Source organism: Pseudopodoces humilis, chromosome 5 (assembly GCF_049639895.1).
Source record: "Pseudopodoces humilis isolate 2021_Gansu_Grassland_sample_001 chromosome 5, ASM4963989v1, whole genome shotgun sequence".
NCBI lineage: Eukaryota > Metazoa > Chordata > Aves > Passeriformes > Paridae > Pseudopodoces > Pseudopodoces humilis.
This window is the reverse complement of record NC_142204.1, coordinates 12,739,789-13,026,559: the sequence shown is the minus strand read 5'-3', so window position 1 is coordinate 13,026,559 and position 286,771 is coordinate 12,739,789. Positions and strand designations below refer to the sequence as shown.

The 286,771-nt window shown below is 43.3% G+C and overlaps 4 protein-coding genes and 1 long non-coding RNA gene across 28 annotated transcripts; 4 read left to right on the top strand and 1 right to left on the bottom strand.

The window, feature by feature from the left end:
- The first annotated feature begins 65,132 nt into the window (after positions 1 to 65,132).
- On the top strand, positions 65,133 to 185,127 carry LOC102110477 (fatty acyl-CoA reductase 1-like). Of its 4 annotated transcripts, XM_088055493.1 has the most exons (13): positions 65,185 to 65,218; positions 75,134 to 75,184; positions 123,612 to 123,837; positions 156,741 to 156,916; positions 159,777 to 159,956; positions 164,556 to 164,733; positions 165,876 to 165,920; positions 169,844 to 169,962; positions 171,009 to 171,076; positions 174,344 to 174,515; positions 178,439 to 178,568; positions 179,426 to 179,553; positions 180,545 to 185,127. In XM_088055493.1, exons 3-13 carry the CDS (start codon positions 123,649 to 123,651, stop codon positions 180,705 to 180,707), a joined length of 1,548 nt encoding a protein of 515 aa, XP_087911619.1. In that variant the 5' UTR covers positions 65,185 to 65,218; positions 75,134 to 75,184; positions 123,612 to 123,648; the 3' UTR covers positions 180,708 to 185,127. The 4 variants fall into 4 exon arrangements, with proteins under 4 accessions (XP_005532744.1, XP_087911619.1, XP_087911617.1 ...); XM_005532687.3 differs by lacking the exon at positions 75,134 to 75,184 and having other exon boundaries at positions 65,133 to 65,218; XM_088055491.1 differs by lacking the exons at positions 65,185 to 65,218; positions 75,134 to 75,184 and adding an exon at positions 65,544 to 65,669.
- Positions 185,128 to 193,048: 7,921 nt separating this feature from the next.
- Positions 193,049 to 199,371, top strand: LOC148184277 (uncharacterized). Of its 4 annotated transcripts, none has more exons than XM_088055473.1 (5): positions 193,049 to 193,117; positions 193,370 to 193,442; positions 195,156 to 195,767; positions 197,159 to 197,260; positions 197,336 to 199,371. In XM_088055473.1, the coding sequence occupies exons 1-5, from the start codon at positions 193,094 to 193,096 to the stop codon at positions 197,689 to 197,691; spliced, it is 1,167 nt and encodes a 388-aa protein (XP_087911599.1). In that variant the 5' UTR covers positions 193,049 to 193,093; the 3' UTR covers positions 197,692 to 199,371. The 4 variants fall into 4 exon arrangements, with proteins under 4 accessions (XP_087911599.1, XP_087911600.1, XP_087911601.1 ...); XM_088055474.1 differs by having other exon boundaries at positions 193,092 to 193,223; XM_088055475.1 differs by lacking the exons at positions 193,049 to 193,117; positions 193,370 to 193,442 and adding an exon at positions 193,448 to 193,518.
- A 4,923-nt stretch (positions 199,372 to 204,294) lies between these two features.
- On the bottom strand, positions 204,295 to 228,699 carry LOC106628692 (uncharacterized). 7 transcript variants are annotated; one of them, XR_015772582.1, is made up of 10 exons: positions 228,379 to 228,556; positions 226,533 to 226,605; positions 225,138 to 225,263; positions 222,496 to 222,582; positions 222,092 to 222,420; positions 216,709 to 216,782; positions 215,360 to 215,470; positions 211,148 to 212,352; positions 210,395 to 210,836; positions 204,295 to 204,932 (listed from the first exon to the last, which is right to left on the bottom strand). It is a non-coding gene; the product is annotated as an uncharacterized LOC106628692 (long non-coding RNA). The 7 variants fall into 7 exon arrangements; XR_015772580.1 differs by lacking the exon at positions 225,138 to 225,263 and having other exon boundaries at positions 211,148 to 211,654; positions 212,087 to 212,352; positions 228,379 to 228,555; XR_015772579.1 differs by lacking the exons at positions 225,138 to 225,263; positions 228,379 to 228,556 and adding an exon at positions 228,611 to 228,699.
- LOC102110859 (uncharacterized) lies at positions 226,741 to 262,459 on the top strand. Of its 8 annotated transcripts, none has more exons than XM_014261226.2 (15): positions 226,741 to 228,340; positions 247,965 to 251,466; positions 252,821 to 252,905; positions 253,255 to 253,319; positions 253,600 to 253,859; positions 254,745 to 254,905; positions 255,780 to 255,932; positions 256,571 to 256,700; positions 257,619 to 257,693; positions 258,484 to 258,573; positions 258,892 to 259,046; positions 259,710 to 259,871; positions 260,248 to 260,318; positions 260,646 to 260,750; positions 260,955 to 262,459. In XM_014261226.2, the coding sequence occupies exons 2-15, from the start codon at positions 247,980 to 247,982 to the stop codon at positions 261,107 to 261,109; spliced, it is 5,154 nt and encodes a 1,717-aa protein (XP_014116701.2). In that variant the 5' UTR covers positions 226,741 to 228,340; positions 247,965 to 247,979; the 3' UTR covers positions 261,110 to 262,459. The 8 variants fall into 8 exon arrangements, with proteins under 8 accessions (XP_014116701.2, XP_087911807.1, XP_087911806.1 ...); XM_088055681.1 differs by lacking the exon at positions 226,741 to 228,340 and adding an exon at positions 228,581 to 228,704 and having other exon boundaries at positions 247,968 to 251,466; XM_088055680.1 differs by lacking the exon at positions 226,741 to 228,340 and adding an exon at positions 228,616 to 228,704.
- Positions 262,460 to 264,301: 1,842 nt separating this feature from the next.
- NOBOX (NOBOX oogenesis homeobox) lies at positions 264,302 to 281,582 on the top strand. Of its 5 annotated transcripts, none has more exons than XM_088055446.1 (9): positions 264,302 to 265,829; positions 268,363 to 268,698; positions 269,374 to 269,480; positions 269,614 to 269,732; positions 270,622 to 270,755; positions 276,698 to 276,971; positions 277,469 to 277,776; positions 279,875 to 280,183; positions 280,638 to 281,582. In XM_088055446.1, the coding sequence occupies exons 1-9, from the start codon at positions 265,763 to 265,765 to the stop codon at positions 280,661 to 280,663; spliced, it is 1,680 nt and encodes a 559-aa protein (XP_087911572.1). In that variant the 5' UTR covers positions 264,302 to 265,762; the 3' UTR covers positions 280,664 to 281,582. The 5 variants fall into 5 exon arrangements, with proteins under 5 accessions (XP_087911572.1, XP_087911571.1, XP_087911570.1 ...); XM_088055445.1 differs by having other exon boundaries at positions 268,363 to 268,851; XM_088055444.1 differs by having other exon boundaries at positions 268,363 to 268,986; positions 279,878 to 280,183.
- Positions 281,583 to 286,771: the final 5,189 nt, after the last annotated feature.

Sequence of the window (286,771 nt, the reverse complement as noted above, 5' to 3'; positions counted from 1 at the left end):
ACATTTTTAATGAAAACTTTGCAGCTCTACTACCACTATGGACCAGGAATCAGTCCTACCTTACAGAAGCCCACGCATCTGAGGGTGCAGGCAGTCGTCTCCTAAGGGTTTCCTCCTTCTTCCTCTTCCTTCTCCTGCACTACCTGCTCCACACACTCAGCTGCCCATGGAAACGCTGCTGCCTTTGCACCTGCAGGATCTTGTCCAGCACCACACCAAGGCTCTGCTGCGGTGCCACAACTGCATTTTCCTCAGAGCCACAGAGCACTGGCAATTGGCACCTCCAGCACCTTTGTGCCTGGAAGATCTTCTCTTTCAGCACTGTCAATGTGCTGTTCTATGGTACCGCCACCGTTTCTTGGTAGGAATGGCCTTGGAAGTGTGCGGTCCCACAGAATCTCCGGCATTCCTCTGGCTTATGGGAGTGCATTTTTGGCTGCCTAGTTTTTTATGTTCTGCTTTAATAAAAAAAGGTTTTATACCTTGCTTCTCTGTTTCTGTCTTTGAATACATTATCCGTGTTCTATGTGTTTTACAGTGGACAAATTATTTTGTAAATATCATTCTGAGAACCTTTATTGTGCCTTTGCTTTATTACTGTTGCAACTCTTAGTAGTTCATATCCTAGATTGTACATCTTTTCTAGGTTAGGAGTAGAAAATACACTATACAGTTATTCATTTCCCCCGTGTACAAGATGTAGTTACACAGATTTGTCTTTTTATTTTTCTTGCAAAATTAGGGTAATTTCTTTTTGGTTTATGTCTTTCCCTTCTGAAGTCATTGGTTTCCTTTTTTCACTTCCTCTACTCAGATGACCTTTCCTCTGTTTTATTCTCGTCGTCATTCACCAATCCTTCCATACTGCTTTACAGAGATGCAGGTGTTGCAACATGTACTTATTAGATATTTTTTGTTGTTTTGATTTATACCTTGCTAAGATGATAATACGTGTATTTTACATTTCTGTGGACTGCATAATTTTTACATTTTTAAGGGAAAACGTATTAAACCTATTCCTCATCTCCAAATTTAAAAAATATAGTATCATTACCTGTCCAATAGCCACAAAGTAGATGTGTATCCGTCATCTAAAAATAAAGCAAGCTTTTGATTTGACTCACACCTTCAGACTTTTTTATCCTGTATGAAATAAAGTAGAAAATATGCTATTACAGTTTTATCTTCAACTGTACATCACTTTTAACCTTGAGGGAAGACTCTGCATTATTGAACAGAACCAATTTAGGCAGTGCAGCTCTCCAGGTTAACACATGATCAGAACCTTAGACTGGTAATTAAGAGCAGAAAATAGTTTGGATACCACCACAAGGCCACAGCGCATTCTCCTGTTGTCATTGCCACCGTCAGAGTAAAACTGGAATCAAGCAATCCCATTCCATTACAACCAACCTTATGCTGCAAAGGTGGAGCCCTGATCTCAGAAATGACAGACGTGGCAGAGGTTCCCCACGTGTGAAGGCATCCTCCCTTCCCAGAGGAATTGCAAGTTCCCCTCTCCCCACTCCATTCCATCCATAAACAGAGCACTGACAAACCATAATGATGGTTATACACTGCAGCACTGGGATGTACTTTGCTCCTTAGGTAGATCTAAATCTGGAAGGTGCTCAGCCTCTTGTGCCCTCTTCAAGTGAGAATTTGTAACTTTTCTTCCAACAATAATCCAGACAAACTACTTTGTTAACTGCACCAAGTAATTACCGGAAGATTTTGCTGTGTTTTCCTATAATGTTTTATTTAACCCAAGTTAAATAAGTACCATTTTGCAAATACTGACACTTTTACATTTGAAATTCCCACCACACTACAGAGATTGGATAGGTGATCTTCAAACTTCATAGGTTAGGATACTGGCCACAGAGTATCAATAAACAGCAAGTATCAGGACAAAAAATAATCCAATATACACCCCCCAAAATCCACCCTCTTTTTATTTTATTTTATTTTGTTTTGTTTTATTTCTATTTTATTTTATTTTATTTGTATTCTGGAAGAAAAGAATTTGACAGCACTGCCATGCATACAACAAGGTGACCCAGGCATGAAGTCGAGCAAGCTGATGGTCCTTCAGATTCCAGTTTTCAAGGGTGACGTTAGTGGGACACTGCTTGGAGCACTGCTTACACAGCACTTATGTTAGGATGAAGCTTACAGAACAGACTAAAATGGGTTTTTTATTGGTCTTGAAGGGGCAATTTCTTCCACAAAACATCCAAGACTTCTCAGGGAACAGAAGGCACCACACTGTGCTGTGCAACAGGCTACCATGATTTAAGAGTCCAGATTAAATATTGCAATATTCAAATAACCTTGGCATTAACAGCAAAGGGGCAGTGCAATTTCCACAGCTACATAAGGAAAGGATGTGTGTAGATCCAGCTCTGAAGCAAAGCCCAGCTACAAGATACATTTGTTTTCTACTTTTGCAGAGAGCCTTTTTCTCCTGCCCAGACCATCCTCTCCAGGATGACTGCAACAAAATCAAAAACACACAACTCATCCAAACCTACCATGAAGATCAGTGCATTCAGCTGCTTCTACAAAACACTTTTCAATTGACACACTTTTCTACTTACTCTAAAAACTAACAGGATATTTATGGGCCATAATTATAAAAAAAATAAATTAAACATTTTAAAGAGGTAATTTAAAATTAGATTTAAAAAAATTAATTTCATTTTAATTAAATCTAATTTTTAAAAAATCTTTCAGCTTGAACATAACTACCATATATAGTATGGTATGTAACATATGCTTGTTACAAGCTGCATAGTTCATACTATGATCCCTCTTTCTTTTTAGTTTCACCTTGGAAAACAGAATTCCAAGGAGCTCTTGAAATCAACCTTTTCCAAGAGCTCCTTTTATATCCTTTAGTCACTCTGAAAGATAACCATGTAACAAGAAAAGAGCTGAAGGAAAATAAGCAGTATTGCATTTGCCCTGAAACTAAGAATTTATAACCTTAAATTTTTACAAATATGATTTTACACAAGAGATGGGGAATGAAGTTTTCCCTCCACACTAAAGAAGTGGATGTGGCCTTAGCCATGGCTGCAGTACCTCCAAGGCTGTAACTGCTCTGCCAGGGGTTTATCCATGGCCACGGCTCTGATGTGCTCCAGCACGACCCCATGCACAGGCACTGATGTTTCAAGGGGTACCTGCTGAGCATGGCCTTATCCACAGCCACAGCGGCTTCAGGTTTATCCTGGGGCCACAGTCCCTTCTTGGGCACAGACATAACCACGGCCACAGATCCTCTGAGAGGTTCCTGCTCTGCCATGGGCTTATCCCCAGCCACTGATGCCTGGGGGTATCCTGTTCCCATGGGGGCTCATCCACAGCTCACAGTTCCCTTGACTCCAGCTCACACTGGAGTTCCAGCAGCACAGAAACAGCAGCGCTGCCCTGGCCACCTCCCAGCCCAGGTCTGTCACCACGGCTGTCATCCATGTCCCCAGGCACAGCACAGGAAGAGGAGAAGCACTACAGACAGCAGCAGAATCAAAATGAAACCCCTAACGAGCTCCATGGCAGGCACGGGAGCCTGACCACTCAACGGCACCAACAGCTGTAAATCCAACCCAGCACATTCCAGCCAAAGGTGCTGTTAACTAACTCAAACCCTTCAAGCTCCATGTCAGGCACAAAAAAGGACTCTCATGGTTTAATCCCAGATGGCAACTCACCCCACACAGCTGCTCGCTCACTCCCCCACAGTGCAGTGGGGGAGAGAACCAGCAAAAGGATAAAACTCACAGGTTGAGATAAACACAGTTTAATAGCGAAAAGAAAAACAATGCACACAAACACAGCAAAATAAGGAATCTATTCCCCACCTGCAGGCAGATGTTCAGCCATCTCCAGGAAAGCAGGGCTCACCCACATGTAATGGTAACTTGGAATGGCAAATACCATCACTCCTGAAATCCCTCACTTCCCTCTTTCTCCAGCTTTACGTGCTGAACAGGATGCCATGCAGCCTGGGATATTCCTTGGGTCCCTTGGGGTAAGCAGTGTCCCCTCCTTGTGCTCACCCAGCCCACTCCCTGGTGGGTGGGGTGAGATGCAGAAAAGGCCTTGATGCTGTGTAAACACTGCTCAGCAATCATGAAACCATGCCTGTGTTAGCGACACTGTCTCAGCTCCAATCCAAAAGAATGCCCATAGCACCTACTATGAAAATAAGTAACTTTACCCCAGGCCAACCAGCTCAGTAGCTTCACAAATCCTGGTTTCCATACCAAAATAAACCTCAGTTGACCATGTTCCGTATTGTTAGGTGCTGAAAATGGCATTAATTTGTAACAAGTTTCACAACCTTTTGTTTAAGGCTCTGTAGTTCCCCATTTCCACCGCTCATCCCTTGACAAGCAGCCAACAACCAAACCTCCTTTGCAGGTCTCTGTGACACTGAGGCTGCCAGTGCCATGGTGTGCAGCACAAAACATGGGGGATGGTGCTAGTGAAGCAAAGAACCACTGCCATACCCTGCTCAAGCTCCCTGTGAAGCCAGTGAAATATATCCTGTCATTCAATTTAAATACTCAAATTTTACGTAACCATTTGAACCCCTCATACCTAGTATTCTCTCATTACTAAAATTCACATACCAGTCTTTGGTACTGGCAGGGAAAAAGTAGCCTCTAATCATTGCAAACGTGGCCACTGCATATTCCAAGATATTGGCACACCACAGGAGACAAATCCAGTTGTCAAAAATGATGGTAGGTGAGAAGTGGAAGAAGCATTTGCAAACCAAAGCACACGGGTAATGATCCACGCCTGAAGTTCATTGATCTCCTATTTATTTATGACACCTAAAATATGAAGAAAAAATTGAGTCTTAGTGACCCTGCATTAATACAGCTGTTAATTAATATGGGTATGCACAGAATACACAGAAGCTCCATCAGGTGCTCACGAAATGACTTCTCTCTTCTCATCCCCGCAGCCAAATACCCTGCGCCACTTTTCCAAATGTTCCATTAGACTCTGCTGTACCCACCAGCCTTTGTTAGGCTGAGTTTTTCTCCTCAAAAAACTGAATTTAGACTCTCTCCCAAACCCTAGTAACTACAGTAACAAGTGAGTAGCAACTATAGCACCCTTTCTAACAGTTCACACCACGTATTTTGTTCAAGTCCCTTGGCTTAATGGAGCTTGAACAGGTAAAACTATCTTGGTCAAATACCAGCAATAGTTCACTGACAATTTTAAGTGCCAAAATTATCAACCAGTACTTTTCCACTGATGGAGAAGTGCCTACCACATCAACAGTTTTACTAATCCTAAGAGATAGAAATGCTATACCTTATTCTAAAAGATGACACAGATTGCTTGCTGGTTTTGTTTGAACTGAACGTGTGGGGAAGGTGAGACCATTTATGTCCACATTTCCTCTGGCTACACCATGGTTATTAAAGACTCTAAGAACAGACACACTACAATTTCAGAAGATAGCATAGTGTGCATGTATTCCAAGGAAAACCTTCCCAGCAGCGGGAACAGCACCTTCTTGTACACCTCCCACTTAGCCAGGGAGAAATTTATGGCAGAAGTCAGGAATGCACACAAAACCACGTAGAAGTGAGAGAATGTATTCACTGTAAATACATACAAGACAAAACCCCTCAAAACACTATCCCATATGTACATACACCACTTCTAATAAGTTTCTATTCAGTATTGGATAAGCCAATATGGCAATACAGAGCTGTTGTCATTTCAGACTAGTAATACATATAACCTATTATACAGTTCTAAAAATGTATTTCACGTAAGGCTGTCATCCCATTTTTGGTGGAGAGACAGGACAGCTGGTAACTACATTCAGCTCCTTGTCCTTTTATTTTGATCTATTTCTTGTCTATTAATTTAAAACAAATGGGTATTGTTGTTATATAGTTACTATTTCTTAAAAACCTCATCAAGGAATATGTCACACAAGGAATATTTGTGCATATTCCCTACATACTTCTTTCCTAACTACATAAGCTTTATTTGGATTCCAAAATGGCTTGTAAAGTGTGAAACACCACAGGGTAAATGCCAGTGCAACATTCCACCATCCTTTGTGCAAAACGATTCATCCAACAGCTGTGTGAGAAACCGGACTCTGCATCCAGATCATACCTCAATAACGTACCTGAAAAGTGACCCAAAAGGAATAAATGCCAGCAGCCTCTCTATAGGTCAGCATGAAAGTCCTGTTCCAGATGTCAGACAGATGCTTATTTCCCGTCAGCAAGTACAGATGTAGATCAGTTAGAGAGCACAGGTACTGAGCCCGACACCACGCCGCGAGGGGCACTCATTAGGGGCCACTCACCGGGGCTCACTCCCTCGCAGGGGGTCAGACAATCCCTTGCCAGGGCTCGGTCCCTCTCTCGTCAGAGCCCACTCCCCGGGGCCGCCCCGGCCGCCGCCGCTCCGATTCTGCCGCACCAACGGCCCCTCAGCCGGGACCGGCCCCTCCGCGCCCCGCCCCCTCCCAACGGTCCCAGCCAATCCCCGCCCGCCCCGCCCGTTCCAAGGCTCCCCATTGGTGGCCGAGCAGCGCGAGGGGCACAGGCCTCGTCCCCCGTCCCGGTGCTCGCGCCGAGGCTTCGACTGTCACCGGGACAGCGGCGGCCGCGGGGTCCCGCGCGCAGCGGCCGTTACTCCATGGCTGCGCTGCGAGCTCCGCCAGGAACGCGGGGGCAGGAGGCGCTTCGGCCGCCAGGCACGAGCCATCGCTAAATAAAACCAAACCTTCTGGAAGAGTGGGAACTGGTGTCTAAGGAAATACTTTACACCTGCACTTGGGACACAACGTTCCCCTGCAGCGCTATGGGCTGGTTACTTTAGGCGGCCACAGAGTCCTTAAGGGGAACTGGGCCCACTTGTCTTGTTACCAAAGCGGCCAAAGAGTCCCTAAATCAGACTGGGCCCCCTGGAGTTGTTACTAAACTCTCCCCATTCCACTGATGGTTCTGTGCAATTTCCAATGGCCCCACAAAAAAGGCCTCGGGCTGCTGGCCAAGAGGTGCTGAACACGAGCCCAAGTGTGCCCAGGTGGCCAGGAAGGACAATGGCATCCTGGCCTGTGCCAGCAATAGTGTGGCCAGCACGACCAGGGCAGTGACCATCCCCCTGTTCTGGGCACTGCTGAAGCCCCACTTTGAATCCTGGGGTCAGTTTTGGGTTCCTCACTACAAGAAAGACTTTGAGGTGCTGGACTGTGTCCAGAGAAAGGAACTGAGCTGGGGCAGGCTCTGGAGCACAGGTCAGATGAAAAGCGGCTGAGTGAGATGGGAGACTCAGCCTGCAGGAAAGTGGTCTCAGGGAGGACCTTCTCTCTCCCTACAGCTCCCTGGAAGGATACTCACTTGGGGAGGGGGTGGATTCCTAATGACAAAGTATCTATCCCATAACCCTTTGTGCCAAAATGATCGTCACTGTGTCTTTAGGATTTGACAGCTGGGACACCTTGAGGAGGATGGAGGGGTTTGCTTTAGGGCACATGGTTTTAAAGGCTGCCTAGGCAATTGCACATCCTGCAAATGTGTATGTCTGCCCGAGACTTTGTGGGGGGTGGGTCCTGCCTGTCAGAGACTGGAAAAGGTAATCTTTTTTGAGACGTCCTGGGAGGCTTGGAATGTGTGCTAGGGGTAGACCAGACCTTGCTCTGGAGAGGTAGTGCTCTGTCCCACAATATCTGCCAGTCCCGGCACACTGGAGGCAGCCCCAGTTTTGCCTAACCCAGTCCCTGAGAGGCCAGGGGACCAGAAGTCCCCCCTGGGAGGAAGGCCCAGGATGGGCTGAAAACTTTTGGAGTCACCACAAGGAAGTGTGGTGCTGGTTTTTCAAGCAAGGCAAACACCCTAGTCCAGGAGCCAGCCCGTGGCCTCTCTCCTGGGCCACCCTGGCCATTCTACCCACAAGACATCAATATGATGGATGGCGAAGCAATGGCGTTTATTGCAGGGGAATTTGACAATTTATAACTTAGGGTCATTGTGTTACTCCCATCTGCTCACGTCACACCTAAGTGCTATTGGCTAATTACAGGAGGTTTTACTATCCTAAAGAGAGGGGTTTTTTCTAACTTTCCGTTACATTCTGAGATCTTCCGCATCGCCGGGCCTTAAACTGCAACATATCCCCCCTCTTTATGAGTAATTAATTTGCTAAAATATAAGGTATATTAGTCTTAAAAATTCTAATGTTATTTTTTATATATGTATTTCTAAATACTTTATCTAACTTAACTATATTATAAAAGTTTTAAAAATGGATAATATAAAATTGAGTAAAATATAAAATACTTAACTAAAAGGCTAAAAACTTATAAAATTAATACTACAGTTTTCATTAGTAAATATGAGGCACAAGCGGTGACTAAGTATATTTTTAAAGCATTTGTTGCCTTTCTATAAACAAAATGTTAACTTTTTCTAGTCGGCTTTTAACAAAGGACACAAGCTTATTTAAAACACATGGTCCAAAGATTAGCACAAGTAAAATCATCACAACTGGTCCAATCAGGGTAGACACCAGGGTGGTTAGCCATGGAGATTGATCGAACCAGGACTGGAACCAGCTTTGCTGAGCTTCTCTCTCTGCTTTCCGCTGAGACAGTCTGTCTCGTAGCTCTGCCATGGTGTCTCTCACTATTCCAGTGTGGTCTGCGTAGAAGCAGCACTCTTCTTTCAGGGCGATGCAGAGGCCTCCCTGCTGCATGAATAGAAGGTCAAGACCTCACTTGCTTTGCAAAACAACTTTAGAGAGTGAGGAGACTGATTTTTCTAGAAAGGATATGAATTTCTCAATTCTCTGTAGATCTTCATCTACAGTCATTTGTAGCTGAGAGAGACTCTGACTCTGGGTTACCAGAGCGGAGACACCCGTGGCTGCTCCAGTTGCTCCCAAGCCGAGCAGCATTGCTATTGACAGTCCTGTCAACAGCTCTCTTTTCTGAAGGCGGCCTGCTCGCTCAAGGTACTGGTTCACTTCTTCTTTGGAGTGGTATAGGACCCTGGGGATGATAACAGCTAACACACAAAAGTCAACAGAGGAATTAAAGCTTTGGGTATAAATGCAAGGGCTTAGCCCACTGCGGTTGCAAACCCACATGCCAGACAGGGGGGCGATTGCCCATCTCTTGGACTTGTCCACCTGCATGGTGGTCACACAAACTTTTTTGTCAACAACAGTGGCTTTGCCTACGCAAAATCCTCGCCCTGTCATGTGGCTGATGGTGATTCTGCGAGAAGGTGACTCACTGCGGCACTGCACTGGGGCTTCTGCATTAACCCACAGTGGCTGGTTATTAAGGGCCACAGCTTCATAGTAAGGGGGCTGTGTGTCATAACACAGCCAGCAGGATTCTGTAGCATTAGGGTTAGATTGATTCAGAGGTAAAAAGGTGGCATCTAACATTCGATAGAGCGAGTTAAAAGCAGCGGCTTCAGATCTTTGGGGAGTAGTTTCTTGTTTATGCAGCGGGTATAAACTATTAGATCATGGGTTCTCAGCTTGTACTACAAGGTTGGGGCTCACTGCTTCAGGTGTTATGACTATAAACAGCACAATTACTATAAGCAGCTTACATGGTAAACTCACAGCTAAAACTTTAACGTTAAATGAACCTTCAAAGATACTTATACTATTTCTTAAAAGAAAAATACTTATACTTTATACTAACGTAATAATTACTACACAGGCTAAACATTTTACCTTAAACTATTATCTAACTACTTTTAACATACGTGCTCTGGTATATATGTAATCTAAGCGTAAAAACAATTTGCTAAAAGGATAAACACACAATTACAATTTGCTTTGTATATAGTTAGATGGAGTCTCTACACCTCCCAAATCTTCTACAGAATTTTTCCAACACGATTCAGTCCTGGAATGTTCACTGCTCCCGTGATGTCAGCTGGCAGCTGATCGGTGACTGAGGGCTTTGATGTTCAAGTTGTTCTTCAGATCTTTCTAAATCTTAAAACAAAGGATAACTGAAAAATTGATAGAAACACCACATCATAATAACAACATAAAATTTCTGTTGGCAACTGTCTGTGTAGTGTTCGGACACAACTGTGTCTTGACAGGTCCACTTCTGATCCATGTTTGGAGTACCAAACATGTGTGATGACTTCTCCGTTCACTGCATCTCATGTGTTCAGAGGCAGACAGACTGGTCAGATGGACAGGTGACCTTTCTGAACCTGCCAACAAAACACAGGCACTTCTCTCCTTGAAGTTAATGAATTACACTAATCAAATGCTTTTAGGGTATCAATTTTCCCCCCTTTTTCTTAAAAAAAAAAATAAAAATGAGATGTATTTCTGTTCAACATTAACACAAAACCTTATACACAATTAGTAAAAACTTATAGCAGTTGAAAATCAATTAATATAAAAGTACTGTTAATTATTAAAACACTGCACCAGCATCTCATAGTTAGCAAACAAACAAAACCAAAAATTATCAGTGAAGGATTGGACAATCAGTCCGGAAATGATTCTCCAAGCCCACTTCAAAATTGATCCAGCTGTCGTATTAATAGGGTTGTGAAAAAAGAAGTTCACTCCTGTAAATTTTAAAAAGTTTAATAAAGACAATAAGAGACATAAAATAAAGCAAAGAGTTAAAACGGCCGGGTGCCTTGGCGCGCTGCCAAGAGCACACCTGGTATCCTATGGATACCCCTTTTATCCCATCCTTGCTGTGAGGGGTTAATGCATATTCAAGCATGTCCCCTCCCTGGTTCCGCCTTCTTAGATCATGCTTCTGCACAGTCTCAGTTTCTGCTTGTCATCATTATTCTTGCTGGTCAGCATTCTTTTGGGGCCTGGTTTCCTTTTTTCTGCAGATGGTCAGTTGTTGATAAGAGTCTGGGCCCCTCATCCTTCTTCTGAGGGCAGCTGAGCTTATCTTTCCCCCCTGCCCACGTCCTGGTACCGGTTGTTTTTTTTTTTTGATAACAGTTTGCTCTCCCTTTCCTGCTGCTGATAACAGCCTGTTTTCCACAGCTTGATCCTCCCATTGTCTTGCCTTGTCCGGATGAAACATATCTTTATTATTCAGAATTCCTACCTAAGCCTATAACTTACTAAGAGAGAAAAGAATATAGTGAAAGCATATAATATATATTTATCAGAATAATTGTGAAAAGCCAATATTTACAACATGAATTCACAACAACCCCTCCTTTTATTTTTTTTATAAATCATTTGGCTTGAGCAATAATTCTTGTTTCCTAGCTTCTAGCACTCGTTCATTTTTCTCACAAATCAATTTAGCTTCTTCTAGCGGATCTTTCACATTATTTTGTTTTCTTAATACCATGATTTTTTTGTGCCGTTCCAGATGTAGCCAATCTTGGGTCTGTAGGCATTGCTACTATTTGCATGCCCTGCACTACTTTGGTGATTAGTTGGATGAAACAGGGGATTAGACAAGGAAGGAATATTAAACCAGCTGTAGCGCATAGGAGGAAGAAACCTAGCTTCTTCCACCATTCTGTCCCCAACAGGTTATTCCACCAATTGGTGGTCATCATTGACTCCCATTTTTGGACTGGCACATGGGCTATTTTTCTGATGTTCTTGGCGATATCTAGAACGGCATTTCCATTGTCATCAATTTGCAAACAACAATCTGATGTATTAACTTTCCCGCAAACACCCCCCTCTTCAGCCAATAGATAGTCCAAAGCCAGTCTATTCTGATATATTGCAGCTCTGGCTTGGCGTTGCTGACTGACTATTAATTCCATAGCCCCAGCTGTTTCATTGGTTATGATTTCTACTACAGCTTGGAGTCTTATAATGCAATTTAGCGTGTAAATTTGGGTTCGATATCCCCAACTTCCATCTTGTGCCCAAGTAGCTGGCCCATATGTTTCTAGTATGCATTCAGGGGGCCATTCCTCATCTCCCCATTTTTGAGGTCCTCCAAACAATTCCCTTTTATTTCTTTTTAGGTCCTCATAAACCGGCACTCCCAATTGATCTCCATCTGGTCCTGGCAAAAGGAAGAATCCTGGTTGAATGATTCCCAGAGTACAACTCCCTTTCCATTGTGAAGGGAGCTTTGGGTATGCCCTTTTCCCACATATCCAAAATAAGCCATCTGGTGCCTTCCAATAGTCATTTTTCTGTTGATTTATATTTTCCCAAAATTTAGATATTTCTGGGATTCCAGAGTAAGGATTTTTCCCTTTACCATTACATCTGAAGAGTCTGGTTCGATTATCATACACACAATTCTTTTCTTTTACTTTTCCTTGGGTCCAATATAAAGTTGGTTCCTCTGGGATCCACCATGTAGAAGTTCCATTGCTAACCTTATACCTTTTACAGGGAGTTTTCCCTATTTCTTTAATAAATTCCTTACCAGTTCGCCATAAACATTCTTTCCCTATCACTGTTGAACTTAGAATCCATCCTTCTGGTCGAGTCCCCCCTCTTATATTGGTCCGGTTCCACTTAAGGAGTTCCACCGGGCCTATGCTACTACCTTTCCATGGCCATTCCTCCGTCATCAAGGCTCCTCCACAGACCCAGCAGTTCGTTAAGTTCTTTACTTATCCTCTCCCCTAAATCCACAAACAGGTTTTTCCCTAGTCTTGAGATATCTATTTCCCCTTTTAATTGCTATTTGAGCCTTGCATACAGGTCCTGACGTGAGGTTAAGTTAGGTTTAGGTTTCTGTGTTGGTTTTATCTTTTTTCTTATCACTTGCTCTTTTATCAAATCTTGGGTCTTTCCCTTGACCGCCCCCGTGAAGCAAATCCATTTTTCCCCTTTTGGGCAAGTGCTTCCCAATCTAGTACCACTGACTCCTAAGTTTTCTGTGATCCAATATTTTTCTCCTTTATGTATACAGGTACTTAACTTGGATGGGTTATAGCAGTGACTATTGATATTGGTGTGGGTAATAAGAAAGAAACCCCGGTGTTTTTCCATGTAAAGTTTTCGATAGCATTTGTAACATGGCTTTGCTGGTGTCCCAAAAGGGAAAAGGATAAGTGACAGAAGAAGGAATAATAGGGGTCCAGTATGGCTTACACCCCCACCCATCCTGCCTATGAGGTTGCAGCTCACAGCAGGTGTTTTATATTCTTCTTGGTGGCGAGTTATAGAGGCCAATCTGGTCTTGCCCCCTATTTCCTTGTCACTTCCTCTTTTGTAATTTCCAAGCAAATCTCTTCTGACACCTTTTAACAGTAGTATCCCACCGTTCTTCAGGTATTTCCCACTCAACAGGCACCAGTAATTCCCATCCACAGAACAGAGTTATTATTTCAGTTGCCTGCAATTCTGTTTGGATAGAGAATCTATTATGTGCTCGACACTCCCTACAACAAGAACGCCGATTGTGTGAGCTGCAATACCAATTTTTCCCACAACTTAAACACTTATATTTAACCCAGCTAGCATGTCCCGTATTGGGATGATTTATACAAGGTATATGGTGTGGCACTGATGGAAGTTGTGATTCTCCCCCTTCTTTATACAGATCACAGGCCAAAGCAAAAATATGAGGATTTCCTGACCGAAACAGCCCCGATCCTCCTGTTTGGAGAGGGAGTATTCCTCCCCAAGGTGGATATCGAAGGTGTCTCAGAACTTGTCCAGGCAGGACTTGAAACCACTGATACAGGCTTGGTCTCACTTCCCAATTAGGCGTGATTCTTTGCTCATCCCTTGGATCCTGTGGATTGTCCCAGTTCATTACCACCCAGCCCCCGCTTTAGAGTCAATTTGGTATCACCCGGTTCAGAAGTTATAATCCACTCCTCAGGTCTTTTCACAGGTCCCTTGATTCTACTGGCGTGGATCCAACCTCGCTCCCTGGTCCGGATTGCGGCCTCCGTTGTCAGCAGTACCTGAAAAGGACCTTCCCATTGAGGAGTCAAAGATTGTTCCTTCCATGTCTTTACCAGTACCCATTCTCCTGGATGAATATTATGAATTTTGAACTCCAAAGGGGTGGTTTGAGGGATCATTCCTTTTAGCCTTAGGTTTTCAAGTGTTTTAGCAATTGTGGTGACATATTTTCTGACACTTATTTCCCCTACTTCGTAAGTGGCAGTTTCATGTCGGGTGGTAAGGAAGGGTAGTCCAAACATCATTTCATAGGGTGACACTCCCAGGTCTGACCTGGGTTGTGTTCCAACCCTTAATAGAGCCAGAGGTAAACATTTTACCCAGGACATCTGGGTTTCAATCATTAATTTTGTTAAGGTCTTCTTTAAAGTTTGATTCATTCTTTCCACCCGGCCTGAACTTTGTGGGTGCCAGGGGGTATGCAATTCCCATTTTATTCCCAAGGTTTGGGTTATTTGCTGTAAGACTTTAGATGTAAAATGTGTTCCTCTATCTGAGTCTATTTTATTAATCATTCCATACCTGGGAATAATCTGTTCCAAAAGAGTTGTACACACCACATTAGCTGTCGCCCTGGCAGCGGGAATAGCTTCCACCCAGTGAGTTAAGTGGTCTACTATTACCAATAGGAACTTCCATTTTTGGACTTGGGGAAGTTCAGTGAAATCCACTTGAATACTTTGGAATGGCCGTAAGGCTAATTCACGGCCACCTAATGGTGTTTTTCTCATTATTTTTCTATTTACCTTTTGGCAAGTTATGCAGTTTTCAGTTATTTGTTTTGCTACCCCAAAAATTCCAATGCATCCAAAATCCCTTAGAAAGTGATCACACAAAGCCTGAGTACCCCAATGAGTTTTCTGATGCATATCTTCTAATATTTTTCTGGTGAGTGGCTTATTAAGTAACTGTCTCCCGTCAGGGAGTTTCCACTTTCCAGACTGATCCCGTTCTCCCCCTATCTTAAGCAATTCTTTTTCTTCTTTCTCACTAAATTTAGGGATTTCCAATTCTTCCCTGTCTGGGGTTAAAATTAACATTACTCGTTTGTCCCCATTTTCTGCCGCCTCTTTAGCCTCCTGATCTGCCAAGTTATTCCCTCTTATTTCAGGTGTCATTCCCTTTTGGTGTCCTTTGATATGTACTACAGCTATCTCCTCAGGCAGTTTTAATGCTTCTAAAACTTCTAAAATAAGTCCCTCATGTACTAGTCCCTTCCCTTTTGAGTTTAGTAACCCCCTTTCCTCCCAAATTTTCCCAAAGGTATGAATTACTCCAAAGGCATACTTTGAGTCAGTATAAATGGTCCCCTTTTTATGTGCTAAATGCTCCAGTGCTCTTTTTAGAGCATATAATTCACAAGATTGAGCAGACCAGTTTGAAGGTAGACTTCCTTTTTCGATGGTCTGCATATTTTCTCCATCAACTACAGCATATCCCGACATTCTTTTTCCTTGCAAGCATCTGGATGAACCATCAACATATATTTTTTTTCCCTCCAAAAGGGCTTGTTCTGCTAAATCTTCCCGAACTTTAGTTTGGCATTGTATGATTTCCAGACAATTATGTGCCAAATCATCTTTTGGTTCCCCATACAGAAATTGGGCTGGATTGAGACTCCTGCTTGTTTCTATTGTCAAATCATTATTGTCAATTAAGATTGCTTCATATTTTAACATCCTGGAGTCTGTTAACCATTTTTCAGCTTTTTGATTTAGCACATTTCGGACAGCATGGGGTGTGCATACAATTAATTTACTTCCAAAGGTGAGCTTACGGCTTTCCTCCACCAAAATAGCAGTAGCTGCTATTGCCTGAATACATACTGGCCAGCCATGGCTCACTGGATCCAATAATTTGGATAAAAAGGCTATTGGTTTCTTCACCCCCCCCCATTCTTGAACTAAAACCCCGTGAGCTACTCCGTTTTCCACATTAACGTATAAATGAAAGGGTTTTTCTAAGGAGGGTAGGCTTAGGGCTGGTACTGAGGCTAGTTTCAATTTCAATTGTTCTAATTTATCATCATCATCTTTAGTCCATCTTATATTGTCTCCCCCTGTCAATTTCTCATACAAAAATTTTACTGCTTGTGTGTATCCTTCAATCCACAATCTACAATATCCTAACAGTCCTAGCAGTTTCCTAACCTCTTTCTTTGAAGAGGGAGGAGGAAGGGATAGGATCCCTGCAATTCTTTCAGGATTTAATTTCCTGCTACCTTTGCTTATCAGGTGACCAAGATATTTTACCTCTGATTCCACAAACTGTAACTTTCCTTTTGATACTCTGAGTCCCTTTTCCCCAAGAAAATTCAGAAGTTTTATAGTAGCTTCTCTAACTTCAGCTTCTATTTCTCCTGATATTAGGAGATCATCCACATATTGGATAATTTGTATTCCTACAGGAGTGGGGAAAGTTTGTAGTATCTCTTCTAAGGCTTGCCCGAATAGATTTGGGGACTCTGTGAATCCTTGTGGTAATTTTGTCCATCTTAATTGTTGCTTTCTCCCAGTATTTGGATCTTCCCATTCAAAGGCAAAAATATCTCGGCTTTCTTCTGCCAGTGGGCAGGCCCAGAAAGCATCTTTAAGATCCACCACACTGAACCACTGATGTTGAGGTGGGACTTTACTTAAAAGAGTATAAGGATTAGGAACCACAGGGTAACGGGCTCGTGTTCTTTTATTTACCTCCCTTAAATCTTGCACTAATCTGTAATTTCCATCAGGTTTCTTTACTGGGAGTATAGGGGTGTTATGAGGAGATTTACAAGGTTCCAATGTCCCATCCTTTATCAATTCTTCTATTACTGGCTTTAAGCCTTCTCTCCCCTCCAAAGAAATAGGATACTGACGTACACGTATGGGACGTTCTTCCCTTTCAATAGTGACCCTTATGGGGTCAATATTCAATCCACCCCTATTTCCTTTTCCAGCCCAAACTTCTTTGTTAATTTTCTCTTCATCTTTTTGACCAAGTTTTAACACTTTGGCTGTCATTTTCCCTTCTACTGGGATAACCCCAATTCCTAATTGTATCTGTAAATCCCTTCCCAATAAGTTGCTGCCAGCCCCAGGAACTAGTAAAACATCTCCTATTCCTATTTTTGTTTCTCCTTCTATGACCACATTTTTAATGACTGGAACTTTAAACCCTTCCCCTTTTGCCCCTGTTACTTTTACAGTATCATTACTTATATCACATCCCTTTGGAATATTAACAACACAAGTCCTTTCTGCCCCAGTATCAACTATAAATTCCAATGTCTCCTCTTGGGGGCCCACTTTTAAAGTTATCAAAGGCTCCAGATGGTATTTGTCCCCCAAAAAATAGAGCCAGTGACTCCCCTATTCTTCCTCTGGGGGTGTCTCTTGAAATATCTTTAGATCCCTCCTTAAGTGAGGGCATTCTCGTTTAAAATGCCCTTCCTTTTTGCAATAAAAACAGGTATTCCTGGGTTGTCCCGGGAATTTTGATTGTGCTGGATTTTTATTTCTTCCCTTCTCCCCACTTCTAGCCCCTGAGTGTTTAGGAGGTATTCCTGAGGGTTTTTGATTCAGATTTTTCTGGAAAGTGTTTTCCCTCATAGTAGCTATCATGATTTTTGCTTCCACTTTAGCTTTTTCTTCATCTCTCCGTACATAAACCCTTTGAGCTTCTCTTAATAAGTCATTTAAGGGTTTGTCGTGCCAGTCTTCCAATTTTTCTAGTTTTTTTCTAATATCTGGCCATGCCCGGGTGACAAAATTGACCCTTAGCAGGGCTTGTCCTGCTAGGGACTCAGGGTCTATTCCAGAGTATTGTTTCATATTTTTTCGGAGCCTTTCCAGCCATGCAGTTGGGGTTTCCTCTTTTCCCTGTTGTCCCTCAAAGGCTTTTCTAACATTTTGCCCTCGGGGCGCCCCCTCCTTTATCCCTTTGATTATCAAATTACAATAATCATTCATACTTCCCCTCCCAACTTCATCATTCTGGTTCCAATTAGGAGGTGCAGTTGGCAATTTCTGTTCTCCCGGTGGGCCTTGTTGGTTTTCTCTTTCCCATATTTTTATCCCAGCAGTTCTAATCATATCTCTTTCCTCTTGGGAAAATATTATTTTCATTATTGATTGCATTTCTTCCCAAGTGAAAATATTGGGCCCTAGGAATTGATCTAATTGTTCAGCCGTACCTATAGGGTCTTCTAATAGCCCTTTAATCTCCTTTTTGAAATTCCTAACTTCTGTAGAAGTTAAAGGAGCATTCACAAATCCCATTCCCCCCTGGACCCCTCCCATAGGTACTTCTCGTAATGGGAATAAATTGATTTCTTGGTTCCACTCTCCCTGTCTATCTGTTTTTACACCCCCCTTCCCTTGTTTTGTATTAGTGTTGGTAACACAGAGGTTATCAGGCTGCTTTTGAGCTTTAATTGCTCCCCTTGTGTTCTGATGTGGTGCCCCTTCATTAAGAAGAGATGTTATCTGGGCAGCAGGCGCTGAACTCTCCAAAGGAAAAGAGGCAGAAACAGAGTCCGGCAGGGAAGCTGGGATCCCTAGTGCAGAAGGAGTGAGAGCGGGGCCTGGCAGTGAAGCCAGGGCCGCCTGTGCAGAGTTGCTGGGGTCCGGCATTGAAGCCGGAGCTGCTGCAGCCGGAGTGCTGATGTCCGGCAGTGAAGCCGGGGCCGCCAGGGCGGGTGGAGCAGAAGCCAGAGTCGGGACACCCAGCGCTCTCCCCGGTTCGAAGAGGGGGGCAGGAGTTCCTGGGATGGGTGGAATTCCCAGCATCAGCGGGGGTGGGAGGATTCCCAGCGCCATTGGAGGCGGAGGAATTCCCGGAGGCTGAGGAACCCCTGCGGCTGGCTGCAGCGGGAGGGCTCCCTGTGCTAGTGGTGGAGGTAAGACATCAAGGGGGGTCCCATTTTTTTTTATTTTCTGTTTGCTCAACCTCTGGAGTTTTAGATACTTTAAAAACTCTGGCTCCCAGAGGTTCTGTGTTTCCTAACCAGCAAGAGGCATATTCTCTTTCTTCTGGATTGTATGGCTCTTTTGAATTCACAAATATATTTAGAGCCTGGCAGATCCAAGCCTCCGAGGACCCGTATTTTGGCCAGTAAACATGATCAGGTCTAATTTCCTTTTTTACCCACTCCTTCATGCAGAATTGGATCATTTTTACTTTGTCTTTCCCCTTTGTATCGGGATCTGTATCCCAATTTGCTAGTTTGACCCCGAGGGGACTATCTTGAGGTATATCCTCTGGTATTTTATTAATTCTTTTTTCTCTTAAGGACAGCTTACTGGTTCTCTGTCCCATTTTTCCGAGTGTTCTCTGTTTCACCCTACTCCTTTTAAGTACCACTATTTAGAACACCAATTGTACTATTTTAGAATACCAATTCCACTCCTTTAAAACACCAGTTCACTTCTTTAAAATACAACACCACCAATAAAACCAACAAACCCCAAATTCCTCTCTCAGTGTTCTTGTTACAGTCCACCTTCCCCCCCCTCAAAATACAGTTATACACGATCTCTCATTCACACATGCATTCTCATTTCTTTAATAGACTTTCCACACTCACTTTCACTCACACCAAGACAATACAATAATAAGGTACCTTCAATGTTGTTGGCCAACCCCCCAGATTTTCTTGGGTACTGTACCCCACACTTCCCGTGGTTTGCACCCTCAACCTGGCAATATTCCTGGGGATTTATTAATTTTTATCCCCTTTTTGTCCCGTCTCCTAGTACACTGAACTTAGGAGAACTCCCGATTCCTTCCTTTCCAGGGGTCCAACCCCTCCCTGAGACCCCAGTCCCAGTAACCCCGGGGGGATTCTTTCACTCCTTTTTCATTCGCTTCGTCCAATTCCCGGCCTATTTTCTCGCGAAAGATAGGAACCGCGGTAGTATGGACTCCGCTCTCGCTCCGCAGGTCTGGGGTAACCAGCTTGCGTCTCATTCACACACATTCATCCCCCCGTTTCCACCCCCCTGATCAGTACTTACCAATTCCTGTTCAGGTCCTGAAAGATTATGGGGTTTTGAAGGAGCACTTTATTACTTTGATTTTTTTTTTTTTTTATTTTTCTTTGCTTTACTTGTCTCTCTCTTGTCCTTCGGGTGTTGCCCTGCTACCACCGATGACACCAGAAGAGCCAAAGCGGATTACCAAAGCTGGCAGGGAGGCGCCTTCCCCCGCCTGGAATCTCCTGGTTTCCCCGGGGTGAGGTGCTTCATCCCGGACGAGCCCCCAATTCCTGTGAAAAACGAAGTTCACTCCTGTAAATTTTAAAAAGTTTAATAAAGACAATAAGAGACATAAAATAAAGCAAAGAGTTAAAACGGCCGGGTGCCTTGGCGCGCTGCCAAGAGCACACCTGGTATCCTATGGATACCCCTTTTATCCCATCCTTGCTGTGAGGGGTTAATGCATATTCAAGCATGTCCCCTCCCTGGTTCCGCCTTCTTAGATCATGCTTCTGCACAGTCTCAGTTTCTGCTTGTCATCATTATTCTTGCTGGTCAGCATTCTTTTGGGGCCTGGTTTCCTTTTCTCTGCAGATGGTCAGTTGTTGATAAGAGTCTGGGCCCCTCATCCTTCTTCTGAGGGCAGCTGAGCTTATCTTTCCCCCCTGCCCACGTCCTGGTACCGGTTTTTTTTTTTTTTTGATAACAGTTTGCTCTCCCTTTCCTGCTGCTGATAACAGCCTGTTTTCCACAGCTTGATCCTCCCATTGTCTTGCCTTGTCCGGATGAAACATATCTTTATTATTCAGAATTCCTACCTAAGCCTATAACTTACTAAGAGAGAAAAGAATATAGTGAAAGCATATAATATATATTTATCAGAATAATTGTGAAAAGCCAATATTTACAACATGAATTCACAACAGGGTCAAATTGTTGAGTTAAAAAGTAACTCAAATACTGATTTGGTACAAAAACATCTGGATCTGTTGATAAACATTCTGTCCAAGTAAAGTTAAGACTTGGCCAGGGTCTTAGACTTTAAACTGGAAAGATGCCTCTTAACATATTTTTAAAACAAGGTTTTCGATAACAACAGCTATGAGATGCTTACAGCACAGCAAACTGTGAAAATGCATTTGTACAAATCAAATTCTCAGAAGCCTAAGGTACCAGACCAATTAAACCATGCAGCAGTTGGTTTAATCTGAAGCCTCTCCCATGGCCACTGATCATCAGCAATGATACATCTTCTTAAAATTCTGGAAATACTGAAAAATAAGAAAGTTATAGCAAACAAAACAGCAAAAATTGCAACAACCAATAAAGCTCTCGATGAAACCAAGGGTGTCACAAACTGCATTCATTTCTGTCCACAAGCAGGTGTTCATCAGTGTCCCATCACAGTTGTTTCAATTGTAGCTGTCTTCATAGCTCTAAAAAAAATAACTATATTTTGCAATTTAAACAAGTGTTTCCAATAAAACATAAAACAATTCAAATTAAACAAAATTTAAACTTAACAAAAATTATTTATAACAAAAAGAAATGACAAAACTTAACTTTTAAAAGGCTAAGTTATACAACTTAACTTAAAAACATTTAAGCCAACGGTAACATGGATTCACTATAAAAATTATAAAAATGCAACAAATACATCACAATTCCATGTTATCTAGCTTTAAAAATAACTCACAATAACTGCAAATGTTACTAAAAACACTCATTCACAACAAGAATTTGCCTAGTATATGTTTAAATTAGTTAAAATTTCAAAGTGCAGCTTCTTTTAAAAAAGCCACAACAACACAAGATTGGGCAAGTTGTCATTTAGCTTTTGTAGCACTTTTCAGAAACATCAAGTCTAATTTTTAAACTAAAATCCAAAATCCAAATAGATATATATGCAGTTGTATGTGTTTTATATAATAAAAAGATTCACATTAAAATTTCCTTATTAAAATTGTCAAAAACTCAGCAAATGGGTAATATATGATTACTAAAACAAAACAAAAATCTTTTAAGTTTCCTGGGATACAGAAATACAACATTTAAACTTTTTAATCTATTTTTAAAGGCACTTCATTCAATAGAAACTTATTTTTAAATCTCAATCTTGATTATAACACTTTGCTAATTTACAAACAATACAATTTATAAAGCTTTTAATTTTTGAATTGTCTAATGAAAACTCTCTCTTTTTTATCCCTCTCCAAAATATCCAGCTTTTTGTTGTTTTTTATTGTTTTATTGCTTTGCTTTCCGCGGTTTCATTGAAGTCGCTGTTACTTGTTTCACCGGTGGTTGCCATGGCGACAGTGCCTCTGGCTGCTGTGTGTTTTTTCCTGAACTCGGCCGTGCTGGGTTAGTTTTAAATCTGAGAAAAAACTTTTAAAAACTGCAACTGCACAAACTCACAATCACTCAAAACACAAAATCAACTCTAAAGGGGTATATAAACACATCATGAAAACTTAACAAGCCACAACTCCGTAACAAGCTGGATACTTTCCCTGGGCTCCCCTCCAGAGAGAGAGCGGGGGGGGGGGGACCGCCCGGTCCGCCGCTGCCACAGCTCCACTCTCATCCTTCTTCACATTTTTTACTGTTTTTTCTTCTGGGGACTTGGGCTCTGACCCTTCGCTGCTCGTATCTCGATCACAGTCAGAGCTCCACTGGCTGGCCATTTCCTGTTTGCTGTGCTTTTTTCTTGGGCCCCGGCCCTTCCAGCCACCCCTGTGGGCAGGCTGTTCCCTCCCCCCTGGTTCCACTCCGCCTCCACCCCACCTCTCGCCCCACCTTTCCCTCCGCCCCTCACTCCAGGCTCTGACCCGCCCTTTGCCACCCCTCCTTTCCATTGCCTCTGCATTCCAAGCATTCTGCACACATCCCCCGCTTTCTTCTCTACATCTCTTATCTCTCTCAACCCTCCAACTGTACCCATCTTCCAAGGCCAGCTTCTGTTCTTTGTTAAAGACATATTTTTCCTGCTCTGTAACATTTTTCTCAGCGCCATCTTTAAGTCCAAGGGGGGATGTATCTCCCCTTACTTTCTTTGCTACATTTCTGGCTTCTTCTGTTAAATTTTTCCAAAAATCTCTTGCTTTCTGTTGCCCTTCTGAGAGCAGCTCAGGGTTTGGGGTTTTAGGAGGCATATCGTCCTCCTGTGTCCCCTTCTGCTCAGCTGAGCTACTCTCATCTGGGGATTCCAAAGTTTGTGTTGTAGCACTCACCCCTAGTTTTGGGGTGACCAACAGACAGCTTTTTGCTGCTGTCCAGGCTTCCTGCTTTTGTCTAGCTTTTTTCAAGGCCTTAACAACCTTCCCCCACGACTTAAAATATTTCATATTACCAGAATCTACAGTTTCATTAGCCAGAGCCCTGGTACATTTCTCCCACACCTCAGGGTGAAAAATATCCACTGGTCGCTCTATAATACCCATTTGTAAAAGCTGTATAACAGCAAGCTTAAAATCTTTAGATTTGCAGTCTACACCCCACTGCTTATATAGTTCAGATACGACCTTTATCAAAGATTCCATCGTCGTTGAAGATGCAGGGACGTCTCCCTCGTCAGGAAGGATCCAGCCTGTCCTGACCGCTGCTCCTGTTTTTTCAGGGATTCCTCGCTTTCTGGATTTTTTCCAGCTTTTCTTCCCGGGTTTCCAGCACCAATTGCTGGTTTTTCAAGCAAGGCAAACACCCTAGTCCAGGAGCCAGCCCGTGGCCTCTCTCCCGGGCCACCCTGGCCAATCTACCCACAAGACATCAATATGATGGATGGCGAAGCAATGGCGTTTATTGCAGGGGAATTTGACAATTTATAACTTAGGGTCATTGTGTTACTCCCATCTGCTCACGTCACACCTAAGTGCTATTGGCTAATTACAGGAGGTTTTACTATCCTAAAGAGAGGGGTTTTTTCTAACTTTCCGTTACATTCCGAGATCTTCCGCATCGCTGGGCCTTAAACTGCAACAGTGTGGATCACCACAAGGCAAGCACGTGGTCCTTTAGCCCTACCTTCACCTTGGAGTATATCACTGGAACCCGGGTCTCGGTAGATAGATGTCTGTTTTTCTTATCCTTCCTGCCTTCCTGGTTTTCTTTTTCTTCTTCTCTCTCACAGAACGTAACATTGAATGAGTTTAAAGATTTTTTATGTTCAAGGGGCTAATTCTATCTTAAGTGAAGTTAGGTTGTGTTTACTCTTTTCACAATGTTCCTTAATTTTCTGTAGCTTGCCAGTCAACTTTTGTGTGCTTTTTACCTCCTGAGAATATCTGGTTGGGATTTTCTCCTCTGCATCCACCCAGAGCAAAATAATCTTGGTTTAATCCTGGAATTCAGTAACTGGGGTGTAACGCTGCCTGCTTCCCTTCAGCCGGCGGATCAGGGCAGTCAGTTCCATGGTTTCTGTGGGAGCTTTTGTGCATTTGGCTATGGGACTTTGCTATGCTGCAATTCAGCAATGTGATCGATTCTGCCTGCTTTTCCTGCCTCCCTGCTGCTCAGGAATGCAGAGCCGGCCACACAGTGCCACCTGGAGCCAGGGCAGTCTCTGCCATCACCTGAGTGCCCAGGGAATCGCTCCCTTTGCTGCCTTTTGTCTGAGCCGTCATTGGGTGAGGGTCAGAGCGTGCACCGGAGCGCCCCCTGCAGGCCATGAGAGACCCTGGCCCCGCCCCCTGCAGGCCATGAGAGACCCTGGCCCCGCCCCCTGCAGGCCATGAGAGACCCTGGCCCCGCCCCCTGCAGGCCATGAGAGACCCTGGCCCCGCCCCCTGCAGGCCATGAGAGACCCTGGCCCCACCCCCTGCCACCCGCGATTGGCCTTGGCCCTGGCCCCGCCCCCTGGCCCAGCCCCAGCCAGCAGCGCCCCCTGCCGGGTGTGGTCATAACTGCACCAAAGGGCAAACAGCGCTCAGCGGGGGGAAACTCCTGTGCTTGTGTTGTTGTTTGTTCTGTCTCCTCTGTACGTATTTCATACCAAAGAACTGTTACTCCTTCTCCAGCATTTTTGCTTGGAAGCCACATAACTTTCAAAGTTATAAGGATTTAGAAGGAAGCATCTTCTTTCCGTCCCAGGAAGGTTCCCACCTTCCTTACCAGACATTTGACTTTTAAACAACACACTTTGTGAAAAAAAACCTGGGAAAATTTCATGATTTCATTTACTACATGATTTCACATATAAAGAAACCAGGCTATCTTTCCATTTCACTGTCATTTTGACAAAGGTAAGTGCATTAAAATTTGAATTCTACCCTTTTCTTCTCAAGCGGTGCATTCCTTTGTCTTTTAGTACAAAAGCAACAAAATCATTATAGGTAACAGCGGCAGAATGTGCTGTTACTGTCACAGGGACTACCCGCTCACTTCACCAGCTCCTGTCTGCTGTTTATTGATGCCCAGTGAAGACGAGTCACTTTTTCTTTCTCTGATTGTCTAACATCATATCCTGTTTCTTCCAGTTGTTTGCATTGCTCTGGCTTTCCACACCTTAGATGAGAAAGAAAAATGAAAAATACATTTACTTATAATTTTTTCAATATTCTCCAATCTGGAGCCAATTGTATCCTAAAGAAAAAATATATCTCAGTAAGCATCACCCAGCAGTTCCATATTGCATTCAATGGAAACCTTATAAAAAGAGTGTGGCTGTGCCCTGAGGAGTAGAAGTTTCTACTTAACAAACCTGCCTGAAATGCTTTTGTTTAATTCATAATAGTAGCTGTGATTTTTCTTCTTCCACTACAGGGAGAAAATGAAACTGAAAATGTTTCCTTTGTAACAATGGACCTCTCTTCCTAGGTAAAATGTGTCATGGTCCTTGGAGAATTGGCAGTCACCACTCACAGGACATTGGACAAGGGATAATTATCACTCCCAGCTCAGCCTCCAGACCAGGGCTGCCACACAGAGCTCTCGCCATCCCTTCAACTGTGGGGCCTCGGCTGGAAGGATCACAGCTCAGGTCAGGGCTTCAGGTAGAGACTTGGAGAGCCATTCAGGATACAAAAGGTTTGGCAGCCCTCATAAAAGGGCAGAAAAATGGAAGAGCATGCTCATATATGAAAAATCCACTTTTTCCCCCCCCCCCCAAACCCTGTTTTGGTAGGTCAGGGCAGTAGACAGAAGGTGGCACAGATTTGTAGCTGGCACCTGAGTGCATTTCTGTGACTAGACTGGGGTGAGGGTTTGGCATATAGGAAAGAAAAGTAGAAAATGGCCATGGATGTGATGGCTCTGAGAGAGGCTGCTGGGAGTTTCTTCTCTGCTTGAGACCTGGCCAATAGCTGGCCATTTCTGAGAATTGGCAGCATTTTTCACCACTGAAAAGTGAGATCACTTTGTGAACACCACCTTTTAAACCTAAACCGGGGAGCCTCTGTCTCTCTTTGTTTCTGGCCTTGAAAGGTAACAGAGCTCTGGTGTGGTTGCCCCCAACCCTGACTCCCCCACCCCGTGGCCTGTCTGGCCTGGGGAGAGGGGTCTGAGCCAGACTCCAGCAGCTCCCGGACAGGGGATGGAGACTGAGGGGCTTCCCCTGGCTCCAGGCCTGGCTGGACTCCAGCAGCTCTGGGGCAGGGGATGGAGACTGAGGGACTTTCCCCAGCCCCAGGTGGGGCCGAGCTCTGCCATGGCCCCCGGCCCTGGGATGGGGCAGGCCATGGCTGCCGAAATCTCACCTCCACCGTCTGCCGCCTTTCCAATGCTGCCAAGCTGAAATCCGACACCATGAATACCTGCCGCGGCTTGGGCCAGATTTTAACCCTTTTACTACCCAGATGAGACCTGTAGACTTAATCCTCTCCAGAGAGGGAAAAGTGTGAGCGATCGACATGTAAAGAGACAACATGAACTATCAAAGTCAGTAAAAGAAGGAGTCGAGCCTCAAATGGAAGGAGAATGAGAAGATGCTTTAATAAGCTGAAATATTCTTTTGGTAAGGCCATGGAGATGGACAATAATGTTCTGAAAAACTCTTTTAATTCATAAAAGAGTATTTGGGGGCAATTAAATATTTCAAAGTGTAAATCTGAGCAAAGGTATCCATTGATGAGCTAAGCAAATGGCGGAGTAGTTGTGATTCCATGAGATGGTGGAACAGAGAGAGAAGTGAGAGTTGATGAAGACCCTTGGCCCCCAGGGAGGAAAGAAGAAAACCTCTGTTCCCAGAGATGGTCACAGAGACAGATGAAGAGTGCCACAGCGGGGTTGATGGCAGGGGTGCTGCGACTACCCTGAAGAAGCCATCCTGAAAAGGACTGCCCAGGGGCACAGGCACATCCTCTGCCTGGCGAGTGATTTCAGCTCAGCGGCAGCGTGCAGGCAACACGGAGAGAGAGACTAAAGAGCTGTATGGCATTCCACTGAGAAATAGCCTTTATTATAGTAGGGCCCTCAGTGAAGGGAGCCAGTGACAGCAGCTCTCCCAACTGGGGGGGGAAAAAAAAATAAAAAAAAAAAACCAAAAAAAAAAAAAAAAAAAACCCAGGATATTTATATGGAAGGAGAGGGGAGGGGGAAACTTGGATACATGTATCGGGGTGGATTGATAGGGAGGGAAACCAATGGGGTGTAACAAATTAACATGTTCAACTCAAAGGCCTCTGGGAGTGACACTTTTTCTCTTCATGAGATTAAAGTGTCACTCCTAGGGAGAAGCTCTCCAGGGGAGAGCCAGGCGTTTGAGGTTGGCTGGTTCTTCAGCCTTCCCAAAGAAAACCTTTGCTTCTGAATAACTCATTCTTAAAATAATATCCCTTGAGTTCATGGCTTGTGGACACATCTTAGGGTGGTGTGAAAATGGGAGGAGGGCATGATGGCTGAGTATTTTCCAGGTGGCTGCCAATCATGGGACTGAAGAGCCATGACAAAACTGTTTTCTTGCGAAGAACTCTCCATGGAATGACAAGGGAAAACTTCTTTGTCTACAAAGACTGATGAAAAGATTATTGTATAGTTGGTACTGCTTTAACATCCCAAGTTTTGTCTCTATGGTGTCAGTTGGGCAAGGGAGAGGTTGGGTGGTGGGGAGGAAAGGTTTCTGGAGGTTTTATTCTGTTTCTTATTCTTGTAGTTCTATTAATAAACTTCCTTTATTCCTTTTAAGTTTTGAGCCTGTTTTGCCCTTCTCCTAATCCATATATCACAGCAACACACAAGTAAGTATTCTGGTGATTTTCAGCTAGTGCTTAAAAACCACCACAACCAATTACTGTCCTTTCCATCTCCATCAGTTTTTAGGGTATAGGAAGATATTTGGGGGGGGCACAATGGGCCCAACACCATAGGAGCATCCAAGTTCAGCAACTCAACAGCTTTCGGCTGTGAAAGAGCAGGAAACCCAAGAGACAGGGTGAGGTTTTTATCTCATCCTGACTGTGGAGAAGGGCAAATTCAGAGCTGACAAAAATATATCATATTGGGGTGCACAACGACAGGGAGAACTGTCTCTTGCTGGTCAGGAGGTGCTAGGGGCATTCATTGGTTCTGTGTTAGAACAGCAAAGTCTCCAGAAGGGAGCTGGGTAGAAATGCCGTTCCTTCCACCTGGTGTTCTAAAGCTCTGGGCTACAAGGTGTAACAAAGTCACCAAGAATCGCTCCATTACAAAACACAACTGGTGAGTGTGAGACAGGGTTAAAGGTTCTGGGGGTTTCCCTTGGAGTCCCTAGGGATGACTTTCTCTGGGGCTCCATCCTCTGCAGTGGGGCTCTCCTCACGCACTTTTTCTGCCCCAGCATGGGAGGCTGAGCCCGCTGGAGTGTGTCCATCTGTCCTAGAGTCCCTTTTGGCACCTGCACATCCCTGCACAGCTCCTTTGGATGCTACTGTTATAAATGCAAAGGCAGATTTGGGTTAAATAAAAACGATTTATTATAAAACAATTTCTATAAAAAAAACAATGAGGGAAAACCACAATAAAACAAACAGCGCAGCGCTGGGTGGACAGGGGTCTATACCCAAGGTATAGGTGTTCCCAAATCCACGAAGGAGGGTAAACTGTCCGGGGTTTTTATAGGGATTTTTAGCCTTGAGGCCAAATTCCAGGCAGGCACCATTCATCAACAGTCTTTGATTGTCGTATGAATTGATTTCCTGGCGTTGGAGAATAGAGTCGAATGGACGTCCGACCGAGTCTCCTCATATGTAAAGAAGTTCTGAGTGGCTCTTGATTTCATTGTGGTTCAGGCCATCCGGATGGGATGGCTGGATCCGGGTTGGAGCCGATGGATATTTCGGCTGGATTTTTTCCTTTTGTTTACCTGATGGCTTCCCCCAACGGTAGCCTGCAAGGCGGGGTGTTCAGGTCCGGTGATGAATATCTCGTCGGAGCCTCTCCGTTTTGGCTTGATGTTTCGTGTCCTGTCTATTCTTCCCCGTTGATGGTCACCGAGCCTGTCCTTGTCAGTTTGAGGAGTTTTTTTTCCTGTCAGCTTGATGGGCCGTGTCCTGTCTATTCTTTTTTGTTGATGGGCGCCGGCTAGGATCGTTATCCTTTGAGTGGGAATTCGTGGCTAGATCTGGGAAGGGCTTGTGTGTCATACTGTACTTTATATTTTATATCATTATTGTTATATACATTTATTTAGATTTCTACGAATTTTTACAAGTTCATTTCTCACAGTCCCCCGCCTAATAATTCATTACATTAAAAATTCGTGTTATTTCATTCCAATTCTGCAGGGGAGACTATAATTTTTTACTCACATTCATTTTCTTCCCAGTCCGTTAACGAATTCTCACTATATGCTTGTGCCAGGTTATATTTATTTTTCAAAATTCTTTAAGGCTTTAATCACATTTTCGTTTTCTTTTTCCTCCTCTAATTTCATTTAGTTTTAGAGAGAGGAGTAGGGTCTCCCTTGTGCTTTCTCAGGATCGATTGGAAGTGTTGGCAATCGGCTTTCCTTGCACAACAGAGTGAATTAGTCTGATGAAGCAAGGAATTAAGCAGGGAAGGAAAATGATTCCGGCAATTGAACAAGTTATGAAAAATACTAGCTTCTTCCACCAAGCCCCTTGCCCGAATATCTGGTCCCACCAGGAGGCTTGTAGGATTGAATTTCATTTTTGGACTGGCACATGAGCTACCTTTTTAATTTCAGCAGCCAATCCTTTTATTGTTTCTCCGTAATCGTCTATTTCTATACAACACTCGGATTCGTTGTATCTGCCACACACTCCTCCCTCCTCGGCTAGCAAATAATCGAGAGCTAGTCTGTTTTGGTACACAAAAGCTCTCATTTGTGAATGTTGTTTGGCTAGGAGTTCTAGGGCTTCTGAAGTGTGGTTAGAAACTATCTCTACCACCGTTTGTAATCTGATAAGTCTGTTGAGGAGATAAATGGGGGTTCTGTACCCCCAGCTGCCATCGTTTGCCCAAGTAGCGGGCCCGTAATATTGAATGATCCTTTCGGCAGGCCATTCTTCCTCGTTCCACTTCTGGTTGCCTCCCGCTATTGGTAGTTCCCGTTTTAATTCTCTCCTTTGTCTGTTTAATGTCTCAAAGAGAGGGGCTCCCAATGATTTTTTCTCTCTGTTTTAGGTAGAGTAAAGAAAAAGGGCCGAATTATTCCAAGTGTGCAGGATCCTTTCTATTTTCTGGGTAGCTCGCTATAAGCCTTTTTCCCACATATCCAATATATACCATCAGGAGCTTCCCAACCCTTGTTCAACTTTGCCGGATCATCCCAATATTCCTTTAATCCTATTAGCTCATGGAAGGGATTGGCCCCAGAGTTTTTGTACCAGCAAAGTCCAATTATTTCTATTCATTCACAGTTATTCCCCCGGGAGCGACTCCAATAGCCCGCGGGTGGTTCAGGTTGCTAGGTTTTTGTTTTGCTTTCCGAATTCACCGTGAGTGTGCTTACACACGGGGTATAGCTTACTAAATCAGTGAATTCTTTTCCCTCTCTGCTAATGCAGACAGTACCGATTATTCTTTGGTCTATAACCCATCCCTCTGGTCTTTGTTTTGTTTTTGATATTTTAGAGCCTTCTCATTTTTAGAAGTTGCTCTGGGGTTAGTTTCCTCTCCCTTCCAAGGCTATCTTTCAGCTGATTTTAAAAACCGCCACAGATCCAACAGTTTAGATAGACCTAATTCTGTGGCTATTTCTTGCATTAGATCTATGAAAAGATTCTGGTTGGGGTTTGGCAACCCCCAATTGCTGTATGTTTCTCTAATTGCTCATAATGTTCACTAAGAGAGTTAAGCCTCTCCTGTTCTAGCCTTTTTTTTTCCGAGCTTCCGCTTCTCGCCTCTTTAACTCTAGGGTTAGTTGTTTTATTTTGTTTTCAGGGTCTACCCCTTCCTCATCCTTGGAGAAGCAGAATACTTGGTTGAATTGCAAACATACCCGGTCATCACTACTTTTTAACAAATCAAGGATTATCGGTTCATTATTAAAAAAACCTCTTCTTCATGTTTTAAATTTCTACCTTCCTAATATACTTTCTCTCTCATGGTACACATTTTTAAATTCGCTTTATTGTAACATAAAGGGTTAACCGCATAATATGCCAAAAAGGTGGATTGTCTTTTTCCCCCTATCCAGACAGTTTTGTTACATTGGCTGCAGATTGGAATTGGGGGAATCATTCCCCCCTTCTCTCTTATACCTGAAATGGGAAGTTTCAGTCTTTCTTTTCATAGGAGTTTTAGACTGCCCGTCTTTAAGCCTTGCCCCCTGAGTGGTAACACTAGACCTTCCCCTTTAATTCACAAAGATTATACTGAGTGCTGTTAGACAAACAACGTTCCGGAGGACAGTAGTTAACTATTCGTCTGGTATCTGTGGCAGTTTGACACTGCTCACACTTCCCCAGGAGACGCTCCCACCGGAGGTACTGTCGGGAATCATTCTCTCGGCTAAGCACACGGCTAGACTCAGACAGTCAGGATTCCCCACCGGTGTATCCCTCTGCCTTGCCCTTCGCCCGTATAGAAATATACGGCGGGGATTACCATCTTCTCGGCAGCAAGGATATTCTTCAGGGGCTTTTGTAGTCCTTATGGCGTACCTTCTCTTGAAAGCAGCCCACCGAGGCGACTTATTGTGTCTGTCCTGCTCGGTACCTTGACTGTCTTTTGGCACTCAATTTTTAAAGTTTTTGCTTTGGAGTCTAGTTTACCTCTAATCCCCTTTTGAAAAAGCAGGTACCACTCAGGAGAGTTAGAGTTAAGTTCTAAAAACCCCGCCCGGGTGACAAGTATTAAGAAACGGCTAGTCAGCTTCTGTTCTTTAGTCAGACAATTGGTACACAATCTCTTAGGTTTGTACTCTCCCCCAACAGTGGGTTACTCAATTTGTTTACAACAAGCACATCTAAAATGTATAAATGGAAAACAATCACAGTTTGCGTTGATGTAACTTATCTGGTCTGCAGCTCTACGATTTTAGAACAATCATGTACTTATTTTTCTGAATAGAAACTGAGCAGGATTTTTTGTGCAGTGGTTTTTTCAATTCTAAACCGGGTGAGCTGATTAAGATGGCTTCATATTTTAGAAGCCTGGAATCAGTCAGCCACTTCTTTGCTTTTTGCTGCAATATGTTTTTCACATCGTGGGGAGTGTAAACTACCAGGGGAGGAAAAGTTATTTTCCTTGCTTCTCCTATTAACAGAGCCACTGCTACAATTGCTGGTAAACACGTAGGCTAACCCTGACTGATTGGATCTAAGATCTTTGAAGCCTATAGGCTTCCCTTTGTCTGCCCATTCCTGAGTCAGGACTCCCTGTGTTGTTTGTTTACTCACATTCACGAACAACTGGAATTCTTTATTCGTATCTGGTAGAGTTAGTACCGGGGCAGTCATAAGAACAGTTTTTAATTTCTGGAAATTAGACTCATCCTGTTCATCTCAGTCTACTTCAGCCTGTCAGTGTTTAATCTTTCATACAAAAACTTCACTTTTTCACTGAAACCCTCAATCCACTGCCTGCAATATCCCAAGAGCCCTAGAATTTGTCTAATTTGCCTTTTTGTTTTTGGTGCAGGCAATGCAAGGATGCCTGCTACCCTCTCCGGGTCTAATTTTTTCCTTGAGATATCCAATGTCTGAGGTATTTTATTTTTTATTTCAGGCCTCTGTGAATTGCAGCTTGGATTTTGATACTTTCAAACTTTTCTTTCTTAGAAAGTTTAACAAGGCAATCGTGCTTTTCTTCACACTCTCTTCAGTCGGTCCAGCTATTAGCAAGTCATCTACATACTGTGAAAGCTTTGTCCTGTCCTCAAGAGCAAATTGGGTTAACATTTGTTCTAAAGCTTGTCTGAAAAGGTTCGGAGACTCCACAAACTCCTGGGGGAGGACCGTCCACTTTAGCTGTTGCTTACGGTTTGTATCTGGGTCCTCCCACTGAAATGCAAAATAATCTCTACTCCTTTCATCTAGAGGGCAAGTCTAAAAAGCATCTTTCAAATTAATCACACTATACCACACATCTTCTGGTGTGAGTCTATTTAGTAAAGTATAGGGGTTGGCCACCACCGGGAATCTAGTCCGGGTCCTAGCGTTTACCGCTCGTAGGTCCTGGATTAATCGGACGCTATCATCCGTCTTTTTTACAGCTAGGATGGGGGTGTTGTGTTGAGACATGCAAGGCTCTAAAGTACCCCCGTTTAGGAGGTCATCAATTATTTGTTTCAACTCCCTTCTCTCTTTGAATGCTATACTTCAGGGTTTATTTTCTCTTCATTTTTAGGAGTCAACTTAAATATTTTCACCACTAATTCAGAATTTTTAATCAAGATATTAATTCTTTAAAGCAACAATCATGTCCCTTCCCAGTAAATTGTAATCTGCTTCTTCTACTAATAGCAAATTCCCTAAGCAAATTTTTATTTTTCAGATTCTATTTCCACATCTTTTATTATAGGTACTCATCAAAGGGGGTCTCCCTTTGCACCGATTACAAAAACTTTTTCTCTGCTAGCCACACATCCGTATGGCAATTTCTGCAGGGTACTTTTCTCTGCCCCAGTATCTACAAGAAAACTTACTTCTTGTCGTTAGGGGCCCACTTTTAATTTTATCAAGGGCTTCTTGGATGTTCTGGTCTCTAAATTAAAGAGCCCCTGACACTCTTAATCCTCTTGAAAAAATTTTCTCATCTTTTATTCTTTGTTTACAATTCCGCTGAAAGTGTCCTACCCGTTTACAGTAGTTGCATTCCGGGGGCTCTCTCCGTGGGGCCGGGGCTGCCCAGTGAGAACCCCGACTTTTTCCGAGTAGTGTTTTAAACTTACCCTGCATCTGTTCTTGTTTCCTGGATTTCTTTTTACTGCAGTTACTAAAACCTTAGCCTGCAATTTCTGCTTCTCATCTTCTCTCCTCATGTATACTTTTTTGAGCTTCCCTTAGGAGCTTCCTGGAGGCTTTTATCTTGCCACTCTCCTCGATCTTTTCTAATTTTCTCCTAATGTCCTCCCAAGATTTAGCAACGAATTGTGTTTTTTTAACAGAACCTCCCCCACAGGAGAGTTCGGGTCAGTCTCAGAGTAAATCTGTAAACTTCGCCGTAATCTCTCGATCTATTCAGTGGGGTGGTTCTTTTTTCCTTGACACTCTCTAAAAACTTTGCTAATATTCTGGCCCCTAGGGACCGCTTCTCTTATACCTTGTACAATCATGCTCCTTAAACCCATCATGTCCCGTCTGCCTTCCTCTGTCTGTGCATTCCAGCTCGGGCTTGCGCTAGGCCATTTCTGGTTACCTGGCATCCCCCTGTGGATTGCGTCTGTCCCAGTCTCTGATCCCGGCTTGTTTAATCATTTCTCTTTCCTCCGGATTAAACAGTGATCTCAGGATTGCCATAAGATCGTCAAAAGGTATAAATGCTACTCCCTAAAAATTCATCTAACCTCTCAGCCACTCCGAGAGAGGGTCATCTAACAACCGCGCCCATCTCTTTTTTAAATGCTCTTACATCTCCAGAGTTAAGGGGGACATTCACAAAACCGATCACTCCCGGGGCCGTCGGTTACTTCCCTAAGAGGGAACAACCGGTGCCCCTCTTCACTCTCTCCCCATTCATTATCTAATCATTCTTGCTCTTAAACGGGTTCTACTTGCGGGAGGGGAATTGGTGATTGTGTGTTGCCTCCCTGTTATTAATTGTGGGAATTCTGCCGCCACCCGGTTGAAGGGTAGGAGTCCCCTCCGTTGTATGGGAGGGTCCCGGTTGTGGTGGCTGGACCGGCAGGGATGGATAGGGTGTTCCCCAGCCTTGCGCAGAAAAAAAACCTCCGCGAGGGTTGCTGTGGTTACGGTGTTTACAGGCGGGGAAAGGGGAGGGGCTGCCGGCATTGCTGCTGGCCCCGACTCTCCCGCTTGAGACACACGTATCTCAGTGGGTTGGTCTCGGGGGCCCAAGGGTGCTGTGGGCATTACTTGATCTGCAGAGGGAGGTCCCGCCGGTCCTCGATACGGGGGTGGTAAGGGATCGAGGGGGTCCCAGGACTCAGCTCTCGAACTCACGTTTTTCTTTTTGCTTTATTGGAAATAGCCCTACTCTGACATTTACCCAGAGCTTGGCGTATTCCCTCTCCTCAGGATCTGAGGGGACTTTGTTCTCCACATAGGAGAACAACTTGTTACACGTTCTATTTTTCAAATGTGCCTAACACTGGCCAATTGAGGTGACTTCTCAACTCCTGTCCTCCCCAAAACCTCCATACAATAATGTATTAATTTCTCCTTTGATTTCCCCTTCCTCTGGGGACAAACTTCTCAGTGTTTTTAGCATCCACCCCAAGGGACTTTCCAGTGGGATGTCTGGTGATTCCTCCCCCTGATCGGAGGAATCTTTTCCTGTGCTTCTTCCTTGAAGCTTACTCTTTTTTCTGCCCCATACTTCGCAAATATATTCTTACCTTTCTTCGACTTCTCCGTGAGTCGATATCAGTTTTCTGCGTTGTGTACTTAGGAATCAAAATTTGCCGATACTCACCTTTCAGCGAGCTGAGCTGAGGTCTCTTGTAATCGGAACTTTTGATTCTTCCCTGACCTCTCCCTGGGTCCGTTACTAAGAGGGTTTACCAGCCTCGAGCTCGACAAGACGTCCCTTCCCCTCTAAGTACCTTGCGATCAGTTCCCGAGACACCCTTTGGTCTCAGGTTTTACGAGTGTGTGTCGAGGGAAAAAAAAAACTTTCACTCTGTATCGCTTCCTTCGCGGCCGGCCAATTCCCTCGCGGGAGGATGGAAACGCGACCTTGAAGTCCGCACTCGCTTCGTGATCAGATCACGTCTCACACACACTCGCCCGATCGCCCACTCAACCAGCAGTACTTAACAGCTATTTTCCTGCGTGGGGTGTCCTTGTGGGCCCTAGACGTTTTACGAGCAAGTACGCCGCGGCTTCCGAAGGCTCCGTGCCTCCCGAGCTCTCCAATCCGGATTTTTCCTTTTTATTGTGGTTTTTACCTCCGCCTAAATTTGGTTCGGATATCGGAATGAACTACGGGGGTTCTCAACTCACCAGGCCGCCAAAATCAGCGGGGGTACCCGTCCCGGGCAGCGAGATTCCCCGCAGTTTCTCCGATCCGAGTCACGGCACCAAATCTGTTATAAATGCAAAGGCAGATTTGGGTTAAATAAAAACAATTTATTATAAAACAATTTCTATAAAAAAATAAACAATGAGGGAAAACCACAATAAAAACAAACAGCGCAGCGCTGGGTGGACAGGGTCTATACCCAAGGTATAGGTGTTCCCAAATCCACGAAGGAGGTAAACTGTCCGGGGGTTTTTATAGGGATTTTTTAGCCTTGAGGCCAATTCCAGGCAGGCACCATTCATCAACAGTCTTTGATTGTCGTATGAAATTGATTTCCTGGCGTTGGAGAATAGCGTCAAATGGACGTCCGGACCGAGTCTCCTCATATGTAAAGAAGTTCTGAGTGGCTCTTGATTTCATTGTGGTTCAGGCCATCCGGATGGGATGGCTGGATCCGGGTTGGAGCCGATGGATATTTCGGCTGGATTTTTCCTTTTGTTTACCTGATGGCTTCCCCCAACGGTAGCCTGCAAGGCGGGGTGTTCAGGTCCGGTGATGAATATCTCGTCGGAGCCTCTCCGTTTTGGCTTGATGTTTCGTGTCCTGTCTATTCTTCCCCATTGATGGTCACCGAGCCTGTCCTTGTCAGTTTGAGGAGTTTTTTTCCTGTCAGCTTGATGGGCCGTGTCCTGTCTATTCTTTTTTGTTGATGGGCGCCGGCTAGGATCGTTATCCTTTGAGTGGGAATTCGTGGCTAGATCTGGGAAGGGCTTGTGTGTCATACTGTACTTTATATTTTATATCATTATTGTTATATACATTTATTTAGATTTCTACGAATTTTTACAAGTTCATTTCTCACACTACCATCCCCTGAATCGACACAGACTGGGCTGTGTTTGCCTGCTGCCAATTTGAGGGGAAGAAAGAGGAAGAGTTCATCAGGCCTCGACCTGAAATGATGTTTCGGTGCTTCTGGTTCTTGTCACAGTTTTGGCAGTCCCTGCCACCCACTCACCCTTGGAATGCACATGCGGGCCCGTGTATCACTTCAGGTGACCCCAAGGGGCCGCTTCAGTGTGAAAGGGCAGCTGCTGCTTCACTGTTGTTGCAGTTCTTGGCTTGCTAAAGTCCCTCCTACCTGTACCACAGGCTGTGCTTGAAGACACAAAACTACCGTCCTGGAGGGAAGGCATTGAAAGCTTGACAAAGGCTGAAGGGAACACTCTCATGACCCCTTTTCCCATGAGGTTTCTTCAGCTGAAGTTGCTAACAAGGACCAGTCTTGAAACCGGAATGGGCTTTTTGTTGTTTTAGTTCTCGGGTCCTCAGTCCTGTGTGGGACCCGGTGGCTGGGTGCTGCAGAGGCTCCGGCATCAAAGACGCCTGCCCCTCACCCAAGGGCGGCACAAGATCTCCTCCAGCGCTGGCCTGTCGGCGGGATGCTTGGACAAACAGCAGCGGATCAGATGTTGGCACACTGGGGAGAGAAGCCAGAAAGCGCCGGTCACTTGCAGAAGGCTCCTGCCCCGCTGCTCCCGGTGCCCACCGGGGGCCTTGGCTCAGTGCGGGCTCGGTGCTGGCGAGAGAGCGGCGCGGGCAGGGGCGGGCGGTGCAGGCGAGGAGCAGCGGAGCTCCGGACCTTTGGCCCCGCCACACTGGAGCCTCAGGGCTGCCTCCGCCTCCCAGCGCCGTGAGCCTGCGGCCCCGGGCTGGGGGTGTGCGGGGCTGCTTGGGAGGGAGCTGGGAGCCGCCAGTGCGCCCCTTTGTGCCCCACCGCTACTGGGCACCTGTGGTGGGGTGCCGACCCCCCACATCGGAGGGGGATGGAGCCAGAGCCGGGGCCCCCAAAATCGGAGGGGGATGGAGCCCTTGCCAGCTCCCCTAAAGCAGAAGGGGGACAGTGACTATACCCTGTCCCCGTACCTCCGAGGGGGCATAGACACACCGCCGGCTCCCCCCATATCAGAGGGCGACGGACACAGAGGGTCCCCCGAAAGCAGAGGGGGACCGAGACAACCCCCGTCTCGGCAAAAGTAAGGAGGACGGAGAAACTCCCGATCATCCTGTGAGATGAGAGGGAAAGGGACACTCCCGTCACACTCCCGTCACCCCTCTTCCCTCCCCGACCCAGTCACTCCCAAGCATCCCTTGGAGTGCGAGTGACAGAGACCCCTCGAGCATCCCCCCGAGGACCAGACAAAATAAAATTGGCAGAAGTACAACTTAACAACACATCAAATGCTCTGACTGATACTTGCTCTCCTAACGAGTCACCGGTGATGAAAATGCAAACAAATCGCAAAGCCCCAGCTCTCCCCATGGGAAAGGAGGACGGAGACAACCCCGGCCACCCCACAGGGGAGTGGAGGACAAAGAAGCCCCGGTCCCCCATAGGGGAAAGGAGCGGAGAGACCCATGAGCCCTTCCCCTGGGCGAGAGGAGGATGAGACCTCCTGGCAACCGCAAAGGCGAGCTGAGGATAGGGAAGCCCTCGCCCCACCCCACAAAATAGAGGAGGACGGAGAACCTCTCCCCCGGCCAAAGTTAAGGACAAACGCAGACCCCCTCCGTCCCTCTCCCAAAAGGGGAGGAGGACGGAGACCCCGCAAGCCACCCGAAAGGGGAGAGTGGACGAAAGTTCCCCGGCCCCTCATAGGGAAGAAGAGGAGGGAGACCCCACGGATCCTCTTCAGAAGGGAGAAGCACGGAGAAACCCCAGACACCCCAAAGGGGAGAGAAGGATGGACAACCCCCGGCAGCCCCAAAAGGGAGGAGCATGGAATCTCCCTGGCCACCCCAAAGGGGAGAGGGGGACAGAGAAGCTCCTGTGTCCCCCTCCCTTCCCCCATGCACCACTTCAGGCTGTGGGCTGCTCACAGGAACAGCAGCTTTCCAGAAAACCATTGGGGATCACACTTGACAAGATCAACGTCAGACAGCGATGGGCACTTGCAGCCACGCAGGGCAAAGATTCCCTGGGCTGCATTATGGAGAATTTTGTCAGCAGGGCAAGGCAGCTGAGAACCAGGCTCTTCTCAGGACTGTCCAGTCATGGGCAGGAGACTCTCAGCACAAATTCAAAGAAAAAGAATAAAAGAAAATGCATTTCAGCAGAAGACAAAAGTGACTTTACTCCAAGAGTGATTGAGCACAGGCACAGATTTCCCAGAGAGGTCATGGAGTCTCCTTCCTTGGGGGTATTTGAAACAGGATTCAACATCTTCCTGGCAACCTGGCCTAGCTGCTTTGAGCAGGACTTTGGACGAGGCAGTCTCCAGAGGTACATCACAGTGTTAGTAGTTTTCTGATTATGTTATTTAGGTTTACTTGCTGGTAGGCAAATGTTACCGCTGAAGATGAATAGATCACACGGACACAGGTCGAGGTGTGGTGAAAAGAAGAACGAGTTTATTTTCCCCCTCAGGATTTATAGGCTTCTTACCACGGCCAGGGATTGGGTGGTCAGGATAACACTTTCTCACTGCACTGGCCATGAGAGATGCCCATCACAAGACGTGTAACAGAAAGAATGTACACATATCTATGTTTACAGTTACTGTCCTGGGAAAGTCCTTAGAAAACCTATGTTAGCAAGCTCAGAAGCTGAGTTTTCAGGGCGACAGGCAAAGTTTATGCAAGAGATGGAAAAATGTGGAGTTCATTTATAGCCATTCTGATGTGGTACCATCAAGAGCTCAGTGCAGCAACCATCATCAAACAGCTTCTCAGCTCCACTCAATATTTAGTAAACGAACTGAAACTTAGTGGCTCATTTGTCTTCACTTTGAAACAAAGAACTTAAAAAAAATCCTTGGAAGCAAGGAGATAAAACCAGAATTATGTGGCAAAAAGAGTAAATCAATGTACCTTTCTGAGCAGGGCACGTCTTATTGAAATCCATCTCTGATTTCTGGGTGGCAAAGCCATGTGGGCCATCCCAAGCCCAGGCCTAAGGCAAAGACCATGTTTAGCCTTAAACCTAATCTCAGGCTGTCGTGGTTTGATGCCGGCCAAACGTCAGGCACCCACAAAAGTCACTCCCTCACCCTCCCCTGCCACAGCACAGGGAAGAGGAGAGAAAAATGTAATGAAGGCTTCCTTAGGTGAGATAAGGACTGTGAGAAAAACACTCCAAGGGCAAAACAGACTCAGCTTAGAAGTACAAAGTGAATGTATCACTAAAAAACCAGAGAAGGATAATGAGAAGTAAAATAAGTCCATAAAAACACCTTTTTTTCTTCAATCCCTCTCTCCTTCCCACCAACAGTGCAGGATCTGGGGGTTTGGTCAGTTGATCACATGAGATTTTTTGCTTCTCAGGGAGAGGAGTCCTTCCCGTGCTGTGCTGTGGGGTCCCTCCCATGGGAGAGAGTTCTCCCTGAAATCTCTTTCTCCTGAACTTATTACCAATCAAATCAGATTAGGATAATGACAAAAAAAAATTTTATAAACACCTTATTCCCACCTCTCCCTTCTTCCCTGGCTCAGCTTCACTCCTGATCTTCTCTAGTTCCCTGTCTGCAGCGGTATAGGGAGATGAGGAAAGAACATTGCAGTCAGTCCATCACACCTTGTCTCTGCCACTCTTCTCTCCTCAGGGGAAAGAATCCTCACACTCTCCTCCTGCTCCAGTGCAAGGCCCCTGCCAAGGGAGACAGTCCTTCAGGAACTTCCCCAGTGTGAATCCTTCCCAGTGGCTGCAGTTCTACACAGACTGATGCAGAGTGGGTCACTTCCACTTCAGGAACAGACTGCTCCAGATTAGGTCCCTCATGGGCTCACAAGTCCTGCTAGCAAACCTGCTCCAGCCTGGGCTCCTCTTTCCACAACAGTCTGCTGCACTGTGAGCTTCCCACAGGGTCACAGCATCCTTCAGGCTTGCCCCTGCTCCGGCATGGGCTCCTCCATGGGCTGCAGGAGACCCTCAGCTGCCGTACCTGGAGCACCTCCTGCCCCTCCTTCTGCCCTGACCTGGGTGTCTGCAAGGCTGTTCCTCTCACATGTTCTCACTCCTCTTTCTGGCTGCAATCAATGTTGCTCAGCAACTTTTTCTCCTGCTAAATGCATCACCCCAACATCCCTGATAGGCTCAGCCTTGGCCAGAGATGGGTCCATCACAAAGCCAACTGAAATTGACTGTGCTGGACATGGGAGAAGCTTCATCAGCTCCCACAAAAGCCACTGCTGCAGTCTCACTGCTACCAAAACTTGGCCACACAAACCCAGTACAATCCATCATAAAAGCTCCAGTTTTCTTTGGCAAATTGGGTACCCCGTGGAGTGCTACCAGTCAGAGTTAAGTCTCTGCTCATGCTGGCTAAAGAGTGTCTCCCCTGAACTGGATGCACACCTCTACCCTGATGGATCCGGAAATGAAAGACAATTGCAGAAGAACAAAGTCTCTGAGAAAGAGAGACACTTAAACACTCAAAATAAATACAGATGCCAGGACTTACATTGTTTTTGGTAGCTGACAGCACTGCTGCTGTGTTGGCTTATTCAACACAATGCTAGGTTGAGTGACATGAAGAGACTAAAGATCTCTGGCTGAACATATGGATCTCATCAGGTTATGTGGCTTCTCATTTCATGTCTAAGTCTTTCTTTCTTTCTTTCTTTCTTTCTTTCTTTCTTTCTTTCTCTTTTCTTTTCTTTTCTTTTCTTTTCTTTTCTTTTCTTTTCTTTTCTTTTCTTTTCTTTTCTTTTCTTTTCTTTTCTTTTCTTTTCTTTTCTTTTCTTTTCTTTTCTTTTCTTTTCTTTTCTTTTCTTTTCTTTTCTTTTCTTTTCTTTCTTTCCCATTAACAGGCTATGAATTAATGACACATGTACTTGGTTTTGCAGATTCTGACTATTATTTACCGTTTATTATTTTTATAGCTCTTTGAGGCATCAGGGTCAAGACTCTTCTTTCACTTACAAATGAGTTTAAGGAATAGTATCTCACCCACTGATTACATTGCAAGCAATTCTAAAAGGAATAATTTCATGCTCAAATTAGAATTTCTATAATTTTTTTCCAGAAAAGGAAAGTGTGTTGCTTAGTGTTTCATATATTTCAGCAGGCAGCACCCTAGCTATTTACAGTTATCATGGATTTAATTTTCCATTTCCATTTATAAGATTATTATTTAATTAAATTGATTCTGCCATTGGCAGGGGACTGAGACGGTTTTGCAGAAACAAGGATACTTGAAGCAGAAAAGTCTTTATCTCACATTTTGATCATTTAGGAGCTTTTTGTTTCTCACACCTCCTTGTTCTTTTATCCCTCCCTTTTTGCTGACAAGGGAGTTCATCCAATCTTCACCACGACTCTGTTGTGCTTGCCCTAGCATTTGCATTTCAGAGCCACTTATCCCTTGCAAGAAGCTTGTTCCTGGGTACCTTTCCAAAGAAGTTCATGCTGAAGCTATTCTGAGAGCAGCTGGCACTTTTTAGCTTTGGGCTCTGTCAGGCCTTGTCTGTCAGCATCCACCAGGGATGTGCAAATCATCCCTGATGTAATTGTGTTGGTTTCACTTCCAGAACTTTTACAAGTGATTATTGTAAGATGTGGTGTCTGTCACTCATTATATGGTAGGGTAGGGGTGGGTGTGGGACACTTATTAAAAGCAGACATAGATCTGTCACCAAAATTTCGTTACTTGTCCAGTTTCTTTCTGTTAAAAGCTTGGCCTTTTTATACAAATGGTAAAAGCAATGTCTGTCTTTCTTTAATGTACACCTTTTGCTTTACATAAACACAAGCGTAATGTTTATTTCTGCTGTATTGGCTTAGATTATTTTTTCTAATATTCCCAGAAGTATGAAGATAAAGAATAGTCTTCTAATTATCAGACTAATGAGCACAAAACTCACTTTCATGCTCCAATATGTTTCTTGTCAGGATGCCACACTGGTGGCTGGGTTCTTTTCCCCCTTGGACTGAGATTGATGAGAGACAGGCAGTTTTCTCTTGTTCGGACTTGGTTGTTTACTCTTCTCTTATCTATATTACATATACACAGGGTACAAGGAGCTATATATACTAAGATGGAGAGGATCACAATGGGTAACAAAGAACTTCTTCAAGGTCTTTTGTATGCCAATTTATCCAATTAACAAATGCCAAGTAAATTATTTTTCTTAGTGACCCAATGAGCCGACACCTGTGTGCTGCACTGTGGCATCCTCCATCCAATCACTTATTACTACCCAAAAATCCCTAGAAGAAGATGAAGAAGGAAGAAGAAGGAAGAAGAGACAACACCCTAAATCCTCCTTCTTGTCTTTTTTTTTTTAAAAGAGCTGAAACCTTAAACTCTAACTTCTTCACCTAGCGACTTAAGAAAACTCTCTAACCTACACACTCACACTCCCTGTTTTTCTATTTAACTTTAACAGCTGTCTCCATGGTGTTATGTGAAATTCAGTGCTTTCTTGGATGTCAGAGCCAGGTATCATAGATAAGGGCACACACTCTGTGCCTCTGACTCCAACAGTTTCTTTCCATACTATTTGGTGGCATAAGATTTTATTCTGTCTTCTGTATATCTATAAACTAAACTGGAGAAGATACTACAGTACATGATGCTACTAATTTCCATTAAAAAAAAAGAAAAAAATATGTCTTTATTTTATTGTTGTTCCATAGGCAATTTTAGAAGTCTCCTTGTAAAAGCAAGGTCCTGTATGTATCTCCACGGATCTGGAAGTTTTAGACACCTGTCTGTCTGTACTGACACCTGTGCCAAGAGAGCAGACCTGGAATTATCCAGTTTTACAGTTGAAAACATTACCTGAGTTCTGCAAGCATGTTTTTATTTCAGTCACTGCACTGAGGCTGTGCAGAGGAAGTGTGAGTTATTCTGGAGTACAAGATGGCTTTTTTTGAGACTTACTCCTCACTGTTATTTCACCCAGATATAAGGTCAAACAGGTCCTGAATGTCAAGGTTCACTCAGCAGAAATCCTGTTTTTTCTCCTGCCTCCACCTTCTGTGCAATCCCTCTTCCAGGGCTTCTTTCTGACTCTAGGTTGTTCCTGAACTAGAAGTGCCATAGTGCTCATTCTTCTTGCAGTGTCTCACTGGGTGATAATTTCTTTGGTCAGTAGCATACTCTATTGCTCTGGTCCCAAAACTGCATCAGGATCCCCTTGCATTTTTTCAGCCCCTCTACAGCTCAGAGACTGTGGCTATGTGAAAATATTCTCTCAGCTTTCCAGTGGTCTCAGGTCAACACCTTATAGGCCTACAGAGACATCAGGAAGCCACTTTCCTCCAGGACAAATGCAGTGAGGAACATCTGGAGACACCTCTGGGATCTGGCCAGTGCTGTGTCCCAGGAGTTGGTGGGGGATGCCATGAGTGGAATAGCCTGGGATGAGACCCCTGTTTGGGAACATTCTCCCACAGTCCCTTGTTGTTCTATGTACCCCAGTTTCCAAGTTACATCATCCCATTTACATCATCCAAGTTATGTCACTCCTTGTCCCCGCCCCAAAAGTTATGGCATTCCTGTTCTCCACCCCAGTTCCAGAATGTTCCCTTCTCCTGTCATCCCTGTTGGTCCCTGTTCCCTGTCACTCCGCCCCTGAACCCTAGTTGGCTGTTACTCTTTGACCCTGCCTTCACACTGCCCCTGTGCCCTCAACCCATTGGCCCTCAATCCTGATACTCCGCCCTTCCCTGGTTGTATAAAACCCTGGTCCCTCCTCTGTTCTTGGTTCTTTGTCCCTGGTTCCCTTCAGTGTGAGGTTAATAAACTCCACTGGAATACCACACAAAGAACCCCTCTCATGTCCTTCGTCAACCATCAGATACCAATGCGGTGTGTGAGCATCTGGTGCCCTGAGCTATCTCCTTTCCGTGGAGACAAAGCTCTCGGGAAGGTGGTGGTTTCAGCAGCTCCTGCTGCACTGCCGCAGGCCAGCATCTGGCTCTGTGAAAACACTCACCTGATCCATCTTCTGAGCACCTGTTGAGCTGCCAGAAAGTCCTACACCTGGCACATGCCATGTCCCTCCTCAGCCCTGGACTCCAAAGGCAGCTCTGGAGAAAGGCTGTGGAGCTGCTGTTGCTCTAGGGAACCCCAGGAGCAAAGACGAGGTCCTACAGTGAAGTGAGTGACTAATGGGGTCTGACAGCAGCACTTGTGCGTTAGTCAGCCACCTGTGATCTAGCCTGATGCAAGAGAAGTGGGATAACAGCACATCCCTTATAGAACACCTTCACTTGTATGTTGGCTTTTCCTTCACATGTTGCATGGAGCCTGTGTACTGTCCAACAGCCTCCCCATGCCAGTCCCTGAGCAATTCACTCAAAACCACCTTCATTTTTCCTGTTTCTCTGCAGGCTTTTCTAGATGCTTTGTGGGGCTTTTCTGTCTTTATCGTTTTGTGGGCATTTTGTCATTCCGTCTTTCCTCCTCTTACCCTCTTCACACACAAATCCTGTAAAGAAGCTAGTCGTGTGGTGGTTTTAAAGCATTAGCTAAAAAATCCCTAGAAAAGTTACTCATTGCTGTGAGATATGGATTAGGAGAAGGGCAAAACAAGCTTGAAACTTAAAAAGGAATATAGAAAATTTATTAACAAAACTACAAGAATAAGAATCCAGAATAAAACCTCCAGAAACCCCTTTTCCCCACTACCTAACCATTTCCCTTGTTTACATGACAACATAGAGACAAAAAAACCTGGTGGTTAAAATAGTCCCAACTTTGCTATACTCTTTTCATCAGTCTTTGTAGAGAAAAAGAAGTTTCTTCTGTCCATTTATGGAGTTTTTCACAAGAAAACCATTTTCTTATGGCTTTCTATTTCTCTGATGCCAGCTGCCCGGAAAACAGTGTCCTGGGGTGACTTCATGATACTGCTATCCCCAATTGTCTGGTTTATGTTATATATTAAGTTCTGCACCTTTCAGACTGGCTCTGAGAGCGAAGCGGGAGGGAAGAAGAAGCGCGCAGTTTGTGTTGAAAGAAAACGTCACTCCCCCACATCCCGCTCCTGGACTGTGGTGTCTGCAGAACAGACAGACAGCGGGACAGAGCTTCTCTCTCTGGCTTTTAGTTAGTTTTAGCTAGCTGAGGCAGAGGAGTCCCCTGGATTTTTTTTTCTTTCCCTTTTTTTCCTGGATCTGTGCAAGCCTGCTCTGGACTGAACACCCAGCCAAACCCCGGGAGCTCACGCCTGTGGCCCACCGGGGCCTGGGCCTCGGCACTTTCCAGCGCCATAAAGACTGATAAGAACCTGAGCGAGCTGAGCTACACCACATGAAAAGGACTTTTCTTCCTAGATTTGCCATCCCATCAAACAGTGAGAAGTTTTATTGTTTAATATTATTCAATTTCTATTAAATAAACAGCTTTTTCCACTTCTCTCCAAAGAATTTTTTTTTTCCCAGACCAGCTGGGGGGAGGGGGTCATTTGAATTTTTTTTCCTGGTGAAACCCCCAATTGGAGTTTTCCTCCCAAATTTACCTCCCAACACTGCCATCAGTCCTTTCCTTCCATTTCACACCACTCTGAGGTGTGTTTGTGGGCCATCGTTCAAGGGGTGTCATTTTAAGGATGAATTATTCAAAGGCAAAAGTTCTCTTCATTTGTCTCTGTGATCATCTCTGGAAACAGAAGTTTTCTCTTTGCCTCTTAAGGCCCACAAATCTTCAACAACTCTCACTTCTCTGTTTCTGTTCCAGCATCTCATAGGATCACAACTACTTCACCATTTACTTAGCGCTATGAATGAATTACTTTTGCTCAGATCCACACTTTGAAATACTCCATTCCCCCCAAAATACTCTTTCATGAATTAAAGGAGTTTTTTCAGAACATTATTGTCCATCTCCATAGCTTTTACAAAAGAATATTTCAGCTTATTAAGGCATCTCCTTATTTCTCTCGCCATCTGAAGCTTAATTCTCTTCTTCACTGCCTTTGACAGTTTATGTTGTCCCTTTACATGTTGATCTCTCTCTTCCCCTCTCTCTGAGAAAAAGGATTAATCTGCAAGTCTCATCTGGGTAGTAAAAGGGTTAAAATCTTGCCCAGGCCTTGTGGATGGTCCCGTGATCTCTGCCAGGGCAGCAGCTGGAGCTGTCTGTGATGGAGGATTTTCGGTGGCTGCTTTGGGGGAGTGTGGCCACTGTCTCAGCATGCCGCAGGTCAAGAGCTTTCCCTCCCCTTACTTGGCAGCCCCGCTGTACAAGGCCCAGCGAGCCCTCCGAGGGGTTCAGCCCATCTGGGAAGGGGCTCCTATCACTTCACAGTCTCCATCCTCCCCGGGAACCACAGAACTCCAGCCAGCCCCGTTCCCCCCGCGGCCTTGTCTGGCCTGGGGAGGGGGGAGGAGGCTGAACCAGAGCACTGTTACCTCTTCAAAGCTGGAAACCAAAGAGAGCAAGAAATTCCTGTTAGGTCTTAAGGTGGTGTTCACAGGTTGATGTCACTTTTCAATGGTCAAAACTACTGTCAGTTCTCAGAAATGACCAGTTACTGGCCAGGAGAAAAACTCACATCAGCCTCCAGCAGCTTTAACTTCCTTAGGTGTTTCTCTTTGTTTCTTAAATGTCAATCTATCACATCATGTCTGTCTTCTTTCATGCTGCAGGTACAAAGTTCAAATCAGGAAAGTAAAAAAGTTCAGTAGCCTACTGAGATGTCTGAGAGCTTTCTTTTTGGAACACCCGCTGGAATTTATTGTGGGATATCACCAACCTGGGTGATAGAACAGGTCTAGATGATGACAAGCATCCTCTTTGCACAGAATGTCCCTGCTAAGAAAGGAACAGACCAGACAAATGGAAACTACTGATTTAAGTAAATAAATACATAAATAAAGAAATAAAGGTTGGAAGAGACAGTGCCCCCTTTATATCTGTTGCTAAAATAATTTTTTTAACTCTTCAAGTTCTTTGTCAGCCAAAACATTGCAAAACCAGTTGCTTGTCACTGGTGCTGCTTAGTGATAGCATGCATCAAATCCATTCCTGGTAATCATACAACAGGCAATAGAGCCAGCACATGTGGTGCAGCTCTCTTCCTATTCCTGTTCTTTAGGCTGGGAGTTATTGTTGAAAAAGAACCCCTACAATCTCCTGAATATAATTTTAGATATGAGGCACAACTTTTTCTCTCTCCACCCGTCAACCATATCAAATTAATTGTGACAGTTCAAGCTTTTAACCCCTGATAAAACAGGGGTTGCCTGATCACTGTCATTTAATGTGACCTGGCTACTAAACCACATAGCATGACCAACTCTTGTTTCTGTTTGGGGCTGGTTTTTGCCTGGTTGGATGGATGGTTTCCAAAGCAGCCATACCCTGAAACACTGCCTTCCATTCATCCTCTTCTTTCCACAGAACAAGCCACAGCCACCATCCAGGGCTGTTCTGACATGCTTGGTGTTCTGCAAACACAGACCCAGCAAGGGGAAAGGTGCCTTTGTTTCCTCAACTGATGTATTTTGTTACATCCCGCTTAATCAGAGCTCACGGCAAAAACTGACAGAGCCAGCTGAGCTGTGGATGGATTAGTGGGCTGGAAGGTTACTGACCTGCCTGGGCTGGGACTGCGTTACCCAGAGTCAGGGGGTGGTTACACTCTCCTCATCTCTCATTGCATTTCTGGGGTGCACCTTCAGGGCCCTGGGGTTGGAGAAAACAGTTCACTTGTCTGCACTGTGTCTGCACTCCTCCCTGCTGGTGAATAAGGTGAATTAACCCCTCTGTATATTTTCCTTAGCTTCAGGAAGAAACAGAGATCTGGACATGAACGGATGTTCTCCTGCATTATCAACAAAAAATTTGAACACACAACAAAGCAAAATGGAAAATCAATCTCCCCAAACCCAACTGCACAATGCCATTATAAATTTTCATAGATTTCAAAGGAGCTGTGCCCTGCTCCAGCACTTTCCAAACCTGCTTTCAATGAACTGTGCAGCAGCAGTATGGTCACCTCAGTGCTCTGCAAAAAGAATTTGACTGTCCTTAAAAGGTGTTCAAGAAGAGAAAAGAAAAAGAACGCAGGGAATAATTGCACAGTTGCTTTGCACCTGATTCAAGGGAAGGTTGGATGTTGCTGTTCTGCTTCAGTAGCATTTTGTGCTGCTGTAATTGACTGTGCCAAATAGATGGCAGCAAAGAATCCTTTTGAAAGGAAAAATAAAAGGAGAGAGAAAGTGTACCAAAGCAGGGTAGGGCAATAAGCTGAAATCAGAATACAGAGTAAGGCATTGGTAATTGGGTGCATCCTAGAACTGCTGTGTGTGTCAGAGCATGCAGTGCAATGCTGCAGGAAGATCTAAGCTTTCACAGAGCTCATTCATTGGATTAAATCTCACGTTTGCACAGCTTTGAGAATGAAAAACAGCATATGAGGCTTCTTCACAGCAACTAACTTTAGATTCACAAGGACAAACTTATCTGCATCTAGAGCAGTGATTTTCTATTCCTGAATTCCTGGATTTTCAATTTCTGTTTCTTGCAGTCCTTAACAGTTTCTTACTGCAGGTGAAAAATCCTATAAGCTGAATTTCACTGTGAAAAGGTTTGCTGCTCTGAGGTACACCTTGCAGCACCCTTAGAGGTGGAATACAGGATAGTATTATTGCTTTATGGTTGAGGAAAAATGGAGAAGTTGTCCCAGTGTGCCTTTCAGGACTGAAGGGATGTGCTGTGTCAGACTCTGGACAAGTCTCCCTCTTTTCAGGACTGCAGAAGGGCTCTGTGAAGACAGGTTTGCTCTGGCTGAACCTTGCCCACTGGAGGAAGAGGAAGCCTAACTATATTAATTACTGTCCTAATCATGCACTCTTATCACAATGTGCTATTCACAGAAATTTAATATACACACACAACCCCCATATGGCCCCCATCCTTCTCCTTTCCTGAGAATGAACAACATGCTCACAGATTATCTCAGTGCAAATTCTTATTTATCTAATTAATGATGGCAGAGATGAGGGTTATCCTACTGTTTTTTTCATTTGTTTGTTCTCTTTCATCTGGCCTTACTCGGATCAGACACAGGACACCCCAATCACTTGGATGAGCTGTTCTCTTGACTTGTCATCTTTTACAACACATTTTAAGTACCTGTGCACTCTCTCTGAAATACGTGTAGTTAAGGCGACCTTGCTGTTTCCTCAGTGTTCTGTAAGTGACAAATTTTTTTTCCCTACAAAGTGAGGATGTTTTAAGAGGCATCAGGAGGAGCTGAAGGGAAATTTGGAGATGAGATCAGGTGGCTGCAGATGGAAGCCAGGACTCCAACTTGTGTTACTGCTTTCCTATTTAGACACATCTGACAATCTCATGTGTGAATCTGGGTGACAATGCCATGCACCTCAGCTAAAGAAACTCTCTAAACAAGGAGTGAAAGGGATGAATTATCAGAGTGGTTCAAGAGGATTGGGAAGATCAGATAAAGAGCAGAAGTGTTTATTCAGGAGTTGTCTACAAATAGGTTTGGTGCTTATGCATGGAGTTTTATTTTTCACATGATTTGTAACTTCATGATATATTGCATGGTTTCAGTGTCTTCTTACAGTACTGAAATATACCTTTTCTTCACAAGATTATTAAATACAGTAGCTAATTTGTACCAGGTGAAATATTCCCCCATCAAACACTTGAACATTTATGCTGTAGTAATACAAGTAACAGCCAGTCTAATTTACTAAAGAAGATACCTCAGTTCTCATTAAGAGACAACTGTCCATAATACTTAAAAACCCTCAAATGTTTTATTTCATACTAAAGTAGACTACTGGCAGCACTATTATTCAAGTGTTGTTACTGTTAGTAGTGAAAAATCACTAAAAATCAACTTTTTTTTATGCCATGTTCTGGTTGACACTTCATATTTCAACATGCAATTTAAAAATGGCAAATTCCCTAAAGCAATTTTCTTCAATGATATTTTCTGAGCTCTTAAAAACAAAACCAAAGGAAAACTGGTTCCACAAACTGATTTTCATTTGTCATTTAAACAAAGAGAAATTTCAAAAATTGACCAAAAAATAGAAATGCAAATTTCAATCAGTTCTACTAATGAATCTCTGCAGAATGCTCTATTTTATAGCTGAATTATATAACAGAACCATATTCTATTGGATGGGACCTTAAAGTCCATCCAGTTCCAACCCCTGCCATGGGCAGGGACACCTTCCACTATCCCAGGTTGCTCCAAGCCCCATCCAACCTGGCTCTGGACACTGCCAGAGATGGGGCAGCCACAGCTGCTCTGGGAAAAAGAGGCTGACAGGATGGGATCTCTTCTGGGTTCTTTTCTAAAAGAAGGGCTGCAGTAACTTTATCATTTGCAAAAGGTTCCTGCAGTGGAATTTATTATGATAAAAGATAAAGAATGAGCCAACCTTTTGGAATTTAATAACAGCCACAGAGTTGGTATAAATTGTTTTAAATATTTGAAAATTTTATCACCTCTTCCCTCTCTGCTGAGGAAATTGAAATAGCAGGGAGTGCTAGGAGAATGACAGAGCTGGGTACAGAGAGCAGGCATCATGACTTTCAGGTCTTTGTGTTCCTTAGTCCAGTGGTTAAAGTACAGGTAGTAAAACTAAATGGATCTTAAGGAAGCTTTTATTGAAACACAATAGCTCAACAAATGAATAGGAAACATATTCCAATTTAGAGAAGGTGCTTTAGAGTTAAATTGAATCAGGAGAGAAGCACATGAAATTTTTTCTCTTCGAAAAAGATTTGTGTTCATGGTATTGAGCTTTTAGAGCTCATGTTGTAGTACTAATAACCCCTACTGGGATCCAGGGCTTTAGTGGTAAAAATAAACTGGGTTCAACACAGTGCTATGAAACCATTTGTTAGATGAATAAGGGAAAAAAACCCAACTAAATCAAGCAGACATTAATCTGGCATTTAAAGCAGGTCAGAAAAAGCAATGCATTTCATTTTTATATTTTATTCATGCTACTTCCTTCCCCTCTCTCCATCTCTGTTTAGAATATACAAATGATTGAGTCAAAATTTGCTTCCAGGCAATCTAATTCACAGCAACAAGCAGAACTATTAGAAAAAAACACATTAAAATATTAATCTGGAGAAGGAAAGTGTATCTATAAGCTCCCCAAGCAAGAAGGAAAGCGTCTTTCTTACAGAATCCAGAAGAATGGGACTCCAAGGGCAGAAGGTGCCCCAGCTCAAAATATGAAATTAGATTCTGAGAACATGATGCAGTTTGTGGTAGTGGGAAGTTGCCAAAATGTATCCCTCAACATCATCCCTCAAGTAGTGTGTTTAATTTGCTCTGCTACCTGTTCCCTTGAACTCACAGCAAGATTTCAAAAGCATCTTTATTTGGGGCCTGTTATCAAGATATTTGGGCATCTTGTGCCCAATGATGGTTTTTCAAGCCTCTGTTCAAAAATTTATTTAATTGATGTACATATTTTTCCTTGGTCCATTTAATAATGAGTTTGAAGCAGTTTTCATGAGCTGTCTCCTTTTTCAAGCTGCCAACGCTACCACTAGGCAGAGATTTCAAAGTCCTAGTTCTAAAAGTCATGTTCAAGATTCAGCTTTGGTTAATATTTCCACTGAAATCATAAAACAATTTTTACCTATCTTTCCTTAGGGCCCTGCCGGGATGTGCATGTCCACAAAGGTATACTGTCTCCTGGGGAAATTCCTTGGAATTTCAGAAAGAATGATGTAAATAAGATATTTCACACTTTCTGCAAAGTGCTGAAAACCTGCTTGCTTGTGTATATTCACAGATTTACTTCTTTCAAAATGGAGGGAGTCTTACTTATTTATACAACATCTGTTTTCAGAAAGACCTTGTGGACCTTGATCCAACAGACTTCTAAATCCTCATGATTTAAACTGTACCCAGGTGTACAGTTTTAATTAATACACCAGTAAAGGCTCACAGTTTTTATTTGTCAGGAAAAGTGCATGTCAGAAAAATGTCTGCAAGTCTTCATGTATATTTTTATATCATTCCTGAAGCGCTATGGCTTTAGTAAGCACAGCTAAGAAAACAAACTTTGAGGGACTACATTCACACATTGAGAGTAATTTTAGAATTTTCCTCTGCTTTAAATGATTTGCAGCTTAAAAAGAAAATGTTTCTGAAAAGCTGGAGCAACATATTTGAAAAATGGTAGGCAGCTAAAGAAGAAAAAAGTTTCTGGAAACAAACAGTTTCAGAAATTCTAAGTCTCTCAGGATTCTTGTAAAAGCAGATTGATTAGTCCTCCTGCCATATTTATGAGGCTGACAGATTTTAATATATCCATTTTCTCTTGGGAGAAGCTGAGGTTTGAATAAAACAAAGTGAAGAGAAATCATAGTTAATGTACAAGAGTCAAAAATAAACAACTGAGTACTTCACCTCATCATTCACCAGGTCAAAGGTACTTCTGTGCTCAAGAATGATCAAAGCTTTAGATAATAGTCAGACAACATATATTAGGAGCAGTTCCTTATGTCAGCACACAAATACGAGGGTATATTTTCATCATAGCATGATCAGCGTCACTTTGCAGCCCCAAACACTGGCAGCACATCACCTGAGGAAGAAAAGCTCCATCCCCTGTAAGAAGTGCTGCTTTGGAAACAGCAGAAGCCTTGAGAGGTACATCTCCCCCAGGGAACTGATTCCGGCAGAATCCTTACTAAACAGACTTAATGCTGCACCACCTGATGCAGAATTATAAGCCAGTGCTGTGTACATTCATTTTTGCTTTTCTGTTTTATATGCAGAAGATTTTAGATCTCTTTTTCAAACATCTTGGAACTTTGCAGAGACTAATAGACAGCATATATTTTCACTGCAGTTTAAAGTCATGGCAGGAGTGCTCTTGCTTTTTCCTCAGAAGTCCTGAGAGCATTATGTTATTTTTTCCTTCCTTTCCTCCCTGGATTGCAATATTCCACTTATGACACCCGAACTCTCACATTTTTACTGAAGCAATGGCAATAGTAGGTGTATAGCAGTAGAATTGTTTCTTGCATGCAAATTCAACCTTGAGAGTAGTATGAATGAAGAAAGACAAATGTCGTTTTAAGCATTTTAACAACCTTCCTCTCATACCAATGTCTTCCATTGTCAATATGATATTAATTCTCTACCCCTCCATATTAACATTTCAAGACACTGGGATAATAATTTTGTTAAGCAGATGAAGAAAACTTCTTTATTAAAAATCTAGAGCTGTTTTTATTAATTATTTTTTGTTTGTTTTATTCCTTTCTGTTTTCCTCAGGAGTTCAATTGTTCAATTTTTTAATTATTATTTTTAAAATTTTATTTTTATTTTCCCCAGTTCCCTTCAGGAAAATCTTATCAAATTCTTAAAAGAAACAATAACATGCCCCAGAAGCCATATAAAATTCTGCTGAAGAAATGATGACTGGAGGTTTCAAAGTCAGATAACTGGTATGGATGGGGATTGCAAGGAGTTCAGGAAAAGAGAGGCTCCCGTTGCCAAGTAAATCTCCCCCATAGGGTGGAAAGCTGTCCCTCCCCTCCCCTCCCCTCCCCTCCCCTCCCCTCCCCTCCCCTCCCCTCCCCTCCCCTCCCCTCCCCTCCCCTCCCCTCCCCTCCCCTCCCCTCCCCTCCCCCAAAGTTTTTCAACAACTTTGCAGGTCCAAGAAATGTCAGACATTTGCATTTGTCCTGAAGACTCAGAACTTGCTGCTACAAGAAGGGTTTCAATGACACCTGTGAGGTCACTCAACACCCATTTGTCTTTTCTTCAACGTAGCTGCCTTCAGATACAAACTGCTCGAAAGAGGGAGGGTGAATCATGCAATGCATTTTACATCTCAAGGGGAGAGAATTGATTTCTCCAACTTCTTTCAAAGCTGGATGATAAATCACTCATTTTTGCATCAGACCTCATAACTTCAGCAAGGAGAGCACTCAGCCTTCTGCACTGCAGTTTTCAAGGGGGGCAAATTCTAAGCCATGTGTTGCAAAGCTTAGCCTAGGTGTTGTTTGAAAAAGGAGTGGATAGTGTTATAGATGAGTGATGGGATGATAGGCTCTGGCAATTAAGGGATGAATATTATGTGTACAATTAGGAGAAGTTTTACTGATGTATAGTTATGTTATTGTGGGTTGTTGTTTGGATGGCCTCTGTTCTCCCTCTAATCCCCTTCCCACCCCCTGTGTGGTTGCCAAGGGACAGCCTTGGTAGCCGGACATGTGGAAGGAGGGCATGTACCTGTGCCCCTTGCATGGGGCAGCTGGGAGGAGGGCAGGCTTGTTGCTGGGGAGCCTTGACAACACCTGACCTCCAATCAAGCTGCAAGAAAGTCTCCACCAAAAAACGGCAAAGAGTTGACTGACGGACTTTGAGAGGGGCCAGGGTTGCCTGATGCAATCCCAGGGGCATAAAAGGCAGAGTAGCCATTTTGTAGAGGAGCATGTGGCAGACGGTCAAAAACTCCCAGTGCTGTCATTTTTCCTTATTTCGTCTTTTGTTGTATTTGTTAAGGTTTGAAAAACCTGCTAAAATTTTAAAAGTAAGGGGTCGTTTTTCACACTAGAGATTGGATGCTCTGTCCATGTCAGATAATCCAGAAATCCATGAGGCATCCCTGGTGCTGCCTAACATCTTCTATGGGTCTCCTCTTCAACCTCTCCCCGCATTCCATCTTTTCATTAAACTAAGCCTTCGCCTCTCCTACTCCACACATGGTGTTTCCTGAAGGTTTTGGTGACTTTTATTTTTTCTCCAAGCATCCTCTTGGACATGATAGAATAATTCAGCTCCAGCTGTCTCTCCTCACAAAAATTTGTACATATATTCATCTTTGCAATGAAATTTGATCTTTTTACTTGAGCTAATTCAGAAGCAGGAAAAGTAATCCTTCAAAAAGTCCAGATTGCTGAAATTCCTCTGCTGTCTAGAATCCATTAAATAAGGACTTCCAAACTCAAAAAGAGCTACAAACAACAACAAATCCTATTAAAGTTTAATTTCAAATACAATTTTTCTTTATAATTTTTTTACCACATGAGTAGTGAAATCAGTGGAAGCTTATGGCTTGGTTGGTTTCATTGCTTTCTATACTTGCTATTTTTAATTTCTGAAAGCTAATTTCCTTTCTCTGTCCTTCCGTATAATGATAGACAAGCAAATTTACCATTCTCTCAAGCTTTCTTTCATTTTTCACAAGAACAAATAACTTTTCATGTGAGAAAAATGAGCGTTCTCAGTCACAAAATCACACAGGCAGCTTGTGGTTCCTTTTTGTTTTATTTTGCTTTGAATTTTTTTATTTTTTTTTAAAGCTAGTACTCCATCCAGATTTACCTACTCAGAAAGCTCCTGAGGGCCATGCTTGCAGAGTCAAAATGGTAGAGCCTGACAATCACAATTATCAGTGAAGGTGTTTCCAGTGAAAGAGTCAAACATTGTGATTGCCCAAAAAGCACTTGCTGAGAGAGTATTTATGCATAGAGGAGGTTGATGCATTTCTCTCTTCTTGCCTTATGAAAATGGCTTTATGAAAGTACCTTGCTGTACTGCCCCAAGGTTTGACTGGATGTGCCACCCTATCAGCTTCTGTTGTGGCAGAACACTTCTGTCATGAGAAACATAACAGAAATGAGGCTTGAGCAACAAAGTTCATCACAGATCTGATCACATCACTGGAAGCTGAAGAGGTGGAAGGATTTAGTAGGCAATGGGATTGCTGATAATCCACACACAAGTACATGATCTTCTGAGGTATTTTGGGCTCCGTGCTCTGTTACTTCATGTGTGCACATGGAGGCCCAAGACAAAAATGAATAACATCACCTTGTGCTTCAATAAACTGGAATTGTTTATTCCAAATGTAGTATTGGCTACCGCAGGTAATGTACCATGCTGTAGTAACTAAATACAGCAGCATAGAAGAGAATGAAGCAGCCTGTTTGAAATGAACTATCACTGTAAGCTATCAGTGAGATTATCTGAAGGAAAAATAATGATTTGTTGATATGATAAAAGCATTCCAACCAGACTAAAAGAAAACAGATCCCGACTCACATGTGAGAAATAAATATTAATATCTAGTTATTATATCTTTGTATTCAGAAGGTTGTGTTTTCTCACAGAGTTCCTGTTATGTAGTAGTTAAAAGGAGAAAACAAAATCATCCAGTCATCTTTTAACATCTTAGTCCAACCATCCATATTACCACAGGTACTTGAGCTCTCTCATCTTTGTCTCTGTTGCATGTCTTTCTGCATTCTTTTTGTTGTCCTCTGTCATGGAGTTACTTTACCTTTAAGAAAGTTTAAGTTGCTGGGAACTGCCTGGAGTCTTTTCTCCTGACCAATTATCGGTCATTGCTGAGAATTGACAGCAGTTTAGGCCATTGAAAAGTGGGATCAACTTGTGAACCCTACCTTAAAGTGTAAAACCAGAGCTCTCTTGGTTCTCTTTGTTTCCTGGCTGTGAAGGGTGGCAGAGCTCCAGGCCTCCCGTTCCCTGCCCAGGCCATGCGGCCGGGCGGGGACTGGGCTGGGCCCAGCGTCTCCCGGCCGGGAGATGTGGGCCCTGTGGAAGGTTTTCTCCGGGCTCTGGCCGGGCAGGGCCGAGCCGATCTCTGGCTCGGCTGCAGGTTTTTTGCTGTAACTAAATTCACTAGAAACTGCTGAGTGAAGAAGGAGAGAGGCTCTGGGCCTGCAGCGGGCTGGGTGTGGCGCCTACACTCTCCAGAGCAGCCATGAGGAACTTTCCATCGCAGACGGCTCCAGCTCCTGCACTGGCCGAGGCCACAGAACTACCTACAACAGCCTGGGCAAGATTTTAACTCTTTCATTACCCAGATGAGACTTGCGGATTAATCTTTTTATCCAGAGAGAGAAAAAGAGAGTGATCAACATGAAAAGAGACTTTATAAACTACCAGTGACAGGAAAGAAAAGGAACTTCAGAAAAGGTAGAGAATTAAGAAGATGCTTTAATTAAGCTGAAATATCTTTCTGTTAAAACTATGGAAATGGACAATAAGGTCTTGAAAACACTCCTTTAATTCATGACAGTATATAGGGAGGAATAGAGTGTTCAAAGTGTAAATTTTGAGTAAAAAGTAGAGTAATTATGGTACAGTGAAGTGCTGGAAGATTTGAAGCCTTGAGAGGCAATGAGAAAACTGTTTTCTAGTGAAGCTCACAGAAACAGATGAAGACTTTTTGCCTTTGAATAACTTATCCTTAAAAATCCCATCCCTAGACTCGTGGCCCATACACACTTCAGAGTGATGTGAAAATGGGAGGAGTGGGCTCTAATAACAGCAGCTCTGGGCAGCTAACATTAGAGCAATGGAAAACTATAACAAAAATAGTTTTTGTTGTGAGAAACTCCATAAATTAACAGGAAGAAACTTCTGTTTCTCTACAAAGACTGGTGAAAAGACTGTAGCAAGAATTGGGACTGTTTTAACCATCAAAATTCCAAAGTTTTTGTCTCTTGTCATGTGAACAAGGGAATAGTAGGTAGACAGGGGATGAAAAGGTTTTTCTGGAAGTTTATTCTGGTGTTCTTATTATTGTAGTTTGTCAATAAACTTTCTTTTTTTTCCTTTTAAGTTTTATGCCTGTTTTGCTCTTGTTCTAATCCATATCTCACAGCAAGAAATAAGTAATTTTCTTAGTTATTGGTTTAAAACCATGACATCCTCATTTTTATTTTTGCCATTTCACAATCAGAGCCCTGTGAAAGAGGAATAGCTAAAAGAGCTGAGTGTTCTTTTGAATTCTGAAAAAATTGAAAACTGAAAAATCTTTGATCCTGATTTCTTCTAAAAACTCATTTCTGCATTCCTGCATAATTAGTAATTTAAGGTTCCATTTTGTTAAACCATGGCTATCTTATTTCAGCTGATTTTACTGTGATTTGAATATCTTCCTGCATTTAAAACAATGCATGAAGGAAGCTCATCAGGGAAATTTAGGCTGCCGGAAAATTTGATTCCTTAGCTCGAATCATTTGCTGTTAAAGGGTTCTATTTTGTTAAGTTCTCCACACAACCTGAGGATGTCAGGAAGTGCAGCTTTCATAAAATACACACATCCTTTCACTCATTTACATTACATTTTAACAAAAGGATGGCGATCTGCTCCAACATGTTCCCGTTTTTCTTCTTCCTGATGAATTAGACTGGGCAAATGCTGGGAATAGAGATCTCCAGAGGCAAAGAATTTCTATAAATCTTCTTGAGAAGGCTACCCCAGAGGTCCTGCCTTTCCTAAAAACCTACCACACCCATGCACACAGATGTTGGGCCTGCTCGCCAGGCAGCTGCCTATCCGGTGGGGAACTATTGCCCTGTACTATTTAAACAGGATCACCTAATTCTTGCTGAGTTCACTTCTGAGTTTACAATATTACAGCTTAAAGTTATTTCCCATGTTGTTATTTTTTCTCTTGATTATCTTTTTTTCTCGTTGTTGCTGTCTCAATTTCATCTCAATCTTTTCTTACATTGCATGAGACATGAAAAAAATTCAGCAAAAAAGCAAAATCTTCTTTCAAAGTTTGCTGAGATCACACAGCCTGTGCTTCTAGAAGGCAGGCAGTGGTCAGGGATAGATGAACTCCTGTACAGTAGATCATGGCACAGTCATTTGTTCTGGAACTTTTTAAGTGTTCTGTAGTCCAACATTTAATAATTTAGTAATAATATTTACCAGCTGTTTGGTGTTTAAGTCTGGTCTACTAAGAGTTTGCCACACTGTGAATATCTTGCTGCAATGCTGATACTCCCTACTCATGAAAAGACATGTCAATAAGGAATTGAAAATAGCTGAAGGAAGAGCCTGTGCTACCCAACTGCAAAAAAGACAAAACATCTGTGCTTGTAAAAAATTAATACTACCAAATGAGATGTAGAAATAACAACCTGAATATTGTATTTGATTATTATGATGACACAGTATTCTGTAGTAATTTTATGAAAAAACTAGGTTTGTGCTTTGTTTTAGAAACCCCTCGTTTAGAATGGTTGACAAGGTGTCTGCACTTTCTCTAGTATTCTTGAGGAATATCTGGAATATCACAGACCAGATATCAGTAGGGAATAATGCATAGCATGATCTCATCTACATATATATATATATATATATATATATATATAGAGTGCCTTGAGAAAATGTAGTGTACATTTCCGACTTTCTGCAAAATAGTACTAGGTATTCTCTCATGGTAATATTTTTTTAATTGTATTCCGGCATGGGAGAATACAGTAAAATGAAAAAGTCTTGTAAATGCATACCCCAGAACTGGGTTTTGTCCTGACTTCTGTAAGGTTTTGGAAGCTCAGTTTCATTTCTGAAACACAGGAAATACTGGGATGTTGTCAGCTCACATTTCTGTCCTGATTTCCAGATTGAACTGTTTTGGATACGGACCAAAATAATAAAATATTTGCCATAGGAGAAAACTAGAAAACTGGTCAGAAGTGTAGATTTATAGGTTTAGAGATCAGCCAATCAGGAAATCACCAGTCTACCTTTGGATTCCCATTAGAGTTGAAAGATTACAGTACAAACATTCTAAGGTCTATGGTTAAAAAAGCAAGATTAAGGCTTGTGTAACATGGAGCCTGTTTGTGTCTGGCATCAGTCACTTAATGCAAAGTGGCTAGGCATTTTGTGATGTGAGGCACTTCAGACTTGCACAGACTGTTATTTGTTTAGGCATAATTTGACCTGAAAACATGAGATATTAACTAATTATTTGCAACACTATGACATTTCACTGCTGGTTATTCAGTATTCAGTGCTGCCACTAAATCAGTGAAAAGCGACAACAAATTTCAAATCACAGAATTATGGAACAGTTTTGGATTCCTTTACAGGAAGGACCTGTAAACATCACCAAGTTCAACCCTCAACCTAGCACTGTCAAGTCCACCACTCATAACCCACATCTTAACCCACATCCTCAAGTGCCACATCTACGTGTTTTTTAACACTTCCAGGGATGGGCACCCCACCACAGCCCTGGGCAGCTTGTGCCAATGCTTGATAAACATTTCAGTGAGGAAATTTTCCCTGTTATCCAATCTAAACCCTCCCTGATGCAACTTGAGGCTGTTTCCTCTTGCCTGTGTCTTGTTCCCTGGGAGCAGAGCCTGACCCCTCTGAGCACTGCAGTACTTGCATTAGTAGGATCCTTTTAAAATAATTAACATTTGTCTTTTTTATTTTTTTATTTGCACTCAACAATTTACCACCTTCTCTTTCTCTTCAGGTATTATGTCCACATGAGGAAGCTGTTCAATTACTGTTATTTAAGAAATCAACCTGTCCAAAGTCCCGTTGGCAGCTTTCCATGCATAGCTATGATCTTCCTTCATCATAAACACCAGGTTTGATACAACTTGATCAGGCTGACAGATGACAAGATCTGTTAATTACATCCTCTTACTTTAAAATATTAATTGTAGGCTTAATTTTTAAATTTTCTTCTCAGAGTCCCTAATCTTCACCTGTACCTTGGCTGAAGGCCAACATATCATTGGGAAAAAAGTGAAACTGTGAAATGTGAATTCCTTGTATTAAGAAAATAAAAGCAACATTGCTTAATTAATTCCCTCTGTCTCACAAGAAAAAATAAATATTTATCAGTAGCAAAAGGATTTTTTAAAACATGTTTGCAGTTATGTGCCAATTAATATTCTGTTTGGAGTTTGATTCCTTTTTAACTCCTTTATAAAATAACTATGTTATATTTGTAACAATATATGTCACTCCATTAATCAGAATATTAGTACTTGTCTACTAGATGATTCAAAAATCATCAACATCTTCCATTCTGTTTCAGTTTGCTTCACTTGGTCTGTATTATAGAATCATGCAATAATTTAGTCTGGGGCATCTAAAAAGTACAGAAGATAGACCCTTTCCAAATCCAGAGGAAGAACCAAATTGGAGAAAACGTTAGAGGGCAAGCTGACTTGCTATCAGAAATATAAGAAGTGGGTATTGGGAGCCATAGAGATAACAGGGGTCCATATAACATTTTGTTGCTAAATAAGTATTATGTAAAAAATATTTCAATTCAGCCCCTCAGATAATTGAAGCTGGGTGGCCATAAGTAGGAGTGAGTAGTAGGAGGTAAAAATCATTTTAATAGAGACATGATCTTCTGCTTAGAATAAACTTAATAGTTACAGCATTTGACTTTTTTTTTTTTTCAGCCTCTAAGCAACACAAATCTCATAGGTAAAGCTGCTACTTTATAAAGCTACAGGTAGAAATGTCTGGGAGAAAAACCAAGGTTAATTACTTTTGCATGTTTTCTATTATATTTTTTTCCCCTCTGGATGCTTAATGGAAAAATTATTGCTTTGCTCAGAGTGAGTACCTCACCAAGATTGAATTGCTTGCATTGGCAAGAATTCAGAGAAAAACTGAAATCTGGGAAAGCCAAGGAAAGCTTATCCTTTAATTAAGTGAAATAAAAAACAACAAAAAAATAGATGCTCCAGAGTGAGTTTTGAGGACCTGTAGCATATTTCCCAGTGTATAAAACTACTTGCAGTCCTCTTTAGAGGAAACTGCAGATGTTTTGACTCCATGCTCTTCTCACACAGTTCATCCTTGTCCATCTCACTCCAAAAAAAGCATGTAACACTTTTTTCCTACAAACTCCCACAAGACTTCAGACAGATTATTACTGCATCTCGAGCTGAAGCCTCCACATTCTCCCCAGCCCTTGCCACATTTGAAAGCTTCACTGCTACCTTCATTTCCTGGGTTCAAAGGGCAGCTTCCTCAGGCTGGCACAATTCCCTGTTGTTTCTTCACCTCCTTAATCAAATTATACTCTCAGTATTTTTTTTCTTGAGATTTCTGGGAAACTGTCATGAACCGACTCTGACACACAAGCAGTTTAATGTCCCAATTGGTTCTTAGTTGGGAGCTGTTCCTCTAACCTGCCTGCTTTTCTGAAATTTCCCAAAGGAATTTTGCTAAGTTTGCAGATTTGTATGTCTCCTATACAATGTCTCTTGGAAGAGTTTCTGCAGGAACTGAGGCTTATCAAGCTCTCTATTTGGTATCCTGAAAGATAATACTTGCAATAGTTCTCTCTCATCCTGGGCTTCCCAAAAACTTCTCTTCTGGTTAGTTTTCAAATTCCAAGATCACAGTCTTTGAACACAGCCACCCCTCACTGACTATTCTTTTAATTCACTTCTCTGCCTACTTGTTCCTCATTTTGGTGTCAAACAGTCGCCATCAGTTCAGGTATGGCCTTTTCAGTCTTGACATAGGCCTGGCCAGCCTGCGAAAGCAGATATTTATGTTCAAGAATATGCCTGTGATGCAGACAACCAAAATTCTTTTTACTCAGAACCTTCCCAGCAACCATCAGTCACTTTCTGCAGACAGCTGGGGCCTCCTCTGGTAGAACCACTTCCTGTGGTTTCTTTCCTTGCCAGTTTCCTCCTGCTACATTTTCAGTGAATGAAATCTGAAACTCATTTGCTGGAATCACAGAATCACTGAGGTTGGAAAAGACCCTTAAGATCACAGAGACCAACCGTAAAAGAAGCTGTAGGTTGTTTTTCCTTGTAAATGCAAGAATTAAATTGAAACAGGGCTTCCACTCTCCTGTTGAGTGCTCCAAACCAATGTGACAGCACCTGGGTATTGGAGAAGGCAGAAGCTTTTCATCCATCTGTATGAAGGCAATTTTGATGCTCAATATCCCACACATTTCTGTGGGATGAATTGCCTGCACACTCTGTATGACCCTACTCCAATCCATAGGTGTAATGTAGAGAGCAAGTGACACAGACCTTGTGTCCTGGTTGGATTTTTATGGTCTGCCTGGGTCTTAAAAGCCCTATGTCCTGTATCACGTGAAGGCACATGTGGCACACGTACAGTAAGGACACCTGGCAGAATGGGGTGAAAATAGGAAGGCTCTGGAGACTCCACTTAGTCTTAGATCATGCCCACATGTACCAACAGGCACTGATAGGTCTCATGTGGAAGTGGCAGGCACCCGTAGCCTATAAGCTCCCCAAGCAAGGAGCTAGAGGTGGGAGAGCTGCAGCTGTGGTTGCAGTACCTAATTCCTTTGTGTGGGGTGTTCTGCTGACAGCTCTCATACCGATTCAGTCATCAGTGAGCAGCTTACCTAACCTCTCGGGCTGGCTTTTTCCCAGCACTAATAAACTGAAGGAAATAATGGAATTAAACACAACCTTGTAAAATTAATTAATGTTCATACATGCTCTAAGTGTAATAAGAGGTTATAAAAACGTCACATATTGCTGATTCTGATGCTGAGTTGAAAAGATCTGAGGATGTATCTTATATTACCGAAGCAAGAAAATTAATGCTGGTGGCAAAAGCAGGTATTCCGGGCTGAGTAGGTATGCAGCATATCTCAGTTTCTCCCTAGCGCTTGTAAGACAAATTGGGTAATTAACGTAATATGCCTATTTTATAACTCTGTTTCTGTGCGCAACATTCTTCCTAACCATTTTAATCGCAGCCGTAAATTCTGCTGTAAACTGAAAAGAGTAAGGAGGTGTAATAAGCTTGGAGGACACCCAAGGGACCACTCGCCCTGCACCTTCACCATGGATTTAGGAGCTTTCGGGGCTCCCCCGCCCTCCTCTGGATGCCTGCCGGGCTCCAGCGCAGCCCGGCCGCGCTTCCCGCATTCCCGGCCGCCGGCTCACGCCGGCGCAGGCGGAGCGGGGGAGGACGAGGGTGGGGAAGGGGGCTTGGGGAGGCGCTGAGGAGGACCCCCCCCCGCCGCCGCCACTCGCTCTGCCCCAGCCCCAGCCCCAGCGAGACCGGAGGCGACAGAGGAGCCCCGGCAGCCCGGTAAGGAGGGGAGCCCTCCGGGAGGGATGAAGGGAAAGGAGAGAGCCTTTTCTTGCCTGCCCTACTGGTTCCTGCACGGCTGGCGCGGCGTGCCCGCACCCCTGCGGCACGGCCGCGGCGGGGGGCGGCCGGGCCGCCGGACGCTCCTGTGCCCCACAGCTGAGGGGCGACGCCGGCGGCGGCCGCGGAGGAAGGGGCGGCCTCAGGCGGGGGTTCACGGGCACACGCGGGGCCGAGCGCTGCCGGGGGTGGCCCCGCTCTCCCGCCCCGGCGGTGCCCGGCGGCTCCTGCTGCAGAGCCCGCGGCGAGGAGCCCGCTGGCCCAGGTCCGCACCCCGGGCGGGCGCGCATCCTCCCCCGGTCCGCGTTCGGAGCAGCGGGGCAGGCACTGCTGCTCCCCGCTTCCCTCCCCCGGCCGGATACACACTGTCACATCGGGAGCGCCACCGGAGGTTTGTTAATTTTATTTGGGGTGGGTTGTTTTTTTTGTGGATTTTTTTTTTGGTTTGTTTGTTTGTTTGCTTTTTGCTTGCTTGCATTTTCTGTTTTCCTCCTCTTTGCCGGGAGTTGCTTGCGTGCTGGTGAAGGTGGGGGGCAGCGCTTTGGAAACAGGAATTGGTCGGAAAAGCGGCAATTGAAGGTAACAACCCGCTGGGGCACGGCGGAGGGAGGCAAAGAAAAAAAGCCAAAATCACCAAGAGGGCGGTGTGGGGGCGAGGGAGAGAAGGAGGCGACGCTGGAGACGGAGGATGCCCGGGAGGCGGCGGGGCCGGGGCGGCGGCGGGGCCGGGAGGCTCCGGCAGGGCCGAGCCGGGCAGGTACCGCGGCCGGGGAGCCGGGAGCGGCTGGGTCGGGCCCTTGGCACCGGGCGGTGCCCCGGGAGCAGCGGCGGCCCCAGCCCCGCCGGCGTTTCGGCTCTTCCTTGGGTGAGCTGGAGCCGGGATGCAACCCTGTGGAAGAGGAGAGATGTGGCGAGCGGCTCCCGCCCTGCCTCGCCGCAGGGTTGTCTCTCGGGGGTAAATCATCAGTGCGATGCTGTTAAAAATAAAGGAAGATCTGATCTAATTTTGGGGGAGGGTTGCCTTTTTCTTTTCCTGCTGTTAGGCCCGTACGTTGTTTTTGTTTTTTCGTAATAGAAGTGTGGTATTAGCCCTAGAGTTTTAATCGTAAGAGGGAAGTGCCTTACTCAGAGCCTTGGTGCTGTTTTCTGTCTCTTGCTTGGGAAATGACTGAATATCCCTGCTTAACGCCCCCCACCCTCAGGGCACCACAAATGCAAATTTTGGTACAGGAGCCTGTGAGGATATTCTCAGTTCTCTGGAAACTAGAGACATGTGACCTTGTCTTGTCTTATATACAGTTCTGTGCTGTAATGTTGTTACTCAGAACAATTTGTTTTTTATGTGTTTGCCTTGGAACCCTTTGAGGGCATAGGTAGGGAAACAAATAACTAATGACAGACCATTATCTTGTGGGGGGAAGCAGTAAAACTAAATGGGAATTCACCCAGAAATATTGAGCTATAAATTCAATCAAAAGACTAGTTTTGCATCTTTATTTAGACTATTTATTTGGAGACTTTGCTATCTCTGAAGGTCATTATTAGGCTAGAAAATGTGTTCCAAAATCCATATCAGCTCTAATCCTGGTTCACTTGAATTTGTGTTAAAAGAAGTGTACAGTAGAATTATTAGATGATCCCAGAAACAGAACAAAATACAAATGCTTTCAGAAACTTTCAATATCAAAGCTCACATTATTTTAGCTTGTTAGCTTAGAGTGTAACTTACTGTGGGTGCTGGCATTCTGGGAACCTTCATCCCCACTTAAGAAGTTGGTGGCACAGAGATCTGCTACAGGAGTTTGTTCTGATTTGCACTGCTATATCAAAAGCATCATCACTTCCTGCTTACCTATAATGTTTTTGACCAGAAAAGTGAAAGTTCTGTTCATTACTGAGTTAGGTACTCATCTTCTGTTTGAAGGAGCTACATAGTTTAAAAATCACAGTGATAGTTGCTTTAGTGAAGTTTTAGAATCCCTGCTGCAATGTAGTGCTTTAACCTCTAGATCTTTTATGTTGTTCTGACAACTTGTTTCTGCGTAACTATAGTGTTTTAAAACATTTCCTCTGTGATTTGGGGTTTTTGTCTAAGTTAAATTCACTATAAATTTCAGTACATAGGTGATGAGAATTGGGGATGAGAAAATTGAGGGGATGGGGATGCTATCACTCAAAGGTATCTGAATTAAACATGAATCAATAGCAGATTTAGGCCAGCCTTCCACTATATTTAGAGTATGTTTGAGGATGCATCTGATATTGTAATAATGCTGCAAATTCTTCAGTTCTTCCAATTCAGGATTCAAGTCTAATTCCCATAAAGGCTTGTTTAAATTAGTGGTGAGGAAATGTAGTTTTAAAGCCTCTTGAAGATCATGTGAGAAAAGGCTGAGTAAATAGAACCCATAGCATGTCAGCTGGGAAAAAAATATCTAGAGATCAACTGCTAGAAAAGTAATAGGAGATGGCCTGTTAACAAAGGCATAAAGTTTGTGGCTGTTACTTTAGGCAACTTTTACTGATAAGCTTTTTGTACCTTCCCCAAAGTCAGTTCAGATCTGATAAACCTGAATCTTGGGGAGGTGGGCGAGTTGGGAATGTGTGGGAGTCTGGCATGGATGGTGGCGGGGCAGAAGGATTGTGACAGGGACTGTTGGCAATAGGACCAAAGGCACAGAAACTGCATTTGTCTGCATGGTGCAAATAGAGAATACGAACAAGTGGTCATTGACTTTGGAAATCTTCTGGATACTGATGATTTCAAGTCCTGTGGCAGGGTGTAGATCTTTGTTCCAGAGGAGCAGCGTGCAGAATTAGACTGTCATTGGAAAAAAAAACTTCGGTTTTTTTCTATACATTTCACATAGAAAGCTTGTAGTTCTGAAGAGCTTGCCAGGTTTTTCCCCAATAGCAAGTTATTTTGACCCGTGCAAGGGACAGATCATGTGAACAACTCACTAGGGTGGATAAAAATGTACTGATGAGTACCTGACTCATCTGGGGACTGTTGCTTATCTTACTATGTTTTTTGGTGTTGCTGTGTTTGGAAGAAAATGTTGGGAATAACAGCTGCAGGGGGATAATGTTAGCTTTCTCCTATAGTTGCATTATTTTGCATTATCACTGTGAAAAATTATAGCATTCTGTTTCCCTAAGGGTCCTGAGTCCACAAAGGAGGCTTAAGAAATGGAAGTTTGAATATTGTCCAGCAAGATTAAAATTATCTAAATTAGTAGAAGTGGGTTGTGGAAAGAGTCAGTCATCCAATTGTGTCTGTAAATAAGGATAATCTGAAGGATGTTCACTTCCCTGGCTCAGGCAGCTATTTCACAAAGGCAGTCCTTGTTGGGGAGCTCTTCACCTATGCCCATGTGGAGCTGTGCTGGCACTCCCCAAACCTTGCTCCCTAAATGTGGGCTCCTGCCTGACCAGGGGGTCAGCCTGCCTGCCTGCCTCACCTCTGGCTACGCATTCCCGACCTCCTGCTTGGGATGGGACTATTACCCCTGGCCAAACGCAAATCTGCTCTTGTTGCTCTTGGCCTGGTTTTCAGTTGGATGAATTCCTGGGTGTGACTCAACGCCTGACTAAAACACTCTGAAGAATCAGCCGAGATCGTGTGCTTGGGGGAAGAGTGGGCTGCTTCCCCTTGCAGCAGGGGACCTTCAATCTCATGAGCTTGCTTGGTGCAGCGCTGATGCTTCTGCATGGCCTCCAGATTTAATTTGGCTCCTGTCTGGCCAATGTGGAGAGGGAGGAGAGGTGCCTGCCTGTCTCCAGTTACCTGTGTAGACATACCCTTCAAGGGTCTGATGAACTGAGTCCAAAAGGAAACTTCCTGTCCTTCAAGGTAAAACTACAGCAGATGCTTTTTCTTTTATTACTGTTCTTTTCCATTCAGTTTTTGAACGGTAAGTCTATATTTCCCATTTCTTAATGCCATCTGAGGCAGACATTTTGTCTGTGGTGTTTTTTTGTATTTCTTTTTTTTATTTTTATTCTTACTTTTATAGTGCTTTAAGGCTTTCTTTAGAAAGTGGAGCTGTCTTTGAGTGACATGAAGCATTAAAATTACAGCCAACTAGGTCTTTAATGATGTGAAATGATAATAGTAGACATGTAATTAATGTTCTGTTGAAAACTGGAAACCCTTTCTCCCTCAGATCTGTGGCTACATTTGTTGTTAAAGCATGAGGCATATTGAAGGTTTGGCAAAAATACCTGTAATTTAGTTATGATCATGTTACGTTCTAAGCTTATATTATCAGTGTTTTGCAAGAGTTGCTTGAATGTGTTTCTCTTTGTATGTACCTCTGTATAGGCAGTTTCAAGTATGTGAAAATTGCATGGGGCTCTGTTCTTCCACCCATGCTCACAGAAAAAGATCTCTTGTGCCTGAAAAATACACTGTTGTGTTTGACTCTAAAGTTTTCTCCTTCCCAATTATTTTTTCTCCTTCCACAATGTAATTGTGGTGTAGCTGTGCCCATAAAATATAGTTATAATAGATTTTCCTCATAATTACTCTCTATACTGGTATCAGTCTTCCATATATGCTTTGAGTAGCAGGTGATTATCTTGTGAGGTTAACAGAAAAAATACAAAACTTGATGACTGATTAATGCATTCAAGAATGACGGGACTTTTCACAAACCAGGGTGCTTACAATGTAATTTCTAAAGACATCTTTCAGCCTTGCCTTTGTCCAAGCCGAGATCCATGTTTTATTCTGTCCAAAGGTAAGAGGCAATTTTACCATGGTGTGTTCTCTGGAAACAAATACAAGGTTTTGATACCAGTTTTGAATGGCTTATGTTTACCTTTGTAGCAGACTCAGTTTTCAGTACTGTTCCAGCAGTGCTGTATAAGATTTGGACTGGCTGGACTGACAGCTCCTTTTTTTGGTTTGTTTGTTTTCTGTTTTATCTTCCTGAAAGAAGCCATAAACCTAATTGTTTGAAGGAAAGAAATGTTCCCTGATTTAATGTAAAGAAGGGGGATTTATTTTGCTGTAGATCATTCAAAAAGGCCTTTTCTTATTTGGAGGCTGCTGAATACAATTACACTGTGGTGTTGCAACCCTTTCTAGAATAGTCCTTCAGAAAGTACCTTGATACTGTGGGTAAAATTATGAAAATGTTAATTGACTGCAATTTTGTGAACAGTGCAATAGATAAACAAGAAAAAGGTTCTTACAAAGCTACGCAGTTCTATTGTTTAAAGAAATGTAAAGCAAGAATAAGTGTTATGTTGATATTAAGCCAATCACTCCGGTTTCTGAGGAAAACCTGAAAAATGGAAATGCTGTGTAAGAAAAGTACCAGGCCTTTTCAGGAGTGTAGTTCCTGCCCTACACTTTCATAAATATTGAAAGAGAGATTCTTAATTTACTCACAAAATGTATGGGTATTAGCAGAGCAGTGTTCTAAAAGGTTCTTTGGAATAGGTTGTACTGTGGAGTTAATGGCTGAGATGGTTACAGGTGGTTTAGATAGTAGACAGAGGTGGCACTATGTAATGTTTCATTGACAGAATGAGAAATTGTCTGAGTCATCTTTTTAGGTGTGCAGTAATAGCTCAGAGGAGAGTTACAGCTGACTGGAGCTGGTGCTGTGCTCCAGCTAAGGCAGTGTGCCCAAAACAACAGTGTGACACTCATGCTGTCTCTTTGTCATTAGTGGGTCCTTGTTCCCTGAGCATAAATAGCAGTAACTTGGAGAAGGCTGCATCTGTAGCAATCAACATGGCTTTGGCCGAGCACGCAACACTCATTGGAAATACATTTTTCTGTCACTGCTGTAGTTTACACATGAAATAATGTTTTTTTGCCTGCTTTCTCTGTTTTGGGATGTAATGTGAATAACTGTGCTTTAGTGAGCTTTGCTCCCATTGCAGTATTGCTCTAGGATTAATTGACATGAAGTTATTCACCATTTGTCAAAGTTTGGCTGTGCAGGATTGCAGCATCTGAGATGCCTCCTTCATTACTAGGGCCTTCAGAAGGAAGTGCTGGTGCTTTGAGCAGAGCTCCAGCCTGCGGGCAGGTGTGTGTGCCAGGGCTCAGTGCTGGAGCGTGCCACAATGCTCTCTCTTGGGCACCATCCCACGGTGTGGTCAGAAGCAAAGTGGTCTGTGATGAATGGTTGCCAAGCCCAGGAGCTCTGCCCACTCTGGTCCTGGCTGGGACCAGCAAACACAGGGGTGGGTTTGTGTCATGTGTCAGGTGGCCTCCTGGCTGCTCAGCCTAGAGCGATGGCCTGCGTTCAGCTGGGCTTCTGCAGAGAGGAAAAAGCAGTTTGAAGGTGGGATGAAGAACATGAGTGAGTTTTGCCTGTCCTTTCCTGCCTTCATGGCAACCAGTGAGATCAGCTGCTGGTTTTCTAGAGTAAGGAAAGGAAAGGAAAGAAAACGAACCACTTCTTCTGCCAGTACCCTGTGGAGCTTCTAGGATGGTGGAGCCAGGGACTGCCACAAATCTTTTCAAAACCATCTGCTTTTACCACCTGTCACTGCTTATTCACTAACATGGGGGCTTGTTGGGCATTAATTTTCAAAAATGTTTCTCTCTAAGTACAGAAATGAATAGGTTTCTTCTACAGCCCCATGCTTGAGCTGTGGGTATATAATGGAGGAGTTTCAGAAATGCTCTGTTTTGAGGGAGAGTTGGGGGGCGGGGGTGGAGAGAGAGATAAAAGGACTTGCCTCCCTGACATAAAGCACTTTTTGATGTAGTACATGCTCATAGAGCTCTTTTATTTTTGTTATCTGTTGGTCTGAAATGCATGGCATGATTCTGTTTAAATCTAATTTTAAGGACAATTTTGAGGGTGAAATTTTGTTACAGAAGGAGCCCTTAGCAAAACTATTGCATATACTGACATCAGCTTATTCATTGCTTCTAGCTTTAAGTCAAGGGAAACATCACAGTCCAGGACTGCTTCGAGATTTCCTCTGGCTATTGAATTAAATGTCATTGCTGTAAAGGACCTAACTCCTTTGTTGGACAAAAAATTTTTGAAAAGGCTGAGGCTATTGGTCCCCAGGCCATTAATGCGACACCCAAACTCATGTGAAATGTATTCAGATTCCTAAATTGAATGTGACAGACAGAATTACACCCTTAGTTTACCCTCAGCTCATATAACTGCATCCTTGCTGCTCTACTTAGGACCCTGCAGACTTCAAAGAAACAACCTGCTTGCTTTTGAGATAAAAGATCTGTTTATGCAGCCATGGAGCTCTGAGAGCCATGCAGTGTGTGCAGTACATTCTTCTTTATTCCTGTGACTGCAGCTGGAACTTCTCAGCCTAGGTCTTTACATGCCCTGTGATCCTTTCTCCAGTAATGTACATTACTGCTCTGATGTGTTTCGGTTTTTACTTCCCTGTGCAGCCCTGCTGCAGGAAGAAATGAAATCCCAGGTCAAGGTGTTAGAGACATTGAATGACAGTGATTCCCACCAGTGACCTCCTTTAGTCCTCATTGCTTCTATCTTCATTAGGTACTCCACAGCAATACATTCCTAGTATGGAACAAAATGTCAGTGATCCCCTCGGCACTTCTTCCTGCCTTTCTTTGCATCTGAAGTAAAGTTGATGACACTTGTAGAAAGGAGAGGGTGAGGAGCCCACAGGGTACTAGGGTGTTTATGCCATGATGTGTTTTGAATGTAGCAAGGTAACTATCAAGTCTTGCACCTAAATGCAGTACTCAAACCTGCCATCTCAGTGGAAAACCTTTGTAGTTCTGCAGATAACCAGTAACATTTGTCATACTACTGTCTAGCTATGGTTTTCATTTTTCTTTATTCTTACGTTTATGTTCAGTGGCTACTGCCTTGTCCTGTGCATTCTCAAAGCAGCCAGTGGGTTTCTGCTATACTTGAATTTAAGGTTTCAGGGTACCCTAAACAACATAGTGATAAGAAATGCTGGATCCTTGATTAATTTCTCACTTAATATTTTTTCCATTTCCCCTATTTCCTAATATATGTGTCCCTTCCCAGGCATTTTGGTTTGTTCCTCTGCCTAGTTCTGCTGTCACTTTGCTAAGCTGAGAGAGCTCAGGCTGTGTCCACAGACACAGACTCATTTCCCGCTGGAAGTTCACCTTTGTTTTGGCCTATTCCCGACCTCTCATTCCTCTGTAGTGTCAGGCAGACTCCTAGCTGTGTATTTATCTCTTTGTCTCAGAGCAGAACTGAACCCATCTCCACCATGTACTAAAGCTGTCTGTATTCACACTGAAATCAGTGCTTTACAGGCACCTGCCTCAAATCTGGCAATCTGCTACAATATCCAAATCTGCTGATCTGTGGAGAAGTATCAGTTCCTGGTGCTGGAATGCTCTGTACATGGGGCCTCAGGTGTTTTGGCCCAGCATTTTCTTCTGCTGGATGTTTCTGTTGGCCCATATACAGCTGAGATTGTTTTCCTGCCATTGGGAACGCTGAATTTTCCTCTGAGGGGAAAGGCTATTGCTTTGGCTGGCTCATAGTTTTTCAAGAACTGGTAAGACATAGCTTACAGCTGGTAAACTTGTCCACAAAGAGTTCCCAGCAAGCAGATCGAGAAGAAGGAGGACCTGTATGCTTCCAAGATGATGTGATGACAACCCACCAATATTTTAAACACGAGATGTCTGGACTCAACTCTGCCAACACAGTAATACTGTTGAACCAACCGCATATGCAAAACTAAACTGTGATCTGACAGCAAGTCAGTCACAGCCTACAGATGCATCAGCTGCTCATACTATTCCACTTGGACAGGGGGTGTGTGTATTAATTTTCAGGTTCTTGGAAACTTTTGCCTGTCAATGCTACATTTACTGCAGCACTGGATTTCAAATAATGAATATTTGTGTTTCAGTAGCCAGCCCTCTGCTGGTGAATCATCAATAGGCTGAAGTTGCATTAATACTGAACACATTTGTCACCTTTTCTGGAAGGCCAGAATTCCCCCAGCCCAGGATGCTGATATACACAGGAGGACAGGTTGTTTTGCTCTTGACGTTCAATATGATTTTAAACTTCCAGTCTTAAGGGTTGGCACATCTAGCTGTTGGTATGTAACCTTAAAAATTAGATAAGCGTATTGAAAAAATGAAAAAAATAATACACAGTGCCAGGGATTCCATTGCTGACCATAGATTGCATCCTTGAAGATGGGGAAGCTCTTGCCTTTCTGAAGTGCCATAATCTGCATTAATCAAAATAATCTGCATTAATCAAAACCCAGCTTCTCTGCTTGGCGCTAACATTTAATTTCCCTGGCAGCGTAGATAAGCCTTGTTCTGGGAGATGAAGTAAGGTGATCTGGAGCCCTTTGTAGGAGCTTGTTTCTGATCTGAGGTTCATGTGTTCAAAATGTTAAAACAGTCACACTTCTGTAAGTCTTTCATTAAATGGCAGGGTGCCTTCAAAGAGAGTAGTTCTCTTAGTTTATACATACACCTACACTGAGTGTGACTAACGTGATTGTGACTGTGAGCCCTTAAATAAAAAGTGGAATTCTAGAAGTAGGTCTCATAGCATCCCTAGATACAGAGCATGAAACTTGTACCTTGTCGCCTGGGTAAGGAGAATAAGTTGAATTTATTACATTTCATTGTTGGAATTAAGACAGTAGGATTTAATTTTGTTAAATGCATGCAAATCCTCATATGGATTTTTACTCTAAACATATAATTTTCAGTGTGTTGTCTATATTATCACTCTAGAGTAGCATTGGCAGCATTTGATGCTTTGCTCCATGCAGCTTTGTAAAAATATCACCCAGTACTGCTGACTCATTTATAAAATAAAATGGGCTCATCCTTGCACTTATTTTTCCTTTTTTTCTCTCTTTCAGACTTCAAAAATCCTACCTGCGATGTGCAACCTTATGTCCTCTCCATGCAAAGTATAGTGCCCAAAATATCCTGTGTGAGATGCTTTTTATCTAAAATGCTTATAGTTGCTAATAGCAGTTTCCTTTAAATCATTTACAGGCTTTTCACTGGCATGTCTCATAGGTAGATGGGTTTTTATTCTCGACAGTGCTGTGCAAAAGTCTCAACGAACAAGAAAGTTCCACTTGCACTAATAGAGATATTGCTTCTATTTGGTAATTGTTTTGAAAGTTCAGGAAGATTAAGGCCAGAAAAATAAAGTAAGGATAACTAATTCTGTGATGAAAAGGTCATATTTCATTGCCTTAACTTTTTAAAATGCCATGTTTTTTCATACTTTATGGAAATTTACGTTCATTCCTTTAAAAAGCAAATTCTGATCTGAGTGCACTGTTTGGTAAAATACATAAATTTTCTGCTGTAAGCCTACAACTGTAGAACTATTTTGTTTTATTTTGTTTGGTGTGTTTCTTCCTTGATTAAATAATTTCTTTAATATATTGCAAATAAGTATCTGGTATAGCATTAGCGGGGGAACATATGTTCTGATGTTTTAGCATAAACAAGGAAATTCTACTAGTATTTCCCCACCAAGACTGCATGCTACAAGAAAAAGATATTCTGGGCCACAGGTAGTGTGGTCTCTATCCTTTAGAGAATGTTTTCTGCCAGAAAATGTTGATTTTAGTGGTCCTCTTAAGTCTGCACTTCGTGTTTACTTGCACACTCATTGGAGATGTGCATTTTCTTTGTTAGAATGTGGTGTTAGTACTGAAAGCAAAGGGAATACAGCAAAGCACGAGTGATAACAAGTGGTACAAATTATATGAAAATTAGGTGAACATGGTAGATTTGAAATCAAATACAGAGGTCTGTCAGAGGGACACAGGCTGAATGAAGATGAGCAAGGCAGTGCTTTGCACTTGTGTTTCCCACTTCACTGTTAACAAAGAACATGAGATTAACTCTGCCCAGCCCTGCCAGGCACATCTGGAGAGCTGTGTCCAGCCCTGGGGTCCTCAGCACAGGAGGGGCAGGGAGCTCCTGGAGCAGGGCCAGCAGAGGCTGCAGAGATGATTTAGGGCCTGGAGCATCTCTGACAGGGAAAGGCTGAGGGAGCTGGGGCTGGTCCCCTGGAGCAGCCACATCCTAACAGAATCCATGCAGAGTCTAGTAATTTTAGTCCTGTTAAGTAAGTTTAAGGTCATATATCAGAAAGGAGAATTATTATTTTTCTTCATTCCTTCAGTTACTTTGGAGATACTATTAAGGGAAGGGTTGGAAGTTTTCTTTGTGCTGTGGTTATTTCCTGACTCTCTGTTCTTCTCCCTTAATCAGTATTTTGAGGCTAGTGCTCTGGATATTTGAGATCTCTTATTTTTAATATCACTGGCTAGTTGTGAGGAGCACTTTTTGGTAGACAGCTGGTCATTGAGTTTGAGAGTAGAGCCCTTTCCTGTTTTATAAGGATGGGGTGGGGATAAATGCTGTGTCCTCAGAGCCCAAGTGTGGGATTGAGTGCACAGGCAAGAGGTGGCCTCTCTTGCAATTTGTCCCACCAAGCAAGAGGCATGATACATTCTTGTTCCAAATACAGTTTTGTACAAAAGCAAAAAAAAGATTGCCTAGCAGAACTTAAATAAGCAGTGCAGCACAGGAAACGGAGTATTTTACTACTGAGAACTATTTTTAAAAGCTGGCTATGTTCAAATCCATCCGGCTGGATGGGATTGATGCTAGGATGATGAAAGACATAGGTGATGCAATTGTAATTCTGCAGTTGCAATTCTCTATGAAAATACAATAGAGAGATTCCTGAAAACTAGGGAAAGGCTTTATTTATTACACCCATCTTTTTAAGAAGAGAAAGAAGGGTAATTCAGGGCTTGTTAGCCTTCTGCAATCCTGAGAAATATTATGTATCATGTCTCCAGGGAATTTGTTTCCAAAGTTGAGAAGCATGAGAAGATAATCAAGAATAGTTGACCCAAATGTATCAGGGGCAAGAAGTATTTGATGAACCTGAATGTCTTTTGTAATTAAATGACTGTATATGTAGATGTTGGCATATTGGTGGATAAATTCTTTGCTGTAAGGATTGTGAGGCACTGGCACAGGTTGTCCAGAATTGTGGATGTCCCATCCCAGGGATGGAACTTTCAGCAACTTGGTCTAGTAGAAGGCGTCCCTGGAGATTGGAACTGGATGATCTTTAAGTACTTGCCACCCCAAGCCATCCTGTGACTCTCTGACTCCAGTTTTTGTTATCATCTCTCACTGAGGAAGTATATGGATTGTTAGATTAAGTGAAAATTGTGTGGGTATTGGAGTTCAAAGTGTAGTCTTCCATGGCTCAGTGTCTCACGGGACACAAATAACAAGTGGCCTGTGAGGGATTGGGCCAGTGAGGTCACCTCTCTGTTAATTACTTAGATGGTGAGATGGAATGCACCCAGAGAAAAGTTAGAGATCACATTAAATTGGCACGAGAGAGGGTTCAGTGCATCAAGTGGTAGAAATTCAATTCAGCTGGATCTTAGGAAGGCTGATATTTGTCTAACAGAAAGCTCTTGAAGTTCATTGAGAACAAACATGAAATTCTGTGCCCATGTAGACCAACTTCATGCAGCAACGTAGTCTGGGAAGCAGCTGGCAGAACAGAACATTAGTGGGAAATCTATGGGATACAATGATTGCTGCCAAGTTGGAAATGAGTTAGTGATGCATTTTCATTGCAAATAAGGCAAACAGCAGAGTGGTCTCCATGGCCAACAGATCAGGGGAAGTAATTGTCCTTCTCAGCATTGCTGTGTACGTGTACTCTGTTTCTTCAGTCAGTCCTGAGGTTCCTCAAATGAAAAGCACAGTCTTTAGAAAATGGAGAGTGGACTACCAAGGTGATTCTTAGCCATGGGAACCATAAGTAATGAGGAGAGATTAGGGTCCTTGGCCTGTTTAGTCTGGCAAAAAAAAAGAGGCAAAGGGGGCCATCCTATAGAAGAAGCCAGTAGCTTCTTGAAGACAAGTTCTGATGACTGTGGAGATGAACTCTTGTTTATGGCAGATTGTGAAAACAAGGAACAACTGTCACAAATTGCAGCTCAGACTGGCCATTAGGAGAAATTCATACTGGTCATTAGGAGAATGTTTTTCACTACTAGAGTAGCAGAAGAGTTTTAACATGCCAACCAGAGAGGTGGTGGAATCTTTCCTTGGGCGTTTTCGAGACTCAGCTGAACCAAGCTGTGGCAGACCTCATCTGGCACTGATGAGTCCTCTTCTCCAAGGGGAGAATTGAACTGCTAATCTCCAAAGAATCACAACCGTGATTTTTGTGTTTTTCTGTGATTCTGCCCAGGACATCAGGGCTGAGCAATGTAGAGAAAGAATTTTGTACCGCTGTGACATTGCTGTGTCCACAAGGGTGAATGTGAAATGGTGGACAATGGAAATCACTCTATAAAGATTTCCTCCTTACTGTCATCTTGAAATATATCCATGTACTAAGAGTCCTTAACTCTGTATGAGATGTGGGTTTATATTGCCTAGCCATTTTTAAATTTTCTGTTCTTTTGACATGCCTTGGGACTAAACACCACAATGTTCACATGACCATAGGAAGCCAGGTAATTTGTATTTAATCAGAATTATTTCATTTTAATTATTTATTGAGCATTACATCTACTGTAGTCATTGTTTCTCTCTTTGTATGTGTTCTAGGAACTGTAGAAATGTATAGAAATCTGTTTTTGAAACTTAATTTGTCAAAAGTAAGAGAGAAAGAGACGTGAGAAAATCTGCTGTCAGAATCATAATAGATCTGTTTTCACAGATTGGTGTTGATGATTGTTTTCAATTGAGTTGATAATTGTTTTAAATCTGATTGTGGTTGATTGCGAGTGCTGCAAGATTTAATTGAAGAGGCCAACTCATGGAAAGGTGAAAAAGTAGTCAGCTAAAAGCCAGGATAATTGGGAGCATGGTTTTATCAGTTATCTAGGGTAGGAGCGAAGACAGACAGAATGGGGTCAACCTTTGACAAGCTAGAAAGAAACACGCAAAGTCCTGGTTCCCCAAACCCACAGCCCAAGTCCCATTCCCAGAAACCTGTGGGTGGGAATTCCCTCCTTGAGGTAGGACAGGAAAAGGTGTTGCAATGATATGTTGGTGATCCTTTGTGTTTTATCTGACTCTCAGATAAACACTGATGCCAGCTGCATCCCGGGTAGGAACATGGAGATGTGCCTGTATTCACTTCAGAGCTGATTCCAATTCCAAATCAGTTTTATTTCTTTCACTTACGGTCTGAGCCAAGAAACCCTGCAGACCTAAGTCATGCCAGTTGAAGGAGGATCAGTTCTCATTTAGGTTGCTTGGGATTGTGTAGAGAACAAGGGGAAAACACCCAGCCAACCCCTAAATATTTTGTCTTCTGAATCCAGGAGGAGTTGGCTTAGGAAAGCCTGGATTTAAACTCTTGGCTTTAATTGACGTAAACTGAATGAAAGTACTAAACCGAACAAAACCTTACTTGATGTGTGGTCATCATTCCCTCTTTCAGGATATTTCTGTGAAATACTTTTCCAGACTTATGTCTATGTGATTAAAATTTACTTTAAAAATTTTTTTAGGAATTTAGTTTTTCAGCAAGTTGTTCTTAGATGTGAACACAGTTTTTCAGTCTCTGGATTTAATATGTTTAGTGTAGCTTAATTTAAGCATCAGTGTTCACTGTTGCAGTTTCACTGGAAAGGTTCTTGTTAGGAATGTCTCTGCCTCTGCTGGTTGTATTGGGGGCATCAATTATGACCTTGTATAGATCTCAGAGGAGGCATACAAGAAAAGGAAATTATTTACATATGGAACATCTTGAAAATATATTTCAAAGAGAAAATGTTCCTGGTAAACATTTCTTCTGTAAATCGCATTATTCATGTAACAGGAATATGTCTGTGTTCATATTTCTGTTTTCAGTCTAGAATTAGGAGCAGCAATCAGAAGTAAGGTATGCACAAGGGGTATCTAAGAAGATGCATGGGAAGGTCAGTACCTGTCTTCTTGGGTGTGCTGCCTGAAAGTGCACTGTGTGACTGCAGCCAGCAAATCTCCTTGTTAGACTACACGCACATAGGAATTAGAATGTTCAAACGTGATTCTGGTTCAACCCTGTACATTATGCAAGAGCATTTATGAAATTAACTTAAAAACTACAGAGTGACAGCAGCTAAGGTGAGAGTGCAATTAATCATGTGTAATCACATTTCACTCATGAGGCTGAGGAGTCAGTGTCATGAAAACAAAAGCATAAATCAGTTTTAATTTCTTGGATGTGATTTGCTTGCTCTTCTCTGAGCAGCCAGCTGGGAATTCTTAGCTGAGTTTGCAGTCATATAGCTTTGAAATAAATTTTAGCTTTGCCTGGATTTCTTGGCTGTTTGTCTTGTAAAGTGGCTTAGTCATTTTAAATTCTACTTTGTGCTTAGACTTTAGGCTGGATTTTATTTGAGAGATTCAAGGCTCCTGAGGTGTGATATAAATACTGTTTACTGAAAGGCATTTGTCTCCATAGAATAGGTGAAAAGTGATTTTGGGCTCCTTGTACCAAAGTCATGGTGTTAATATGATCCCACCCCTTCTCTTTATTTTTCAGTGAGTTCTGAGAACAGACTCATCTCTACCTCAGGCTGTAACTTAGTTGCCCCTCTCCTGAAACTGCCCCTGCAGAAGAGCCCTGCTCATACCTCTCTCTGGGTGCTTGGTGCCCTAAACTGAAAGGAATGATGAGATTATTGTTTTGCCATAAAAAACACATAGGGTAGAGGTAAAATCACACATATTGCTGGAGAGTAGGAGAAGGAGTGAAGCATATGGCTGAAGCTTTATCATCAGGGAGCATCACATTGCACAGATGATTTTTTGAGCCCAAACATGTTTAAAACAACACTGGTTGATGTGTGACTAGTGTCATCACTCTGTGGCCACCTGAGAGTTATTGGAAACACACCAGTGCCTCTAAATCTTGTAGTTAAGCTGGTTACAAGTCACTTAACCCAGGAGTCAGCATGAACTTTATACATATGACGAGCATACAGTCTGTTTTGATTTTGGAATGCTGTTCTTAATGGAAATTTTATATGAACACCAGCATGAGATTACCAAGTATAAGACAACATTTGTAGGCAAAACTTTTTATGTGCGAATGTGGGTCCCAAAGGCTGTGAGCCACTTCTGACACAAGCCTGTTGAGTCTCATGCTTCACATGTAAGACTCAGTTCATTGGCCTCGCTTCTCTAAAATTCTGTCTTTGTGGATAGCTTCTTTCTAGCTCCAGGCTACTGCTGATGGTGAATTGGTAGAGTTGGAGAGGCAGTGTTATATGGGACTGTGCTGTAAGCCAGTTTTTTGCCTCCCAGCCAAGCCCATCTGTGAGATGTTTGGCATGGAATGCTCACTTTCTTAATGACCTGAAAGCTTACCATGTGCCCTTGGGACCCTGATCTGTTACTTCTTTCCACTATGCTAGTGTGGAGTCTGTCTTTCCCATTGGTGCTGGAATAACCTGGATGGTGTTATTTAATGTTTTGCTGTTATTTTCAGATTATTGTTATTACTGTTATTACTGTTATTACAGATTTTACCTGCGATGGAATTCTAGCAGAATGACTAATGTGCATTGGTTTATGGTCACTGAAGCTTTTTGGTTTACTTTTTTCATAGTTAAAAAAGCTGTTTAAGTAAACTAGGATTGGAGAGAACTTGGTTACCAGCAGAAATCTTTTTTTGTGTGGGATAACTTAGGGGAACAAAAAAGTGTCAAGGTTTCTTCTGATTTCTAGTTCTTCTGACTAGACAATGCATTATTGGTAACCTTAATATCATGACTACAGCAACTTTCTTTTTAAGGCCTTAGCTGGTACTTCAAGCGATAGGGCTCTATATATAAGTTTTACTCTGCTTGCCACACTTCCTGGTCATGAATTCTGACCTTGTCAAGTGGATTGTTTTCGTAAGTGCTAAACAACAGCAGAAGCCCAAACCACAAGGCATTACCAGAGCAGCAGTCTGCATTTCTGTGGCCTCCTGCCATGGGATGGAGTCAGTCTGCATGCTCCAAGTGCTACAAATTGCAGAAATGCAGTTTGGCCAAGTTTGAAGGCAAATCTTTCTTTGGTTTTCTGAGTGTTATACTCTCTTACTAAATCTCCTAATTGTGAAGGTATGTTTTTATGAACCTGAGTAATTCAAAGGCTCTGTAAAGGGAGTATACTGTCCTACATGGTAGTTACTTGGGTAGATCAAAGGCCTCAAAAGTGCCTTGTGTATCCTCCAAATGCCAGGGGGTATTAGTTCCTGTATACTGCAGACTGAAAGGGAAATGCATTATCATGCTGAATGTAAGTTTATTAAATGACTCAAGTAAATGGTTTTCATTCAGGTATGAGGATTCAATTGTATTAGTCTAAATTTTTTAAAAGTTGTTAAAAATGCTTCATGTTTTTTGCTAAAAAGTGTTACAAATGCTGTGTAAATACAACTGCACAGAGAACTTTCACTTTTCTTTTTAAATTTGCCTGCTATAAATTTAGTTTTGTTTAATGAAGCCTATAAACTGAGCAGATGAGTTGGGAGTGCGAAAACTTGGAACCCTTCCTCTCTGCCTGACTCACAGACATTTTGATTTAGCTTCAGGGATGATTCTCCTTAGATTCTGTTACCCTTAAATGGCACTAGTTATGCCAAGCTTGGCTATTCAGGGAGCATAAATCATATCCTCAAAAACCCTGAGAAAGCGCTGAATGAGAAAACAATCAGACAAATGAGCAAATCTGTTTGAATTCCTGAGCTTTAGTCTTCTCACTGCAGTAATTGAGGCTAGAAGAGCAAAATTCATATGTAATCAGGGAGTCCAGGAGCTAGCTGTTCAACAAAAATATTACTGCAAGTATTGTTCTCGTTTTGCTAAGGATGGGAATACTGTAATATGGGCATAGTCTGTAACAGACTTTAGCTACAGCTAAAACCAGTATATGATGTGTTGGATGATGTCTACTGGTTCTTCTAGATTCAACTTTATCCATACATAAGCTGTCAATTCAATTTGTTTACAAGTAGGGCAGTGTTTCTTTTACTTAATTGAAGGAAGAGGCCACTAAAATCATATAGGGGTTTACTTACTGCAAAAATTGTGCTGTGGGTACAAAACTTGCCAGCAAATGTAACTGTTTTAAACTTCTCAATCCTTCTTGATGCAGAGTACAATCACAGCTCACCCCAAAAGATCATGACAAGGTCTGGCTGAACTCTGTATAGTTTTAATTTTGATCTTTCTTGTTTATTTGGTTTAGGGACATTTAAGCACCTTGTTTCCTTTGGGCCCAGTGTGCTTTGTGTCCATGATGTCTGCTCAAAGCTTTCATTAGAATACCAAATTTTGGTGATATGCAGTCAGGTATTCTTTTGCTCCCTAGACTTTGGGTGCTTGTATTTTTGAAGTGGAAAGGGGTGAGAAGAGAACCAACTGGTTCATGCATGAGCAAAAATTTTAATTTATCAGTCGTCTTAGAACTCTTTGTTTTCCTCAGTTTTTATTTTAAGCCTGTCTTTTGACATAGCTGAAGATGGAAAGGGAACTAAAACAAATTCTTCCCCAGTCTCATCTGTAAACTTCAGATTTTAGTAGTATACGTCTAAACATCTTTTAGCAAACGTGGTCTGGGTAGTTACCATTTCAAACCAGATTATGTGGCTTTATGTGTGTGACTGTGGGCATTGTGCAGTTTTATTATCTAATAAACACCATTTAGCTGCTGGTGATTTAATCTTAATTCATATTAAAATATTATAACATTAACATTAATAACATTATAAAATTACTGTTACAGCTCCTGGAATTATGTGTTTCAACGCAGTCATGGTGAACTTTAAATTAAGATCTAGCAGTCCTATACATAAGCATCTCCTAAGGGGTTTGTTTTGTTGGTTTTTGTTCTCTCAAGTAGGGAATGTTTATTGTCTCCGTTCCAAGGACTTCCACATCTAATATGTAGCATTTTGATTTACAAAACAATTCACTTGCATTTTAATTTTCATCAAAACTATCACAGAGTTTTATGTTTTTTAGTTGCGAATTTGGATGGGCATGTAGTACTGTAATCTTGCTTTTGACTACTGGCCACAGCCCAAGTGAAATTAAATATTTTGGAACATCTTAATTTTGCTGTCTGACAAGTTTCCTCTAAGTGAAAGCAGATGGATGTTCATCAGGAAGGGAAAGGAAGTATGGCATGCTTAACAACAACAGCAACCCAATGTGTGTCTGTTCTTTTCATGCAGACTTGTGCAGGTACTTGAAGTCTGTATCTGATAGTGAAGTGCAAAGATCTGAAGTTTACTTAAGGTGTGGATTATCATAAGAGTTTAAGACAGTGTTGTATTTTATTTATTAATATTTTGCATGTAAACATCTTGGGCTTTTGAGTATTTTGTGTCTTCTGTGATTCATATTCAGCTAAAGTCCTGTTATCTAAACGGGTACATATAGTCCTAAATCTCTTTGAGGTGATAACCTTTTAGAACATTGTAATTTGTGTCCAGTTGAAAGAAGTGCTTCAGATGCTGTCCTGAACAGGAACGCTTGCCAAATTCATGGATTTCATGAGGTCAGCCTGTCTTATTCTTTACTATGTTACGGCATGCATTATGTCCTTGTAATTCTCTTACTAGCTCATTCATTATTAAACTCTTAACAATGATTTTTCAGATGATGCCAATAAAATTAAATCCATTTGTAGTTTGTGAAATGTAGTCAAGCAAGCAGAGTATGTTCTAAAAATGAGTTACGAAATTTCTTTGTAATTGTTTTGAAGAGGTTTCCTAACAACAGATTAATTTCTGTAATGTTTTTTAAAAAAGCCTCGTTGTGCTCATAGAAAGCTTAAAAAACTATGCTCTAGCATGAATTCTAGATGTAAGAAATTCAGTTTCACTGTTTCTTTTAGAATAAATGAGTTCAGAAAATAGTACTTGAAGTGAAAAGCCATCCTGACAGTTAAGGATCATTTACAGCACCTGTGTGTAACATCACCTGACTTACAGATTATTGGAGTCTGCCCAGAAGTAATTAAAGGACATGTACTCCTAGGTCAAAAAAAAAGTATGGCCAAGATGGCTGAGGGATGCTACAGTTTTGGTATAGCAGTTGTGGGAATTCAATACTACTCAAAAGGTAGATCACCGAGGGCTTTATCCCCATATGAATTTCCTTATTTCTTTATCTTCTACTTGTGTGAGCTTTTATTACTGCTGAGCTTACAACTTCATGATGCACTTGGAAAAATCCTTGCACTTCATGCCCCAAGGCCTTCACAGCCTTCTGGGAGAAGCTTGCTCCTGCTCACTCTTTTGCTTCTGAGGCAATCTTCCAGTGGAAACAGAGTTTCTATTTAACCTGATGATGAGGTTTTTCTGGTTTGGTTTGGTTTGGTTTTACTCAAAGAAATGGCATGTTGTTATGTAGGGTATGGACTATAGCGTGCTTGAATTACTTTACGGGACTTGATTTGGTAGTTGGGCAATTTAAAAGACTTCTCAAAAAAACATTAATTTTGATGACATATAAATGCATAATTTTATTTTCCTGTAACTGCGGTCAACAGCGTACTTAAATAAAACCACAAAACAAAACCTGTGTTTCAATTGAGGGATCATACACATTCTACTATAAAGTACAGAAAACAGTATGGTTAATTAAAAAATTATGTATCTTGGGGAGTCTCTGGTGAACCATTGAATCTCCTCTCTTGATTTGTGGCTGCATTAAGTGCTACTCAATTGTCCTTCCTAATTTGTAATTAAATCTTGTTTTGGATGTGGTTGGCTTTTTGGTTGTTCATAGGGTTTTTTTCCTCTTGCTAAGCAGTACATTAAAGTAAAACCTTTTTTATCCGAGTCATGCTAAATGTGCTTCAATGTGATCTGAGTCAAACAAATGCTTGACAACCAAGAGGAATTTCTCCTCCATGCTTGCGGAGCTGCTAAACTTCAGGTGCCACAGACCACATCATGGAATAGTGTTAAAAGCAACCAGCTTCCATTGAGCATTTCCCTCCAAGACAGATGTTCTCACTATGAGAAGATGCCTTCCAGATGTGCTGTAAAAATCCTACCAAAGCAAAAGTGGCTCTTCTCCTGAGCCACTGCAGATATTTGCAGCTATTTCTGGATACTTCTCTGAGATGAGAGAAACTGGGGTGGGTCAAGAGAATCAGTTGTGCTCCTGTTGTTAGCATCTTCTGTGGCTGGGTGCTGGAAACTGAGCCTCGACCCAAAGTGGTTGGCAGGAGGTGGAGCAGCTTGTGAGGAGCTGCCTGTGCCAAGAAGTGATTCTTTCTTTTGAGGTTTGGCTGGGGATGCAGCTCCTGGAGGGCAGTACTGCTGACATGGTGAATACTGAACTGCTGTTCAAAGCTGAACAGCTGATAAAAATGGAGGATGAGAGTGCAGCACTCTGCAAGATCCATGTGCTTAACTCTCAAAGCTGTTTTTGAGAAGATAAGGAAACAGAGACTGAAGATGCCACTTCCACTAAGCTGTATGTCTGTATCTTTTAGAATTAAAGCTTCACTAGACTGTAAAAGGCCCACAAGACCTGATAAATGTGCATTTAAAAATTGGAAAGGTCAGCACCATCTCTGTAATTCCTAACTGGCTTTGGAGCCGAGCACTCCCAGTATAATTTATTTGATTCATGAGAGCAGCTAAAACCTAATGACATTATGGAGCATAGTCATCTCTCTAACAGGCTTCCTTTCGGACAACTCAGAAGTTTTTTAAAGCTACTGTTCAAAATTCATTTCACAAGTCAGGCTCAGAATAGAGATGGAAAAGTTAGGAATTTGTATTTTGCTAATTCTGAGTGGAACTGTGCAGAAGGAAAAATTCCTTAGGAAAGCAAATTTTCAGGCTGGCTTGAGAATGTATTAACTTGGTTTGTCATGCTGTCTTTCTGATTTTTAACTGAACTGTTTCTGAATTTATGAACATTGGACAATTTTTTTGTCAAGCATTTCACTTTACCAAGACCTGCTCCCCGTAAGTGCCAGGGAGAATCAAAACAACCACCTTGTCACTGTTATTCAAAATTGTACCTTTGAAACTGTTTTGACACTTGGCCAGGCACCCAGGCGCAGTGTTATACAGCTTCAGCCAAGCCATTTATTTACATATATGGCAGAAGGGATCTGATAATCAGATCTAGTTGGAAAAACTCCAATAAAACAACTTTTGCAAATGTTGTGCTCTGGCACATTTCTGCCTGCTTCTGAAGGATCCACAGCGCCTGAACACTGCTGTTCTGTGGGGAGTGCCTGGCCCAGGACAATAAGGTGTTTGTCATGGAGAGGGAAAGCGATGAAACCCTGGGAGCCTCAGCTCCTGGGAGGCTGTGACCTCAGCCCTCGAGGCTCTCTGGAGCAGAGAGTTGTGAGGGTCATTCCTGAGGATCTTTGACCTGTGTATTAATGATATTTGTGGATTTTTTCCATGGGAAGGGCATGGTGTCAAAAGCTGAAATTACAGGCTTTGGCATAATTTAAGAAATTTTCTTTGGTTATTGATGTTCTTTTTCAAATTATTTAAAACGGTTATGTTTTAAATAATTGTTTTACTCCTGGAACTGTGTTAATCTTCCTGGAATGGCACTGCAGCCAAGAGATGCTGGGTGGTTTCTACATCTTACTGTGAATATACAGTAGCATCTTTGAATACCAATACTGATAAAAATAGTAATTACAAATAATTAAGAAAGTCCTTAGGAATGACTATCCACCTTCAGGAGCATAGTAGTGCTGCAAGCTTGAACAGAGAATCTGAGGTCCCCAACACAGGAAGGACATGGACCTATTGGTGTGAGTCCAGAGGAGGGACCACGGTGACCAGAGGGATAAAGCAGCTCTGCTGGGAGGAAAGGCTGAGGGAACAATTGGGATTGTTCAGCCTGGGGAAGAGAAGGCTTTGGGGTGACCTCATTGTGGCCTTGCAGTGCCTGAAGGGAACCCACAGGAAAGATGGAGAGAGACTCTTGGCAAGGGCCTGGAGTGACAGGACAAGGGGCAATGGCTTCACACTGACAGAGAGCAGGTTTAGATTGGATATGAGGAAGAAATTCTTCCCTGTGAAGGTGGAGAGGCCCTGGCACAGGTTTCCCAGAGAAGATGTGGCTACCCCATCCCTGACAGTGTCCAAGGCCAGGTTGGATGGGCAGCCTGGGATAGTGGAAGGTGTCCCTGCCCATGGCAGGGTTGGAACAGGATGGACTTTAAGGTCTGTTCCAACCCAAACCATTCTGTGAGTTCATGACTACAGTGTGTATGTACCCTGAATATAAGGTAAACACCCCTTTTCTGATTTGTCAAACACCTGTAAGAGGATGGAAGGTGGGACTTTTTTATCTCCCTGCCAAGGCACTAATCCTTTTCTGAACTCTAAAGGTTGACTCAGTTAAACGGTTGTTAAAATTAATGGTCTTTGGAATTAGTGATAAATGTACCTCTTAACCACAGTGCCATCGTGACTCTGTGTTCAGGCTTACTACTTTTGTCTTCTTTCATGCATACTGCTTTGTCTCTCTTTTCTAAAATCCTGATAAAACTAATTGTCCCACTATCCTCCCACATGTTCTGTCGTTCAGCAGATCTCAGAGATGGAAATGTACTTGCTACAAAGTCAAAGGTGGATAAGCTAGGAAAGGTGTATACACATCTTTTCATTTGGGTTTGTTCCGTATTTTTGGTATGTCATGTGTTTCCTGAAACATTTTATTTATTTACTAAGGGATGATCTTTTTTGTACTGGTAAGCATAAGAAAAGATGGACAAGAATGCTTTCTTTTACCATTGTTTGAAGAATTCTGACTGCAGAAAGGAAAAAGCAAGAAGGAATATCTTATTTTTTTTATTTTTTTTTTTAATCAAACATTGATTATTACTGCATTGATGCAGTAATAACTGCCTTAGCTTCTAGCAGACATGGTATTTTATCTTTTTGGTGAAAAGCATGGATGTGGATACAGCATCCCAGCATGACAGGCTCAAAGAGAAGTAGACCACATGTGACAACAGGAACACCACAGGAACTTCATCTTGTGTCTCAGTGATGCTAATACATCAAGGTTGTTGTGACCTCTCTCTCAGAGAGCCTAAAAAGATAACTTTATATTTAGTACTAGCTGTTTGTTTGGCTTTCTGGGGGGGTTTTCTTTCAAGTTTAACTCTGTTTGATTTTATATTTTTTTAAGCTGTGTATCTACCAGTGTAGAAAAATTATTTTCTATTTATTAATAAATGCTGGTGTGAAAGCTTTAAGGGGTGAGGCTAGGTTTAGATAAGAGTATGTAGGAGTGATGAGAGCAGTCTTGACTTACAGCATCAAACCTAAGGGCAAAAACATGGAAAATTCAGATAAGTACCAAGACTTGTGATCTACTCAACTTACTGTTTTATGTGTTTCATACTGCCCCAAGCTAGTATGACATCAAAAACAGCAGAAGGTACCAGCATCTATAAAATCTTCAGCTTGGGATCTGATGCTGTCTCCTTACAGTTACTGCCTTACAGTCTCAGCACCTGCTGTGGTGCACAGTATTAACCCCTTCCTTTCCCAAGCAGTAAATTGGTGGAATTGGCATAAGCAGAGTTTCTGAACCTTTTATGATTTGTGGAAATTACAATAACTTTGTGGAAATCCCAATATATTACCTATATTGCACTATATTTCTCTCTGTCCCTTTTACCTGCAGATTTTGGCAAAGATTCATAGACCTCCACAGGAGTCTCTGTGTCTGTGGCCACATTCAGGGACCTCAACCAGTGGCAGGAAACCAAAAGAGACATGTCAAGAAATAATAGTGTTTGTTGCCTGGTAATTTGATAGAGTCAGGCTGAGAACATCTTCATTGTAAACTATGCAAAGAGTGATTTCCAGCAGAGAAAACTGAGCAGCTGCTCCTTTCCTGGCTCTCCTTGCTTCAAAGCCACTGATTTTGCAGGTCAAATGCTACTACCTGGAGTTTTAGTGTCATTCACGTGCAGTCTGTTCACCTAACAAATCCACTTGATGGAGATGGTAAGAATTTAACTGTTTCCATCACCTATCCACCTGCGGGAAGGAAAAAGGAGAGATGGCTTTTTAAACTAGGGAGATAAACTAAGTTCCTTTTGCACAGTAGCTGGAAAGATGAAAACTAAAAAGCAACCAGACAGGGGTAGCTGGAAGCCTTTGCTCAATGCTGTTTTTCATAGAAATACCATGGAAGGGGGGGAGCTTAATTAGAAGTTCTTAACAAGTCATAATTTTTTCTTAAAAATAACTCTTAATGTGGCTTCCTAGGAGCATTTCAAGGTATCCAAGAAATGGAAGGGATCCTGCTGTGATTGGCTTTTTATGTAATGGCACATTTTCCATAAATAAGATCTACAGACAGTTTTTCCTTTGCTCCTCCCTCCACTGCAATATCCTAAAGTAAGAAGAATTTGATATATTGTAGATTGCTAGCTTGTGCCTCTTTTAAAATTTTTGAATAGCAAATATTAAAACAGATTTTTCGTTTACATTTTCATTTTCAGTGTTTTCCTATTAGCAAAAGAAGATTACAAATATGTGTATGATATTTACAGGTATGATTTTTTTTTTCCCCAGGTAGCTTATTACAAAAGCTCATGTGATACTGTGTCACACTGGGTGTGTCAGATAGGTACACATAATTAATTACAAAACTGCCATACATAAATTATTGTTCCTGCCATAATGTGTTAAGTAGAACTAATTGTAATATATTTTCTTCCAGATATGCATACTTTCACTGTCAAAACTTCCTTCCTTCCAGGTACTGCTTTAGACAGTTAGGCTTTTTGCCTAACTTGACTTTTTTGGTTAAGAACTGTTTCACTGCTTTATGTTGATGCAGACATAAAATAATTAGTTCTGGGCCCATGGCTGCAATTTAGTGATGTGAATTGGAAAACAGGGTTTTTTGTAGCTTTCAGAACCAAGCAGGAAAACTTTCTGAAATAGATTAACAGAATGAAAAACAGTTTTGCTGATAAAAAGCAGGTTGTTGTTTTCTGCCAGCTGTGATATCACCTGCTTGTTTTTTTAGGTTTGTATGGGTTCTTGGACTAAGATTTACATCTTTTCACCCCTGGAATGGATAGTTTCACTCCTGTAAATGTACCTATAAAGAAATTGCAGTCTTAAATCACACAAAAGAAATTACCTGATTCACAGTTATCTCCATTTGTTAGGCACTGAAGCCCAAATGCCTACAAAATACCAAACTGTAGGAATGCCAAGAGGAACTTCTTAAATCGCTGAAAAAATTAATAGCACCAAAGTTGGAGCTAAGAACTGGAGTTGTAAGTTGTTTCTTTTTCTTCTGAGGGGGGCTACAGGTTTAAGGTCCTCACTGAGAAAAAGCACATTTATGTTTAATGAACACTAGTGTGCACTTAGTTGATATTTTTCCTGTTGTTTTCTTTGTCCCTTTCTCTTAAAATATCATTAGATATGTGTTAGTATAAAAACCTCTGCCTGCCATCTCTTTTCTCTTCTTCCTTTCCTGATCAATCTAGTAGTAAGACTCTAGTTAAAAATTAAGTTTGTAGGAGCTGTAAAGTGGGAAGGGCTATGCATTTTGTATCAGATACGGGTAATATTTTCTTTTTTTTCCTCCTGATGTCAGGCAACAGCAATAACAAAGTGGTAAACACTTCATCTCATCATCTTCCACCTTTCCATAAGAATCACTGGTTGCTATGAATGGTCTTACTACTCTGTTGCTTTATCAGCTCCTGTCATCACAGCCATTGTATCAGCCTCAAAAGGGTAATCTTCGGCTTTGGTGTACTGGTTTGCTTACATTTTCCGTAACACAGTGGAAATCTTCCTTCTGCCAAGTGAATTCTGCAGTACAGGGGCCTGCTAGAGTAGGTGAAGGTAACAGCTGTTCCTTGAGTCTAGAGCCCCAAGACAGCTCTTGAATAGGAAGAATCGTTGTGTGGTGCAGGGGTTTGTTACCCTGCTTTTCCATGAAGAGAGAAAGTGATCTAGGTGTAGCTGTCATAAAGAAGCTGCTCATCCTTGCACACCAGCAGGACAAGGATGTCTTCACTGGGCAGGGCACTGTAAACGACATTACAAAGATGCTGATGCATGGATTTAGTCCACCTTGGCATTGCTTGGGAAAAAAAATTGCCTTTCTGTCTGTCTATCCTGTGGGTGTAGCAGCACACACCCATGTGTGCAAAGTTCATAATGTAATTTGGGGTGCCTGTGAAACACTGGAGGATGTTAACAAAGACTGCAAGATATGTGCAGACCAATCAAGTTGCGTGAACTGTAGGTGAGCTCTGGAGTATCTGTGCCTCTCTGGGGCTTTTGAGGGCAATGTCACAATCATTCTCTTGCTCACGTAAAAGGTGAAGGGTTCAGCCAGGTTTGTGTTGGAGGTGTGATGGCATGGAGAAGCAATGCAACCAGGGAACCTGCTTCCAGCAGCCCTTTCTTCCTGCAGCCTCCTGGGGAAATGCTGCTCTTATTACTAAATCTAGCTTGTGTCCTGTATGCCAAGTGAGGAGAAAACTATTGGGAGAGCTATTGTATTATTCTGAGGTTCTCTAGCCAGCAATCTGCTTTGCTCAGCAGATGCTTCCCAGATACTGTATATGGAATCACAGAATCACGGAATGGTTTTGGTTGAAAGGGAACTTAAAGATCATCTTGTTCCAATCCCCTGCAATAGGAGGGTAGACCAGGTTCTTCAAGCCGCACCAACCTGGCCTTGAACATTTCCAGGGACAGGGCAGCCTCATCTTCTCTTGATAAACTCTTCTAGGGCCTCACCACCCTCACAGGGGAGAATTTTTTCTTACTATCCAATCTAAACCAACTCTATGTCATTTTGAGTCCATTCCCCCTCATCCTGTCAGTCCAGGTACTTACCAATAGTCTCTCTCCATCTTTCCTGTTGGTTCCTTCAGGTGCCAGAAAGCACCAGTGAGGTCACCCCCAAAGCCTTCCCTTCTCCATGCTGAACAATGCCAGTTCTCCCAGCCTTTTCTCTTAGGAGGCTGAGAATTTGAATAATCTAACAGCTGGGAGCAGATAATTCATCTTTCAACAGCCCTGTCAGTGAAAGATACATGAAAAATGAGTTTCTTTTGTGGTTTGTGCAGTCATGGGCCGCAGTGTAAAGGCAAAATGAGTGTAGATAGTTGCCTGTAACACTTCATCTTGTTCCAGTGGAGGGAAGTCTTGTCCTTTTTTCTCTGGTTGTTTATGTCCTACAGGAAATGTCACTGAGGCGATATTAATGATACTTAAGAATATTGTTAGAGTCAAGAGAATTTTTAAAATTATTATTAAAAATATTATATATTTGGAGTCTGTGTGGTCTTAAACTAGAGTTAAAGGCACATATTATAAGCTTGTTATTCCAAGAAGCTAAAATAGCACAAGCAATAGTATAGTTTCTAAATTTTCTATTGGTTAAAGGAATGTTTAATTAACACAGGAGGTACAGAAAGGGAGAGTCCTGCTCTTGATAGCATTTTGCAAGGATTGCAGATAATAGAGCATCTAATAGAGCATCTGTTAAGTGTCCTGCACCTTGCTACATCACAACACATGCACTGGCAGGTAAGAAAAGCCTGGAGATAAATGAAGAGGCTGCATTCCTTTGTAGGCTGGGAGGAAGTAGCTAGAACCCGAGCAGTTACTCCATATTTTGATTTTTCATACCCATCTGGTGAGGAGGAGGAGGGGAGCACATTGCAATTCAGATGTGGATAGCTGGAAACATTTCTATCCCTCATTCTGGGCCAGCTTCCCCAGTTCTGCTCCTGAATTTTGTCTGCAGGTGCAGGTGGGAGCTGGGCAGAACAAAAAGAAGCTCCTTCTACAAGTTCTCTTTTTTCCTTTCCTAAGCAAGGATTAGTTGGTTGGTGTTTTGAAACATGAGAGAAAACAAACTGTCTCTGGGCAGATTACACAGGTGAAGGTGCAGTTGTTGGATAAGGATTATATGCTGTTAGAATTCAGTGCTATCTGAAAAATCAGAGAGGAAAAATTACTGGCCTGTGAATTTGAAGAGGAAAACTGTCCTGCTTAAACTGTCCAGGTTGTCAGCCCACCTCTCCCGAATTGATAAACCAAAGTGGTAATACTTAAAGCAAAGCTGTTTCACTTCTTAAATTTTGAAATACAACAGTTACAGTTCTCTGTCATTTTGAAAGTCTGCTCATCACCCTGAAGTACTAAACCTATGACATGTAATTAACATAGTTTTGAGAATATCTGTTCATTTTACTCAGACAGCAGTGACAGTTCAGTTGCTTGTCTGTCTTGGCTTTGCAAGTGAGAATGTGACTAAGATTTTCACTGGTTTGCCTCTCAATTTCTCCTTAAAGAGCAGATACCAAGTCTTGTGGGAGCATCACGTGTTGGGCTGTTTTCCTTCCACATCAGGACAATGCTGCTCTAGTAAACACATCATGCAGGTTTTGCATTAAATCAAGCTGTAGACCTGACCCTTCCCAGCAGGTAATAAGAAGCATCAGTTCTATTCTTTGGTCAGTCCTGGAAAAATCCTTCTTATAGGAGAGCTTCCTATATCACCAGACTGCTGCTTTTGAAGCAGTCCTAAGCCTCAGGGCTAGGACTACGTTTGTCAGCCAGCTGGGAGTCGGAGCATATGTCTCACTTCTTGCACCTCAGTGATGTTTCATTACAGAGTGCATCAAAGATGCCTTCCCACTCTTACACCCTTTTTTCTTGCAAAACCTTATCTCTCTCTCACTGTTGCTTGGTATTCCTCCTGCTCTCTTGTCAGGAGAGTACTGGTTCCTGTTAAAGGAACCCATCTAGGAAGAAGGTCCTAGGTCAGTTTTGGTGAAGTGTCAGTTTGCAGATGGTACAAACCACTTTAATCTCTATAGACAAAATTAGATTGTATCCATCTAGATTAGACACAATAGCTGAAATACCTGTTTCCAGGTGGATCAAGATGGGAACAGAGCTCTGGATGAGGGCTGACCTCTAATGACAAGCTCTACTGCCTCTTGTCATCATGCCTTTGATAAGACATTATCTTAGGCTTAACGCACTAACACTGCTCGCACTGCTGCCAACTGGAATGCAGCCTTTAGCACAGGAAAACTCCCCCTAAATATATATTCCAGAAATTAAACAAGCCTTCTACCTTTCATTTTGTTACGAGAAGACCAAAATTCTAATAGGTTTATCTAAAAATATCATAGACTTTGAGAAAGCGAATGACAGGTTTTTCAAAATCCTTTATGTACCAGCGCTGAATAAAACTCAATTTTTTTGCAATTTCTTATAATATTAATGCTATGAATTTGATATTTTCTTTTAATTGCATTTCTCCTAGCCAAGATGCATTTGTTCTCCTTGGGACAATCTTGCATTCCTGTCTCATTGCCATGGTACCCATGTGGAAAGACTTCTAGCAGGCAGAATTTACTCCTGTAGTCACATGCTCTTCCTCATCAGAGCGTTGGTTCAAATTAAGTTGTGACAAAGCAAAAAGAAGTTTTGTTATTTAAACTTTCTCTGAATTGCTGACAAAATCTGTTCTGACAATGCAAAGAGAAGGAAACATCCACACACCTACCTCCTCACCCCCCCACCTTCTTGGCTTGGCAAGTTCCTGGCAGAATCTGACAAGTTTTGGAGTGTTTTTTTGGTGTGTGTGTGTTAGTGGTTTCTTTAAGTTGTCTTTACAGAACTCTGGTGTTTCTGGTGAATAGGGCAAGCCGACAGCCACCAGGTGGGCACCAGAAATGACCAAGTCATGAATTCTGATTTGAAACTTTCATCCTATAACAGCTTCATCTAGTCAAAATATGGTTTGACTAATTAAGAATCTTCCTGGTGAGGAAGAGGAATTGTCTCTGTGTTGCAATGACCCATTTCCCTGGATGTGTAAAATAGCCAAAATAGGGAGGTACTTCCCACAGCTCTAAGTCTTTTGCAGCCCTAAATGTTGCACATATTCATAGTTGTGTTCTCTATTTCAAATCACATCTGTTTGCTTGCCACCTGGGGTTCTTATTCATGCAGATCCACAATGACTGCCCCAACATTCAAATCCACTGCTCTGCTTGGCTTGGGGCAAGCAGCAGGATGAGTTTGCTCCGAGCCTGTTACTTGGCTGGCTGAGGTGCTGCATTTCCCTTTTGCAAGGAGATTGCTGATAGATGGAGATGTTTAAAAAAAGAGGGCTAAGAGGTAGTGTCAGCTAAGGGGACGTCTGTGCTGCACCTTAATCTGGCAGCACAGACACACAAACACGTGGCACGGTGTGAACTGAGAGCTTCAAAGGGGCACTCAAAGTGTCAGCTGGCATGTGGGTTAAATGAGCAGTGTTAATTAATTGAGAAGCAGTGCTGTCTGGAGGGGATTTTAGCACTCCTGGTGCTGGAAGCAGCTTGATCACAGCTGGACCAGGTTATCCCTGCAGTCCTCTGCTGCTTCAGGGTCATTTCAGGATGTTCTCCCTTGGGCTGGTGGTATGGATGCTACAGATGAAAGGGTCTAGTAAACACGTCTCTATCTGTTTTGCTTTAGTGAGTGTATCACGTCTTTAGAACACTGACAGTGTTGGGATTGCCTTTGAGCATTTTTGTTTTGTTGTGGGAAGAAGGGATTGGTTTTTTTGTGTTGGTTTGTTGTTTTCTTACACTGATATTTTCGTTTTTTATTAGTAAAAACAAAGGATCTGGTTTTAGTGTGTGACAGAAGAGCATTGTGTGAAGAGTGCTGTTAAGAATGGTAGCTGCAGAATGATGTGTGCTTGTTGCATTTTTTGTTTTGAAAACAAACATGCCTCTCATCTCTAGCTGCAATCTGCTGATTCAGTTGAAGAATCAAGATCAGTTTTCTTCTCTCTTTTTTCCTTCCTTCCTGCGGTGTAGAAATATTTTAGAATATTCACTGTTCACTGGCAGAGAGCTTTGTGCTTTCCTTCTTAGCTCTGCAGTCACCCAGGACTTCTGGGTGCTTCCTGCTACTTCTGTTCCACACCCCACCACGTTTTGAGCTGAAGCAGGTAAAAGAGGCCTAATAGTTGGGAGAGAAAGAGGAAGGTTACAGGTATCCAGCCTGAGGAGGCAGGGTTGCCAGCAGCAAGGGGACAGATTGAGTTTATTTGCATTTGTGTGAAAAATTTTAAAACTGGCCAGTGACCCAATGGTCAACACAATGGTCACTCCCGTGCAGTGACATGGGACTTGCCTTACCCTTCTCTGGGAGGGACTGCAGAGATTCACAGCAGAGAATGGCAGTAATTCAGTCCCTTTTGGTGACATCAGATTTCTGAAGAGCGCAGCTGGTGCTCGGCAAAACAAGTGCATACTCTGACAGGAAGAGTCAAAGATGTGCATGGAGGGAAGGCCCCTGGACCAAAGGGAGGAGATGAAGGTGTTACCTCCTTCTCTTTGTGAAGAGAAGGAAGTAACACCTTCCATGCCACATAAGATGTCTTGGGCAACAAAGATTTCAAGTCCTCTCCCAATTAGGTGACTGTTGCAGTTGAAAACAAGCAAATCCACGCCTTTTTTTTTTTCCAGGTTGTTGTGAAAAAATGAGGAGGCTTTTCTGATGATGACAGTATGGTCAGGTGGCTTGGAGATAGGGCCTGAATCCTTGGCTGTGTGGGAAGGAGCAGTCCTTGACCAATGTCTGCATCAGAGGCAGGATTTTTCAAGTGTTGTGTCTTTTACCATCTATTTACCTTGTGAGAGGACTGGGAAAGCATTGCTAATATTTGCAGTTACAGTTGAGAATTGTCCACGAATGGCTGTAAGATAAGAACTATTTTCCCTCATGAACTTCCTGGTCATTTGCAGCCTTTGTGGCAGGTGATGGGTGGCAACATAGCTGTTAGTTAGGGCAGCCAGATAGATGAGCAAATTTGGAAAGCTGCCCTGCCTGAACAGATGTTCCTTAGCACAGACAAGTTTGGAAAGCTCCTCTGAATGAAGAGTACAACCAGATTAGAGTGTTTAATAGCTCTGACTTTCCTGTCAGAGAAATCAATAATTTTGAGAATGGAAAACTTCATAAAGTTACTTTTACTGTTGTTCTAATTTAATCAATGAGAAATACAAAAAGCACCCAGCTATGAAATAATTAAAAGTGACAGCCTGTCATAGGATTTTATCCTATTTCTATCCCTTTCTAGACACAGCAAGAAGATTATTTTAATGAAGTAATGAGGATTTTACTTTGTAGTGATGTTTGGAGTAGAAAAGTTCCATGAAAGATTGAGAATATATGCTCTTGATGATTTCAGATGACATTGAAATGGTAAATATTGCACCATTATGAAATAAGTAAATTTTTAAACTTTCCAACATTTGAAGTATTTCTTTAAAAGCTGACTTTTTTTTGTGTGTGTGTCTGAAAGTAGTTGTGAAAGCAATGCCTCGGTGACTTAAACATGCTGCTGCCACCCAAACCTTTGCAGTGAATTCTGACTCCAGCTCTCATCCCTTGTGTCCTGCAGATGTCTGTGTGTGGGTGTAACCTCAGCTCATGTGAGTGTGTCTTGCTGTCTTCAAATGTGCTTGCTAAACACCTGATCTGTGGAAGAGTTCCTTCTTTTTCTTACGAATTACAACAGAACTTTGTCATTTCTGTTGCTACCTTTGGTAGATTCTAAGCTTGAGAACAGAGGAGCAAGGTCCAATGGATTTACTCAAGGGTTAAACATTTATATAGTATCAGGATTTTCAAAGAGTTCCCTACTTAACTGTTCCCATATAAAACCACAAACAAACCTGGCCTTAAAGAAAAAATGTTCCCTTTACAGTGCCAAAAGAGTAAAACCAGTATTTTTAGTATATACGGGGTGACAGAGAAAAAGCCTGGCTCTTCAGTGCATGTGAGGACAGTCTGAGGCTTGTACAGGTTCTGGCAGTGGTTATCCAGCAAAATCTATTTCTAACTAGATGCCTTTCTGACTTGTGAATTAGAAAAACTCTAAGTCTAGGCTTGGATTAGATGGACTGATTGACTCAGAAGTGTTCCTAGGCCTGCCTGTAGCTTAGCTCTGGAAAGAGTTTGGTGCCTCCAGGGCAGCTTCACTGGCAGTAAATGTCAGGCTTTTCAATATTACTGAATTTCCAGGTGAATGCTGTTAACCACTTATTTTGTATCTGTTATGTGTCCCCCCAGCATATATACTATGTTACTCACTCTTCCATGCTTCCTGCCCCCTCCCTGGCCTTAATGCAGCATCAGTGCTTAATTCTGCACAGCACAGCAAGCTTCCCTTCCCAACACTCAGCCAAATTCATCCCATCATCCCTCACTCAGGAGAGAGGCAGCCGAAGAACAGATTTGATGCTGTTTGAGTGATTTGAAGGAAACACTCTGATATATGCTCTTAATATTACTTTTAAGACCTACAGATTTTTCTGTTGCCACTCTTAAGTTAGATGAAATCTATTTGTGCACCACCTCTCTGGGAGTAGCAAGAGCTTCTCTGGGTAGGAAGAGCTACAGATAAGGGAATTTTTTAGATGGCATTATGCATAATTCTGTCTGTGGTGTGTTAACCCGGACAGGTAAGGAAATCCTGTATCAGACGATGATGAAGTGTAGGTTGCACTTGAACAGCAATTTTTGTTGTTGCCTTTCTAAACTAACTCTGCTTTTGGGGAAATGATGGACAAGCCAAGTTCACACTGTGTGCAGCTGCACTGGCAATTTTGGCTGTTTCAGTTTTGAAGCTGGAAGAAGGAGGTTTTGCAAGTCTCAGCCTCTACATCTACAGAATTGTCATACCTAATAGTGGAAAGTCATGAGTCATATTATCACCCTGTTCCATTTTCCTGCCTCCAAAGAGATCTAACACTTAGAATCTGGGTGCTTGATGATATCCTTTGAGGTTATTAACTTGGCAGGACAGGCTCTTTAACTGGTCATTCTGGTACAATTAGAAAATCAGTATTTCAAGTGCACAGAAAAACCCTTTTTTTTCTGAGGACTCCTCAGGGGTCATTGCCTTTACTTGTCCTCCCTTAACCCATGAGTTTCTTTTAGTCCTCAGGAAGCTCACCCTTTCCTTTCCTCTCCTCTCACCATGTGGCCTTCTGCACACTCTGTTCACAGCTCCCTGGAGGACACAGCTGGTGTGTTAAACTGCTCGGTCAACAATGCCTTGTCCTCTGCTTTTCACTCCAGATTTGTTCCTCCTTCATTTCTCTCTGGAATCCCTCTTTAGAACCATAGAATTGTAGACTATCCAGAGTTGAAAGGGACCCACAAGGACTTCCAGTTCAGCTCCTGGCCCTGCACAGACACCCCAACCGTCCCACCTGAGAGCATTGTTCAAACACTCCCAGAGCTCTGGCAGCCTTGGGGCTGTGACCATTCCCTGGGGAGCCTGTTCAGTGCCCCAGCACCCTCTGGGGGAAGAACCTTTTCTGATATCCAGCCTAAACCTCCCTGCCACAGCTTCAGCCTGCAGGATGCAGTCTGATTTTGTCAATTGCCATAACAACTTCACCCAACAATTGCTCAGCGTCTTCAGCAACTCCAACAGCTGTTTTCAGTTTCTCTATTTGAGCAGGCAAGAGCAAGGTTTTTCTCATAGCTAGGCAGCAGCTAAAATTGTTTTGCATATGGTTTGTTAGAAGTTTCTTGCTTTACAGTCTTCCTGTTACATCAGAGGGAATGCACCTAGGTGCAAACCTAGGTGCCGTCCAAATTCCAGCCTTAATTACTGGGCACTGAGTGAAGGCTATAGAAGAATGAAATCCACCAGAGTTTATCTTTCCTGCTCCTTTTTTCCCCATTGACTGATGGGGAAATCACAGAGTGATTTCTGTCTCCTTTGGTCAGATTCCTTATTCTTTTATTAGATTAAGAAATCTGAATTAAATACAGCACTATTTCTCTACTTTACAATGATGCAGTGAGCTGGAAACTGCTATGTACGGCTTAGATTAGAAAAGAATAATACGCGGAAGAAGTTAGTAAACATCATGAAGCTTTTTTGGATTTGACTTTGTGAAAGGTTGTCCAGAAGGAGTGCAGTGACTAGAAATACAGTCCAGTTGTTGTTGAATCTAGTCTTCCAGAGGCCATTCTTGAACCAAAAGCCCTATCATGAAGTTAAAGTCATTATTGCAGTGCATATTGTAATAAATACTACCAGCTGTCCTGCACCTTTAACAGTTCTGAAAGTAGATGGGCATACCTTCCCTTATTCCTTAAGTGTGCTTTTATGTGGGAAGGTCAGAGGGTGAAAATCAAAAGCTGCAGGGTGGTATGAAATAACTTTCTTAGCAGCAAAGATGCATTTAGTGCATTTTAAAGTAAATTAATTCAAATCTACCATAGCTATTCAGGCAGCTATATTATGGTACCATTTCTCTGCAGTCTTTTACAGAGAATACAGGAATTCTAAGTTTTAGTCATGCAGGTTTCCCACTTTACAGGGCTTTTAAATGTTGCGTCTTTTCTGGTTTGACTTAATGAAGAAACGTAGAAGAGGTCAGGCAGATGACCCAGGAAGCAGCATTACATTGAAAGTTCTTTACAGCTGCCTCTGGGAATGCTCTAGGGAAGCAGCAGTTCCTCTATATTTATTTTAAAAGGGAAATATTTCAGAGCTAAGGGAAAAAGCACTCAGGGGAGAAGGAAAGAGATCTGCAAAAAAGGAGAAAAAAGCCCAGAGCAGCACAAGCATCATGGAAAGACAGAGAATTCTCAAGACAAGTAATAAATTTTTCACAAAACAAAGACAAAACATATTTATCTTTTGGTGGTCAGGAAAATATTTTCCCCTAAAAAAATTCTCAAAACACCCTGTTCAAAAACAACTTCCTGATCAATACTTTTTTACTTTTGTTTTGTTGACACACCAGAACATCTTCAGTTAAACATATTATTTTATTTATATGGTATCTGAAATACTCATTCATCTCTAATAATTTCTCTGCTGTAAGTGCTGATTTATTTCTTACTTTTTGTACTCTTCTGTTCACCTTTTGGCCCTTTGTGGGGCTAGTGTCAGTAACAGTAAAGTAGTATTATGTAGTCACTCTGCTCTTGCATATGAGACCTCAAAGTTAGGGGCCAAATACTTCTTGCTCCTCATATTTTCAGTGGGCAGAAAGAGGAGTGTGCAATAAGGAGAGTCAGTCTCTTTCCAGTTTTTTTTAACTTTTTTTTTTTTTTTTTTTTGTATTTTGGGCTGTCCACATTACTGACCTTGGCTGACAGCAGCAGCCAGAAGGCAGAGCACTTGCCTGTGCATGGAACAGAGCCTGTGCTCATCCCAGCTTCCCACAGAAACCTTCATGGAAATATCACTGGAGTAGTAAGATTACATTTGGGATTTTCATTCTGATAAAACAACACTTCAGAAAGATGTCAAAATCTGCTCCTAGTCATTCAGTTGAATTCTGTTGAGAAGGAAGAGAATAAGCCGGCTCACAGGCTGTGGCTTCCAGAGAGCAGAGACAAAGCCTTTTTTTCTGAATCAGTCTGCCTGCTTGGACACTCTCTGGTTTTAGTCATTCAGTAGCTATTTGGAAGCTTTCCCAATGCGGGATTTAGTTTTGGTTGTCATTAAGCAGGCAGCGTTCCCTCCATGAAAAGGGTTTGTTTTCTTGGGAGCAGGTTGAGGCAGGAGACTGAGACATCTCAGGAAAGCCTTTCAGGCCAATATAATTATTGGGCTCCATGGTAATCTATTGTTCAAAACCAGGAATTGTCATACTCAGAATCTAGGTGTTTGAATAGTACACTAAAAAAAAACAAGCTATAGAAAATTTGCATAACTCTGTGAAATTCAGTGGTTTTGTAAGTATTCTTATTTCTTTCTGGATAGAGTTCTTTATTTAGCTTGGAAAAATTAGCTACATGGAAAAAATAGCTGTATTTATGGCTGTCTATAATGTCTTGAGTTGTTCTTGCCTAAGCTACAGGATTATTTGTGTTGAGTTTTGGAGTTGTTTTTTTTTTATTATTTTCATTAGTGCTAATGAAGGCTGTTTTTAAGGCCTTTATTTGGAGATACTTACCAGAGGACAGCATACCATTTACAGCAAGCAAAACTGAATGCTGCCCCAGGAAAGAAACTAAACTTAAGCTCCCCTTCCCCCTTTTATGTGTTTTTCTTCTTCCTTGTCTTTTTTGAAGGAAAAATGCTATGAAATATGGTTACAATCAGAGTAATATGAAACACAGAATTACAGAAATACAGAATGGTTCATCTTTCACCTCTGGAAGCTTCTTTCTTCTTGCCCATCCTGAAGATAGTCTTGACATTTGCCTGCTATTGTCCATGGGTCTGTTCTCAGTCTCCATGGCACTCCCAAAATACCAGATTGTTTACTTCCAATGGCATTAACAAATTCATTCAGGCCCCTTGGATGCTTTCCATCCAGTGCCACACTCCATCTTCCTGTAGCCAGGGGTAACATTTTTCTCCCTCAGATTCCTCTATGAGACACAAGCACCTGAGAAGTCTAGAGCACAGATTTACAAATTCATATTTTCTACACAGATGTAGCAGAAATTAAGAGAATTTCCTCTACTGAAGTTACAGTTTCTATCAAAATACCTGTGAATGGACGTGAGGATTTAGGCAATTTAGCAGCAGAAAAAAAGGAACTGATGGAACCCTGGTTTTCTCACATCTCATGCTTCAGTTTTTGGCATTTTTGCAAATAATGACTTATTCCCCTCAAACTGGGAAAAACCAGCTGTTACTTCATCAGATTTTTTCAAAAGTTTTATTATAGTGGAGTATGGGATCTGATATGCCACAGTGCATGAACAAAGGGAAGGAGAAGGCAAAATGGAGAAAAACCACAAGAGTGATAATTAGGAAAAGAAGACCTATTTCAAGTACTTTCACATACTGTATAAAAATATGCAATTTAAAATGTTGTATTTTAAAAATAGAGACTTCCCTGTGGAGCTGATCTGAAGCAGCTTGAAAAACGGAGTTTCATTTGACCTTCAAATTGCGGGAAACCTGAAGTGGTTTTAAAAAGGTTGTGAAGGTTTGGTTGGTTGGTTTTGGTTTTTTTTTTTACTCCCAAGGTGAAAACTTTTACCTTAACCTCTTTTCAATTCTGACTACTTTTCCTTCTGTGATTGTGCAGTGTCAGGAAGTGCAGTGCCTGGAGTATGTCCTGCCCTGTGATTCTCCAGCCTCTGTAACTGTTGTAACTGGTGATGCCCCACTCTGACAGAATGGATTTTATGATCAACCTAAGAAAGTTTTTACTTTTTACACAGGTAGTCCAAAGAAATTAAGGGTTCACAGGAGGTAATAAAATAAAATCCACCTTTGTGGTATGCTGGTGAAGAGGGGGGAAGGCTGAGAAAAAGGCAAATGCTGCTCTGTGGTAAACAGACAGGAGAAGCCCCCAAGCTGCTGAAATATGAAATGGAGATGAACCCAATATAGTTTCATGTGTTTTGGCATTGTGATGCTTCCCTGTGAGGGAGGACTGTAATTCTGTGCCTCATCTCGCTCTGATAACAGTCAGCAAATCAAAGAGAGTTTTTAAAGAACAGTTTAAACAAAAAGATTTGACTGGGAAAGATAAATGAGAAACAGTTTAATAGTAGAAGACATAGCAAGCACTGATTGAGAAGAAATGAGGAGGAGGAATAACTGGAGCTGATTTAAAACTTGGTGTTTCCTTTCCTCGGGGAATTCTCCTAACTTCAGCATTTATTTTTATGTTGGATAGAAATAATAATAATAAAAAAAACCCCTAATTTCTGTGCTAGAATGGAGGGTTATGAAAAATCTTGGTTTTCAGAAGGATGGTGTGGGATTTTTTTTAAGGACCAATTTGACATTTTGTCTTCCCCCACCACTTCACATGAGTCCTGGGAATGGCAATTCAGAGACATCTACATTGATCACTGTGAGCTGGGGTCATTGACCAAGCATTTTGCCTTGGTGAGTGATATTGATGCACCTCTTGCTCTGTATCCAGAGAGCTCTGGCATGGCAGGATTTTTTGTGAGGGTGTCCCTGTTGGAGGATACAGCCTGTCAGGAGGCACAACTAATAGTGATAATGGATTGTAGGTTGTGGCAAAGGGGGAACATTGTCATGTTGTGTTTAAGAAATGGGGGAAGGTGGTACGCTGTCAAAGGAATGCCATGACATGTGTGGTGTTCTGGGTAGAAAATGGAAAATAAAATACATCTTTTCTGGAAGCTTATTGAGATGACAAGTAGGTTTTGTAATGAGGGAGGAAAGCAGGACATTTATGCAACCCTTTATACAGTGTATGTTTAATTCAGCTTTGCCACGATGATCTCCAGTTCAGCAGGTGTGCTTCATCCATTGGCTGCACAACAGCCATCAGCTGTTATTGTGCAACAAATACTTCTGTGAAAGGAGTATTTATTCATGTGGAATAGGATTTAATTTGGATGCACTTTGTGTAATTTTTAGGGAGAAAAGGCCTCCATAGAAGCACAAATATTTGTTGTGTAATAAATAACAAAGTAAAGTAACAAAACTTTGTTGGGAGTCTCGAAAACACCTGCTCTAGGAGTCACAATAGCAGGGGGGAAAAAACCTAATTAGCTCATTTAGGTGTCATGCTACAGAGATAATCAAACGGTTACTTGATTATTTTTCAGTCTGTGGGCTAAAGTGACTCCTGCAAGGAAAATGGAAATTACAGTGGGTTGGGAGTAATGAAGTGCAGGCAGCTTGGAGCTGGTCCCTCGATCCACAGCTGAGTTTGAGTGGTCCAGCATTCCATCAGATCTCTGAAGCCTCCTTGGAAACAAGGGCCCTTTCCTGGGTCTTGGAGCGAGGAGGTTCCTTGTACTGATGCCAGCAGACAAGAGACACACGGTGGGAATCACTGATCTCTCTTTTCAAGGTGTTTAATGCCCTTCTCTTCCATCTGCCTCCCTGCAACAATGCCCTGGGAGTCAAGGGAGGCTGGTTTCAGTAGGAGGTTAGAAGCTGCTCAGTCCTTCTTCTTAGGATTATGGTGTATGGTCCTTACAGTAACAGCAGCAAGCTCTTCTTGTATATCTTGGCTATGTCAATATTGTCCTTGGTTAGTGGGAGGGCAGGTTGCATGAGTTAAACATACAGCTTTTCACTTGGACTTTACAATGGTTTTCAAGAAATTATGTTGGATATAGCTAAGTATATTCTCTATAGGGAAAGAAAGTGATTTTTATTTTTATCCTGTGTTTCTTCTGCTTCCTTGCTGAACTGAATGATTTTGCTCTAAGATAGGGCACAGGGAAGACTTACAGGGAAGATCTATTTGCTCTGATGTGTGGAGAAGAACATGGAAGCATTATATTAGGCTATTTCAGTGAAAACAAAGATACAGTAAGCTCTGGAATAAAGGGGCTGCTCTTCCTAGGCACTTGGAAAAGAGTGTCAAATTGTTTTAATAGATTATACTATGTGCACAATAGTTCTGCTCTCGCAGGCTGAAACCTGAGCTATGCTGGAGTTGTTCTGCAATAAAGTGACTTAACTTTCATTTCAGTTGAAAATGAAAAATGCTAAACCCATAGTGGAAAGAGCAGGGTATGTCTTCTAGAAATAGCTGTCAAACACAAAGCTCACCTGCGCTATAATGTCAACTTATTTGTAGATGTTGCAGTTATTTTTGTGTGTTTCGTGGGGTGCCATGATTGCATGTGTCCTTAGAGACATTTTATTTCCTAATAACTAATGGCTTCTACTGGAAATCTCACAGTACCTCCCTCATGGCAAACAGGAAGGAGTGGCTAGCTGATCCCCACACTATGCAATAAATGTTCCCATGTTACCTGAGAGTTTGGCTGACTTTCTGGACCAAACTAACTGCTTGCAGATAAACCTTGGTAACAGCTGATTTTTTTCAGGTGGGTCACATTCTTAAATCCTTGCCCTTAAGTGGTATTGGACTTCCTCTTCAATGTTGGGCTGGGATTTTCCCTTTCAAATGATCCTACGTCCTCACTTCTCCACTACCAGCTGTGACTCTCTCATAGAAGGGATGGATTAAGGTTGATGGTGGCTATCAGGAGTTTCTTTATTCCTTCTTGCTTTGATGCCATAAAGGTTCCTGCCATAAGTTTTGTAGATTTTCCTAGTTCAGAAGATAAAACTGCAAGTTGGACTTAAAGGTCTTTTCCATTCTAAGCAAAGCTATGCTTCTATAAATAAGGGGAAAGAAAAGAAAGTCTTTAAAGGAGAATTAGCAGAGTATTGGCAAAACATACACAAGGAGATTGAGAGATAGTCTGAAATTATTTGAGGCATCATGCAAATCTTGGGGAAAGTTGCTGTAACTGTTAGGATTGTTAAATAGTAGAACCGGAGTCCTTGCTGAAAAAAGGTGGATGAAATGTTCCTGCGGAGAGGCCAGTGTTTCACTGTGGGAAAGTTTTGGCAGTGATACAGAACCAGCAAATTCTTGCTCTTTCCTGCCCCTGCTTCATCCCACTGCCGCTTCCCAACACCCTCAGCAGTTCTGACACAGCTCTTTCTCAAGCCACATCATAAACCAGTCTAGTGTATCTGTTTAATTCACAACATGATCCCACAAGATTTCTTTCTATACGTTAAGGGACAAGAAAAATATGGCCTGGTTGATAAAGATAAGAATTTCTAGAAAACCTTAAAGTTACCGCCAAACCCTCTGTGTTTAAGCATAGTGCATTTTGGGTTTCATTAAAGAGAGCAGCAGAGGATTGGGATCTGTTTCTCCTGTGAATACACTGCATTGATTATCTTCAGCTTGCTGTCATACCTGAAGAGTATTGAAATTAAGGCCTATGAATGTGCCTGTTATGTATTATGTATGAATGTACACATTTAGTAAATTAATTGGCCCAGGCTCTGTCTTGGAGTTTAACTACAGGTAGTCTAAATCTGGAAGAATCAACCTGCTCTAAGAAAGCTTTTCTGTAGTACAAAGATGATCTAAGAATTTCAGTATCACCTGTGGGCATTACTGTTTGGTATGGTGATTAGAGCTGCTAATGGCTTAGTTCATCATTTGACTTCTAGGTTAAAGTGTCACTTATCATAGATAAGTGTCACTGTTTCTAAGATCTACTTGTTGTATGAAATGCTTACATTAAGTTCTTTCTCTCCTGCTAAACAAAACCACTTTCTAATCTGAATTTGAATGCTGAAGTTTGCTGAAGGGCTTGAAAATCTACAAAAATGCCTGACTTTAATTTGTAAGAAATGGATCATCCTTTCTCCTTAGACTTGATCTCTTTATATTCTTTGAAGTTGGGGTACACAGGATCACTCTATTGCATTTATTCTTCAGCCCCTCAGTTTGTATGTCTTGACGGCAATCATTTTATCCTGTGTTTCTAGGAGATTGCAGCTAGATCAAATAATTCCTGAGTAAACATCTAAATAACATTTTTTTTTCTCCAAGCACAAATCACCTACCACCTCCTTCCTGTATCTGTGCTAAAACTTCCTTCTGTTAAAAGGCTCACGCTGCATCCCTGGACATGATTTCTGTCCCTTCTGGTCATTAAGGACTGTCTCTCTTGCAGGATATCTCTGCCATTCAGTTGTTAATATTCAGGTTTCTTGGTATGTGTTCAGTATAAGATCAAAGAGGAGGGATGTGGTGGCAATCTCCCAAAACTTACACTGGCTTCCCGTGCAAGTTAAGGCCACCTTGGTGCACTGTTAACTGTGGTTTCAAACACCCTTCTGATAAAACAGGCATCCTTGGGTTCTACTGTTTCTGTGACTGCCACCTTTTTTCTCTTCTCATCCTGTTGGAAACGGGTCAAGAAAGAGAATTGTCAACAATTTTAACAGAGAATCTCTGTAGGCTGTGAGTACTCAGCCAGAAAAAAAATTCAGGAAGCCAAATATGCTGAGTTGCAGGCTGTTTTGTACTGCTGGGGGAGGGGGGGGAGGGAAATATGTTTTTCCTAAAATAGCATTTAGTGCTACAGAGATTTCAAGAACCAAAATTTTGACCAAACACCTCTCCTGCTTTTTTTTCTTTGCTCTCATGACAACAGAGAAGTTGTTTTATGCTATGAAACTGTAAAAAATATATTTTTGCTGCTACCATGTACTAACATCTACTACTTCTCTAAGAGGTGTAGTTGAGTGGGAACCCTAATCTGTGTGCAGATTTTAGTACACGTCTCTGTATTGCACGAAGTATCCTGCCTCGAAGAATACTCTTTGTCAAGGTCAGTGTATGTTTTGGCTGTTAATAACAAAAATTTTTTCTTTCTTGTGGTAAGTGTGGTGGGGTTACATGCTACTTTTTGTGTCCTTGCCCAACTGAACTGTGTACTTTGGCAGCAACTTTCCAGCCTGGCAATCTGTGTGTACCTCACATCAGCCCTTCCTAATAGGACTCTTATCTGGACCTAAGATTAGCAGGAAGAAATCCAAGGTGAGGGATAGCCAGCAGATGTTACAAGGCTTGGAGAATGTAGGCAATAATGCAGTTGGTGACACAAGCAAGAAGACCTTGTGCCTTTTGGCTGCTGTTCAGAGAAGCAGGGATTTGTGAAAGTTTAGTTGCTACACCAAGTCACTTAATGTTTATTTTCACAGTATCTCAAGGGTTTGGGCCGAGGGCAGACTGATCCTGTGATTGCAGAGATCCAGGGAGCTAAGAGGAATGGCTGAAGATGAAGATCTTTTGTATTTCTGCTTGGCATAAATTAATTAAGAGAGGGAGATGTGACTTGTTCTGAATATCAAAGTTTAAAATACACAGAGAGGTTTAAGATAGAGTGTGCCTGCTTTGCATGTCTTAGTATGATGGAGCTAAAAGCTCCAAAGCAGATTGGTGGTGCTTCAGAACTAGTAACGCTTGATATTTCTACCTTCAGACTGTGTCTCCAAGGTCATGAGGTCCTACAAAAGCTAAAGAGTGCATAATTTTTTTGGAAAACAAAAAATTATTAAGAAAAATTGAGTAATATGTTATTTTTTCTCAAATTATACAGATAAATCTTTAGATGGGTCCTAAATACTTTCACTGTGTCACATAGCAATTTCCTTTCCCTGCAAGAATGGAAAAGGCTTAAAAAAGAGAATAATCAGGAGGCATATTTATTTCTGTACCTCTCTGTGGTCCATTAAGCTATGCTAATATACCAACTTTGTGTGGTCCTTTGAGTTTTCAGGGCATGCACATACTAGTCCCTCCAGAAGCACTACCACCAGATAGGCTGCAGGGATTGACCCTGGAATGTTCCATAGTATTTGGCCTCCTGAGGCCTGTGAAGTCAGCACACAACACCTCATTTTCCAGTTTAAAATTATTTCAGAATTTCAACTGAGTCGACTTTAATAGGACTGCATGGGATTCCCTAGAAATAAGAAGTATTTATTTATTTTATTCTTTATTTTATAGATCATGCTAGGATGAGATTAGGGGTGGGGGACACAGCATTGCAAACTTTGTGGGTATTTTTCTTTATCAGATGATTAAGATAGTGTTAAATATATCAAAAAGTAATTAAAACCTTTATTCTCTATAAGAACATGGACATTTTGAATGTAGGGCTTCTTAAGGGTGAGAAGGAAGTTTGTGATTAAGGCAAACCTGTACACTTAACTTGAACTGGCACTGTTTACAACAGGATTATTCAAGTACTTTAAACTTAATTCAGATTTTTCTCAGATGTTTAGAACCAAATCATCATTGAATTTCTTCTTTCCATTCTCTGCTTGCATGTCAGTGCACAGAGAATGTATTAGATGTCATTGGTACCCTCTGGTACCAATGGATGGTACCAAGTCTGACCATCCTTTTCTGATGCTGTACTTATGTTTTATTCAGTGCTGGGTTGTTTTTTTTTTTAATTTCTGTAAATGTGCCTTGTCATCTCTCATCAGCTTGTCTTCTAAATATTGGAGAAGAGGGGAAGAAAAGAATCGGTCCCTTTATGTGCATAAGGAGGGAAAGTTTTCACTGTGTCGGTGTGTGCCAATCAAGAGGCATTTTCTATTGACATTTTATTGTCTCTTCTTGCTGGAGAAGTATGTTTCAAAGGCTCCCAGTGCTGCAAAGCTCTCTGCTGCCTCATTATTTAGAGCTGCTGATGTGAAGAGGAACATTCCTTAATGCAACTTTCACTAACTCCAGGGAATTCTCTTTAGTTTCCTCTTCCTGCTCTTTTCCCTTTATCTGAAGAGTAAATGTTTGTGTTTCTTAGAGAGCTTAGGGCAGAAAAATCTGCAGGCTGTGCTGCCTGTCTTCCACAGAAACCAAGGAGATTTTAGGGGGGTATTTTCCTTGCAGCTCATGAGAAAATCTAATTTGGAAGGGTATCATTTTGATCTTCTAGTTTGGCTTCTTCCACATGTAATTATTCCTCTCCTGAATCCACAGTTTTGTCTTTTTGCTCTAGAGAGGAGTAACTGTATGGCAAAAAAATCTAGCAGCTAACCAGAACCCACCGAGAACCAAAACAAGAACAACAGCAGAATGCTTCTTATAATTAACACATGCAATTGTTAATGATGAAATTGTAATACTGGAACAACAGCTTTGATGAAATCAATGTATCTTACAGCACATATGGTCCTTCTTGCTGTTGTGCTCTTCGGCTTGTGAAATGGATGTTGCTTCTGATCCCTATTGCAGTGTGGCCTAAACAATCTCAAGGAATTAAACACAACTCTCCAAAACACCAAGAAGGTATTTGGTTGGCGCTGCATCATTAATTCATTAACCCCCCCTTAAATGTCTGTGTTTCTGATCATGGGAATAATAAAATACATATTTACATTGTTTCTCTGGGGTATTTCAGAGATCATTAATTAAGGTGTATTAAACAAGGATTGTACAAATACAGTATGGCATTAAAAAAAGCATTTTTAGCAGCAGGAGGGAGGGATAAACATTGCTGTGTTACTGGTGAAAGATTTTGTGAAAATGTTCTCAGTAGAATGAGTTCTGCATACTTGTAGCTGAGTTTCAAATAAGGGAAGAAGTGATGAGAGTAGAAAAAGAAGTGTTATTACATTTATAAGTGCAAATAACACCATGGTTTCTGTGTTTTGTTGATACCTTCTTGCAAACTTCACCTTTAAAATCTGTCCCAAAATATTATGGCAGTGGCTGTCAGATGCCAAGAAATGAGGAGCTCTGGGTCCATTTCCTAGTGAACTGTGTCCTGTTTGACCAAAGCCTGCTTTGATCAGCACCCATGTTAGCAGACTGTGTTGCCAGCTATCCACAGCAGACCAGTTGGCAAATTCCATGCGAAGGATGAATTTTACAAAGCATGTGAAGAGACCCTTACAGGTGGTTTTTAATTTCTTTTATCTGTTGGTCTCGGTGTTGAGAAAACTGTTTTCTGGAAGAGATCCTTTTCTACTTGATCCATGCTGCAGATTGCCAGGATATCTCCCAGGAGTAGTTTGGCTTCGTGTGTTTAGAGATCTCAGAACTGCTTGAAGTTTGAGGCTGCTGTGGGTAATCCTGGGCATATCATGGTGAGATCTCCTGGTAGAAGCTGAACGGAACGTCCTCCACAAGCACACTGTCTGAGAAACTAATCATGGAGTCCTACAAATTCTCCTCTTTGCTGCTCCCTTGTTTTCTAATTTTATTTTTTAAAGGTACATTTTGCAATCGCATCTCCAAGACATGTTCACCTTGTCCATTCTCAGTGGGTTTCCTTCAGTTTTCCACTTTGATCAAACAGTGCCTTAGTCTGTCTTTACTCTGAAAATCCTAGGAGCTACCTTGGAGCTTTCCATTAATACTTGGCTTGCTTTCATATGGCCAGTGAAGGTTCTGGCTTAGTTGGGATGCTTCTGTATTCCCTGTCAGAATTTCCAGAAAAGAAGGACTGCATGCTGTGTTTGAGATCCCAATGAAAAATAAAACTTGCAAACTCTTAGGATAATGTTTGCTGTTGAAAGGGCTGAGGTGAAGCCAGTAGTCTCTCTGTGTGCGTCATCTCTTAAGCTTTCATTCTCTGGCCTTGAGCTATCCCACACCCTCAGGAGGAGCAACAGGGATCAGCTGTGCATGTTGCTCCATGTTTCTCTTGCTTAGAAGCCCTAGATCAAGGGTTAAAGAGATTGGGAGTGCATCCAGACAGGGCCAGTCCGACAAAGCAGTGGGAAGAGTCTACCCAGAGTGGTGAGGTGTAATGGGAGGCAGAAATATGTGGAATCTGGGAAGTGCCTTGTGTCTCACTGGTGCATATCTTAAGAACTTGTACACTTTTATAATTTTTCTACATTATACATATAAAGTTTAATTTTTTACTGCTGCTTTTTCCTCACCCTCTCTCCAGAAGCCTACAAGGCCTATAACAGTGTTTCCATTGCCCCTCCCCAACGCTCCAACTCTGGACCCATGTCGGAGGAAGCAGCCTCTTGGATTTTCCTAGATTGACTGTGGTTTCTTGCTTTTCTGAAGGGGGAGCAAGGTGTTTGTCAGTCCATCACATCTGCACAGTGACAAGGCAACAAGCAGGCTGGACCTGCCTCAGGTCTGCTGCTGGAGCTGTTGTCGTCTCTGCACCTTGTAACGCCTTGTTATTCCAATGCCAAAGACTCCAACAGCAAATCTGTCAGTGATTCTGATTCCAGTAGTGCCAGAATTGTCTTCAACAAAACAGAGGATGCAGGGAATTACTGGAGAGCTGGTCACAGGTGCTGATTTCCCAGCTTGCTGCAGAATAAGCCAGCTAGCAGTGTGCAGTAACCAGTGTAAAATTCCCTGTGGACTTCATGGAATTAAATAAGCTTTGGTCATGCTTCTTCCCTGCTCCTGAAGGGTTCAGTCCTTCTCTGGCCAGAACAACTTTGCCAGGTGCCATCAAATGCTCCAGGCCTGAAAGATAGAGATGTGGGGAAAATAAAAAAAATACATGGTTTTTGTTTGTATTTGGCCTGAAGTTTGAGTCTATGATGAGGAAAAAGGCAAAGCTGTGGTCTTTCAATTGATAATGTTATCTTTTAGGTTTCAATTTAAAAAAACTCAACCTGTGGGTATCTTAAATCTTGGGGTTTGAGAATTTGTGTCAATATATATGCTTTGCTATTAAATTAATAGTCTGTATAGTCTCTCACATTCATCTGGTCATCCTTTTAAGACTCTTCTTGATGGGAAATATTACAAGTATTTTCATCTTTCAGCTCCAACCAAGACAATTGTAGGGTTCTAGACTGCACTACTTAATGAAACCCCAATATAAAACTACTCAGACTGCTGAGCTTGACTTCCTATTGGAAAGAAAAATAATTGCAGTTACTTAATTAACCTTAAATCTTTGTATGAACACAGTAGATAATTTTTTCCACTCTTAGATCTGAGATCTAAAGTGTGAAATGTCATTTTATCTTGCTGTCACAGGACTGCTGAATTTCTTAGTGCAGTCACCACAGCTGCTGTATTATCTGAACTCATCAAGATATTTCCCTGACAACATGTCAAGAGCTTCTCAGGTGATAAGTGGTTTCCTCTGTCTTATAAGGAAGGTATGAACAAATTCAGATGTCATGGAGGGATAGAGGAAAAGGAATATTTGCCCTGTTACAACTTAAAAAAATTCGCAGTGTGAGGTATTCTGTAGCCACTGCCATCATGGTCTTGATGACCCAAAAATGGATGAGACTCGAGCTAAAAAGCAGTTTACAACCTTTAAAATGGTTTTCTATGGATGTACTGCAGGACTACACACATATTCCTAAAGAAAAGACTCCAGTGAAAGCCTTTTTGCTCTGGGGAATCCAGACAAACAGAATGGGGGGACTCTGTGGCCATCAGAAATTGGGAATGGGAAGTACATGTGTGTATATTTGAATCCCTACAGCTGTCTTGCTTTTCTTCAGCTTGTGTTATTCAGCCAATTGTTAATTATTTTGAAGCTTAATACAGACAAAAATACACATTTATAGTGATAAATCTGCACAGGAATACAAAGCTACTTGTATTTTCGATTTACATCTTCCACTGGGCATAGCTGTAGGAAAATTGTTGTAAAGATAGGTAGCGTGGCTTAGATAATTGTTTTTAAAAGTGTGGTCATTAGGAAGGTCATCATTTTGACCATGTTCCTGTACACTGTCCTCAGTTTCTTTTCTTGTTGTTTTCTGCAGGTTTTCTTATGAGAGCACAGAAATTCAGTTTCATTTGATTTCATTAAGACTTTGGAGCATCATGCTTAGGTATTTACCTGACAGGAGTGCTGGAGGAAGTAACAGTAGAAAAAAGGAAGGCAGTCTCTCCATCATTCCATGATATAAATTTATTTGATAATGATCAATGATATTGATTTACTTGGATCAGTATTGCTGTTGACTCTAAATCTTGAGTGAAGACCATTCTTCGTGTCATGACAGTGCCTTTGTGAAGAATGTGGTTGCTGTAATCACATAAGTATTTGCACTGCTGCTGTCAAACCACCATTTCCAATTGTTACAGAAATGTAGGCAGTTTTTAGGCACCCTGTTCTTATTTGGGCCACTATGGGATAGTTTTCCCTGAGTGTTGGAATGTGGAAATTGCTGGGGAGGTAGCAATCCTCCTGTCATTCAGAGCAGCTGTGCTAGCTGAACTTCTGCAAAAGTGGGCCTTGAAAAAAGACCAAAACACTTCAGCCACTGGTTACTCTCAAATTGTACGTGAGTATTCTTAAACTGGCTCAGCCACAGAATCATCTAGGTTGAAAAAGAGCTTAAAGATCCTTAGGGGGAGAGACTGGAGGGTGTTGGTGGCTGCAGAGCTCAACGTGGCTCTGCATGTGTGAGTGGGCAGTGACCCCACCCCTGTGCTGGGCTGAGCCCCCAGTGTGGGCAGCAGGGGAGAGGAGTGGGGGATTCTGCCCCTCTGTCCTGCTCAGGTGAGACCCTCCTACCCCACCCTGCAGAGCTGCCTCCAGCCCTGGGATCCCAGCACAGGAAGGACAGGGATCTGCTGGGGCCAGTCCAGAACAGGCACCAAGGGGATCAGAGAGATGGAGCAGCTCTGATGGGAGGAAAGGCTGAGGGAATTTGGATTGTGCAGCCTGGAGAAGAGAAGGCTCTGGCGTGACCTTAAAGATGCTTTTCAGTATGTGAAGGGGGCCTGTAAGATGCCTAGAGAGGGACTTTTCATATGGATAGATAGTGACAAGGGTAAATGGCCTTAGGCTGACAAGAGAGTAGGTTTAGATTGTATATTAGGAAGAAATTGTTCCTTGTGAGCATCCTGAGGTCCTGGGAGAGATTGCCCAGAGCAGCTGTGGCTGCCCCATCCCTGGAAGTGTTCCAGACCAGATTGGACAGGGCTCTGAGCAAGCTGGGATAGTGGAAGGTGTCCCTGCCAATGGCAGAGGGCTGGAATGAGATGATCTGTAAGGTGCCTTCCAACCCAGACCATTCTGTGGTTCTGTGCTTCTGACATTGCCAAGTCCACAACTTAACCATGTCCCCAAGTGCCACTTCTACACATCTTTGAATACCTCCAGGCTTGGTGACTCCCCCGCTTCCCCAGAGAGCCTATTCCAATGCTTGATAACCATTTCAGGGAATAAAAAAAACAAAATTACAAATGTTATAAATGCTTGTGCTGCTCTTTTCAATGGGGGACAAAGATGAGTAGAGGAAAAGGACAGAAAGTCTTTGTTAATAATTATCTGCTGGATGCTAATAAGAAGTTATCAACTGAGATGTCTAAAATAAATGTGCCAGCCAAGGCTGTTATCCCACAGAGTTAACTCTTGACTTCATTGAGACATCCCTTGTCAGTGATGGGATGCTGAGTGATTGGTGTGCAGTGGGTGTGGAAGGGGTTTTGACTTAGGGTTTTGGGAGAGGACTGATAGTTGTAAAGATCCTAGGAGAAACAGCAATATGAAAATGGCTGTGAAGTGTGAATTGAGGGAATGGTAAGGGGAAGGATTACCTGCAGAAAAGCTCTGATGTAGGATGTCTGCATTTAATTATGGTAAGGCAAAACAAAAATTCCCTTTTAGTCCTGATCTATGCTTTGATCCCATTACCTGCTCAGTGGCTTTGCAACAACTAGCTTTAAAAAAAAAAAAGAGTGGATACATATACTGGACTATGTGATGCAGAAAGAAGCCTACAGAAGCTGCACCTTTGAAGTTTCTGATAGCTGCTGTTCTTACCAGGTGGATAATTAAACAGGGTTGAGGCAGAATACATTGGTATTTGAGCTACTGAGAAATACTTCTTTAAGATCCTACATGACACACATAGGTATGTCATCTCAGCTCTAAAATGTTTACAGGCTTGTTTTCCTTAATTTTGGAGAGAAAACATAGTGAGACTGAGCAAGATTAACAGGTTTCACTAAAAAATCAAGAGGCTCCTCCTGTATTGTATTGCATCAGTGGTCCTTCTGTTTCCTTCTTTTTTCTCTATTTCTTCTTGGTGGCCAAACAGTTTATAATGCAAGGGAGAGTCAGAACATCTGTGAAGCTGAGTAGGTGATGATTAAGTAATCCGGAAGTTCCAGCTTTTTCCCACATCTGTCCTGGGGGCAGGTCTTTGGCCAAGCAGCCACAGTTCCCAGAGGTTTCTGTGTCTGCCTGCCTGTAATGTAGAGTTCAGCAGTTTGCAGGATCCAGCTGTGCATGCTGCTTGTTGTCTCCAGCTCTTAATTATGCTGTCACACTTCCCTGTCTCTTTAGATTTAACTGCTATAAATTAAAATGAATTGCAAAACTGGTGTGGTTTTTCAAGGCATGAAGGGTTTCTGGGAGCAATGAGTTTCTCCTTGCATGTTGCTACTTGGGGATGGTGTTATGGATTTGAATTGCTACTGTTGGCAAACAAAAAATGATTTGAAATGTATTAGCTGGAGAAAAGTGATTTAACCTTCAGTCTTCTAACAACAACATTCATATTTGGTGTAAATTGCTTGGAGCGAAATCTCTTTCGCAAAGAGGATTATCATCAGGAGTTCAGTCTGGCTGTAAATGTGCCCATCTTTGAATCACAGGATTTTATTTCTTTATGCTGCATTAGCTTGTATAGTGCCTGTACAAAGGATTGGTTATGACCTTCCTTTTAACTCTGTAGCTAAATGAGAGGAGCTTTATCTTTGTTGTTGCTGTTAGGTGTCATTAAATAACTGTGGAAGTTCAACAAACCATAAGGAACTTTCAATTTTTTCTGTAGAACAGCCATTTTATCATCCTCTTTGCTTCATTTTCTGTCATCTGTAAAATCTCCCTGACTTCACAGACTACACAAATCTTTCTGTGCCTAAAGACCTTTGGAAATGTGTTATGTAACTTCAGTGCCTCTGTGCTGGTACTTTCTGCTTGTTTGTGTCAGCAGCGCTGTTGCCACAAATGGTGTTCAGTGTTGAAATACAGCCATTTTCTGCTCTGATTCATGATTGCTTATTACTGAAAATGCAGGAATTATTTTAAATCCGAAGGCTCAAATCTAAGATAATTCATGTTAATTCTCGTTGAAACGTTGGTCATTGCAGTGGAACGTCCCTGGTTGTGAGTTTGGCCCAGAAAATGAAATCAAAGAAGCTGAATGACCTTCTCATGGTGTTACTGAGGAGCGAGGAGTCAAGTCAGTATGATGTAAAACAAGTCACTATTTCAGTTATTTCTAGCATGCATGGTTTGTGTTTTCTGATGATTAAACAAGCAATAAAGGCTTCAGGCAAAAAGCACGTATTAGAAATAATTGCTTTTATGTGTTATAATTACTTGTCTACTTTAGAGAGGCTCTGTAATGCATCCTGGGACAAAATGTAAAAGAGAAAATAATTATATGAAGATGTATTGTTCAGGCATCCCCAATGTTCAGCCCATTTTAAACTCATAAAATAATTAATAGACTGAAGAAGTAAAATGATGAGACAGAAATAGTCTGTGACCACTTTATATTGCTTTTTCTGACCTCAGCTGTACAAGTTCTCTGAAGAAACAGGAATTTTTCTTTCTCTGTATGTTCCAGGTTAATTGTAACTCTTCCAGAATCCTGATTAAAGAAAACTGTCTTACGTATGATTGGATATTTTCACCCAAGACTAAATATTTTCAGAAAGTGGCCAAGAATTACTTTGTCTTAAAGGACTCTTGCTCTCTGTAGCTTTGTTTCAAAAACTATTGCTTGTCATTAAGTGTAATTTTGGTTGAAGCCGGTTCATTGCGTTTAATATGATTTCTGGAAGACTCATCTGAACAGGCTGACCCCCTTGTTTATGGAAATTACATCCCTGCATAAAGTTGTATAAGAAAGAGCTTATCAAAACTAGTCTAAGAAAATCCCAGAGAGACCATTTATAGGCATATGGTCCTTTGCTCTTGTGCAAAACTAATTTTTTTTTTTCCATTTTATACAGCTGAGTTGAAAAGACAAATATCTCAACAGATAAGCTTCTGAAATGGCTGCTCTCTTGTTTGAATAGGGCAGTGCTCCAAACCATACTGAAATAATCACCTCTTCCAGTCTACCTCCATTGCTCATCCTCCCTTTTCCTGTCCTTCCTTGACACCCTGCAGTCATGAGGCTGCCGTGGGCAGTGGCAGCATTCAAGTCCACATTTCCCTTTCCACCACTCTGGTTCTGATAGAGGCCATCTCTCTGCATTACACCGTTGCAATCTGGCATCACCAAAGTATGTGAAAGATGAGGACAGTGGAGTAGTTGTTCTGTTAAATACCAGTCCAGTCATACCTGCTCTCGGTGTGGGGTAAGTTCTCCTGTGCTATTCAGCTGAGGATACAAGGGTTGTCTTTTGCAGGAGGGAAGTACTAGGTTGGTAAGATTAGGATTCCCACTTTTCCCTTTGCTTGTCCTTTGGCACAGGGTCGTGGCTTTGTAACACAGTGCTGTAGCTCGTCCTTTCTGTTTGATCCAGAGGAGACTGTGAGAGGCTGCAGTACCCTCAGAGCAGCTTGTGCACTTGTGTCTGCAGAGATGCTCAGTGGGATTCCTGGCTCGTGGTTTTTTCATGTTCTGGCTGAAGTCAGTATCAGGGAGATCTGTGCTGCTGCAAAGATGCTGCACTCGGTATTTCAGGTGGCATCAGTGATTACTTTCCTGCTCAGTTAGTGTCTAAAACATCAGGGTTGCCTGTATATAGTCACTTGAACTGGGCTTCAGGAAGGCCTTGCATGGGCTTCTCTCCACAATTCAGTGGCTTTCTCACCTCCAGTCAGATTTGGAAGAGCAAGGAACTTCAGCCTATGAAATGGTCTTTATCCTTCTCTGCCTCCCTAAGGGTCACCTCACTGCAACTATTGACCATAGTTCAAATATTTCTATCAGGTGCTTAATTCTTTGTAGTTTAATTGACTGGAAAATAGTCAGTGCTCAGTGTTGACTATTTGTTCCTTAAAATTAAAGGCTAAGTATAACCTTCTCCAGGAAACAATTTGAGTGTAAAAAGCCAAAAAGGCATGCATATAGTTCTCCCTGGTTTGAAGTAGACCTCCAAAGGGTCAAGTCAGCAGGCATTACTTTGGCCATACCTTTTGACCTCAGAAATCCTCTGGTTCCTTAAAATCTCCATACATTCTTCAGTGCTTTCTTTACAAAGGCCAAGCAAAATCAGTAAAAACAGAGAAGAATCCATCATACTCTTAAAAATATAAAAAAACAAAGATAGTTGTACAAAACTAAAATTTCAAGACTAACTTGAAAGGAAAGCATCTTAGCAATCCTGAATATAAACTGGAATCTGCCTTTGAATGTGGAATGCAATAAAAGCCTCTCTAAATTTGTTTGAACAGTGGAGATTCAGAAATCTGTCTTAACATTCCAAATTGCAGCATTCTGCTTTTTGTGTTACGATTTCAAAACATGACTTTGTTTGCATGCGTTAAACAAATTCACAGATTTTCTTTCCTGATAATTAGCATGTCATCGGATGAGTACAAGATTTTAATAATTTCTTCTGAATCTCACTTAGAAAATAGAAAAATAAGTGTGCTGCAAAGAGACACGAATCTGCTTCCATAGCAGGCAAACACCATCTCATTCTTTGTGGCTTTCTATTGTGGATGAGGCCCTGAACAACTGGATCCAACTCTGAAATTGTCCCTATGAACTTTATATATATATATATTGGACTGCTTTATTAGGGAAAACAGAAAGGATGGGATTTTTCTTCCCTTTTCATTTAATCCTAGGAGGATAAGCCAGTAATCAAGAGTAACAGCAGACTGCCTTGAAAGTTTGATTTTTCAGTGGCTGCATTTGGTACTTCCATTTTCATCAGACCAGAATGGCTTGGGAGATTAAATTTTTGGGGTTTTTTGGAATAATTCAAAATGGTGTCAGACTAGATGGAGAAGAACTCTCAGTTACGTGCATGTAGTCCTTGTCAGAAACACTTAATGAAACATGGCTGCATGGTTAATTATAGGGACACTTCAAAGTAGTGTGATTTATTTACTTTACTATTCTAGCCAGCATTGAACATCTGGCCAAAACAAATGAAGCCCTTTTTAGATAACTGAAGCAGGGAACCCAAATGAAACAGCATAATAAATTGATGTCCACATGTAGAAGCCTTTCACGGCTATTTGTTCAGCTCTTAAGGCAAAGCAGCAATGCTTAGTGATGCAGGCTGGAAATGCTCTCTACTCCTGAAGTGTGGGAAGGAGAGTAACTCCTCTGGTAATCTAGTTTGTGGCGCAAAGTACTCTACAAATGTACCATTGTTTGTGCAGATATGATCTTCTGCATACGAATTCAAAGCAAGTATCCAGTGGCTGGAAGTGGTCCTTATATTTTATCTTTTTGTTTCCTGCGGGAAACAAAACCTTTTTGTTCAGTGGGATTGGTATGGTCTCTAGTGTCTAAGGACTTCTCTCCTCCATCTTTCTACATAGCAGGGCATGTGTCATGCCAAATTTCTGAGGTCTTTTATCTTCATCTGGCTAAACTACTTCTGGCCCTACACACCTTTCACATGCTTCCAGGCTCTGCAAGTTCCTGTCTTCCAGTATGAGTCAGTTTTTCCAAACTGGAACAAGATGGGATATTTTGTTATAAATAAGTTAATTATCCATTAGTTTTAACCTGTTGGTTTAACTTCCCAAGTGGCCAGCTCTTTAATAAGAACAGGTTTTTAATAAGCTTAGATGAGCCTTCTGCATTCACCCAAGTTATAATCTAGATGACATCTGAAGATAGGCTAATAACCAAATTCACTGAGCTAGAATACCCACAGCTATTAGCTTATAAAATAGTGTCCCTGAGAGGTTATTCTGCTTGACCCACTTTCCACACTGGATTCTACACCTGGATGTATTGTGGATAAAGAAATCTGTGGGTTTTCATTTGTTTGATGCTGAGTACTGTGGTCCCAGGCAGCACTGGGAAAGAACAGAAATATTTTGTTAGGCTTGACTCCCTAGTTGGTGTCTCTGAAGCCTCTGCTGGAGGAAGAGTAGTTTTTCTGGGATAATTGAAGATCATGGCTCTGGTTCTTGAATACATGATTGACAGTATCCTACTATTCTTGTTTCTTTTTGTTTCAAATTCAGTAGGCTTTTTTCAAAGCACTTACTGATATTTTTCATGAGCCTTTTCCTTGCAGTTTGTGTTTTGTGCTTGCTGTGGTCTGCCCCACTGCAAAGATGATTGTTTTGCTTCTGTTTGGCTAACAAGGGAAAGAGGGACTTTTTTAAGGGGATTCAGTTCAGCCTTGTTTGCATTTAATCAACTTAAGAGTTTGAATTAGGATGGCTGGGCACATTCGGGCCTGAAACCATTACGTCTAATTCAAATATTTAACTGGGACACATCATGTGGGAGCCTGGTCTGTGTCAGTGGATCTGCAAAGGGGAGCCTAACATGTCTACACTCCTGAGAGTGAACTGGAATGAATTCTGGCCATAACAGCTCATAAAGGGTGGTGACCTGCATATGGTGTTGCAGTTGTGCAGAGCAATGTCACTGCACTGTATCTTCCTTGAAGAAGAGCTTTCTTCATGGTGTTATTCCAAGCTAAGGCAACAGGAAAAGACTGAGCATGTAGAAGAGTGATGGCTGACAAGGAATGCCATAGGCACAGTGGAATTGAAGTGGAAAACACAGCAGTGTTTGTGAGGAAATCTCATTCTCCTTGGTATTGTAAAGATAGCTGCGTATCTTCATGGCTGCCACTTCACAGTAGCAGATAAACACTGTTCAGCACTGCAGTGAGCGTGTTGGGAGCCTTGGACAGCACGAGCTGTGTTTGACCTCTGTGTACAGCTGTGGTGTCATGTGGAAGATAAGGCTGCACTTGATTTTTTTAAGCTTCTCAGATTTTTGTGGTTTATTTTCACAATGAAGACTTTTTTTTAAAATAATTTTTAAAATTGCCAATGACTGAACTAATTTGAGTTGATGTAGGTGACTAAAAAAGTTACCCCAAAGCCTTTAAAGCTTTCTTTCTGCATCTTCTCAGGTACCTGCTGCAGGAAGGGAGAGAACAAGAAAGCACCATGTCTTCAGTCTCAGCTTATTACAATGGAAAGACTGTACTTATCACAGGAGCTACAGGTTTCATGGGCAAAGTACTGGTGGAAAAACTTCTGCGCTCCAGCCCTGAAGTGAAAGCAGTTTATATTCTTGTCAGGCCAAAGGCTGGACAGTCAATGCAAGAGAGAGTGGCCAACATGTTGAAATGTAAGGTAAGTTCATATGATTTATTCTGGATTCCAATCTGAAATCTGTTTAGCTGGGTGAAGCAAAGGACTGCTGTTCTACTCAGTTCATGAAGATCAAAATGCTGACTTCTGCTGTAACAGCTGTGTCTTTTTGCCATGTCTAAGACAAACAGCCAAAGAATTGTACATGAACAAACCTGTATATGTTTGATATTGATGGGTGCCACAGCATTTTACACTGTAACAATGTAATCTTTTTACTTCCCTCTCTGCATGACTTCCGCCCACGTGTCTTGATCCTGTTTCATTTGCCCTCCCAGTGAGGAAATCTCTAGTGGCAAGAAGGATGTCAAAGCCCTTTCTCTTTGCTGTTTTTAATGTAAACATTTGTAAGGAGACACTGACTTGGCCTGAGGCTCTCAAGATTCTCCATATCTTAAGCCAGTGGTGAGGTTGTGAACTTGCTCAGACTCCTCCAGCTATGATAAATGCTACAGTTCAAGCTCATGCCTAATGCTAGTGTGAATTTGTACGTAACTGATGTGAAATGAGAGGAAGGGACAAATCTGGCCCTAGCAGGCAAGGAATTACTTGGAATTAATCTGAGAAATGTCAGCATATCTTTATGGAGTATTGGTCTAAAAGTTTGAACAAGATTTGACTGGAAGAATCCTTCTCCTCCTGCAGAAGTTAGAGGTAAAATAGGTGATTTTGAGGTAAGTAGGTCTGGCAGAAAACGTGTTTTTTCCCTTTTAATGTTTTGAGGCATTAAGCTAGGAAAATCTTATGTATGTCCAAGAACAGACTTTGTTTAGTTTTGTGTGTTTATAATGGAGGGTAGATTATTTTCATATTCAGGAAAATTTTTGAGTGATATGAAAAGAAACAATCAAATTGGTTGATTTTTGCAAGTCTGTTATAGAATGATTTAGGTTGGAAAAGACCCACAAGGTCTTTGAGTCCCACCCTTAATCTCACACTGCCAAGTCCAAGACCCTCAGTTTTCATCACAGTGGATAATGCTTTTTGTCACCAACTAACAAAATCCCGAATGGGGTGTGTTTTTGCCTTTTGTGTTTTAAAACACAGGAAATTATAAACCTAGGTATTTATCAAGCCTTCTGTAAACTCTGTTTGCATTTTATGTATAAATACTACTGGTTTATCTCTTCAGTTGGGCAGCACAGCTTGGAGGTGTTGTTAGCTCTAGGTGAGGTTCCCTTATAGCTGTTTTATTGTTACAGCTGTATTAGATGTACCCATTTTTCTTCCTAGCATGAGTCAGCAGTTTTAGACATGCCAACAGCAAACAGGACCTGATAACCTCTCCTTGAACCTTAGGCACCCTGCTCCAACTTGTTTCAAATGAACAAAAGAAGAAGGCAGAGCTCTAAGTTAGGCTGCTGCAGTCTTGGGAAGAAAAAAAACTCCCACAAGTCATCCGGTCCTCTCAAAGAAGAAGGTGTCTTTCTGATGCTGATAATTTTAAAATTACTCAAAAATCCCTGCCTAAGGCACCTCGAAGGTGTTTGCTGTGTACAAATGCTTATACCCTTGGAGATTTTTTTTTTCTGGAAATGAAGCTGTTAATTCCACTAGATGTTAATTTAATGACAGATGAGGAGGCCAGGAAGCATTATTCATAACATTTTTGCAGATCTTTTCTAGTTGATCACAATCTAGAGACTGCCCTTTCATTTACAGTTGTGGTTTGCATCCTCCAGTTTGGGAAACCCCTGAGGTATTTAACAAATAAAAATGCAGCAAAAGTTCATTCCAAATCTTGAGACAACATTTGCATTTGAAATTTCTGATCATAATCTCTGATGAGATACATTGGAGTAAGCACAGGAAACTTCAGAATAAAATCCTTTCTCTTATTTATGCGTGTTCTTTATGTGTACCTTTATAATTTATAAACCCTAATAAAAAATTCCTTTTCCTCACAAACTACTGATTTAATGCAAAATAGTATTTGTATCTGGGTTTAGGAGAACATACTTTATTTCTTCTTTCATATCCTACCTTATGTAATCTTCTCTACTGACCCGTGACACATTCACTTTGCAAGTAACTCTTCTTTTGCATTTAGCTTTGACCTAATATTGTCCTCTTCATTTTCTTGATTGCACATCCAGAAAGGAAGTATTCCAGGAACGAAAGGAACAGAGAAATGCAGGCTGCCAACTTCTAAATATTCTAAACAAAGAGATAAAATGAGTATTTGAGATAAAGTAAGATCAAAGTGAAGCACACAGGTTAGAATTAGTTGCATAATATTTAGGTTTTTCAGGTAAGGTCCTCTGAGGACTCCTGATTTTGGTAGTGCTTAGAAATATTTTAAAATATTTCATTTAGAATTTTCATCCCTTTTGATATATCTTTGTGAAATTTATTGGCTTTTATCTGTCTACAGGGTTTTAGACACTGAGGTGTCACACTTGTGCACTGTCCACAGTGTGCACATGTGAATATGCTGGGAGATGACTCTGGTTAAATAGAAGAGCAGCTGTGGGTTACAAAAGGGTGATACAGTGTCAACGGGCAAAATAACTTAGTTTGTGCTTTTCAACAGTTGGTTACTTGGAATATTTCAGCTTCTGAATCCAACATGGAAGGTAAAATACAGAAAATAGTTTGGTCATAAATCAGAATTCTCTGACTTCTGTAGCTGAGTATGCATTGATATTTAATATAAGGCTGTTTTCCTTAGGTCTAGTAAAATTAATTTTACATGCAGGTGCATTAAAGCATTAATATTCAATGTATAATGAACAGACACTCAATTATCTCAGCATCAAATCCAAAACAAGCATGGTGACCTTGCCTATTTATGAAATGAGGTGTTCTATTTTCCAGCAGCAAGTCCCTAAGGGAATCAAACTATTACCCTGTGCTTAATGAAATACCACATTTGCCTTGCACAGAGCACAGCTGCTTCACAAAAAAAAAAATATTTCAGTATTGGATGCTGCCTGGATGTGTTTGGAGATGTGGATCATGAGGCAAAGCTTGACAGGGCTGTATAATCTTTAGTTGTTGGGAGATGTGTGTTTATCAGGGGTAGGGAATTGTTTCAAGGAGCATTTTTTTGCTGTCTGATCCCTCTGTGCACAGAAATAGGCAGGAATGCTTGGAAGGGTTGTCTTGGATTCCTTGGAGAGCAGTTACTGGGCTAATGCTGAGTCACTGGTGGTAGCTTTCCTGTTGTCCCTGGGAGAGCAGAGCATTTTCCATGCCCTGCATGCAGTGAACCAAGGCCTTGCTGCTGCCAGGCTGTTTCTCAGATATGTTTGTTCAGTGTTCCTAATTAAGAAGATCAGACAAAGTGGGGAATGGAAAAGGCTCTTATTAATGTCTCTGATAATTCAGAGAGAAAATAGGGAGGCTGTGAAAGAGGCTGCTGAAAAGGGGGAATTGGGTGTGACTGTGAAATGCTGCTGCTTTTTACTGTTGTCCAACCACAGTTAACCCTTCTAGTTACAGCAGATGCTACAGACAGACCTTCTCTTCCATGCAAAGCTTTGTCTAGAGCTGCACATTGAGATGGGCAATGCTATCAGACATCTTTGTCTCTTCAGTATTTCCTTGTGAAGTGTGCTGTGTGTATCAGCAAACATCCAGCAAGGCCCTATAAATTTCAGCAAATCACTTCAGATTTATCTTTCCCCACCTCCTATGATTGTTCTTGTCTTCTCTCCATGCCAAACTGGTGCAGAGTCACTCCATCTGGAACAGCATCCCTGAAATCTGCTGTGACCTCTGTAGAGGGGCCTGTCCTTGGGTTAGGGTTAATGAGGATTTTAGGTTGATGGAACATGGTGGTGTTAGGTCATAAGTTGGACTTGATGATCTCTAAGGTCTTTTCCAACCTAACTGATTCTCTGATTCTGTATGTGCCCTGTCCCTCACAGTGTTCAAGGCCAAGACTGAAATAATATTTTTTCTGTCTTTGAGTGTTTGAAGAACAAATGAGTTATAGAATCATAGAGTTGTAGAATCAGTTATCTTGGGAAAAAACTCTTACGATCACAGAGTCCAGCTGTTAACCCAGCACTGCCAAGTCCACCACTAAACCATGTCTTTAAGCATCACATCTTCACATCTTTTAAATACCTCCAGGAATGGTGACTCAGCCACTCCAGACCAGTTTCAATGCTTGGTAACCCTTTTGGTGAAAAAAATATTTCCTGATATCCAGTGTAACCCTTCCCTGACACAACTTGAGACCGTCTCCTTTCCATTCTGTCACTTCTTACCTGGAAGAAGAAAGCAGCTATTATGTTAAAACCTTCTTTCAGGTAGTTGTAGAGAGCTGTGGGGTACCCCCTGAGCCTTCTTTTCTCCAGGCTAAGCAACCCCAGCTCTCTAAGCCACTCCTCCTAAGACTTGTGTTCTGGACTCTTCCCGAAGGCATTTCTGACTGCAGGAAGCTGTTTCCCTTGTATTACATGGCTTCTCCTTGTACTCCTGCATGACTCTCTCCCTGAAACATCAGTCTCTGATCACTGAGAGATGCAGTTCTCTGGTGGTATCAGCATGGTTCCTGTTGATCTTGCCCCTTAAAAGCAGAACTTGCAGTACTGGAACCTCTCAGAAGGATTATGATCTAATGGTGGGATACATTGTCTTAATAAAGAGGCAGTGCTGCTGAAACCCAGACAAGCCTTGGGGATGCCATTTGTCTCCAGGTCACAAGTTCTGCCAGATGGTACAGAATTCAAACCCCAGTTTTATAACTGTCAAGGAGAGGTCACAGTGTAATGCTCCATCTTTGCTAATTGTCTTCAGTCCTTCTGCTCCTGTGGGTATTCACAGTAGTAAAGTCAACTCTTTTGATTCATCACCCACTCAGTTGTACGTTTTTCGATGCAAAAGCTTTAGTTGATGGTAAATCCCATGCGACTCATGATTGTGAGCCAGGGTCGTGAGATATGGGTCGCCAGTCCCTTTACCCACAGGGTGGTGATGTTGGGTAAGGTGGGCAGTGCTTGGGAGGCAGTGGTGCTTGGCTCTCAGGACCCCCCATTCCAACTTGAACAACGTGTGCTGTGCATTCACTAGGGCCAGCCTGGTTGACCTCTGTGTTTGGAGGGGAATATACGTCAAGCAGGTAACTGTGGCAGGGCTGTAGATCCCTCGATAGAACTGTGCTGTGGTTGCAGTACATCTCTCCAAGTGGGAGCAGGCCTGGACTGGTGCCGCACGCTGCCACCTAAGGCTCCGCGCTGGTTACAGCCCAGTGGCATCGAGTGCTGGAGACTTGTGGTAGGGTACCAGACCCCACAGTGTACTTGGCTTCGGTTCCGGCCAGTCCCGAAGGGCTGCAGCTTTCGTGCCATACAGGGCCACATCAGTGGTAGTGCACAGTTCCACCTGGGTCCGTGACGAAGTGGACCCCCAGTGGGACATCTCAAATCCGCACGCCGCGTGCCGTGATCGTGACGTTGTCAGTGTAACACCTCCATTTGGCACAATTTACTGATTGTGACGCCGGTGGGCAGGCTACCGTTACCTAACCCAGAAAAAGTGTGTGTGCTCAAAAAATAGACTGCAGTTTTCAGTTTCCTCCAGTTACACAAAGGCACACAGTAAATCACAAAGGAATTAAGAATGCTTAAATGACATAAGGTTCTAAATGAAAACCAAAAACACAGTACAATATGAAACTGTAGAAACAAGGTGGATTAGTCTGAAATTAGTAAGTCGTTGAAAGCAAAGATGCTTCTCGGTTCATTTTAAGTATGCTCATCATTCTGTGAAGAAAAATATTTTGGAGTCAAAACCTGACACATCAGTTTCCTCATCTTCCACTGGAAAGAGAAACCCAGAATTAATCACGGTAGTCCAACATCAACCAGGGACCACCTGCCTGGCAGCAGCTGCCAGCTCAGCAGAGTCTTGATCCTTGCAGGGTGTGTGTGCAGAAAATTTGCCTTGTATGAAGGGTAAAACAAGATCTTTTTGTGCACCTCAGCTTTCTCTGTGCCTACCTTCTCAGCTGCAGCAGTAAGGGGATTAATGGTTTCTGTCTTCATGTCATTCTACACACATACCTGCCACTTGCAGAGCAATCTGTAAAAGCTGCCCCTCAATTTTATCTTTACATTCTGTTTCTTGCAACTTTCCTGTGGCCAGGACTGGAACCACAATAATTCATCAGATTTCAGAAGGGATTTTTTTTCTTTGTCTGGGTTTTTTTCCCCTTAGAATCACTTCATGATGTCAAGTAGATCATGATCTAAACAGTAGCACCTCCAGGAGAGAATACAGAGCCTCAAATAGAAGCATTCCAGAAAAATTCCTATAGCCGATTGTATGCTAATCCATGTGCAGCTCATGCAGTAAAGTTTAAAAATCCCTGGAAACAAAGGAGAATTTTCTCAGTTTTACGTTAAGATATCTAACAAGAGATATGCATATGTTAAAATATTAACATTCAGTTATTCTACTAAATCTGTAAAGATTTTGTGGTTAATAGTGTGCTGCTCTTTGAGAACTCTGATATAAGAGACCTCGTTTTGTACAAGGAATGTTTTGGATGAGCTTTCTATGCACCCAGCAAAAAATTGTGCTCTGCAGCCCAATTAACACATACATATTTGTACAGACACAAATGCACATATGTGCATAAGGGCACTTTCTTTCAAACTAGTAATTTTTAGTTAGTTTTGGTTATCCCAAGGAATTTGTGTATTAGTGAAGATTCTGCAGTGAAGATTCTGCCAGCTGATGAAAGTTCAGCCCTTGAAGCAAATGAGCAGGCAGTACCTTGAGAATGAAGCAATTAAAAAACATCAACAATAAGATTTTCTCTTGCCAGTAACAGTGTAGAGGTTGCAGTTAAGCTGCATTTGCTGCCATCTGTAAAATGAAATGCATTTTTAGTGCTCCATAAGCAGTGATATTTTGGGACACTTACAGCCTGTAACTTCACAATATTTTTTCTTTAATGTGCAAGGGTGTCATACAGAAGAAAGTGGGAATCTCATAAGGGAGTTAGCAAACTAAAATTGCAGTTGAGTCACAGCTTTAAAGTATCTTCATAACATTGCTTGAATTTGCATTTATGCCTGCGTACTTTCTGGTTTGCAGCCAAGGCCCAGTTCCTGGAATCAGTTGAATTTTACTTGGTGCCTTCATTTAGCTTTGCTTGAGTATCTTGTGAAAGGTAGATTTCGAAGAGGTGATGGACCCAAGTAAGTAGTTTACAAGTTGTCCTTTTAATTCTTTGGCATTCTGGTGGATTTTCATTTTGTTCTGTATAATTACATGTATGAGTTTGATTTCCCTGCCAGTATTTCAACTTTAGATGATAGCGATTTAAACAGAGGGAAAAGTGTTTGGTACAGAGATGAAAATGCAGTTAATCACTCTTTGAAATCTAGGTAACCAACACTGTCTGATTCCAGCCTTGGAGCATAAGCAGGCTAGGCAGTTTCTGAGTTTGCAGACTACAAAACCCAAGAAATCATTGTTTTACTGGCACTGCTGATCATCCACCTTTATTGGTACTGCTTTTATCCACCTCTTTTCTCGTGTGATTGCATCTGAACTTGTGTGTCAAGTTGGAGATGGACATAGTATCCTAATGTTAGAATTTTTTTCATGTGACTGAAGGGAAGCTTTAGATTCTCTAATCCACAAGGTTTATGCCAATCGGAAATCTCTCCATCCAGAATTTGTGCCTTTCCAGGTCTCTTTCCTAGGAGAAAACCTTCAGCATCAGCACCACTGCTGTCTACATATCCTAAAGGAAAAAGTCAAGGAAGTGGGTGAGTGTGCATGAGGGGGGTGGAGGAGTTCAGCATGGCATTTTCAAAGAGGATGGGAAAAGAACAAAGAGCATTGAAGAGAAAAGCTCTCCTATGCAGGCTTGAGAGTTTTACATCAGTAGCAGAAATCAGAGCCATTTCCCAGCAGCAAGGCCATGGAGCAACATCATTAGAGAAGTCCTGTTGGGCATCCTTTGTAGGCCACTAATTTCTCCTGGATCCTGGTTTTGCTGAGGCACACAGGAGAGCTGAGCTTTTTAGGCAGCTGCACAGCATGCCTTGTGTTCAGTTTTGCCAAGTGACCCGTTCACCAACAAGGCCTTCAGCAAACATGTTTTTAAACAATGTTTGTCATTTTGCTGGAGCCCAGGACTTGGCTCTTGATGTGTGCGAGTTGGCACAATTCCTTTTTGGGCTGTTGTACTTCAGAACCTCTCTGGACACTGGGGGAGCGGCTCTTGTATCGCAGCTCATCTGCAGGTGTGGGTTCTCTGCTTGGAATTGGGGCTGAATGAGGACAGCTGACCTCAGACAACCTCTGAGAGCCTGCAAATTGTACTTAAGAATACAGGCTCATCTTTTTCTGGAGTGAGTTGGCAATGGAGCCATCAGCCAGTACCCAGAGACCAGAACTGCCTATTTGGTCATTCAGCACAGTGTAAAGTTAACTCATGTTTTATCCTTTGTGTCTGATTTTATTCCATTCTATCCTCAGCTGTTTCTTCCCTTTTTTTCTTAAAGAAAGCTTTTCTGTTTTCCTAAATTGAGCTCTGGCCTTCCTTACCAGTATTTTTTTTCCTCTGGCAGCAGACTGTGACTGAATGATGAAGGCTAAGACCAATTTTGTCAGAAGACCCTGTGTAGTGAGTTGAGTGGGACACCCTGCAAAGAAATAAATTTTGTTGTGAACAAAACACAGCCATTTAAGAAGAAATCCTAAAGATAGTGGGGCAGAATCTTTAAACTTCTGTTTTTACTTCCCTCTCAAACCCTGATCCCTGGCTAGTACATGGATAAAGTTGTTGAAATACTGGGGAGAAGGGGGGGAGCAGTACTCTGGTCCTTGGGGCCTCTGAGAGAGCTCCCACTTGTGACACAGGGGTGCATCTTGATATTCACAATCCAGAGCTTTTGATCTTCTGGGTGTCCCACAATTGATCCTCAAATCCATCCTCCAGAGGATCACATAACTTAAAAGTTGTATGGAGGTCACCCTTGACTGTAGTTTACTCTGGCAAACCCAACCTGCTGTTCTTATTACATTTACCAGACCTGTAAGAACTGCCAAATATATTAGGGAGATTGCTTTAAAAAATGGTGAGGTTCTGACTCGCGTCATTGAAAACACAAATCAAAATGTCTGAATTGTGCCAAGGAACCCAAGCCTGAAAATTGGGCTTTGGTAATTTTCTGGGGGCTTGTATTAGGCCTTTTGTTTTCTTTTAACGGGAGATGGGAGCGAGAGTATTATTAGTGTTGTAAATTAATTTTGCTCCTTGAAGCGAAACAGCTCTTCCATTCGTAGTTAAATGTGAACGATGGTGTGACTGTGAACAGCACAAACTGACTGCAGCCAGACTACCAGAATGAGCTGGTCTGACTCTGCAGAGGAAAACCCTGTTAATTCTGGGAACAGGGATAATTCACTGCTGCACTGTGGAATGTGGAGGTGGTTGTCCAGAGCCTGCTGTTCTGGCCTAATTTGTGTTTGATTGGAGCTGGCAAAGGGAAAGGGGTGCTAGTCCAGCTAAATATTTTTAAAATAAAGGCATCCTTTATTCACTGTATTGAAAATTTTCATTAGGCTGATTTTTGATCCTACATATGTTCAGTTACTAAAAGTTTTTACTTGTTTTCATTGAAGAAGGTTGGTGTGTCTTCAGTGGTGCATCAGTCTTGTGCTGCAGTTTGGGTCTGTTTTATCCTAAATTCAAGGAGATTGTGTCAAAGTGGGTGCCACCGAAGGGTTAACAGAAATTTGCCTTGTGTTGTTACAATCTGAATTGGGTGAATTTTGCCAAGTGTGTGTCTTACTATTTATATGATTTAGATGAGAGAGAAAATTTAGAGTGATCTCCTCATGCGTGAAGCTTTTGCGGTACTCAGTGTCTGATTACATCAAGATTTAGAAGCAGGGACTGAGCGTGGGATGTCCGGATGGGACTTCTGGGCACTGCTGCAGTAGAAATAGCAAATATGGATAACAAAAACAAGCACTGACTTGTGGCTTGTTTATAAACCAAACAAACCTTTGATACTAGCTAGCTGTGTGTATACTTTTGATCTTCATTATTTTGTGTCTTCTCATTTTTCTTGTCTTTTCTGCTGGCTGTCTCCTTGTGTTGCCATCTCATCTTAAAAGTGGGATTTCATAGCTTAGTTTAAGAACAAAGGTCTCTTACTTTGATTTTTTATCTGTAAAACATTAAAATGTGTTTTTCAGCCTTCAGTCTACTGCTGAGTTCAGCAAAACAGGAGCCTGGATCTGGCTCCAAGCTGGGCATTACTGGGATTACAGTTGTGTGTAATACTACAAGTATTTCATCTGTATATTATATAAATGTTTACAGTGAACATTCAGTATCTTCCTAGTTGGGAGGGAGAAAAAATGCCTCCCACATGGTTTTTTGGCAAAGAAAATATGGGTAAGGACAATCAAAAAGAACTTTTTCCTGGAATTACCTTGATTGCTTTGGTAGATCCCCAACCCCAGGGCCCTAAAAAGAGGGGGAAAAAAATTCCCAAACCCCAAGATACCCTTCCAAAGTAACAATTTACTTTTTAAGCTATTTTAAACTGTTTTTTGTTTTTATAATTGCAGGACTAGAGCTCTAAATTGTAGTGAAAATTTCTAGTCAATCAAATTTTTCCATTACATTGAAAATTTACCCTTTGGATGAAGCAAGAACAAGTTATTTAGGTTCTCTTTTTTGGTGAATGCATCTTGAAAAATTATGGTATCCAGAGGCCTTTGTACTTGTCTGAAGTTTATATTGTTTTATTTATTAAGGATGTATTGAAATCTTCTAACACACACACACATTGTAAGTATGGGTAATTACACCTTCACTCAAAAGTTTCATGATACTTTCTGTAACAGCTCTTAGTCTGACTTCTTTAAACCTTTTCTACAAGTACCACACTCATTATTCAGTGTTCAGGTATAAAGCAGGCTGTGAGAACACAACAATAGGGATGCAGGAGGGTAAGAAAAGGGTTTATCATTCTTCAAGGGATAAGCTTGTGTTTCAAAAGACCACATGAATATAACTGTGCCACTTCTGGCATTGCATGTGTGCCCACACCTGGGGAATTAACCACCTGAACTGTCTACCCACAAATAATTTCAGCCTTGGGAAGGGCATTTTCATACAAAGAGTGACGAAATTCTCAATGGTGGAGGAGGGAAAAACATTCTTATGGGTAGATTTCTGCCCATAACCATAACCATGGGGAGGTTGCTTGCAGAAAGGCAATAAACTGTTCAGAAAGCTGATGTGTTCCTTGTTGTGCTGTATCCATGCCTGGAGGCATGCTGTCTCCCTGATGGTTGACTCCCCGTTGGATGTGGGCAGTTCCCAAGCTGCTGCCCTTGCTTTGATCTCCAGGAAGCTAGAACTCGGTGTGTGGGTATGTTTTGCAGCAAATTTCTTTGCCAGAGGGGTAAAGAGAGCATGAAAAACTATGTATTCAATTTATTTCAGAAGCATTCAGGATTTCTACATTCTAGAGAACACTTACGGCTGGAAAAAAGGGTAAATGCTTCACCCTTTGTCAGAAGGGGCAAGAGGGACAATTCAGGCAACTGCTAACAAGGCAGTTTCACTTCTGTCCCTGAAAAAGAAAATCATGGTGTGAATTTTCTTGACATATTTCTGTGTACGTGAAGGAAAAGGAGGTGACTTGAAGGTCAGCATGGATTGGGAAAAGAGGTGACCTAATTGCAGCCTTCCAGTACCTGAAGGGAGCCTGCAAGAAAGATGGAGAGATACTGTTGACAAGGGCCTGGAGTGGCAGGACAAGGGGAAACAGTTTCAAACTGAAATAGAAAAAATTTAGGTTGGATATTGGAACGAAATTCTTCCCTTTTAGGGTTGTGAGGCCCTGGCACAGGTAGTCCAGAGAAGCTGTGGCTGCCCCTGGATCCCTGATCTTTAAAGTCACTTCCAACCTAAACTCTTCCATGATTTTACAATCTACCCTTGGTACACTTAGCTGGACCCGTCTGGTCCTGTGATAAAATGACTGAATCTATGGATGAGGGGAAAGCCATGAGTATCATTTACCTTGTGAATAGGGAAGCTTTCAGCATTGCCTCCATCAGATTGCCAAAATATAGATAAGGATGTTATAGTCAAGGTGGGGAAAAGAAACCTGTCTGGACATTCAGACTGCAAGAATTTAATGGCTCATGCTTTGCCTGGAGGTCACTTATAAGCAAAATTCCCTAAGGATTTGGCTGGGAACTTACCCTGTTTAGTACCTTAAAAAAGAAAAAATCTCTAGCTTGTAGTGCATTCTTTATGCTACAGGCTCTACTGGTAACTGGAAGTGCTGTCAATAGTAATATATAACTTAAGAAGCTGGAGAAGGGAAACAGGATCTGGATCTCTGAGCTCCTGGGTGCTGGTAGCTTTCCTCGTCTTTTCATACTTCCTTGGCTTTTACTTTCCTGCCTCTGCTGGGCAGTGTTCATTACAAGAAAGTCTCTGTGTTCCAGAGGTCACTCCCTAAACAAACCTTAGATAAGTTCTTCCAGCTGCCTCAGCATGTCCTGGTGGGGTGTTTTAAGTCACTTAAGTTTTAAGTTTAATTACTGCACTTGGTGATAGTGAAGCAAGTGTGTGGCTGGCAGCAAAGGGATTAAAACAGAGGCAGTGCCATTAACAGCACTTAAAATTCACGTTCACAGTCCCTGGTCCTCATGGGGGATTTCAACCACACAGGGAGCAGGTTAGGAAGGACAAAGCCCTTCCAGTGCCTAAAGGAGGCCCAAGAAGGACTTGAGAAGATATGACATACATCAAAACTTCATATTCTTCCTTCAGGACAACTGTTTAAGTATCTAGATTAATCAGTTACTCCTTCTGTCAAATAAATGAAAATTGTTTTTCCTCTTAATGTGCGATAAAACAGAATTCCACACTACACTGCCAGAGATACCCAGAATGTGTTTGAGAGCTCATTCATGTGGCTGCTTGTTCAAATATGCTCTTGCCAGCTGGTTTCTCTACTGAACTTAATGCTCAAGGTGCAACTCAGGTTTCCAGGTACACTATCCAAGTTACCCAAGTTTCTAAGAACATGGAGGTGGGGCTAGTAACTTCTTCCTGTAAAATGTCATTGTCACTTGGCATGTCACATTCTCTCCACATATGTGGTATCAGGAAAGTGGTGCATCTTTTTGAGATGTAAGGCCTAAACCCACAACATACCTTCTCTGAGATACCCAGGGGTTTCTTCTGTGGAAACAGCATTTGCTGTATTATTGTTGTCAAGGTAGTAGGAAAGCTGAGATAGGTTTGGGGTTTTTTGGTTGGTTGATTTTTTCAGGGTATTTTGTTTGGTTGGTTTGTTTTGGGGGGTATGTGTTTGTTTGTTTGGGGTTTTGTTTTGTTTTATTTTCCAGAAAGAGCAGGGAACAATAAATAAATGTACATGTAGCTATTCATGTCATAAAGATTGTGATGAACCATAGAAATAACCTGCAGAGAAAACCTGTATTGTAGATAGGAATTTGTAGTGGGAGACCCCTATAACATCACTGGGTGTATCCAGAAAGATAAGCAGGGAAAATACAGGCTTGCTCAAAGGACTGAGACATAAGACCTTCTTCTCCATCCTTTTTGATTCATCCATCTCCTCCATGTTGTCATCATACAGGTTCCTCAAGGACAGGATTTTCTCTGCATGGGGCTCTTGCTTTGTCCAATGAAGAAAGGACAATCGGGCTCTGATTTCTCTCTTTCCATCAATTTAAAGTTCTGGTCCTTACCATTTCATATCAGCCAGGAAAATAAATGACCATCCTTTTTTATTTCTGTGTAGAATAAATAGAAGATTTTAATCACTTCATAAACACCTGCCAAAATACTGCTTTAGCATCTCTTCCTAGCATCAAATAAGTGGTTCTTTAAATATAATCTATTTAAAGGATTTACACAAAGAAAGAATGCACAAGAGATCAAGTTATGGAATTTCAGAGGGGGGAAAAATGTGTGTATGTGCTAAAAGTACATTGTGACAAGTAGGTATGAGTCTCATTCTAATATTTTTAACCCATTAAACCTGATCCTTTAAAATACTAATGTCTCCACAAATCCTGAGTACTGATTTTGCTTGTTTCTGTTTCATGGTGAGCAGAAATACAAACTGATCAAAGGCAATGGTCTGGATTCTATTGGGATGTCCAAAGGGCATCAGGACTCTGCACTGCAGCCTGAACAAGAAAGGAATACAAAATAAATCACGTTTGCAGGAGTTCAGAATTGTTAATATAGTGCCCGTACTGTTTTGATGGAGTTTTATCAATGGAGAGTCTCTGAGCCTTTAGGGAATGGTGATTAGATTCTTCCCTGTCAGATTTTTTTATGCGCACAGTACATTGAGTGAGAGGACAGTAACCATTCTTAGCAGCATGGAGACCTTGAGCTTCCATAGGGCATGGAAGCAGTAAATCATTTTGTCAACCTTCCAAAACCTGCCCTTCAGCCCTTTCTTTTGAAGCTTGGAAGATGATCATTCTTTATGCCCTTCCCCTATCACTTCTTCCATTTCTTTCTGACACACAAGATTTGCTGCCTTGGGGCCTAGCAACCCATTTCCCCACTTTCCAGTAACCCCAGAAATCTCCGGGGAAGGTTTTGGTCAGAACATCACTCAATCATCTGCAATTCTAGCTGCGCCTTTTCCAAGTCAGCTCTGCCCCAAATCCAGTGTGCAAGCTCTAGCGCTCATATCTGTTTAATAATCTACAGATCCTTACAGCCATGATCTGCTTGGTCCCATCTTCACATAATGGAATGGTTTGGTTTGGAAGGGACCTTCAAGCACATCTTGTTCCAGCCCTCTGCCATGCTGGTAACACCTTTCACTAAACCAGGTGATCTTAAAGGCTGTCTCCCTTTAGGAAGCAGAGTCCTTTATACCATACCCCTCTGATTATCTTTGCTGCCTCTCAGCATAATACAAACCTCTTAACTCCTCAGTGTCTGTCATTTTTCCAAATGGGGTTAACTACTTAGTTGCCTTTTCTTATGTTTTCTGTGTGCCTTTCTTCCAGTTCATAACTGAAGTGCACTGTAGGAATATTAGCCATGCAGCCCCACAGATACCAACCAGAAAAATGCTCTGTGGTTTGGGATTTGTCCAGCTGGGAAGACTTCCCAGTGGAACTTATATCAGTGTCCTGATATGCTGAGCTAAGCCCACATTTGCTTGTGTCTTACTGAAGTGGTTTAGGTGGTATCTGTAGCTCCATAATGAGAAGTTGTAGTCATAAAGATGCAGATCAGTTATTGAGTTGTTCAATGGAGACTATTCTCAGCTTTTACGTCAGGCAGCTGATGTGTCTCAAAGGTTATCATTTTACTGGGAGCCTCAAAAGGGAAGGTGTTGGCCTCAGATTATTATCTTATCAAATAGGAACATATTTAATGTTGATTGCTGTGAAATATTAACCATAAATAAACAGTGGAATTTGTTGATGGACATATTCCATCTCCTGAAAGTACTGCAAATACATTCACATCCCTGGACAGAAGGTGCATGGTGCTGAGAACGGAAATGCATAAAATAAACAAACCTTTGTAATGTTCAGTATCAACTGTGTGAATTTTGCTGCAGGCTCTAAGTGAAATTACAGCATTTTGTTTCTCCAACAATTTCAGTGTTGATTAGTACCAAAAAATGATACCGCTCTTGTGCTACCCACAGATTTTTCATAATAATGTAATAACTCCAGGTAGTTTAGCTCAGGAGAGAAAGGTGAGCCCTTAGTGTTCTGCCATTCCTGTTTCAATCACATAATTGGAAAAGTTTCACCTTTACCCTTGTAATCCAAAATTATGGATGTCTAAAGGGAAAATTCACAGAGTAAGTGGTGCTCTGTGGGAATCAAAAAGGCCATTTCACAAGGGCAGATTCAGCTCCTAGCAGCATTGGTGTTTGTGCTTTCTACACAAGCAGGGCAGGTCTTGCTCCAGTTTTGAGGTTATTAGGCCTGGGTCATCACCCAGTTATTAACATAAAGCACAATCTTTAACCTCTGCTCCTGGTTGCCGTAATCGTTACTGGGTGCATGAGCTAAAGGAGTCCTGTAAAGTATGATGGAAAGACACTGGAAATGTTGTCTGCTAAACAAAAAAAACCCACAAAAACAATACCCACTTGCATGCCCATTTTTTATAACTGAAACAGCTGACGAAGGAGACTGGGTATTTAATGGGCATAAAGGGAATAGGCCCTAGAAATTTTCTCTAATGTATGAAGGATGTAGTGCTCTTAAAAATAGCCATACCAGCCTTCTACCATTAGTGGTAGAATACCCATGGTAGGTTTGGAATAGATAGAAGAACTGCAAAAATACTACAGTCTGAGTTCAGGTGAATGTCCTAGGCAGAAGGGATGCGTCCAATCAACTTCCATCAGGGAAGAAGGGAACCACCACCACCACAGTTGCCTGTATTTTTCCACGCCAAATCACAAAGAGCAAGCAGAGAAAAACAAGTGACAACAGAAGTAGAAACAGAAGCAGCGATATATCTTTGAGTCCACATAACTTCATTAAGCACTGCAAGCAAGGCTTCATTACTGTGTTTATGAAAATATCCAGCTGCCCTCTCTTTCTTTAGAGCAGTCACTTTTTTTGTTAAGAAACAAAGCTAGGAAGGTTCCAGATTAAGGCACTGTACGCAGGTCAAAGCCTGTCTGTGGGGCTGGGATCTGTTTACTCTCCTGTAGATATACTCCAGTGTGTTTGCGTCTTGTCTTCAAAGAGCATTGGGGATAGATTTTCTGCAGTCCTTGTTGTCTGTAATGCTTTAATTTTAGAAAATGTAAGTGTTCTAAAGGCTTGTAAAATCTCCCCTAAGGAACACATTCGGTTAAAAACTTGTCCACATATTCCTAAATTCTTCCTTGTTTCATTTTTGTTTTCAGAATGTGTTTATACTCTTGTAAATGGCAATGCAAAAGCCCATCTGTTTGTTAGGGGTAAATAGTAAAATTTTAGATTATCTCTAGCAGATATTTATCAACATTGTGCAGACTCAAACATGTACAAATCTGGATATCACGTTTTAAATTAATTCAAATAACTTAATTTCATTTATTCTTTAATCAGTTTGTGTTTCTCTTCTGGGAAGGCTGTTTGGGAAATACTGATTACTTTGCATGTATTAAGGAACCCTTCCCCCTATATTAGATGTATTTCTGTAGGGAAGACCACATAAAAGAAATCAAACTGATGGACCAGGAACAAAGGAAATCGTGGGCTTGACAGTCAACCTGTAGCCTTCACCAATCGTAGCTGGAAATGTTTCCTAGGAAACCAGGCTGAAAACCAAATTCTCTCATGTTAAATTTTCCATTTAACTGAGAAGCCAATTGTATGTGATATTACCTCTCCATGTGTGCCATTGTGTATTTTAAATAGCAGCGCATAACCTGAAGTAGGTGCACATGGGATATGTTTCTGTGTTCCTGTGAATCTGTACATTAGTTTTTATTCAAAGGTGGATATTTCTCCAGTAACAGTAGGAGAAAACAAATAATTCAGGTAGAAGTCCCAGCTTCTACACAAAAATACATGCTGTGAAATTACCCTTTGTGCTGGACAGAATCAGTTGCAGAAGAAAAGCACTGGTATGTAATTTGTCAAAATGAAACATTACTTTTCCTGGGAGGATCCAGATTTTAGAGAAAGTGATGGATTCCTTATTTGGAATAAGAGCGGGGGATGACTGAACAACTGTTGTAAAATCAAATGTTTTTTGTGCTAGAGCCCAAAGGTGTGGCTAAACTGAAGCTTTGCTTATATCTGTGATAAAAATTAACTTCCTGCTGAAGTGGGAATGGAAAAACAAGCACCAATAATCCTGGGGCATCGCTTCCCTGCTGCTGTTTATGGAAGTGGTAGACATTTAACCTCATCCAGTTGTGTGTTACCCATCCATCTGCACAAAATGGACTCTATGAAAAGCCCTGGAATAGGTGCTTTTGAGAGCTGTGACTCTTTCTGTCAGTGTTTTTCATGTACCATTTCAGCTGATTTAGGATCTCTCTCAAACAAGAGTTGATACAGCCACCTCTGTGCTCATCTGTGCATTGCAGAGAAGATGTGATTTTCTACCTTAGTTCCTATCCATCAATTTTTTTCCATTTACCAGTGTCTGCTTTGGCACACATCACTCACTCCTTGGTCCCTCTCAGATGTGTCCTCTGAGGACAAGTTTTACTGCTTTCCTTAGTTTAGATGAAACCCCTGGATCACCAAATGTCAATTACTGTGTTCCCTATCCATGTTAACTCTGCAGACACGTCAGGATTTCTACCTCTGGGCAGTTTTCCTCCAGATAAAAGTTAGCTCCTGATTAGAACGGGTCAAAAGCAGTTTATGATGGGTTGGAAAGGCATGGAGAGCAAAGCAGTTACTCGTATCTTCTTAGTAAGCCTGGGGCTGGAGTGATGTTCCCAGCCTGCTTGGATGCAAGAGGCATTCCACAGTTAACTTAATCTTTACCCAGGGTGGGTAGGTATTCTCTGGGGCTGGCATTCCTCTGCGTCACCCATGTGCTTCTCTCTTGGCTCTCTCTGGGGGCCTGTTCTCTCCCATCAAAGGACTGAAAAACAATGAACAATGTTAGAGGAGAGCACGTGGAACCTACAAAACGAGCAGATTTTTCCACAAGCCTGTTACCCAAGTTTTCTACTATTCACTTCAATGAATATTGCTTTACTCAAACAAAAATCCATTTACAGAGAGATAATATTCCCAATACATGTGCTGCATGTTTTTATTTTTAAGCATAAATCAGGCTTTGAGTTACTGCCAAAATTTTGATGTTAATTTGACCCTCAAAAGGCAGCTCTCAGGAAAGAAGGATGTGGTTAAGGAAGGTATATTGCCTCCTAAAGGGCTTTAAAATAGCTAGGTTTTTCTTCCACTTGTGTGACCTTGGGTAAGTCACTTCCAATATATGTGTCTGTTTCTACCTGTGAAAAATTATGTGGCTCTTCTTTATAAAAAACTTAGTGATAAAGAAGACTATGTAATAGGTATTAATGGAATATATAATAGAAAAGCTATTTGAAATCCAGAATACATGTCTGGAGACCTTTATTTACCCTTGTCTTCCTTCTACCTAATATCTAATCTGGAGGTTGAGGGTCATTTAATCAGTGTCATTCCCTGGTCACTTGATACAATTTTGAGACCATCCTCTTTGTGTGAACCCGTGGAAACACCGAGTTCCTTGGAGTGCAGGTGCTCTCTAGGAAAGCAGTCAGCTTTATGTGCTTGTCTGCAGATTGTTCAGGTACTAATAGATGTCCAAATCCCTGGCATCAGGGGAATCAGAGGAACATGAAACCAGAGTGGTGAGAGACATCTGTGCTAAAAATAAATAAACCTGAAGATAAGGTTTATTTAAGGTTTAAGGTTTATAAGATAAGCTCAGTGTCCAGTAAAGGCAGTGTTCAGTGAAAGTAATACAGCACTGAAGAAGGAAAGAGTATTTTGCTAAATAATAGCTAGATTTTAAAATTAATTATGTATGATATTTAGTCAATGAAATGAGGCTTTGAGCTGTACTAAACATTTGTGTGGCTAAAAATACATATTTTAATATATATTGAAGATAATGTTATAAATGAAACGCTTAAACTACTCCCTTCCTTCTATAAACCATAATGAGACCTGACTGGGAGGATGTAATTTGCTGAATTACGTCCTTCTGTGAAACATTTCTTGTAGCTCTTGTCAGATGGTGGCTCAAATCAAATACATCTTTGCTCTGCTCCTGCATCGTAGTTCTTATGCCCCTGGATAATTTTTCTGCCTACACCTGCTTTTGTGCTTCCATCCTCTGACAGGAGCTGCAGTTAATTAAATGACCAGTCCTTTCCCCTTCTTTTTGTTAGTTTTTATTCTGCCAGCAAGGCTAGATAGATGCCAGCTCCAAAGGAACAGCCAAGCCCATGCACTGGGAAGATGCCAGGACTTCTGAGCTGCAACACTGAAAAGAGGAAATGTCAAGAAATGCCATTTCTGTTCTGAAAAAATTGATGTTTTTTTAAAAGCGACGAGATTTTCTGAGGCCAGCAGCACACCTCCAGGGAGTTGATTCAGCAGGTCACTTTAGGGACTGAGGGGAAATGTTGTGAGAGGGAAGCTGTCTTTAACCTGAAATCAGCAATTCCCTTTCTCAGTCCTTCCCATGAGAGTCGTTCCTGTGGAAGGCGAGGCATGTATTAACTCGCTCTCTCCACTGTAATTTGGCAATTTGGCTTCTTGCTTGAGTGACAGAAGCGGAGGTGACAGCTACCCAGGGTGCACTTGAACCTGGTCTTGGAATGCCTGGCATGGGCTACAGTCCAGCTTCTGCCTGTCTGTGTCCTGCACTTGGATGAGGCTCCTACTTCATTGCTGTTATTTGGCAGATGTCATGGATTTGATGTGAGGTGACACCTTTATAATCGATCTGTTAGCTTGTTCTGTTTAATCTGATTAAACTCTCCCAGTCACCTACTTAGGTAAGGTAGATGGGATGAGTCGGAGTCAGAAAGATTAGGAGACTTCTGCATGATTATGAAAAGGTTGGAGGCAGAGGAAGGAATTTGAGGAGCATCACCCCTAAGTCACACATAAACACACTCCATGAAAACGGGGCCCAGGCTGTGAGCGGGGAAGAAAGGCTGCCATGACATCATCCACTTGTTCCCCATTCCCACTTCTTGGACAGGTCTTGACCTTTTGGTACTGTAGCAAGAGAGTGGGAGGGAAGGGGTAGATAGGTTCAGTTACCCTCCAGGGTCAGTCCTTAAGCAATAGGTATTGCTTAATAATAATGATGAACAAAGTTATGAGTTCTTGTGTCGTCTCCCTGGGGACTCATGTCACACAGCTTGTTACAGTTGTTTCTTTCCTAATAGAAGAAACTGGTTGTAGGCGTAATTCTGCCATGGTGTGTGGGAGGGAAATCTTGGGGAACAGATGGTTCTTGGTGAACAGACTCCAGTGACTAAGACCGACTCTCAAAAAAGAATTAATCTATCAAGCTGATTTTCTGATGAACAGAAATAGGAAAAATAACCATAATACAAATGCAAAAACGAACAATGAAGCAAGGCTGCCTGTTGTATGTTTGACAGTGGTATTTCTCCCTGGTAAAGAAATTGCTTTTTAATAGCTCTCATATGGAAGGGATTCTCTAAGCTGTTTCTTCTTCAAATGCTAATGTATTTAGCATTTCTAATATATAAATAATGTATTTCTGCCCTCTTGAGCAAAAGAGGGCAGAAAACCAGGCATTCAAAACTCAGAATGAAAGAAAAGAATTCTGCACTTGGAGAAACTTTGCATCCACACATTTGTGTCTGCCTACTTGAAGGTGGAAACCATTAAGGGTGGAAGAGCCACCAAAGCGTACAGTTGGAAAGGACAAATTCTTCACTTGAGCTCATTTCAGTCCACTTGTGTTGATAAAAACAGACTTATCCCTTAAAGGTCATGGTTTAATTATTGGCACTGATAACGACTTTCGTGACCAACACTGAAAAGTTTTTGAGTGGGTGGATTAAAGTCTCTCCCCATGAAACAGGTTTTCCTTTACAAAAGTACACAGGACTGTGGGCTAGTCCTAAATAATCTCTTAAGAGCTCTTTGTCAGCCATTTGATATGCTGATGTTTCATTTTCAGGGTGTTTAGCAATCCCACTGGATTCTACTGGGAGTTAGCATCTCAATTTTACCAGCATGACATCTGAAAGTGGTTCAATGGAGTAGCCCTTTCTTATATGGCAGTATTTTTTCAGGACTTCTTTCATTGCTGTATTGATTGAAATGCAATTTTAGGTCTGTTTGGCCTGCAGACCCAGCACAGCAGAGATTATTTAGAAGTCCATATCTATAGGAAACTTTTCAGTTTAGGACTGACTGCAATGTTGCAGGGAATTCCCAACCTCTTATGTTAACCAGTACTCTGGGATACTCTGCTTCTGCTACTAAAAATGTAGCAGACAAAGCAGAGTTTCACTTGGGCTTAATAGAAGCAGTGCTAAGCAGTCTGAGACTTAAATTCTCCTTCCCCTCGGCATTACAGTAAAAATGTCCATTTTTAAAATAAATGACTGTGCATGCTCTAAACCATTCTTAGCTACAATACCTGATACTAAACTTCAGGGCTAAGTAGTGTTTTAGAGATGGAATCTGTCCTAGTAAAATCATTCCTAAACTGGCAAGGTCTTTTGAGCAACATGCAAGGAAATGCAGATTTCCATGACTGCAGTGCTGAATGGAGATTAGCATCCTTTTGGAATAGGGCTTTAATCTTGGAGATAATCTCCTGAGCTGCTGTTCCTGTGGTGGTGCATCACTGATCTTCATACCCTATAGGACACAGATAACTCCAGAATTGTCAGTGTTGTATATTAGTTATTTCTCTTGATTCAGAGTTATGAGCAGGTATTATTATATAAATTTAACCTTTTCAGGAGATGCTTTTAGGCTTGTGGGAGGGAAGGAAACTGAGTGTTTTGGAGAGTCATCTCTTCCAGTGTAAGAGGGAAGAAGATATTCTTGGTTTAGTATGTTTTTATTCTCTGAATTAGACAAAATTGAAATGCTCTGAGTGATGAATTGGGCAAATGATGGGGAGATAATAGCTGTGCTATTATCCCCAGAGAGAAGATGCCAAAACTGAATGCCTTTCGTTTGAAAGGGGTGAGTTGCCATAAAATGTTCCACATAAGGAAAATTGCATGGACTAGGATTTTTCTTGTCCTTTCCTCATAGTTCTGCTGACCTGGTGAGCTAAAACCTTTTTGCTGTGAAAATGAGTCTGAAAGCAGCATATCTCTGCAGTTAGAACAATCTACGTGAGATACTTGGCCATTAACTCGAATACTTCTGGAGAATACAAAGCACACATTTACCACTGGGGCACGTGCCTCTTCAGAGGTCATTTTCTGCAGCTGCAGCACAGCAGTATTTCTCCTTTCCTGCTTGGGCACCCCTTACAGCTGCTCAGGGGACCCTGACTTGTGGGTGGTACAAGGGGTCCCAGACAGGTGGAGATTCAGTGGTATGGCAGCACCAAAAAGGGTTCTGCAAAAGCACAGAGGAAGGTGGAGGACAGAAGAAGGAGGAGTGCCAGTGGAGTACAGAAGTCCCCCCATCACAATTACAATTTCAGTGGTGAAGATCTTTTTGTGCTGTTGTGGTTCCCTCAGGCTGACAGGGATGACACCATGAAACAATTCCAGAATCTCTCTTAGATCAAAACACACCAGTGGGCTTGTCATTTTCTGATACACGTGTGAGAAGCAGAAATGTCGTGAGCTGAGCACAGAAAATCCAAGATCACCAAGATTAGTGTTTTCTCATTCTGTTACAAATGCTTTGGAATTACAGGTATGTTGGAAGGATGGGGACAGAGCCTGGTTGGGTGTGAGGCTGAGCATCCAGCTGGAGGTGGGTTAAAGGCTGTCCCTGTTGATTGAAGGATAGAGCTGGTCTTTCAGGCTGGTGAGCCAAAGCTGATAGCCATAGGTTACCTTACGAGCCTGGCTCTCCCCTTCAGGGTCCAGGCTTGAGACATAACCTGAATTAAGAGATTATGATAATATTAAATTAAGCAATACACTGCTGAGAGAGTAATAAAGCTATTAAATGATAACTAATCTAAAAGCACACACAACTATAAAGCTACTAATTATCATTATAATTATTATGACTCACATCCAACTTCTGTTGAGTTATAACTCTACCTCCCTAACCCGTTCAAGTCTCTCCCCCCCTTTCTCCACTGTCTCACACCAGGTCTTTTCAGATGAAGACATGATGGAAGCTCCAACAGCTTATCAAGTATGAGTCTTTTCAACATCACTGTGGGCTTGCATTCATCACTATTTGTAGGTGCTCCCACTCCAGGGAAAAAAAAAAAAAAAAGGCCCTGTCCTCTTTTATTTTGTCCCTGATTTTACATATTCCTATTTCCTGTTTTCTATTTTTGGATGTTTGGTTTTTGGACCACACTTGCTCTTCGCTTTCTCTGTTCAAAATCCTTTGAAATAGACAGTCTGTCCCCAGTTACTTCTCCTAGTTGGTCTCATTACTGCTGTATTTATACTCAAGTTCGGTGGATTTTTTCAGTGCTATTATTCAGGCAGTCTTGATTTGTATAGTTTTACTTACATGCTTGCCTGGGTACAGGTGACTTTGAAGACTTTGCACCACAAAACTCCCCTGCCAGCATCCAGTTCATGCTGGCATCATATTGTTTACCATATTTACTCACTAAGACAATTTTATTTTAGTCTTGACTCTTCTACCCAGGTCTAATTAAGCACAAGCAGTTTCTCCTCTTGTGTATAGCCTGCATAACACAGCACCAGAGTAACCCATTTGTCACACTCTGGTTTTGTGCTCCTGCAGCTTGTCCTTGAGCTGTTTTAATCACTTTGCTCGTTCTCAGGAGATGCATTTCTTGGTGCTCCATCACAACCTCCTGCATACACCTTATATTACTGTGGTAGTTAGTTGTACTGTATGCCCTAGAGATCCTAACTTTACAACCACATAGTTTGGGGCAGATCTTTCAGTATTGGGTTGGGGCTTTTTCTCCCCAGGAATCTGGAAGACCAATAGGCTGCCTCTACCAACTGCAGCAGGACAGGTGGAGAAATGATCTGTACTCTCAGTTAAATACGTAGTTAGGATATATAGTATCGCCTCATGCAAGTAGTATTCGCAAACATTGTGTATTTCTTACTTGTGAGGGGTGGCAGGTGCATTTCAGTACCTCAGGATGGTTGGTTGGGGCATGTTCTGTTTATTTCTCCTCCATTCCTTCCACCAGGGTTTTTTCACTGGTAGATTAAAACATTAAAGGAATTTATAACCTCATGGGACCACAGCCAAGGACACAGGCTCATTACTGGTAATCCCTGCTCAGACGGATGGGGAAGCTTTGTGTACAAACAGCTTTTTGTTGTTCATAGAATCACAGAATACCCCAAGATGGAAAGGGCCTGCAAGGATCATCAAATTTAGCTTCTGGCCCTGCACTGTTCAACCTGGTTGGAAATGTTGCTCATTCTGGTGATACGTGGTCAAGTGATTTGTTACACCTGAAGCATAATTAGCCCGAGTGTTCACTTTTCTGCCTTGTATGGACTGGGTAACATAAAATTCATGTGCAGTCTAGAGCTGGAAGCTAAAGGCAGCGAGCATGAATTCCAGTTCAGCTTACATGGATTATCCTCTTTGGGTTCCCTTGGAAGCAGTATGAGTTGAAAATAAACTTGCAGAGAAAAGTAACGTTTCTCTTGATAGATGTATTGAGAAGTGCATGTCAGTGTGAAGGATGTCTCAAGCCACAAGTCCTGTGCTCAGAAAGTTTTAACATTCTGGCTTTAGCTGGAAGAATTAGTAGAGTGCTAGAGATGATAAGTTAGGCTTATTGATTCAGTAGTCTCTGAGGTGCCAGCGCAAGCTAAAACCTGATCCTGGCTTAAGGACACTTGATATGGCTTTCTTGATCCTGTTTAAAATGTGTATGTGTTTCTTTCCATACTAAAATATTTGGATTTCTCTATTGTTAAAAAAAAACACAAACCAAACAACAACAAAAAAAGCAAAAAACCAAACCAAAAACATCAAGGAAAAAAAACAAACAACCACCCAACCAAAATAAAACAACAAAACACAGACTAAGTCCTACCTGACTGCAGACAAAACTCATCTTTCTCTGCCTTAAAGAGGAACAGTCTTGCTGGGTGTGTGAAATGTCATCTGACTTGTCTTTTACCATCAGGCCTGTCAGAACATTCTAGTAGGTTGCAACTGCAATGGCAGGATAGAGAGAAACACTTCAGAGGGTGTAGCTGAGCCATCTGTGGCAACGCTCTGATCTGGGGAAGTGAACGACATCTGCTCCTGGCAGACGTGTTACTATTGCAGGCTGACGGGAAATGGCCCTCCTGACAACAGGTATCTTTGTTGTGAAACAAGACAACACCTCCTGCTTGATGAGACCCAAGCAATTGGAAAAGGGAGTCTGTATGCCAAAAGGCTGCTACAGACTTCCTGGGACAACTCTGCCTTTTCCTTACATCCAGATAACTTGACAAAGTTCAGTGGAATTGATTTTTTTAATAACTTTTTTTTGGTTTTGTTTCAACCCATGGCCAGGAATTGGTGAATTTTAAGAATGTTCATTATGGGTAGAACTAAGTGAGCCAAGCGTTATTAAAAAGAAGTCCATATTTTGAATAGCAAACAAAGAGGCTGGATTCAGAGAGAAGGTTTGAGCTGTGATTCCAGAGGGGCTTCTGCAACCATATCCAAAAGGTTTCTATGGATTCTTGAGAGAACTGGCCACTATCAGAGGCATTGGTTACAGCTTGTCTCCAGTAGCAGGGGTACTTGCAGAGCCAGACTGTGCTGTAAGTAGCTGACTCTGTTTGGACAGATGGTTCTATCTTCTTAAAGAAGTTTTAATTTCCCTAAGCTGAAGGCTCCTTGGGTGGAAATCAAGGATTACTTGTAACTCTTTTACTTCCTTGCTTGCTTGGAATAGTGACACTACAGAAAATCGGTTTATGATGATTAAGACATCCTTTCTTAGATGTTTTCTTAGAATATCAAGTGTTTTCTTCTTCACTGGGTTGGTCTCTTTTTCAAAAGGCCCTCACTTCTAGTAGTGTCCCTGTTCTTCCTATCAGTCTTCTAAATTGCATTAGCTTCCAATAATCTCTCAGGGATTTCCCCATTTGTTTTCTCACTGTGTGCCTGTAGCCTGACTGTTGGAATATGGTCCTAGTTAAGTGATAGGAAAGAAAAAAGACAGGTATTTAACAGGCTGGGGTACCCCAACTTAGGGATTTTCTCTTAAGCACCACTCAAAAAATTATGTTTTCATGATGAAGCTAACAAAAACATATGTGGGATGACATAAGGCAGCCGAAATATTTGTGTCAGATGTGAGCACAAAAGAAGAATGCTGAAATGAGAAATTATCCTTGGTAAATCACAAAATCATCTAATGGTTTTGGTTGGAAGGGACCATAAAAATCATCCCAGTAAGTGGCCATAGGCAGGGACACCTTCCAATATACCAGGTTACTCCAAGCACTGTCCAACCTCGCCTGGAACATTTCCAGGCATGGGGCAGCCACAGCTGCTCTGGACAACTTGTGCCAGGGCCTCCCACCCTCACAGGGAGGAATTTCCAAGAATATCCCATCTGGACCTGTTGATGAGAACAAGAGGTCCTGCACAGCACCTCTCCTCACTGACTCCTCTATCACTCGGAGAAGGAAGTTTTCATCAATGCATTCCAGGAACCTCCTGCAAAACTTCCATCTCTAATTGATTGTACTGTTTGACACATCTATAAATTCAGTAGTCTTGGCACGACTTTCAGTCATTGAGACCAGCTGGCAAGAAATGGCTCGTGCTCATGCCAGAAACCTTTTGTACCTTCCAAGACATCATGGCCGCAGGTAGGATATCTGTTTGGGAAAAGCCATGGTTCTAGGCTAGCTCCTGACTGGGCTAACTCCTCACTTGTGACCAGTGACTTGTTCTTTTTTCTGGTACTCTTCTAGCAGAGTTCATTCTAGAAGAGTGAATTACTGTTCTACTGTACTCATTTCCCAGCTGTTCAGCACTCTACACTTGAGTGCCCTCTCACTGCAATGCTTGAAGAATCTCTGTCTCTTATTTGGGTAGCTTTAAATATTTGATGCATTTGTCTTGATTTGTTCAGCTTCTGCTGTGCATGACATCAAAGGATTTTTACCTCCATTTACCATTTTAGTTAAGGTGCAGTTTGCTGCCCACATTACCCCTGCTCCTCTTCATGGTGATGTTCTCTGCTTTCTGCCTCAGAAGGAGGACAGGGTGAGGAAGTGCAGGACACCTACCCTAGGCAGCCATTCCTTTGGAAGAGCTCTTTGGAAGGACCAAAGTTCAGAAGACTGCATCTCAAGGCTTGCCCAGATACACTCCTAGGAGCTCAATGGCCCAGATGTTTTTGTCCTTGAAGCAAAATTTGAAATTGCATCCCAGCACTGTTTTGTACAGTGCTGCCTCCTCTGTGTGTCCTCTGTTGACCCATGGCCTTATTGGGGCATAGTTACAGAGAAGGATGAGAAAGAAAACAGTCCTAGGAGATGTGTGGGAAGAAACATTTTCAGTGGTTCCTGTAGGAAAAGCTCCAAGTGTTGCCATTCTCCTTCCCTGCACTTACATTCTTCCCCATCAAACATTGATGCTGATCTCAAAGTATCACCTAGGGGCAGATCTGTGATAAACATTAGAAAACTTCTTGTTCTATCCATGAGTCGTCCACACACCTATAAGATGGCACTAGAGACTATAGAAAGCTTTTCCATGTCTCTCCAATCCCTCATGCTCCTGTCCACAGCATCTGACTTGGAAAGTGTTCCAGATTCACTGCTGTGTAATTTGAGTATTCTTTCTAGAAAACAGCAGGCTTTGTCAGCAGCCAATTTTCAAGGAAACTGGCTATTCAAAATCTCATCCCAAATAGCTGGATATACATATATATACTTAGGTGACCTTTATTGGAACTTTCTGTCTCTCTCTTTCTTTCTGTAATCTTCATCTTTAAATAATCAGCTGTTTTGTTTACTAGATTTTGGTTGTGGGTCCTGTATTTCCACTACATTAGCTCTACTCAGGAGAGAATAATAGCTCTGGATTGAAGCATAAGCCAGTTGTTTTTCTTAATGAGGAATGCTCTGCTGCCTGCTTTCCAGCTGAAGAGATGAATTATGCTTTATTTGCCTTGAGAAGCACTGTACTTAAAAGCAATTTTCTGAAGAGGAAATGAGGCAGAGAGTGCAAAAAGGGGGAGAAAAAAAGGCTCTATCCCAATTAAAGCTTCCTGATCTGCATTTTCACACATTTCTTGACTGAATAATCCTGGTGTTTATTGCTGGAAATCTACCAGGCTAAAGATTAATTGCTGGATAATTACTTTGAAGCTGACAAGTTCTATCTCAAATTTGTTACAATGGCAATTCAGAAATAGTTGTGTACTTTCCTTCCTTAAATGTATTGGAGGATTTTATCAGTAGCAAACGCAAGTGATAAACTCTTTCAGCAAGACTAAACTGCAGGCATTAGGTGGTTTTTTTTAGAGTTTTTTCCATGACTTTCAGTAGTTTAAATTTGTGATGATCACTTGTGTATTTATGATGCTGTCATTGAAATCACCGAGGGATGGATGCACACCCTGGGGGGTGTTATTTTGTGTATTTATATATAGGCTGTTCCCCTGCATTTGTGCACCAATGCTCTTTTCATAAGAGGGATTTCAAGCACCCTGGGTTTAAAATTGTTCCACATAGCCAGTGAACACCTTTTTCTTGGAAGAAATTCTTTGCCCTCATTCTTGCCCTTGGCTTGTGTCTCTCTTAGGATAAATTATATATTTCCTTTACAAGGAGCAAGTCTTGCATATATTTTCCTGAATCATGCTAAGCAATCCCTTCCATTTCTTTATCTGAGAGATGTAAGCTTTTTACCTGTTTTGGGTTTTTTTTTTTCTCTTCTCTCTTTTTTTTTTTTTTAATTGAGCTCTATCAGTCTTAGTGTTCTCCTTGGTTCATTGTATATGAGTTCCATTTTGTGGAAATTCTCTAGATTTTCTCCATTTTAAAGGTTGTCATACAGTAATGCCTTGAAATGTTCATGTTGTAATGTAAGTTACCAATCCTCCAAGAGAAGCCTGATTTCCTGGCACCTATTAAACACACCTGAGGAAAAAAGGTTGCCTATCTTGGCCACACTTAAAAACTTGATGCTTTCTGGGTCAGTCACCAGTGCCTAATGGGGTAGAGAGAGATCCAGGAGTGCTGTACAAAAAAGAAAGGACCACCCAAGCCTCTGAGAAGGCTTTGACAAGGCTAAACTCATGCAAGTTATTTTTTTAAAGTGGACCATGGCTTAGGCACTCTACTTTTCATTAGTTTGTATTTGCTTCACTGAAAATGCCTCTTAAGATGCGAAGCCTTTGGCATTTTGCAGTGTTCAGTGATTCCTTTATCTTTCAGCTGTGCTGTTCCAGAGATGTGCAATTTGCCCTTTCTTTGAGGTTTTTGTATCTTTGTGGCATGGAAAAAATTCTGGTTGAAGGATTGGTAGGCAGAAACTTTTCTGAATTATTACATGCTTTAAGGCAAGAGCAGGGAACATCTGTGGACAACTTGAAGTCAAAGGCCTTTCCTTTCTCTTCACTGTAATTTTGTGGCAATTCCTGTATCCCTTCAGAAGTGCTGCTGACCTGGCCAGTCTTTTCTGTAATTTCAACAGTACATCAAGCCAGTCCACTGACTATTTTATATTGGCTGATGGCTTCTAAAAAGAAAAGACAGAACAATCCTTAGGCCTCACACAGTTACTGGGGATTTATTATTTATATTCTTTGTGAGTTCATCAGAATTTAGAGATGCAATTACAGTTTACCTTCAGACTAAGCATCATCTTTATGTTAAGTACTCCTTGAACTGCAGGAAGCAGTATAAAATAAGCTGCATTTGTTTTGCTGTTAAATCTTCCCTCATTTCCCTGTAAAGCACTGACTGACAAGTCTGAACCCTTCAGCTTCCATAAAAGAAGCAGCAGACTTTGAATAAACATCTGCTCCCGTTATCTGATTTAATGGTGACAGTGTACTGAATGTTCCTGTAGTGCAGGTTTCCAAAGCAGTGTGCTGACTTGTATGCTTGCATTTGGAAATTGCCTTCATCCTTCAGAGGAATGCAGTGAATCATTGGAGGGGATGAAAAACTGCAGCAGCTGAGTGGCACGTGGTAGCAGCAGGCACAGAAGCCAAAGGGGAGATTATCTGCAGCAGGAATGTCAGGAGGAGATGTAAGAAGAATTTAGCTGTCAGTGGCTGGCACTGCAGAAATACTACTCTTACTTTATATGCCGTGACTGAAATGGAGAAAGGGCTGATTCATTCTTTCTCTGCCTTTGCATTATTTATGCTAAACAAGTGGAAAATAACTCTCATTTTGTAGCGTTTTGCACCCTCTTTGCAACAGAACAAACAAATGCAAAATAATATTCCTGATAGTCACACAAGATAGACTTGGTCTCATGTGTGTTCTCTGAGAAACCTTTCCATTTTGTGTCTCATCAGGGTTTGCTGGCATCTCTCAGGAGATGATGCATATTTGGAGAGCCAGCGTAGCATCTTATTAGAAAACATGCAGACATTAGGACTGTTGGTGCCTGGGAATTCAGTTCCTACAGTCCAGCCAGCTCTCACCAACACCTTTCCCCATGAATAACTCTAGAGATCTATTTTCTGGCCTAGACACACTGATGAAAGATGTGTGCACTCAAGTGCAGCTGAGAACAGTGAAATGGCTTTGTCTTGTCCTAACTTGGGCTAAAGTTTTGTGTTTATAAAGGATGTGCAGCTGTGTGGGAATTTAAAATAAGTACAGAGTGTGGTGCATAATGGGGAAGGCTAATGATTGTTTTATCACCTCTTTATCCCTAAGAACCTCAAGGTTTATCTAGATCTACTTGTCAGATAAGCAGAAAGATGATAATCCTTTAGTCAAACAAACAGACAAAAAAATACTGCTATTAGGATCAATTTAATCTTTCACATGTCTCTTAGTATGTTGAATTTATGTCACACAATTTCTGCTCATACATAAGCACTGGGCACATCAAAGGCAGAAGAAACTCTAAGAAAAATAGAGGACATGGTAGTGAAGGTATTTCCAAACTCGGTGTTACTGGTGTGTAGGCTACAGTGGAGGGGAGACAGCCCAAAAACACAGAGCTACTGAAAAGTCAGCTGGTCCATCCTCCTGCCCCAAGGCAGGTTCAGCTGTTCCCTCCCTTTCCTGGCACTTCTTACCTAGACAGCTCTTAAAGGTGTCCAAAGGTGGCGTGATTCATCCTTTGCATCCCTCAATAATCTCTCTCAGTATTAGGTGTTCCTGTCGGTAGACTTGTTACCTTGGAGGTGTGATTATCCTTTGGAATCTAGATTATGCTGCTTCAGATCCCACAGCCGTTCCATTCTATTGATTCTAGGTAGAAATGACATGCCACTTCACTCCAACCCCCACATCTCTTCCCCCCCCCAAAAAAAAAAAAAAAAAGGAAGAATCTTTTTTGTACTTAACAGTTTCTATTAATTCAGTTGAAATGGCTCAAGTATAATTATGCAGAAATGTGTCTTGGAGTCATATGATCTATGGATTATACTTGTAGGAAAAAAAGGGCTGGAAGACAGCTTGAGAGGCCAACCAGTTGCACACATGTTCAGTTTTGCAAAAGTGCTGGTGGCACTCAGCAGCTTCAGCAGTGGAGATTACTGAGATGCCCCATCCATCCCAAAAAGCAGATCCTGGACTCCTCTGACATGAACGAAGAGTGACGGTAGACAAGGAGCAGCAAAGGAAGAGAGGAGGAGGGAGGAGCAAGACTGTGCCCAGTTCCTTTCCTCACCGCAAGTCCTTTGTAGAACCATCTAGCCTGAGTCTAAAGCTGCACAGGTTTTCCCACTGCATACTCTGCCCTCCTGCTCTTCAGCTCCTGTTTTGGCCCTATGGGCAGCCCTTGAGGTCAAGTAGCAAGTGGTTGCAGGAGATGTGGATGCAGAGGAATTTTGGTGGCTGTCTGAGGAAATGAGTGGTGGCAGAGAAGATTCATTAATCTCTTCAGAGCAGTGCATTACCCCCATATTTTTGTTCTGTTTCCCTTGGGAGGGAACAAGTGAATGGACTATTTTATCATCTCACCTGTATCCCTCCAAACAGGAATTCTTTTTTGTGCCAGTTGCATTGATTGATGTAATTAGACTGGCTGCTAATCAAAGCGATCTCAGCAGCCTAATTCTGTACCTGATCTCTCTCTGTTTGTGCTTCAAGGTCTTTGACAGGGTCCGAGAAGATTGCCCTAATTTCCATGAGAAGATTAAGCCTATTAATGCTGAACTCACTCAGCCCAAGCTGGCCATCAGTGCTGAAGACGAGGAGGAGCTTCTGACCCGGGTCAATGTTGTCTTCCACTGTGCAGCCACAGTTCGCTTTGACGAACCCCTCAAGTACGTCCTGCTTTTCTGTGTTTGCTGAGTGTGATCCAGGGTGCACCATGGCACTGTCCAGAGCATCCCTTGCATGGCTGCACTGCTAATTTCCCACTTCCATGTTTGTGCTCCCTGTGGTTCTGTGCTGAATATGCAGGGGGTATGCTCTGGGAGCTGTCTTGGCACAGTCCCATGGGAACAGAAGGAAGAACTACAGGATTGGGTAGTAATACTATAAGGGAGTTAAGTATGACCTAAAACTGGAGTGGGGAAACAGGTGCTTTAGGCCATCAGGGAGATGTTTTGCCAGAGCTGGAGACAGCTTGAAGTGAAACGGTGTTGTGTCTGTCTCTAAAGCTGGTGTTGTTAATGGCCTTTCTTTGTCATTGAGTAGCTGGAGAGGGAAATGAGCTGCGGTTTGAAAAAACAGCCCATCACAACCTTTAAAACACCCAGCTCTCATTGTGATTAACTGTTTACAATAAGTGCTAGGTTTCTAGGTTTCTGAAGGAGTTCCCTTGGGAGTGCCTGTCCAGGCAGGCTTTTCCATTAAGTAAAAACAGCAGAAATATGCCACTGAAACAAGCTTAAATGTGTAAGTGCCCATTGTCCAGTTCAGCAGAGATGGATGATCTGTGTTGACAGATCCTCATATTTCTTTTGAAAAACACTAAAGCTGTGATAGTAGAAAACACAATTTGTAATATCAATCTTTATTTGCTCATGGGCTAAGGAGATATCCACTATGTCCCCCATAAATATTTGCATTTTAGGACAACTAATTGGAGAAACACCAGAAAGGAAGCAGCTCTTGATATAATCTTGAGCCAATATGTAAGTAGCCATAAATGTACTTAAATCAATGCACAAATAAACCCACTTTAAAAATAAGTCTCAGTGGCATGAAACATCACAAGGAAACCATACTTTTAATAGGGAGGATAGCTAGAAAGAAGTTAAAAGTTTAAAAGGTCATCAGCTTGCAGGCAGTGTAGATACTATTTAAAGACTGATTGTATGTGATCTGTCAGAATCTCTCTAACAAGGAAAATGATGATTAGAAGGCAAAGTATGAGAAGTTCTTCAACTCAAATTATTCCTGACTGAATAATAAAATATATCAGATGGATAAAAGTTTTAGCAACTGTGAAAGCACAATATTGCTGCTCAGTTAAGAATTTCAAGCAGCAACTTGATGACGACACAAATAAAATTATTTTTTCAACATGGCAGAAGCTCCGAGATTACAGCAGAATATATAAAACCACTAGATAAGGAAGGAGCAAAAGCATTGCTGTGAAGATACTGGAAAAGTAGCAATGGAGACACTAAATGAATTATTGGCATCAACATGCAGTATATTTAGGGAGTTCTCCAGATGGGAATTCTTGAGGGCAGAAATCTCAGAAATTGTGCTATATTAAAACATTAATAGATGCTGTTTTAACAGAAACAGAAAAAAAAAATAAAGACATAATGACAAAAATAATGACAAAACAAATAGCAAACCACTAGGGTTAGATGATACTCCCTTTGAAGCCTAAAGGAGCTCTGAGCAATTCAGCAGTAATCTGTCCTAGGCCCATATTATGAGCACAGTTCTGTTCTCCACTTCTCTGAAGGGATGCAGTCAAACAGAAATGTGCATGGAAAAGTAACTTTTGTCTGAAGGGTTATTCAAGTAGAAATATTCATCCTGCTAGAAGGGCAGGAGAAAATAGAAATCTACAGAAAATGCTTTCCTTTAATAACATTGTGTAAAAGGAAAAGTATCTCTAGCTTTAGATAGAGTGATCCAAATATTGATTGTACTCTTCAGCTGATGTTTTCATTCCTTTGGACTTTCACATTTTCTCTTCAACATAATTAAGTTTTTTTAGCATACGCTGTGCTTGATGGCATAATTCCTAACATTGTATATGTCTTTGAAAGCTTCTACTCCTGGACTGAGCTGATTGCATATTCCTGAGCTTTCTCCCTTCTGGGAGGCAAAGTGTCTCTATTCCAGTACAAAGCATGCAACAGAGTCTGCTGGCTGATCTATTGCAGATTGTCTCTAGGACAACTAGCTATGCTGAGTGCATGAAGGTCAGCCTTGCTAACCAGGACATTCTTTCTCTTACGCTTATCAGTTCTTGTCTCCATTGCTTAGGAACTTAAGCTGTTATTCCTAATTCTGTCTTCTTTGATTATGAGCAGCTTTAAACTAAATGAGAGTGTGTTTATATTAGATATTAGGAGGAGATTCCTTGCTGTAAGGGTTGTGAGGCCTTGGCACAGGTTTCCCAGAGCAGTTGTAGATGTCCCATCTGTGGAAGTGTCCAAGGCCAGGTTGGATGGGGCTCTGAGCAAGCTGGTCTGGTGGAAGGTGTCCCTGCCCATGGCAGGGAGTGGAACTAGATGATCTTTGAAGTCCCTTCCAAGCCAGGTCATTCTATAATGCTATGAATCTGGGCTTTTTTGGGCCCAAGGACCCTTTTCTGCTTTCTGAAACCATGTGTTCATCTGGTTTAGCAGTGGTCCAGAGAACATGTGCCATAGGAACCGTAGTGCCGTTTCTAACCAAGAGGGGTTAGAAATACATGTTCCAGGGACGGGTGGCCAACATGTCACATTTAGAGATGTTAGTGAAGTCTTACTTGTCACCCTTTCAAATTGAGTAAAAATACTTGAGAGACATTCAGTGTTCAGAACAGCGAATCCAACAGCATTGCTTTCAAAGCTGGTTTCACATTTGCATTTCACTGACATTTTCTGCTCCGCCGTGTCCCCTGCTCCTCCCTGACTTCCCTTTCCATGATGAGGTTTGGATAAGGCTCAGCCTTCATATGTTTTTTGCAGTGAAATGCCTTTTGCTTGTTTCCCCTGCGTTCCTTAGACATGCCCTGCAGCTGAACGTGATGGGCACACAGCGGCTCCTCGAGCTGGCCCGGCAGATGCAGAATCTCGAGGCCTTCATCCACATCTCCACTGCCTATGCAAACTGCGTCCGGAAGTGCATCGAGGAGATCATTTACCCACCCCCAGCCGAGCCCCAGAAGCTCTTTGATTTAGTAGAGTAAGTAGGAACTGCATTGGCCCTTCCAGTGCTGGCTTCCCTTCATCCTGCAGCAGACCTGGAAGCTGTTCACAGAATTGGGTGGAATTTCTGTTCAGAGGTGTTGTTACTGCTGTTTCTTTGTGTTTTTTTAAAGACTCTGATTTCATGAGAGTATTTAAAGTTCTGCAGGAGGGTATTTTCTGCCAGGAGTGAAGTTGCTGCTTTCTGTAACACTCAGCTCTGCTGCTGCCTTAGTAAGAACTGATTTTTTTTGTAAACCTTATTTCTTTTATCTTTTCAGCTTCCCAATGTTGTTTCCACTTCTTTCAGAAATCCTGTGGTATTTAACTGGAGTTATATGGGGATGAGTAAGAAACAGGCTATTTTAGACAGTTCAGTGTGAATCATTTAGGTTGGAAAAGACCTCTAAGATCACCACGTACAAGGTTTGACTGATCATCACCTTGTCAACAAAAACAGAGCACAGAATGCAACATACAGTGGGGTTTTGAACATTTACAGGATTGGTGACACCACCACGTCCTTGGGCAACCCCTTCCGATGCCTGGCCACCTTTTCAGTGAAGAAAATCTTCCTGATTTCCACCTCTCCTGGCACAGCATGAGGCTATGTCCTCTCAACCTGGACAGGAATACAGGGCTTTGATGAAACAACAAAAAAATCTTGATTAGCTGAATTTACCAAAATAAAGAATAATGAGAAAGAATAACAAAATTAGATGATAAAGGTCCCAGGAGACATTCTCCTTAAAATAATTTTCCCACAACTGTTACTGTGTTTTCATTAATTTTTTAGGGGTGATATAAGCAACTGATCTGTGATCTATTAACCCAAAGAGCTGGTATAAAATCTTTATTCTTCTTGATTTAGGGTAATGGAAGATGAAATTGATTAATGCCCACTAAGAGAACTGCTGCCTTTTTAAAATGTTTTTATTTTTTTTTATAAAAAAAGCTTGACTTTAGAAATACTTTAACTGTCTAAACACTACTCCAGGAAAGTTAGTACAAACTATTTTTCCTATTTTAATTTCTCTAGTAGCCCATATTCTTGGGTATGTTTACTTCCAGCTAGTAGTCATCAATCATTTATCATTTATTCAGTAAGTGGAGCATGATAAAAACTTGAGAAATATCTTAGTGCTTTAGAGCAATGGGCTCCCTGGCTCAGTATCTTTACCTCAGGAGTGTCACTGAGAGATGCTATTTAGGGTAACTACACCAGCCTGGATACTCTTTTCTGTTCCCCTCACAGAAGAGTCTCAGCCTTTTTAATGTCTCCTCATGTGCTGATGGCTCTATCTTTGTGCTGATGTTAGTTGTCCTTCCTCTCTACCTGTTCTTTACCTCTACTCGCTCCCTGAGGTGTGGGGGTCAGACAGAACTTCATGCAGTCAAGGTGTGGTCGCTCACATAGCTTCAAAATTACACCACTGGTCTCATTCTCATGATTCTCTGATGATGGCCAGCATTTCACTGATTTTTTGTCTGCTGCTGCTTACTGACATGGAGGTTTCAGAGCTGTCAGCTGTGATTCAAGAGCCTTTGCTGAGCTACAGTTGCCAGTTCTGAGCTTAGCCACCTCTAACACCAGTTCTGATAGACTGCTTTTCCCTAAAAGTGAAGCTGCTCTGTCATCTTTTTGCCCACTGACTCAGTTTTTTGTCCTTTGATGTTCATCACTGTTAATACTCTATTTCATAGTCCCAAAAAGCTTACCATCACTTGCAGCTCTGAAAACAATTAGTGTTGATGGCTCAGATTCAAAAAAAGACCGCAGCACAGGTGTGATTGATAGTCAGAAGTGTGGAGAAGGGCATGGCTACCTCAGAGGTTGTTACTTGATCTGCGTCATATAAAACACTAAGAATTTAAGTATCTTAGCTTGAAAATACTGCAGAGAGGATGATGTTTGAGATGCACCTTTAATATTTGCTGTCTAAGTGAAAGAAGTAGTGTGTGGATATCTGGGTACAGAAGGTTTCAGAGAGAGGAGTAAAAAATATCAGAATTTTACCTTTGAAAGGGAGGGAAGGGAAGTAGACAAAGCAATATAAACTACCTTCAAAAATGGGGAGAAATACAGATTATGTTTTGCATCAGCCAGCTGTGGATGATTCCCTTCACAGCCAAGCCTTGTCTTAAGGTGCTGCTCTGCAAGTGCTTTGAGAGGGATAATTGAACAACTGGATGCAATAAGAGATCCATTTAACTGTGCTTTTGGCCATGCACTTGATACATGCTTATTCACTTGAAATCTCAAGGAGGACTCCCAGTTCGTTTTTCAGCTTTTATCTTCCTGTTACATCTTGCTGTTTCAGTATTCTGATATTTAGCCTGCAAGTAAACCCTGAGGCTTAAGCTATGTAAACCAAAAGTCACACTTCTAAGTGCTGCCAGGCCAATAGGGGAAACATATAATCTGCTGGATCAAGCATGGTTTGCCTTAATCTAAAGCTGAGGGAAATCAGCTTTGAAGGGTGTGCTGAGGTAAGGAACACAGCAAAGTCTTGGCTGAAGATGTTGGTTGGTTATTGCAGAAAATATAAATCCATCATTGCTTACAAGAAAGAGTCTTATTAATGCAAAGCCATCAACACAGAAAGTTGTGTTTTCCTGTGGCAGAATAATTTGGTGCATATAATGGAGAAGTTATTAGTTGTTTAATTTGCATCATTTGCTAGGAAGGGGTAAATGCAGCAGTGAGCCGAAGCAGCAGCTTTTGTGAGTTAGCATTCCAGAATCTTCCAAGTAGGTCACAGAGCAGTTCTCCTTGCTGAAGTGTCAGCTCAGCTTCCCTTATGGGAATTTTGGTCAATCAAATCACCTGGCAAGCTGGTACCCTTGGGACAGGGCCTCAGGTGATGCAGTTGCTCTCTGGAAGGATGAGGGTGAGGGGAAATTGCTTCTGCTTGTACTTCTGCACCTGTCTGCTCTGTGAGAATGCGATCCTGCAATCCTCTATTATGAAAATTAAGAAAAAAAAAGAAAAGGGGAAAAAGACTTGCACACAGCTTAACCCAAATTCCCAAATGAACTTAGTGTTCCTCCAGGCTCTGCAGAAATAGCCATCTCCTTTTGGTAGGCTGGTAATTAGCTACTCCACTGATTCAAACAATAGCAGTTTAGCTGAGAGCCTGAGGTTCAGTGGCTGCCTAAGCGGCTTTGCAAATCATGTCAATATTATGTGCTGCTTGTAACCTCTGCCTAGTTCATATTTTACGTTTAAATGCTTTCTTCTGTCTTGTTTCTGCAGCGCAGGGCCAGGCTTGCAAAGGAAGGTGTTTATGCCTCCATAGGGCTTTTTTATTTAAAGAAAAAAATCCTATATACTAAAAATTTTCAGATTTTTAACGCATTCCAAAACTGAGAGATTTGCTGCATCCAGCCCTCCCCTGTGAATCAGTGCTCTCTCATACAACAATTTCCCATCTGTGCCCAATGAGAGCCATCTGAAAAGTGCTGGGCCACCTGGGCCACCATGTCTTTGAAGGGTTGACAGAATCAAGAAGTTTTTCAGGTGTGACAGCCAGCATTGTATTTCTCTCCCCTTGACCCTCTGCCTTTTTCTGAAATTCAAGACAAGGAGGGGTGAAGTGAGGATCTGCAGGAAGCAGTATCCTTGCAGTGCCCCTGGGAAGAGTCCACCCTTTCAGACTGAACTCTAAGTTCGTTGACTTAATTACAAATTGGATTGTAGGAGCTAATCCTTGATTCTGTGGTGTAACACCAGGCTGCTGGGAGCCTGTCAGGGACTGGCAGTGAGGGCTTTGGAAGCACAGCCAGTTCTTGTCCTTTAGACCCAGGTGCTGGCAGGACCTGTGAGGTCCTGGTGCTGTGCCAGGGAAGAGCCTTTGGGCGTTAGGCCTTTCCTGCAGCTCCACTGTGATAAGGGCTGCTTTTTAAAAGCTATCTGCAGAACTGCTTCTGATGGATTAGGTACTTGAATGTCTTCAAAAAATAAAAAAACAACTTGGAAGAGTTCTTCTGGGTTTTTCTGGTGATTTGGTTTTGGTTGGTTTTTTTTAAACACCAGCAGTTTCCTGTGTGAACAAACCTGTGGAAAGCCTGGTAGAAGGAATATCTAACACTGCTAATGGTGGAAATCCACTGTTGGAATAATATCTCTGTAGGACATCGTTCCAGCTTTTAAGACCTCCGTCTTGTTACACAACTTGCCTTAACTCTAGGTTACCCGGAATATCCAGAAATATATTTGGGAGTGTACAGGGACTGTGTTGGCTAAGGATGAGCACTGCTGGATTCCTAGGCTGGAGGGCTCCATCAGGCTGTAGACCCTGGCAATATTTATGTTACAGATTGAAGTGAAACATTAATCAAGCAAGAGATTGCTCTGAAGGAAGTTTGTAGAGGTACCTTTATTGGAGCTGGACATTGTGGCATGAAGCTCAGGGTTTATTTTGCATCTTGAAGACAAAGTAGCCTTCTCCCACTGAACTATTTTAAATCCAAATCTTAAATAGCTTTGGCTGGTTTATCCTCTGTTTCAGGTGAGGATTCCTGTCTCACTGGTCTGCTTTGCCCAAATATTTTTCTCTCCCTGCGCGGTGGATGATGGTGTTCTTGTTTCCTGTAGGTGGTTGGATGAATCCATCATTCAAGACATCACACCCAAGCTCCTTGGGGAGTGGCCCAACACTTACACCTACACCAAAGCCTTGTCAGAGTACCTGATTCAGCAAGAGAAAGGAAACTTGAACATTGCTATCATCAGGCCATCCATCGTGGGAGCCAGCTGGCATGAGCCTTTCCCAGTAAGCCTGAATATACAATTCCATACTGAGAGCCTTTGGATGTAGCTGGAACTGTGGTACTGTCAGGAATCTGTCTCTCCTTGTAGCAGTGTCTTGAGAAACAGGTGTCAAGTTCATAGGAAAATGTATGGAAAAGGTGAAGATCCTGTGCTGGGGTAGAACAGCAAGCCTTCTTCAGCATCTTGAGGAGGAACTCCTGTGAGAAGACTGCATTTAAACAATAATAACAAGAGCTGGGATAGTTATGGTGCAGAATGCTGGGCTTGCAACTGATTGTCAGGCACACCAGGGGAGTTTCTATGCTCAAAACATGGGATCTGAGGGTTGGTTGTACTCCTGGTGCATTCTGGTTGAGGTACAAATGCCAGGCACTCAGTAATTAAATGCAGCCGTACTTTGGAATGAGATAATTCATTAAGGTGAATATACTGATAGGAATTATGTGCCCTAACATTGCAGCCAAATTGGAAAGGCAGCACAAAGTCACCTTTGACTTTCATGCAGCCTGAAGTGTGCCAGAGATGGCTGAGATACAGCCAAGGCTCTGGGCCAACCTCCCCATCTTGGAGAAACAGAGAGTTCTGTTTGCTGTCACAACCTGTTCCAGGTCAAACAGCTCATCACTGCTCTGATCTCCAGCTCCCACAAGTGGCAGCTTACCTGACCTAAAGTAGGATGGGATTCAAAATGAATGGTATGGTTTGGTTTGGTTTTGGGGGTTTTTTTCTTCCTTCCTTTAGAAATTAGCTGCAGTGACCAAATCACTCTTGGTGATAGCTTCATGTTATTTGTCAAAGTATACATGTGACATGTATATTGTCAAAATATTACTCCGGCTGTTTTCAGCAAATGTGGCAGCACCAAGACACTGTGGTGTTTAAAGCCAGATTTTATTCCTGAGGCCAGGGAATAGGAAAGAAGTGGTTTCCAAGAATAAACTTAGATTCTGTTGATGTGTAAATTGCAGACAATGCATCCCCTGGTACTAGTTGGCATCCTGGCAGCTGTCCCAGATGAGCCTGCATCCATCTAAACTGGTGTCTTCTTGCTTCTTTGTCTACACCATACTACTGTCATAATTTAGAAGCCTGTGTAAGCAACATATCATTGAAGGGAACACTAATCATTCTCCTTTTCCACAGGGTTGGATTGACAACTTCAATGGGACCAGTGGAATATTTATTGCGGTATGTCTGGTTACTATTTAAGCTCCCTTAAAGCAGAGTTTGTTACTAAAATAGAAATTCTGATTGCTGTTCACTTAGAAACTGTGTGCAGTCAAGGGCCACAGGAGTTTTCTGAGTCTGGGAGAAAGATGTCCCACACTTGGCCACGCGTTTGTCAGCCGGAGGATGGTCTGTTTGTATTGAGCTCAAAAAAAGGACATTGAGAGAGTATTCATGTTGCTGGTTCACTAAAATGTGAATTGCAGTTCCTAAAAACTCAAAAAAATCTAAAGGTTTGGACACATTTAGCCAAATTTTCAAAGAAAAGGCAAAAGATGTATCCTTGACATGAGGGTAATGCATGGGTATCACAGCTTGAGTCTTTTAACACAACTTTATCTTCCAGGCCAGGTTACCACACTGTCAATACAAGGGAGCAGTTCCATTTGTCTCTGTGTGTATTGTTTCCAAATCCACTGCTGTACCTTGTTATCCCTCCACAATACCAAAGATTCTGGCTCCCACTTGCCACTGCTTTGTACAAGATTTTTCCCTGTACAGACTACACCTATGTATCATTGATTCAGACTCTGCCAGTCACATTGATGATTCATTGTATTTTTTCCTAACTTGATAAAATATTCCCTGTAAGATGAAAATAATCATTACTATTAATACCTGAAAAGAGTAAAGTTGCATACCTTTTCTCCTGCCTTACAATTTCTTTTTTTTCTGAGCTAAAATCGCTGCCTTAGGTCTCTCTGTCAATCCATAATACTGTATAGCTCTTGGCAGATATGTATGTTCATGTATGAGTTGTCCAACTTCATTACTTTGTCAAAACTATGTTCTAATCAGCCTGGTGCAGTGTATAAAAGGATTAGTGGTCTGCAATCATAGGAGAGCAGAATAAAATTCAGATATGATCTTGTAAAAAAAACTCATTTATATCTGAAGTAGAGCATAAATAGAAACTGTTACAGTTAGGGAATGCACAGGACAAATAATGCTTTCATCTGAACCCCGTCTCTGCATTCCAGAGGCATTCAGTTTTTGTTCACAAATTACTGACTTTTTCCTTGGGAAGGAGGGGAATTAATAATTACATTAATTAATGTGCTTGAATGTGGTGAGTTGTTTGAAAATGAATCCTTAAACATCTGAGTGTTTTTGATTACCTGAAAGTTGTGTCAACCAGCTCTCCTGGCCAAATGTTTTTTAAACTGTGATTATTAGATGAGTAGCTTTATTTGCTTTAATGAAGTGTTGAAAAAAGCAAAAGGGAGGTGGTGTTGGTGGTTTGGTTTTGTGCATTTGGAGTATCAAAATACTCACTTTGAACTTCAAGGCAAACTCATCTTATAGGGAGAACATCCCCCAGATTCAGATTTGGTTCAGATGATCTTTGATGTCACTTGGGCAGAATCTGCACTCCAAATCTTGCAAAGACTTTTTTCCTCAGTTGCAGTGTTTGAGTCCGATCATTTAATTCCATAAATAGACACATTTATTTTAAATATTCATGAAATATGGGAGTCCAAGTTATTTTTGATAATCTAATTATGTTCCTTTTGCCTACAGTTGCTCCAGCTGTTGTGGGGAGCTGTGTTTGTTGATTGAGGAACAAAATTAAATTAATTACATTTCTGCTGGAGTGTAATTAAGGCGTTTTGTCTCGCTGTTCCCTTCTACATGCAGTGACCTTCCTCCCTGCAAGGCAGTGAAGCTGTAGGGCACAACTGGTTTAATTTGTGGTCTGGACAGTGGCTGGCCCCCAAGCACCTCAGCTGAGAGGCTGTCCAGAAACATCAGTCTGACCAGGAAATTATTTTGGAGGCTTCACTTTGCAGTAGCTTCTGTTTCTCTAAAGAGAAGAATGTCAGCATCTATAAGTAGAAACCAAGCCATACCTGATGGAAGTACCACTGATACCTGATGGAAGTACCACTGAACCATTTTCAATGTAAAAAGTAGCCTAAAACACTTAAACCCCAACCTTTGTTAAATACAAAATGTAAGAAATCTTGAAATCATTCATGTGTGTATGACCATCACATGCTGCTCTGAACACATTTTGCAGCAGACCCATCAAACATCCTGATTTTGAAGAGCTCAGAAAGGTCTTTAGTGTGAAAATGTGATAGTTGATCACACAGTGGTCTCTAGTGGGCACATGTTCATCGCAGTGGAAAATTCAGAGCTGAGCTTGGTTTCTTCCTTTGTTTCTTTCTGCCTTTTTTTCCTGTTGAATAAAGCCAGTAGTAAGAACTCAAAGAAAATCATAGTGATGTTGAAAGTTGTAGTTTTAGTGCCTGAGCCTAACCATAGTTCAGCTTAGGGCAGCAGAATTCGATGTGTGACACAGGTTTGAGGAGGATGGAGTGAGCCATATGGGGAATCTTGCGCTGTTGTCCATTTCAGAGTATGTGATCCCTCTGCCAGATGCACCGAGGATGAGATAGGACTGCTCAGAAGTCCTAGTTCCTGAAAATTAAATCAGTCAGAAGTGGTATTCCCTTACTTTCAAGCTGTGAAATGCAACAAACATATTTCATTGCAGAAGGGGAAAGGAGAATGAGAACAGCCACCAAAAAGACCCCAAAAGATAAATACCTCCCAGAGAGGGAATACAGTGTCCCTTAAAATCCACCAGTGACCATTAGACAATGGCATGTGTTTTGCAAGTCTTAAATGCTTCTTTAATGATTTTTTTTCTCTCCTCAGACTTCAGGCAAGGGGTTTTCCACAGCTAGGCACTTCCTGTTTAGTTGCTGTAGAAAAAATTAATCTATTTTATAATGAAATTGGAGTTCCAGATTGTATGAAAATCATTTAAGAAAAGCTATAATGTTTCCTTTGCCCTAACTTTTAAATATTCATGGATCTGTAGCAGATCCATCACTTCACTAAGTCCTTCCCTCTGCTTTTGCACAGATCTAGATTACAAGACCTTGTATCCTTCCTTGCTTCACTTTTATCCTCTCAGCTTTTCCCCTGGCTCCTCAGCTTCATTTCATTGTTTCCCACATGAGAAATAACTTGAATACAACCTTGACTCTGCCGTGTGGGGCTTCTTCTCTTATGTGCTCTGTTCAGCCCTCATGTGTGACGCACCAAGTAAAGTGCCTTCACCCCATTTCACCCCCACGTTTCTGCATTTTGCTTTGTCCTCTCTGATGCAGTCTGCCATTCTATTGCCATGTCTCTCCTGTGGAACCTCCAAAGCCTGATTGGTCGTCATGGAAATCCTTTGATAAACATTCAGGTTAAATGTATATAATTTGGGGTGCCTGATCCCCTGAGAATGCACTTCCAGCCAAAGCAAGGTGAACATTTTTTGTTCTTGCATATTTCTTCTTTTTGGTTGTCAGTATTTCATATTTGCACTGATTCCTTTTACTGAGTTTTGGTGGGTGATGTGTTTTTCAAGGCAGGGGCCATCCTTTGTATCTTTGTGCTTAACAGACAGCTTTGGAAAAGAGGAGAGTGTGAATACATCCAAAGGAAAGGTAGTCAACTTTTCCAAAATCCTTCTGGTGTCATGTGCAAAGTGACTGCAGTCTCTGAGGGACACTCAGACCTCTGTCTGCCTGTGTCATTTAAGAAAAATGTAACTTCCAGCCATCACTGGGAACTTTACAGCAGCAAATTCAGATACATTTCTTTCCTTAGGTCTTTCTTTCATTTTGAGTTAAATTAAGAGTCCCAGCTTTTCTTGTACACAGCACAGACATCATCATGTTTGCAGGCATCCTCTGAAAATGCAGAATAGTGGGCTCCACAGGAGATCCATCTTTGTTGTCACAGAAACCAAATAAGCTGCAGCAGAAAAAACTGGCTACGGTGCTGGCCTGTGCCCAGTGCACACTGCTGGAGTCCTGCCAGTTAAATTTCAGCCCAGTCTGAAGTGGGTGACTGTTTCCCTGTCTCCCTGTGTCCCACAGGCAGGCAAAGGGATCCTGCGGACCGTCATCGCCAACAACGAAGCGGTGGCAGACATGATTCCTGTCGACGTTGCCATCAACCTGACTCTGGCAGCTGGGTGGTACACAGCTGTGCACAGGTGGGAGGACATCCCTCTTTGTAGCATTCCTCTTTGGCCACACATCTGGAATATTTGCTTCCTGCACCAGCACTTTAAAGGGAATGAGGAGCTGATTAAAAACCAGTGCAAGAGGCTGGCTGATGGATTTTCTGGTTGGTGTTTTCTCCCTGTGGGTGGGCAAGGACTGAAAGTGTAGACACAATAAAGGCAGGGTTTAGAGTTAGGAAATCTCTACAGCTGCAGGTGAGACCTGTTTCTTGCCTCTCAGAAGTCACTCTTCTGAAGGCCAAGAGCTTTGCAGCAGTGGTTTTTTTGGGCCTCCTTTTGATTGAGTTGCTTTTCAAGTGTCTTCTGGAGTTTTCTTGGTAAAAAACCCCTTCGAGTTTTCATTGGGAAACACTGCACAATGTAAATATATTATGGGCTTATATATTATATGATCTAAAAAATCTCCCTTCTTTGCATTGCTGAGAAGAGTATGTAGAAGTGATATTAAAGATTTAAGGTCTTTTCCTGTGAACCTCTGGGCTGGCCTTTAATCATTAGGTAGGAGTACAAAGAATAAACTACATGAACTATTCTGGAAGTTTATGCAACTCTGAGAAATCAAACCCAGGCAAATAAAAGAAGTGTTTTACTTTGAAAGACAGAGTAAGCCCTCTGAGCTGAGGGTAGAGCTACATCCAGTAAGGTAAATAAACAGCCTAAAAGGACCTTGAAGAGCAGCTCACCAGCTTTCCCCTCAAAGCATTATTAAGAAATCCACCAAATTAAAACTGTGCAGTTTTCAAGTGTGCAGTAAGACGAATGCTGTATTGATGACATCATTTGACACCCTTGGCAAGGCAGGCTTAGGTTAAGAAAACTTTTCCATTAATTCTTGACTTATGCTGAAGGAAGAAGTAAAACCAGTGTGATCCATGTTTAGTTCCACAACAACAAATGCAAAATTTATTTGGTTTTAAACCAGGAATTTTCTTGAAATTGATTGATTTTGTAATCCTTTCCCTAAGAAATGGAGTTTTTCTTCATATCACAAAATAATACTTCTTTCTGTTTTCCAGGCCAAAAAACTTGTTGGTGTACAACTGTACAACAGGGGGAATTAACCCTTTCTTCTGGGGAGAAATGGGTAAGGTCTCATTTAAATGGAGAACATCTGTTAGTGTTCCTTACACTTTGAAGAGTTAATTTCCTCAATTTAGGTGACATTCATTGTCTGCCATTCATACTGCATTTTGGGGACCCAGCTGCAGTAGGTGAAGGTCCTGTGAGGCAAAGGGTACTTCCAAACCAAACCATTCTAGGATTCTGTGACATTATGGAAGTGAAGTGATCTTTCTTGCCCATCAGAAAATTCTGAACAGAAATAACAGGTGTGCACTTGAGGAGGAAAACATTGAGATGACACATGAGCTTCAAGAAAAGTTTGTATTTTGATCATGAGTTTTGTGGAAAAAAAAAATCTAATTATTTTCATGGCTGATTTTTCTTCAAGTGAATGTACTTCCAAGGCAGGGGTGAAAGAAAGGGAGACAGATCCTGACACCCTTACTGAGAAAAACATATGCTGAAGCCAAGAAGCAGAATTTGTCTCAGCTGTGTACTGTGAAATACTGTGTACAGTTAGTACATTCATGGACAGATGTACTGTGCCTGGTTTACTTTCTGTTACCCTGCATTCATATCTTCATGCTTTAAATACAGGAGGCTGGCTACTCCATTTCTCAGCCTTTGCTTTGCTTTTCTCCTTCCATTATTTACATGGGAAATTAAGTCAGCAGAGAATGAGACGTTTACAGAGAATGAGACAATTGCATTTACAGAATAAATGTCTTAACCATGATACTTGATCATGTGGCCTAGCAGGGAAGAGAAGAGGTTCCAGCAACTGGCTTTTCAGTCACAAATCTTTTGTGGCTTTTTCACAGGAGTGAATGCAAAGCTCTTTGCAGGCTGCTGCTTCAGCAAAAGCCACCATAGCACCACTTTCTGAGGTTTGCCTTTCTTAACCCTTTTTCAGAAAACAGCAATGTATCAGTGCGTTATCATTGATTTTATTCTGTTCCTCTGCTTATAGCTGTGGATATAGCCATGAAATCTGGGTCCAGCAGCAGCAGCTTAGCTGTGTGGTGGAACTGAATGCAAAGTTTTCTCCTTGGGTGACACTATGAAAGCTCTTTCTACCACATGTTGCAGCCACAGTTTTCCTGAGAGCAGCATACTGCAGAGAATTAGGATGGAGTATTAAAGTGCAAAATTTTGCCTTTAAAGATGTTGTATGGCTAAATAAATGAGTTTGGGAAAGATTTATTGCATCACAAAGTTAAAACTGCATCCAGTCTGAATCCTCAATTCAGTCTCCTACCAATTTTGTTTTAGGAAATAGACATAATTCTGTTCAAGGAGTCAGGGTGTGTGACTGGTCATCAGAGTGGAGGGTTCTGAGTGTCTGGAAGCTGCTGAGGAACCAGGGAGGGGAATGGGAGTCACCTGGCATGGGACTGAACATTTCAGTGCGAAGCAAAACGTGGGGTTTGCAGAGGGGAGAGCCTGGACTACCTGGTTAGGTCAGGTGACACCAGGACCTGCTGTAGGAGTGACAGGTGGACACAAGGCAGTATGGATTTTTCAAGGGGAGAAAGATCAAACAGAGAAATTGAGGCTGGATTAGGCTGAGGAAACTGAGGGTTGGGAACAGAAGTGACTGAGATGGTGACTGACACTTTGAGTACGCTTTGAGTGATGAGCTTGAAGGGAGGGAGGGAGGAGAAAGAGATCTAGAAGAGAGTTTATGCTTACACATTCATTGCAAAGCAGTTAATTTTGAAGCTCCTCAGACATAGACAAAACCTCTTAGTGTTAAAAGGCACCTTAACTGATTTATTTCTTTTCCAAATAATGCTATGCCTTGGGGTTTTTTCTTTTCCCTTTTACTTTCTCATTACTTTTCATGCTGTTACAAAGATGTGGTCAAATAACTAAATTTTTATCTGAAGAAGCATACTGGGCTTTGCTGGAATCTGGTTAGTCTGACTTTGTGACGTACATTTAGCAGTTTCTCCTCAAAACTAAACCTTAAAACAGGCTGGAAAATGATGTTCAGCACAGCAAAAATTAAGTTCAGTTTATTCTTGATAGTCTACCAGGGTGAGACCTTTGTCTGATTCTCCTTCTGCAGAACTTGCCTTTGAGCTGTAGGATTTGCTGCTGCATTTTTGTCTTCAGGTTGGAGGGGAAGGACCACCAACCTACTAAGTTGTTGCACTAACTCCTAGAGGTGACAAAAAGGTGGTTTGGGGTTCTTAGAAGAAGTACAGCGAAAGTTACTACTTGAAGTGCGGTAATGAGCTGACCACAGACACTGGAGAGTTCTGTCTGAATGTTATGACTGGAATCTGCTTATCTGAGGATGATCTGGATGTTTCTTGTGGCTTGCAAATTCTCATCTGATTTTCTATTTGTAACATAAGCTTAGAGACTAAACTATAATATGAGCACAGACTGATGTTGTTAACTTTCAAATCAGTTTTTTAGAAAGTGAAAAAAGCCCACATATTCTTCTTTCTTGAGCTTGCTGCTGCTCAGGAATAGGAGCACCATCTGTTTATCAGTCCCTAGGATGATAGTCTTACACTCAACTACTGCTGTTGTATTAAGCCTCTGCAATATGCAAATGTCCCAGATACGCACATCTAGATGCCACTTTGTGGCACTGTGCCATTGCCAGAGCTCAGAATCAGACCCAGCCTATTTTGTGCCTTAACGTACAAAGGGAATGGAATATTCCCATGCTGTCATTTGTTTTCAAGTTAAGAATGCAAGAGAGTTTGCTGCCTTAGAGCAGCAGAGGTCTGAAAACAGGCAGACATTTGGTGGTGTGGGTCAGATCTGGTTTGAAAGCATACAATGAAGTCTTTTTAAAGCTATCACCCTGTGTAAGGAACAGACTAACTCGGACATCAGCCCTTTGGAAAATCTGATTGAAAATTAGAAATGTAATTTTTATTTTATGCTAGCAGATCAAAGTTTGCTTTCAGTGATCTAAAGAAATGTCAGCACTTACCAATTTCACATTTGCTGCAGGTGAAAGCAGAGCTGTAGCTTCTTGAAGCTCTTAGGGCTGCCTGCTTTTCCTCCTTTATGTTTTGGTGCTTTGACAAGGAGGTTTTTGTCTGCCAGTCTGTCAGTGTCAGGCAGGATTAGGTTTCAAATGGGTAATAGATGGAGTCATCAATTTTCATGGCAGAAGGGACAACCTGGTACAAGCTCTGGTGAGACAGTTCAGAGAGCTGTGGGCTGGAGGTGAGAAGCACAATAACTTGGGCTGTGCTGCACCATGGTTCCAGCCCAGCTGGAAGTGAGTGATTGCCAGTGAAAAATGCCTCTTCCCTTGCAGGGCAGTATGTCATGTCCACGTTCAAAAGGAACCCCCTGGAGCAGGCCTTCCGAACACCCAATGCTCACATGACCTCCAGCTACTTGATAAACCAGTACTGGATCACTGTCAGCCACAAGGCACCTGCCATCCTCTATGACCTGTACATGAGGCTCACAGGGAGAAAGCCCAGGTAAGGAATGGTGCTCTCAGTCACTCCTGTAGAGAGCAGAGCTCAAGCCATTGATGAGAACTGGAGAACTGGAGCCCTTGAGCTTCTTCCCGTTTCCTTCTCTTGAGGAAAAAGAGGAAAATATATAGCTAGGCACTGCCTAGGGCTTGCACCCTTCCCAGCACCTGGAGAACAGCACATCTCTTGAACTCAGTTTTACACACTTCAGAGTTTCCCAAGGCAGAAGAGGACTGGTAGTCTTCTGTCTTCTCTATATCCAGATCTCTACCACTTCAACTTTCCAATAGGATCACCTCTATCTGACATGAGCTTGCATAAGGACCTGAGACAGGCAAGGTTTAGAACATACCAGCTAATACTTTTTTTTTCCCCATAAATCAGATGCCTAAGTAGCTGGTTGCAGCACTGGCCTAAAATCTAGGAAGCAGTTACCTCTGAGTATGATTAAATTCTAATTGTATTTAGGAGGGCTGTTCACCATTACAGGTGGTATTTGAGCCCTGGCAGTGGTATGGCTTGGAGGAACAGCAATATGCATGTCCCATGTGGAAGGAATCCTCTTGTAAGTAACGTTACTCCAGACATTGTCCTCCTTTACTCCCTGCCACCACAGAGGAGGATTTATTGTGCAATGTGAGAACAGGATGACAGTGTTGTGTTGATCTCAGCTGCTCTTGTGCTCTTCTGCTAGTGAGAAAGCTGGCTTCAGCTGTTTGCAAGGAAATCTCTGGCATTGCTTTGATTTATCCCTGTGTGATAGATTTTAGCTAGCGCTTTAAAATGATTACACCCTGACATTCTGCTTCAGAGGCAGATTGGTCTGTAAAAAGACTTCCAGTTATCCAGGAGGAAAGAATTACCGTAGAAATACAGGCAAACTGAAAATGAGGATGGAATTTTCAAGCTTTGTTGAAATGTGCAGCAGTAGGATCTTGGCACTGCCATTACAATTGACATTTCTTTTTATGAAACTGATTGGCATAATTAACCAGTGGACACTGCCTGCAATGCTGTAGTTAAATGTCAAACAGACCTCAGCCTGATCTTCTGAACTTTAAGTTTTGCAGCCACAGCAAAGACAGCTCACCAATGAAGTTGGGAGTTTTCCAAGTCTTTTTTTTTTTTTTTTAATATAATTCTCCTTTTCTTTTGACATACTCCTTCAGCTACCACATCCAGGTATTGCTGCAGTGTGGTAGAAAGCATTCATTGTTTCTTGTAGGTAGCAGCTCATTGTTTCTTCTTTTCCAGCTATCTGAATATCAGACCTTTATGGTCTAAGGGCAGTAAACCAATTCAAATAAATAAATAAATAAATAAATAATTATTTTTTTTTTTTAAAAAAAAGCCTTTTTAGGTGTAAGCTCATTTCACATAAACTTCCAGATATCATCTGGAATTATCATGCCGTAAATAGTTTCCTGTGAGTGCTGCACATCCATCCATGACTTAGGGCATAATGTGCTATACCCTTAGTAGTCCCTTAGGGCAATCCTGTCTCACCTGAGCATCTGCTCGTGCAAGGCTCTGTGTGGGAGCAAATTTTTGTCTAGAAGACAAAAAGCATGTCTGAAGTGTGGCTACAGTGAGAGCTAATACTTTCCTGTCAATTTATTTGACAGGAAATAAATTGATTTATTCCTGTCAATTCTTCCCCAATGGAAGATGAGACTTCCTGCAAGGAATCTTTGCATGTTTCTACTTAGTTGATGTTTTTCAGAAGACCTTTCCTTCATACAAATTATTAGTCAGTGTTTTGAATGTGATCACAACAATTGAGCTCAGGCAGTTGACATGAAGCACAGTTTTAACACATATCTCTTCAGGTCATAGAATCAGACTGGTTTAGGTTGAAAGGGACCTTAAACATCATCCAGTTCTACCCTTTCCATGGGCAGAGACACTTTCCACTGAGGTTGCTCAGAGCCAGGTCCAGCCTGCCCTTGGATACTTCCAGGGATGGGGCAGCCACAGCTTCTCTGGGCACCCTATGCCAGGTTCTTTCTCACACTCTTCTCAAAGGGAAGAATTTTTTCCATATACTAAAGAGTTGATTCTCTTATCCTTTCTTTTTTTCTGGCAGTTTCCATTAGTCCTAAGCACTTTAAAGATGTTGGGGAGTCAGTTTGAGGGGCAGCTTCAGATCTTTCCAATCTAACTGCATACTTTTTTTTTTCCCCAAGTTCCCAAAATGTATTAAAATATTCACAAAGCTTTGCCCCATGGTGGTTGCCCTACACAAGAAGATTAATCTGAAATAATTGTAAAGCAGTTCAGATAAAGTACATTCAGTCAACATGCACATAATTATTCAGAATAAAGGTTCCTTTAATCTGATAGTCTGCTTTGCCTCTAAAATGAAAGCCACTTTAAGAAGGAGTGCCTGTCTAAGGTTTTAGTGCTCTTTCTAGTTGGTTTGGGTGAGCTGCACAGTTCTTCTCTGAGCTGATGGATTCATCGTGTCTTTCTGTACTGTGCTGAGTGCTTATCGCCATGGCAGTTGTGTCTGTATGGGGAGAGGCCAGCCTGGCACCATTCTCCTCCAGACTGCTGCCTTTTATTTGTCACAGGAACTGTGTTTCCCTCTGGGGCAGCTCAATATTTTGCATGAAAGCAGCTCTGTTTTCCACAAAAAACAGCCTTTTAATGCTTTCTTTTGCCCTTATCCAGTCTGAGAGGGCGTGGTGTCCTCTCAGAATTGACCAAGTCCTATACATCACACTTCAAAACAACAGAGGCCTTTTTTACTCATGACTGGGACAACTAAAATAATCCTGCAGGGTAGGGGACAGCATTATTGTCATCCACTTTTATATTAAAAGAATTAGTAAGAAAAGGCCAAGACACATGAGAGGACCTGAACCTACATTTCCCAAGTCCTTAAGCAGTTATGCCTCTGAAGCAAAATGACAACAACATGGAGCTGTTGGAGTGAAGTCTAGAGGAGGGCTATACAGATTGTCAGAGGGCTGGAGCACCTTTCCTATGAGGACAGGTTGAGAGAGCCAGGACTGTTGAGGCTGGAGAAGGCACATGGGAAACCTGGTAACAGTTTTTCAGTACTTAAGCAAACCAGTGGGAAAGAAGGTGAGGGACTCTTACCGTGGAGCATAATCATAGGATGGGGGCAATGGTTTCAAACAGAAAGAAGGTACATTTAGACTACATAGGAGGAAATCTTCCCTGTGAGGGTGGTGAGGCCCTGGCACAGGGTGCCCAGAGAAGCTGTGGCTGCCCCATCCCTGGCAGTGTCCAAGGCCAGGTTGGATGGGGCTTGGAGCAACCTGGGGTAGTGGAAGGTGTCCCTGCCCAAGGCAGAGGGTTGGAACAAGATGATCTTTAAGGTCTCTTCCAACTCAAACCACTCTCTGATTCTTTGGTTCTGTCTGAAAACTGAAGTTGAGCAAATGACTTCTGAGCTCAGTGTCCATACTGCAGATGTGGTCACCAAATACTGGAGCTAATGCCAAAAATCAGAGCCTTGCTTCAGTACACAATTCAGGCTTAGGAGTAGAAGAGAATTCCTGTGGCAGAAAGAGAAGTATCCACCTTGGGAACAGAAGCACTGTACCTTTGTGGTGCAGACTTCATGCTGGCTCAGATGGACTCTTCCCTACACAGTGGTTCATTAGTTAGATGCAGCTTCCAGCCCTTGCTTAGGCCAGACCAGTGAGTTGGACATCAGTGGCAAACACATTTGCTGCCATGTTTGAGCCAACAGTAAAAGCTGGGTAGCTCTAGGCTCAAGAGCTCAGCTGGAACAGTTTGGACTTGTTGAGCAAGTTCTCAGCCTAGTGAGTAGCAGGGCAGTGCTCAGGAGGAATTGCAATGTTTATTCACCTGGATTGGTGGAAACACAAACCAGCAGCTTCTACATAAGGTCAGACTTCCTGCTCACCTCTGATACTCCTCCTTTGTTTCAGAATGATGAAGATCATCAATCGGCTGCACAAGTCTATGACACTCCTGCAGTATTTCTCCACCCAGTCCTGGAACTGGTCTTCAGATAATATGAATATGTTAATGAGTCACCTTAACACAGAGGACAAAAAGGTAAATATGTCTTGAATATGGGTTGCTAATCTCAGATTCTGTTCATCTGCAGCAATTAGTTTTGGTGTGTTGTTGAGTTTTTAAATGATATCTAGATGATTGGAATTTATTTCAGTTTGAAATACTTATTTCAGGAGCTTTCCATTTATTACTGGAGAATGTTTTCAGGTCCCTTACAACCCAACCAATTCTGTGAAAACTTCTTCCTCTCTACAAAGTCTTTCTTTGCTCTAAGAGACAGACAGCTGCCTGAGAGCTTACTGACAGTTTGTCCAGTATGAGCACCTAAAATGAACTGGGATAGTTGGCTCTGCAATGAGATCTTATTTATGCCAAACAGCAAAGTGACCCATTTCCTGGACTTCTGTTGATCTAGCTGCCAAAAGAGAATGCAGCACAGCTGAGAGTAACACTGATGCAGAGGCACCTGTTGACTCAATGTCCAGTTAATTTATTTACACATTTACACATAATTCTAGTGACACATTAAAACTGCGTGGAGGTTTTCATTTGAATCTGTTTGCCTGTGTGGAATGTCATTTTTCTTCCATGATTCTGTGTGTGTGTGTGTGTGTGTGTGTGTGTACAAAACATGTATTTATGGAAAAGTTGCCACCTGAAAGATAAACACCTTTATTTTCTGCCAGCTAGCACTACACTTCTGCTTGCTTTTCCCAGATTCCCAGGGTGGGACATTAATCAGTACCTGTGAAACACAGTCTGGCAGTGCTTGGTGGCTTTGACAATTTCAGAGACAGGACCTTCTCAGGAACAGAGATCAATGAGGAATTGATGCTTCAAGTGAACTGGTTTTGAACTCTGGTGTTTAGCTTTCACTCTTTGTCTTTAAATCCCAGTTATACAACTTTGATGTTCGCCAGCTGCACTGGTCAGAGTACATCGAGAGCTACTGCATAGGTGCTAAGAAGTACTTGCTAAATGAGGACATGGCTGGCATTCCAGCAGCAAAGCAGCATCTACGCAAGTAAGTCACACCCAGAGACAAAGATAAGAGCTCCTGACTACCTTTGGGGAAAATAAGTCTAGCTATGATGCAAAATTATTATTATTATTGATTAAAATGGAGATAAATAACTTATCACAGTGGCTTGTCAGTATTTACAAACAGAATAAGAGAATAGTTTGCCATAGCTAGGAATCCTAAACAAGTTCATCATTCATGGATCGTTTTTAGGAGATTTATAAGGACCTCAGGAATGGACTACTGACTGCCTCAGACCATGGGCTGTGGTGCAGTGATAAAATTTACCTTAAAATAAAAGGGCTCTTATGAAAACAAAACAAGTCTTGAGGTCTTAAGGTGTTTTTTTTCCTTTGGTCCAGCACTGGGAAATTGAGAATTAGAACTGCAGAAACTTTTGCTTGACAGAAAGAAGACAGGATCATTAGATCTGTAAATTCAGTAATAGCATTGAAACTGATGCTGTAAACTAACCCACTCCCCCCAAAAAATAAAAAATCCCAGTGCTGCAGTATTGCAACAGTGAAGACCATTTATGATCATTATGTAATTTCACAATTCTAGAGACGGGGTTTCACCCCAATAAGAAAACTTTGCTTATCAGCTCCTATGAAGGTTCTCTAGCCTGCCCCAAATCCTGCAAAGTGAGAGATAGACAATATATGAAACCGATGCAGAAAGTATTTGACACAGCCTGTCCTAAAGAAAAACCTCTCCATATGACTGCTCTGATTTGAAATGAGATTACAGAACAAGAGAGAATTCCACTACAGCCATTCCACCTACACCATGAACTATTCACTGTGCTCCAGCTTCAGCATAGTCCTTGGAAAGACCAAGGACTCCAGCACAGCATCTCCAATAAAACAGGAATGGCAAAAAGCCCAAGGCCCACTTGTAAATAGGATCTATTCCTGAATTACCTATAGAAAATGTAGGGGGCTGGTGAGCTTCTTGTTGTTGTGTGTTTCTTGATAAGATGCCTCTTTCCCAGGCTGAGGAACATTCGATACGCGTTCAACACCACCCTCCTTGTGATCATCTGGCGCATCTTCATTGCAAGGTCACAGATGGCTCGAAACATCTGGTACTTTGTGGTGAGCCTCTGCTACAAGTTCCTGTCCTACTTCAGGGCATCCAGCACCCTCAGGCACTGAAGCCATCCATCAGCAACCAGCCTCTTCCAGAAGGACCTCCATCTCCTCTAATCAGAAACTGTGGGCATCGGGGTCTGAAAGTAGCAGAAAAATCCACTCCCTCGAACAGCAGCTGGCATTTATTGTGCACTGTTACATGCTCACCTTTTTAATTTTAACTAATGCTTTAATACATGGTGGTCTTTCTTCCATAGGACCAGGCCAATTTTTAAAGCCATAACTGAAGCTTTAGGAACAGGTCAAGCTGGGACCCCTCATCTAGAATCTGATGTGCAAGAGTAAGGATTAACCAAAGTCATTGTCTTCCCATGTACTACTCCCTAGGCTATCTTAATTCTATCTTCTTCCTCAAAAGAGTCAAATGTAAAGCATGACCTTGGAAGACAAGGATGCCACCAGAGAAGACCCAGCCAAGGAAGTTAACCTTTAAGAGGTCTTCCTAAAGCAGCTGTTCCTTCATTCTCATTCAGTGAAATACTGTCTTATTGAAAAAAAAAAAAAAAAATTGCACCTTCTCAGTTCTTCTAAACTTTAGGAAGGGGAAAGATCAGTCATATGAGGCCAGTGAACACAGGGAGCAATTTTCAGACCTTGTCTTTTATTGCTGCTGAAGACTGATGCTTTCAAGCCATACCTGAAGACACACATAGAATTCATGCACCTGTGTTAACTCATAAGCTGCTTTCTTACAGAAAGGTCTTATTTTCTCCCTGTGGTTAAGGTATTAAAAAATTCCTGGTCTTGCATCTATCACATTTGCTTGGAACATTTTTGGGGTCTTGAAAAATGCTGTATTAACCCTGAGAATGAAGAGAAGACTTCATAAAAATCAGAAGAAGAATACAGAAACCCATCATTATTTTTGAAGTATAGGTCTTTTTTTCCCTCTGCAGGAAATCTCTCTCCCTGCAGCTCAAAACCAGCCTGATACTGGGCTTTCATTACAGCTAAATAACTTTACAGTTGATCATTTCCACTGGCAAAGAAATGTAAAGACACACATAGAGGAAACATCATTGGGCCTGTTCTGCTGCCACTCCTGTCAGGAGGCATTAAAAGACTGAAACTTGTTTTTTTTGAGAATAGTTTAAATGTTGGATTTAATGATCTTAAAGGTCTTTTCTGACCTAAGCAGCTCTTTGATTCTTTGACTTCTCTATAAGAACAGTCATGCAACTGTGAAGGTAATGTACTTTGTCCTGCAGTTTACAATTTTCAGAATTTGATTTTTCAGAGTTTTAGAATTAAATTGTAATTTAGAAAGGACACCAAGGACCTTCCCAATGCTCATGGCTGTTGGAGATCCTTATTTCTTGTAGTGAATTGTAAATTCCTGTGGGGGCAGAGAGAGAGAGCTTTCTTCAAAGTAGCTGGTGGAACAACAGCAATAAAGTTACTGTGTTGTCAGATTTTCAGAGTAAAATCTTACACCAAAATATTTTTTATTCAGGTAACACTGAATAAGCATTTCTAAGATGATCAGTCCTCAGTGCAGCACCCAGTTTCTCTAGTCTTGTGTCATGCCAGCTGTCTGAAAAAGTAATGCTATATAAAAACCACAACAAAGTGACACAGGTGCTCTTTTGTGAGCTGAGAATAGCATAATATTTATAAACCTGGCATTCCTCAAAAATTATACTTGGTCTTGGTAGTGAAGGTAAGAGCAAACTTCGAGTGTATTTATATCTGAGCACTTCAGGCTGGTTCAGAAACCCTTCTAAAGGCTGAAGGAATTAATCTTTCCCCCTATGCCCCAGAGGTCTTGTTCCAAGCAATTGTCAAAGGATGCCTGCAGCAGAACCTGACCAGAAATGTGGTGTCCAGGATGGTAGGACATTGTCTGCCACTGACCTGTGTGTTTGTCACACACTGCTTTTGATCTGTGCTTAAATAGGTCAAGCCAGTTTACAAAGATGAAAATTTCTGAAGCTCTTGCCTTGGAAATGTGCATCCTGAAACTAGTGAAACTGGTTGTTGGGTCTGAGTTTTCCAGCTTCAGGACATGCTGTGCAAGGTGTGCAACCTGGGAAACCTGGAGCTATGTGTTCAGGGGCTGGGGACCAATGTTTGCTGTCCAGTGCTGCCAGAGCAATGCTTTGGTGAAGGTTGTGGCACTGTACTTTGCTACCTTGGTGGTGGTGAGGCAGGTTGCTGCAGGGATTCATGAAGACAGCATTCCTTCAGTTACATAACTGGATCATCAGGCAGCTCACAGTCCTCATAGGAAAGGCTAAAAAACAAAGCAAACCAAAACTATAGATCACTTTGAAATAAACTTCCACTCAAACATTAGGCATTAATTTCAACACTTGTCCTGAAAGTCTTTTTAAGTGCCTGCCTTATGGACAAAGAGAAACAACATTAAAAAGGGGATTGTGACACTTGGGCTGTGCATGTAACAAACAAAAGAAAGAATGAAAAAAGGTGCAGAGCTGCTACACCAACATTAGTCAGCTCTCCTGAGAGTAAATTGTCCCATCTTTTCTTCCCCTTCCCTACTCAGACCAGGAATTCCTCTCAATATACCTGTTGTCATTCACACTTGTGTGCACAAGCTGTATTGTTCCACAAGTCTGAGGTGTATTTTTTATTCCCCAAGCATATCCAGACCTGGTTTTCTGGAGACACAAAAAGGTGCTGCACTCGGAACAGTGGTGGTTCTGTGGTGACATTTTAAGGTTTTTCAGCATTTTGCTGAAGGAAACAGCTGCAGAAAAGCTACTCAGCCCCAAAAAACCAGCAGGAGTTGTTTGGGTTGGAAAAACAGCTGTTGCAGATGGTGTCTGCTCTTCTGAAGACCTTTCATAGCCCACACAGCATCACCAGCAGCTGGATCCAGAGCTCTGGCTTTGCCTGGGGTGGATCAAGCTGTTAGCTTGTCTTAACACAGACGTAACATGTAGGGGAACTTGAATCTTTAATCCATTCTCTTGTGGCTTGAGATGCTTCCAGCTGATTGTCTGAAGCACGGACATATTTCAGAAAGCCTCAGTGCAGGGGCTGATGTGTGGTAGTGGCCCTTGAGTGCCAGCTGTGACTGTCATAATGGGGAGCTGAGCATTGTTCTTGTTCTCATCGCAAGCAGTGGCTGATGTCTGATGGTTTACTTTGTGCTCCTCAGTGAATTTGTTTATGCTCTGAAGAAACCCAAGCCCTGGGGAAAATATCTGAAAGAAAACACTGAATATCATTTCACCATCAGCAACAGGCAGAAGCTTGCAATTAAAAAGTACAATTTTTTAATTAAACAGTGATAACAAAGCAAACCAAACCAACCACAACAAATCCCTACAATTAATCTAATGTTTTAACTGCCTTTTGAATGACAACCAAAGCTGTTAATCTTCAGTATGTACGTTACTAAAAAAATAAAATTTCTTACCCCTCCACCCTCCTCTGTTCCTTGCTGAGAAACATTTCTTCCAAGTAGGGAGGGAGGGGTAACAGACCCACTGATAAATCACAGGTTCTTGGCCCATTACCCACCTCTTGCAGAAATGTGTTCTTCTACATTTTATAAGGAAACATGAGTACATCTGCCTGTGTGTACAGCTGCATCTTTCAGCACCAGACAACAGACATGGTAAAAGCAGTGGAGGTCATCCTGAAGTGACAGGCTGTGCTTGTTTGGCATGCCCTGTTCCACTTCAGTTCACGAAGAAGCGATTAAAACATACCCTCATTTCCAGTGTAAAGGGAACCTAATCTGTAGTTATTAATCGAGTCATTTTCATCAAAAAGCAACTGGGAAAAGAGGGAGGGGGGCATCCTTTTGTTTGTAAATAAGCTACAGCTTCATGGTTGAAAGCATGCTGTTGCTCTTCCAGCATTGACATTCTACTGCTGAAAGCAAGGATGAACTTTCAGTACAATTTTAGTACAATTGGACCCCTTATTCTAGCACAGGGCAAATAACATTCCCCAGAAGGTAAGTGGTGAACACCCCATTACATGGTGCTAAATATTGGTATGAAGGTGGTACAGATTTACCTGAAGAGAATTAAAATCAAAAAAATAAAGTGTATTTGGGGAATAATTAAAGATGTACTTATCCCACTTTTCTCTATTGCTTAAAAGCCAACTATGAATTTTTTTTTTCAGATGAACATGAAGCCACTTACAAAAGGTTCCTTATCCTTACATGATCTTGGCAGACCCCAATTTATAGTAAAGTATGTACTCTTCCCACTGTCCAGTTTCTACAGTTCTATCTGCTGTTTCTATCCTCTTGTTAGCTATGAGACAACTTCCTGTTATAAATCTTTAATTACAGAGTTTCTAATGTTAAGGCATAACCTTTTGAGCTCTCAAATCAGATAAAATTATCAAACCACAAATTACATGAACCTCAGCCATAAAATTGTTAATATGATGTTTATGTTATTTGAAACATTTAATAAAACAAAATATTTTAAAGCTATGGTCACTTTGCATTGTTTGGTTTGCTAGAGGAGGAGTTACTTGCTGGCCTTCGCAGTTGAGCAGATCCAGCACATCTGCCCACCTCTGCAGCACAGCTGTTGGTGGAACGGCAGCCCCACCTACAGGAGGGAAACCCAAATTTTAAAGGCTGCGATAGTGAGACTTTTAGCTGCCACACAGAAGACTGGGAGGTCCTGTTGTGATGAGTGTCCTGGTTGGAAACTCACAGGGACAGATCTGTAGTAAAGGAAAATTGGGAGTAAGCCAGCCAACTTCCCTGAACAACATCCCATTTGTACCTGACTATATTACTCCAAATTTTTAAGTATAGAGACCTTACCTCATTATGTTACTTTTCTGTCAAGCAAGAGTAAGTAAAGTCTAGTAATTATCTCTCACTTCCTTGCAATATAGCAGACTTCAGTGAGAGGAAAAGACACAGCATTATCATGACCATCTGCTTAACAAAAATTATTTCCAATCCTGAAACCCGGCAAACATCAAAGATTTAATTTTCATTTTGTTAGCAAATCTTTTCTTAAAATATCGTCTTCCATTTTTTTTATATGTAAATGTGATCTTTATGGAGGAGGAGAAAAAAAATCAATTTTCCATTAAGATGTATCAATGAATTAAAGCCATCAGCAAGAATGTTTGAATTCTTTGCAAGGAATAGATTTTAAGGTCAACCTGCAGACTTCAATATTTAAACCTTTTCTTCTGACATTCTAATTGCCCAGTATTATCAAGGCAAATAATCAATGAAATAAATGAGGAAAGTTGCATTAATCTTGATTTTTAAAGGGAAGCAAAAATAGGGGCAGAGGAAAATGATAAAGTAGGACAAGTCCTTAGCTGATACACTGTAGGTCACACGACAGAATAAGCACCAGGTCTCAAGGGAATGCATTCCAACCAATTTTCAATTTTCCCCACCTCCCTCAGTTAAGGACAAATGGTGTTCATTAAGAACTGAGCCCACAGGTCCCACTTCATAACTCCCAGGGTTATTTGGCTGTGAAATGTGCTGTGGAACAGCAATAAATTGGATTTCTGGACTCATGCCCTACCTATGGAATGGATATCACAGCAAAGGAAGCTGAATTAACCCAGAGCCCATCCAGAGCCAGTAGAGGGCCACACACACATCTACTTCTCTTGCCACAGGTGCCCTGATACAAATTTCTGCAGCTGCCTGCATTGCAGTCTCAGAGGTGACTTGCTCCTTCCAGGGAAGCAGCAGATAACACCCATTCCCAGATGCAAAAGCCAGAGCAAAAGTACACAGCAAAGAAATGCATCTTCTATAAAAGAAGATTAGGCAAGAAGGGATCAAAGCAATAGCTCTGGAGCTGCCAATGTGATCCATCTTTTCCCGGTTTTCCCTAAACAGGGTATGAAGAGAGCTTTGTAGAGGACTTTCAAACAGGAATTCCCACGTCTGCTTGTGCCCTGACTTCTGTTATTTCTGATTCAGTTCTCCCTGCAAGCTCCTCCTCTCCAACTGGGACTCATAACCACTCCAGAGAATACAAACCCTTGAGAACCGCTGGCTTAACCTGGGAAAAGCTGCTGCAAGAAATGAAACACTGGATTAAACAAATAACACTGGCCAGAGAAATAAGGGCTGGTGAAAATGCCAGCAGAAATGTTTGTAGAAAGAGGCTTTAACTGTGTTTGGATCAGTAAATAGGCTAGATTTGAGGCACACAAAGATGTTTTGCTACTGATAACACAGCTCCTTTGCTACTGTCATTTGTCACTGAGTATTTGCTGTGCAAGATGCCCCCAAAACTCAGGCAAGTATTCCAGTGCCTCTCACAGTTAGGTTTCGGCCAGAAAGTAATAGAAAATTTATAGTATGGCACAATCTTGCAGAGAGAGGCAGGTGAATTTAAATGTATCTCTCTCTTTGCCTCAGGCTTTCAAAAATGGAGACATCATGGGACTTGAGGAACAAATGAAAAATTTACAACTACAGACAGTAAAAATATAATTGTAGAGTAATAAATAAAACTGGCTACTTGAAAGTGTGAACAGCATTAACTTGTTCAACAGTGACTGTGTTTACCGAGTTTAAGGGGAAATTGTGTCCTCTCTTCACAATCCATGATTATTGAGCATTTTAGCACATTTTGTTACTCCCCTCCTGTCTGAGGCTGATGTGACAATTGGTCTGGGAAAAGAGAAATGTCAGCTTTAAGAAACTACTAAATAATGTCCTTTAAAAAACTACTAAATAATGTACTGTTCTCCAGCTAGAGAAAGGAAAAAAGAAAAGATTAGGATAGTAAAGATAAAGAGAGTAAATCTGACAAGCCACGTATTTCCCTACTGGTCTGAAATAATGAACAGGAATGGCACAGGAGGTGACAAGTAGGTTAGATTACATAAAATAATGTAGTTTAAAAAATAAATAAATAAAAAAGCACAGCCAAGCAACAAAGTAACTGGAACATAGAACAGTCCAAAAACATTCTATAATACTACTGACTGCAAGACAACAGAAAAAGAAACCCCAAAAAATCTGTGTCTTTGCTGGAAAGATTGGCATAAATTATGTAATAAACACTAGACCAGCATCAAAAAGGTAAGAACTCAGAGCAGACAGAGAAAAGGTTACAGAGTACTTACTTTAGATTTTTTAATGTCACCTGTAAGCTGGAGCATGCTGAGGTAGGCTGATAGATATCCTGGAGAGCTGTCTTGGTTTGAGAAGGCAGGTGTCTGCTAAAGAAGGTAGAAACCTCCCTTGAAATGGAAAAATGTAAACCACCCCACCCCACTTTGAATTATTATAATCTTGAAATCAAGGGGCTCTCAGGCAAAGACATGGGAATAGGAATAACAGTTCTTTAAAATTTAAATGCAGTAGTACAAGAAAACAACAACAACAAAACCCACTGACAGAATACAACGTGACACCCTGTTGTTCAGGGTTGGTAGCAGTCTGATTAAATGGTGGCTGCAGTCCTCCTGGAGTGACAGATGTGCTTCTGTTGAAGCAGTAGTCCTGTAGAAGGGTGTAGTTTTCCTCTAAAGATCTAGTGGTGATGTAGATGGGTCCTGTTTTCCTCTGGGAATCCAGTGGGAAAAGGCTGATTGCAGTGTTCCAAGTCTCCAGTTATATTCAGGTAGGAATGCTTGGCTCCTCCCTCTGGATGGAGCATCTCACAATGGGATGATGTAATTTTATCAGTCCTGTAATAAGACTTAATGGCCCATTAACAGCTGATATCTCCCTGGAGGGAGGATGGGTCATGGAAGAGATAAAGAACACTGCCCCACCTGGTTTTAATAGATGGTAATAACACATACTTCTGGTTACATCTTGCATTGCAACCCAAGACAAGAGCTCAGGAAAGATGGACAAGACTGGGGAAGACAGGAAATACAAGAGAACAAGAACATGGGAACTATTTTTAGTGAGCCTGACTTCAGTACAAGGACAATACTCAGCAGTTGAAAAGTATAATAGTGGAATTCCAAAGGCAAATTATGTCACATCAAATTTTCTCTTACAATAGACTGAAAGGCACTTTTAAAAGCAGAGGAGTTGGAGATGGCATACAGTCTGCACTTCTAAAGGTTTTTATCTCACATGATCATTCTCACGAATAAGCTGAGGCAACAACACTATGAAATTAATGCAAAACCTGACAGAAAATCACAATACTTATTTGCAATTCAGTGTTAACCTGGAAAATTATATGATGTGTAATCCCAGATAAAAGGATTCAACAGACTCATTAAGGATGTGAATGCTGGGATAGAGAGTAGGCTCTTTAAAACTGTGACCTAAATATGGGAAGAGAGTGAGCAGTGCAGGGAACGGGGCTAGTTAGAACTCAGAATACTCCTCTTAAATTGAAACCCAACTTTCCTACTAAGTTAGTGAAAATGACATCTTTCAAATTAAAAATACTTGCATGGACATCTAAGATGGACTTGTCTAATTTGAGATACAGTCTTGAATGGATTTTATATAAATTAATATTATTAGTGTCCCAAACTCAAGAATTTGAAATTATAAAATGCCACAGCAATGTGTTCTAACCTACTCGTGTATTACAGCAGGACACACTATTTTTGCATGAAGAGGTATTGCTTTCTTTAGTGAACTTGAGGGATGAATGAGAAAACTCTTCACAATCTTTTTTGCACCTCTATTACCTGGTGGTCTTACAAGCTACCGTGCCACATAGTTAAAGCTCTGCTGGGCCAAGAGAATAATCCATTTCTTAATTAATTTGTCTATGACAGTTATCACTTCAGTATCTATAGGCCAGATTAATTTAGATAGTAGGAATATTAATCCTTTCACCAACTTCCAATATGTTGAAGTTAGTAAATCCAGGCTTCCATTTTTCCCTGCAAGGAAGACTAGACCTTGCTAGAATGTGATTCATTAGGATGCTGCATAAAGGTCTATTGACAATCAACAGCATCTAATGCAACAAGCTCATTCCCATCTACATCATAGACTAGGAAGTCCGGGGAAAACAATCCTGTTTTATTGCAAGATACTGGCTGTTACTGTGGATGGTATACCTCTATCCACCAAAGCACACAACTGCAGAAAGGGAAAAGCTCAACCAAAGAGCAGCACCTAAGACTGCCATAAAACAAGGTCACATCATTGAATCACATAATATCCTGAGCTGGGAGGGACCTGCAAGGATCATGGAGTCCAGCTCTTCCCAAACCAAAATTAATCCTGACATATAAGGGGAAATGGCCTGAAAACCAGAAGTTAAACAAAATGATTGCCTTAGTTTAGAGCAGCACCAAGGAATGGCTATTACTGAAAGCACATGGGACTTGAGCCTGTGCCCTCAGCTGCAGGATATTGCTATCAAAGAGTTGCACCATGGCCCTGGTGTGTGCATGAACAGAAAGAAGGTCTGAAAGGAACAGCCATGATCCTACAGGGAAGAAAAGAGCTGGCACAGCGAAGGAGAGCTTCTGGAACTGGAAAATACCTCCACAATCCTTTATTGACAACTGCAGCGAGCCAAAAGGACGCAGCTGGAAAGCGAGCACTGGCCCAGAGGTCTTGTTGCCTTAGGAGTTTCTTATCTCTAAGAGTCCCCAGAATCTGTTAATACCCAGATATTTAATGTTCCCTAAACAAATTTAGAGCAGCTCTCCTACAAGAAAACACTGAGAGAATTGGGATTGTTCAGCCTGGAGGAGAAAAGCTATGGGGTGACCTCACTGTGGCCTTCCAGTACCTGAAGGGAACCCACAGGAAAGATGGAGACACTTGACAAGGGCCTGGAGTGACAGGACAAGGGGGAATGGTTTCACACTGACAGAGGGCAGGGTTAGACTGGATATTGGGGAGAAATTCTTCCCTGAAAGGGTGGGGAGGCTCTGGCACAGGTTTCCCAGAGCAGCTGTGGATGCCCCATCCTTGAAGTGTTCCAGGCCATGTGGATGGGGCTCTGAGCAACCAATAGTTGCAATTGCTATAGTTGGATAGTGAAAGTTGTCCCTGCTCATGGGAGGAGGATTGGAATGAAATGGTCTTTAAGGTCCCTTGCAACTCAAGCCATTCTTTATTTCTCTGATGATGCTCAGCCTCTTGGGCTAGCACTGCACCATCCCCCATCACAAGAGAAGGTTTATGCTCCTCTTTGGGGTGGCTAGATCTGTGTCCTGGGGTGACTGTATGGTCCAGTATCCCCATTGTCTGTTTTTTTGTCCAGAAATGGGTCCTGTAGCTTTAAACAAGGAAAAGGCAGGGAAGTGGTAAAATTTTTCACCGCCTGTGTTTAAAAAACCACAGCTATAAGGCTTTCAGTTTTTCTTCTTAGCTCTCTTGTTTTTTCCCAGCTCTCAGCCCTGCAGCAGGGAAGAGGAAAGAGAGAGCTTTTCCTTGCTTTTAAGCTAGCTTCTTGTTCATTAGCCAGGACAAAAGTTTCCCAGGACTGTGGCTTCTTCTGGCACTATTCAGCTCTTCTCCTGTCTGAGACACCAGACCATGGCCTGGGGGACACTCGTCCCACAGACACGGCCCAGAGGCTGGCTCCGGACTCGGGGAGACAGAACCACACCCACAGAATGACTGAATTTGCCATCTCTTCAGAACAGCAAGAGGTTTTATTGTTTAATATTATTCATTTTTTCATGCTTGTGAATACTTTGCTTTGTTAAATAAAGAGTTTCTTCCGCTCCAAGGAAATCGTTCCAGAACTGGCTGGGAGAGTGGCTAGCCAGAATCTGCTTTTTCAGAGGAGACATCTTTTGGACGTTTCCATTTTTGTCTCAAACCAAGACAAATATTCTGGTGCCCAATGTGGGGCTTGAGAAAGTGGAAAGAAACCTGTACTAACAGTGTTTCGGTTTTACTTACCCCGTATGGGGACAAAGCAGTCAGTAGCCATGCTGCTTGAATTTATAATGTCTCTCTGGCTTGAGGCACTGATGTCTCTCTGGTCCCTAGGCTTGAGATAATAATAATAAAAGAAATTAAAAAAAAAATAATAATAGTAAAAAAGTCTCTAGACTTGTTTTCTTACCTACAGATAGCTGCAGTTTTGTCCCTAACATGTAGGTTTTAGAGTAGAGGGGCGCAAATTAGAATTGCTGTTTTGCTGGGCAAGATGATCATGATCTACAGGGAATTAACAAAGGTACTGGGGTTTGTTCAAAACTGTTGTTTCTCCATTCTGCCCTGCATCCTAGTTTCCGTAGCCTGTTTTGGGGATTTATCAGTAATTGCACCCAGCTTGTTAGGGGAGGAATAGGGGATGAGGTTTCTCAGCCTTTCATCTCCTTTTTCTCCTTTAAATCTGTTATGTCACCTTTTGAGAATATTAATTTTCCCCTGGAAGCCAAAGATACCACCTTCCTGGTATTCCTGACAATCAGTCAGGATTTTCTCTAGTCCGCAGCATTTCCAGCAATAGTCCCTGATTTATTACATCCCTTTCCAGGTCTGGGCAATTACCCTCTGGGATACAGATCATGCACCAGGATCAGGCTGGTGCTGTGTCAGCACAGGTTTAGTGGATCACTGCAGTAGCTTCTCTCCACTCACAGAATTAGTTTGGACAACATCTTCTACAAGTTTATTTTGCAGAGGTTCCCAAGATACTTTGATAATGGATATACTATAGCAATCAGGTGAGGTGTTCCCATTTTGTTTCACAGACTAACAAAAACAGTCAGGAGGCTTCTGGTCCAAACTCCTACTCAAGGCTGTATGGAATTTCCACTCAATATGGAGTTCAGACAAGGTTGCTCAGAAGTTTGTCAAGAGAGGTCTTAAAAATTTGGAAGGATGGAGACTTCGATACCTCTCTGACACCATTCTCATGCTTTTTGATCATACTGGGAAGATATTAGCTTCACTGCATATGGTAGGAATGGCACCAGAGGAATGGGCAGGAACTGATGCCCAGAAGTTCCACCTGAACACGAGGCAGAACATCTTTGTGCCATCAGATTGCACAGAGAGGGTGTGGAGTCTCCCTCACTGGAGCTATTCCAGAACCATCCGGGCGCTATCCTGTGCCGCGTGTTCTGGGATGACGCTGCTTCGTCCGACCCATTCCAGCCTCACCTCGCCAAGCTGCACTCTCTGCCAGCTCAGCTCCGTCACGGAGCCCCGGCGAGTTCCGCGGCCGGAGAGCGGGGATGGAGCCGCGCGGGGCGGCGGAGGAAGAGCTCCCGCCGGATTTCCAGGGGGTGTCGGTGCCGAAGGGCGAACCCGAGGAGCGCCGGGTGCTCCCGCCGCCCGCGGGCTGGGGGGAGCAGCCCTGACCGCCCCCGGCCGGGGTTCGGCCCTGAGCAGGAGCGCTGGGATGAGCTGGGATGAGCCGGGAAGCGCCAGCGGCACCGGCAGCAGCAGCGGGGCCGGGGCCAAGCGAAGGCCCAGCAGAGCAGACGCGGGAGCGGGGCCCGGAGCCGGCCCGGGCCAGGGCGGAGCCGCCCGGGATTAAAGCGTGGCGGGAAGCATGAGGAGAGCTGAGGAGTGTGAGGTGGGCCCGTAACCCGAGGGCTGTTCGGTGCTTCCCAGGGAGACAGCTTAGGAGCAGGCGCTTCCGATTATGCTGGTTTCTGGGAGAACGACTCACCCAGCTTCAGGTGTTTGCGGAGGGTTGTCCTCTGTCCCGGGGGGCTCGGTGTCAGGGCATGGGACTGCCGAAGTGTCCTGTACCAGCGTCCGTCCCTCCCGTTCTGCTCCTGTCTGCTGGAAAAGGTTCCACGTTCCTTGTCCTTTCCTCTTCTAGATGGAGCCAGCAATGGGGTCCGTATTTTCCCTTCTCCAGAGCCCCGGGAGGGGTGGTGCTGTAGGATATCCAGGTGAGATGTAAACTCTTGCTAGTTAAATTCCGCAGGGAAGCGTGGTGCCGGAATTCCATCCCCATGCCAGGCCGAGGTAAGGCTGCAGTGGCGTTCTGGGTTTCTTTCTGCTGCGGTTTTCCAGCACCTCTTCTAAAGTAAGACAATACCGTTCATTAGGAGCGACAGGCAGCCAGCACACTTCCCTTTTCCAGGGTTTTTCACAGGCGAGGAGGGTGTAAGGGAGTTGTGGAGCTACATCCAAAGTGTGTGAGTGCCCAGCTCTGGGTGTGGGTGGGAATGGAGGATTCTGTGGTTCCCTGTCACTGTCAGAGACCTGCAAGGCTCTCGGGAAATACCAGCCTCCTGGTTGTAGTGTGAGGAATGAGCGCTCCTGCCAGAGAGAGCCTTCTTCCTCCTTCTGGAAGAAAGCTCCCTCTTGGGTGTAATTCCTTGATGTAAGAGAGAGGCCTCCCGCTGTCAGCAAGTTTGCTTATTTTATTGCTGCTATTTAGATGTTGGTAGCTGTGTCCATATTGACAAGAGCATTTTGCCTCTTCAAGGGCATGTTACTTAAGAATTTTATTCCTTTGTATCATAGAGGAAGGGCTGAAATTGCCTTGCAGAGTTTTATCTTGAATGTAGAAAGCCTGGTTTGGTTTTGTTCATGGATTAAACCAACTTTTTTGTGTTAAATGTGTGAGCACTATTTTAATGCTAGATCAGAGATGCAAATTGCAAAATCTTCTGATTGAATTAATAGTAAACACCTGAAGTTGCTTCCAAAAATCAGCTTTGGCTAAGTGTTTATTAGGTGATCCTTATAATCCTGTTAATGCTGAACAGCTGTAAATATAAGATCTACCCATCTGGGTAAGATACCTAGAGCTTACTATGGGGTGTGTGGTGGTGCATATACACTTGTGAAATAAACAGGTTGCTTTCTTTAAGAAAGAAAGAATTGAACATGCTAAACATTCACCTTTAGAAATTCAGCATGTTTGCATGTTTTGTTGAATGAGTTTCTTCAGAATGCAATTAATTTAGCTTGTCATTGCAAGGAAAGTAAATGTGTTGGATCTGTCTATGAAAAGTGAGTGTAATAGTTAATTGGGAATTAGCTGATTTTTCAATAAAGACCCCTTTGACTTCTGATGCATAAATATACAGCTATTACAAATGTTGTGACAGAGAAAAAAATCTGGTTAGCCAACCTACAAAAGACATAATTTAATGAATTTTTTGTAAATATGAAGTGAGAAACAACCTAAATCTTCATGCTGGTCTTGCCTAGTGAGAGTTACATGGGCTCTGCTGTGCTGAAAGATCCCTACCCAAATGCCCAGCTTTGAAACAGAGTGTTAATGATAATTTAGCAGGCTGGAAAGCTTTTGAGCTAAGTCTGTGGGAGCAAATAGCTAAAAGTAGATATTTGGGATGGGTGAGATGCTTCAGCATGTTGCTTTCCTTCCTTCATCTTGGTAGTGATTCTCTGAAGAGAAGTACAAGGAAATGGGGAGAGGAAGGAAGAGAAGAGGAACTTTTCTTTCTCTTTTTCCCTTTGCTACTTTTCTCCCCCTTCTTGTCTCAGTCTTTAGAATTTCCATTCCTCTTTGGGAAAAGGGAATCTGGTGTAAGCTGAATGTAGGCCTAAGAAATTGAGTTATTTTACAAGGAGCAGCTTATCTGCCTCAGGGAAAAAGGAGTGTTGAGATGGGTCTCTTATTCCATCAGGGGACAACAAGGGGGAGAAAGGCTTCCCTGAAGACCTTAAGCAAGAAGAGCTGCCTCAGGTATGTGAAGCCCAGAGCCCAGAGAGGGGGGCAGCCTGTGATGATTATCCTCATAAAAAAAGAGACTCCAGGAAACTCGCGCTTGGTGCTGATGGTCAGAAACTGCACTGGGAAGAGAAACCCTTCAAGTGTCCAGAGTGTGGGAAGGGCTTCAAGGGGCGCTGCAGGTTCCTGACCCACCTGCAAATCCACACAAGAGAAAAAGTGTTTGTGTGTGCAGAATGTGGTAAGAGCTTCAGTAGGAAGGCCAACCTGGTGGTTCACCAGAGAGTCCATACAGGGGAGAGGCCTTACAAATGCAAGGAATGCGAGAAAACCTTCAGCCGTGCCTCAAGCCTCCTTGCTCACCACAAAACCCACCTGAAAAAGAAAACCTTTTCCTGCACCATGTGCAGAAAGGACTTCAGTGGGAACACAGCTCTGCTGCAGCATCAGAGAGTCCATACAGATGAGAAACCCTGTAGGCTTTCAGAGCGTGGAAGTAGCTTCAGTGTGAGCTCAAACTTCATCAGAAACCAGCATCTAAGAGAGAGACCCAGTGAACACACACCAGGTAACTGAATTAATTGCGTTTATTTCAAGTTATACAGAATCTCAGGGGATTAATGAAATATTCTGGTCTCTGTTTCTTCCTAAACAATTCTCCCTCTTTGCTCTGGGTATGAGTGTTGGGGGTTGATTGATTTGATTTTGTTACCTTTTTTTTTTTCCCCCCATCTCTAATATAATGCATTTATCTCTGCTGTCTGAGGAAGTTACTTGAAAAAGCTGAAGCTTAGGTGTTACCACGAAGGTTGCCTGGCACCTTAGATTCCCCAGAGCTCTCAGATCTCACTAATTCCTGCTTCATAGTGTTGCCTCATGTCTAGCCTTAGATCTTCAGAAGTGCTCAGTCACCAAAATGCTAACCTTAGGGAGATGCAAGGAATTTTGACTTGCAAAAGGCTGTAAACAGTGCCTTAGTCATCCCTAGCAGCTAATTTTTGTTCAGTGTAGATATTGAATCCTAGCTTCTTGTCTGCAGTGGGAAGTTTCTGGAATATTCTTAGCACAACACAGGCTATCAGACCAAGGGCTTGTTTAAAGTAGGGAGTTTTCAGGATTTTGCAATATTTTGTGCTCTAGTAATGACCTGAAACTCAGGGATAAAAACTGGCATTGTGGGGTGTTTTTCCCTGTTGTTGTACCTTTACATGGGCAGTCGCTTTGTCCCTTTTATATATAAAATGTTTTAAATTTTCATCTTGGGTCTTGCCTAGACACCCACAGAATTATTGGGGGTGTTGGCATGAGAAGCAGGTGTTTTGTGTGTGAGGTTTTTCTTTGGTTTTTGTAATTTGTTTGTTTGTTTCTTCTGGGATAAAAAAAAGAGCCTTTCACCTTAACAATGGGAATAATGATGAAGTTATAATTGTGATAGAATGGCAAAACTGAATTCTTAATGTAGGGTTTGAGGCCTCTCAGTCCATAGATACAGAGAGGTGGCCTAGGAACCCTAAGAATGGAACCTTACACTCCTAAAGCTTGTTTTTTCTTCATGGCTTTTACAAGATGAGTTTATAGTTCCTGAAGAAAAGTCTCATTTTTGCCCCGTCCGTTGGACACTGAGTAGTATCAGATTAATCTAACACTGTATCAGCTTCTAGAGAAAGCATACAAATACAAACCTATTTTTACTAAATTTCAACTGTCCTTTTCCTTAACAGATCCCTTGTTCCAGATTTGCTTCTTCTTTTCCCTGTGCACCACCCCACCCACCCCCCCCCCCAAAAAAAAGAAAAAATCCAAAACCCCTGTATCTGCCTATTCTCTGGTTTTGCTTTAGTTTGGACCACCGTGTGACTTGAATTAAGTTTGAATTTTAACATGTGGGTGGTTGTTGCTGAGCTGCCGTGTTTAGAATACGGACCTTGCAATTCTTGACTTGCAGTGTCTTCCTTTTAGATGCAAACCAACCTGAATTTACATCTCTGCATCAAAAAGGAGAGCAAAGGTGTGGTGCAGAGGAAAGTGAGGTGAATCACTGGAATGTTTTTTCTGAAGAGAGTAAGTACAAAAATACTTCTAAACTGCCTCATGTATTTACATAGCAGGCATTAACAATCCCTTCTCTTTGTACAGTGAAGAAAATGAGGGAAAATATGGATATGCTTCTCCTGAATCAGCAAAGTCAGCTGCAAGTGCTTCAGGAAATTCAGAAGCAACTGAATATGCTGCTCCCAGGCAATGCTCTCCTGAATTCCAACGTTTATAGCTTAGGACTCCTGCTAGGACAGCAGGCAGCTGCTGCAGCAACCATTTCTTCCCCCCTTCTTAATCCCAGCAGTCTCCTCTCCTGTGAAGGTGCCAGTGCCTTACCCCTTTTATCTACCTCTGGAGCTGTGCCTGCACCTCAGCTTCCAGTGTCTCAAGATCCTGTGACTTCTGCAGATTGCTCAGCATTGTGCTGGGAACATGTTCAGTGTAAACGTGTGTGACTGTTCTGTTTTGTTAGGGGCAGGTGACCTCTGGGGCTGTGGTGTAGCAGTTGTTGTACTTGTGAAGGTGCTGACTGTACCCTCAGATGCATCAGCAACCAGGAGTTGATCAAATACCTGCCCTGTAGCCTGCAGGGATTTTGGCCAGGCGTGGCAGCTCAAGAGATCTTTATCACTGGGATGCAGTGAAGTGTGACATTCATATACAAGATAATGCCTCAAACTTGAGTGTATTTTTTTACCTGATATGGCTTTCAGCATGTGCTTGGGCAATTGTACCTCTCCTAAATGAGTTTAAACTAATGATAAACTCCTTAGGGATGATTTAAGTATCTCCTGTTAAGTCTGATTTATATAGAGGGAAGCAAGATGCTTATGTAACGATGTTCAGTTTAACAGCACCCCTATTCCCAGTGTCTGTTTGAAAAAGCTTCCTTCCTTTAGGAAGTCTTTAAATTAGGTGTCCTTGACTTAGCTGATTCTCAGGCCAGCAGAACTGCTGAAAATAGAAAAAAATACTTTCTGCTTCTTGTTTAAAAAAAACAACCCCTTCCCCCCCTCCAAACGAACAACTGAAAACGCAAACCAAAAATCCCTCAACAAAGTACCACCTTTCAAGCCTACCTTGCTTACCAAGAGTTCATGAGGAAAAGCCAAATTGTTTTATAGGGCACTTGTTCTTTTGATCAATGGTGAACTCAGTTGAGCCTGGGTTTAGATACTCTTGTCATATCCTATTTGGATTATTACATGGTTTTGGCTGTTATATATTAGGGTAGGAGTGGGGTAAATAATGAACACTGAGAAGCTCAGGTGTTACATCTTGTGAAAACAGCAGATGAAACAATTATTTTTTTATTATTATTATTTTTTATTTATTTTTTTCCCCTGACATTGGGCCTGTCAGGGTTGAAAAGTGCAGAGTTTTAAAACATGTTGATCTGGTCTACCTTGTTCTGTCAGCGACAGACTTGGGGCAGTCTCAGAACCTTTAAGCTTCAAAAGTGCAAAAAAACTTCCTTTACCTTTGAACTGGGATAAAGAAACTTAGGGGCTTGTACCTTTGCCAAGAAGTCTTTCTCTTGAACTGATTCTGTGTTTGTGCATGGTTCATTTTGTGGCTTGTAGTTGTGTTTTTTATGCTACCTTGTTAAAAGGATTGTACTTCTAGTAATTAATAAAATAAGGTTTAGATTTTGGGACAGGAAACATTGGTTCTCTTAACAAATCATCTTCTTGTTGACAGTATGTGACATTCTGTCTCAAAGCTAAAACTGTGGGGCAAGGTATGTCACTCCTGCTGTGTGACTACAAACTGTGAAGATCACACACTTGTTTCTACTGTGTGGGATTTTTGATTAGTCTTAACTCATCAGGATATTGATTTAAGGCAAATCAAGAGGCTTCAAAGGGCATCCCTTCAATGTGATCTTGTGCTGGTATCTTTGAGGTGTAATTTCCATTAGTTGAGCGTTTTAGAATCCTGTGCCTCCAGGCTTCAGAGCTTCAGTAAGAGTTACTACTGTTCCATGGAAACTGATGAGTACTGTTCATAACTTTTTTTGCTCTTTAATGTTATTCTGCATAAAGCAGAATCTCCTCATGAAATCTGTGGTTAAAGTTTGTTTTTCAGTTTGCTTTATGGTGTTTATTATTAAAATGTTCCACTCCTGTTAGAAATGAATCTTTGGTGAGTTTCTGTCCTTCCTAAAATATTACATAGAGGTGGGCCCTGGGAGTCCAAGGCCTGCCAGAGTTGTTGCTCCTGGCAGCTTTTGTCTAGGTTTTCCCTTTCTCTGCTGATCACAAATCTGAAGGTGTCCTGGCTCCATTTTCTTGTCTTTGAATAATAATAACAACAACAGTATGGTACTAGTATAAGAAATAATGATATGAAAACACAGGAAATTGAGGGCATTTTTTTGAGAAGCAGCTGGAATTCCAGATCTCTAAAACTGGCACTAATTTGTCCAATTTTGCTTTTAACCTGTTGATCTTCAGGAGCATTTTCTTTTCATCAGAGAAAAACAAAATAACTCATGAAGTTGTTACTAAGCTGGCAGCAGGAGAGAATTCTGAAAAAGTTTGCTGGTTAAAGTGCATCTGAAGAAATTGTGCACTCAGGCAGGTAATTGAGGTATTTCTGTTGTGAATGGAAGTTCCTGAAGCTGGTAGCTGTGTGGAGGTCAACAAGTAGAATAATAAAAAAAGTAATGTATAACCCCATATTACATCTTAATCACACAATTTATTATGGCAAGATAACTCTAGAAAAAGAGACAGCCAATGTGAAATATTAATCCTGGATGGCATTTAGGAGGTCTTAATATGGATCCATGAATTTAAAGATTGATGTGGCTGGTGGCCCAGCAGTCTTTTAAGGTTTTTAGCCTTGTTAGTCTGGATTGGATCCTGATTTCTTAATCATGTAAGGCAAGGATAATTATTTCAGCTAAGTTACATCATGGTTTTTGTGATGTGGTTGCATACAAGATATTAATTAATTATATTCTAAAAGTTACAAAGGTCTTCAGTCCAAAATTTTTAGGGCTGAAAATGATCATTCATTAGTGGTGATGGAGAAGACACCTCCACTCTGCATCAGTTAACTTTTGGGACTTCCTGGTACTCTGCAGGAAAAAAAAGGCAAGTTTTGCCTCAATCCACAGCTGTTGAAAGGAGTTAGGTTCTCAACACACCCAAAAGCAAGATTAAAACACAAATGAGATTAAATGTTGGGATCCAAAACGATTATTCACCTCTATTTTCCTTCGTGAAGGAGGAAAGAGACAAAATAGGAAAGTAGAAAATGCCAAGGTAAATGCGTTATCACGCACTTAACTAGGCTAATGCCAACATTTAAAAATAGCAAATCCAGTGACAATTGCATTTCTAACTCATCCTAACCATTTTCTCTGTCCTGTAAGCCCTAAAGGCTTTAGCAGGGTAGTTGCCCGTGATCCAGGTTCTAATCCATCAAACCAGGCTCATGGTTGCATAGACTGAAATAATTCTCCAGCTTGATCACTTCTTTTGTCTTAGCTTGTGCCTCCTCAGTGGAGGATAAGGCACTGTGGATGGCAACGTGACACTCAGTTCCAGATAAATTCAGCATGTTCCCAGCTATATTCCCTTTTCAGTTTAGACAATTCAGTAGCTGTATATGGGGTATCTTTTGTGGTAATTTGAGATGCTTCATCTTCCAAACCCTCATTCAGTTTTGACAAGAGGTTGTCATGGAATAAGTAATTTTATCAAGCTGGTTATGCAGGGATTCCAGCTCAGAGAGTGGGTATGTTGTTGTTCCTTTAGGCAGCCTTGGTTCTAATTAATCATCCCCTGCACTTGTTAATCTTTCTGAAAAATTGAGCCAAATCATAAAACTTGAAACAACAGCAAGAGAAGGAGCTGTGCATTTGCCCTTCACTTACATGGAGTTTAAACTGAGAACAGAGACGAGCCTGTGTTGCAACTCATCTTCCCTGATCCTATGGCAGGTTCTAGATGATCTTTGAGACCCCTTCCAACTCAGGCCAAAGTGGTTGATTTTCCATGTCAGCAGAGCTATTTGGAATGTGCAGGTGCCCAAGATCTCAATGGCATGGTCGCCAGAGGATAACAAATTCATCAGCTTGAGTATTATACACAGTTCTTTCTTTCTTAACAAGCAGGAGTTATGGCCAAAAGAACTTTTTCCTCTCAAAATCAGTTGTACTGTCTAATTTTAGCAGCAATATGTGAAAAACCCATCAGGTGTGGATCTACAACTGTGTTTTATTTATACAACTGCAGCTTCTTTGGGACCTTGAACTGGGTAGAGGCAGCTGTAGAAATTGTGCAAATACAAAGTGAAATGGTGTTTCCTGTGACAACTCTCAAGTCTAGAGCAGCATTAATGCAATTCCCTCAAATGGGAAGCACTTTCATAGAGAATAAGCTCTAGCATGATTTGTTGCATGGTTTTGCTTTTTTGTAACTCAATATGGCCCAAATTTCAGCTTTCCAAAATCTCCAGAACGAAAGCAAGCCCACCACATTCCCAAGGAAACGAAGGAATTGCATAAAGCATGGTTACAGTATGGCTGTTGGAATGAATGCTTCCTGGAAACACTTGAAAAATAGTGATGAACAAACAATTGCAAAAGCATCAAAGGGATCTAAGACTAGGATTAAAACTTGATTTACCATGTTTATTTTTACTCCACGCATTTTGGTTTGGGTAGTATATTGTAGATGCATTTTGCACTTGGCAGGCTCCCTCGTTTTGAGGATTTTCTTGTTTTTCAAGGAAGAATAATAAGGTGAATTTCTCTAAGGCAGAGGATTTAATTGTCTCTCATGGCAGACCACACTTTACAGGAATGGAGAATCTATCATGGGAAGGCCAGACTAAGGAAAAATCTTCCAAAGCTTACATAAGCTCCAGTGGTGATGCTGGGATGCCCACAGGAGCAAAAACCAGAAACGCTGCACAAACCCAAAGAGACTCAAATAATAGTCACCCTATATTTTTCATTGAGGAAAATTTTTACAGCAGTCACAGATTAGCTGCTTGGTTTGAAGAAGAAAGAACTAAAGAAGTTCCTTGGTATGAATGAAAGCAAGAAATAAAACTATCACAAGCATCCTTTGTGCCCACCCTCCCTCAGAAAGCCCAGTTTTACTTAATGTGTTGGTACCCCCCTAAATTCTATGGAAATACTAATAAATACTGTGGCTATTTTGCATGGTACAGCAGACCTTACAGGAATTAAATCCACATACAGATGTTTTAAATCAATAGCACTTAATTAGTTTAAATAGGTAGACACAGTCATAAATAGCCCTTCCCCAAAAAGTCTAGTTGATAAAGTTTGATTTAGCAGAAAAGGAATAAGAACAGCTGATAGCTGATAACTTCAGCTTAGGGACATTTAATTATACTCAAAAGTAGAGATTTTGCATTTTAAATTGAAGCCATTTAAGTGGCATCAGAGGTATGAAACAGTTGCAATTTCATCTTTAACCTGCATAGGAACAGTTTGGTTCCATTGCAAAACAGATAGAAAGGACTGATTTAATATACTCCAAACCTGCCACCACCTGGTACTCAAGGAAACTGCATTGCACTCAATGCAGGCAGACATCCCTCACAGTCTTGCCAGGAGTGGCTGGCAGAATTAAAACCTACTGATGCCATTAGAAAATGTCCCACCTGAAAAGCCAGAGGGTTCTTAAAACATTGGCAGGTAAGATATACCCTGTGCTGTATCTGAAGGGAGCCAACATGAAAGATGGAGAGGAAACTATTTATATTGAAAGGCCACAATAAGGTCTCCACAGAGCTTTCTCTTTCTTTCTGGGGGTGGAATGTGAGGGAGTAGTCAGAGACAATTGTAATATAAAGAGATGCTGGGGAGTGTCAAGTGAAGAGAACAACTGAAACAACAGAAAAATGTGGCAGTGCAAGGTAGCTTGTGAAGGCTGCACTGCAGAGCAGGGGCTGCAGGACAGCCCTGTACTGGACAATGCTGAGGCCACACCTCAAATCCTGTGTCCAGTTCTGGGACCTTCACTGCAAAATGGACATTGAGGGGCTGGAGCATGTCCAGAGAAGGGAACAGAGATGGAGAAGTCTGGCACACAAATCTGATGAGGAGGAGCTGGGGGGGCTCAGCCTGGAGAAAAGGAGGCTCAGGGGGAACCTTCTGGCTCTGCACAATTCCCTGACAGGAGGGGACAGCTGCGGGGGTTGGGCTCTGCTCCCAGGGAACAAAGGATAGAATGAGAGGAAACTGCCTCAAACTGCCAGGGAAGGTTCAGATTGGACATTAGGAAGAATTTCTTCACTGGAAGGGTGATTAGGTGCTGGAAAGGGCTGCCCAGGGAGGAGGTGGACAACTGAAGGTGTTTAAGGAAAGCCCGGTCTCTAGCGGGATGGGCTGCGGGCAGCAGAGCTCTGTAGGGACTTTCTCATGAGGGCAGCTTCTCCTCCAAGCTGTGACGGGGATGTGTCCCTTCTCCCAGAGACTCGGTCCCAGAAGGTTTTGGAGGAGCAGGGATGCTGCGGTGGAGCAGAGAGCCAAGGGTGGGACTTCCTTGAGTGACAGCTCTGCCCTCACCTACTTGGGGGAGAAACCTTTCCAGTGCTGCTGCTGTGGCTTCAGTCACAATTTCTCCTGATGTCTCACCAGAGGGGCACGGGTGCTGGCAGCATCCCTGGGTGTGGTCTGGGTGCGATCCAAGGTGCAGCTCCTGCTCCAGGCCTGAGCTACAAGGGAGTGGACGAAGGTGTGACCGCACTAGGTCCCCTGGATTACAGGTATCTGGACATAGTGATGCCTTTGTGCTTTTCAGTCACCTCCTCCCAATGCATGCCAGGCATGGACTGGAATTGTGGGGGGGTTCCAGGGGGTAGTTCTGCCCAGTCATCCTCTTTCCCTGGAACTAGAAACAGATGCCATTTGCCACATGGCCAAGGTGCAGATGTTTTCTCACCCTTCCTCATGAGATGTGTCTGCCCCTTCATATCAACCCTCAGGGTATTTGTTTTCCTTTCTCCATGCTTTGTGAAGTGCTGTGTGTACTTAGCAATGCTCTATAAATTAAAAGGATTGACATGGATTTATTTCTAAGATCTTTATTAATTTATTTAAACTATGCCAAATCAAAGTGGCCTTAGGGTTCACAGCTGTTCCCTAGCAGCTAGGATGGGATTGCTCACCAATGTAAGCACATAACTGGAGTTCCTTTCCAAAGCCATTGTTTGTTTTGACTGTTCAGTGTCACTTGGCTGAAATAATTAATTTCCCCTGGCCCAGTTGCCCTTTACTTTTTGTGGTCATGGAGACGGAGAGGAGAATCTGGCTACCAACCCTTCCTTTGCTGTTGCAGAAGTTACAGGGTATACTTCTCTTCTTCCTGGGATTTAATCACTTCATGATTAACTTATGAGACAAATTCAGAAGGTATTGAGGAGTTATAAAAAGGAAAGAACCAGAAGGTTCACTTTGACAGCAGCCACCTTGCTGGCTTCTCTACCAGTCAGCTCCTCCCTCAGGGTCATATTGGGAGGCTACTGGAAAAAGCAAATTAGTTACTCTAATTCCAGCAGAGCATCCCTAGCACGCTCCATGCCAGATGTGTGGTTACCAGCTGGTGCCCAAATGCTGCTGCCAGCTCTGGGATGTAGAATACTGTAAATTTCTGTTGTGCTAGCAGAGCTCAGATCCAGCAGTAGGACTGTGGCACTTTAGAAATACCTGAGAGAGACAAATGGATGAATGATGTCTCTGAAATAAAATCTGTTGCTCTGGTGTTGTTATCCTGACCCACCTTCCCTTCCCTTCCCTTCCCTTCCCTTCCCTTCCCTTCCCTTCCCTTCCCTTCCCTTCCCTTCCCTTCCCTTCCCTTCCCTTCCCTTCCCTTCCCTTCCCTTCCCTTCCCTTCCCTTCCCTTCCCTTCCCTTCCCTTCCCTTCCCTTCCCTTCCCTTCCCTTCCCTTCCCTTCCCTTCCCTTCCCTTCCCTTCCCTTCCCTTCCCTTCCCTTCCCTTCCCTTCCCTTCCCTTCCCGCACCTTCCCTTCCCTTCCCTTCCCGCACCTTCCCTTCCCGCACCTTCCCTTCCCGCACCTTCCCTTCCCGCACCTTCCCTTCCCTTCCCGCACCTTCCCTTCCCTTCCCTTCCCTTCCCGCACCTTCCCTTCCCTTCCCTTCCCTTCCCGCACCTTCCCTTCCCTTCCCTTCCCTTCCCTTCCCGCACCTTCCCGCACCTTCCCTTCCCTTCCCGCACCTTCCCTTCCCTTCCCTTCCCTTCCCGCACCTTCCCTTCCCTTCCCGCACCTTCCCTTCCCTTCCCGCACCTTCCCGCACCTTCCCTTCCCTTCCCGCACCTTCCCTTCCCTTCCCTTCCCGCACCTTCCCTTCCCGCACCTTCCCTTCCCTTCCCTTCCCGCACCTTCCCTTCCCTTCCCGCACCTTCCCTTCCCGCACCTTCCCTTCCCGCACCTTCCCTTCCCTTCCCGCACCTTCCCTTCCCGCACCTTCCCTTCCCGCACCTTCCCTTCCCTTCCCGCACCTTCCCTTCCCGCACCTTCCCTTCCCGCACCTTCCCTTCCCGCACCTTCCCTTCCCTTCCCTTCCCTTCCCTTCCCTTCCCTTCCCTTCCCTTCCCTTCCCTTCCCTTCCCTTCCCTTCCCTTCCCTTCCCTTCCCTTCCCTTCCCTTCCCTTCCCTTCCCTTCCCTTCCCTTCCCTTCCCTTCCCTTCCCTTCCCTTCCCTTCCCTTCCCTTCCCTTCCCTTCCCGCACCTTCCCTTCCCTTCCCGCACCTTCCCTTCCCTTCCCGCACCTTCCCTTCCCGCACCTTCCCTTCCCGCACCTTCCCTTCCCTTCCCGCACCTTCCCTTCCCGCACCTTCCCGCACCTTCCCTTCCCGCACCTTCCCTTCCCTTCCCGCACCTTCCCTTCCCGCACCTTCCCTTCCCGCACCTTCCCTTCCCGCACCTTCCCTTCCCGCACCTTCCCTTCCCGCACCTTCCCTTCCCGCACCTTCCCTTCCCTTCCCGCACCTTCCCTTCCCTTCCCTTCCCGCACCTTCCCTTCCCTTCCCGCACCTTCCCTTCCCTTCCCGCACCTTCCCTTCCCGCACCTTCCCTTCCCTTCCCGCACCTTCCCTTCCCTTCCCGCACCTTCCCTTCCCTTCCCTTCCCGCACCTTCCCTTCCCTTCCCGCACCTTCCCTTCCCGCACCTTCCCTTCCCGCACCTTCCATTCCCTTCCCGCATCCCTTCCCCTTCCCTTCCCGCACCTTCCCTTCCCGCACCTTCCCTTCCCTTCCCGCACCTTCCCTTCCCGCACCTTCCCTTCCCCCACCTTCCCTTCCCTTCCCGCACCTTCACTTCCCGCACCTTCCCCTCCCGCACCTTCCCTTCCCGCACCTTACCTTCCCTTCCCTTCCCTTCCCGCACCTTCCCTTCCCGCACCTTCCCTTCCCTTCCCTTCCCGCACCTTCCCTTCCCGCACCTTCCCGCACCTTCCCTTCCCTTCCCGCACCTTCCCTTCCCGCACCTTCCCTTCCCGCACCTTCCCTTCCCTTCCCTTCCCGCACCTTCCCTTCCCGCACCTTCCCTTCCCGCACCTTCCCTTCCCGCACCTTCCCTTCCCGCACCTTCCCTTCCCTTCCCGCACCTTCCCTTCCCTTCCCGCACCTTCCCTTCCCGCACCTTCCCTTCCCTTCCCGCACCTTCCCTTCCCTTCCCGCACCTTCCCTTCCCTTCCCGCACCTTCCCTTCACCCACCTTCCCTTCCCCGCACCTTCCCTTCCTTCCCGCACCTTCCCTTCCCGCACCTTCCCCTTCCCTTCCCGCACCTTCCCTTCCCTTCCGCACCTTCCCTTCCCTTCCCGCACCTTCCCTTCCCTTCCCTTCCCTTCCCTTCCCGCACCTTCCTTCCCTTCCCTTCCCTTCGCACCTTCCCTTCCCTTCCCTTCCCTTCCCTTCCCTTCCCTTCCCTTCCCTTCCCGCACCTTCCCTTCCCTTCCCGCACCTTCCCTTCCCTTCCCTTCCCTTCCCTTCCCTTCCCTTCCCTTCCCTTCCCTTCCCTTCCCGCACCTTCCCTTCCCTTCCCTTCCCTTCCCTTCCCTTCCCTTCCCTTCCCTTCCCTTCCCTTCCCTTCCCTTCCCTTCCCTTCCCTTCCCTTCCCTTCCCTTCCCTTCCCTTCCCTTCCCTTCCCGCACCTTCCCTTCCCTTCCCTTCCCTTCCCTTCCCTTCCCGCACCTTCCCGCACCTTCCCTTCCCTTCCCGCACCTTCCCTTCCCTTCCCGCACCTTCCCTTCCCTTCCCTTCCCTTCCCTTCCCTTCCCTTCCCGCACCTTCCCTTCCCTTCCCTTCCCTTCCCTTCCCTTCCCTTCCTCCCTTCCTTCCCTTCCCTTCCCGCACCTTCCCTTCCCTTCCCTTCCCTTCCCTTCCCTTCCCTTCCCTTCCCGCACCTTCCCTTCCCTTCCCTTCCCTTCCCTTCCCTTCCCTTCCCTTCCCTTCCCTTCCCTTCCCTTCCCTTCCCTTCCCTTCCCTTCCCTTCCCGCACCTTCCCTTCCCTTCCCTTCCCTTCCCTTCCCTTCCCTTCCCTTCCCTTCCCTTCCCTTCCCCCACCTTCCCTTCCCGCACCTTCCCTTCCCTTCCCTTCCCGCACCTTCCCTTCCCGCACCTTCCCTTCCCTTCCCGCACCTTCCCTTCCCTTCCCGCACCTTCCCTTCCCTTCCTTCCCTTCCCTTCCCTTCCCGCACCTTCCCTTCCCGCACCTTCCCTTCCCTTCCCTTCCCGCACCTTCCCTTCCCCGCACCTTCCCTTCCCTTCCCGCACCTTCCCTTCCCTTCCCTTCCCGCACCTTCCCCGCACCTTCCCTTCCCTTCCCTTCCCTTCCCTTCCCGCACCTTCCCTTCCCGCACCTTCCCTTCCCTTCCCTTCCCGCACCTTCCCTTCCCGCACCTTCCCTTCCCTTCCCGCACCTTCCCTTCCCTTCCCGCACCTTCCCTTCCCTTCCCTTCCCGCACCTTCCCTTCCCTTCCCTTCCCTTCCCTTCCCTTCCCTTCCCTTCCCTTCCCTTCCCTTCCCTTCCCTTCCCTTCCCTTCCCTTCCCTTCCCGCACCTTCCCTTCCCTTCCCTTCCCTTCCCTTCCCTTCCCTTCCCGCACCTTCCCTTCCCTTCCCTTCCCGCACCTTCCCTTCCCTTCCCGCACCTTCCCTTCCCGCACCTTCCCTTCCCTTCCCGCACCTTCCCTTCCCTTCCCGCACCTTCCCTTCCCTTCCCGCACCTTCCCTTCCCTTCCCGCACCTTCCCTTCCCTTTCCGCACCTTTCCCTTCTCTTTCCGCACCTTCCCTTCCCGCACCTTCCCTTCCCTTCCCTTCCCGCACCTTCCCTTCCCTTCCCGCACCTTCCCTTCCCTTCCCGCACCTTCCCTTCCCTTCCCTTCCCGCACCTTCCCTTCCCTTCCCGCACCTTCCCTTCCCGCACCTTCCCTTCCCGCACCTTCCCTTCCCTTCCCGCACCTTCCCTTCCCGCACCTTCCCGCACCTTCCCTTCCCGCACCTTCCCTTCCCGCACCTTCCCTTCCCTTCCCTTCCCTTCCCGCACCTTCCCTTCCCTTCCCTTCCCGCACCTTCCCTTCCCGCACCTTCCCTTCCCTTCCCGCACCTTCCCTTCCCGCACCTTCCCTTCCCGCACCTTCCCTTCCCGCACCTTCCCTTCCCTTCCCGCACCTTCCCTTCCCTTCCCTTCCCTTCCCTTCCCTTCCCTTCCCTTCCCGCACCTTCCCTTCCCGCACCTTCCCGCACCTTCCCTTCCCTCACCTTCCCTTCCCGCACCCTCCCTTCCCGCACCTTCCCTTCCCTTCCCGCACCTTCCCTTCCCTTCCCGCACCTTCCCTTCCCTTCCCGCACCTTCCCTTCCCGCACCTTCCCTTCCCGCACCTTCCCTTCCCGCACCTTCCCTTCCCGCACCTTCCCTTCCCTTCCCGCACCTTCCCTTCCCTTCCCGCACCTTCCGTTCCCTTCCCGCACCTTCCCTTCCCTTCCGCACCTTCGCTTCTCTTCCCGCACCTTCCCTTCCCTTCCCGCACCTTCCCGCACCTTCCCTTCCCTTCCCGCACCTTCCCGCACCTTCCCTTCCCTTCCCGCACCTTCCCGCACCTTCCCTTCCCTTCCCTTCCCTTCCCTTCCCGCACCTTCCCTTCCCTTCCCGCACCTTCCCTTCCCTTCCCGCACCTTCCCTTCCCTTCCCTTCCCTTCCCTTCCCTTCCCTTCCCTTCCCTTCCCTTCCCTTCCCGCACCTTCCCGCACCTTCCCGCACCTTCCCTTCCCTTCCCTTCCCTTCCCTTCCCTTCCCTTCCCTTCCCGCACCTTCCCTTCCCTTCCCTTCCCTTCCCTTCCCTTCCCGCACCTTCCCTTCCCTTCCCGCACCCTTCCCTTCCCTTCCCTTCCCTTCCCTTCCCTTCCCGCACCTTCCCGCACCTTCCCGCACCTTCCCTTCCCCCACCTTCCCTTCCCTTCCCTTCCCGCACCTTCCCTTCCCTTCCCGCACCTTCCCTTCCCTTCCCTTCCCTTCCCTTCCCTTCCCTTCCCTTCCCTTCCCTTCCCTTCCCTTCCCTTCCCTTCCCTTCCCTTCCCTTCCCTTCCCGCACCTTCCCTTCCCTTCCCTTCCCTTCCCTTCCCTTCCCTTCCCTTCCCTTCCCTTCCCTTCCCTTCCCTTCCCTTCCCTTCCCTTCCCTTCCCTTCCCTTCCCTTCCCTTCCCTTCCCTTCCCTTCCCGCACCTTCCCTTCCCGCACCTTCCCGCACCTTCCCGCACCTTCCCGCACCTTCCCGCACCTTCCCGCACCTTCCCTTCCCGCACCTTCCCGCAACTTCCCTTCCCGCACCTTCCCTTCCCTTCCCTTCCCTTCCCTTCCCTTCCCTTCCCTTCCCTTCCCTTCCCTTCCCTTCCCTTCCCTTCCCTTCCCTTCCCGCACCTTCCCTTCCCGCACCTTCCCGCACCTTCCCGCACCTTCCCGCACCTTCCCTTCCCGCACCTTCCCTTCCTTTCCCCTCCCCCTCTCCCTCCCTTCCCTCCCCAGAGTTAGTTTCCCATCAGTTTCTCAGCTCAAGAATCTAGAGTTGAGGGACATTCTTAGAATTGGTCTTAATTTTCTCACATTTCAGAAAGAATCTGAAAAGCCAGAGGAGGGCATTCAGTGCTCACCATTCCTGTATGAGGGAAAGTGGTTTGCTTTTTATTTTTTTTTTTTTTTTTCTGCAGAGACACAGCATCCTACTAGCAGAAGAATCTGGTTCTGAGGAGATTGTTTTCTCAGTGCCACCTGGCTTATATGGGATCCAGTTTTCCAGTCCGCTGCTGGAAAGAAAATACATGTAATAATGATGACTGAAATACAGCTTTTTATACCCTTTGCTTCATTGTGACTGGAAAAACATATTTCTTTTGATCTTGGACAAGAGATGTGTTTTGTGTGTTCAGTACATTTTTAGAAGTATTTTATGTCTATTCTCTAAAATATTTTTTGAGATGTATTGAACAAAAGTGTCTCTGCATGCACAGGAGACTTTTCTTTCAGACTGTTTCTTTTTCATCTCAGCAACACTGGTCTGAATAGCCAGAGACACATCAGCTGGAGCCCCCATCTCTGAAAAGAAAAAAAGGAAATACAGGAAATTTCAGGAGACTGAGCAAAGGGAGGCCAGAAGACGCAACAGAGGCAAAGTCAAGGTGTCCCAAAGCACTTTGCCATTGCAGTGGTGAATGGCTAAACCAGACCACCACGTGAGGGGAAGGGGGAGAGGAAGGGATTGAAATGGGATGAACAACTAGGAAGGAAGACTGGGGGAGGGCTGGACTTCCTGAAGCTGCTGGGAAGATGTAATTTGGGGGTGATAACAGCTGCATGGGAGAAGGGTCACCACTTTCCAGACCATCCCCCCCAATGATCCTTCATACCTGGATTTGCTTCTTTTTGCTTTCTGGAGCTCTTGCAATTGCCATTGCTGCTCATTTGTTGCCTTGGGCCATTTTCTGCTCTGTCTCTCCCTCCAGCTGACCTTCCCCACAACACAGCTGAACTCTGCCTGACTGTGGCTGAGGTGTTTGTGCTTTCCCATCTTCAAGCACAGAACCACAGAGGAGACTTCTCTGTGTCAGTCCCTGTCTTGTCAGTGTTTCCCCTCATGAAAGGGCAGCCTTGCCTTTCTTACCCCAGAGCACCTCCAAGCATGCAGAATGTGTCCCTGCTTTTACAGATGGCAGAGCTTTTAACAGGTGTTTGTGTGTCCTTCCATTTCCCTTTTCCCAGCCTTAGCAGTTCTTTTCCAGTACAGGGACTGGGAAGTTTCTTCCCACAGCTCTGCACCTGGCTGTTTTACTTAAGAAGGTGCCTCTTTGCTGGTCAATTGCTTTCTTTTCTTGCCTTGTTTCTTTAACAGATGACCTCTGGATTTCTCCTGATGCCTTCAGGCAGAAATACCAAGCAAAACAGGAAAAACAGAGTTTACATATAGAACACATAAGAGGGATTTTCAGGCATCTTCCTAATTCTTTGGACACGATCAAGCTTTTATGTGAATGTAGGATGAAACAGGAACCACAAGATGCTTTACTGAAAAGGTATTTTTACAATTTCTGGGAGAAGCAGCAATGGGAATGCAGGGAGCAAGGGACTGAAACAGAACATTTTTCTTGTGTCTAGAGAAGGAGAATTAAGATCAATGAACACAACTCCTCATATTCTTAGAGAATATGAACATGTGAAAGAACATGGCAAAACATGATGGTATTTGGTCTGGATTCTTGAATCCGAGTTCCCTGGCATGGTCAGCCTTGATGTTACCTGTCAGGGCTGTCCTGAGGACAGGGGTTGCTGTGAAAGCACTCAGGATTTACCTCAGGGCAGCCACATCCTGTCCTGAGCTTCAAGTACTTGCTTTCCTTTGGCTAATTTGGGATGCAGCTGCCAATATGACTGTGGGTTTCACCTGCATCTTCCACCTCGTTGTGACCAGAGCCACGAATGCATGTAGAGAGAAAGTTAGTTCCTTCCTCTAGAAATGTAACCTGAGAAGATCCTGAAACTCCTCAGGCTCTGAGTCTCTGGATTCACCACCTCTGCCATCAGTGCTCAAGTCAGTCACTTCCTAGCAGGAGCATTCCTGGAGAGAGAAGCATTGAAGTGCCAAGTCAGAAGCAGGAGGAAAGAAAAAGGAAATGACTGGTACTTAAAAATACTCAACCCAGGAGGCATGAACCACGAACAGAAGAGAGATGTCAGAAGAAAACCAGACACGGCTTGGAATACAAGAGAGAATGACTAATTACAGATGCTTTGTCCAAGTCTGTGAGTAGATGAAAGTGATGTCACTGCTGGTGTGATCATGAATGTTAGTGCTGGTGCATCACAGCAGTGGCATTGTTTCTTTAGAGCAGAGTAATACATCGTCTTCTGGAATGCATCCACAAGTTGTTACTTCACTCTGTACCATGAAGCTGTCTGTGAACAAGGCTCTTTTATTCCCTTTCTTGGTGATAGCACAGCCCCCATATTTGCAGGACCCTTAAAAATCCAGGTAGCTTCTCTCTAATTCACAGAATAAAGAACATCCCTCAGCAGAACAGCACACACTGCCACTAACTTTTGTTCCAAAAGCATCATGTGAAGGACTGTTAAAGCAAAGCCTGTGTGAAAATGTTTTGTGCTGCCATCGGGGCAGAGTGAGGTTTACTCTTGTGTCCCTTATGAACATGGACAAAGGGTTCCTGCCTCCTCATTCCCCAGACTCCTTCACTGGCTGAAAGGTACATACTCCTTTTATTGAATCTTGCATCTCTGAGGTTGGGCTTTCATGACCTCCTGAGATAGCAAACAGCTCCTGCTGCTTTGTGACTGCAGATTATACTGGATGGCTAAAGCTCTTGCCATCCCCAGCCATGCCACTGGGTTATTTTTAATTCAGGTTGCTTCTCTCATCCAGTGCTCATCACAGCTCCACAAACAGCAAGGCTGGCACAAGTGAGGGAAAATTGCAGTCTGGGGTGGGTGGTAACAAACATCTCAGGAATCCTTAAGTTGGTAATGCCATGATGCAATCCATGACATCAAACAGGAGCCTGGGGGGAGCAGCATGGAGTTAAGAGAAAGCAGAACAGAGGCGTTAAACAGAAATGTGCCCCTTTTTTGCATAAGGGGAGTATCTCCAGAGGCAGTGCAGTTTAGAAATCTTCTCCGAGCAGATGTCACACAGCTAGAATCAGTGCTCATCTCTTGCTAAGTAACTCTGAGGAGTGGAGGTGCAGGTTTGTACTACTCTGCTCGTCCTATTGGAGCTCTGGTTCCACCTCCTTTTCCTCCAAAAGCCTCATCTCCTCTTCTGTGTGTAATTGTGGTCACTTCCTCCTGATCTCTGCTTGTGCCAGTCCAGCTCTGTGTGCAGCTGCAGCACAATGCATATTTCAGTGGCTGAAAAGTAAGTTTCCCACTCTACCCTTGGCTATTTTTAGCTGGATCAGTTCCTGATCCAATCCACTCTACAGACACACAAACAGCTGTGTCAGTGTGACAGGAGGAAAATGAGGGAAGCAGAGGAGAGACTTAGCCGAGTTTAATCATCCCTGGTACCAAATGGGAAACCATAATCACGAATGAGTGCTCTAAATGCCTGGCAGCAGTTATTTAAACTTCTCTACAGCTCCCTGTCTTACTTTTTGTGTAAGAAACAAAGCCTTGGAATTTTCCAAGTCAGTGCCACAGAAAGGAAATGGTCCTGTGTCTGGTATAGCTGCCCCTTCCTGCATGAATCAAGGCAAGCTGAATGCAGGGAGCCTGAACAAGTCTGCTGGCAGGCAAAGCAGCCAGGGTTCCTCACAGCTTCCTTACCCGTTGCAGTTTGGCCAGCCTGTACTTTTAGAAGTCATGTCCTGCAGAGACCAAAATTTGCCAGGACACCAGCCATGAGCAGTTACCCAGAAGTGTGCAAAATATGTTTATAGTGGTCAAAAACCATGCCTGAGACACATGCTGAATACTGGCCACTACCAAAAGACAGTGATTCTGACACAAAGGTGGAAAGTATAATTAAAAAATTTAGAGATTTATTCAGAAGCAAAAATATCTATTTGGTAAACTAAAATCACTTACTGAGGCATATGACATGCTCCTTGGTGCCTGACCAACTGCTGTTGTGGGCAGGAAATGGTGGGGATATTGTTCCCTGAAGACTTTGCTCCATCCAAAGGCAGAAGTACAGAAAGGGTTTACAGAATAGAATGGTTTGGGTTGGAAGAAACTTTTAAAGGTCATCTGGTTCCAACCTCCCTGCCATGGGCAGAGACATCTTCCACCACCCCAGCTTGCTCACAGCCCCATCCAGCCTGGCCTGGACACTTCAAGGGATGGGGCAGCCACAGCTGCTCTGGGCACCCTGTGCCAGGGCCTCACCAGCCTCACAGGGAATTTCTTCCTAATATGCAGTCTAAACTTCCTCTCTCTCATTGTGAAACCATTCCCCCTGGTCTTGTCACTCCAGGCCCTTGTCAATAGTCTCTCTCCATGTTTCCTGTAGGTTCCCTTCAGATGCTGGAAGGCTGCAATGAGGTCAAACAAAACTACTCAGAGTATTTTAGGCTGGAAAGGACCTGTAAGGTCATTAAGTCTAACCACAAACTATCTTACTTTGCATGGTTCATTTGTGTGTTTTCTTTTCTTTATGATGATCACAACTGCAGCAGTACTCTGAAAAAATGGACAAAGCCACCACTTATTTTGGGGCTGTCCCAGGAAATTACAAAACTGTACAAAAACTGTTTGGTTTTTTTTTAATCTCAGAATTGCATCCAGGGATGACAAGCAGCAATTTCATTTAGGGAATTTTTCAAAGCCTTTCAATCTTTCAGGTTTTCTACATAAGCAAGAAGAAATACAAGGAAAGGTGTAAGCACAAGGACATGTTTTCCCTGGATTATGCACATCATCATGGTAACCTCCCTCCTGCACAGTCACTTGAGTTTCACAACTCTGATTCAGACTAAATACCAATGACCTGATTCATTCTTCCACTGAATTGCACTGTAAATAATTGTAAAATGCACATTTAGTGCCATGAATTAGTAAGCAAATTATCTCCTGCTCCAACCTGGCTGAAGTTTGCTGTGGCCCACACCTACCTCCAGCAAAGGCTGTCCATAAATGGCCCCATGGCTCCATAACCAGGCTCCTGACACTCACTTTTCCCAAGGAATAATGTCTGAGCTTTCAGGGGAATTTGTCATCAGTACCTGCAACAAATAAAGGTGCCCCAGTTATGCTATGCTTTAAAATAGCATCCCATACCTCCCAAAAGTGAAGTCATCACAGACACATCGCATATTCCCAATTTACAAGCTGCTGACTTTTTGGAGCAGGGCACTAAGACACATACTGAGTGATCTCTGAGAGGTCACAAAGGAAGGCAAAGGTTTATTAGTAGGCCTGCATGTACAGCAGTTGACTGGAAATGTTCAGAGGGTCTGGAACTAAAAAAAGAGAAACCCTCACATTACAACCACTTTTGTAGCTCTCAGATCAAAATCATGGAAAACAAAATGAGAGACCATGCTGTTATCAAATCTTTAATTTCTGGGAGTCCTAAGTGTCCAACATTATGTAAAACTTCTATGAAAAATGAATTCCATTCCATGAATAACTTGCATGTATTATGTGAAATATTTATTGAAGACAAATGCCATTCCAAGAATAGCTTGGATGCTGCTTACTTTGAATAACAGTGTGTTTATCTACTGTAAATTAATTTCTGCCCAACAAAATTACTTTTATCCCTCAGTCTATCACCCTTTTCATGAGTAAAGTTTGTGAACACACTTCTACTTTTAAATACAGCTTTTGTAAGAGCCTATACATGAAAAGGGGCACTGAATGCAACTCATTAGTTGCTCTCGACAAAGGCTCAGTGAGAGGGGAAAGCAAATACAGCAGAGAGAATAAAATATCTATGATGAAGAACCTCTAAACCTGGCTTAGGGTTGGGAGACAACCACAGGAACATGAATTAGAACTCAAGTCTACGTCCCACTGAGTTAATCTTTACATTAGGGAACCATCCTTTAAGTGAGGTCCCATCTGCAGCTGTTTCTTAGCTATACTGAAGGGTTACAGTTGTCTCAGCAACTTAAAAAAGCTGGATCACTGGGTGTTAGAAAAAAACTAATTATTCCACCACTTTCTACACACAGGCCATTTTCTGTAAAGTTGCTCTGTACATAGATTTGGAATTTATGACAGTACACACACACACACATGTAAAATCTCTAACAGTATTGGTATTGTATAACATCTAATATAACTATATTGGATAGTGTGTGCAATAAATTAATCTGCCTTTTTTATATATACTTAGCAAAACTACAGCTATGCATACACAAATTCCCTTTCCCTCTAAGTGAACCAACAAGCTGCTTAGTGAAACCACATCATCTGTGTTTCCTGACTGTGTTGTTTCAGATTCTGACTTGCTCACCTTTTTCCCCTCTGGGCTTCTCTGGTGTTACAACTTCACTATTTCTATTCCACACATCCCTTCCAGAAGACCAACTGCAAAATCACAGGAATGAAACGGCTGATTTTTTGAAACCACAGTTCTCAGAGGAAGATATATTATTAGCCCATCCTTGTCCCGAGTGAAGATTAACTGGATATTAAATTTAAAAAAATAAACTAAAATATTTTAAGTAGTAACAAACTGAGAAGAGATTGTAAAACAAAGTAAGAAAAGCCCCTTTTTCAAATATTGAAGCAGCACTTCTAGGGCATGATTCACCTGTTCCTAAGGTAGACACCTAAAACACGGCAGAAGAATTACCACCTAACAGTGTCCATTTCTACCAAGAAGTTTCAAAATCAAAAACAGTTCAGACACTCTTTTTGATTTTAATACATATTTTCAGATTTGGGGATTAATTTCATGGTGTAATTTTGACAGGCTTGGGGATGTTTTTTTCCTCTAGTTTCTGAAGGAAATACAGCTTTTTTTAGCCCATTGTCACCTGCCCATTAGGAACTGTCTCATTCAATCAAATAAAGCATGTAAAGGAATCAGAGATGAGCAGGTTCTTATCCAGGGATCAATGCTCCTATAGCCAGGGATCAGTGGCCAGGTGTAGCAGAAAGCTCTTACTGGAAGCCCCATGGGAGGATCAGCAGGGAGAAACTGCCTTGTCCATGCTCTTTGGCATTTTATCCTGTCCAGGCAGTAGGATAAAATGCCTGTTATCAGGTCACTGAATCTGTTGGGAACATGGGAATGATATATGGATAATTTGGGGGAGAAGGGTATTGGGAAGAGAGTGAAATAAATGACAGCAAAATGTGCCAATTTTGCTTATCAATTAATAATAAAGTATTAATTAGAATATTGGTAATAATGAGCTCTCTAGATACTGTTTGCACTCTTTTTAGACTGGAAGGATTTGGCTTTGTAACACTGCACATGACCATGATTTCCACTGAACAGCTGATACAAGGAAGCTACGTAACTCGAACTGATCCTGGAAGCTGGTGCTCCTAAAATGAAGGAGATGACTTATACCTATTCTTTATCAGCCCTTCCTCCTCAGGAGTTCCTGAAATGCTCACACTCCTTAGAAGATTGGAAACTCTTCCCCCTAGGAGAATCTCCAAAGCAGATTACCAGAAATCAATCAGAAATTAATTAACTTCTCCTCTGAGGCCAGACCTAGAGAGCTGAGGTTGTTCAGCCTGGAGAAGAGGCAGCTCTGAAGAGACCTCACGTGACTGCTTAATATGCAGAGGGGTCTTACAAAAAAGATGGAGACAATTTGCAAGGGCCTGGAGTGACAGGATGAGGGGGAATGGCTTCAAACTGAGAGAGGGTAGATTTAGATTACATACGAGTAAGAAATACTTTACTGTGAGGGTGGTGAGGCCCTGGCACAGAAGCTGTGGCTGCCCCATCTCTGGAACTGCTCAAGCCCAGGTTGGATGGGACTTGGAGCAACCTGGGATAGTGGAACGTGTCCCTGCCCATGGCAGGGGGCTGGAATGAGATGAGCTTTAATGTCCCTTCCAACCCAACCCATTCTCTGATTCTGTGATCTGGGAGCCCCTGTGGAGAGAGCTGGTGACTTCCCTGAACCTGGCAATTGAGGATAAAGCCCCAAAGTCCCATGGAGACTGGTTTCCTGGCAGGGCTGGGATGCACGAGGAGTGAGCTGCACATGCTGATTCCTGTGCTTGGCAGGGCCTGGGGGCCTGGCACCTGCTCCCAGCACCTGGCCCAGCAGGGCCCCCCACACCCACGCAGGAATCCTGGCCAACCCCACTGCGGGAAGCCACTGGGAACAGGGAAGGGGGTGCAGCAGCACATGGCCAGGGAGAAGCAAGAAGCCACCACTGGCACGGGACAGGGAACAGCAAACAGCCAGACTGGTGCAGGCTGGGTGTGGGAACACTTCTGCAGTACTAAGAGGTTTGCAAAACAACCTCTGTGAAGAAACACAACTGGGTTTATTGAGTCTAGAGGAGAAGGCTAGAAATAGGGCAAGACATGGTAGTGCTGTTGCAGTACACAAGAGGTTGCTATTAAGAGAGGCAGCGATTACACTGCTGGAAGGACAGAGATAAGATCTAACCAACTTAATTTCCAGGAAAGAGAAGAAGACAGGAGAAAAGAACAAGAGTAGATGTTGCAAAAACTTTCTCTGCATAAGCCAGAGCTGGAAAAGATTATGTGGGAGGTTGTGAAATTCCCTGCACCAGAAATTAACCAGACATCACCACACTTTCTCAGTAGAGGATGAACTGCCAAGCTATCCCCCAAGCTAGCCTTTGGAAAGAAAAATCCATCTACCCTTTTCAAAAATAAACTAAAAACCATCCATACATGTCATATGGATCATTAAACATATGGGTGATGAGTAAAAAGTTTTGCGTTTGGATAACAAAGCTACCATAGATTTACAAATCCTAATTTCAATACAAGCATTTAAATGCAAAATATTATTTGGATAGAAAACTTTGATCTTTCCTCTCAAAGAAACCTGCAGTTGTTGAGCAGGTAAATGCTGTCAAGACCTTGTAGTGCTGTCACATGGCACCTCCTTCCTGCAACCAACCTTTCTCCTCTGTTATCTCCTACTTCCATGTAGAGAAGCAGCAGCCAGCCACTTTATATTCTGTGGTGCGCTTTTATTCTGGTTAAAACGTCTGTGGCCTGGGCCAGTCTCACAGCGAGATCATAGAATCATCTCTCCACCATCTGATGGTATAGGACCATAAGATACCTCAGGCAATGCAAGAAAACCCAGACCATACCGTTCTTTTGGGATCCACTGCAGAGAATGCTCCCAAGATAGAGAGGCATTCTGACCTTCCCAGTACATCAGAAATAATTAAGGCCACCAGGAAATCTTAGTGTAATGGAGTACCTAAAGGACATAGAGTTAGGGTTTTTTTGAGTTGATGAATAGGTATCTCAGCTGAAACAATCTAGGCAGATTCCCATAGGGCATATATGTGATAAGGATTTTGATTGGAATTCTGATCCGACTCAAGATCAGTTGGTTGACCCCAGAGAAAAGCTTGATCTGTTTGCTCCTAATGAGAAGACCTGGAGCCAGCACTCACCCCTTCTTTACTCAGCATCAATGAAAGCACCCCAGCAGGAAACCAGCCCCTAAATGAAATGTGCTCACTGTAAGACCTGCCAGGAAGGCATTCCAGCACTAGATGTGGGATAAAGGCAAAGATATCCAAGCCACTGCTGGGAATCCTGCAGGGAATATGAGGGACAACTCCCAGAATTACAGAGAACAATCTGATAGTGCTCCAGGGCACAGCGGTAGCTGGGGTTGGATGTGACTACCCTACTAAGATGATGGGCTTCACATGTTTTTTTTAAAAAATCACTAACAAGGCAGGGGGAAGTGCTGGGAATGGAACATCAAACATCTACCTACAGTTGTGACACGCCAACTTTTAAACCACCTTTTGGTCTTTCTTTATTCTCTGATTCCTTGGGGACTTCAATTCACGTGTCTCAGGAGGTGTGAAAATGTCCCAAGAGAGAGTCTGTGACAATGCATGTTGACCACAGGACAAGAATGTGGCTCCTACCACAGCCACTTCACACCCTGAGCCTCCACAGTAATGCAGCAAGTTTTTTGCTGAGGCAGAAACCCCACTCTTTTTATAGGGTCATTCTGCTTTTATGTTTTATTTGCTGGATTATTCTTGTGCTATTCTTAACTAAATGCAAAGAAAACTAAAAATATCACACAGTGTGAATCAGAAAATAGGCCCTTTTTGTGTACTAAGAAGAAAAACTCAATTCATGAAAAATGTGCCTTTGCTCATAGGAAACAATCCTGCTTCAGTCTGCCCTTCCAACAACAGCACCAGAACTCCAAACAAACAATGCTTCCCCACCCTGTGTGCCCGATTGTATTTCTGTGCAAGCTCACATCCATCTTTAAAGTCCATCCTATGGGAAAGGTGCTTTTTCTAGAACTGAGGGGAATGAGGGGCACAGAGAATCCTCTCAGTATACAAGAGGCCAACATCATGGAGGGGATTCAGGAATATGTGCTCATTTTTCTATTATGAGATTGGTTATCTAATTACAGGACTCATGTTACATAAATTTAAGGCTTCCAGGAAAACCACCATGGGTGGCTAAAATCCCAGAGATTTTATTTTTTAAAAAGGTGAAGCTACAATAAAATGGTGGATGTTTCTTCAACACTCTGACAGAAAGCCTTAACAGTAATGCAGTGCCCAATCCTAACAAAAACCATCTGAGGGAGGAAAAGGGCAGTTGCTCTTTAAACCTGCTGGTGTGACAACAACCAACATAGAGGAGCAGGTACAACAAACAGAATGGTGTTTGGGCTCATGTTCTCTCACTTGGATGCAGCCAGGAATCAGCATCAGAATAGCTTCCCATAAGGGGGCACTACACATTACACATCCAGGCTCAGAGATCTCCACCGCCAGGACTTGTACACAGACACTGAACAGAGAGGGAAGCACATTTCAGCTTCTTTTATCCTCCTCTGCAAAAATTGATAAAAAATTACTGTGTTATCCTGGTAAAAGCTATGCTACTATGTGTAATTCTGTCCACCAAGAGAACCAAAACAAAAATCCCAAACACTACATCTGAAGTGCAGGGAGAATTTGGGATTTCTGAACTTTTAACTGCTTGATTTCACGGCTACTGAAGAGGACCTTAATGCAAACTAAGGACTTCTGTGTGCAATTTTTTAATGAACAGGGAATTGTCTTTATTGGTGAATGGGACAGATTATTTGTGGGCTGGATTTTGTGTCTAGCTAACAAGAGGAAGGAAAGTGAAGCGCTGGCCTGAGTCATCTTTACTACTGACCTACACCAAAGCAACAAGACTTAAATGGACATTATCATATGAGGATCCCAGCTAGGAAGAAGTGACATACTGACACAGTGGTTTCTGAGTGCAGAGGGAGGGGCAGGATGGGGCTGGGGCAGAGGCAGCTGTTCTGAGCACAGGGGAAAGCTGCTGAGTGTCATCCTCCCACCTGGCTACACACACCCGGGTGCTGCAGCTGCCTGCCTGGGGAAAAGCCTGCACATGTGCAGCTCCTACACAGCCACATCCTCCCTTTCAGCTGGAACCAGAGTACTTGGCAAGCCCCTCTAAGGCAGTGTGCTGCTTTCATTTCTGCTCTCCATGCTCAGTTTTGTAGAGGTAGTTTCCAACTATTTCAGCAGTCTAGACTAAAATAAGAGTACTTGCAGTGGTGTGACTTTGTCCATATTCCACCTTTCCCTTACAGTAATTTATTTCTAGAGTTCATAGCTGGAGCAGAAAGCCTGAAGAAATGACCACAGCGTAAGTGGCCTACCTGAATCTTAAAGAAACAGAAAGGCAGAATGAAGTGTTCTAGATGTTCTGGTAGTGAATTGGTTGATTTGTTCAGAATCATTTCTACAGAAACCTTTGAGTGTCATGCCCCCAGCCCAACTTAAGTTATTGCCATCAACATCCATATACAGAATATATGCAGAGGAACATATACAGAGGAAGACTCTGATCAAGTTCTTGCTTTAGCATTTTCCAAATGGAGTGGAAGTATTTTAAGAGTTCCAGTAATGTTATCCAGGACTTCTCAAAGGGGAAAAGTAGACAATGCTCTTTATCCTGGATCCTCTCTCTTTAGGCTTTTTCTCACTGCTAAGGAAGAAAGGGAAACATCAGTGTGCGAGGTGCAGGTAAAGAGCAAGACTGAGACTCCAATCCAGCAATTACCTGCATGTGGATGTGAAAGGTAGCATGGGCTGGGCAACCATTTACTGCAGCATGAGGATTCTGCTTCAGATTTGCACAAGGATTTAGCTGTAAGAGAAGAATCACAGAAGGATTTGTGGAAAAATCCAGCTTTTTGCAGAGTTCAGAATCCCACAACAAACAAACGAAAAGCACCACGGGAAACCAAGAGCTGCCTCCCAAAGGCTCCCTGCAAGCTGCAACTGGGGATTTCATTCTGGGAAAGGAACCTGTCAGGAACAAGCAACTTGGGGTATGCTTTGCATGGAGCATCTCAGGGCAGAAAAATGGTAAGCCCAAAGATTTCTTTGAAATTCTAAATGAGCTTGGAATTGCCTGTATTGACTGCTATAAAGGAACAGTTGTTTGGAAGTGTTTGCATAACCGGTCCTCATTAAGATTTTCCAAAATTTGTGTGTGGTATTTCTGGGTATATCAATGTTGTGATCCTGGATTACCAAAAATTAAAATCTTGGACAGTGGAGAAAAGGCAAAGCCCACTAAAAGCTTTCCTACCTTCCTCTTTGTCTCACTACTCATTCCCCCAGTACATGTTTTTTCTCCATAATGTCTTTCTGCTCTTTTGGAGGCATCTTAATAGCATCAAGCACTGCAGTTTCTCAACCTGCTTTTATTTTTTGGATCCTTATTTACAAGTATTGTCTTGTATTTCCTGGGTATCTTTTGTGGATCCTCCTCAGGTAGCCCATGGACATCCTGATATGTGTGGACTACAGGCCAGAAATTACTGCAGTAATTTTATTCAGTAAAAGACACTTGCTGACATTCAGTGTAAAGTACCAGAAAAACACCCTCATTAATGTTCTTGGTCATAAACCACCCTTTCCCTGCACTATATATTTTGGAAAAAAAACCAAAAAACCTTTAAATTCAAGTTTGTGTTATTTACCTGCATGCACTTCCATATAAATCTCCATATATTAATCAGGTGGGAATAGGGTTTATTTAAGAGGAAGAAAAGAATGTGATGTTATACCGCATTACATATATCAAATGTAATTTTTGCAAGTTTGGCTAAGGGAAATCCTCCTAAAAATGTATGAGCTTACTATTGTTCTACTGAGTATTTCATCACTGAGTTGCCAAATGCTACTGGTGAGGAAACAGGTTGCTCTCACCACAGTATGGATCATTAAAGGTTGGGTAGCTGCTTCAGAGAATATAACCCCTTCAGTATAGCTCTTTTTTCCCCAATATTTATTCGAAAGAGCTTCAAAGGACTAACTTTGAAGCTATTTCCTACTGTCTTTCGAAAAACAGTATATAAGTAAATAAATGTGATGTTTTGAGTCATGTTTTGCTGCAGTTGTTCACGTGAAATCTTGAGCATTGTAGGATGTCTTTCTTCTTTCTTTGGTTTTTAACTATGCTTTGAGCAGTAGTTTGTCTTGCCTTCTGCCTAGATGACATTTGTTACATCCTCAGTGAAACTAAAGTAACATTTGAGGCAATCTTGCCTGTTTTTTGCTGTTTGAGACTGGCCATTCCTACCCCCAATTCCATCAGAATCAGGGAAGGTCAACAAAACCAACATTTCATGCGTGCATCTTTTTGAAGCTGTGGCATGAGTAGTCATTTTTCCTTGGTATCAGTCTGGATTGCAGCTGTAAACTGAGCTGGGAAAGCCCATCAGCCTCCCCCAGGCTGACATCCATAAGTTCAGAACCACCTCATCCCTTTTATAACAGGCAGGAGCTTATAACCAGGTGAACTGTTGGGCAGTGTCAGGCTACAGGATATGTGCAAATAAAAACATTCTTCTACCACCTTTTGTGGCTGACAGGCAAGGACTCTCTGGACCATCCCTTACTCTCATGCCCCTAACAGTAGCCTTTGTCTCAAGACACTCTGTAGCCTTGTCCATTTGTTTAAATTTTCCTGGCAGACCCTGTTAAGAAGGGGGAATTTAGCTGTGTAGCACAATGGTCTGACTTGCACATCAGGCCAGGCACTGCAATTACTTTGGAAAAAATTTGTACAACACACTAAATAGGCTATTCACAATTAATCCATCCAATGTAGACCTTCACTGTAACTGGTACATAATTCATCATGAAAAAAAATATCCCTCCATTGCTCATATGCAGGTATCCATCTGTACAAACAATTTTTACTGCTTTTTGTATGAAAAAAACCCCAAACAACCCAAAACCCTGGATAAGGTTGAAAAGGGATTATAGAGATATATAATTTGTGTGGATTATTTTGCTCCTGGTTTTACTCCATAAGAGCAAACACAGCATTGTATCTAGGTCACTTGTTGGCTGCAGGCTACTTGTAATTCCCAGGAGAAGGCGCTTGAGAAGGAAATAGGGGAAGCCTATTTTGGTCTGTTCTTGTCTTGGGATGTTCATGTTCTTTGGCAGTATGGGTTTTGTCTCAGAGCTACTGTTATTAACTCATTGGGTTATGTCAGCAATGTGGATTTATACCTACTTTCACAAAGAAAAACATTTCTGGCTGTATCACCTGCAGGGATTTCCTGGTTCTGTATTTTCCTAAACTCTTCTGTCACAGCCACCTGGACATCTCCTTTAACAAATTTCAGGAAAGATCATGGAAATCAGTATTTGTCTGTGTGAAGCCCATAGTTTCTTGAACACCTGCAATAAATGATGCCTCTCCCAGACAACAGCAGGAGTTCACCCTTGTAACTGCATCCACAACTGGCACTGAAGTGGTTTCTCAGACTAGGGCACCCAAGCTCACTCCCACAAACGAAGAACTTCCTGTAAACAAACCAAGAAAAAAAAACTAAAATAGTCCTCCTCCCTAGCTGCTGTCATGTGGGGAAATCAGAGCATGAGATACACCTCAATCTGAAGCAGGGAAGCTCCAACTCGTATCTCTGAGGCATGGTTTGCACACTTAAAACAACAAAATACCCCACTGCATCCTACCAGACTGAATCCAAAGGTATGGCTGTAGGGATAAAGAGCCTCTGTCAATGATATGGCTGCTTTCAAGATTTAAAAAAAAAACATATTGTGCAACTGTGATGCTTTTTCCTCTCTTAGCACCTGCTGTAGCTCAAGAAGCTGCTGGTACCCATAAAAGCAACAAGAGCACTGTGGTACCAAAGCTGAGCCGAGACCAGGGGAGGGTCTGCACTTCTCTCATCAGCCTGCTGCAGTGAAATGCAGTGCAGGAGGCTGGAACTCTGCTCCCTGCTGAAGGAAAGCTGTAAACAAGGAGCAGGAAGGGAGACGACTGGATTTCAGAAGGGCCGCTACCGCTGGATGTTTACAGCGAGCCTTGGAGGAAATGAAGGAAACGGCCAGGACTGACTCACCGGGGATGGGTGTTTTACTTGCTGCTTGTGTAAACTTACTGTGCTGCAGCTTCCAAGCTCACTGTTCTGCTCCCTTCCATCATTACCAAGGCTTTTCATGCACATGCACAAGTTTGCATCTGCTTGGAGTAAGGCAGAGCTGCTGAACACATCTAAGGAAGCAAACTGGCTTTCCAAGGAGGGCTCAAGCAGATGATTTTAGTTTTAAGAAGACCCTTCAACAACTCCACTCTTCTGCAGTACTTGTGATATGTCAGCAGCTCAACCAAGTTACTGTTCTGTCCTGCTGCCTGTCTGGATTTTGTCATGCCCAGCTGTGTGCTCTGCATATAGAGCTAAACCCAGAATAGTGTCTGGGCAGAGCAGAGAGGATGTGATAGCACAGGACTTGAGCGGGACGGGATGTTTACATGGAAGATGTCGGAGTGGGAGGTTAATGTCCCAGCTGCCCCTCAGCCTGATGACAGCACAAGGCACTGCAGGAAGCTGGAGCACTTCAGGGCACAGGGCCCTGCTCTTGGTGCTGCTGGGCCCCTTTGCATGGAAGGGACATACCAGGGATATATATCCAGGGATATATACATATGTGTACATCCCAAGGAGGTATGTCCTTGAAGGGAGAGGGACATACTAGGCACTCAGCTGCTGCAGCCCAGAGTTTGATGGGATAAGAGACAGTACAGCCCAATCTACCTGGGATACTCACAGCATGTGACAGGCCCTCTCCTGATCACACTGTGCTGGGTTCCACATGTGTTCAGGCACTCAAACTCTCCGTGCTGCGGGCAGAGAAAGCAAGTTATCTCAAAATACGATCTACAAAACCAAACAGAAAACCACCTCTGCAGCTGCTGGAGGTGCCAAGGACAGGGGGAGATGTTAAGGCCACCTCAGACAATAAGTTGCCCTTTTCTGGACAGAAGACGAGCAGTTTTCCAGTCAGGATGACCAACTCCAACCCGCTGCCAGCTGCTAGGAACTTAGAAAATGCAGTGGGAAGATGCACTGGCTATTTATATAATGTCCCAGAGGTCTGACACCAAACTAAGACATGATCTAGAGTCAGCTTCTGGGAATTTGAAGCATCCCTTTCCTCGCTGCTGACTGTAAATGCAGTGATGTGGAATGGGAATCTCAGCTGCAGGAGCTGATCCACCCTGCTGAAAAAAGGCACCCCCACAAACAAATTAAAGGAGTAATTGAATCAGAAGGCAGCAGCAGGCACAAGGATAATTCTGTGGCTGGCTGGGGAGAGTTCTCAGTGTGCCACTTCTGAGGGGAGTTTTCCTTCCTGGGAGACTCTGCGCGGGTCTCACAGGGAAGGGAGGGTTCAGGATTGCCTGGGTGTGGGCTGCAGGGTTTCTCTGGTGGTTGAGCCAAGCTCTTTCTCTTTTGCTGAAAGCTTCAGAGCACATCCTGGAGGATAAACACCTGCAAGCCTCAGGAAATTATTAGGAGAAAAAAACAGACTTAGCAAGGAAACAACTCTGGATATCAAGCTGCAGAAACAGAATATATAATATAGGTAATGCCTTCCTCAGCCACCTAAAGTAATTCTTTGCACACTTTGCAATTTTCGTGAGCAAAGATCTATATAATACACCATGGCAAAGTGTACCCTCACATAAGTCCTGTATCCCTTTAAGCGCCTGTGTACCTACAAGAGAGAATGCCCAGGAATTGCAGCTTTGAATTCAGCTTTTTAATGCAGCCTACAGAGTTTTTCTACCAACATCCTGGTCAATTTCTTCTGAATTCAGGTGTTTCATTAATTTACAATTATTTGATGATCTTGGGTGTAATCCTGCTTGGGATCCTGTAATCCTACAAAGTCTAGGACAACCCAACACTTTTCCTTGAACCCCCCCAGCTGCCTGCTGGGAGGAAACGCAAAGGGCTCATGCGTGTTAAGCTGAGGAGTGGGAAAACAAGAGACTCGGATAATGAAGGAAGGTTAAAAAATAAAAAGCATCTCTGATTCTTAAGCTGGCCCGGACACCTGGGGTGGTGGGTCAGGTGTGCTCCAGAGGCAAAGCAAACAAGCACTGTGTCCAAACCTAAGAGGGACACAGTTATTACAGAATCACAGAATGTCTGGAACTTAAAAGGACCCACAAGGATCATCGAGTCCAGCTCCTGGCCCTGCATATGACACTGCAGCAATCCCACCCTGTGCTCAAGAGCATTATCCAAACACTCCTGGAGCTCTGTCAGGCTGGGTGTTGTGACCACTGCCCAGAGGAACCTGTTCAGTGCCCCACCACCCTCTGGGTGACGAACTTTTCCTAAAACCTACCCTAACCCTCCCCTGACACAGCTCCAGCCATTCCCTCGGGTCCTGTCCCTGGTCACACAGAGCAGAGATCAGGGCCTGTCCCTCCTCTTCCCTTCGTGAGGAAGCTGCAGAACTGCTGTGAGCTCTGACCTCACTCTTCCCCATGCTGAACAGAATGAGCCTTCCTCGTGGGGCTTTCCCTCTAAGACCTTCACCCATACTCTTACTACTGAATTTAAGTAAGTAAGTAAATAAATAAATAAATAAAAGAAAATACCTTCCGCTCCAACGTGTCGAGGGGCTGTGGCCAGCCGGGGCCAGGAGCGGGGCCAGAGCCGCCGTGTCCGCCGCGGCCCCTCGGCCGCTTTGCCTTGCCTTGCCTTGCCCTGCCCTGCCCCGGTGCCGTCGGAGCGCGGCCGCCGGCCCCGCACGCCAATCAGGGCGGCCCGCCTGCCTTCCTGTAGGTGTGCCCGGCTCACCTGGAGCCGCGCTCGGCACTCATGACATACCTGCGGCCCCGCACAGGGCGGCGGCGAGGCGGCGGCCGAGGGGCGCCGGGGGGGGCAGCGCTGGCCCCGGCCTCGCGATGTGAGCCCGGTGCAGGTAAGGGCGGCCGCCGGGGGCGGCGTTGCCGTATTCCCGGGATCGCCGTTGCCGTATTCCCGGGAGAGGCGCGGGCCTGGTGCCGGATCCCCGCGGAGCCCGGGACGGACGGAGGGGCGGCTGCCCCGCGAGGCCGGGGCGGGGGCGACAGGCGGACTCCGGGAGCGCGGGGCGGGCAGGGGACGGGATAAGGGGTAGAAGGAAGGGGAGGGAGGGCGGCCGACCCACCATTTTAGGACCCGAGGGGGACGGGAGGAGGGATCTCCGGGGAAGGAGAGCGTCGCTCCTCCCGCTGCGGGCCCGGTGCGGGCGCCACCGGGGCGCGGGGCTCCGCGAGGTCGCGGCCGCCGCGGGAGCCCCGGTGCCCCTCGAGTGGGCGGCGAAGGGACTCCGGTCCGCCCGGCCCGCGGCAGCCCCTGGGGGCCGCATCCTTGCCTGGGGGCTCCGCGCCCCGACGGCAGCGCCCGTGCCGCCCCCCGCTCCCCCGCCCGCTGTCGGCAGCAGGGAGGGCCCGGAGCGCAGGCCCGCTCCCAGGCTCCGCTGCCAAGTAGCAGCAGGAGCCTCTTCTCGCAGAAATGGTGCCTCCCACGCAGCAGCGAGATCCCACGGTGTTCGCCGGGTTTTCAGCTCCCGCCGGGAGCTGCGGCCCGGGAGTCGCGGGGGTGCTGTGCTTGAACTATGGACACCTTCTTGTTTTCCTCCTTGCCTCGTGACTTTTATGGCCTGTCACGGAGGGAAAGCAGAGGAGCGAAAGGCGAGATCCCTGCCTGCTGCTCCCTTCCTGCCTCCTTCCTGCAGCCCCGGCCACTGCAGCAGCTCCGATGGCAAATCCAGCGTCCCAGCCAGCCTGCCAGGGGGGGATCCGGCGCTCCCACGGCTCTCATCAGACCCATCGTCCTCCCAGCACCCATGTTTGTCCTTGCTTGAGGCTTCGTTTATTCCCAGATATTGGCTAAGACCGCATCAAACCTGGTAGGAATTACGGGATCAGAGATCTGAGCTCAGCTCATCGGTGTTGTTGCAAACTTTGGCAGGGCGCTGCTGGATATGGATGCCCGTGTTGGCTTCTGGAGTGGGGGTGCCTGTAAGTCCTGGACCAAGCCACATGTGTAATGTGTTGTTGGAAGTTTTGTGACCTGATTCCTTGTTTTTTTGGAGAACCATAACCGAAATGACTTGGAGATAGCTTGGATAAGGGCACAGTCCTTTTAAAGGGTTGCACCGGAGGGAGGTGGCTTGGTTTGGAGGAATGATGTATGGGTGACCCAGATTTCAGCACTGCACCTGAGTTGGGCGAGGAGAAGGCATCCATAATCAGACTTGAAGTCGTAACAAATCTGAGTTCTTCTTAGTTTTTGTTAATGTTTGGAAGAGCCTAGCTGGCTTCTGTGTAGAACCTGGTTTTGCCAGGTGGTGGTGGAGGGTGGCATTTGTCCTGTCCTGCCTGTGCAGCAGACTCGTGGTCTGGGTGAATCTCAGTGGGGTTATACGGTCCAGTCGCTCATGACAGCAGGCAACTGGACTTGAAGTTGATGATCCTGCTCTTTGAAATAGTGGGACACAAATATTTCCTCTGGGAACCTCTTGTGCATCCTAATAGATTCGACGGTAAGAGTCTTTTCCACTGGCCTTTTTTTTTTTTTTTTTCATCCTGCTAACTTCAGATGGATATTCTTGTGCTTGTTCTGTTGAATCTTATCCTTCCTTATGGTTCACTTATTTCATGTGCTTTCTAGCAGGAAAGAGCCAAATTGTGCTATAGTTTTTGATGATTTTTTTTCTTTCTTTTTTTTTTTTTCCTTTTTAATGTAATCTACTTTGGAGTCTTGTTTAAAGCAGGCTGTTTTATTTAATTAGTTAGCATTCATATTACATTCACTCTCCATAGTTATCCCAGGCAAAATTTAAGGAACAGCCCGCAAGGGATTTCAAATTCTTAATTGGAATCACATTTTTTTCCAAGGATGTTTGATTCTAAGAGTTTACTGTGCTTTCTGTCATCTGGTATCTTTCCAGTTCATGTTGTTTGCTTAGTTACTGTTTGGCTAAATTATCCACAGCTAGTTTATTTCAGTAGTCATGCCTCGGAAGTTTTGCAATTCCTTTCCACTTTGCAGAATCTCACTGAACTCCTGTTGAATCTTTTAATGAAGTACTCAGAAGTGACTTCAGTGCAATTGCAATTGTGCTATATTGTTTTGGCACTTGCACTCTACCGAGAGGTTATTTCCCTCTTTCCTGAGGTAATCACACAGTTGGTGTTCAGACTATCAGCCAGCTGGGGACAGATACCTTCACCTGACCCTTGGCAGGTATTTACATTCCCAGCTGGTTATCACTGCATCAAACCCAAAATTCTACTAGAAAAGTACCCAGTCTTGATTTCAGGATATCAAGTGATAGGCTGCGCTGGTTCCCCTGGTTAATTATTCCAATGGCTGATTACCCTCGCTAATTTCTTATCTCCATCTGTCCGGCCTGGCTCCTAACCATAAAGTCTTGCTACAAGTTTCCGTGCCAGGTGACGGGGCCTGTTGCTGCCAGGACAACATGTTCCAGCTAAAAGATGGCCTGTTGTACTGCAAGCCCATGGCTGCTAGCCGTGCTGAACTCTTCTTTCTGAGAAGAGGCAGCTGTGGAGCTGGAGTCTGGGTGGTCAGTATGGTTTAGAGCAGTGGTGGAGGGTGCCTAGCCTGGTGTCTGTGTGCAGGCAGGGCTTCCTGGGAACTGTGATTGAATAACTCATGTTGTTTGGAGCTGGGCTTCACATGATGAGCAGCCCAGCCACACAACATGCTGCTGCTGAAGGAGTGATCCACTTCTCATCCAGTTCTGACTGCAAGCTCCTGCGGCTTCCCTAGGATTGACTCTGGTGACCAAGCAGCCTCAGATCAGTCCAGCCACTGCTCCAAGTGAATATTAACCTCCTTCCCCAAAGAGAAAAAGTATGTAAGTTGGATTAGCCTGCCTTGTGGTCAAAGATTGCTGAAGAAGTGTAGTGTGACATTGGGCATGAGAAACATGGTGAGGGACAACCTCTTCCAACAGCAGGGTTAGATGCTAGAGAGAATCACACATTTAGTTCCTGTGTTTCCCTGCTTGGATAAACAGGCTGTGGTTGCACAAATCCTCTCAGCTGGCACTGCTGTTGAAAGAAGGCGTTGTGCTTGCCTGTTGTCATCTCTGCTGGTTCTCTGCTGCGGTTTGTTGTGAGACCACACGTGCACCTCTGCCACCAGAAGAGAAAGGGCAGAGGGTGGAACTCCTTTTGGCAGGGTGAAGAGTTGGTGAAACTAAGAATTGTCACAAGTACGCCTTACCTTAAATCTTCATAGAAAGCAAGGTATCTTTTCGCCTTCCCTCTGCAGCTGCCATGTGAGAGCAGCTGCCCTGATTTACTCAGTAGTGCAGGTAACTCTGTTGTGTGGCTTGGGAGAACTGGGTTTAACCAGGGCGGGGTTTAGGTCAACTGCTTTTATGTCTTTGGGCAAGAAATGTGTGTTGAAATTTATTGTGTAGGAAAGAGCATTTAAAGTAAGAAGAAGGAGGTCTGAGCCTTGGCTGTGGCACACTGCTACCTATGAAGGGTTCAGTGGTGCAGAAAAGTTCCAAGTTAATGCATTCATGCGTTCTAGATGTGAGGTCTCTGTGGTGCTCAGTGCTGAGCAGGGTGGGGTGCCCTTTTGGGAAAGCTTCATTAGTCTTGTCTCTTCCATTAACAAGTGACTACAGCTTTCTTGCCCTTCGAGTAGAATTGGTTTGCTGAGACAAAATCCATTCCCCATCTATTATTTTAGACACCATTCCTTCAAGTCTCATGCAGAACACTTCACGATGAGGAACAGAGCCTGTGGTGGGAACTTATTTTGACCTCATGTTTGGGAAGTTGGATTAAAAGCGAGATGAAGTTGAAGAAGAAATTCCCATGACTTTAGTACAAGTTCAGTGCAAGGTCAGGGGGAGGGCTATTGGTTTTGATAGTGGGAAAAATTTAGAAGAGGGAAGGTGATTACCATGACATGTACAAATTCACATAAATAAACAGACACACATGTAAATGTATACAAAATAGAGGGTGTTCTGATGCTAGGAGAGGTTGAGGAGGAGTGGATGAAGAAACTGTAATTGGATAGCACATGAGGAGGGAACTGAGGTGTGAGGAAGCACAGGAACCTGCTTCTGGGAGAATACTGCATTGAAGCAGAGATGGCCATAAATTCACTTCCTGAAAATGTATCCTATTTGCAGTGTCATGGAGAAGTATGTGACATTTGGACACCAAACCACCTTTTTGTGATCTCAAATTGAACACCCAGCTGCAGGCAGGAGCTCAGTGTGTGAGATTCACTGCCCATGGCCTTGCTGGTGCTCAGAGCATTAAGCACTGGGGTTCCTAGTGATCATACACAGAAATTCCCAAATCTTTACCTGGGCCAAGCTGGGGTGATCCAGTGGGATTCACAAGCTGGGTGATCCCCTCCATGGGCAGAGCACTGATGAGCACTGATGTGCACTGATGAGCAGACCCAGCCTTGCATCAGGAGTGACTGGGGGAGGTGAGTGGAAGCTCCTGCTTCATCACCAAATGCAGCAGTAGAGTTTATGAATCCAAAATGCATCTCTCTGGAGGCAGGGGAGGAGATTAGGATCCTGGTCATGTTAGGGCATGACTTGTTCATGTTGCAGAAGCCCAGAGATAATCAGGGGGCACAAGTGTGGGTTACAAGCAGACCTGTAACTAGTTAGACGTGGTCCCTGTTCACACCTGCCACTAAGTGGCTGCCATGGTTACATTTGCATATTCACTTGATAATAGAAATAGATGCACAAAGCAGCGTTAAACTAACACAAAGGCCACTGTTGGGAGGAGTAGTAGAAGAAGATGATGCTTTGCCCGTGATTGTGCTGGGCATCTGCAAAAAATCAGGATGTTTAAGTTATGTGGTATGTGTGCTTTATATTCACCTTTACAGATGGAATGATCAAAAATGCCTCCACAGATTCTTTGAAAAGCTTAAATCTTGCCTGGGTCTTTAATCTTCACTATAGATTGCTATCTGTAATGAGGGGCTCGTGGGAACTTGGAAAGAGTAGATGGGAAGAGTATAGCTTTTACAGGAAAAGAAAAGATGTTACACCAGTGGCTAGCAAAGCTCTGATGCTGTAGCATCAGATGTCTTTAGTGGGTCTGGGCTGCAGGCTAAATCCTGGGATTAAGCTTGAGTTTAGATGCAGAAGTTTCACTGTAGGTATTTGTCCTAGTTTAGGGCAAATTAGGGAGAAAAACTCCAAATGGGGATTTCCCCAGGGAAATGCCCCTCCCCACCAACTGGTCTGGGAAAAAAAAAAAAATTCCTTGGAGAGAAGTGGAAAAAGCTGTTTATTTAACAGAAATTGAATAATATTAAATAATAAAACCTCTTGCTGTTTGATGGGATGGCAAGTCTAGGAAGAAAAGTCCTTTTCATGTGGTGTAGCTCGGCTCGCTCAGGTTCTTATCAGTCCCTCCGGCGCTGGAAAGTGCCGAGGCCCAGGCCCCGGTGAGCCACAGGCGTGAGCTCCCGGGGTTTGGCTGGGTGTTCAGTCCAGAGCAGGCTTGCACAGATCCAGAAAAACACAAAGGTCCAGGGAACTCCTCTGCCTCAGCTAGCTAAAATGAACTAAAAGCCAGAGAGAGAAGCTCTGTCCCGCTGTCTGTCCGTGCTGCAGACACCACAGTCCAGGAGCGGGATGTGTGGGAGTGATGTTTTTCCTTAACACAAACTGCACGCTTCTTCTTCCCCCTCTCTTGCTCTCAAAGCCAGTCTTAAAGGTGCAGAACTTAATATATAACATAAACCAGACGATTGGGGATACCAGTATCATAAAGTCACCCCAGGACAGTATTCCATAGTGTATAATCCAAGGGTAACTCTAGACTATGAAATGTAATCCAGCTGCAACATTTGAGTCTGCTTTCTGAGGTGCTCCAAGATCACTGTCTGATTTTACAGGTGAGGGCTGCCAGGCTGCTAGTGAAGTTGTCAAGGTGCAGTGTGTCTATTTCCATTCTGTTACTGGATTTAGGGGAGAAGGGATGTTCTGAGTATGCTGAAAGCTCTTCAGGACAGGAGAAGTGTATGGTGTTTAGAACTGTGAGGATTCAGTCCTGATGGTTGGTATGGCTCATGGCTCAAGCAACTCTTCTCATTGTTTGTTCTCTTCTTCTGTGACTTGCTTTGCATATGAAGATATTTGTCAGTATCTTATATTTCTCACTCAGGTTCGAGTCTGAATACAGTAGAGCTGGTAGATCTTAGAGTGCTTTGGGAATGATGCACTTTTCTCTCCTTTCTCTACCCCTCCCCACAAGACTGTAGGATATCCTGAGTTGGAAAGCACCCACAAGGATCACTGAAGTCCAACTCATAGGCTAGGTGTTTTCTCCTGGAAAGGCGTGTCCCAGGTACAGGCAAGCAGAATCTCAGGATAGGTGGGGGGGGGGGGGGTTAGCACTGGCAAGGCTGCAGTACAACACACAACCTTGTCCTGACTCTATGATGTGACAAACCCTGGGACAGAGAGAGGATGCTGAGGGGAGACAGGAAAAGGGAAGTGGGACCATCCCATATTTTTACAACAAATCAGGGGTTGTGGCATGTTTTCTTAAATGTGCAAGTGATCGAGGGAGATGGGTTTACCACTCAAGTCACCCAGTAATTTATTAATAATAACTGGTGATGTGTATAGGGAATACATGACTGCATTGTCACTCTCTTCTCATCCCTGGACACAGTTGGGAAGAGGGAATATTCTGTCAGGGCATGTGGGGAAGGCTGAAAGGGAGGCTGTAAGGTGCTCCTGTCAGCACAGGGTGAGCACTGCTTGTTTTGATGCCATCTGGGAAGGCAGTCGTCCTCTCACATCATTCCTACAGTTCACCTTGTCTTCCTGCCCTTGCACAATGAGTAAACTGAGCTGTTTCATTTTGGAGAGGGGCAAAAAGAGTAAGATGAGTAATTTGGAGGTATGCTGGAACAATGAAATGTGCCTTATCCTGGAAGAGCAAGGCCAGGCATGCAAGTTATGTCATTGTAGTGTGTGCTCTGTCACAAAGGAAGGCCAGGGCTGTGAAAAGCAGCTAAAATTTGTGTCTGTGTGTCTAGAAGAATCATGACAGCTGAATTGCCTGGTGGGTATCATCAGATGCACAACAGACATTTCTTCCTTCGTTCCCTACCAACGTCATTTTTGCCTATCCAGTTGCTGAGTGTGTGATAACAGTGATATCAGACATGAAAATAAGCATCTGAGTGTAAAAGGGGAAAGATGGATTGATTCTGGCTCTAATAATCATAGCAAAATTACTTTAGAAGAGACTAGAGCAAGAAAAAGCGAGGTGTGCCACATTGTGTATGCAGTGAAAACTGGCATGATCAGAAATCTCATGTTCAGTGAGGCTGTATGGAAGCAAATCTGCCCTGAAATGTATTATAATTGTGTTTTACTAGAATGTTGCCTTTGAAAGCTTAATTTAAAATGTGGCATTGTAAAAGGTTTTGTTGTGACTGCTGAAAAGAGGGAACAAAGTGCACTGAAAGGTGAAAAAAGGTATTAACTGATGTGGGAGACAAATACAGAAGTGTCAAGCAAAGCATGTGCAAAAACACCAGCTTGGTTTTAAACTATAGTTTGGTAGAGAAACGCAGTTTTGTGTTTAGTGGGAGCAAGAAATAACAGATACTGTATGTCCTGAGAAATAGACAACTACAGTGAATATCTGACATGTGTGAGGTTATGGAAGTGGGGCTTTCACTGACTGGGGGGTGAGACGCCTCCAGCACAAGTGTGATACCAGAATGAGCCAAAACAACTAATTATATGCACTACATTGTGTGAAAAATCTGTTATTTGTAGTAAACAACTTTACATCACAAAAGGAAAATACCTTAGTAATGTGTTTTGTTTTCTGGAAGATCTTGGAGGCAAAAAGACCCGGGGGGAAAGAACAAAGTGAGCAGCTGATATATTTTTGTTGGGGAAGGGATTGCTTAAATAAGACTTTGCTTATGGTTGCAATCAGATACAGGGCTTATAACAGGCCTTTGCATATTCAGTACACTGAGCAGCCACTCCCTGCCTAATGCTGTGAGGTAGGAGGGGTTATTGTTGCCCTAGCTGCAAAGATGACCCTCAGACAGTAAGAAACAGCTGCAAACAGCTAGAACTAGGAACGGGAAATTCTGCTGGATGGGACCTTTCTTTGTTGCCCTTAAAATATGCCAAAACCAGTTACAATCTAAATCTTCTGTAGAGACTTCTTTTAGTGAATGACTGCAGTGGGGCACTGAAGGAAGGAGAGCTCCTAATGTGTGTTCCCCTTCCAGTCTGGATTATGTTACTGGTGATAACAGCTATCCTTTGTGGGCCCCACTGACTTGAAATTTTTTAGTGACTGCACCCATGTTTAACTGCTCATAAGTCGTAGCTGTGAGGAGAGGCAAGACATAAAACAGCAGGGTGCATCTTTGCCACCTACTGTTTGTATCAAAAGCAGGATTGCTGCATGTCCTGCTGTGGGGATTGCTGTATTGCACCTTAGCTGGCACAAATGGAAGAGGTGAGGTGCTGGCTTTGGTAATAGGCAGCAAAGATTTGTGCTGAAAGCTGGGTTCCTCAGGTGCATCAGTCTGGCAGAGGTTTGACCAAATTTTCCATACAGGAGGGTATTTGGGAAGAGGACTCCAAGAAGAACTCTGGCTCTTCCTTCCTTCTTGGGCATGGTCCGTTGACAATCCTAACCCTTTCCCCTTCAGGCTCTCTATTGCTTTTAGCTTTCCCAAACTACAGTAGTCATACCACATCATACCCCTTGCTGTTAGATCCAGTGATTTTTTTTTTAAGCACGGTAAAGCATTTTGCCCCATCCCAAGTCCAATGAACTCGTTTAGGTGACTGGAGGAACACTGCTGCATCTCGTTGACCTTGGCAGAGATGGGACATTCATGTGTTTATTTATGCCCCACTGATCAAAGCATGTTGCAGGTAATGGGAAGGTGAAGGAGCCGAGTCTCTGATTTCATTTGCCTGGTGCCTATGGCTTCCCAGGGGAAGTCTCTCATGGACGGGAAGGTATGTATCAGTCCAATTAGAATATGCCATGCACACCTGCGTAGGCCGGGGGACGCGAGGACTTTGCATTCCTCAGCCAGAGCTGTCATTTTGTGACCGTGTCATAAAAGAGGTGAAGGAAATTTTATTGGCTCAATTTTCCACTGTTACTCACAGGCCACTGTTAAGTTTCCTCGTCCTCTATTTTCTCACTGGCACACTAAAGTCAGGAGCTTGGGGTGAAGTTGAGGCACACAGGCATTATTTTACTCCTCAGCATCGCCATCTGATAAGGTGTGACCTGGGAGGGGAAAGAGAGAGGTGGTGTTACACAGGGTGTTTCCACAGGGCTGAGGAAAAGGAAGCCGTAGGCCAGTCAAGAAGAGTCAGAGTTGATGTCTTCAAAGACTCTCAAAGGGCAATCTTAGGATCCTGATTGCTCAGCTAATGTCTGAAGAGTCATGAAGCCATCAAGGAGTGCTGTTTTATAAAATCTGGGAGGGTGGTGGTGGGAAACAGACTCTGCCCACTCATTCATATGCAGAAGAGTTAAAATGGAGGGAGGAAGGATTGAAATATCTCTAGTTGTTCTTTATGCATTGAAACTTGTTTAATTATTAAAATGGAGAAAATATTTTAATTAATGCATTAAAGTTAGTGATATTTCTATGCTGGTATAAAATGAATGCTTTAAATTAATCCACACTTGGAGGTGTACTGAACATGAAAGTATGTGGATGTAATTTTTACCCATTGATAAAGAAGGGGAAATAATACTGAAATAGAGAATGTCAGTACTGTTCATAGGTGTGTGCTGTTTCTTAATTTTTTTAAGATTGTGCCTGTAGGTGCCTGCCTTGCACCCTTTTTTCTTTAATTTTTATAATACACTGTGTTAATGATAGTATTAGGAACTAGTGCTGAATCTTTACAACATCTATGGCCTGCAATTACTACTATAAACCTTGAAATAAGGTAGTACTAATTGGTGAAGCTGGTTATAAGAAGCATTTTCTAAGACTGATGTATATCAGTTACAGCATTTAAACCCCTGATTTATACAACTTTGCACAGCTTGATCTGAAAGACAAGGTCACAAACACATCTTCCCTTCCCCCTTCCCATTCCCCTTCCCCTCCCTTTGGACTATTTCCCTGCTAGACTTTGCAGATAGTTTGAGGAGGTTTCCAGGGTTTTTCCTAGGATCTCCTACACGTTGTTACTTGTTTTCAGAGTTGGTCACAAGCTGTCTCCTAATTGACCTCACTTCCGTGCAACATCCCCTCAGAACCAGCCCTTTCCTATGGGGAGAAGGCTGTCTGTGGGTTCACTGAAATGGCAGAGTCAGTGGCAATAATGAGACAAGGAAACATTAAAATATAAAAACAATGGCTCATTTAGAAATGGTTCCAATTAGAATATCCTGCTTCCCCTGGTGCCCACTTCTCACCTGGAAGGGCAGCAGACGTGTTCCTAGCAGAGGGCCAGGACTGAGGGTGTAAAACCTCCCTGCTCTGCTGTTGCTGGTGTGTGTGGGCTGCCGAGGGAGCACCTAGCTCTGTGTGTGGAGCGCTTGGCAGTCACACACGGAGAGACACCTACACTGGAGTGTCTGGGACTAGCCTGTGGATCCTGGGTGTGGTTTCACCAGAACTAGGGCTAAGTCCAGGTTTCTGCTTTCCTACTCCTCCTTTGCTGCCTGGCCCTGTGTTCTTGTCCTCTTGTACATCTTGTACAGCTGCTCTGGGGTCTCAGCACACCAAGGACATGGATCTGCTGGGGCCAGTCCAGAGGAGGCCACCAAGATGCTTTGAGGGATGGAGGACTTCGGCTATGAGGATATGCTGAGGCAATTGGGATTGTTCAGCCTGGAGAAGAGAAGGCTTTGGGGTGACCTCATTGTGGGCTTGCAGTGCCTGAAGGGAACCCACAGGAAAAATGAAGAGAGACTTGACAAGGGCCTGGAGTGACAGGACAAGGGCGGGGATGGCTTCAAACTGGCAGTAGGTTTAGATGGGATATCAGGAAGAAATTCTTCCCTGTGAGGGTGGTGAGGCCCTGGCACAGGTTGCCCAGAGCAGCTGTGGCTGCCCTTTCCCTGGAAGTGTTCCAGGCCAGGTTGGATGGGGTTCTGAGCAACCTGGGCCAGTAGAAGATGTCCCTGCCCATGGCAAGGGGATGGGCTTTAAAGACCCTTCCAACCCAAACCATTCTCTGATTCCATATGCAACTAGTGCAGAGAGCTGTCAGATTTACCTTTACTTATCTTTTCTACTGTGTCACACCTTTATGGCTGCTCACATCACTCTGCTCCTGGGTTGTTTGTTTTTGGCTTGACAACTCCCTGGGATGGCTCATACATGGTCATGTGTGCACTGGCATGAGGGAGATGTTGGCAGCAACCTGGATGCATAGTAAATTGGTCTGTTCTGGATTTCAGGTGTTCTGAATTTTCAGGGTTCCATGTCAGGTCTTAATTGAGATTTCTTAAGATTCAGTTCCAGGTGCTGTTGGATAGTTTGTACAGTCAGCAGCAGAAGGAATTGAAGAAACTCCTTTTTATTTTTTTTTCCTTTTTTTTTTCCTTTTTTTTTTTTTTAAAGAACAGAATATAAAAAAATTAACTTTGCAGGATATCTGCAAATACCTAAATTGGGCCTGACAAATTTGGTTATTCATCTTTGTTAACCCAGTTATATCACAGTGTACTTCTCTGCCCTTTTTTTAGTTTCTGGTAGCTCTTGTAACTCACTGAATCAGGCCTAAATATTCTGCACTGTCATGAGTCCCAACCTTTGGAAAACAGGGATCAGGCAGAGAGGGAACAGGGAATTGCCCTTCCTCTCCTGAGTTACAAACTAAGGTTTAGGATTAAGAAATTCAGATAAACCTAGATGAGATCTAATTTTTGAGTCATACTTTTTCTGGCCTTTTCCCCGCCCATTAAAGGACATAAATCCATTTTTTCTTAATTGTAAGCCAAAACTCTGACATAACCACATTATTCTAGGAAGTGGGACTGTATGAGAAGCAGAAAATGTTGTGATGCACACAGTAAACCTGTGCCAATTGGCCATACAAGCCTTAGACCATGAGTAGCAACAAGTTTTCTGTGTGTTCGCATTAGTATCTTCCTATTCAGCACCCACACAATTCCTGTGGCTTTGGGTGTGTGAAGCTGTTTTTCTGCAAGGGAGAGGGAAGGGGTCCCCAGTGGTGCTTTCCCACATTTACATTTCTTATAATATTTTATTTATATCTAATACTGTTTGCTTCCAATAGCAAACTTGTCTTGTGGTAGCTTCTTCAATCTAAGGACACCAGTTAAATTTCTAAGAAAAAAATTATTTGTTTCCTGAGAAGCTGGGTTAGGGGAGGGTTGTACCAAAACCTGTTTTTTCCACATACATCTCTACATCCCTTTTGGATAGATTTTTTTTTTATTTATTTCTTTAGCTGCAGTTTTCTGTACAAAGCTCCATCACTGTTACAGTATTGCCAAGTATTTTTGATTGTGATACAAATCTCGTAACTTTAAAAAATAAATCTCATTGCTGGAGTCATAAGGTAATTGAAACTGATATGAGGAGCTAAGGCTGAGAACATGAATTCTGAGAGCACAATACAAGGATAAATGTGTGATTTGTTGTTGTGGTTGCTATCTCATGGGATTCTAAATCCAACATTTTTTTATTGTTCTCTCCAATTGATGGTACAATATTGAAGCCAAAGCATGACAGAGTTTACTGCTGTTGTTAAGGCTGATGACACTGTGCCATCCCTACCCTGCAATGATATACAAGTGCAGTTTTATGGGTATTTTAGCTTTTTTTTTAGTTGCATAGGACATGCTTTACCTATTGATAAAAAAGCAGGATTTTGCCAGGATATTTATGGCTGGGTATATATTAGCTTGTCAGTCATCCCACACTGCTAAAAAATTCCAGCTTTATCTTCTGTGGGGCTCTGACCGCTACCAGAAATCTGACAGTTTTCCAGGTGGAACTTGATCTGTCTGTGAAAGAGGTTATATTACACGTTTGCATCAGACAGGATAATTTTGTCTTTGCTGGGCAGGACAGTTTATCCCAGTTCAGTTTGCTGAATATTGTTCATCCTTATCCGCCTGTAGCTTAACTGTGCTCAGGATGGGTACAGGTAACGTGACAACAGCTGTGCTCACAAATGGTTCCACTGTGCAGGCTTGGCAAGGCCAAGCTTTCGAGTGTTTCCCGGTCCTTTGATGTCTTAAGGGCATTTGCATCTGTCAGAATGGTTTGGCGCAAACATGAGCGTTCTTTAATCTGGGGCTCAAAAACAGCAGCGTGGGATTCTGGCTCACACGTCTGTAGCGTACTGAGAGACTCTGAAATTTCTGCTGCTAACTGGAGGATCTGCCCCATGCAGGTCCTGAATCATCCTGCTCAAAGAGGAACTGGGAACTCCTCGAGTTCGTGGCAGACATGCCATGTAGGAATGTGTATAGCATGCTGCTAGCAGCCACCTCTGCATCAAATATCCTGAGGAAAGTAATTTGGGAAGTTCCTGCCTCCTTTAGTGCTCCTGATGTTTCTATCAGCTGTCCATCCCCAGAGTTTGCAGAGAGACCTGCACAGAGCAACTTGCAGTGACTCAACACATTACCCCCACTGTGGGAATTCTGCTGTTCACCAGGTAGTGTCAGTTATCTTTCCACTGAGATCTAGCAGTGAGAATCACACAGTATTCTTGATTATTCTCATATTAGAAGCCTATGGAATATCAGGGCTTACCCATTACTTTTATGAATATAAACTTAACCTCTGCTTAGAGCAAGCTGGGTTTTTTTGCTTTACAGGTGACCCCATTTTATCTTAAGAATGAATCACTTTTATTGCATCTCTGGGAAGTGCAATGTACAATCCAAGCCACGTTCTTCACTTGGTATTTGCCAAATGTTCAGTAGCAATTTCCAAGATGAAATTGTGTTCAACCCAAAATTATTTTTCTCTGACACTTTTTTTTGTTAGCATTAAGTATTATAATCTAATTAAATAGAAACCAATGTAAGAAAAGTATGGAAGATTATCCTTTTTTTCCTCCCTCAGTGAGTCATTGGATAATTATTAGGTTCAGTGTATCATGATTGTGCCTACAATGAGTGAAAGCTGCGACTGGGTGTGCTAAAACTCGGGCAGATTCTCTGCACTGGTGTGACTGGGAGGTCTCACCTGCATTTCTCAAGCTTCTGTAGGAGCTCAGATGCATTTTCCAGGAGGTCAGGTGCTATTGGCAGCTTTGCTTTGTTCTCTCCTGCCTAAGACACCTGAGGCAGCTCCTGGTTCCCAGAACATTACCAGTACTGTGTAGCACAGAAATAGACTCTGCATTATTTTTCTTTTTTAGATCCTATTTCTTTCTCTCTTAAGTCCTTTCCTTCAGCAAGCTCCTGCTCTCCATGCCCTGAAAGCTGACTCCATGTTACATTATTTCCCTCCTTCCTTCTTATCTCTAGCACCCTGTGTTATCTCTTCCTGAGCTCAAGAGTTTTGACCACCCTCCTTCACCTCCCTTGATGGGTTGTACAGTGATAGAGCAACCCGGGGTGGTGTGTGAAGATTGGTGACTGTTTCTTTGCAGGGGAATATGTGCAGTGGGAATCTCTCACGTAGAGGGTCATGCAGCTGAGGAAGCCAGCCTAAGCATGGCAAGAATTACAGAAAATTGAGGCTGAGGAAGTATAAAAATTGAGGCTTGTGGCAGAGCAGGCTTTGTGTTCAGTTTTCTGGGTGTGTCATCAAACTGAAGTCCAGCGTGTGGCATCCTGGGGGAAATGGTGCTGTCCTGCACACTGAGATCTGGATCTTGTAAGGAGAAAGGTTGGCTCTGAGCTGATTCAAATCATAGAATGTTAAGGGGTTGGAAGCGACCTTAAAGATCACCTAATCCCAAACCCATCTGCCACAGGGCAGGAACACCTTCCACTCAACCAAGTTGCTCAGAACCCCATCCAACCTGGCTTTGGACACTGCTAGGGATGGGGCAGCCACAATCTTTCTAGGCAACCTGTGCCAGGGCCTCTCCACCCTCACAGGAAGGAATTCCTTCCTAATATCTAACCTACATTTCCCCTCTGTGTACACAGTGTACCTGAACTGTGTGACCAAGATGATTAAACGAAGCTGAGATAGCAGGAAAAGGCTCAAGGCAGTCTTCTTGTTTTTTGGGTGGGTGTTAGAGCCAAACACAAAACTCTTTCATGCCTGAGCTGCAGCCCTTAAAGCCAGCTTTGGCATTGCTACACCAGGCTGTGGCTGCACCAGCAAGGATAAGCCCAAACCAGGGACTACTTGGGAAACTCTTTGTTTCAGTAAGAAAAAGGGTGTCCTTGCTGAACAGCTTTTTCCTCTGCTGCCAGAAGCTCACGGCTGCAACTTGGCCGAAGCAGCTCCATCCACATGTTTGCAGCAGCCTGGGCGTGTGGGCTGCCCCATGGCCTACGGCAGGGAGCAGGATGGGGAGTGGGGCCAAAGGCAGCTGGGTGGCACCCAGCACCTCGGGGGGAGGGCCAAGGTGGCAGGCAGAGAGCTCTGTCTCTCCCCAGGTTTGGAGGAGGAGGAGGATCTCAGGGCTCCACTTGTGCGTAGCTTTGCTTCCTGGCTAGCTGAAGGGCTTGTCTGTGCTTGATAGCACTTGTTATTGCTCCTTTCTTGTTTGTTGGAGGAGGTGGGGAGGGAAGGTGAGGTACTTTCTATTTAAAACCAGAAGTGTTTGTCATCTCAGTCCAGGTGAATTAACCCACAGTGGAAGGAAGTACGACATTCACATTGCCTTTTGTAATCTGGGAAAGTTGTGGATGAATTGTGCCCTCACACTTTCACTGCTGTCCTTCTCTGCTCACCAGGCCAGCTCCTTTCCCCTTCTTCTCTCAGATTTTGTGCCTGTGACTGCAGCAGGACCAAGCATTGCCCCTCTGTTTTCATGCTGGCGTGTGGCCAGTTGCTCTTTCTCACTGTTCCAGTTTCGAGGGGTTCTGTGCACCCAGAATCACCCAAAAGCTGGGTGCATTCGAGCTGAAGTCTGGTGTTTTCAGGCCCTCTTGGGAGAAGAGTCTGAGTGGCTTTATCTCAACAGGGAGCATCGCTTTATCTTGTTCCACAGACAGAGCATATGAGGGAGTGATGGCCAGCTCGTCATCTGATCCAGTGAGAGATGTCAAAGATCAGCAAGCTACAAAAGGGGAAACAGTGAATTGTCTTTGAGAGTTTGTATATCCTGCCTAGTGGCAGATGCTAGATAGGTCCTGTGTGCTGCTCTGTCAGGCTATTGGCCCTGCTGAAAATGCTAATTGAAAGTTTGCTTTGGGTAGCTGAGTTCCTGGGGGTCTCCTGGGCCCTCCTCTGATGGAGCAGACCTGCATTGGGAGTTTAACATGGCAGTGCTCCACAGGCACTCTCTTCTGCTAATTATTGGGCTCTTGAGCTTTATTAGGTGCTCTGCGTGCGAAGACTACAGGTGCTGTCAGTCTTGTTTTATTATTTCCTTTTCCATCTCCATGAAATCCTTATTGCAGACATGAGTCTTCTGCTATGGCGCACCCAGTCTTTGACCGGGAGGTTAACAGTTTCCCTGGTGAGATGCATAAGTCCTCCCCTCCTGTCTCTGCAGAAGGTTTGCCTGCTCCTTGTCCTGCCTCACTTCCCAAAGCTCCTCTCCTGCTCTCCCTGAGGTGTGCAAAACTCTTGGCAGTAATATGATGAGACAAATCTCACTTGGCAGCTTCCAGTGTTGATGTGCTGTCCACCTCACTCTACCCTACCTCCCAGTATCATCATGGAACTGCTCCAAATGCAGCTTTAAACTCACCCTTTTGCCTGTCCAAATCCCTTGCAACAGAGCCATGGAAGTGGAAACTGGTTTAGAGCTTAATAGAAGGAAATTCAGTGCTGTGTACATCTGTGAAACAGCGAGCAAGAGTTCTTCCCCTGACAAAGTGTGGGCTTGAGTTTGAGTACGTTACTATTCAGATCTTTATGATTCATCCTACCTTTAGTAATAGTAAACCTTCCTTAGTCAGCAGCTTGTGTCTCCCTGAACAGTCTCTGTGCTCCCGGGGAGCCTGTTTTTGAAAACGGTCTGTGTTGGGTGTGAGAAGTAGTACTTTTCTAGGCCTAGGAGTTGAGGAGACTCGGGGCAGCCAGGAGAGTCAAGAGCAGTGTAGCACAAGAGTGATCTGATGTGGAAGCTTTGAAAAGAGAGTTTAGCAGCATCCAGATGGTTTAGTAGCAGCTGTCAGCAGCAAGACCTGGTGGAAGCCTGTGGGAACTCCCTGAATGGATATATCCCTTTGAAACAAACTGGTTGTTAAAATTATAGCTATTACAACTACTCACTGCTTGGGAGGGAAAATCCAAATTGCTGAAAAACCCTGGTTTTGGCCTGGTTTTGTAAGAAGGACTGTCTTTTTACTATAAAGATTACATAAGAAAAAAATACACAGGAAGTAGTTAGCTGATGAGTTAACTCAATTAGCTAACTCAATTATTTTCCTCATATTTTTTAGAATTGGGGTTGTTCAGCCTGGAGAAGGGAAGGCTCCACAAAGACCTCATTTCACTCTTCCAGTACTTAAAAGGGGTGTATAGAAATAGGGAGAGCTACTTCTTATATATACAGGTTGTCATAGGACAAGGGGGATATGTTTTAAACCAAAAGAGGAGAAATTTAGGTTTGATATTGGGAAAAAATCCTTTAATATGAGAGTGGTAAGGCACTGGTACAGGTTGCCCAGAGAAGCTGTGGCTGCCCCATCCTTGGAAGTGTTCAAGGCCATGTTCTGCTCAGGGGCTGAGCAACCTGGGATGGCTGGAAGGTGTCCCTGCCCATGGTAGGGGGGTTGGATCTGGATGATCTTTAATGCCCCTTCCAACCCAAATCATTCTATGATTCTGTGATGACAAGATCCATGATGAAGATGTATAAAATGCTTCTGTTCTAACTCCAGAGCATGCGCTCCTTGCCTTCAGAGCATGTGTTTCGTTTCACTTGATGTAAGGGAAAATAGAAACTGAACCAGCTTTCAGGCCAGGTGTGCCCTGGCCATGGAGCTAACTGGGACAATTAGTTCAGATCTAATTATGCCCTCTCTGCTTTTACTTTCTGTGTGGGATCAGAGGTTGGTACTTGTGACTGTAGAGCCACTCTAGCACAAGGAAATCACCATAGAAGAAAAGAGAGGGAGCACAACAATTAGTCTCCTTCTTAGTTTTTTTCCAGGTAGGGATTGTAGGTCGTGGTAGAAGCCAGAGAGATAAAAGTGGTGAATCAGATTCTTCCTTTTCACAGACATATCCCAAATGTGCATTCCCTAGTGCTTTGTCATGTCTGAACTTCAAATGCAGTAGTGGATGGGAAATTCCACTATATCCTTTGGGAAACTGTCCAACAATCCTGAGATGGCTTTTTCTTTTTTTTTTTTTTTCTTTTTCCCCCTCCTTAAAAGAATAAGGTAATGATGTAATTTCCCTTTATAGTCTGTAGATTAGTCCACACACACCAGAGCTACTCCTTTCAATCCAAGTGGTTCACAGCCTTCAAATATCTTGTGTCTGGTGTCATGTCCTAGTTACCTGTTAATCAAATTCTTATGTTCCTATGTCTTGTTAATTAATTTCTGCAGTCATTTGCAATGAGGTCCAGACCAACACAGAGATCCAAAGAGCAGGCAAAAATCAGAGACAACTTTTAAACTCGGCTAGAAGAGGCCAGGAGTATTTGTCCACCCTGCCCCATGAAAATCAATAGAGATTTTTGAAAATGGTCTTGTTCTCTGGATGCCTTCTGGTATCCCCTTTCTAGTCTGAGATAACCACCCATGGCCATTTTTCACAGGTTGCCCTGTGGCCGTTGCAGAGAGCTCAGTACCCCTGCTCTTCGACCAAAGTCAATTTCTGCATTTGCATGTGAAACTAAAAAGACACCAGTGGGGTTATTTTGGTGTTACTGTCATACTACAAGCTTTCATGTGGTGTTTGCCTGTTCTCAGTCTTTGTGTTTGTTTCCCAGCTCTTATCACCGACTAGGTATGTGGTGTTGGTTTTGGTTTTGGTTTTTATCAGCTGCAGTAGAAGCAGTGAATTAAGTCCATTGTATCATTACGAAGTAGTAACAGAAAAATGCATTTTTCTTCAGCAGGATGTATCCCTGATGGAGTCTGAAGAAAACAGTGAGGGAGGTACCACTCCCCCAGGAGCCAGCAGCATCACTGGAGAAGCCTGGGATTCTTCAGCTGTGGAAGGAGAGCATCATGCCACTCACACAGCAGCCAAAATGAGCACCAGCCCATCTAACTCTGCAAAGGGAGCAGAGCTCAGCACGCCCAAGGACTGCCTTGTTGCTCCAGGGAAAGCAGCAGAGATGCTGGGCAGACCCTCTATGCAAACAGTGCCAGCAGGACTGGAACAAGACCAAGGGCATAGAGAGCCTCAAAAGAGACTCTCAGAAATGGAAGGAGAAATGCTTTTAGAGGAGGGTGGACTGGATTATTCTCTGAAACTTAGGCATTTGGAACTGCTTGATCTGGAAAGCAACCAGGACCCTTCCTCTCACAGCAGAGTCCAGGATGAGCCAGCCCCTGGCAGCCCCATCCTGCAGGCTGTGAACCTCAGCACTGAGTTTCCTCAGTGCCAGACAGAACTGGCTTTTCATGGCTTAGACCCCCAGGCCCAGCAAATGAAATACCCTTTGGCTGTTGCCATTTCCTCTCAGAGAGAGACACCTAAGTGCTTTTTGGTATGTAAAACTGTTTCAGAAGGGCATTATAAGGCTGAACCCTTTCTGGATAACATCTCCAAGGATTCTTTGCAGGAGGTTGATGCTGGTGTAGAGCAGGAGCAAAGCACCAAAATGTTGGCACCAGCACCTGATGAGCAGCCTAGCTCAGAGGGAGCAGTAGAAGACACAGCTAAACCTTACACTTCAGAAGATGTTCAGGAAAACTTAAGAGCACCCCAGGGTTTGGAAGATAATACAGAATCTTCCTCTTCCCATCAGTTGTCTTCCACCTTGACATGTGACAGCCAAATGAGTTCACTACAAGCAGAAGGAAACACCTCAGCTGATGAAACAGGGAATACCAGCATGGTCAAAGACCAGGGAATGGTTCATAAAGAGAACTCATCTGCTTGCAAATGCCTTCATCTAGAAGATGATCACAGAAAAATTGAGGGCAGACCTGCCCCTTCAGCAGAGAATGCTTTCCAAGGAAAGAGTACTGCTAAAAGGACAGAGGAAGTGAATGAGACAGTTTGGGAGGAGGCAGCATCTGAACTTCAGCCAGAAGAGGATGAGGAAGAGTGCAGAGAGCAGAATCTGTTGGAAGAAGGCAAACGTTTGAAGCTTAAAGACCAGAAAAACAAGGAACAAAATGAGCCAGAACAACTGCAGAGGGAAGAGCTCAGACTGGGGGAAGAGCTCAAACTACAGGCTCTATCATCAGCTTTTGGGTCAGAGATACCCTCTGTTCCCAGGCATAATGTGAATGTGTGTGGTTTGGAGGATGCTTCCTTGTCTGAGCAAACAGGATCAGCATTTCCACCTGGGGAACCTGTGGATCAGCATCCTGGTGAGGACGTGCTGCTGAAAGCGCATGTCACAGAAGCAGGTTCTGGATGTCAGCCACCTGCTGTTGGCCCTCTGTCCTCAAATAACCTGAACCCAGGGTGGGGAACTCCACACATGTGCCATGTCTCTGACCAGATGGACTCTGGCAGCTTTTTCATTGGTGATCAGGATATTGGAGAAGCTCACTGGGATGGTAAGACACAAGTGGGCAGGGAGAATGAGCACAGTGGTGGTCATGGAAAAACTGTCCAGAGGTTTGATAAAAGAGATGCATCACTCTGTGGAGGGGTGACAGCACCTTCTAGTGGAGAGAACCCAGAGGCTCTTGTTCCAGCACAGCCTTCCTCTGTTACCAGTAACTTGGAGCCACCTGATCCCATAGATCTTCATCCCATAACAGGAAAAGCTTCCAGCATTCCAGCTTCCCCCTCAGAGCTCACCTCAGCAGTGTCAGCATCTGTTCCAGAGCAGGAGGGTGCCAGAATAACCTCTGTGACCCTCGAGCACTGTCCGGGCACCAGCCTGAACAAGCTGGCAGACTCTGCAGGGAAGCCACCCAACGAAGCTGCTCCTGCACAAGGGTGGGACCCAACGCCAGCAGAAACTGCTGTTGTAAGGACAGATGCAGGGGAGGCCAAGACTTCCCATGGACTCCTTACTTTTGGGGAAGGCTGTCGTGAGGATCTTAGTGGCCCATCTTCTTTCTCTGAAAAGTACACAAGCTCCCTTCCTCTGCAAGAGAGCTTTCCTGGGGATAGGAGGTCTGTGGCTAGTATTGCAGGGCCTCTGGAAGCATCCCAAGCACCAGGAAGGACTTCCACTCCCCTGAGCCATGCAGAGACAGTTCAGCAAAACTCTCCCCAAAAAAGTGCCATTATCCAAGGAAAAGAAATGGGAGAAAATGTGGATCATAAAGCACAAGTGCCTTTATTTGATGAACCTGACTGTAGCTTATACCAAAAAGAGCCTGGATCCAGAATTTCTAGTGTCCTGAGCACCCTAACTTGGCTCTCTGAAGATGATACGGTCCTTGCTGTGAAACAGCAAGGACACCCTCTGTCCCCTGTGTCCCACCCAAGCCTACCTCTGGTGTCTGAGCGTGATGCCAAACAGCTTCCTTATCCTTCTTCCCATGTCCAAAGGCCCAGTCAAGCTCAGGCCCCTGCATTCCATGCAAATCACCTTGTTCCACCTCCATCCCCTGAAGGTTACCAGCCACTGGCTCCCGGGCTGCACTCCAGGCCCTCCCTCAGCTGTGGGATGGATGATGGTAGCCTGGGAGCCATTTACCCTGCTCCAAGCCATCCTCTCCGGACTGCCACTTCTGCATCTGATTCCAACTCCATGGCCTCTGCTTCTGATGGAGAAAGTCTAGCAGAGAGAGATGACCTTCTTCCAGCAGGTGGAGAGTGGGATCTTGGTGACTCAGGTCCCCATGATACAGAGACTTCTGATGACTCAGGGGTCAGTTTGCTGACCCAAAGCTTTTCAGCTCTAGGAAATGAAATGTTGGTTGGCTGCTCTGACACCAGCCCTGAAACAGCAGCTCCCCACATGGATATAGAGAGTGGAAAATCCTCACCTGACCACCATTCTTGGCCCTCATTGGAAGGCCTGATAACATCTGCAGACTCCAAGACCAGAGATTCTGCACAGCTCCTTCCAATGCTTGCATTCACCAATCCAATCCACTTCCTCCGCCTCAGCCCTCCGTCGCCGCCGACCACCAGAGCAACCTGCCAGGATGAGGAGCTGCAATGGGAGCAGCCCACAGGCAGCTTCCGTGTGGACACAAAGAACATCCAGGCTCTACTAGCAGTCACAGAGAAAACAGAAGGTGAGAGGAGGGTCAGGCAAAGGAAGGAAGGAGGAGAAGACCAGACAAAGGAAGAAACGGCCAAACATGCACCCTTGGAAAAATCATCAAGTTGGCCAGACAAAAGAAAGATTGGGGTAGCTGTGCAGGAGCCAGCAGCCAATCAAGAAAACCCAATTAAAAGCCGAGTAAAAACCAAGGACTGGCACCGTCAGGGTTTGAAGAGGATGTCAGTACCACCAGACATCTTGCAGCGTGAGTCCTCTCTTCCATTTACCTTCTTCCTTCCTCCCTCCAACCTAGTGCAGTTATCAAGAACTAGGATTAAATGAAATGAAATGTGATAGGAGGCATGAGAGTTGGGAGCTTAGCATGGCTCTTGTGCTTTCTAGTGATACTCGTTGCTCCAGCCCTGTAGCTCCATCCTGTCCTGCCCCAAGCTTCACTTTCCAGCTGTCCCCTCCTACGTCTCTGCTGCTGTGTGTATCCTCCTTGTTCCCTTGAGTAGGGATGCACTCTGGGGCTCAGTCCCTCCATTCCACACTCATACCTGCAACAATAAACTTATTTCATGGATCCCCAAGGCAGTAAGGAAGAGCCATTCTCAGTACCCCACATCTCTTATCAGTTGTTTATTTGCTGACTCCCCTTATTTTGCAACTGGAACTTTCAGGTTCCCACTTGACCATCATCTAAAAAAGATGATTTTCCTGTGAGCTTATGATTTGAGAGTACAGATAAGAATACAAATCTGTCAAACTGAAAGTCCCAGTTTGCACAGAAGTCAAATCACTGATGTCACAAGTGGAAAACATGCATCTTCTGTAATGCAGCTAGCTCATTCAGCAATACTTGCTATCAGGATGTATGTCTATACTATATCTTACATGAACTTTAAATAATTGCTTCTTTTTAGCTCTTACTTTAGTCTATTGTTGAAGCTCTGAAATATGCTGGATTTTTGGCACAGAAGAAAAGGAGGGGGATGTGGAGGGTTATAAAAGATTTGGCAGAACTTGAATCAAGATTTGTTCATATGTTTGACTTGTAATTTCTTAAACCCAAATTTTAAAATATTCAAGGCAATAGTACTGTCTTTCTTCTTACCCATAACTGCAGCTCAGTCTTTGGGTTTTCTCCCTTTTTCTGCTTCCAGTTTTTCAGATTTAGAATTTCTTCACACCTTTTTTGATTGAATCCCTCAGAAACCAAAAGGATTTCTCCATCTTTACACTTTGGCTCCACTGATCTCCTGATGCCTGGCCCTAATAGCTGAAAGTGTAAGGACAGCAGCAAACAGGGCACACAGGCAGTTTCTTTGCTTGTATAACTGGAGAGGGAAGCTCTTAGAGTTACTGTCCCTGCCTAAAATGTCAGCCTTTGTATGAAAAGTGTATGTGGCTAACAGATGTAAAGTGTAGTAATCTCAAGGGTTACTAAAGCCAGAATGTTTCTGACCCAGAAATAAATGTTACGAGGTCACCTGTACTTCAACTCCAGACTGCCACTTAGGTGGGGTATAGGTAAGTGGTATTTGTGTATCATTTGGATTGTAAATTAAGTCTAAAAATGGACTGATGTGTTTACTTTCCATTTGTATTCTATACAGAGGTTTCTTCTGGGAAGAAGGAAGAGGAAGAAGCTCACAAGGCACATAGGGAACCACCAGTCAGCTCAGAAACAGTTATAATGCGGTGAGTCTCTCAAAGACCCTTAGAATTTTCCCCAGTCCCTGTGCAGCACAGACACCTCCATTGTTTCTGAGCAGATGATAGGAGTGGAAAGCTTTAATTAAATGCCCTAGGCCTGTGTTTCAGTCTGTGCTCTCTTGAAGAGGACCCTACTGCAACAGCAGTATTTCTGTGCCTTCAGGTAAGCCTTTCCATTAAGCCTGACTTTGCTCTTTGTGTCAAGTGGAGCTTGAGCTTGTTGGAACAGAAGAGGTCCCTGTTGTGCCAGAGCAGTTTCTAAGGTTTGGATTAACCATCTCTGGTGCTGTGCCCTTCGTTCACTCTGTGTTTTGAAATCCTTACTCCCTGGCAGAGAGAAGAAACCTGCAGACACAACAGAGAACTTCAAGCGCCGGCACTCCAAACTTATCAACTCCTGTAAGTACCTCCTGCCTGGAGTGCTCTGGCACTCCCCTCTCTGCCAGCATTTCTCACCCTTGCAGTGAGCACAAAAGAGAGGGACTCCTGCCACATGGTGGTTGTGAGGGTGTGGTGTTAGAGGGCAGGGAAAGCAGCTGGAATCCTGCAGTACACTTGGGCAGCTGGGGAGCTTTGCCTGAATTTGGCTGCCCCAATCTGGGGCAGAGTTTTCTCCAGGTAGAAGCAGAGGGTGAGTTGCTACTACAGAAAAGATAAATGTATGTGTCTTTATTCACAGCAAGATTGCTGTATCAGGAGTACAGTGATGTGGCTCTGAACAAGGCCATCCAAAGCCAGAAGAGAGTGGATTATCCAGAGGATATAGAGTCAAGTTTCCCAAGTTCTCCAAGGCTACGGAGGAAAGTGCTGTCTCCTCAGGACTCATATTTGCAACGTCTGTCAGTCTCATCTAATGCATCCCTCTGGCAGGATATCCCCATGATACGGGGCAGCAGAATGCTGCTCAACATGTCCCGTGAGGAGCAGAGGCTGCAGGAGGTACGGGATAGATGTGACACGGGAAATGGGTGGTCTGTAGTCAAGAGTCTCTGGAACACGGGTTAAAGCAGAGAGCAAAAACTGTGATGTGGGAATGTGGTGGTTGAGGCAGAGGTCACTTCTACCCCTGGAAGCAGCATGGGGTGTGAAGTAGAGCAATGCTGAAGTGCTGAATTTTAGATAAGAGCAGCACTGAAGGATGGACTCTGCACCCTATCAATAACTCCAAGAAAACAAACATGGGGAAAAGTGGGAACAAGATAAAGAGTTTTGAGTATGCTCAATGCAAAAGGATGTATAAAAGTAGATGACTTGCAGCATTCTGCCACACATAAGCTTGTGAGAGATGCTAATAAAACCACAGTAAATTGTATTTTCTGTGGTAGAACATGAGTTTAGCAAATTAACCTGTGTGAGCTGCAGGGCTGAGAGGCGACAGGGAGGATGTATGGATTCAGCACAGTGGTACAGAGAAACTGGGTATGGAAAATGCGAGGATCTGAGAAGTGCACAGGAGGACCTAGAGGAAGAGGTAAAACAAGAGCATGGGAAACATAATGAAGAAGAAAAATGTGTGTGGTACAGATGCTGGACTTTATGGGAGCTTGTAAAATGGGGAACCTTGTGAAAGTGGAGTTGAGGGGAAATAAAAAGTAAAATGAGAGCAAGTAGCTATTTTTAAGTCATACCACAAGTCTGTTTTTCATAGAAAGTCTGTAATAGCATGCTTGTCCTTAATTTCTAAAGCCTCTCTTCTGTAGTTACACACTCCTTGCATCATGTGCTGGGAGGTTTTCCTGCTTTGCCCCATCTCCTCTCCATAAGATTCCTCACAGACTTGTGCAGTGTACTGATGCTGTCTTCCCTGATGTTTTCTCTCCCAAGGCCAAGTTTGAGTTGATAATATCTGAGGCTTCCTACCTGCGCAGTTTGAACGTGGCAGTGGATCATTTCCAGCGTTCAGTAGAGCTCCAGGCGATGCTCACCAACCAGGAGCGCCAGTGGCTTTTCTCCCGCCTCTCCGATGTGCGCGACGTCAGTGCCAGGTGAGATGTGGCCCTTTGCTTCCATACCTAACAGACACGTGGTGCTTCCTTCAGGAACCTTTCTCACTCCTCTTCCGTGTGTTCACTGTTCAAGGCAGATACAGCACCTAGTGATGACACACCAGCACTGCCTGGAAAGAAATATGTCACCTTTTTAGGTGACAGCGCAGTGTAAATTCTGGTATTAAATCCTAGATATTATGGCTCAGTTGTGCACAGAGCTCATTGCAGGGGATCAAAATGTTGTAAATGGTAATGTAGCCTTGTGCCACTGCTTTCAACTACAATTAAACTTGACTAACTAGACCCTAACCCAAACCAGCTCCTGCCAAATACAAAATGAAAGGGGCAGCTGCATGAGCCCTGACGAAAAGGGGAAGCTGCATGAGCCCTGAAGAAAAGCAGGGGAAAAATGGGGGGAAAAAAGTAAGTTTCAACCATTACTTGACAGAAACTAATGTGAATCAATAGAGCATAGTTCATGAAATGTGGACATGACCCCACATGCAAGGAATTCTGTATGTTGTAGGATTCTGTTCTGCTTTTCCTCCTGCAAGGCTTGACTACATAAATCACTAAGCTGGTAAGGGTTGCTGCTACGTTTTCCATTTCTACCAACAGGGTTATTCTGGTGAGGTCTTAGTTTCCAGCTGTTTCCTGACCATTCCTGTAGAACCATGACCTCTCAAGAATAGAGGTCTTTTGCCTCTGCTTTTTCCTTGCTGATACCAGGCCCTAAACTCTCCTTGTCCAGACACTCTCTATAGAACTAAAGAGCTGTCTTGTGCTTATCTGTGGCCTGTCATGATTTTAGAAGACTAAATTACATTGATATTTCTCTCTCCTTTTATGGCACCACATCTATGTGCTGCAGTTTCCTCTTTGACTTGGAGGAGAAATTTGAAGAGGACATGTTTACCTTCCATGTGTGTGACGTGGCTCTGAAACATGCCCCTGACTTCCGCCGGGTGTATCTGCCATATGTGACAAACCAGACATATCAGGAGCAAACCTTCCAGAGGTTACTGTAAGTTTTTCTCATTTGCTGCACCCTTCTCCCCCTTACTTCCATGAATATTGACTCTTTCAAATGATGGGGAATGCTGCAGGAATGGGCTGCTGAGCAGTGCTCTCGCTATGCCCCCAGAAAAACCTTCCTCAGTTCAATGGCGTTTGGGAAAGCAGGACAGAACTCCTGCAGGCTTCTCTCCCATAGCATTGGAGAGGAAAAGCATACGTAATATCTGATCTTCTTGCAGGTTATTCTTTGTCTGCCTTCTACTGAAGAGAGCAAAAATGACCATCCTGGAAAATGGTTTTCAGTCTTGATCCCTGAGAACCAGAGTGCAAACCACCACTGTCCCCATGAAAGGAGCCCTGCTGATAGAGGGAGTTGAAATGTAGATCTTATTTCTGGCTTTTACTCCAGAGGACTGTGGAAAAAGGACAGAGATAATAACAGCTGTATTGCCATCCTGTAGCTGTTAGAAACCCATAGTTACTCTTCAGCAGCAGAGTGGTGCGGTTTCCTGACGCCAATTTCTTGCCCCAGGGACAAAACCTGACTGTTGGGAATACTCCAATATTCCCTGAAATCTGATACTAGGAAGGTTATTTATTTAGTCTGATGCCTGGATGTCTTTTTTTTCTTTGCCACTCCCACAGAAATGGAAATGCAGGGTTCCAGCAAGTCCTGGAGAGACTGGAAAGTGATCCAGTGTGCCAGCGCCTCTCGCTTAAATCCTTCCTCATCCTCCCCTTCCAGCGCATCACTCGACTCAAACTCCTCCTACAGGTGACTGTGGTGATTCTCATCCTTCCCTCGTTTCCCTCAAGCTGTGTGTAGGAGCAGCACAGAGAGCTGGGGAGGCTCAGCCTGGAGAAGAGGAGGCTCAGGGAGAACCTTCTGGGTCTCCACAACTCCCTGACAGGAGGGGACAGCTGGGGGAGGGTCAGGCTCTGCTCACAGGGAACAAGGGACAGGACAAGAGGAAACGGCCTCAAGCTGAACTAGGGAAGGTTCAGATTGGACATCAGGAAGAATTTCTTCCCAGAAGGGGGTGGCAGGCATTGGAAGGGGCTGCCCAGAGATATGACGGAGTCCCCATCCCTGGAGGTGTTCAGGAAATGACGGATGTGTCACTGCATGAGGCAGTGCTGTTTGTGAATCATTTAGGGCTTTGTGGTGACACTACTTTAATTGTACTCCAATAAAGACTTCATGGAGTCTTCTCAAAACATGCTGATTTACAATTTATTGAACTTTTTCTCTTCCTGCTAGCAAAACAAAGCAAAGGTTCCTTGGCTGCCCTCTGGAAGGCAGCCTGTAAAGTTGATTAATAAGGGGTCATCCAGACAGTCCCTAAAAAATAATTTTGAGCTCTTTCTATGAAATTCTTCCTTTTGATTATTTAAGCCTCTTTTTAACAGGAGATAAAAAACCAATTCTGTTCTGTTCATACATCCATTTGTGTTGTACCTAGTGGTTGCTTCCTATGCCATGTAACTTTTATGTGATAATTAATACAATTTAGATTTACAGGAATGCCCTGATCAGTGTGACTTATCAGTGACATTCTGCATCTCAAAATTTTGGCCTTCTTGTCTCCACCTGTCATCAGCTACTTCTGCTTTAGTGTTTATCCTACTCTTCAGTGGTGGTAAAGTCCACCTTTCCCTGTTTCCATCATGAAAATCCTCTTTTCTCACATAGAATATCCTGAAAAGAACTCGGCCTGGGTCTGAGGAAGAAGTCCAAGCAACACAGGCCTATGATGCACTTGAAAAGGTAAAGGTGCCTACCCTTTCTGCAGCCTTACCTTTGTCTAATTAATCATCACCTTCCACCCTTGCCCCTACAAGAAAATCTTGCTTTAAAAAAACCCCACAGCATTACTGTATTGCATCCCTTCCTCTTACCCTGCTTGTTGTAGAAGCAAGGTTTAAAGTTTTCGGGGACAAATAGTTATCTACAATTTGTACAGCCTCATAAGGAGGATTGTTCTGTCTAGTGAGGATTTGACCTTCCAAATGAGAGCTACGAGGATGGCAAAGGGCCTGGAGGGGAAGACACAAAAGGAGTGGCTGACGTCACTTGGTCTGTTCAGCTGGAGAAGAGCAGATGGAGGCCAGAGTTCACAGCAGTTCTGCAGCTTCCTCACATGGAGGAGGGACAGGCCCTGATCTCTGCTGTGTGACCAGGGACAGGATCCAGGGAGTGGCAAGAGCTGTGTCAGGGTAGGGTTGGAGTGGATTTTAGGTAAAGTCCTTCACTCAGAGGGTGCTGGGGCACTGAACAGGCTCCCCAGGGCATGGTCACAGCCCCAAGGCTGCCAGAGCTCTGGGAGTGTTTGGACAACGCTCTCTGGCATAGGGTGGGATTGTTGGTATGTTTGTGCAGGGCCAGGAGCTGGACTCAGTGATCCTTGTGGGTCCCTTCCAACTCAGAATATTGTCTGTAATGTATACTTTTTTTCAGGAGGATGCCTAAGATGACTCCTGAGGGGCTCCTGGGAATAGTACTGATCCCACCAGGCAGTTCTGCTCCCATCTCACTCCTCATTTGTTTTCCTGTGCAGCTCATCAAGGATTGCAATGAGAATGTCCAGCGCATGAAGAGTACTGAAGAGCTGATCTACCTCAGCCAGAAGATTGAATTTGAGTGTAAGGTGAGCTCATCCATTCCCCCTGGGCCTTGTTCTAGCCTTATATATTTTCTGTCTTTCCCCACAAAGACACTTTTTGTTCTCCTTTCTTGATACGCACAGAGCTGTTGAACCAGAACATCATCCATAGGCCAGCTCTTCATCAGTGCTTCTCTTGCCCAATCATTCATGTCAACCTTCACATGAAGGTGTCTGCCATGACTTACGCCTCTCCAGCTGGAGAACTGAAAGCCCAGTTCCTCAAGATAAAGGCAAAAATGCAAATCCAAAACTCACAGGGACTCATTTTCTTTTACATACATATTTATTTTTGTCTTGCAGATATTCCCACTCATCTCACAGTCGAGGCGACTTGTGAAATGTGGTGAGTTGACAGCACTGGACTTCAACAACCTGAGTCCAAAATGGAAAGTCACCACCCGGCCCATCTACCTGCACCTTTTCAATGACTGTCTGCTCCTGTCTCGGCCCAAGGAGTGAGTGCTTCAACACAATTCTTGCTGCCCCTTCTAAAATACCTGTCTCTTTCGGGGTCTCTGCTTTGGTGACAGAGTCCTTTTCCTCTGCCTGCCAGCAAGTGGCAGCCTTTGTCAAGTCACTCTTCTGTCCTGACCTGATGTGAGTATCATGCAAGTATGTGGAACTTGATAGTCCCAACTCTTAATTACATATGATAATATAAAAATATGTCTTGTGGTCCCTAGCACAACTATTCTTCCTTTGCATCTCTACAATGTGAAACACTTGAATAATAACCATTTATTCTAATTTCACTTGGTAAATAATTTCTTCCTAAAGCACAGTGTGAAGACTAGTGAATGTGCAAATCACTGGTTTGTCAAGAGAGTTGTTGGTTAGTTGTGTTGGGGTTTTGAGGGTGGTGGGTTTGTTTTTAAGCTGTAAACTGCCAAATAAAATTTTGGCAGGATAGAGCTTAGTATTTCTACCCTTTTCATTAAATCCGTTCTCTCTCTTCTCTGGCTTTCTGAGACTTCTAACAAGAGCCCTGCTTAGGATGTCTAAAGCAGATGAAGACTCATTAAAAGCCTTTTGCTTTCCTGCAGACTACACAGACTCACTTTGTAACCCTCATCACCTTAAAACTCACACCTTGTTTTGTTCCTCCTCTTCACTTGCAGGGGTGGACGTTTTGTTGTGTTCGACCACGCTGCTTTCTCTTATGTGCGCGGGGAGAAGTGCGAGATGAAACTCCACGGAGCAAACAAGAATCTGTTCCGTCTCTTTCTGCTTCAGAATTACCAGGGAAAAAGAGTGGAGTTCTTGTTTCGGACAGAGACACAGTAAGAGCTCAAGTTTACCCTTGCTATATCCTGTTACCATGGCCAGATACCTCCTAGTAGCCTGATGGTTATCCCTCAGCTACTCAGATGCTGAAATACTAAATTCAGCTGCTGAGCAGAAGTCTTTAAAAGCATCCTCCTGTTATAACTATTTCCTTGTCAACCACTTTCCTCTTCTCTCATCATTGTTGCTTATACAGTACTACCACATTATGTCATACCATTGGCCTCCAAAAATGGGAATTTTTGCCTTTCCCCACCTCCTTTCTCTGCTTCTCTTTGTGAGAGCAAACACCCCTCCACCTCACACCATTTCAGTCACCAGACTGGTGTCCCTCACACTGAATGCTGACACCTATCCTGTGCTGTTTTCCAGCAGTGAGAAGCTAAGGTGGATCTCTGCTTTGGCTCCTCCGCGGGGAGAACCAGATCTCCTGGAATGCCCTGGTGAGACTACTCTGCTGCTGCAGCAATGGGGGTGGGCTGGCTCACAGGAGTCACAGGCACTGTGAGGTGGGACACCCCAGAAGCATTCTAAGGCAGAATACTCGGGGTTTTGTAGGAAAAGAACATACTCATGGGCATTCCATTGCCTGGTGCTGCCAGTTGTTTTACTTATTTTAACACCTCATTTTAGATGAAGACCTGTAGTGTCCCTTCCAGTTCTCAGCTTTTTATTTGGGCAGCTCCTTATTCTCCACCTCCTCTGGAGCTAATGCCCACATATGTACTGTTGCTTTCCAGCATATCAGTGTGATCTTTCCTCCCCTTCAGATGCACCACAGGTTCAGTGCATAAAGACTTACAAGGCTCGGGAAAATGATGAGCTGGCTTTGGAGAAGGCAGATATCATCATGGTTATGCAGTACAGCAACGATGGTGAGCAGAATGAGCAATGCCTGTCTTAAACTGTAGGACTGAGAGGACAAAGGGGTTCTTCATCTTTAGGGTGCTTTATTTGGGAGCTGAAAAGGGGATCTTTTCTTTTGCCCTTAGGGTCTTTTTGAAGGGGGCTTTTTCTTGGGAAGTAATGAAAAAAACACATGACTTTTGCCTCATGTTGCACTTTTCCCCACACCACAGGGTGGATGGAAGGAGTAAAACTCTCAGACCGGGAGAGAGGCTGGTTCCCCTCAGAACATGTGGAACACATCTCCAGCAAACACGTGCGGCAGAAGAACCTGAAGGAGGAGCAACGGGTGAAGAATGCCAAGCAGCAGGTCTTCTGCAAGAAATAAGACTGCTTGGACCTGGACAGTCTCCCTGCCATGAGGAAACGGTGGCTTTTCTATCATGCCTCAGAAGAAATGACTCTGCAAAGAGCATAATACACAGCACTTTGACAGGACCAGGTGCTTTTTGCCAAAGAAAGCGGGAATTCAATCAGGAAAAACTTCCTTTGTGTCAGCAGGACTACAGCAGCAAGAGGAGGAATAAAGGTTGCATGTATTGCTTGCTTTGTGGTAGTAGGGAGGGACTTAAATTGGACAGAGGTCTGGGCTCTGGACTTCTGAAAACAAATTCCTGGTTTTGCCACTGACAAGTTGCGGGACCTTATGTGAATCACTTCAGAGTTCTGCCTCAGTTTTGCCATCTGCAAAATGGAAGTAAACTTACCTACCTCACTGCATGTTGTGAGGCTAAATTCACTAGTATTAGCAGCCTGAGAGCTTTGAGTTCCTGAGAAGGAAGGTGCTAAGTGCAAAGCACAACAGAGCTGAGGAGAATATTCCGTTTCAATATCCTCTGGATACCTTCATGGCGTTGATCTCTATAGTGTAAGTTCCATTTTGGGCAATTTAAGTATTAAATCATGCAAGTGTACTGGGGTTTGGATAGGCAAATATTTAATTTTACCCAAATGCTGTCCTTGACAGCATTACAAAATCCACTGGAATTAAGCAGAGTTTTCAGAAGCCACTGTGATGATTTCCCCCACATAAGAGGTACCATGCTGAGGAATCTGCTTCACAAAGGTCACTTCTCTTCTGAACAACCATCCCACTAAGCCATCTGACCTCTTTTTTACTCTGCCTCCCTCTGGAAGTAGATCAGTGACTTTTGACACAGATTTATGTATTTCGTGTTGGTACCCACCCCATACAAAATAACGAGGACTAGGCACATGCAATGAAGTGGCACTTTACTGCTGCTCCTACTCTGATTGCTGATGTGGTAATGCATGCACCATTTTGCACACTTACAGAGAACACTGAAATATTTAGCCACTGTAGATAAAGTCAAAATATGCACCAGGGTCTTTATTCTTTTTAAGAACTCTCTGGTTTTAAGTCCAGTTTACATGCATTTGTGCAGAACCTGCCTGTTTGAGGATATGCCTTCAACTGTAAAATACTGTATCTGTGTTAAAGTGTTCAGCTCAGTCAATGCAAGATCAAGTTTAAGAATCAATACACTAAAGAAAGCCACTTGTAGCCTTCTTGCATTTAATATATTTGAAGAATTAGTTATCTTTGTATCTCCAGCTTTGTCTCTGTAACATTCTGCTCTTGTATCTAGAATAGCTTATTGCAGCCTATTTATATCAATAATTTTAGCTGGATTAAAAGAAGAAAGAGTTGCTTTTAGTCCTAATAAACTCATGCACTTCTCCAGTTAAAAACCTTTCTGTTCGCCTTGTTACTTAGGTTTTCCTCTCAAATGTAAGTAATGCAATTTACTGAATATACATGCAGTATTTTTTTCCTATGACTTCCCTTTCTAAGTGACTGTTAAGTACAAACAGCTCTGTTTAGCAGAGACATTATGGAAAGCTGCGTTTATTCAACCTTAAGATTCTTCAGTGTTACCCCTGGCCCGGGAGAGCTGATGTTGCTGGTTCCAGAGTGGTGTTAGTCATCCATAACTGAAGGTAAACTGAAGGGATGAACTACCGAAAATGGGAGTCTAGCCCACTAAAGCAGAAAGACAGGACCCAGTTATTCAACTTTTAAGCTATGGTTCAGACAACAATCTGCTAACACCTTTTCTCCCCCCCACCAGAAGGAGTGGAGTTGGTCCCAAGCTAAGAGCCAAAACAGAGCTTTACCTCAGACTCACACAAGAAGGGTTATAGTCCTCCACAAGACCCAGAATGTTCAGATATCTCAAATGCCTGTTTGTCCCAGGCTGTCATGAATTTATGCAGCTCCCAAGTCCCCAGGATTGTCAGTGTGTCAGGTGGGACACAGAATGCTGCTATGGGATCTATTCAGCACGTCTGTGTAAGGTCATCTCATACAGGCAGTCGAGGCATCCCACATCCACTTCAGCTTCATCCAGGAGAAGCCAGCCATACATATTCCCATTCTAAATTAGAAGTCATCTTGTTCAACAGCCCAAGTTGAGAGCTCTTTAACTCAACTTCTGCTCTTGAAAGCAAGCAGGCAGATTGTTCATTAGAGCCTCCCAAAGTGGTTTCTGTGCTAAATTCCATATGTTGTTAAAATTCCACTTGACATAGGAAACTTAAAGGATACTGTTGTCATGATTGACAGCACTTGTACACTCTTTTTAACTAGTTGGATCAAAGGTTAACTTGTCCCTGTCACAGGTATAGCCTTTATTTCCTGATGTCAGGCCTTTGTATGTTGAGCATTTAAAGGTCAGCTTCTAAGAATAAGTGCTTATACCCCGGGTTACTTTGATTTCTTAGATTTCAGATAGGCCTCAACTTCTCACTATTTAGTTAAACTTTTAGCCCCAGCACCATCCTGCCACCAAAATCCATAAACAAATTTACACTGAAGTGCTTTTTGAAACTGATTGACATCTCTGATTCGTACAAACTCAATCAAACTAGTACAATATCCCTCCCAACTGCACATTCACAGTGCAAGAATCAAGTTAGCAGAGTGCCTACTGTGTTCTGTGACAGTCTTAATTATTTGTCAGGATTTCTCCCCACATTATCTAATACCTGATTTACCAGAAAATCAGTATTAAACAGAAGCATAGGGTATGTCATGCAAATCCCAACACTTTCTTGCTGTTCCCAAAGACTCTGTGAGAGGTGCCACTGTATCTTCCCCAGGAACCTGTGGAGATTGATACAAAGTGTATCTGGAAAAAAGAAATTCAGGATTTCTACACTGAAAAAAGGGAAATAATTAAAGACAACCATCAGAGGGCAGGTACACTAATTTCTTTTTGTGACAAGGATAGCAATGAAGTACAAGCATGAGCTGCATTTAAAAAGTCTTGTTGAGAAGCCAAGAAAGTCATGGTGTATGTCTGAAAATCAAATTATATGACTGCTGACATTTTTCATATAAAATAGTTTAAAACACATATAAGTATAAAGTAGTTTTATATCTATATATATACACATATATTAGTATATATATACATACATATACATATATATATGTGTGTGTGGTTATATATATATATGTATGGCTCCAAAAAATCCCCAAATCTCCCTGTGCTGGAGTCCAGTGTTGGTCCCTCCTCAAGGAAAATGAAGCATTTTCCACAGTTCCTACTGTTCTCACAAAAAAGGTGTCATTAGGACCAGAGTTCAGTAAATAAACACAACCTTGCACAGAAACAATGTTTAAAGCAGATAGCAATTTTTATATTTGCACTTTTTCTAATATTGAAGAGGTCCCATGACCCTCCAAGATCGTTGTGTCTTGTCAGCTGAATGCTGTTAACAAATTAAATGCCATAGTAGCCCCAACTTGTTGCAGCTGATGGCTGAACCAGGTGCATTGTTACACCAATTATACTGGCTCCATCCTGATGAAATGACTCTCAGGTGAAAGCATGTGCAGAAGTAAGGCCTTAGAAGCTAAAAATGAATGTTGAAACAAAGGGGGTTTGAGGGAACCCTCGGGAGGAGAACAACAGCAACACAATGGTGAGCCAAAAAATAGGAGGAGGATGAAGGACATTGTATTTTGGTGCATCAAAACACAAGGGAGTCTCATTCTTCATGCAAGCACTGCCTGGTGCTGCTCTGTTAGGTCTTTTTACTAAGAATTGTTAAGCACTGAAAGGACACAAATTGCAGCACCCAAAAGTCAGGAAGTGCCATTTGTTCCTTGCAACCCCCAGCTGCTGAAGAACCAGAAACTGCTGGACACCTGCAGGCAGGTTAAAAAACAAATGTCTTCCTGCTAGGCCCCAGGAAAAGAACAGAATCACGGAATCCTTAGATTTGGGAGGCACCTCTAGAGATGCTCTAGTCAGGGTCACCTAGAGCAGGTGACACTGGAACATGTCCAGATGAGCTTGGAATGTCCCCAGAGAGGGAGACTCCGTTCCCTCCCTGGGCAACTGTTCCAGTGCTCTATTAAAAAAAAGTTCTTCCTCATGTTGAGATTAAACGTTTTGTGTTTTAGTTCATGGCCATTGCTCCTTGTCCTGTCACTGGGCACCACTGAAAAGAGTGGCACCATTCTTATGCTACCCCTTTAAAGATGTTTATATAAATTATGAGATCCCCTCTGTCTTCTCCAGCCAGAACAGGCCCAGCCCTGCAGTCTCTCCTTGTAACGTTCCAGATCCCTCATCCTCTTTGTTTCCCTCCGCTGGACCCTGTCCAGTAGCTCCTTGTCCTTCTCGTATTGAGGAGCGCAGAACTGGGTCTAGCAGTCCAGACAGCAAGGTTCCCCTCATCCACGGCTGGGCGAGTTTTGCAACACCGAGGTTCACGCGTCGATAATTCAGCCAGCTCCCCACGGGGAGCGTTCTTCCCCATATCCTCACCGAGGCTGGAACATTCCAGTTTGGGGACAAGGCCCAGCGTGGATCCCGGGCCCGGCTGGGGGGTAGGGCGGCCTCCCGCGCTCTGCCCAGGTGCCCTTGATGAGGCAGCTGGGGCCGGGCAGGACGGGCCGCCGGGTGGGGCATTAACCGGGCCGGGCCGGGCCCGCCGCGGAGCCGGCATGGACGGGGCGGGCGAGGAGCAGCGGCCGGAGGAGCGGGCGGCCGGAGGGCTGGGAATGGGCAGTGGTAAGGAAGGGTATGGATGAGGGTAGGGGGATTAGTGATGCCGACTCGCGTTAATGACGGGGGAAGGCACCCGGCAATAAGCCTAATGAGCAGCCCCGGGGGAGGATAATCGCTGCACAGCGATGTTATCTGGGCACTCATTAGCCTCTCTCAGCCCCGCCGTGTCCTGACCCCGCGGCTGGGAATGATGGATTCCCCGGCCCTCGTGTCCCCTGGCTTGTAAAAGCACCTGGCTGAGGGTAGGGGGCAGGGGGGTCTTTTCCTTCGTGTCACACCGAGGGGCTCCCGCTGCCTCGGTGTTTCTCATTTGCACCTTCCCCTGCTGTCCGCTTTTCCTTGTGTGAAGGGACCTCTGAAGCCGTTTCTTTGGTCCTGCCGTGTGTGTGTGTGTGTGTGTCTGTGTGTGTGTGTGTGTGTGTGTGTGTGTGTGTTCAGGTGGCTTTGTACCCCAAACAACCAAAATGACCCAAACAACCCTAAAAACCTTCAAGTTCAACTAGTTGGCTTGTTCCAAGGAATGTCCAAGAAAGTGGTTGTGAGATGGAAAAGAGGGCTTGGCTTCCTGAAAGTGCACCAGGTGTCCCAAATTACCTATTCCTGATATTCCCACTCAGTTAAAGTCCCTTCTACTTAATGTTCTGTTTGTCTAAAAGGGGGACAAAGTGATTTTCAGTCTCGTCTCTAAATGATGGAAGAAAGGAATGGTTTTATAACTTCCCTCTTTGTTGGCAGGAAGGCCCATTTTCCCTCCAACTTGGTTTTCATTTCGACTCTTTTCCTTGGTAGTCCCAAACTGTTGTGAGGTCTTTGCTATCTGTTCTAGAAATAAAACACAGCAGTTTAATTTAATTTGGAGGACATCTGTCAAGAATATTAAATTACCAGGTGTCCATTTCTGCTACAGATACAAGGTACCCACATAAGACTTGGACATGTATTTTGTGATGTAAACACATACTGGGGTTTGCATAGAAACAGTTAAAAACACTGCATCAAATTGTGTGAAAATACTTTCCCTCCCTCCCTCATATGATGAGTGAGACAAACTCAGATGCTACCAGGAGGATAGAGGAAAAAGGAATTACATAGACCAGAGACATCTTCTGCCTCATTCACTTCTTGACCCTCCCCATCAGGATATTTCATTTCATGTAACTGCAGTGGAAACTTGTTGCTGCTTAACAAGATCAAATTATTAAAGCTGCATTGTTTCCTGCTTCTGTTTCTTTCCCCTGCAACTAAATAGGCTTTCTTAATCCTGTAAAAGCAAATTAGATGCTCTTGGGCAGAGCATCTTGGAGCGGCCTGCCATCCCCTCATACTTGTATGAAGTTTCTGTCATCTGCCTAGAATTGTAGGGCTCCTCCTTGATTAACAGTTGTTTCAGAAAGAGACATTCAGGCAGAAGCAAACCTTTTATTTTGGCATTGCATTAATATTGATCAGAAAAAGAGCACAGTGAAATGAAATTATTTTATCTTTTTCCTTAAAAAATTAAACTATTAAGTTTCTCTGTTGTCACATGCTACTGAAATGTTGCCAACAGTCTGCATCATAATTTCTTCTCTCCAGACAGAGGCAAATACATGGGTTTGGGTTTATTACTCTACTTCCTATTCTTATGAATGAATCACTTATTTTAAAAATTTCAACTAGCAGAAATCACAGACTCACACATTCTGAGCCACTGGGGAGGTTTTTGGAACTTTTTATTTGTAAATGTATGTGCCAGCTGGGAAAGTATAAGGCTTCTGCCTTATTCTGTTGCCTATTTTAATTATTTCTTTTGCTGTGTTCTTTTTGATCTGTCTTCTATTATCCAGTCTGTCTTATTGTAACACACTTCGTGTATTTTGTTAAACTTTCTTAGACTTTTGTACCTAATTTTGTCCTTATCCCCCTATTTCATTCCCTATCTTGTAAATCTATTACTCAGAACTCTGGCTGAAGCTTCAGAGAAATAATTTAAGGCAGTTAGAAGATTGTACAATTAGTGGTTTTTTGCTTGTCCAGCTTTGGTATGATAGAATTCTATGAAAGTAAAAAAGTGGTGACGTTTGTCAGGTAATCCCTGATGACACAGTAGACCAGAATTTTGCTGTCTTTCTTTTGCTCATTTTAATAAGGTGACAGGATCTTGCCATGTCATTGATTTTTGTTCTGTTGCTTATTCCAGAGACCTGTAGTATCCATGGGGCTGTTTTCCCACTACTGTATTTGTAATATGCAAGCTTCCCTTTAATCTCTGTGTCTGGAATTACTCTCTTCTGTAGTTTACACTTTGCTTTTAAAATGAGGCTTTTCCCATCACACATTTGAATATCTCCATATTGACCACATCAGGTTCTTTGCTATTGCTTTCCTGGCAGCACCTGTCTTTATTTTGAGCCCTCTGGTTCTTATCACTGTTGGGTTTTGTTGTGTGGCCTTTTCATTCCCCCATAACTGCAACTCCTGATCCAGGTACATCCACCTTAGGCAATGGGCATGTGGGGTGGGGTTTAGGGTTTTTTCCTCCATTTTTGCCTTGTAGAGTGCCAGGATGAGAAGGAGAACTCATTGCTGAATGCAGAGCACTTTGTGGTGGATGCTGATGCTGTTGGTGGCCACAGTGCAGGGAACAGTGTGCTACCTACACTCCCAGACGCAGCCAGACAAGAAAAAGTTGAAGATAACTTGGGAATAGAATATAGGAACAGCTTTCTAAAGAAGGTGAAAGAAGATGGGGGATGCAGCACCCTGCGGGCAACTGGGTCATCTTCCCAAGGCTCCATTGTCCTTGATGGCCAGCATGACTTTGCCTTGGCGTGTGGGCAACCGTCGGATTTCTGCGGTAACACGAAGGTTGGATTAGCACAGGAGCCGACAGGTCAGTCAGGGTCACAAGAGCACACTGAGAGTTACTGCCATGCTGGGACTGAAAAGGAGGCAGAGAAGGAAAAAACTAAGAAAGCATCCAATGGAGTGTCTGGAGCTCCCTGCAGGCAGGAGGAGATCGGCCCGGTCCCTCACCGATCCAGAGGTACTCCAGCCAGCGCTGCAGCTCTGAATTCCTACAAGGGCTCTTCAGTCCTGGAGTCCAGAGGCAGCTGTGATGTGGCCATGGGAAAAAAATCCTTACCTGTCAAGAAGAAGCCCCGCACCTTCTATAGTGCAGGTAGATCCCAGGGCACAGACTGGCACACAGTGACACTGGCAGTGCCGGTGGCACTTGGTGCTCCCTTCCCTGTGCCGATCTGCTCTAACTGGTATTGCACTGTACTCCACACCATTAGATGTGTGAAGACTTCCACTAATAGAGATTGCCGAGTGTCTTTCCTTTGAAACATCACTTGCAATGCTCTTTGCTTTTGAAACAGCAAAAGATTTTTGTTTATTTTTAAAAAAATCCTTTCTATTACTCATATATTTCTAAGGATAGTAAAAATGTTCATTTTCTTTTCTCTCTTATTTCTCGTTTCCCTCTCTTGTTATTTTTTTTTTCTTGTTTTCCTGTCACATACTTCCCATCTCTCTCTCTCTTTGGACAATGCATAATTTTTAGAGCAGCTAGAAGAGCTGGAGAGGATGTTCCAGGAAGATCACTATCCAGACAATGAGAAGAGGAGGGAGATTGCAGCTGTGGTTGGTGTGACGCCACAGCGTATCCTGGTAATGCCTGCTGGGGGACGGTGCTGCCTGTGGGTTCTGTGCAGAGAAGGGATAGGCAGGGACTGGACATTGCCAGTGTTCCATGTGTAGATGGTTTCTTCCCTGAATGCATTCCTTCCTTCCCATTTTTCAGGTCTGGTTTCAGAATCGCAGGGCAAAGTGGCGGAAATTGCAGAAGTTGAGTATAAAAGACAACAAAAAATATCCATCATCATCAGCTCTGTCAGTCCCCTTTGGATCAGAGGGTTATGGGTGAGGAATTTACTCTGTTTTGTCATTTTTCTACGACTGATACCTAAGAAATTAATTATTTTCTTTTGCTGTTTCCCCTTTACCTTTAAACAGCGAAGAGCTGAGCATTGAGTCGGACCTAGGGAGCCTGTTAGATTCCTGGGAAAATTGTGGTGGGCCCTCTTAAAAGTCCTTTTGATTAACCTGTAGCACAGATTAATCAAATTAATTTTGTCATGTAACTATTGAAATTGCTCTGTAGAGAGCAGGGGATGAGATGGAAAAGTTTCTGGAATCATCTCTTCATTTTTAGTTTCTGTGAATGCATTGGCCAGGTGCTTTGTGTGTGTTTGGGGATTCTTTTAATGGAGTTCCCCCACCACTGCTTTCCATTTCTATGGATTTTTCACTTGGTGATGGAAATTCTGCTTGCTTAGATCAGTCTTAGAAAGTCATGGACTTCTTTGAAGAAATACAAGGTAGCACCTTTCATATGTAAGAAGAGGGCATTAAAGGGGGGAAAGGGAATATGTGAGAGGATAGATGGTCTTTCAAGGGATGGTGAATGTGTGAGGGGAGAAATCAATCTCCATAGGGATGTATTTATGGCAATCTGGAGTGAGTGTCTTCTTATGAAGAAAACAGAATGAAAGAAAGGAAAAATTAAGTGGAAGAGGAGAAATTAAAGTGAAAGTTTGGAGAGCGCCTTACTTCATTGCACTGTTCCTGCTGCCTGTCCTATACAAGTCTCTTGGGGCTACTACCCCAGAGACTTTTGCTACAGGATTCCTTGCCCTTGTAGTCAGCCAGTGCTTTCCCTTTGCACTTGCTGGTGATATAAGATCCTTGTCAGATAGAAGAGTGTATGATTGGTCATAACGCCCTGCTTTGTCTTCTGTGTCTGCTTCAGGGCACTTCCTCTGCCTGTGCCTCCATTGCCTGATGCTGCTGGAGACCAGCCTGGCATGCTGGGAAGAGACCTTGGAGCTATGAACTCCTCCAGCCTGTTCAGCACACTTCCTGCATCCCCCACCTCTGCCTCAGGTGAGATCCTGACCAACACAAGTGTTTTGCACAGCTGCAGCATTAGCTGGTGGAGCTGGGAGGTTCCCAAATGCTTTAGGAAAGGCCATGTCAGAGCCTTATGCCATCAGTGCAAAAAGTGACACCAGGTCATTCCACAGGCTGAGAAAGTTGGAGCTGTTCTGCCTGAAGGAGCAAAGGTTTTGTGGAGACCTCAGAGGAACCTTCTAGTATCTAAAGGGGTCTACAGGGAAACTGTAGAGGGACTTTTCATCAGGAACTGTAGTGGTGGGACAAGAAGGAATGGCTTCAATCTGAAAGAGAGGACATTTAGTTTAGGTATTAGGAAGAAGTTCTTTCCTGTAAGGGTGGTGAGGCACTGGCACAGAGAAGCTGTGGATGCCACATCCCTGGAAGTGTCGAAGGCCAGGTTGTATGCGGCTCTGAGCAACCTGGGATAGTGGAAGGTGTCCCTGCCCATGGCAGGGGTGTGGAATGAGATGATCCTTAAGGTCTCTTCCAATGATTCTGTGACTGTAGGTATAGCAGCTCACTGATGATTGAGTCTCTACCAGTTATGTACCAGCACCGTGGTTCCTCTGTGCTAATTCTGGAGACAGGTTTGTAGTCCTTGTTTCTGTCCTAGCACAAGCCAGCAAGGAATTCTGAATAGGACTTCATAAGGATAAGTGGGCAGGGCATTCTTCCATAACAGCTGTTTGACAGTGGTCCTGCTGTTGTAAACGATGAGGGAAGTGTTGTTCTGGTTCTGATGTCACTTCCCATATTCTGGTTTGGATGGAAACATCCTGGCTACAATCTGAGCCAAGTGAGCTGCGTAAGGAAGGTGCACTCTGTAAACTGCTGGTGTTGTAGAGGCTCCATCAGGTACTCCACACCTTAAATCATCCAAAGGGGCTTCCTTGCCTTCTCCAGGCAGGGCAGATTTCCATTTTATGCAAGACCTTGAGGCAGTGAGAGTGACTGAGTTCCAAAGCTGAGGGCCGAGTTTAAACACTGTTGCAGTGGCGTTTTAAGTCGGCGGGGTGTGCTGTTCGACCAGTTTTCTACCCGAGCTGTGTTAAAAGATTGATGGTGGTGAAAGAGAGAGGATTTGTCTAATTGTTTATTGATATGTGCAGTCAAAGAGCATTCCCTAGAGTCAGGGGTGCTCCCTAAAGCATTTCCTAGATACTTTTGTGTTTCCAAGTTGGCACAATATGAAAAGATTTCCAAAGTGCTGAGGACTCCGCCACTTTTTTAGGGACGGATATTCCAAGCAGTAGATGTGCTGACATGTGGTACTGCTGTGTGTTTTCCTGCTTCCCAGTGTAATTAATTCTTTGGGATTTCATGTCATTATGTCTGTCTCCTCGTTGTGCTCTGAATATATCAGTATTTAGTTATCTGTATTAAGCCCAGTTCCTGCAACTAATTTTCTTAGAATTACTCAAAATTTTTAATAGTGGTTTTACCTCTAGAGGTATTTTGGTATGGTGGAAAGCAACTGTAAGATTGCATCAATAAGTTTAGAATGCTTTATGTATTGCTAAAAGTATGTAATTGAGATACTTTCTTTATAACCTAATCTAGTACTTCCGTCATTTAAGTTTGCCTGTCATCCTCTCAAAGCAACAGCTCCTTTAGTCAATCCAATAACCTTTTTAACCAATAGGACTGTAATTCAGTTAGCTGCAGTTTTTCCACTTCCACTATCCCAGATTGCTCAGAGCCCCATCCAACCTGGCCTTGGATACTCCCAGGGATGGGGCATCCACAGCTTCTCTGGGCAACTGAAGCCAGGGTCTCACAGGGAAGAACTTCCTTCTAGTATCCAACCTAAACCTACTCACTGTCAGTTTGAAGTCATTTGCCCTGTTAGGCAGTGCCTGTCAGAGAATTAAGTTTCGTTCAGGGACACGATCTTGTCTTCTGCTTGCATTGAGCCATTTTTTTCTGGGGGATCTCCACAATGGGATGCAGCTCTCCATGTGGAACACTTCTGCTAGGAAAGACAGGTATCCATTCTTGGTGCAATGTGTAAGGAAGAAAAAAGGGCAAGTGTCCTCTGTGAAGGAAAAGACTGATATTACATGTAGAGAATCCTTGTAGAAGAAAGATCTGCATGGCACAATCACCTGGAAAGCGCCAGTTGCAGTTTTGCCTTACTAAATGCAGGATAACACAACTATGGGGAATGAAACTCACTTTTTTTGTTGCTGTTTACCATTGCAAAATCAGACTTTTTCTCTTTAAGAATGAAAGCAAAAAATGAAACAGAAGGAAAATTAAAGCCAACATGACTTGAATTCATTCAGCATCCTTGTTCAGAAAAAAAAGCTGGCCTAAAAATAGGGCCATCCATGGACCACTTGTTTTCTTTATTAGGACATCTCAGAAAATGAAGGAAGATAGGATATAACCCTAATTTATAAGGATGAATTAACAGGAGAAAAACAAAAGAGGAAACAGATTAATAAAAAAGGTTATCAATTTACAAGGCAAAAGCAATTGCTTAGTAGTGTCCCTTATGGTAAACAGTTCATGGATGGTTTCAGCAAAAGCCTTTGGGATCTGTGCAACATGGTGCAGTTGGGCCCACAGAGTGTGACCTGCTGGAGTGACTATTCAGGTGCTTTCCTTTTTAACCACTTTCAGCAGGACAAGAAAATTAGGTGCATGAGACCTCTGCAGAGTGTTCAATGCTGCAATTTCCATTGTTTTTCCTTGCTCTATCCAGTACTTCTGACTATCTGTTGGTTTGTGGGTTTGGTGGGTTTTTTTTTTATGTCCCACTATTTTTACTAGTTCTCCAAACAAGCTGATTAAAAAAGTCAGTGAGTTGCATTTGAGATGTGCGTTACCTTGCTGGTAGTTATGGCTTCTGATTTGGATATAGCAGCCACACTACTTGCCATAAGAACCTTTTGTGCCTCAAAACTTCAATTTTGAGCATGCTTTGATCACAGAAATGTTTTGGTTTTTTGGTTATTTTTTTAATTTTGCTAGACATTGTGATTAAAATTAATGGCTTTTTTTTATTTACACTGGCAGTTACTTGAAGCTTTTCTTGGTCTTCTGAGATTTCTTACTCATACATATATATCTGTGATTCATTGGCTTATGTTTTCCCATTAGAAAGAAAAGTTCCTTTCTGTGCCTCTGGTTTGTGGGCAGAGATTTTTCTGTCTCACCGGTGCTTTTGCAGGAAATCCTTTGTTTCATGCATCTGCCTTGCTAAGGATACCTGTCAGGAGTGCAGCCTATGCAGGTAACTCTTAAGGAAATAGCAAGATGATTAAATTCACTGGCAGAGGTGGGATTCTAATGGAAATCTTGGGACAATTGGATGAAGCTGGATATGGTCTGTCAAAGAACAGTAAATAAACTACAAGCTCCCATGACTTCACTTATAGGACTCTGGCTTTCAAACAAATTTGAAAACAAATATGTTTTCTCATAATTTCAAGACAGGGACGAATCTAAGGAAAGCTTTGTGATGGTCCTTGATGTTCCAGTAAAGGCCTGAAATAGAATAACCATTCTAGAGTTAAGTCAAGTCTAGTGCCAGGACTGGTTCAGAGATCTGAAGCTGTAAATTATTAAATTGCTCTCCAAAATTCCCAAGGTCATCTCATGGACTGAGAACCCAGGAGGAATGGAAGCAAGAAATAAAAATCCTACTGTTACATTCCCATGTTCACTGGAAAGCCTTCTGAGATTCTCTCTCTCTACATCAGTGTCAGGAAGAGTTGCAGAATTGTGCAGTGTAAGTGTTATCTTAAGCCAGGGGTCAGAATTCTTCATGGAACAGCTCTGGAATCTTCTGTAGATATGTCAGATTCAGCAGATATTACTTCTCTGGGTATTGTTTCTTCTTACTGCACTTGTGACTTTATTTAGAAACACAATTTCAGTGTCTCTTTGAAAGGACAGAGGAGCTGAGGAAACTTTAGAAAAGGCTGAACCAGCTCTTTGGAGATCAAGGGTGCTGTCTCACAGTCTCATTGCCTGGGTGTCCTATTGCCATGATCCACAAAGATTGTCTGCACTAAGCATTGCAAATATTTTTTAAAAAATAAAATTCTTAGTAGGTATGAAAGTGGGTTTAGAAGTGATTTCCTGGGCTGCTTGTGTCCATCCTGAGGAGGAGCAGGGCTGTCAGCAGAACAGCTCATCCTGCTGTCATTACTGAACTGGAGCTTTACCTGGATATAGACTGGTTTTCAGGTAAGTTGTGTCCCCCATGGCTGCTGTTCCATAACATTTGTGTAAACATTCTGGGGCACAGTGGTCAGGAGAATCAGTGCTAAAGAAGAGTTTTAAAAAAAATCAGAAGTGATCTTCATTTCTGGCTAAGCCAAAAACCTGGAATGTGACAGGCACATCACAGATGCTGCCTGGCATGGATAAATAGTGTGTTCAAACAAGAAAAATAAACCACTGAGAACTGCCTGGGAATGGGAATGCTTCAGAAATGCCATCCTAGATCTTCAGTTTTCTGACTGAGCCCAAAATCAGGGCTATTGAAAACTTGAAAACAGCTTCAAGTTTTCATTGAAACATTGTGATTCCTTCTTTCCGTGGCTGCAGAGAGCTGGAAAAAAATCCAGAATGTGGGAAGATGCAATAAGAGGCACAAAGCTGCGTAGCACAGTGAGGAATCTGAGAAACAGTGCTGTAAGATGTTGAAGTGGAAACGCCTCATTAGCTCTCTGGACATGCATTCCAGAATTGTCTTAAGGCTGCTCATACTTGTGGCATCTTTATGTTTAGTTTTGTGTTTAAGGCCTTTGAGTCACACCTGATGGAGTGCACTTGATGTTACTGTCTATGCCTGCAAGGCTGAAGTGCAGCTGCAGACCTTCCCTGAAACCTTTGCCATGTGTGGGAGAGCTTCACCTTAGCACCTCGTCTTCCCTCTCCCCCTCCCTCCCCCTCCCTCCCCCTCCCTTCCCCTCCCTCCCCCTTTCTCCTCCCTCCCCCTTTCTCCTCGTCTCTCCTCTCTCTCTTTCTTCTCGTACTCCTGCTGGTTCAGCCTAGTTAGACTGGAGAAATCATTGCAGCTTCCTGCACATGTGATGGCTACATTTGTGAAGAGAGAAACCATTTGCTAATTGCTGTAATAAGAGAGAGACTCATTTTCTTGCACCATGCCCAAGCTTCTTGAGTGTGTATATGTTTTTACTGTATGTATAGTTGTTGTTGACGTGTGTAGTTGTTACTCTGGATCACCAGCATCCCTGATTCTGACCTTTACTTTCCTCTGTTGTTCCCTTTCCACAAAGGCTGTTGTGTAGGAAACTGTTCGTGTCTCCTTTTCCAGCAGTGACTGAGGAGACAGATCACCAAATAAGATTCTAGCAGCCAAAAGGTGTTGGTTTCATTTTCCATCTTCCATCTTCTTTTTCCCAAGGACTTTGAGCTGCCATCTCTACTTTTTTAATTTTTGGTTTTGGCATGACTCATCAGAGGCCAAAGCAGGAGTGAAAACGTGTTTCAAAACAGCCTAGACAGTGGATTTGTAAAGGCACGGCTTTGTTTCTTTGAAAGAACAGATCATTTTTTCAAAAGGGTGATGTGTGCAGCACACTCCTCCCAGAGGACAGTAGAAATGGAAGATGACTGGGGGATTGTTCCTGGCTCTTTTCCAAGAAGTACTTTGCTTCATTTATCTGCCTTCTTGAGAGCTGGATAAAGATACTATGCAGAGACTGAAATCACAAAGGTAATTTTATTTAACCAATAAACATCATCCTGTGTTCCAGAGAGCTTGCTACTACTCCCTTTTGCTTCTCAACAGCAGCACTGGTACTCATTTACTTTTATTCCCATCAGTTAACATCCACTCTTTCACTGGCATCTTGCTTTTCTGTCCTGCTCCTCTTGTCATTCCCTCTGCTTGCTCCTGCAGATTCCCGGTGTGACTGCCCAGTGTGACAGTCTCTCTGTTTTATTCACAGCCTCCTCGGTGGCAGGAATAGTGGCACCCTGTGAAGCCCAAGCTCAGAGCAAGGCGCTGCCGGAGCTGCAGTTAAAAGCCAGCGACTTTGAGTGCTTCCCTTGCTTTCCCAGCCCTCCTCCCATCCGCAGGGCCAGCCTGGCGCTTAGCCTGGCCTTCGACCCCCAGAGCCACATTGTTCCCCTGATGCTGGACACTCCCAGCAGTGACTGCAGCTTGGCCAGTCACGAAAACGGCTCCAGGGAAACTTTCTCTTACGGCGTCCAGAATCAAGGGTAGGAGCAGAAGAGTGTCTTTGAGGGAGATGAAAAAAGCGGCCTCCTGGGAGAAACCTTGGGAGGGTGAATATGGGACAGGGGATAAGAAATTAGGCGGGAGCGTTAATGAAAAGTGAGATGCAGATGTGACAATATCCTTTAAAGGGAGTATGAAAAGCTGTATAATGTGCATAACAGGACAAGATGCCTGCTATGAGACAGGTGCTACCTGTACTCAGAGTGCTCTCAGAATTGCATGCTGTCAAGTGAAAGTGAGGAAACTGTTCCAAGCTTTGGGGTGGGCTTTGGAGAGTGGGAAGATAATTCCCACTAATACCCATTGTTCAAGAATCCTGCTGTGAAAGCGCTTTGCTCAAGTGGCTTTTGTTGCCCTTGTCCTGTGCCTGGTATTTGGGAGGAAGGGTTGGCAATAAAACAGTTGTTAGTTGGACAGGCTGGTGTAGCTGTTGACCCTCCTCTAATCTCTGGGTTGCCTATCTCCTTGCTCTCTGCAGCTTCAGTTCACCAGTTTCTTGCCCTTATCCCGAGCACCTGGAGCCTGGAGACAACCTGGAGGCCACCTACTCTCAGTACAGCAGTGAGGGGGAAATCTATCAGCTCTCCCAGTTCTGTCACCAAGGTCACCTGGCCAGCAATATGTTCTCCAATGACCACCTTCCTCTTCCAACACCCCTGGAGTCCCATCCACCTTTCCCTGACTTACCTGGTAGTGGTGGAGCCATAACCTGTGGAGCCATGCAAGGCTATGTACAAAACAACATGGGGGGACCACTCATGCCACAGCAGCCAAGTGGATATTCAGGTAAATTTCTGAAATATTTTGGTATCCTGCTCCTCTGGAGTAACTAAATAATACCCTGAAACATTCAGCAAGATCAGTGGGTTCACTGATGACAGTGACAGAAAGAAGGACCATTCACATGCCTGCACAAATCTATAGATGTGCTTGTCTTTTTTTCACTTCATTTTCTTGTATGCTTGTTTGTCTTAAAGTGCTGAGTGACCTGTTAATTTGAATCAAAAGTTACTCTCTGGACTGCACACGTCGGGAATAGTATTAAATGTGAATGTGTCAGATAGTGCAGAGATTTGTCTGGACTGGAGAAGTAACTTTTCCAGGAGCGTCCTGTTGTGTGCACAAACACTCTTTTGTTGCATGTGGTGGGAGTCAAGGGCAAAGTGGAAAAGGTGCCACAGCAGATGGGATAGTTGGAGATAGTGAGGAAAAACAGCCTTCTCACTGTTTGGCTTCTGCAGAAACCACTCTGAAATCACTTTATGTATCTCAGGGTAATGCAAAGGAAGAGAGAGACAGGAGCTGACAGAGTATGGACATAGATTCTTCATCTGACTTGAATTTGCAACAGCTCTGAGATGAAGGCACTCCAGCATAATTTTATGGAAAAAAAAAACAACCTCAAGCCTAACCCCCCCCCCCCCCCAAAAAAAACCTCCAAAACAAACCCCCCCCCCAAAAAAAACCCTAAAAAAGCCAAACTTTAGGTAAAAATGGCATTGTTGATCTCCTTGTTTTGTGTCTGTGCTTTGTATTTTGAAGTTATTCAAGCCCAAGTATAATCAAATGAGAAACTGTTGTACTTAATTCATTTGGATGGACAGGTTTGTTAAATTAAGGTCACACTCCAAAAGTTCCATCCCTTGTCTCATGACATGAGAGAACAAAGAGTTTTAGCCCACAGATGCTGCTGCTGTTTTTTTTCCAGTTCTGTGGACCTTGTCAGGGAGGGAAGTCTGACTCACATCAGGCTGCAAGCTGGCTCCTGTCCCCACTCTTCACAGCTGACATTGTGCAGGACAGGTTGGCAGCACCCATGCTATCGAAGACACTTGGCCCTGCTCCCTGCTCTAGTTCCAAGGCATAATTATTATTTTCTGTGGTTTTTCAGTCTGAAGTGCCAGAAATAATGAGAGGGCTATACCCCAGACTGGATCAAATTAGTTTTTCTAGCTTGGTGCCTAAGTGTGGTTGCATTCCTTGGGGCATGTTGTATGAGCATCAAGGGGTGTGTAAAGGTGCAAGCTGGTGAAGTTGGAAGGTTGTTGAAGGAACAGAGGCAGAGCTGATATTCTCTTACTCCATACTTCTGTCCAGAGCACAGTCAGCAGTGAATTACTTTTCTGGTATGCAGTGGGGATGACCAAGTTCACAGAATCATGAAATCCTGGAATGGCTTGGTTTGGAAGGGACCTTAAAGTTCATCCAGTTCCAATGCTCTGCTATGGACATTAGATCAGGTTGCTCAGAGCCCTGTCCAACTTGGCCTTGAACATTTCCAGGGATGGGGCAACCACGAGTCCTCTGAGTTCTAGTGCCTTACCACCCTCACAAGGCAGGAATTTCTTCCTGAAAAGGTTCCAGGATTCCGAAAATGCAGGGCTGGAAACCAGTCTGTCAGTGCAGACACACCTGTGAGCCTTACATCAGCACATAAGCAAAGTGAGCAGCTTAGTTGAATTATGGTTATTAATTAACAAAACATTCCTGCTTCCTGGTTTACAGCTTTTATAAATGAAAGTGAAGATTAAGCGTCCATTTTATGCCTGGCAGAGCTGCCTTGGAAAATAGGACTGGGAAAGAAAACAACTTGAGGGGGGTGTCTCTACTATCATTACATAGACTCAGGATCAGTGCTGAGTGGCATGGATTTTCTTTTAGATTATAACAATGCTATGAACTCCCTAAGCTTTTCTGCCAAAGAACCATGTTTTGGTCAAATACACGGCAGTATAAAGAGCAAAGTGATCATTGATGTGTGTGTGGTGTCTGCTGCACTGCAAAGCTGTGTTTGCACTGAGCAAAGCACAACTCACACATCTTGTACATAGACATGTTTTCATTCTTTTAATTATTCTTTCTTTCTTGGTGGCTTTTCCCTCAGCAGACATCCCTGCCTATCCAGCTGTGCCCTGGAGTGATTTCTACATGCAGGGAGCTCCTTTCTCCAATCAGTTGCATTCCCAAATGCCTTTTTCTAGCACTGCAGGAGGACAGTACTTCACAGAGCCATCTCTCCTTCAAGTGCCCAACACAACAGTAGTGGAATCCATGCCACAAACTGGAAAACAAACGGGAGTGACACCACCAGAGCAAAGTTCCTACCAGAGCCACCAAACAGAGCCAAAGTCGGCAGCACTCACTGAAAAAGAGGACATAGAGAGCAGCAGCAAGAAAGGAGAGACTATTGATGGTAACAAACTGATTGTTTTCTTGGAGAAGAAGGGGGGGAAAGGGAAGAGTCCCAAGACAGCAGTAGTTACCCTGAAGGCAGGATGAAAACTGTGGCATTATTTTTTTTGTGAGCTGCTGCCTGAGACAGCTCCCATGATCCTATACCTATTCTATACCTAGTTCTTAGATACATCTGTTTTTGGAAATGGGGACAGAAAAGTCAGTAAAATAGATGGCAAAGTTCCATGTTTCTTCAGACATCATTTGTTGTGAGCTGTATGGCTACACAGAACTGATTATTTCCAAGATTTCCAGAGGCATAAACATCTCTGTTCAAGGCAGAACTTCACCAAGAAGCAAAAAGGGGAAGGGAGGGTTTTCTGTGGATCTAATTTTGAGATATAAAACATTTGAAAAATTCAAGGTATTTTGTGTGACATTTTCTTATGAATGTGTTTTGGGTTTTTTTGCAGAAACTAAAGAAGAAATTAATGACTGATCTTGCACTCTGAGAAAAAAAAAGGAAGAGGAAAAGTTGCTCTTTTAAACTCTGCAAAATAAGAGTCAAAAAAAGAAAAGAATAATAATATTCGCAGCAGATGCACTTTTTCATTTTATTTCTTCTTTTGGTTGTGTTTTTTTTCTTGTTGCCATGATTATTTTCTTGCATAAAAATGAAGCAGGGATATTTCACTCAATAAAAAATAAAAGTTCCTGCTCTTTTTTTTTTTTGTTGTTTTGCTTTTTTTATCTTTTGTTTTGGTTTGGTTTGGTTTTTTGGGTTTTTTTTGCAAATCTCCTTTCTTTATTCTAATCTTGACCAGCCCTCAGACAGGAAAGAGCTGATAAAGGAACCAGAGTCCCATGAGTAAAAATTCCATATCATGCAAGTGTCAGAAGGTCTGGCTGCTGTCTTGGAATACATGGGAAGAGAAACCAGGAGGCATAAGATACATGCAAAACAGGAGGAGAAACTCCAGCACCTACACTTGATTTTAAGGACTCCAGACAACAAAATAAGTCTTCATTGTGGAAGTCCAGTAGTGATTTGGTGTTTGCTACTCTTGAATTATTCTAAAAAAAAAAAAAAATCATTGTAAAACTGTAACAATAAGCAGCAGCAAGACTGTAACTATAAATGCTGGCAGTGTAACTGGGTCCCCGTCTATTATTAATTGCTTTAGCATCCAATTTGAATTGATCTGTTTGAACTTGGCGTGATCATCTTAGCTCCTACTTTGCCTGGGAAACATCCCTAAACTCAGTGGTCAGCAGCAGGACCAGAGGACTCCAGTGAAGAGTTGTTCACTCTGAGAGCTACAGTTCCCAGGAACTGTACTTCCCAGAGGAGCTGTAACCACCTGGATGTGTAGGATGTGTAAGACGAGTGGCTAAAATGGATGTCAGGCTGTGTTCTTGTGAGAAAAGACCATCGTGTTTTAGGAAGAGGGATGTGCATTTCCTTTGTTACTTCCAGTGTTTAACCCTGAGTCTTTCCACTGGCTTTTAGACACAGAAAATGTCCAAATAATTTTTATGTTTACTGTGATGTGGGTGCCCCTCTTGTACCTTGTGAATTTAGGCATTTCCACATCTTTTGTTTCAGTTCCTCTGCAATCTGGACATGGAGTGTCTGACAGGAGCTAGATGCTGCAGCTCCTCTGTTTTTTCTTCCTCCTGTAAGACACTGGTTTATGTCTGGCCATGGCTGGATGCTGCTGAAAGACTAAGCAGTATAGACAGGGACAGATTTTGAGTCTACAGCTTCGTGTGGCTATTCCAGAATTTCCATTTCCTACAACAAAAGTTAATTCTTGCCTATAGTAAGCTGAGAATAGTTGGGAATGTGCATTAATTCACACTTGTTCCACTTATCCTCCATTGAACAGCCTAAACCAGTATTTCCAAGAGGTGTGAATAGGAGTTTTCATTGCAAGTACAAGTCACTCTGAAAGCTGTTGCTGGTGATGACTGCAAAATTCATCATAGTGAGGGCTGGCTGGGAATCTTGTCTGGATCCCAAACCAGCCCTTCCAGGTTTGGAAGAGGACAAAACCAACAGAATGCCAGCTTGTTCAGCCCTACTTGCCCCTTCTCATACAACAAAGAAGAAAATAATTTAGTGTGTTTTTTGCGAAATATACATTTTCAGAAATAGGCTTTTGGGATGTGGTCTGCTGGCAGAGTCCCCACCCCAGCTTGCAACATCTGCCTACAGCATTTGCAGTCTGAATGTGACACTGAGCTTTATATGCTGTAATCTCAAAAGGTTTGGGGAGTGAATAAGCACAGTGTAATTTTTGAAACGGCCAATCCTTTGCATTTAATCTTTTGAGTAAAACATAAACTTTTCTGGGAATGGTCCGATTTTATTTCCATGCTTGTCTGTTAAACTTGCCAGGTTCAATTGGGCTTGGAGTTTTGAACTGAGATTTCTTTCCTATCAGAAAGAGAAGGAAAGGGTGGGTACCTGAGGGTATGTGGATGGCCAGATTCATCCTCTTTGTGCTCCTGTTGGCTTTGGAGTCAAACCAGGGTTAACCACAGGCAGGATTTTTTTCCCAGTGCGGCCTCTGGCAGAAGCAGTAACAACCCTTGACCATGTGGCAGGTGTCCCACCAAGGTGAAGAGCCTTCCATCCTCATGTAACCCTCCTATTGCACCTGCAATCCATGCTGCACTGGTGTCTTGGAATCCCAGCATTCCAGGTTCCTTGTGCTGTTCTCCCTGCTGCAATGTGTAGTGGAATTAGGTGTGTGTTGGACAAAACACCATGGGTGCTTTCATTAGCTATTCCCTTTTCGTGTTAAGTCTCAAGAAGGCTCATTTTGTTAGGGTGGGCAAGATCAAAATTCCAAATTCCATGGCTGCCTGGCTGGTTCCTCTTTTGAAGTGAGAAGAATTGTTTTGCCTCTGTATTGTCATTTGAACTGGAAGTGCCAAGCAGCCAGGATTTTGAAGTGAGTCAAACTTCGTGCAAATAGAGAAGCCTGTGTGTGTTATCAAGTGTTGCTGGGGTTTTTTCCAAGTTGTTTCTCAAGTTGACAAGGCAGATTGTGGATGTATTTCTACTGGACTCATACAGTACCGTGTCTGTAAGACTGGAAATGGGAGTGGAGGTACTGTCACAAACTTATTTTCACAGAAGAAAAGTACTGTGAGATTTTGTCCAGTTGCCTGAAGTGTGGCTGTTCAGCTGACAGTGCATATATGTGCATATCTATCCCCTATTTGCATATTTTAGTATAATTAATTTTTAAACTTCTGCAACTTCTATTTAGTTGATGTATAACCAGATAAATTTGGTATATTAACTTTTTCCCATGTGCCTTGGCCAGCAAAAAGACACTATTTTTTACAAACAAGCCCTGTTTTATGTGATGAGAGTACGTGAACTCATGGGAACTAAATCTTCAGTTTTAGTAAGCAAGAGAAGCCTTATCTTACAAGCCTCTTAGTTTCTGTAAAGTGGGGTACATTAGAAAGTATCAGTATTAATTCAGTTCAACAGCAGGAATAATTTTTTGCATTTATTATAAAGATTGCTACAAATTGGATGAGACAATCATATGTTGCTGGGTGGTAAATGGTGATTTCCCTTCATGCAGCTGTGCTAAGCAGAGCACATTAAAACCCCCACAAAACAAACCAAACCCAAATCAATCACCTGCCAGTGCCCTCCATCTTCATAGGTAAGTGCTGAGCATGGAAACACCTGTGAGACCTCATTTATCTTAATGATAATCACACCTTCAGTACTGATAATGCATCTGCCAGGTGAGCCTGTGTGGCTCAGTCCTCAAACCAACTTCAGGGACACATTCCTTGATCTTGTGTGTCCCACATCCCACGTCTGCCTGATCCATCAGAAAAAGGGTTGGTAAATTTTCATTGTTAAGGCAACAGTTTTTCAGAACCCAGGGCTGTGGTAACTGTGTCCTAAGGGCTGTTGCTGGAGAAAAGAACTGCTGAGAAGTGTTTGATTTTACAGCAAGACAGTTGTAAATAGCCATGAGTTTAAAAGTTCCAGTTATATACAGGATAAAAATCATCTTTCTTGGGATATTTCCCTCTGAGCTCATTGTAGATTTTTACAGTACTTTAAGCAAGGTGGAGACGTTTGTCCCTTGATTGTTTTCAGGGTTTAGGAGCAAAGTGCCTCTTGGGTACATCTCACCTGGTGCTGGGGCAGAGCAGGAACCCAGATCCTCCAGCACTCCCTGCTGTGACCGATTAAAGCCTCTGCATAGTTTTTGGGGAGGGGTACCAATTTCCCTTTCTTCTGTGGGAAGATGGTTTCATCCTTGCCTTTCTCACCTTTAGCAGGGAAGTCACATGGCCATTTCTTCCCAACCCAGATGCTTTGGGAAGTTGGGTGGTGTTTTCTTTTTTGTTTTTTTGGGAGTGGGGGGAGGCAGACCTGCATGTTCCCATGTTAATCCCACATACCTGCCTGGGGTCTTGGGTGCAGACTCTTCCTTGCAGCACACAAGACTCCAGAAGGTGCCCAAAACCTTCCCGGTGCCTTGGGAACCTTAGAATTGCAGAAACATGTAAGAGTTTGTGTCAGAAGAGATCTTAGAGATCATATTGTTCCAACCCTCTGCCATGGGCAGGGACACCTTCCACTAGCCCAGGTTGCTCCAAGACCCATTCAGCCTGGCCTGGAACACTTCCAGGGATGGGACAGCCACAGCTGCCCTGTGCCAGGGCCTCACAACCCTCACAGAGAAGAATTTCTTCCTGATATCCAATCTAACCCTGCTCTGTGTCAGTGTGAAGCCATTCCCCCTTGCCCTTTCACTACAGTTCCTGATGGGAAGCCCTCCTCTGGCTTCCCTGCAGCCCCTTCACCTACGGGAAGGTTCTGTGAGGTGTCCACACACCCACCTGCCCTTCTTCAGGCTGAACAGTGCCAACTTTATCAGCCTGTCTCTATAGGGAAGATGGATGAGCCATGACTCCAGTGACTCCATTGACTTCAATGACTTCTGGACAGCTGTGTCATTCAGCCTCTGTTGAGAATGAAGGAACTGAAATGAAGGTTATTTGGAGACCCCCATGGGGGGATCCCCACCCCCAGTCTGGGTGCTGTGCTCTGGTGTGGGTGTGCTGGACTGGTTAGAGCAGAGCCCCAGGGAACACGGGGGCTTGACCTCTCCTCACCACAGCACTGGGAACACTGGGAGTGCTGTGGCAGCCCTGGAGCTGCAGGGCTGCGAGCCATCCCACACCCGGCGTCAGCCTGCTGTGCCAGCTGGGCTGTTTACATTCAGTCCCATTGCAACAGCAAAGGCTGAAAATATTCCCATAATTTGTGTTTGCTCTTGTTCGCAGAACAGTCATGACTTATTTTTACAGTAACCTCACCTTTTGAAAAAGCACCTTCCTGTTTGTGTCCTTTTGGTGTCCTGTTTGTCCCTGTAGTGGCAGAGGGATACGTGCCCTCCCAGCCTTCGGAGAACAGGAGATGGGACTCAGGAGAACCACTCCGCTGGAAATCTCTGCTGATTCATTTAGCTAATGGCTCAGGAAGAAAAGCCCTTTGTGTACTGATGGCTGAATATCAGCCAACGTATCATAGAGCAAAAGTCATTGCCTTTTTTTTTCTTTTTTCAAATTAGGCTCTCCACCCTGACAGAGCTGCTTTCCTGAGTCATTCCACTGATTATAAACACTAAACTCTGTCTGCACGAAGGGAGGAAATGGAAAGGGAATCCCCATCTCCCTGCCTCCCTACAGCAGAGACTCGCCCTGTGGTGCTGAGCTGCTCCCACGGGAGAGCCTCTCCATTGGGGAAGAGTGAGTAACTGAAGGAATATATGTATTCTCTCTCTCTACTGTGGCTAAGAAGCAACTGGGTAAAGGTGGAAAAGTGAGGGTGAAGTGAGCACAATGTGGGTGGTCATAGAGGGTACAAATTGGGAATGGAGGAATGGGTTTAGTTCCTCTCTGACAATTCCTTGTGCAATGAAATAGTTTGTGCCCCACGGCTGACCACACTGAGCCTCCCTGGGTGAGAGGACAGGACATGCAGCCCGAGGTGCATTGGGAAGAGCAGCTTCCCAAGAGTGATGCTGCCCCTCTGCCCAGCCCTGCCAGGCACATCTGGAGAGCTGTGTCCAGCCCTGGGCTCCTCAGCACAGGAGGGACAGGGAGCTCCTGGAGCAGGACCAGCAGAGGCTGCAGAGATGATTTAGGGCCTGGAGCATCTCTGACAGGGAAAGGCTGAGGGAGCTGGGGCTGTCCAGCCTCGAGAGGAGCCCCAGCTGAGAGGGGCCCTCAGCCCTGGGTGTCCCTGTGAGCAGGGAGGGCTCAGAGCAGGGCCCAGGCTCTGCTCCGGGGGGCCCAGCAATGGCACCAGAGGAACGGGCAGGGACTGATCCCAGGAAGTTCCACCTGGACATGAGGCAGAACTTCTGTCCTGGGCAGTGACTGAGCCCTGAACAGATTGTCCAGAGAGGGTGGGGAGTCTCCTCACTGGAGATATTCCAGAACCATCTGGGCACAATCCTGTGTCCTGTGCTCTGGAGCAGGGAGGTGGGACCAGTGACCCACTGTGGTCCCTTCCAGCCTGACACATCCTGGGATTCTGTGGAGCTGCAAG

Excerpts from the sequence above, each read along its gene's own strand:
- LOC102110477 (XM_005532687.3), top strand. The coding sequence starts at position 123,649 with ATGTCTTCAGTCTCAGCTTATTACAATGGAAAGACTGTACTTATCACA. Across the intron at positions 159,957-164,555 it reads AAGCTCTTTGATTTAGTAGA|GTGGTTGGATGAATCCATCA; the intron begins GTAAGTAGGAAC and ends TGTTTCCTGTAG. Across the intron at positions 171,077-174,343 it reads TTTCTTCTGGGGAGAAATGG|GGCAGTATGTCATGTCCACG; the intron begins GTAAGGTCTCAT and ends CTTCCCTTGCAG.
- LOC148184277 (XM_088055473.1), top strand. The coding sequence starts at position 193,094 with ATGAGGAGAGCTGAGGAGTGTGAG. Across the intron at positions 195,768-197,158 it reads ACCCAGTGAACACACACCAG|ATGCAAACCAACCTGAATTT; the intron begins GTAACTGAATTA and ends TCTTCCTTTTAG. Across the intron at positions 197,261-197,335 it reads GAATGTTTTTTCTGAAGAGA|TGAAGAAAATGAGGGAAAAT; the intron begins GTAAGTACAAAA and ends CTCTTTGTACAG.
- LOC102110859 (XM_014261221.2), top strand. The coding sequence starts at position 229,756 with ATGCCCGTGTTGGCTTCTGGAGTGGGGGTGCCT. Across the intron at positions 255,933-256,570 it reads CAAACCTTCCAGAGGTTACT|AAATGGAAATGCAGGGTTCC; the intron begins GTAAGTTTTTCT and ends CCACTCCCACAG. Across the intron at positions 256,701-257,618 it reads GACTCAAACTCCTCCTACAG|AATATCCTGAAAAGAACTCG; the intron begins GTGACTGTGGTG and ends TTTCTCACATAG.
- NOBOX (XM_014261220.2), top strand. The coding sequence starts at position 265,763 with ATGGACGGGGCGGGCGAGGAGCAGCGGCCGGAGGAGCGGGCGGCCGGA. Across the intron at positions 268,987-269,373 it reads CCGCACCTTCTATAGTGCAG|AGCAGCTAGAAGAGCTGGAG; the intron begins GTAGATCCCAGG and ends CATAATTTTTAG. Across the intron at positions 280,184-280,637 it reads GAAAGGAGAGACTATTGATG|AAACTAAAGAAGAAATTAAT; the intron begins GTAACAAACTGA and ends GTTTTTTTGCAG.